Source organism: Tetranychus urticae, chromosome 1 (assembly GCF_039701765.1).
Source record: "Tetranychus urticae isolate SD_2017Ah chromosome 1, NJAU_TeUrti_SD_1.0, whole genome shotgun sequence".
Taxonomy (NCBI): domain Eukaryota; kingdom Metazoa; phylum Arthropoda; class Arachnida; order Trombidiformes; family Tetranychidae; genus Tetranychus; species Tetranychus urticae.
Genome location: NC_142958.1, coordinates 9,576,621 through 9,809,185, shown reverse-complemented (window position 1 = coordinate 9,809,185; position 232,565 = coordinate 9,576,621). Strand labels below are relative to the sequence as shown.

At 32.2% G+C, this 232,565-nt stretch overlaps 28 protein-coding genes, 3 long non-coding RNA genes, 1 other non-coding gene and 1 pseudogene across 66 annotated transcripts; 13 read left to right on the top strand and 20 right to left on the bottom strand.

Annotated features, from left to right (window-relative positions):
- Positions 1–677: 677 nt before the first annotated feature.
- On the bottom strand, positions 678–35,002 carry LOC107370105 (hemicentin-2). 7 transcript variants are annotated; one of them, XM_015938087.3, is made up of 15 exons: positions 34,004–34,996; positions 28,144–28,530; positions 27,737–27,857; positions 27,081–27,277; positions 26,261–26,602; positions 22,765–23,274; positions 22,039–22,407; positions 21,720–21,974; positions 21,252–21,557; positions 21,051–21,191; positions 20,725–20,755; positions 19,473–19,534; positions 19,126–19,182; positions 18,281–18,411; positions 678–2,555 (listed from the first exon to the last, which is right to left on the bottom strand). In XM_015938087.3, the coding sequence occupies exons 1-15, from the start codon at positions 34,635–34,637 to the stop codon at positions 1,902–1,904; spliced, it is 4,197 nt and encodes a 1,398-aa protein (XP_015793573.2). In that variant the 5' UTR covers positions 34,638–34,996; the 3' UTR covers positions 678–1,901. The 7 variants fall into 7 exon arrangements, with proteins under 7 accessions (XP_015793573.2, XP_015793572.2, XP_015793577.2 ...); XM_015938086.3 differs by having other exon boundaries at positions 18,281–18,432; positions 34,004–34,790; XM_015938091.3 differs by having other exon boundaries at positions 678–1,076; positions 18,281–18,432; positions 34,004–34,790.
- On the top strand, positions 9,671–9,773 carry LOC149094538 (5S ribosomal RNA; annotated as a pseudogene).
- Positions 35,003–35,108: 106 nt separating the features above from the next.
- On the top strand, positions 35,109–53,457 carry LOC107370106 (uncharacterized). The gene is made up of 6 exons (XM_015938092.3): positions 35,109–35,823; positions 35,984–36,122; positions 42,381–42,616; positions 42,784–43,098; positions 51,055–51,105; positions 52,852–53,457. Exons 1-6 carry the CDS (start codon positions 35,787–35,789, stop codon positions 52,911–52,913), a joined length of 840 nt encoding a protein of 279 aa, XP_015793578.2. The 5' UTR covers positions 35,109–35,786; the 3' UTR covers positions 52,914–53,457.
- A 3,816-nt stretch (positions 53,458–57,273) lies between these two features.
- Positions 57,274–64,351, bottom strand: LOC107370117 (uncharacterized). 19 transcript variants are annotated; one of them, XM_089270343.1, is made up of 12 exons: positions 63,570–64,351; positions 63,113–63,437; positions 62,909–62,988; positions 62,777–62,843; positions 62,489–62,684; positions 61,942–62,131; positions 61,609–61,848; positions 61,463–61,485; positions 59,866–60,034; positions 59,022–59,332; positions 57,794–58,927; positions 57,274–57,717 (listed from the first exon to the last, which is right to left on the bottom strand). In XM_089270343.1, exons 7-10 carry the CDS (start codon positions 61,759–61,761, stop codon positions 59,291–59,293), a joined length of 387 nt encoding a protein of 128 aa, XP_089126469.1. In that variant the 5' UTR covers positions 61,762–61,848; positions 61,942–62,131; positions 62,489–62,684; positions 62,777–62,843; positions 62,909–62,988; positions 63,113–63,437; positions 63,570–64,351; the 3' UTR covers positions 57,274–57,717; positions 57,794–58,927; positions 59,022–59,290. The 19 variants fall into 19 exon arrangements, 12 of the variants coding, with proteins under 12 accessions (XP_089126469.1, XP_089126470.1, XP_089126460.1 ...); XM_089270344.1 differs by having other exon boundaries at positions 59,022–59,312; XR_016201057.1 differs by having other exon boundaries at positions 59,022–60,034; positions 61,618–61,848.
- LOC107370047 (uncharacterized) lies at positions 59,107–71,884 on the top strand. The gene is made up of 3 exons (XM_015938020.3): positions 59,107–59,383; positions 68,873–69,105; positions 70,899–71,884. Exons 1-3 carry the CDS (start codon positions 59,107–59,109, stop codon positions 71,163–71,165), a joined length of 777 nt encoding a protein of 258 aa, XP_015793506.3. The 3' UTR covers positions 71,166–71,884.
- On the top strand, positions 69,345–69,463 carry LOC112539676 (5S ribosomal RNA). The gene has a single exon (XR_003083659.1). It is a non-coding gene; the product is annotated as a 5S ribosomal RNA (ribosomal RNA).
- LOC107370116 (septin-1) lies at positions 71,132–89,582 on the bottom strand. Its single transcript, XM_015938100.3, has 9 exons — positions 89,222–89,582; positions 89,051–89,138; positions 88,389–88,734; positions 73,991–74,108; positions 73,760–73,861; positions 73,298–73,443; positions 72,948–73,043; positions 72,572–72,653; positions 71,132–72,059 (listed from the first exon to the last, which is right to left on the bottom strand). The coding sequence occupies exons 1-9, from the start codon at positions 89,231–89,233 to the stop codon at positions 71,922–71,924; spliced, it is 1,128 nt and encodes a 375-aa protein (XP_015793586.1). The 5' UTR covers positions 89,234–89,582; the 3' UTR covers positions 71,132–71,921.
- Positions 89,583–89,762: 180 nt separating this feature from the next.
- Positions 89,763–91,043, bottom strand: LOC107370051 (uncharacterized protein C3orf38 homolog). Its single transcript, XM_015938023.3, has 3 exons — positions 90,860–91,043; positions 90,607–90,794; positions 89,763–90,555 (listed from the first exon to the last, which is right to left on the bottom strand). Exons 1-3 carry the CDS (start codon positions 90,981–90,983, stop codon positions 90,028–90,030), a joined length of 840 nt encoding a protein of 279 aa, XP_015793509.2. The 5' UTR covers positions 90,984–91,043; the 3' UTR covers positions 89,763–90,027.
- A 338-nt stretch (positions 91,044–91,381) lies between these two features.
- Positions 91,382–93,535, top strand: LOC107370071 (Golgi to ER traffic protein 4 homolog). 2 transcript variants are annotated; one of them, XM_015938051.3, is made up of 4 exons: positions 91,382–91,478; positions 91,568–91,844; positions 92,244–92,850; positions 92,920–93,535. In XM_015938051.3, the coding sequence occupies exons 2-4, from the start codon at positions 91,580–91,582 to the stop codon at positions 93,254–93,256; spliced, it is 1,209 nt and encodes a 402-aa protein (XP_015793537.1). In that variant the 5' UTR covers positions 91,382–91,478; positions 91,568–91,579; the 3' UTR covers positions 93,257–93,535. The 2 variants fall into 2 exon arrangements, with proteins under 2 accessions (XP_015793537.1, XP_089126457.1); XM_089270331.1 differs by having other exon boundaries at positions 91,382–91,844.
- Positions 93,536–93,773: 238 nt separating this feature from the next.
- amon (prohormone processing protease amontillado) lies at positions 93,774–112,454 on the bottom strand. The gene is made up of 10 exons (XM_015938049.3): positions 112,170–112,454; positions 109,216–109,320; positions 108,879–109,010; positions 107,853–107,961; positions 107,666–107,703; positions 106,735–106,811; positions 96,795–97,059; positions 96,292–96,504; positions 95,218–95,717; positions 93,774–94,796 (listed from the first exon to the last, which is right to left on the bottom strand). The coding sequence occupies exons 1-10, from the start codon at positions 112,341–112,343 to the stop codon at positions 94,517–94,519; spliced, it is 1,893 nt and encodes a 630-aa protein (XP_015793535.1). The 5' UTR covers positions 112,344–112,454; the 3' UTR covers positions 93,774–94,516.
- Positions 112,455–112,601: 147 nt separating this feature from the next.
- LOC107370073 (uncharacterized) lies at positions 112,602–114,199 on the bottom strand. The gene is made up of 2 exons (XM_015938055.3): positions 113,577–114,199; positions 112,602–113,476 (listed from the first exon to the last, which is right to left on the bottom strand). Exons 1-2 carry the CDS (start codon positions 113,695–113,697, stop codon positions 112,716–112,718), a joined length of 882 nt encoding a protein of 293 aa, XP_015793541.1. The 5' UTR covers positions 113,698–114,199; the 3' UTR covers positions 112,602–112,715.
- A 1,299-nt stretch (positions 114,200–115,498) lies between these two features.
- Positions 115,499–118,027, top strand: LOC107370070 (mitochondrial disaggregase). Its single transcript, XM_025162460.2, has 5 exons — positions 115,499–115,680; positions 115,816–116,114; positions 116,180–116,758; positions 116,848–117,221; positions 117,293–118,027. Exons 2-5 carry the CDS (start codon positions 115,892–115,894, stop codon positions 117,935–117,937), a joined length of 1,821 nt encoding a protein of 606 aa, XP_025018228.2. The 5' UTR covers positions 115,499–115,680; positions 115,816–115,891; the 3' UTR covers positions 117,938–118,027.
- A 147-nt stretch (positions 118,028–118,174) lies between these two features.
- On the top strand, positions 118,175–125,176 carry Chpf (Chondroitin polymerizing factor). 2 transcript variants are annotated; one of them, XM_015938047.3, is made up of 3 exons: positions 118,175–118,792; positions 121,224–122,911; positions 123,907–125,176. In XM_015938047.3, the coding sequence occupies exons 2-3, from the start codon at positions 121,308–121,310 to the stop codon at positions 124,775–124,777; spliced, it is 2,475 nt and encodes an 824-aa protein (XP_015793533.2). In that variant the 5' UTR covers positions 118,175–118,792; positions 121,224–121,307; the 3' UTR covers positions 124,778–125,176. The 2 variants fall into 2 exon arrangements, with proteins under 2 accessions (XP_015793533.2, XP_015793531.2); XM_015938045.3 differs by having other exon boundaries at positions 118,175–119,014.
- On the bottom strand, positions 119,431–121,052 carry Mthfs (methenyltetrahydrofolate synthetase). The gene is made up of 4 exons (XM_015938056.3): positions 120,891–121,052; positions 120,697–120,830; positions 120,481–120,602; positions 119,431–119,918 (listed from the first exon to the last, which is right to left on the bottom strand). The coding sequence occupies exons 1-4, from the start codon at positions 121,005–121,007 to the stop codon at positions 119,695–119,697; spliced, it is 597 nt and encodes a 198-aa protein (XP_015793542.2). The 5' UTR covers positions 121,008–121,052; the 3' UTR covers positions 119,431–119,694.
- Positions 125,177–136,103: 10,927 nt separating the features above from the next.
- Positions 136,104–140,183, top strand: LOC149094537 (uncharacterized). Of its 3 annotated transcripts, XM_089270329.1 has the most exons (4): positions 136,104–138,599; positions 138,694–138,768; positions 138,865–138,949; positions 139,481–140,183. In XM_089270329.1, the coding sequence occupies exon 1, from the start codon at positions 136,258–136,260 to the stop codon at positions 137,545–137,547; it is 1,290 nt and encodes a 429-aa protein (XP_089126455.1). In that variant the 5' UTR covers positions 136,104–136,257; the 3' UTR covers positions 137,548–138,599; positions 138,694–138,768; positions 138,865–138,949; positions 139,481–140,183. The 3 variants fall into 3 exon arrangements, with proteins under 3 accessions (XP_089126455.1, XP_089126456.1, XP_089126454.1); XM_089270330.1 differs by having other exon boundaries at positions 136,104–138,768; positions 139,484–140,183; XM_089270328.1 differs by having other exon boundaries at positions 136,104–138,768.
- A 1,204-nt stretch (positions 140,184–141,387) lies between these two features.
- Positions 141,388–144,793, bottom strand: LOC149094536 (uncharacterized). Of its 2 annotated transcripts, none has more exons than XR_016201050.1 (5): positions 144,651–144,793; positions 144,501–144,591; positions 144,047–144,145; positions 142,878–143,239; positions 141,388–142,799 (listed from the first exon to the last, which is right to left on the bottom strand). It is a non-coding gene; the product is annotated as an uncharacterized LOC149094536 (long non-coding RNA). The 2 variants fall into 2 exon arrangements; XR_016201049.1 differs by having other exon boundaries at positions 141,388–142,716.
- Positions 144,744–150,458, top strand: LOC107370072 (protein NDRG3). Of its 6 annotated transcripts, XM_089270325.1 has the most exons (5): positions 144,744–145,290; positions 146,548–146,606; positions 146,898–147,237; positions 148,473–149,314; positions 149,419–150,458. In XM_089270325.1, exons 3-5 carry the CDS (start codon positions 146,985–146,987, stop codon positions 149,431–149,433), a joined length of 1,110 nt encoding a protein of 369 aa, XP_089126451.1. In that variant the 5' UTR covers positions 144,744–145,290; positions 146,548–146,606; positions 146,898–146,984; the 3' UTR covers positions 149,434–150,458. The 6 variants fall into 6 exon arrangements, with proteins under 6 accessions (XP_089126451.1, XP_089126452.1, XP_089126449.1 ...); XM_089270326.1 differs by lacking the exon at positions 146,548–146,606; XM_089270323.1 differs by having other exon boundaries at positions 148,473–150,458.
- Positions 144,861–145,220, top strand: LOC107370046 (notch-regulated ankyrin repeat-containing protein B-like). Its single transcript, XM_025162454.2, has one exon. The coding sequence runs from the start codon at positions 144,861–144,863 to the stop codon at positions 145,218–145,220; it is 360 nt and encodes a 119-aa protein (XP_025018222.2).
- Positions 150,459–156,305: 5,847 nt separating the features above from the next.
- LOC107365420 (uncharacterized) lies at positions 156,306–159,806 on the top strand. Its single transcript, XM_015932907.3, has 5 exons — positions 156,306–156,815; positions 157,225–157,563; positions 157,652–158,108; positions 159,324–159,427; positions 159,493–159,806. The coding sequence occupies exons 1-5, from the start codon at positions 156,603–156,605 to the stop codon at positions 159,670–159,672; spliced, it is 1,293 nt and encodes a 430-aa protein (XP_015788393.2). The 5' UTR covers positions 156,306–156,602; the 3' UTR covers positions 159,673–159,806.
- Positions 159,807–160,592: 786 nt separating this feature from the next.
- LOC107365439 (uncharacterized) lies at positions 160,593–161,103 on the bottom strand. Its single transcript, XR_016200876.1, has 2 exons — positions 160,933–161,103; positions 160,593–160,874 (listed from the first exon to the last, which is right to left on the bottom strand). It is a non-coding gene; the product is annotated as an uncharacterized LOC107365439 (long non-coding RNA).
- A 953-nt stretch (positions 161,104–162,056) lies between these two features.
- Positions 162,057–163,637, bottom strand: LOC149094535 (uncharacterized). Its single transcript, XM_089266040.1, has 4 exons — positions 163,193–163,637; positions 163,022–163,125; positions 162,831–162,952; positions 162,057–162,752 (listed from the first exon to the last, which is right to left on the bottom strand). The coding sequence occupies exons 1-4, from the start codon at positions 163,221–163,223 to the stop codon at positions 162,311–162,313; spliced, it is 699 nt and encodes a 232-aa protein (XP_089122166.1). The 5' UTR covers positions 163,224–163,637; the 3' UTR covers positions 162,057–162,310.
- Positions 163,638–164,515: 878 nt separating this feature from the next.
- On the bottom strand, positions 164,516–165,600 carry LOC107365448 (uncharacterized). The gene is made up of 4 exons (XM_015932940.3): positions 165,426–165,600; positions 165,263–165,360; positions 165,067–165,191; positions 164,516–164,986 (listed from the first exon to the last, which is right to left on the bottom strand). Exons 1-4 carry the CDS (start codon positions 165,463–165,465, stop codon positions 164,578–164,580), a joined length of 672 nt encoding a protein of 223 aa, XP_015788426.1. The 5' UTR covers positions 165,466–165,600; the 3' UTR covers positions 164,516–164,577.
- A 3,157-nt stretch (positions 165,601–168,757) lies between these two features.
- On the bottom strand, positions 168,758–169,328 carry LOC107365438 (uncharacterized). Its single transcript, XR_016197838.1, has 3 exons — positions 169,123–169,328; positions 168,967–169,061; positions 168,758–168,905 (listed from the first exon to the last, which is right to left on the bottom strand). It is a non-coding gene; the product is annotated as an uncharacterized LOC107365438 (long non-coding RNA).
- A 621-nt stretch (positions 169,329–169,949) lies between these two features.
- Positions 169,950–171,025, bottom strand: LOC112538468 (uncharacterized). Its single transcript, XM_025161546.2, has 4 exons — positions 170,884–171,025; positions 170,726–170,823; positions 170,543–170,664; positions 169,950–170,465 (listed from the first exon to the last, which is right to left on the bottom strand). Exons 1-4 carry the CDS (start codon positions 170,912–170,914, stop codon positions 170,024–170,026), a joined length of 693 nt encoding a protein of 230 aa, XP_025017314.2. The 5' UTR covers positions 170,915–171,025; the 3' UTR covers positions 169,950–170,023.
- Positions 171,026–171,890: 865 nt separating this feature from the next.
- Positions 171,891–173,106, bottom strand: LOC107365447 (uncharacterized). Its single transcript, XM_015932939.3, has 4 exons — positions 172,815–173,106; positions 172,653–172,750; positions 172,451–172,581; positions 171,891–172,370 (listed from the first exon to the last, which is right to left on the bottom strand). Exons 1-4 carry the CDS (start codon positions 172,843–172,845, stop codon positions 171,968–171,970), a joined length of 663 nt encoding a protein of 220 aa, XP_015788425.2. The 5' UTR covers positions 172,846–173,106; the 3' UTR covers positions 171,891–171,967.
- Positions 173,107–178,215: 5,109 nt separating this feature from the next.
- On the bottom strand, positions 178,216–179,506 carry LOC107365652 (uncharacterized). The gene is made up of 4 exons (XM_015933197.3): positions 179,175–179,506; positions 179,010–179,113; positions 178,824–178,948; positions 178,216–178,745 (listed from the first exon to the last, which is right to left on the bottom strand). Exons 1-4 carry the CDS (start codon positions 179,203–179,205, stop codon positions 178,301–178,303), a joined length of 705 nt encoding a protein of 234 aa, XP_015788683.1. The 5' UTR covers positions 179,206–179,506; the 3' UTR covers positions 178,216–178,300.
- Positions 179,507–187,198: 7,692 nt separating this feature from the next.
- Positions 187,199–188,266, bottom strand: LOC107365659 (uncharacterized). Its single transcript, XM_015933205.3, has 4 exons — positions 188,124–188,266; positions 187,959–188,062; positions 187,776–187,897; positions 187,199–187,696 (listed from the first exon to the last, which is right to left on the bottom strand). Exons 1-4 carry the CDS (start codon positions 188,152–188,154, stop codon positions 187,258–187,260), a joined length of 696 nt encoding a protein of 231 aa, XP_015788691.1. The 5' UTR covers positions 188,155–188,266; the 3' UTR covers positions 187,199–187,257.
- Positions 188,267–202,557: 14,291 nt separating this feature from the next.
- Positions 202,558–203,788, bottom strand: LOC107365660 (uncharacterized). The gene is made up of 4 exons (XM_015933206.3): positions 203,459–203,788; positions 203,296–203,393; positions 203,108–203,226; positions 202,558–203,027 (listed from the first exon to the last, which is right to left on the bottom strand). The coding sequence occupies exons 1-4, from the start codon at positions 203,496–203,498 to the stop codon at positions 202,619–202,621; spliced, it is 666 nt and encodes a 221-aa protein (XP_015788692.2). The 5' UTR covers positions 203,499–203,788; the 3' UTR covers positions 202,558–202,618.
- Positions 203,789–204,755: 967 nt separating this feature from the next.
- LOC107365658 (uncharacterized) lies at positions 204,756–206,902 on the bottom strand. The gene is made up of 4 exons (XM_015933204.3): positions 206,257–206,902; positions 206,092–206,195; positions 205,909–206,030; positions 204,756–205,843 (listed from the first exon to the last, which is right to left on the bottom strand). Exons 1-4 carry the CDS (start codon positions 206,285–206,287, stop codon positions 205,402–205,404), a joined length of 699 nt encoding a protein of 232 aa, XP_015788690.1. The 5' UTR covers positions 206,288–206,902; the 3' UTR covers positions 204,756–205,401.
- Positions 206,903–213,044: 6,142 nt separating this feature from the next.
- Positions 213,045–214,084, top strand: LOC107365653 (uncharacterized). Its single transcript, XM_015933198.3, has 4 exons — positions 213,045–213,156; positions 213,217–213,320; positions 213,384–213,508; positions 213,584–214,084. The coding sequence occupies exons 1-4, from the start codon at positions 213,126–213,128 to the stop codon at positions 214,026–214,028; spliced, it is 705 nt and encodes a 234-aa protein (XP_015788684.1). The 5' UTR covers positions 213,045–213,125; the 3' UTR covers positions 214,029–214,084.
- Positions 214,085–215,650: 1,566 nt separating this feature from the next.
- Positions 215,651–216,897, top strand: LOC107365651 (uncharacterized). The gene is made up of 4 exons (XM_015933196.3): positions 215,651–215,748; positions 215,809–215,912; positions 215,991–216,112; positions 216,191–216,897. The coding sequence occupies exons 1-4, from the start codon at positions 215,718–215,720 to the stop codon at positions 216,639–216,641; spliced, it is 708 nt and encodes a 235-aa protein (XP_015788682.1). The 5' UTR covers positions 215,651–215,717; the 3' UTR covers positions 216,642–216,897.
- Positions 216,898–218,708: 1,811 nt separating this feature from the next.
- LOC107365655 (uncharacterized) lies at positions 218,709–219,917 on the bottom strand. Its single transcript, XM_015933199.3, has 4 exons — positions 219,780–219,917; positions 219,615–219,718; positions 219,429–219,553; positions 218,709–219,350 (listed from the first exon to the last, which is right to left on the bottom strand). The coding sequence occupies exons 1-4, from the start codon at positions 219,808–219,810 to the stop codon at positions 218,906–218,908; spliced, it is 705 nt and encodes a 234-aa protein (XP_015788685.1). The 5' UTR covers positions 219,811–219,917; the 3' UTR covers positions 218,709–218,905.
- A 1,536-nt stretch (positions 219,918–221,453) lies between these two features.
- Positions 221,454–222,692, bottom strand: LOC107365650 (uncharacterized). The gene is made up of 4 exons (XM_089266039.1): positions 222,581–222,692; positions 222,414–222,517; positions 222,236–222,357; positions 221,454–222,157 (listed from the first exon to the last, which is right to left on the bottom strand). Exons 1-4 carry the CDS (start codon positions 222,609–222,611, stop codon positions 221,698–221,700), a joined length of 717 nt encoding a protein of 238 aa, XP_089122165.1. The 5' UTR covers positions 222,612–222,692; the 3' UTR covers positions 221,454–221,697.
- Positions 222,693–232,565: the final 9,873 nt, after the last annotated feature.

Below are 232,565 nucleotides of genomic sequence, written 5' to 3'. Positions count from 1 at the left end.
TTTTTCGCCTGTCTTTTGTTCATGTCTTCATTTGTGTACAAAGTGATATCATCATCGTATTTTACACCATTTTAATTTCCCATCAACCTAATAACTTAAATGTGTTTTAATCACTTTAAAAGAGAATCCCCATTTGAACCGGAAGAATGATAAAAATCTGAAAGAAAAAGCAAAATTCTGTATTTAAAGTATCCAACAACATTTCCAAGTTTCAACTTTCTTCTTGCTGTTTATCAACTTCTCATGTTGAGATGCATCCAAACCGAAGACAGTTATAACCTGATGTAGATGGATGCTGTTAAATGATGATGCGTAGGTTGAAATAACAACATTGTGGTCTCATATTGTTCAATCTTACCCATGTAATAACCTCATTTAACCTCAACAATTTGTGATCATTTAAAAACCGGGTAAACAAGATTCCATGCCATCAATTTTAAAGTGTACACTTTTACCTCAACTCAGTGCCATTTCCAAGACAATCATGACAAGCTATTCTAATATCAATAATGATCATTTCCAGCACAGCTAAAGGGAAATTTGATAGCCAATAATTAACCTGAAATTATATTTTCCAGCTAAAAACATGTGACTTTAAAAAATAATGGAAACCAATGGAAACCCATTTCAATCCAGCTTATAATACGAAATAATTGGAAATGAACAACAGTCAAAGGTTTCATGAGTTATCAGCTTTATTAAGATAACTAACAAGCTAAAAGTTTGCTTTTTATTTTTGATTCATATTGTATTGATACAATTGTTACTGATAAAGATATTTTTTTTCATATTTACAGGTAGAATCTTTTTTCTGTTTTTCAAGATAGACTTTTTGTGGTCAAGGAAGGAGAAGCTTATTGATGGCGAAAAAAGGTCGCATTTTGTTACAGATGCAAGCAGCATTAATAGTTTTGTTGTTTGCTTTTTTTTCAATGGATTCTGTGGGCGGTTTAGCTGAATCCTGAATGATTCCTTTGAAAGGTGAAGGCCAGAGTAACCTAGGATCCTGGTAATGAACCTGGTTCTTCATAGAGATCAGCATAGATGAGATCAGCCGCTAAGTTATATCCAAAAGGCTTTTGTGTAATATCATTTAAAGAGTGAAGGAGAATCAAGAAGATGAGATAAACAAAATTAGAGAGAGGGAGAGATAGAGAAAGATGATAAAGTAAGATGATAGGGAAAAGTCAGGGTAAAGATGATGGAGTGAGAGAGAGAGAAAAATGATACTAATAATAATAGAAATCATAATAATAGTATAATAGAATGAATGAAAACAAAGGATGAAATGAATTATAATACAAAGACAATGATGGTCAGAAAACAAAGAGTTTTTGCAATATATTTTAGTGTTTGGCTGCTTTTATAAAGTCTCTTGGTTAATTGTTGTTGACGATGATGATGATGATTGTGATGGTCCAATGTTATTAGTTATTCTTGCTGTTGATTTGTTCCCAGAGACACAAGTTGAAAAAAAAGGTTCTTCTGTTTCTTCTTCATCTTCATCATCAACATCATCTTCTTCAAGGCCATGAGATGATTTTACAGTCACAACGGGATGTAATTATCATCAAGGGTGAGGAGGTATGAAGGGTGGAAGAGAGTTAAAGGTAAGAGTTGGATCACGTAAGTGCAATGATTAACCTGGTGCTAATGTTGACAATGTTAATGATGGTAATAATGAGTGAAACTAAATGAAACAAACAGTAATCTTTTTTTGGGTTGTTGGTGAGTAAAAGATAACAAAAGGCAAGCAAAAGGAGGACTTCATGTACATCCATGTAAATGTACCATTGGATTTGATCAATATTGCCATGTTCTGGTTTTTTAATGGGTAAGATGTTAATTGTGTGTTGGTCAACTTGATGGCGATGGGTTAACAACAGAAGATTTTGGGTTTGTCAACAGATTGAGGGTGGCGAAGGTGTCTTATCAAATCGTAGGACAGCATAATCACTTATACGGGAGGAAGCGTAATGAATTTGATGTGATGGAGATGACAATTCATTTGTTGGTTGATGATAGTGGTGAGGTGAGGTGAGATGTTGCTGGTGTTGATGTCGATGATTATTTAATATGGACGGAGTTAATGATGTATACTGATTTTGAGTGTAAGGATAAGATATAGCTTGGTTAATGTTAAATGGTGAACTAAGCTGGTGATGTGAATGGTTAGCTGCTGGTGGACTCGGTGTTGCTGTTGCTGCGGTCAAACTTTTGTTAAATGAATTTAGGTTAAGTTGACGTTGTTGTTGTTTAGTAATTAACTTTGAAACATAATCGGTATTAGATAAACTATCAACAATGTGATTGTTCAATTGAAGTTGCTGGTTATGGTAAGAGTTTAACGTTGAATTGTTGAACTGGTGACTCTTTGGGTGTTTAGATGCTGTTAAGAGGGTTGAGTTTTTCCTATGTAAGTCAGAACCAGTAATCAGGTTAGTATTCATTTGATATCCTTTATTGTTAACTAAATCATTCTCATCATAGGTTAATTGTAAATCAGCATAAACAATATTCTGCTCTAATGGTCCATATTTAATTGAACCCAATTCCTGTGAACAAACAAAACCAGAATAAGCACAATGCGAAAAAAAGCAGTAAAGATATCAATACAGATACAAAAATACGGATACTTTGTTAATCGATATTAAAAGATAGCCATTAAAAGCATAAAAGCTGGTCATGCTTTAAGCTGTAAAAATGTAATGCCGGGTTAACTTGAAAAGTGAAAACAATAGCTATTTAAATTAACCTTGAATATTGTGTTTACTTTACAATTAACAAATCAACAGTGATCAGTAAACTGTAACGATTGTAATTGTGCCCTATGAACTTAGTAAAGCGATTTAAATTGTCTTTACAATGCCAAAAATGGAAGCTATGGAAGTCTTTTTTTCATCTTTTTCTTGCGTGACAAACAATCATAATTACGTTAATTCAATTGATGCTTAGGATTCAATTTTTTGTTGCCTACATAACGTTGAATCTGTATTAAGGATTAATATTAATGTGAACATCAGGTATTATTTGGATAAATTAATCGTCGATTAAATGCTCGGTAAGTTCATCTTTTGACTTGCAATTTGAATTTAGTTTTTCTTCTGACATTTTTGCGATCGTCTGTATTGTACAGCTGATTCAATGATTTTGATAATCAACTGTATGATATTTTAATCAGTTAGATTCATGCTGGGTTTGATGATAGAAATTGAAACAGAATTTTAATTTCCTTTTTTCTCATTTTCTCTGACATATTTTTCCATCTCAATTTTTTATTACAGAAATTCCTACCCACAATTGAAATGCTGGTCAATATTATCTTGTAAATTATTATCTAATATAAGCTTATAAGGCGTGACGAGATTTGATTGACAACTCAGGTTATTTTGGATGCTTCTTATTTTCTTTATTCTTGTGATGCTGAGGATGAAAGTAGCCACAAGATGTAAAAAGCTGATGATAATAGTCACTTTTTGATGATGAACAAGATGAGTTAACATGTTAAGTATCTTGTTATTGTTGATGATAAGTATTCATGAAATTGTTGATACTATCAATGAAAAATGATGATGGTGATGATAACTGGACAACAAGCGAATCAATCATTCCTGGTTATACCAAAAATATGAAGCAAATTAAATTAGATTTCAACATTGAATGAGTCAAGGAAATGATAAGAATGTTTGATTAAAAAAATGCGATATTTATCAAAGCAAGGATAATAATGAATATGGTAATAACAAGAAGTATTGTTTGGTTAATTATATATTTAATAAGTTCAATTTTCCACTCAAAGATCAGAGGTTTAATTAGGTAACAATCCCTCAGCTCTTAGTCATCTTTTGCATTTTCAAAAAATTGAATAATTTAACGGTTCTTTGTTTAATAACTAATGTTATTTTTTTCTTGTTTTCCTGTGACATTTAGATTAATAATTATCATTCTAACTTCATTAAAAGTTGACTTGAATAAAACCTCATGGATTGCTGTGGATATATCTTATGTTCCTGTTGTTGGTGTTAATATTTGATGGAACCATTGAAAGTCTAACTCTTTTTTTTGGTGGACTTCACTTTTGGGTTAATCCTTTATCTATTTAAATTTGTGTTGGCATTGGATACTTAATTTATTGCTGAACTTGGACATCAATTAATCTTCTGTTTGACTTGAGCAAGCCAAAAGTTCTCGTTTGCTTTGAATTATCAAGCCAAGGATAGATTAAAGTTACGCATCCCTTTACATTAACACTTTGACAATCCAGTTTTATTCAATTTTCACCAGTTTTTTTTCTCTTGCTGTTAATTGGGATTAATATTTAAAATGGATGATTTTGGGTTCTATTCTTGTTCATACTTTATCACCATCATCATCATTTTCATCAATTGTATCTCTTGTTGTGAGATGAGAAAAGCAAGTTACGGTTTCGTTGTTTCCCAAAGGATGATGAACGTTTTTCTTCAATGATTGATAATGGAAAGATGGATTTCATTTACAAGGCAACCAAGGGAGGAAGACGAAGAAGATGATGAAAGCGATGGAGAAAGTAAAGTAAAAGAGGGAGTCATGAGGAAGGAAAGCAAAATCATTGCAATTGATGCCCATGAACCGTATCAAGAAAAAGTTGCTCTAAATATTAGTTGAATTTTTCTTCTGATTTTTTTCTTCTTGCAACGTTGTAACTAGCATGATGATAAAAAGCCCAAAGTTAGAGACAGAGTGAGAGACAAGATGAGATATGAGGCTATGAAGATGATGAGTACAAGTTGGAAGTGTAAAGTGAACGAAAGTGTGATTTATATTTGACACTGATTCAGTGATTGAGAGTAAACTTTTTTTTCATTCCAAGATTGAATGTTTTCTTCATTTTCTGGTTATATACTGGTCTGAATTTTTTCATTGGTTTGTAATAATAATATCATAATGAAATACTAAACTCTCTCTTTCTCTCTCTCTCTTCCTCCTTAGATCATCCAAGCATTGTTAAAGAGAATCAATTTTATCCCTTGGTCTGATCATCGTCATCATCATTATCATCAACCATCAATGATCTCCATTAATCTGTTAAGGTTAAAAAGTTTCCTTTAAAAATACTTAACTCACATTCATCTCATCCACTAACACTGATTTTTTTTATAAATTATTATCATTACTTTCTTCCTTGCATCATCATCCTCTTCATGTTAAATGATTACTATTACATACTGAATAATAACATTGAATTTACATTAGATGAACCTTGTTGTTATTCAGATTAATATACATTAGATGGTTAGACATTTGACAAATGCCAAACTCAATGTTTAAAGAACATTTTGTCTCAAAATATTCACCAATCATTATTCATTCTTAGTGTTAGTCATGATAACATCCCAATCATAATCATGGTAAACTTGGAGAGAGAAGAAAAAAGAAAGCAACAGAATCAGAGTAAAAATGATGAACAAAAAGTAAGGTCACAAGGTTAAGAAAAAAGATGAACTTGTGAAGAGAGAAACAAAAAAACCTTTTTAACCCTCAATTGAAAATAGATATCATAACTTACAAACAGCCAAAATTGCACTCATGTTAACAAGTGAATTAAAATTATATTTTTTCTCCTTTTCTTTCTCATCCAATTTAGGCAACAATTTTCACCCTTTAATTGACAACCAAGGAATCTTTACTACATCACTTCGCTACATCAGGAATGGAGAATCACAAGAGATGATAAAAGAAGAAGAAGATGAAGAAATAACTTTCGATTTACTAACATCATCTTTTATTCTCATCTAATATTCATGGTTTTCTTACCTTATTATCTTCTTCCATCATCATCTTCCTTTTTCTTGATAACTCATGAAAAGCCTTTCCAAGATGATGTTATATAACCCTCATGAGAGATTCAGTTTACTTCTTCTCTCTTTTGTTAACCAAGAAAAGGACAACAAACTGACCTGGTCACTTTACCTTTATCATTTTTCTTCACTCATCAACATCATCATTATCTTCTTCTTCTCCTTCTTCTTTTTTCTTCTTTTATTACGAGAAAAACCATCAACATTGACTACTTTTTCTTGAAGAAAATTTCCATTCAATTGTCACCTTAACTTTTTCTACTCTTTTTTCGCCATTCTTTTCATGTGGATTCTCAATATCATCTTGAACATCTTCAATCATCTTCATCCATTCCAGAGACAGGATAACAACAATGGCTCATTCAAACAAGAAAGGATAATTTCATTAGAAGCCAAAATATTAGCCAACTTATAATGAAAAGTCAAGTCTAATGCAATGCTCTTGACAAGAGTTGCTAACCAGATGATAATTATCAATTGAATCAAATCTAATAACCAATCAATTTGCTGGAACGATGAAATGTTGAAACAAATTAATGAGAATTGAAATTTGGTTGTGAAAATTTGAAACAAACCTTTTATTTCTCATTGTTTTAACAAACTCATCTTATCATCAACCGAAAACTGATTCATTGAAACTGCAAAATGGACTTATCATTGCCATTCAACATCATCTTCACTCAAGAAAAGATAAGAAAATGAGGATTGAAGAAGAAGAAGAAAAAAGATGATAGAAGTCACAGGATTCATGGGAGAGTGAGCTTAATGAACGTCAACAATGCATGACCAAAATCGCCTTTGATAGCCAAGGGAGAAATGCAAAGAAGATGATAATAAATATAATGATGATGTTGATGAATAAGAAGCTACTGAAAAAAGCTGAAACGGAAGATGATGACCTGCCAACAACCTTTACATGACAAAAGTAACCCTACAACTGAATACTTTTTTTTCATTCAAGACAACATTAAAAGATTACGGTTTCACTTGAATCAAAGTTAAAGATTAAAAAAAAGATGACAAAAGGTGAGTAAAGAGAATAGTATTTCAATGTGTTCAAAGAGTCATAGATTTGTGAATGATGTTCATGGTGAATATGATAATTGATGAAATTATTTACCAAAGGTAAATAACCTTAATTTTTAGTTGAAAATGTTTCTTGTTCCTTAAAATGAATTAACTTTAGAGTCTTTTTTTGACGCAAAATGCTGACTACTTTTGTTCATCAAAATTGTTTACTTTTAATAATAACTAAATAATGTTAATGATTCTTTATTTGATTATAATTATCATGATAAAGCTGATTTTTAACGCGTGTTCTGTCAAGATAATGACAGTAAACCGGCGCTGGTAATAACGGTGATTAAAGTTAATATAATCATCAGTTTTGTAAACTAATAGAAACAAGATCTAATTAGATCAAAAATAGAACCCAGTTGAGGTCAATTTTGCGTTAAAATCTTGTCTTGTCACAACTGTTTCAACGACTAAACATTGGTCTGAATGAATGTTGAGACCAACTCGATGGAATGAAAATTTTCAAATAAAATGGAAATATTGACTTCTCATGATTTTTTGTCATGAAAGGTGAATTTCTTGACTCGTTAGGGTCTCAACTTCCGTTGGTTCTTGAGCAGCTCTTGCAGTTACTCAACAAAATCTTGCTCTTAAAGATCAACCTCTTACCTTGGATAATAATTGTCTTTGTTTTTGTGTTGACCAGAAAAAAACAAGTTAAAGCTACTTGAAAATTTGGACTTTTCTGGTTTCTTTTTAACTTAAACTTGTTAAGATTTAATCTTTTTGTGCTCCTAACCAATTAGATTAACAACAGTTAATGGTCATCTTGTAAAGTGATGGAGTTAATTGTTAGATAATAAGGTTTATTAACCCTGATGATGAAAAACAAACAGACAAAATACACTGCTTTTTGCTTGAAAAGCTTAAAAAATTGTCTCAACGTTTACCTTTTGTCCACTAATGGTGTTTCAATGTTTACTTGAAAATGCTGACTTAATCTACTGACCGTTTGCTCTTTTTGAATGAAATTTAAATTGTCTATTAATTAAGATCATGATTCATGGTTAAAACAATGTTGAAGAAATTGTTTGGTGAAAACAAATTAAACCTTAACCTCAATCAAATGATATTAACCAGGAAAAAATGAGAGTAAATGAGTTTTTAACTGTGAGATGACAACATTATTGTCATTAGATTAACACAAGTTCATTAGGATTTATGATTAACGGACGTGATTTGAGAGTAAAAGATTGAAGTCAATTAACAAGCTTCAATTGAAACCAAAAATATGATTAAACAGAAGCTGACCTTATCTCAAGGTAGCATTGAATCAACATTAAGTATCAAAAGTTTATCTTTTTTACCCAAAAAATTCAATTGTTTTACAATTACAATGTTACATTGTCTATTGTCTTGTTTTAATCATTATTGCTCTCGAAATGTCCAACCAACGAAAGTCAATTTTCTGGTTTTCTGGTTAAACTCAGCAAAACTCGGTCATTCGGACATGTTTCAGTTCTAGTCAAAGACATTTAATGGTCAATGTTTGAATTTAAAATTTAAAAATTTCCAAATTCTGTTGTATTTTTTCATCAGATAAATGGTTAGCTTTAGACTGAATTGCATTTGGAAGGAAATTTTGGTGAAAATTAGATTTGATCATTTGATTATTGTTTCGTTTATTTAAACAAATGTTGAATCAATTGCGAATGATTCAAGTCTAAATAACAATCATGATTCCATGATATTAATGCTTGCAAATTCAAAATAGGATAAAAAGTAATCTTTACTTTTGCAAGTTTCTTTACAGTTTTGTTACTTTTTTTCAGTAAAAATATTATTTTACTAACCTTTAACAGTTTATGATAATAACCGCCATGGAATTTCAAAATTACCATGATAATATTTATTATTATTCACTTGAAAGAAAAGGTAAGTTATTATTGTATATTGTTACAATTGTTATCCTTATTACCATTATTATATCTTTTATTTTTATGAGTTTAACTTAACAGAAAACTATTCTTATTATTAAGTTAATATTTCATTTTGACTTGAAAAATTTGAATTTTTCAACCTACAGTTGGGAGTGAAAAAAGTTCATTCAGGTTGGATTAAATTGCTAATGCTGTACAAGCTATCAATTTTGTTTTGTTTTTTGACAAATCATTACAAGAAATTTTTGAGTCTATGAAAGGTGAACTGTTAAGTTTGCGTTAAGTTTCATGTTATCATTGAGTTAGGAAATTTTCATCATGAACTTGATGATTTAAAAGGATGAATATGATGATGAAAAGTGTATTGTGAGAAAAATGTTCAGGCAACAGTTATGATGAACTTAAACAGTTGATTATAAAGGTTACACCATTTTACGGTGTGTATATTGTGTGTGTGTGTGTGTGTGTGTTTTCATTGCCAAATGCTGAAATTCGTTATTTTCTGTGTGAGTGACAGTGACCATTTACTTGACCATCCGTCCGTGTTGTCTTCAATTTTGCCTGTGCCAGGTCAACCGATTGGCCCGGCAATGTGAGAAAAGAAAAAGACAAAAGCAAGCAACCGATGGGAAGAAGATGATAATCAAAGACCAATAATCATCGAAACGTTTACTTGGGAATGTCAACATTAATTAAAGGGGAATAAAAAACGTTGACATAAACAGTACAAAAGTGACAAGGAGCTTTAAAACAGTTTTCAAATCATTTAATGAAGACCAGATTGTCTTCAAAATAAAAAATTGTCAAGTTAATAAAAAGATTTATTAGCCAGTTAAACTAAATTCGTTTAAATAGCTAATTATTCACTTTTCTCATGTCTACGACCACACCAGACTGAAAACACCGGATCCCGTCCGATCTCCGAAGTTAAGCAGTTTCGGGCCGGGTTAGTACTTGTGAACCCCCGGTGTTGTAGACTTTTTGAGCTCCAAGCATCTTCAGTTTCGAGTTGATTCAACTCGAGTCTAGTTAAACCTTCATGAAATGTAATAGACTCAACCTAATCTAACCAGACCTGGCCTAATCTGATTCATATCGAATAATGCTTCAGAACTTCAACTTCAGACACGTGAATTAGTAAAAACAAAGCTTGATGCAATTTTAATGGCTCTTGAAACTGATCTTCGAGAATAAATTTTTTTCAAAGAGGGAAATTTAACTTTATACATTTTTATAACCATTTTTTGCTGCATTTATCGACTGCTGTGAGATTTGTCTTTAATTCAACTTTCACCGAACGGATTTTATGAGCTATTTTATTTACTATTTAAAATTGTAAAAGTCAAGATTGGAATGAAAAGGCAATAAACAGATTTTATTTTTTCTTCTTACTGACCAGTTGATGGTAAAAAAACAGATCGTTCAAGTAAAGATAATGACTGGGCTGGATTAGAAAAGGATGATAATGATGATTGAAGGTAAACACAAACTATGATTTTAGTAGGCCCATGGGTAGACGATAGGATGAAATAGGCGGTCTGCAAGATTTGATCATTTTGAAAAGATGATGGTAAAAGATATCAATTGGCTGGATAAAAATGATGCGATTCAAAGGCCATCAGTTAATGCAAATTTTATTCACAATGAAAATCTCTTCAATTTTTGCTTTTCCTCTCACCACAGTTTAACAATATTAAATAATAGATTTGCTTTCACCGTTTCAAGATAATCAGAGCATCTTTTTCAATCCTGAATCTCAAAAGAATGCTTGTCCTTTTGGGTAAAATTTACAATAAATTGTGAATTTCATTTTCAATCTATCATTATCATCTTCAGTGTTTTGTTGGCTTTACATTTTGCTTTCTTTCTTTACCATCAACATCCACTTTGCTCAATCATTTTTACCAATCCGTTTACACTTTGTCTTCACTCTGTATCATCATTATCATCATCTTCCTCTACTCCATTCATCTTGATGAATTTATTTTTGACATTTTCCCCTTTCTTTACCCGCCATTACAAAGTCCACTTATTTCATTTTATCCTTCAACACTTGACAACAACAACAACCCGGAAGCATCAATCCTTTGTAAAGTGTTATCCACATCATTAACAGTAGCCAAGTGCACTGTGTGTGATCAAAATGTCTAAAATTTACAGCAAGAAAAAGATGACTCCAGAGTTGCAACTTCAGTGTGAAAAACTAATCATCCAAGACTCAGTAATTAACAAGGTGAACACCAACTCTCTATCGTAAATGAGATATTTCATTGATTAATCAGCAAAAGTAATTCTGTAAACCCAGACTCAGAGCAAGCAATAGCAGAACAAATCTTCATTAGTCGAAAGAATCCAAAAACAAATTTCAAAAAATGAATTCTAAGGTTCACTATCAACTTCAGCAATCTTTACTCATAAAAACCTTTACTTGATCACGATGACCCAAAATGTCACGAAATTCATGAATTCTGATGTTCGTCTAACGAAACAACTATTCATATTCTTATTCGTAAGAAATATTCATAATGAAAAGATATCAAAATAAGATAAGCAAAATTTATCGAAGGAATCATTGAAAGGCAAAACGATGAATCTCAAGAGACTGAACTTGAATATTCCAACGATCCTTAATTCGTATTGATCGATGAAAAAACAATATAAATGGGTCTCAACATCTCATCGAATGTGTCTTTAGACGAAACCTTTTTGTCAAGTTGCAAGAAGTTGATCATTTCTCAAATATCACATGAAATTTGCCTGAAAAATGGTTGCATATGGAATTTGAAGTTTCCTGTAAAATCTCGTAATAAGATGAAGATGAATAATTGTTTGATTTGTCCTGTTTAATGACTGAATAAAGAGGCCCTGAAAGAGGCAAGATAAACAATTATTACAGTAAACTGAGCTGATGAATGAAATAGGTATGTTTCCTGAATAGTGAATGATTCTGAACGATCACCGCAAACAACAATAATATGTATTTATTCACATTTCCTTTGATAAACTTTTATAAACATTTCTCTTTACCATTATCATCATCATCTTCGTCAACAAGATCAACATGATGATCATCAAGTTTATTGTTATTTACTCTCGTTACCATTGTTTGTCACAGTTGTTGATAATGATCAACATAATGATAATGATTGAACAATATATCAATGTTGATATATTTACTCAACACAAACAGAAACGTAAAGTTAATTTATTAATACAATGAAGTTGTGATGGTTGAACAAAAACATGGACAAACATCATCAACCATCAAACCTTATGCTTCTCACCTTTGGACAATCATAATAATAAAAGCAACAATAAACTTTATATTTACACGGATTGTCCATTTGGATATTGTGATTAAAGCATCTTCAATCCAAGTCAATATCAAAGTCAAAATTGAAACAAAAACCTTTGAAGTCATTGTTACATGTCAAACCCAAAAAAGGTATTAATTGAGGTTGAGGTTGAAAAGTAATACAACGAGAAACCAAAAATGATTAACAAATAAATGAACAATGATGTTGCCCGAGGTTATGCCAACTATGTTACTGATGAAGTTAATAACAAATTATTGTTGTTTAGAGCAAAACAATTTGATAGGAAATTGTTGATTTACTGTGATTCAGATCAAAGTCATTTTCATCGTTTTACTTTTTGTACATTTGCTTGCCTATTGTTGAACCACAAAATTAGTCTATTACATGATCAAGCCATGGACTTGATATAAGGAGATATCAGCAGTAACTTCAGACTCATCATCTGCACCAGCAACATCATCAACTAATGGATCAGGATCAGCAGCAGCTTCAAGTTCAGTGAAAATTTGAATAACAAAAAGAACAAGTTTTCAATCTTTTCTCTGAAACGATTTCAATTCGTTTTTAACCCAATTTTCAGTCGATTGTCATTTTGGACAATTGCGATTAATCAAATGATTGGCTTTGGTTAATCAGCCATTTCAAATGTTTTACTTGCAAAATCATCATTTCTTTATCGAAAAGTAATTAATTGAATTGCGAGTTTTGATGGTTTCTTGGAAATGTTTCATGATGAATATGAATTGAATAAATGTGATTACTTGAAGATTTGAGCAAAATGAGCAAAATGATGAAAAAGAAACGGAAATGTGATAATTAATTGTGATTGAATGAACCGCATGGCTGAACAATATCAAACGTTTTTTGCCATTTCTTACATCTGAATCTTATTCTGATAACTTTTTTTGTTGTATTCAGACAATGTGAAAAAGGGAAAAAGAAAAAGAAAAGGAGGAAAAAAAGTTCTTGTCAAGAATATATTCTTTAACATTTGAGTTCAATTCCTATTCATAAATTTATTCAAGGTAAAGGTAACTCTTTTTGCTTCTCTGTTCATGTGGCTTACAAGTGAAGAGTGATAAAGTTAAAATGATGATGACAAGAAGATGTGAACAAGTAAAGAATGAAGATGATAAAGATGAATCCAAGTGAAGATAAATAGTTTTGCAAGGATCGTTTCAATCCTCTCAAGGGTAAAACGCAAAGTACAATTGACAAAATCTCAAAGTATTCAGTCGCAATAGAAAATGTTTCAAGACTTTGTGCTTTTAATACAAGCCTTGATAATCATTTGCTAATTGTAATCATTATTTTTACTTGCATCATCAAAAAATGATGAATATGATGAAGTATGCCTTAAAGGTTCATCATGAAATACTATTTCTTACAATTATCATCTCATTATAGCAAAGAGGACAAAAAATGAGCAAGAAAAAAGAGGAAAAGAAAACAATAAAATAATGATTTTTTCAAGAAAAAACTTGAACCGCAAAAGTTGAAGTTTTCAAACAGTTTAACAAGACTGAGGAGTTGACTCAAAGTATCATTGGGTTATTTTGCATCATCATTTTGATAACAAAATTGATAAAATTTTCGGTAACTTTGATAATTCAAATGCCATTCATAATGAACTTGCAACTTTTCAACTTTGACTTCAACTAGCTGACTTGAAACTCTGAACCATTTCATCATTAAGATGAAACTTTAAGATCTAAATAAATGAAATAAATCATGAAGAAAACAAGGATTTTCAACCGTGCGAAGTTTCACAAAATAAGCAATGAAAAAATTCGTTGGAAGTTGAAATCAAAAGATTTTTCGACAATCGCAAAAAGATAGCGTTAGAGAAGTGCTAAACATAAACACCTTGGCTCAGATGCGGGCGAATCTGTTCACCCATAACTCATCTATTCGCCAGGATTTGAACCCAAAACCTCCATAATAACACCTATTCCTTTACCTATTAGAGGGTCAGGTCACTTCAGCAAAAGGCATTTGAGCAAATGTCAGCTGAGCGAAAATAAAATGCCAATAAATCCGACTTGAAAGTCAAAGTTTTGGCACTTATAAATCATCCAATGATAAACCATAACGTCATTAAACCCAAAAATCTCCGCGAAAAATGGACACCAGTACGTTTGGATGGAAGCTTGGCCCTATCGATTGTGGAATGTCTCATCAAAATCAGTCAGTCATAGCTGTCAGACCGTCCTCGCTGATCCAGAAGCGTACTTCTACTACTGTGAGACATTGAATCAAATGTGAACTAAATGAGTTTGAATGACCCTGTATAATGTTCGAGTCAGTTCAACCAATTCAACGACTTCATCAGTTACTACGAAAAGTGTGATTTAAGTTAACCTTGAAATATTTGAACATTATCTTTTGATGAAAATATCGATTGGAATTTTCATGGTCGTTCAAGGAATAATAACATCTCTAAAAAATACATGATAACAATTTGATAAAATGTTATAATGATGATGGAGTGAAATAAAGCTAAATGGTTCATTGTAAAGTGAAGAGTCAAGAAAAAAATATTTACCCAAGGTGTTTCCGATGAAAAATTTATTGAGATTGAATCCGATTCATTGTCAATAAATTGTGACGTTTTGTGACGTCACAGTGACGTCACAATGGATTTTTCCGGTGAAATGTTGATTGGATTCACTTCCGGTGACTTTTTTGACCTGGGAATGTTTTTTTCAGCTTTTAGATCATTTTTAGAACAAATTAAGTCCAAAAATGTCGATGTAAATTGATCTGAATCGACTTTTTTGGATCCAGATAACTCGATCCATTTTTCATCGGAAACACCCCCAATTTGGTGAAATGTAAATGTTGGTAAAAATAATGATAATGATAGGTGCATAAGAGAGTTGATATAATTGACAATAATTTTTATCTAATATCTGGAGCTATTTACATCTTCACAAGTTGACCGATTAACTTGAAAACAATGGACAACATCATTTAAAAAGATTCATCCTTTTCTCAACTATTATCATCTATTGTGCTTTAAATGTTCACTTCTTGTAACACTTTTCCATTCCCCTGATATTTGCATTCATAAATCAGAATAAAATTAGTTCACCATTTCCCATGAGAATCGGGTTGATAGATGAAAATTGCGTCAAGAAAAGTTCTCAATGAAACTGGAAAACTTTAATTTCGATTCGAAGCAAAATTTTGTTAAAAGCCTTTCCAATCAAAACATTTGATGAACATGTTTATCAGCATCAAATCAATTTTAGTCAAATATCAATACATGTTCAGGTTGACATTGAGCAAAATTGTTTCCGAAATTGAGCTCATTCTTTGCACTTTGCTGAATGTTCAGGGTGAAATGAAACAAATCATGAATGATAAGTTGAATAAATCAAATGTGAATAAAGAGATGAAAGATTGCAACAGAAAATAAAAGGTTAGGTAAGTTGAAGTTTTTTGCACCTTTTTTCATTCCCTTTTCATTCTTACACTTTTCCAGCGGAACATTTTTCATCATGTTTCATCATCTTCTAGTTATCTTTCATCTCTGTATTCAGCTTGGTTCAAGTTGACTTTTTTCATCCATTTTTCTCCACAAGACATTTTTTACCTTTTAAGCTTTGGTTTCATGTTGACTGTCAGTTTCAACATATTAAACAAGTGAAAAAATAATCTCACTTTGTTGATGTTCAGTTGGATTCTGTTTGATCAGGGGAAAAGTGTGGTTACCTTTTCTGGTGTCTCATTGCAAACTAAAGTGAATGAAAAATGCTGAGCCAATGAGTTCATTAAATTGATGAGCTAACTGATGACATGAAAATTGTGGCCTTTTATTGATTCAGCCATTTGCACAGGAAAACTAAATTTCAATAAGTTTTAAAATGATCACATTTGAAGGTTAACGTTAACTTCAAGGCAAATCAACTTGACATTCAATGTTATTATTAATGGAAACTTTTCAAAAGGTTAAATGGTGAGAGTTTATTTGATCCTAATAAACATTTCACTCACAACAAGACTGATTTCATTTATCATATATCGTTAAATAATCGTATCATTTCGCACTACATGAAGTGATGAAAAAACCTTCAACAGTTTCAACTAACAATCGAAAATATAAAATTTTGAAGAAATCTGTAATTTTTCTGAATGGTTGCATGGGGAAGCTTGGTAGATTAAGGGAAGGAAAAGATATCGAGAGAAGGTCCAAAGTTTGTTAATGTCGTTCGTACTGTAGGAAGAGATGAGGCAGACCTACGAGGTAACTGATGCCATCAAACGATGCTATCCTCTTGAGAAAGAACTCGATCAGCTCAAATCAGATCAAACTCAATGTGCCGATTACCTTCTAAAGCATCGGCACTAGTTGAGACTCTTTTCCCGAAATTTGAATCTTTCGAGTTCTGACAGTTAAAAGTGTAATATTTTATTCCAGTCCAGTTATCTAAACGTAAATCTTTCCATAAATTGTAAATCATGTTTTATAAAAATGTAAAGACTTATTGTAACTCTGTTTTGGTTTATCCATTACTTAATCGCGATAAATTTTGCATTTGCTTCAATTTTGACTCGAGTTTTGATGGTCAACATTGGGTTATTTGCATTATTACTATGACAAAAAACTGATAACATCTTGAACTATCTACAGTTACTTTCATGATTCAGGTCTACCATGATGAGCTTTTTTCTGACAAAAGTTTTGACTCAAGTTTAAACGACTATCTTGGTAGATTCAAGTCGATAGACATTTTCGGCTCATTTTACTCTATTGACCATTGTTAACATTTGAAAAGCTATTATATTAATCTCGATATAATTATTTTTTCTGAGTTCATTTGATCCTGATAAATGTTTAATTTGACTTGAAATGAAATCTGAAATAAACTCTTATTGACTTTTGCAACTTGATAATCCTCGTTATCAGTTCTGTCCACTTTACCTTCTGTCAATTACAATGATGAACAGATGAAAATTGAAAACAGAGAAATCATGATAAATCATGTTTCCAAATCAAAGTATTATTTTTGTTCATCTAATTCTTACGATTACCAGTAAATAATTGAACAATAATTTCATTCCAAGTCGATGATATTTCATAAGATTCACTTAATCCCTTCGGATTGTTAAAGACTGTCTAATTGTTTAATAACTCAAAGGATAACAATAAACAAGTGCAATGCCACGATAACAGTAAATACTCAGAAATGGAAGAAAACCCAAAAAATGATGAAAATCGTAAAATTCATGTTCTTATGAAATTACCAGCAATATCAAAGACAAAGATTGAATGGTCGATCCAATTGAAGGTAAACATCAATTGGGTTGAAATGCAAACGAACAGTTGAGCCTCTTGGACTAAATAATAAATGGGATTCAATTTGTTAAACAATTGCAACTGATTAATTAAAGCTCAAGTCCAGCTTATTACAATAATGTTACAATACCCTTTGAGAGTTTCAAGATAAAAGGTAATATCAATCCTTGAAAGGTAATAACATTTGAAAAACTAACTTTATTTTGATTGGATTATGTGAAAAGAGGAAGAAATGGACGAAAAGAAGAAAAAAAAGTTGATAAGTTGGTTGATGGACACTTGGGTATTCAAAGGGAACTCGGTATTTATAATGATGATGATGATGATTATCATGATAATTGATGTTGAACATGATTAAAGCAACACCTTTTATCTGTTTACATTTCACGAGTAAAAGTTCGCCATTTTTTTCAAACGAAATTCTCATGAGGTTTACGGATGAACTGAAATTCATTGCTAAGTTCAACTTTACAAGTTTTTTTCATGGAAAAAAATATTCAAGGGAATGTTCAATTCTTGATCAATCAAGAAACGTTAATGTGATTTCATTTTGGCCACAAGTTGAGATTGAAATGTAAAGAGGTTAGATTTGAGGATAAGGCGAAGTGCGAATGAATAATTTCTCGATTTTATCGACATTTAATTTCTAATTGTTGTTGATGTTATTTAGGGTGTTGATTGTAGGCCAGGGACAGTTTACTTGATATTTATTTTGATTATTGTGGTTGATTAGAAGCAAAAGGTTAACTATTGATTTCACTTTTCAGGTTGGCATTTCATTTAAACGTTTAGTTTAAACTCCCTTTTGAATGGATGATAACAAAGTTAATGATAGGTTTGTTTAAGTTTAACGAAAGTGCGACTTACCCTTCGATGGAAAGGCATATTTTCATACATTTCTTTGGTATTTGGATTAATCGATGAATTATCAATCTCATTTTCTGGTTTAGGTGTTGACTCCAGTTGACTTTGTGAGCCACCATTACTTGGTATTATATCTACATTTAGAGGTAAAAAACCTGTCAACATGGGTCAACAATTAGGTTAAAGGTTGTGCAGACTAAACATTTTTCATTTCAAATATTGTTACTCGAGTGAAAACAATTATTATTATCATTATGTGCCAAACTGTTTAAGCATCGTTCATTAATTTGCGAAGTTTCCTGTCCAAGCGTTATTGCAGCCTAAGCAAAATGAAATTTTCACTTTCAAAGGTTTACTGGAAAAATCAGGACTCATTAGGTTACCTTCAAACTTAATGCACACTTATGTTCCCTTCAAAGACCAACTCATCAGTCGGCCTAAATCAATGACTCGACCGCTCAACAACTTGTTATACTTGGTATCGATTCTGAAGATGAAAGTCACTACTAACAGTTACTACAGTACTGACGTGACCACAGAACATGAAAGGTTTAATAAAGCAAATACTCGATTCGAAGCTTAAACCTGATGAGCTGATCTCAAAGTTTAATTGATATCATTGAATAGTTTGCTGCATTTGTAACAAGAAAATTAATGTTTTATCGTTATTCATAAGCGACTTCAAATTTAACTTCACTAACATTTTGAATAAATTTGGAACTAAAAGAATAATTTTGATTCTCAGTGAAGTTTGTATTAGTCTGAACTGAAAATTCTGTGAAAATTAACGTCTAAAGTGCTCATGAGTTTGACACAAGGCTTAATCCTTTCTTCATGCGTTTTCTTACCAAAAACTCGATCGTTTCTTTTAAGGCGTAAATTTGTTTCCTGAAGATATTTAATTGCTGGAAAGATGTGAATTGGCAAAAGTGAAGCGGGATTGATTGTGACAAGGAAAGAAGCGAAAAGAAGAAAGTTGTTAATTGTGATTGTGATTAGTCTAAATGCTGTAAAAGATGAACGAATCAAACGTAAAAATCTAAATGCAAAAAACAACGCAAAAATCAATGGCATTAAGAAAAGGAAGCATTCACAAAATGAAACGTTTTCGGTGAATAATGATAATAATAAACTGAGGAAAAATGAGGATGAAAATAAAGTGCATTATGATGAATATGGAATGGTTATTAATTACCTTTATTAGAAGGCACATGACTGATGTAAGACGATGGAGTTGGAGTTCGTTCACTTTCAGGTCTAAATTGTCGTTAAGGTTTTTCATTGTTTCAGGTTTTGGCAAAGGTTAACATCCATTAACATTAGTAGTTGGTATAAGCAAACAATAATGAAAAGACAAAAGGTAAATGTTAGTCTTTTAGGATAATGTAAAATGTTTGTTTACTTGAAACATGCAACTTCGATTAAAATGATCTCAATCATCTTCCATCAATGCAAAACCAAAAGGTAAATATTTAGTCAGCTTTTAAAAGGTTCAACTAATTGTAAACTAATGAAGAGGACACCAAGTTATGGAAACAGACAAAATAAGAAAAGATATTTCCAATTTATTATCCAACACTTATCCAAAGCTTACCTCAAGTCAAATAGTCAAAAAACAAAAAGTCTAAAAGTTTCTAATCCATTCCCAAAACTGTATTGAAAAGTATCTCGAAATTTTATTCAGAACTTTTAACGAAACTCAATCCAATCTTCTAAATATTTCAACTTATTATTCCATTTCCATGAATTTTTCAACTTTTTTGTTCGATTTTGCTTTGATTCTTCCTAACAACTTTAGCCTTTTGATGCTGAAATTTTGTCGATTTTTTTCGAAACTTTGTTTGTTCTTAGAACTTCTCAAAAATCGCTGAAAATTCATTTTAACTCTTGCAAAATATTCTCGACTTTTACATTCCATGGATTTAGAGCTTTTTTTCGATGTTTGCAAACTCTATTCGAGCTTATAATTTTAATATTTCTGTCAATTTTTTGGAAAAATCATTAAACTTTATATCACGTTCATGATGATGATAGAAGGTCAATTTATCGTTAAAGTTTAAACAACAGATTGTTACTGGAGACGATTTCATGTCAACTCGAGTTTAACATGCTATGGTTGACTAGATGGTGACCAAGGCTATTAATTGGTAAACATTTTGAATAATAATTCGATGACAATTAACAGCTTCATCAATGCATAACTTTGATGATCAATTATCAATTGGAAAAGGTTTACAACTGTTTAACTGTGTAATCGTTAAATTAACATAAAGAAAGGTTGAAATTGAATAATCAATTTAAAGTAATAAATATATTATTGTTTATCAAGTTGTACACTTTAATATTAACAATTGACTGAGTGTTTGTGTTTTGCGTTTTGTTCCGGAAAAGATTGCGATCATTGGATGAAAAGGTTTATCTTTTGCATTTGCTTTTCGCATTCTTACTTTTCTCTGTCCGATGCCAATGAATGAGATTCTGATGGTTCATGATGATGGTCAGCAATTGAAAGTGAAAATGTCAGATGGAAAATGAGGGAAAAGGAATAAAATTGGTTACAAACAAATTAGTTTTAAGGTTAATCATTCAGTCAACATCAACAAATGAATAACAATCAGTTTAATCGGTTTTCCATCTAAATTGATATTAAACACTCCTTCAATGATTAACAATGTAAATTAATCGAAATTCAACTTTCATCCAAATTGGTTCAAATGTTGATGTTTGCTTTGCAAAAGTAAATTAGTAATTTAGATTAATTCATTTGATTTACCTTGTTTGGCACGACGACGTTTCATCCGGCAAAACATGATGATCAAAATGATGATGAATATGATTATGATAATGGCCAGAATACCGGCGATAAGAATGATTGATTTCTCATCAAAGTGAGGCATCGTCCAGCGAGAATCGACTGTGGATAAAATTTAATTTTAATGTTTACTTGGTTTAGACTCTAAGATGGTTGACTTACTGAGTGGAGCCGATTTGGTGAAGAGACAAGATGAAGAACCAACTGAATTGGTTACTGAACAAGTCCATGTGCCAAACATGGATTCATCGTTTGGCGATATCACAATTTGACTTCGTAACCCTTGATTGGTTACAATATCACTTGAATTGGTTGACGTGAACGTTGAATTGCCCAGAGTCCATTGAAAAGATAAATTATCACTTGGATTGGCAATGGCTTCACAGATGAGCACAACGTAAATGGACGATGGACCATCGGCTTCACTGCCTCTCACCTCACTTTCAGATATCTCACAGACTGGCTTATCTGCGAATCGAAATGTTACAATTAGAAATGATTGTTTGATTGAATCTTAATAAATTGTTTTAATGCAAAGAAAAAGTATTTAACTTTTGGGTAAATTTGTTGTTTAGTTTTGAAAAAGTTTTGCATTTTGGTATTTTATTAGCGAAGCAAATGTGCACTTACGAAGAACGTTTATTACGGCATCGACACGGGTTGACCCGTGCCTGTTGTAGGCTACACATGAATAGTTGCCACCAGTTTCTTGGTTCATTGGGTTGTGAATCTCAAGAATTGGTGAAACCACAATGGGCACACCCCAACGTTCCCATCGGTATGAAGCTTCTGGCAGAGCATCACTATGGCACTTGATGGCTTCAGGTATGTTACCTTCAACGACTGTAACAGTTTGCGGTGAAACAAAGATATTTTCAGGAGGATCTGGAAGAGAAGCGAAATGATATTAAAATTCGATTTACTATGAAAAGCCTTTTAAACTGTTTACATTCAACTCTAAATTGCATGTTTGATTCAACTCCAGGTCCAGCAAGGTTGTTGGTTGATGAACAGGTAATCTCAGAATTTCCCGTTTCTCTGTTCAAGGGTTGTGCCATGTTCCAAGTGAGTGTTGATACAATGCTAAGGAAAATGTTGGATTCTTTTTCCTCTGGATGTTGAGTCTCTTTTATCGTATAAGAGGTTGAACTGTTGGGCTCGATTAGGGAACCATTCGAGTACCATTTGATTGAGCACGGAGGATCACATTCAACTCTACATGAGACTGAATGTTGACTTGCATTGAACAAGGCTCCATCCACTTCAGGTAAAGATTCAATCATTTTTGGTGGAACCATTGGTTGAATGTAAAGATAACCTGAAAAAGTCGAACGCAAATTTACATTTAAAATGAGAAAAGATTATCATTTCCATCATAATTATGTTCAACTGTAATTTAGCTGATAAACAATGACAATTAATCCACTTTTATATTGGTCAATAAGTTGAACTAATTGTTGGACAAACCCTGATATTCTGATATAATATTAAATATAAAACTGGGATTGGAAAGGTTGTGAGTGAAATTAATGATAACAATTGGTTTTCATTATTTAAGTTTAGCCTGAGGTTGTTCAATTGAACAGTAAGATTGAAAAATTAAATGCAACTTGAGATGCTTTTGCTCAAAGTTTAGTCTGTCTTTGAGGGAAAAGTTGGAAAAGGTGAAAATTACCTTTAGAACCCAATCCTGCCATGGATATTGCTGCACACGAATAGTTGCCTCGAGTTGAAAGGGTAACATTGGTTATGTTTAAAATGGATTCAGTCGAGTCTATTAATCGAATCCCGTCTTGTTCCCAAAGATATTCTTCGGCAATTGGCCAGCCTAGTTGATGGACAATGCATTCAAGGATAAGAGGTTCACCTTTGACTGGATAATTGCCGTTTATCTGTTGAATTTGAGCTTGTGAGGGAAGATACTTCACGTCCAGTTCAACCATGTTTGACTCTTTTGACCAACCAGCCTCGTTGAGAGCCTGGCATGAATAGTTGCCACTCAAAGAGCGATCAACTGACAACCAGACTATCTCATTTTGCGAGGTTTCATTAATGATTGTATCGCTTCCTTCACTTGTGGTTCGGATCCAGCGCACTTTGGACACATTAGATGGATTGCCGTCTTCAACATCACACAACAACTGAATGTCATCGCCTTCCTTAATCATAATACCACTTCGGACATCTGCGAATGAATAAGTACATAAAACATTAACTTCTTTGCACAACTCAACCAATTTGATAGAATAAGCGTCTTTTAAACCTTTCAGGTCATTATACAAAATCAATCTTAAGTGGGAACTCGCTTGCGATATAAAGTAAACTGAGAAGATTTGAACTTCAAACACATCGTAAAATTACAACCGAATAGTCAAGATCAATCCAAAAATTGTTTCTGAACTTTTATTCTCGCTCAAAAGTTATTCACAAAAAGGCTTGCAATGCACACAAATGCAAGTTACTTTTACCCAGTAAAGCTCAGTGCAAAAGTATTGAAAAAACTCATATTAATTATGAATTAAAACTATTCGAATGTGTTTATTAGAGTTTTGAACACAACTACAAATTGCTAACTCACTTTGACGCTAATTTGCATAGAAAATATTAAGTCCAGAGTCTTTATCAAGCAATTAGATGTCATATTAGACCATGAACATTGAAGAAAATGGAATGATGGATAAAGCTTTAGTTTGAATGCTACTAATGAATGTCTCATAAGACAAAACACTGATCTTCAGAGGAAATGAGCTTAAGTACGATCGTTGAATGATCGCTTATTAGAAGCTAAAATTTCTTAATATAAATTCCCATTACTTTTGCGTTTTATAATAACTTAGAAAGTCTTTAACTGATTCAAAACTCATCATTGTCGGTGGATTTTGCATTATTATTGTAACAAGAAACCGATGAATCTAAACCTGTGAAATCGTTGGCGGTTGCTTTAATGAACAAGGTTACGATTTGATTCAAATAAACGTTTCACTTTGGAGTTTTCACAAACACTTTCCATTACTGAATGAAACATTTTGAGGCCGCTTTTTGTTCCCATTTAGTGAACAATTTATTGATAAAAAATGTACAAAAAAGACAATCAATGTTGATGTTGATGAAATTATATGTTGAAAAGTTGAATCATCACCAGCAATTTAATGCATTTCAAAACTCAATCTCTTTTTGCACAGTCAAACAAAAAGAAAAGCAATTGAAAATTTCTGTCTATTTTCATTTGAATTACTCGATTCATTCAATGAATAATAACATGGTGAAAAGAGTAAAAGTGAATTCTTTCAATTCAAAGGTTATCATCATTGTGTGTTTACGAATAAGCAAATAAACAATTTCCCTTTTGCCCAACTCTGATTTCATTCACCAAAAAAAAGAGACCAAAACTATCAACAACAGAAAATTCAAAAAATAAAATTTCTATTCTTACATTTTACTCAAAATACTTAAATTGATGGTTAACCAGTTTTGCAGTTTTACAAATGCAAGGTTAACCAAAACAAAAAGGTAAACCCAAAAGGTGAATCAAAATCTGAATCATCGGCTAGTCTGACCTGGAAAAGAACATTAATAACAATGGAAAAAAGATTGAAGAAAAATTGAAATTCGTTGTTCGATGTTGGAAGAAAAAAAGTTTATTTAAACGCAATTCACAGGTTTACAGTTAAATAACTTTAATCAATTGATTTTCCAGTTTCTACTGTTCAATGTTTTCCCTCAAATCATGAATCTTTTCTCATCTCGTTTCCACTCAGTTAATCTTTTCCCTGTTATTCCGTTTTCATCTCTTTATCCCTGAACATGGATTATGATTTACTCCAAGATTTTGTCATCATTTTTATCCTTCCCTCGACTCCAATAAACTTGAACCTTTTTATTTGTTTAGATTTTTGTTTTTCAACTTTTTTTCTGTTCTTTTCTCTCCTCAGGTTCGCCTTCAATTTCAATGTGAAGACAAACAAAATTGTGAACAAATTTTCAAATCTTCAACATTTCTCTCTTTCTCCTTTCTCCATGAATATTGTGGGTAAATATTTTTCTCCCAATGTTATCATGAAACTGTATCGATCCAAAATTATCATCAATTGTTTTCCTTCAATAGTTTCCTTTCATTTTCGCAACATTTTCCTTGCATCTGTTTTCATTGAAATTGAAGATGAAAGTGTTTTTATTTTCATGAAAACAAAACTAAATAACTTTTAGAAGAGATGAAAAAAGAAGCAAAAAATATCATATTTAACCTTTTACATGATAAATAAACATTGGAAAGGAAAAGCATGAAATAATTGAATTTTTCAAGTTTTCAGTTAATCGTTTTTGAGCCATTTTTAGCAATCGATATGGTCAAATTTGTTGTCAAAAGTGTCTTTTGATTCTTTTCAGGTTTTTAGTGTTCATCAAAGATGAGTGCGAATGGGTTTTGATCTTATCAAACTGAAGCTGTCTTTTGGGTTTCAATTTTGTCCGTGCAAATAAACGACATTTTGTCCTTTTTGTTGAGAGCTGATAAAAGGTGAGGAAGGTCAACTTGTTATTCAAGGCTAATTGATGAGTAAAAACTGGAAAATCACCTTTAAAGACACGGATGAGTGACTCGAGTCCAGCACCTTGTCATGCTAGGTAATGATAGCTGTTCATCTGTGTAATCACATGTGTCAAGCTGATAAAATGTACAATGGATTTTGAAGATTTAAACGATGAAAAGGACAAAACAAAAGAGCATTTAAAGCTATAACAAAAAGCGGTTCTTGACAAGTCCAGATAATTCAATTTTTAGGTAAAACAAAACAAAATAATCTTAAACTAAAATCAATTTTAATTGTTAAAAATCAACAACTACTTCCTCTCAAATAAACAGAAGTCAACTTTCGCCCGAAATCCGACTCTCATAACATAAAAGTCGCAACAAACCTAATATACTTCAAACTGAAATCTAATAATGCATAAATCTATTTATGCGATCAACAGCATTTGTGAAAACAAGCTCAGAACCTTTTATTTATCGAAGCTGCGAATTTCCAGAAGTCGATCAGAACTGAAATCAACTGCAAGTTGATTGCAACAAAATGTAATTCTTAAGGAACCGAATTTTCAGTGAAAATGGTTTAATCTTTACATCAACATTGCTCTTCAACATAGACAGTTAAGACAAAGAATTGAACACTTACCAGGAAATATTCTGAAAGTTACTGTTGGACGGTAAATGATATTTAAATGGACACCCTGTTTAGCTTTACTGGAACCAATTTCATTGGCGATTGAACAGTAATAGGTCGCACTGTGATCACGGGTAACATTGATTATCGAGAGGATTGGATAACCAGAAAAGATGCTTAAATAACGTCCCTCTGAACCCTCAATATCGATCTCTTGAGAGTCTTTGAACCAACGAGTTTCATTGCGCTTCAGTTCAACCGGATTAGCATTATAAGTACAATAAATGTTGATCGATTCTTGGTTTTCCTGTAGTTTAAGGCCATTCTCAGGTTCCATAACAATTGTCGGTGAATCTGAAGACAAAGTAAAAAGCCAAAAAGTTCATTTAAATGTCATCAATTAAAAGGTCGAAAAAAAAGAAGTCAAATTAATCAACAAATTTTCCAAACATAATTATCTTTTACCTCTCTTGATAGTCTAAACTTTTCACCTCCCAGTCAACACAATCTTTACCTCATGAAAAGTTCAATATCAATTTGAGATAAAATGATTGGAATGTTGGTTAATTATGGGAAAAAGCTATTCTTTTCTGTTGAACAATTCTTGTGATTGATGGACTTTCCTTTTCATCATTTCATTATTAAATTCCTATTCTTGTTGTAAAACAAACAATTAATGAATATTGTTTTCATGATAATATCAAGCGATAAACAGATAATGATGAAAATGAAAAATGAGAAGAGAAATTAATTTAAGAGGAAAACTTTCAAGATGAATCATGATATTCATGATATTCGTTGAGGAATGAAGGTACAAAAGAGTTAAACTTACATAAAACTTTGAATTGAATTGTTGCCTTTAAGGGTTCATTCATGGCTGAATTGATTGCTCGACATTCAATTGTCGTTAAATGATCAAACCGAGTAATGTAAAGTTCCATGATTGATTCAGTTCGCTTTGTTCCATCACCAGATTCTTTGTCTTCGTAAATTTCTTCACTCAATTTAACATTTTGCATGGGTTGAGTGCTGTCGAGTTGGCAAAAGAAACAAATGCAAAAATGATTAAAATTGAATTAAATTTAATCGAAAAATCGGAAAACTCGAAACTTTTGTTTTCTCTGTTCTTTGCATTCTTACAAGTTATCAATTGTTTCAGCAAAACAATTTGCGATTCAATGTTTCACTTTTAACTTTTGCTTTGCGTTTTTCATCTTCACTTTGCATGATAAAAGCAATTCAATTTCCGTTCAAATAGCAACATTTACTTTTGACAATTACATTCAATGAATACAAATTAACCAATTCACAGGTTGATTCAGTTGAACATGAAAATAATTTTAATGAATTTCACAATGAAAGCCAGTGAAACACTTGAACATGTAAACATCGAAAACAAAAGCATCTTTCAACCTCATTTGTTTCATCTGATATTAACTAATATTTCAAGCAGCTTGAGATATTAATTTGTTCAGAGATTCAACTTACCCATTGAACCATTCAATGTTGACATGAGGTCGACTCCCGATTGCGATACATTTAATTGTAATTAAATCGTTTTCTTTCACTTCTTCAATTGGCCCAACAATATAAACACTTAAAGCACCAACTGAGAAAAAAGACAAAATTTTAATTCCATTTCAAATAAGTAAATGATACTTTTTCAAGTTTAGCTTTTCATATGAAATCAAATTAAAAATTGTAACCAAAGACAATCATCTTTAGCTCTACAAATCGAATGGTCTTTGGCGCTATTTTCAGGTAAAGTGAAACTCGAAAAAGTATTGCTTAGTTGAGCAAAAATGTCCGTTCAACTTTCATCATTTGGTTACAATAACTTTTGAGACTTTGCTTTGGACTGAAAATGAGTTTTGACTCAACTTGGAAATACTTACCATTAATATCAAGATCAACTGTGGAATCGTATTGATAATTATCTGGTTCAATTGATTCATGTTTAACATGACATTGTAATTTACTATTAAGGTCACTGCGTTCAATTTTTTTAATCAAGGCAAGGCTGGTTGAATTGTCGCTACTTGGTGATGTTGATGAGGATGAGGATGAAGATGATGAACTAGATAAGACGAGTTTGTTATCACCTTTGACTGACCACCATTCAAGTGAAGGCTCAGGTTTACCACCGGTTACTTTGCATGTAAGATGAACTTCATCACCTTCTCGAAATGGTCCAATGCTATTTGAACCGTCGACAATTTTACCCGAATTTGGGATCGAATTGGGTGAACCAGTGATTTCAATGGATGCTTTGGATGGAGCAGCTGACAAACCAATTCAATTGAGCATTGAAAGTGAAACCATAATTGTGATTGAGTAGAATGTTCAGCGATTCAAATCATTTCCAGATAAAATATTCATTGGTTCCATTAAAGATGATCATCATGAGAAGACATGTGAAAGGAAAAAGATGACAATTAGTTAAACTGTTTTTTGCTTTTTGTTTCTTCTTTTTCTTCTTATCATGCAAGGAAACTTTTCAAGATGAAAGGCTCAAGTCTCATGAGTAAACGTGAATATAATCTCTGGAATAAATGAATATCCAAAAATAAATAAATAAGATTTATGTATGTTAGTTAATATTGATTAAGTGGCTAATCTCGTTTGACCCCTTTCTTCCTTCATCAACCAGTAAATTGTTGTTCATCTTCATCTTCAGTTTTTTTTTCTTCTTCTTCTGCAAAACTCATTCTCAATGTCCATCTAAATTAATGGCTACAGATTTAGATTGTGCTTTATTTTGATTCCTTAAATCAACTTGAGCTCAAATCATTTCATCCTTTGAACCATCTTTCTCATCATTGTCGTCTTAATCGATGATCCAACTTTAATCATAATAATCATTTCAATTGTATTTTTCATCATCACAAGGGATAAAGGCATGTGATTTATTCGGATAATAATGATGGACATTATTGTTTTCAAATTAATGGTCAATAGAGACTCAACAATGGTTACGAATGATTTAACTTTTCCCGCTATTATTAATTTCCACAGTCAATCTCAATATTGAGCAATGGAAAGCAAAAGTTGCACATTCATTTTCATTCAACTGGACAATGCGGAAACCCAAAAGCAAAGCAACCTTAAACATAACAATCGTCAACTCTTCTGATCTTCAGAACAAATGCAAACTTGGACAATTTTCCCGACTGCAACTAAAACTACAAATGTACAAAAACGTGGAAAGTAACGTGGAAACTTAACCTAACCTAAACTTGAAAAACTGCATAACGAACAAAACTTAAAAACCGAAAAAGATGAATCAAGTTTCAATTTCTGAAGATACACTCTTCTTTTGGCTCACTTGAGCAGTTTTTGTTTATTAAAATACAATTGTGGATATAGCTCAAGTGCTCGGCATGTAGTTGTACACAACTTAGAAACTTATATATGAAATCGAAGAGGGAGATAAAACCTTTAACGCCCATTCAAGTTGATTTAACACTAACACGAGCCAAATGATATCCTAGCATTTTAGTCTCAAAAGCACACTCTCAGAGGCAGGCTGTCTCTTTAGCTTAGCAGAAAAAGTCGCCCATGCATTATAACTATAACGGGTTGAAGCAGTGAGGTGGTGGCTAATGGTTGCAGCTTAAGTGCTCTATATTTTCGGCAATTCACACCTATTATCATAGCTAGCTAAGTTCTCGTGCTCATCGATTGATAACTCGATTGATCCATTTGAAGATGTATCTTTGCCATCGTGTGACTTTAAACAAGTATCCGCAATCAGCATTGAGAGGGTTAAAGCAATTACAGTTACCCAGTTAAAAAAACCATAGTTGTCTTTACTCTTGGCTTGAGATTTTAATCTTCCTCTGAATCATCTTCCTGTTTGCAACACCATCGAGTTATTTTGCATTATTATCGTGAAACAAGTTGAACTCATTACTAACTCGAGTCGACTAATCCTTAAAATATTTAGAGTGAAAACTGAACTCATTCATTCATTTTTATCATTGCTCGGTTTAAACCTTTTGTTTTTGTAAACTTGACTATCCAATTTCATTTGATCCTAAACATTTTGAATCGCGTTTGAAAATGTTGATCAACAAGATTTAAGTTGGGAAATGAACAAATATACCCTGACTTTGTTTATGCAATTACATGATAAATTTTTCAAACAAAACACAAAATTGTTTATTCTCTGTACTAGTTTACCTTTGCTTCTGTTTTTTATTCCTTTATTCAACATAAACACTTGCTTTTCTGTATCATTCAAGATTTCAAAGTAAAATGTAAGAAGATTATGCTTGTTCAGTTTTTGTTGAGTAATATTTTGTCATGCATTTCAATTTTCATCTTCAATTGAGATGTTGTTATGTTGTCAACAAAATGTTACTGATGAAGATAATAACATGATCATATTCAACTTTTACTTTCATCATTCTCTCTGCATGATAACCTTACCAATAACACACACAAACAGACAAACAAAATTGAATGCATAATTAAGGTAATAATGTAACATATTGACAAGTAACACACATACTGTGTTTGTGTGTTCAACCTAACCAAGGTTATAATACTTATTACTTGTTGCTATTATTTCAATTGAAAACCTTTCCATTGACAGTCAAAAATTGATCCTATTAATAGACTGACAGGCTGAAACGGCCAGGAACCAGAATCCAATCAAATAGTCAACATCTTTATCTTCATTTACAAAACAAGTTAATTATTGACAAAAGTACAAGGTATGTACAAATATGTACAAATGTATCAACAGCATGTCCATCAACAGATGAATATTAGTTTAAATGAAGTCCAACAATGTAATGACTTTGAGGGAAAAAAGTATCACACAGTTGATCCAAAGTTTTATACATTTGCTCAGAAAATGGATTCGATTATTCAATTCGAAATTTCCAAAAAATCGACTTTTTTTACAAAATTATTCTCTGTTTATTCAGAAATACTGAATTTTTAGGAACTTTCGATTCTCACGCTCAAAACTTTTCGAATTCAAAGTTGAAACTAGTGCAAAAATCGCTTGTGATTCTTCAATTCGGAAGTTTCTATGATCTTGACTTTTTAAAAATGAATGATTAGCTTTTCAAAAGTCGCAACTGATTGAGACATTTGCACTCTTGAGTTAAACCTGAGACTTGATGTCATCCTTTGACTAAACCCATTGAAAGAACGTCAAGAAACTTGGCAAAGGCAACTGAAGTTAACCAAAATTAGGTTAGTGAATGCAAAGGAAAGCTGCATGATAAACATGATGAAAATGAGTGAAGCCGATAAATGGCCAAAAAAGCGAGCAAAGTAAATAATGTAACAGAATATTTAGTAAAAATGATTTCTTTTTCTCGCTTTCTTTTTGTTCTACCCTGTCAAACAAAAATAGCTAAACATGATTGCATGCCAATATGGTTGATGAGGAAAGGGGCGAGAGTGAAATGAACACGATTCAATTGAATGATTTCTGATTCGCAACAGAAACCTCGACATAATCTTTTAATACAAAACTTGGATTGAGAACAATTTTTAAGACAAAAACTTTCACTTCATTATCATCCAAATCTCAACCTTTTTTTGTGTCATCATTCATCATGACTCCATGTTGAAAAGGATAAATCAGAGAAGAATCGACAAAATTTTCTTCTCTTCATGAAACACTTTTTTTTCCTTTTTCCAAACTTCAAGTTTGATTAGTAAAATTGAAAAACACTTTATTTCTCGGAGAAAAGGGTTCAATCTTTATTTCATTGTAATGATCATGAAACTTGTTCATGGTTCATTAAATGATGGAATTTGATGGAACAAAAATACCAACTTTTTCCATGTTGATTAAAGTTATCAAATATTGAAAAGTTCATCTTGAACAAGTTGAATCTTTCAATTTTCATGAAGGATTTGAAACTTTACTTTTCCCTAGTTTTTCCTTTTCTTTCAAAACTATTTATTATTCAGTAAACTTGGGACTGAAAGTTTATTCAAGGTAAATTTTTGCTGGCAAAATAAAAGGTTAATAGAAACGGAAGAGAAAGGATGAAGATAAGGATGAAAACATCATTGAGATAATTGTAAAGTTTAACCTTTTTCCTTGCCAAAGTCAACTATTGATTTAATTAGATGAATGCATTGGAATGCAAAAAGCCAAGACTCAATCCCAGTTGAAAAGTTATCACTGAAAAGATGCTGAGCTAAGAATAATATTTACAATGAAATTGCAGTTAATTTTATTCTCATGAAGTATCAAGAAAAAAAATGGTTCAACTTTTTATTATCAGATTGAGTTGGGAAATGTGAAAATGAAAAATTAAATTATTATCACTTTTCTGGTTTGCTTTATCGCCGTCTTTCAAGACGTTTATCGTTGAATCATGATATCATGGAATCATAAGGAATAAAAGTAGATTATCAAAATGAATAATAATCAAAATGAAACAAAAAGATAATGATAATGATGAAAGTAATAAATGTTAAAAGGCTTGGCTATTTAATTTAGTCTTTTTGTTTTCATTTGTAAACATTATCATTCATTTGCAATTTCAATTCTCAGACGAAAACAGTAACTAAAATTACTTATTGAATTAAACAATTAACCATGATTGGAAAGAGATCATAATCAGGTTGATTGAGTTTTGGCTTTTCGGTCAAATGCCAACAGTTGAAAGAGTAAATGTTCAGCAAAACTAAATCAACTTTAGCATTCATATTGGAGCGATCTATTGATCTATTGCGATCTGTACCACGGAGCTACATAAAAGCTGCTTTGATTTAGATTTTCAGTACGAATACGGACCACGAAAGCAGGACCTATCGATGATTATTGAGAGTTTCAACCAAGAGATGTCAAATAAGTTGAGACGTATGAAAACTTTCAAGTTACTCTCTGGATCTTGTCATGAGTTTAAATCAAGTACATCTTGCATAAAAATTAAAAGGTGACATTTATGCGTCAGTCGATTAGGTTAGGTTAGGTTAGATTAGGATTACAAAGCAAACTGGCTTATCCTGTGTATGTCTTATCTTGTGTATTTTCATCACTCCTTTCAACTTGCAACTAAACTCTGATTAATTTGTGAGTTTTTCATTTAACTTGAACTTTGTTTTTCATCTAATTTGAACTCTGTTACAGTGAAACCGGAAAGGATTTCACTGAGCTGGAAAAAAGCTCAGTTAGCATTATACAAAAATCTGGTTGAAGTGTTTTCGATGGACGGTGTTAGGTTAAGATTGGGAAGTGTTATAACTTATGATGAATGAAATATTCATTAGGATCAAATCAATTTGTAACTGCTTTTGCGACTCTTGTTTCAAACCCTTTTATTGCAAAATAATTATATGATTTTCTGATGCTTTTGACTTCCATGACATTTTGTATTGATTAATAAAGTAAAATGTTATAAGAATCAATTTTAGTCGAGAAAAGATAATTTTTTAATTTAAATCATTAACATTGCAGTTCATCATATGAGACTGAAATTGCACTTGAAGTCAATCTAACTGTTGATGAGTGTTTATATGAGTTGCTATGAAATTTAATGAAACCTCAGATTGCCTAACTATTAAGATGAAGATGAAGATGAAGGAGAAGGATGTTATTATACTATGATTATCTCTTGATTGTTGTGGTAACCAGAGTAAATGAAGGGAAGGAACACTTTATTCATTTATTTTTTTCTCCAAGTTTCAATTTTATTCTCTTTCCTATTAATTTTTTTCCACTTTTTACTTTTTCCTTTTCTCTCTCTCTCTCTCTCTCAGACTGACCATTTGACTTACCCAAAATTTCAAGGTGAATGTATGTTAAGGAAGGGCACTTTCCAACCGAAATGTAGGTAACATCACATTTATAATAAGCTTCATCACTGTATTTAAGCTTATCTATTACCAAGTTTCCACCCTTGGAGGGTTCAACTTGAAAGGCTGCTCTCGATGATAATTCACGTAAAGGTTTATTGATATTTTCACTGTACATGTAAACCCGACTCCAGGTTTCACTGTTTTCATCTAGAACCGTATTCTTGGTCCAAGCAACAAAATACACTTCACCACAATCATCCGTATTAATGGTACAAGGAATAGACACTTTATCACCAAGAAGGCCAGTAATGGTTATGATTGAATCACCCTTGGTTGGGGTAGTTGAATTGGTTAAACCGTAAACTGGACTTAAACAAAATGTCAACACTAACAATAAGGGAAAAGTTGTCCGGCAAAAGGTATCAAAACATTTAATCCACTTGGAGTTGAACTTGTCGGAACAACGGGACCAACTTTTGGTTGATCCAGTTTGCCGGCCAATCCACTGGGTTGACCTTTTCCTATCACAACACAGACACGGTAAACACTTGTAAAATGAGGGCAACAGTTGAATCCATTTTTCCATGTAAGGATAAGGTTGCGTGTTTATCATGACTTCCCTGAGTTTCAAGTGTACAAAGGGTGAGAAGAGCCAACATAGATAATATTAAAGTTGCATTCTTCATGTACAGAAAGAGAAAGAGAAGAAAAAACTCTGAATAAAAACAATTTCAATCAAAAAAAGATGACAGTTGAGTGTCGGTCAAGACGCTTGTCGAAAGGGTTGCAAAAGGCAAGAAAAAAGTTGAGAAAAAGTTTTGTTCCAAATGTGTCAAGGTTTACAAAAAAAGCACATGAAGCAACTTCAAATGTTGAAACTCAAGTAACTTTTGATGAAGACTTTTCCGTCTTCAAGTTTCTCTTTTCTCTCTCTCACCTTTCGGCTCTAGGTAGGTGTTGTTCATCTTATAGTGACTTGATATCAACTGGAAGATGAAATTATTTTTCATCTTATTCTTGTTCTGGTGCGCATGAACCCGCATCTTTTGGGCATCGCATGCGTAAGAGTGGCCCATTGAGTGTTGTTGGTTGATGCAGGCAAGGCAACAGCAACCGCATCAACTCAACAACCAACCCAAGGGTAAAGCCAAGGCAGGAACAAGGTAGACTGAGAGTTGAACAAAAAGTTGCTCTAACTACATCAAGCAAAAAATGCTCACTTCGGAGGCCGTCGCAAGTGCTCACAATGTGAATTGATGTTCCGAAGAGAAGATCAGCAGAAAAGTTTTCTTTTTTTTCTTCATCTTTTTTCTCCATACTTTTTACTTTCTAAACCAATCTTTTTTTACTCTTTCCTTTCTTTTCTTTCTCAATCATTCATAACATCACCACCAATTTACCTAACCATCAATACCACCATCAACCACAACCATCACCTTCATCACGTCTCTTGATTGTGTGTTAATCAACCGTCCATCTGTCAATCTTTTTTTCCGTTACTTTTTGATGAACAAATTTTTTCGACAAAACTTTTTCTCTCTCAACATACAAACTTTCATATTTTTGTGTCAACTTTTTTCACCCTTTTCATTGTGATTCATGTAATGACTACCTGTAACACTGCCTTGGATAATCTGTATCAATCTTTATTCTCGTGCCTAAACATTTATCTTCATCTTTCATCTTCACCTTTCTGAACATCCATCAACTCTTCAAGAATCAAGTCTATGAACATCAATTGTGCCTTAACTGTGCCTTTAAAATGAAACAAATCATCACAATCAATCTATTTTTACTGGGTAAGTTGAACATTGATCACGACTAGCAAAAAGTATTACAATAGGCAAAACATTTTTCCCTTTTTTCTTGTTCTTCTTTTCCTTCCCAATCAATATTGACACCTTGGCTTGGCCCACACCATCAACCTACGACAACGACAAATGCCCTTGAATACTGAAGGACTGTTGACTGTCCAAGTTGAAGCTGCTCAAATAATATCATTCAATGTAACTTCACCCGTTGAAAATGGTACTTCATCAGTAATCTTAGACTGCAACTTTATCTTTGATCCATTAGAAGAAAATCTCGTCATGAAATGGTTAGTCCAACGATTTCTTAATTTTCATTCCTCAACAAGAAAAAAAATTAAAAAATCTAAATGTTCCATTATACGAACAGATTAAGTTTCAAAATTAGCACACAAACACTGTACAAACACACACACACATTAAGCCATACTCATCATTATCATCTCAAGAAGAAGAAGAAAAAAAAACTTAAATCCAATTTACTAACTTAACTAGCAACCATTATAGTCGGCTATTAACACAGCATCAACTCTGTCAACAGAATTTAAACTTTTTTTTTCGCCATTTGATAAACTCTAGACGTTTCAGGTAGCTCATTGCACGTCTTTACCGTCCATTATGTGATATCTTTTTGTCCACATTCGGGTGGAGATGGAAATATCCTCTTAACGCCTCACCATTTATTACCTTATCACAGCCTCACCTTCATCATTATGACCAAACTTTGACAATAACAATCAAGTTAAACAGTTTTGCGCTTCTGATGAGAACATCTTCCGGTCCAAGTTGTCTCTTTTGTTTCCCAAGTCATCATCATTTTTCGCCATCTTTTTAATAATTTCCATCTCTTCTTAAACGATGCAACTTTTCATCTTCTCTGATTAACGTCCATTTAAAGCATCAATCTTGATGCCCACCCAAATCCAGATGCTTCTAGTCATCATCATAATACCTTTTTTTATCATCCAGCTCATCTCGATACATTTCAATAGCTCAAAGGTAAAGGTTTAATTTGAATGACAGAGAGCTTAAGCTTGACCTTAAGTGTTAACATCATCTTTCAATCAACATGATAAATGCTCAGCTCATTCCCTTAGCCAAGTTTCAAATCTTTCCTCTTAAACTTATTTTTAAATGGTTTAGGTCAAACTAATCAATCTCTGAATTTTTATCCTTTCATTTTCATGATTATCTTTCCAAAATTTTTCGCCTCTTTTCTCCTTCTTCACCGCTCATTATCTGATCATTTGCCTCTAATCTTCCTTCTAATAATAACAATCATCGCATTTTACGATTATTAATCACAATTCAGGTCAACAAAATTGACAGACGCCAATCAATGAGAATCAGTCAATGTTTAACCAATGAATAAGTTTTCAGTTTTGCGCTTTTAATAACCTTTTTAGCTGAGTTGAGCGATGAGAGGAAAGGTAAAGAGACTCAAAGTTTACCTTTTATCATGAGCATAATGAAATGATGAACAAAAATAAGGAAATTTGATTTGATTTGGCGAATGGAAGAGAAAGACTGAAAAAACTAATGTTCCCTTAGGGAAGTTAAATTGTTATTATCATGTTGAACCGGTAAGGGTAACAAAAAGATGTGAATAATAAGGATTCTGTTTTGATACTGAACATGATATTTCCTCTCATGTACCTTCATTTTCAGAGCATAATTTGGATGTGAAAATTCACAAGCTTTTGTATAATAATGCATTGTAATAATCATTTTATGTGAATCTTTTTTTGTTCAAATTCACAAAAACTTTGCTCGAGATTTTTGCTCTTTTCAACTTGAAAAGCTTTCCAATTGTTAATAGCTTGTTAGACTGCAACCCATTATGATCAGTGAAAGTTGACGCTAATTTTGCGACAACAAATGACACAACTCTTGAACAACTTGAGCTTCTTTTGTCAACATTGTAAAGCCATGTTGACAGATAAATTAGGGTTCATTATGAGTTTTCAGGTTCAAACTTAATTCAAAGCCTTTCAATTTAGACTTTTATTTTGAAAAAAAGTTCGAAACGTTTTTATCGATTTCCCACTTTTCACTCAATTCTGTTCACAAAAGCACTCAAAATTTCCTCGCATCTTCAAATTACTTCGTAACTTCCATTCATATCGTCAAAATATTAGATATTAGAAAAGATTTTCTTTCGATTTTCCAAAGTTTCTTTTGTTGCAAACTCATTCGAAAAGTTGATTCTTCATAATTTTCGCTCTAAAGTTATGGAAAGCGAATCGAAAAAGTTTCTCTTATTCAACGAATTTTTATCTCGGAAGAAAAGTTGATTTGTTGAACTTTGATGTTTTGCCGGTAAAAGTTTGTTTGGAACATGAAATCGGAAAATGATTGAACAAGCTTTTACTCATTTCTGGCATTATTCTTGTTCTGGATAAAAGTGGATAAACTTTGTCAAAGGTTGACAATTTTAAGCTCATTTTCCATTTTTTGACACTTTATTCTTGGAATTGTTTCGACTAATTGTTTGAACCTTTCTTCTGGTTTCGATTAGAGAGCGAGTTTTGAAAAGGCTTGAAGCATGATTGACTTGTATTTATCTGTGTTGCTTTTGTGGTTCAAATGAAAACCAAGTGAATCAGGTAATTGAAGAGGATAAAAGTAAAGGTAAAAGTTGCGATCAGGGAGAATGAAAATTCTTGTAAGAATTGAACTTTGTTCGTCCATAAACAACGAGTAAAGCATTTCGAGTAAGATGTTGTTGTGCCTTGAGCTAAATTGATTAAAGATAATTGCTTCTCGCTTTGCCTTAACTATGAATATTTGACTGAGCAAAACTCATTAATGAAGTTGGCCAAAAAGGCAAGCAAAGCAAGTTGTCAGTAAAAATGTTAATTTTCAAAGTTACCTTAAGCATTGAAATTCAATTTTGCAGTTTCAATTAGACGATTTGTTGATCAATTATAAGCATGTAAAGTTTAATAAAAAGACAATTTTTGTTCAATTTCTTCCTCACCTTCATCTGACTTCATCTAACGATGCCAACTCGAACAAGGTTTACCACTGAAACTCAGCTAATCTGGCGAACCTCGAATTAAGATGAAAAGTGTAAGCAAAAGGTTAACAAAAATTGGCAACAATTTGAATATTTAAATTTCGAGATATTTGATGAGCTTATTTACTGATTATTGACCTGATTTATTATCATTGGCGTTAAGCAATGTTAAGCCAATTGTGAGCAATTTACTAACAAGATTAACCCAATTGACAGGGTCAAGTGATGCGATCCCAGTGCTTCATGTTTAATGATCAAAGATGACTTACTCCCACTCGATATTAAACGATTAAACTCAACATTAATAGCTAATCGACTAACTTGTAATAACCATCTTTTGACCACAATCATCATTAATTATCAGCTCATTTCGCCAATTCATTTCAAATCGTTAATCACTCATCTCACATCAACTCATCACCTCATGCTAAGTTGTTAATTTTAACACTTAAAGTAAAGGAAATCATTAAATCAGAAGAGTTGTAAATCAGTTCAAAACTCAATTCTTTTCAGAAGTGAGGAACATCGAATTTAAAGTTTCTTTTTTTGTAAAACTTTGAAATTCTGTGACAATTGACGATACCTTGACCTGGGAAGGAACAGTAATTGAGCATGAAAATAATGGCCAAATGAAGAGTAAAATACAATGATATTGAACATAATTTGCTAATGATTTGCTTTTTTGGTGAAAACACCTAAAAATGTAATATTAATCTTTTCCTTGTTTTTCCCTTTCTCACTGTTCGTTGATGGGTCAGTTTTCAAGTGAAATTTTGACCTTTCCTGGGAAAAGTTGACTTCTAATTGAGCCAATTTGTGTTCACAATTATATTATCATGTTACTTGTTCATTTTGTTTGGCCACTTTTCCACCTTTTCTCACTTGTTTCAGATGAAAATCAAAGGAACCCTTTTGTCTGCTTACATAATGATCATGTTTTCGTGTTTCCCTCTTCATTTGTATTTCCATCATTACCAATATCTTGTTACTCTCAATGCTCAAGGCGCAATCTAATTCAACTTTTGCTTCTCACAACTCATCAATAATTTTCCAAATTTCGAGTTTTCTTTTTTATTCACAAAAAATATTCTTTTTCGCTAATTTTGCATTATTCAGAAAACATTGCTTCTCAGTAAACAAGCCAATTTTGACTACAGAATCTCAACTTTGGTGGAAATACTCAGAAGCTTTTCAAAAGTTTCATCAAACTGATTACCAAACTAATTATTGATGAAATATTGAGTAAAACTCAGTCGCGTCAAAGTAAATGTTGATCAATAACTTGCTCTTGTTTTAATAACTAGAAAGTAAAAAAGTATATTTTTAAAACAAATATTTCGGAATTTTCTCAGTTCTTGATGACTAACTCAGTCTCATGGCCAAAAGGGTTAAAAATAGTTCAGTTACTCATTGGTTACTGTTTAATGACATTAATTTTTTATGCAAAGACTCAGCATCTACTGTACGACTAATAAGATTGAGTCAACTTCAGGACGATTAATTCTGTGTGATTCAATAGTCTAAATGCCAAGAATCTTTTATTCCAGTTTTCGTTAGAACAACATTTCGACTTTGGTCGCATTTCATTTCAGCATCACTTAGACGACACGCTTTCCTCATTTAGAAAATTCTTGCAGAAGATTGAGAAAATTTGACTTGAACAGGTTTAGATGCTCAGAGTTTTGGACAACTTTCAATCTCAAATACGAGATCTGATTGATCTCCTGCAAAGACATCGAAATTGATTGCATTCGAAGCCATTTGACTTGTAAAATGGGAAAACATGAAAAGTGCGTTAACACTTTTCGAAGAGTTCAAAACTCTTGAAATGTAAAGTGCTATTTTCAAGTTAAATGTAATCACAGTTTTGAATAAACTTTATGGAGTTGAGTGATTTGAAAATTGAACTCGATCTGAGCAAATAAACGGACTTGTTCACATAATGAGTATTTGACTTGACATTAACTTCAAACATGAAATTAGTAAACACTTTTCCAATGACTACTGACTTGTTGAACTTTTATCCATAAATATTGTTTTATATTTTATCCATAAATGTTTGGCCAATTTCAATATTTATTTATCCATTTATAACTTTTCCCGTTTATTTGTTTTAAAACATGATATCAATAGCTGACACTTTGGAGGAATGCAAAGAAAATGATTAATAATTTTATCCGAAAGTTGAACCTGTTTGGCTAATTACAAGTTTATATGCATCATCTTTTTCATGAGTAAACATTGACAGTTAATGTTTATCTGAATGTTTCTGAAAGAAAAGTTGTGAATAATGAAAGATGAAATAAACAAAAGAAGAAACATTCAAATTATTAATAAACGTTCTGAATGTAATTTAATTTTCTTAATTCAATCAAAGATTTTTCACCCAAATTACTAACCATTTACCTGATGAAAAGAAAACACAAAACCTGATTAAATATTGAAATGTTGCACTAAATATAAAAGTTAATAAAGGTTTGTTATTGTTAACTTGTTAAATATTAAAAAATAATAAACGAACTGGAACTTGTTTTAGGCTTGGTTTTTGCGTTAATCGTTTTTACCGTAATAAATGGTAGTCCGTTAATAGTAATGGTAATAATAGTTAGTTAATGAACAAGAGAAGAAATGATCGAAATTCTGTGTGGGTTTAGATATTTATCATATTTAATGTGCCAATAAAATGCGTTACATGTTTCAGGGTTGGGTGTTGCTATATGTGCCAACATGCATAACATTGAATATGGAGAAAATTTTAAAAGCGAAAAATTTTGCATTCCAAGATTTTGTCTAATTTAAAGCAAGAAACTTTCGACGAAAACACATCTGAATCATACGACAGCAGATTTAAATAGAGTTAAGTTTAAAAAATTAATCAAAGGGGCGATTCGAACAGAAGAGTTTTCGATCAAATTCAGAGAATCATTTCTAAAAGCTATATTGTAATCCAAAAGTTCCCTCAGTAACTTGAGTTGGGTTTGACTGAGTTCGTTTACATGTTCTTTGATATGTTGTTATGCTTGTTTTGGGTCTTTACGGACTCGATGTGCTAGTGTTGAGATCTTATTGACTTCGTTTTTCTCTGATTTCGACTTTTGTCTGATACTTGGGCTGCATTCAATTTGGATACTGGTGCTTATGCTGTGGTAGTTTGTAACGATGAAGGATTGTAATTGTTGTCTTTAGTTTTGAGATTTTTATCGTTCGAAGTGTTTGGGAACGAATTTGCGAAATCTTTTGTTTTGACTGATTTGTTTGGCATAAGGTCGTTATTTTTGTTCCTGTTTTATGTGAATGTGGAGATTCAAACCTTTTTGTTTCATTAATCCAATGATAATGATGAGTTTGATTCAATGTGCAATTAAGTTAATGATATGCATTATTTGCCAAAAATATTAATAAAACTATTCAGGTTAATGTTTACCTATTTTGGATAAACTCGTTAATTCATCTTATTGTTCATCTCTGCTTCACCTTTCATCACTTATTAATTTTTGTTTTTCGTCTTTTGTCTTTTTTAATATAACAGGTACTTTAATGATAATCCCAGGCCAGTTTATCAATGGATAATTGCTTTGAGAAAACGTTCTTATTCAGAAGAGATTCGTCGCCACATTGATCCAGATTTCACAGTTGACAATCAACTAACTGAACATCGAGCCATTCGTTTGATTAAACCAACAACACAACTTTCAGGAAACTATAAATGTACAATTTCGTCTGTTCAAAGCTCAGATTCAGCAAGCGCTAAGCTAATAGTTTATGGTAAGCAAAACAACTTGCAAGCGAATCAAGTTCAACCGATAAAAGCCTAATATTCAACTTTGATTCGTTTCAAGAAAATGATCAAAGTTTCGATTCGATGATCAAAGTTGATTCCTTTCATCTCTTTTCAACTCAACTAACGATTTATCTTTATTCGGTCCATTCAGCTCCAGCTAAATCTTTTAGTTTCCGAGCTTATAATGAATCAACTGTTTTATGCAGAGCAACCGGGCTCTATCCAAGTCCAGTGGTTGACCTTTACCGTTTAAACAAACCCTTTAAATCGAGTGGACCAAGTAGAGTGAAGATAAGCAAAGAGGGTTACACGGTAATAACTGGTGAACAGGGTAAATACAGCATTGAATCAAGTGGTTCAATTGATGAAGATGATTACAATGATGGACAATCGGTTCATTATCAATGTCATCTTTCCATTCCGGATACAAATTACAGTGTGACAAGGAACTTGACCCTGACCAATGGTAAGAATCAAATGTTAATTTCACCAAATTATCCAAAAACAAACTCATCATAAATTCAAATTTGTTCATTGAAACGTGAAACACACAAAGAAAGAAAAAAAAAGACCAAAATTAGGTGTCTATTCAAATTGAGATGATTGTTGAAATGGAAAAGTGAAAATTACTTTTTACCTGAAAAAATCTGCAAAATTATTCTTCCTTTCAAAATCATTATTCACCTCAAGCTAACTCCCACTCTTATTCCTTAAAAGGTAAATTCACTTAACTTTGCTCATCTTTCTGAATCTTCATCAGTAGCATCAAGAGTAAGTTTAATAGCAATAATTATCATCACCTGAGAAGATTATTCAATGTAAAAAAAGTGTTTCAATTTTCAGGGCAACTTCAAGTTAACTTTGAAACTTCACTCTTTGGGTTGACGTCAATCCATCATGAGGATAAACTGAATAATCTATTGAGATAATATTGAGAGACATTTTTGTCCAACGAATGTGAGATGAGAAGTGACAAAAGTAAACCTTGATTGATGCTGTTTAATCATCATAATCTGTTGAGTTGTCAATAGGAAAACTCATGAGCAAGGTGAAAATGTATCTGTAAACAGCTTCAACTATTTTTACTCCCTTGTTGGTTAAACAAGCATCTTTACAGTAACTAATGTTTGTGTTAAACTTTGAAGGAAAGCAAAAAATAAGTAACTCCAACTTTGTATTTACCCATTTTGCTTTCCTTGAGTAAATAACCATTCAATTTGAGTTCTCAATGTTTTTTAGGTGATAATAAGTTTCATCGTTTGGCAAGACTCAGTGAAACTGGCAAAAATTCATTCATCAGCATGATGAGAGATGAAGAGATTTTCTCGACAATTTAAAGGCACCGTGAAATTACGAAAAGTAGAGCAATGACACTCTTTCAATTTCAATCATTGGGCAAATAGCCGCAAGCTTTGCAACAGAATTAACTATGATTTTATTGAAAAAAAAGATGAAATGGGAAAAGTTTTCTGTTCACTTTAAAACATTATGTGTACTTTAACGATATTTTGAACTGCTACTTTCAATTACATTCAGATATTTGCCGATCAAGAAATTAATTTGAAGCAACATGGATAACATGGAATTGAATTTGCTATTAAACACACAATACCAATCGGTCAAGTTGCATGCGATCAAATTATCACACAACGATAATGCAGTCGAACAAACATTGATAAGATTCCATATTGAAAAAACGCCTAAAATATTTGAATTCATTGCTTTTCTTTTTTCAGCATTTATAATTTCGTTGATGTTGAGTTGCGTTCATTGACGAAATTCTGGTCAAAAACCTTGCATTTGAGAGAGTGCGCTTCGACTTTTGAATCGAACGGTTCGATAAGCATTAGAAGACTTCCACTATAAGCTTTGAGATAGCGTCGAGGTTCATCAACTTACAAGGAAACTTCCCAACTGTACCTGAGGCATTTTGATGAGACATAGTGCAATCGATAGGACAACCTTCCATAACAAAAGACCGAGTATTTTTTTTCTGTAAATTCAGTGGTTCCTTAGATTTTTGGGTTCAAAGAAAGGCATTTTTGACTTGAATGAAATTGAAACTTTTTAATAGCAACTAGCTACGGTGGCGCAGGGGTTAAGTGACTTGCAAAGATTTATGGTATTTTGGTTCGAATCACGTTAGGGGCAATTCAGGTTTCGATGAGTGGTCCAATTTGAGTTTGTAATGCATAAAACCTAATCATAGTCAACAAGTCCACCAGCCTAAAAGTGAGTGAGATTTGAGATTAGCGCAATTAAGTTGTAAGTGATAACACCTATGATGATTCAATTGATCAAGGTTACAGTTTTAGTCACGAAGTTGCAAAGGTTATTATCTTACAAGATGACCTAATGATTAACTTATAAGACACACCAATTTGCTCTTCCAATCAAATGATTTGTTTCCAAGTTGTTGCAAATGTAATTCATTTCTTGTCACAAAATAATGCAAAATAAGCTGATCAATCTACAACCTGAGCAAGGTCGACACTTTAATCAAATTTTTGTCATTTATCAAATCTTCCATCACAAGTGATTATCAGATGATGAACCAAAAGCCAATCCTTAAGAAGAGATGAAACAAGGTGAATGATAACCTTGCAAGTTAACATAACGTCTCTGGAACCGGATGATAATGAGAGTTACCTGGGTTGGGTAAATAAGGTTAGGCCAATCGGTGTTTCCATTTGAGTACAGGAAATCTATTGTTAATCAGTTTCTCTATGAATTGCTTTTCACCAATTTTACTTTTACATTATTTCCAAATGAAAGTAAAAACACTTTAATCAATATCATCTTATTCATTTCATCTCTCAATTCATTATCATGTTTATCAATCGCCTATTGATTGTGAAAACCGCTTTTAACCACAAAACCGGATCAGTTGATAATTGATGGTAAAGTGTTACTTTCACAAGTTTCATCTTGTAGTTGCCCATCAAAACACTTGAAATTAGTTTTTAATAAAGTTCAACTGCAAGCAATAGAAGCTCATTTATCAGTGATATCACCAATAATCTTGATTGAAAATGTTTCTTGGAAAACATGAATTTCCGTTTTCCTTTTCAACCTCATCTTTTTCCCTCCAACTGTGAATTCAACAAGAAAAGTATGAAAATTTTTCACCTTTCAATTGATAAACAGCAACAAAATTCAATATCATTTCCGCTGTAAACAATTTTGAGGCGAAAAAAAGTTTATTTTTTAAAATTAAATTCAAAGTCAATTATTTCAAGTAATACAACTAAACGTTTTAAATGCTATTCAAAAATTGTTGACTTGATAACCTGGCTCACCTTGTGAGATTTAAAGATTCAGACAGTTTTCATGTTGAAATGCAAATTTTAAAATTAAGATAAATGACTATTTGTAATAAACTGTTGATAATTGTTATTGATTATTCATGATATAAGGTTGAGATCAGTTGAAAGTTGATCAAGGAGTGACAAGGCTTTTCACTGTAAACAGACAATTTGATTGAGTCTTCAATCAAAACTAAAACAGTTTGAGTTCAACAATGAGCAACAAATTTATTGTCAACAGCAAAAGCCAATTTGATAAACTTGTTAAATTAATTACTTTTACATTCAATTCATCTTTCAACTGCAATTTCAACTTTCCAATGAATGTATAATCATGAAATTGAATGATTAGACTTTTAATGTTTATTTCAAATCAACTTTTATTACAATTGATAGCAACCGTTCAATCACTTTCCAAATGCCATTTCAAGCGAAATCAAAAGTCGATAATGAAAGCACTTTTGCCATCAAAAGTTTCGAATTGATTTTTGTCATTTTTCCATTTTCGTTCTCATTACCTGTAGTTGATGGTTCGATGTAAGATGAAATAAATTGCTGGAAATGCAGAAAATTTCGAGTTTCTGTTGGAACGAAAAATTTCTTCATTGAATCCAAAAATGGATCGAAGCTCTTATTGACATTTACAAATCAGTTGCTGAATCATCATGACAGATTTGCTGGTTTCTTCTCACTTTCATCTTCTTCCTGATCGTCTAATTGCTGAAATCGTTTTACATTTTTAAACGTCAATTTCTTGAAACTCAAAACCAAAACGATAATCTTTGTTTAACAGATTCATCAATTAATGTCAAACTTGTATCAATAAGATAACAATATGACAATATTTATGTTCATTGCTGATTCTTCATCATTCTTCATGATTCTCCTGATTTATTTTTGCATTCACATGGATTAAGAGAGAAAAAAGTTTCATTCCTTTTTCTTGGTTTACTCTTGAATTGATTCTCATTTTACTGGTTTCACTTTCATCCCAAGCTGAGGATGAAATGGTGAAAAAAAGGATCAAACCTCATCTTCATTATTATCATGTTGTGCTCATGAAACTGTGAATGTGGTTATCCTTTTCCTTGTTGCTGATCTTTTTTTTCTCTTCCCAATCCTTTGTATCATTTGAATCCAATTTTTTGGTCACTTTCTATTCAGCCAATATAATCAACTCTTAGAATGTGTTTCAATGAATGTCAACCTTGTCAAAATGATTTGCTTTTTTTGCCTTTACTGTCACTTAAACGTCATCAACACTAGATGACAATGGTGACGATTATCATCAGCAGTCAATTTTCATGGCAACAATCTTGTCTAATGTTGGTCATTGTTGCAAGAAAAGTGAAGATAAAGATGATCAAAAGGCAATGTCCATTCATCTGGTTCTTTTTTGCATCAATGGAATAGCAAGTGAAACTGAAAAAACTATTCAAAACGAAAACCTGATTGATTCTTCAAAGGCAAACGTCAGGTCAAAGAGTGAACCTAAAGTTAACTCAAGTTACCTTCAACATCTAATTCACTTTACAAACACACTTGGTGATGAGCTTTGTTGAATCAAAGTTATTTTGCATTGTCATGAAAATCGAACCATACAGAATCAGAAAAAAAGATCAAAGACTTGTTCGAAATTTCAAGAACTCGAAAGATTATATTAGAAAAATTCTGTCTCTTCAGCCCCTTTCAGTTACTTTCCATTTTCAATCTTTTCGTTGTTACTCAAACTATGAATCAAAGTGAAAAGCCATCGATCTTGCCGGCTTCATTTGGACTAATAACTTTTCTGACTGAAATTGATTTGATTCTGATAAGCATTCCAACGCAACATCTGAAGTTGATATTTAAGCAATGATTTAACATTGGATTGGCAAAATTGATTTGCAGATGAAAAGCATTTGATTAAGTGTAGGTTTCACCAATCAAATCAACTAATTAGCAGATCAAATTGAATGATATTTGTGTGTTTTCTTTCACCTTAATTCTGTCAGAAAAAAGCAAATGTTCATTTTGTTTCGCTCTTCAAACCTAATCGAATGAAGCTTAAAATTGAGAAAAACAATATTTAGGTTGAGCCATTAAAGACCATATAATGTATCTAAAGCGTCAGTAAACGCAAGAAAAGAAAAGAAAAATTTGAGTTGAAGAAATATCTCAACATTATATTGTCTACTTGGATAATAATAGCCTTTATCAAATGTTTAAACGTTAAATCCGCCTGCTACTTGGTATTGACCTAGTTACACTGAGGCCACCCAAAAAGAAGTAAAAATGACCCAAGATTTGGTCGATGAAAGCACTGGTAATGATAACTTGCAGTCCATCAATTGCTTTTCACCTTGCAACACCCAACGGTCATCTAAACTAATAATCATTTTTGGGGCAAAAAAAGTGATAAACTATTCAACTGATTCAAGTGCAATAACCATTAGCTTACATTATGAATTGTGCTCAATGAACGAAACATTTCAAGTTCATTGTTAATAGGCGTTGGTTATTGATCTGATGTTGATTGTTTGATTTGTGCACTTTGATTAAATGATGTATAATTGATAAATACGGGCTTTGATTGTTTCCCATTTGAATGAGTAAACTGCATGGGAATCAATCAAAGAACACACCTTTGAGAGAAAAGATGAAAAATTCAAAAATGAAGGAGAAACAAAAATCTATGAAAATTTTGATTGAAGTCGAGATTCAGATGCTACAGATGAAGGTAAAGGTTAAGCTAATGTTTTGGCAAATGTGAGAAATAGATCCATGAAAAGGGTTAATTTTTTGCTTCTTTTTCTTGGTTTGCTCGCCAATGTTAACCTTAATTGGATTGTGAGTTAAATTGAGATTTCACCTCAAGTGAACCAGAATGGAAGATTGAATCGTGAAAGATTGTAGTTGGGTCAGGGAAACATGGAATCATATGATATAAATCATACAATTGACTGAATCCAGATTAATCATTTTATTGACATTTTTTCGTTAAATACTTTTATTCGACTTCCAAATGTTTTCATTTTGCGATTCCTAACTTGTTTAGCCTGGAGATGATAATGATTATCAAGAAAAATGATGAAAATTCGTATTCGTTTCATTTCTCATTTCATCGCTTTTCCTCTTCATCTTCTTCCTCTTTTTTGCGCCTTTTATTGTTGTCAACTTGGAAAAGTTAAGCCCTTGTTTGGTTTAACCTTTTCTTATAATCTGACAGTTTAGTCGTTTCCATCATCATTCAAAGGGTATATAAATGCAGTTGAAACTGAGGATGAAGAGAGTAAAAGAAATGAAACTTTGATAAATTACATCTTCTCTCGATAATCGTCCTCATTATCATCATAATCACCATCTTTAAGATTCTATTGTCTATTGAATGTCATAAATCAGAATCTCATTCAATCTTTAGTCTTGAAATTTTCTCTTCACTCAATTTTCCCTTTTCAACATGTTTACACCAAATTAAAGTTCAATTTGTTGTTCAATTTCAAGACGTGTTAGACTCATCAAGCAATGAATAACAGTGTTCAACTTGTAATTGACAGAAAAGAAAAAATTAATATCAATTTAGTCAAGGATCAAAGTTGACTCATGACTTTACATCATCAGGTTATTTTGCATTATCAAAACAAATTGATAAGTCACACTTGTGATTAATAGTTGATATTTGATAAAGTTTAACCCATTAATCGCACCTAACCTAACCGAACCTAACCTAGTCTTACACATTTGTATTTCAAAGCTTACCAAATGGTTGACTCAAAGTTGAACACAAACATCAGCAAGCGTCAAATGCAATGAGATTGACAATCGATCTTGACTGATAAGTTTTACGATTAGATTAGATCATAAAATATCTAAAAGCTTGGAATGGATTTGATGCAAAATCTGGTCCCATAGCTGTACAAAAACCAGTAGAAGTGAAATGTCCTGCTCTGAAACAACGTGTCAATACTGGGACAAATTTTCTGTCACAAAATAATACCATCTTTCGATGAGCTTAAATAACATGTTTGAAATAGCGTTTTCACCGAAAATTTGAAAATTAATTTGAACTATGAATTAGCAAATGGGAATTGATCATTTAAAGATTTCTATCATTTTTATTTGGCTCATTGTACGCTGTTTGAGCTAATTTAGGTACACCGACATTTGATGCAATGTGTTAAATTTTGAACTTGGAACTCGATTTTCTCGAGAACTATCATAGAAATTTTTCAACTGCACAAACGAACTTGATTTTCAAGCTCTGAAAGCCTATCTCAACTCTCAACTCGAAAGTCAAAGTTTTTACATTTACTCTTTAGACAAAATAATTAGCTAAAAATAACCTTTTTAAAGGTTTAAGTATCTGTGTCCAAACAAGTAAAAACAAGTTAAAGTACAAACCAAAACCTTGAAATTGACCCAAAGGTGAAGCCACTTTGATTGAAACAAAAAACTTGTCGCTAATAAAGCAAAAAAAGTGTCAACTTGTACAGGTAAAATTGTGACTTTTTTTGTCTTCCCACTGTAACCTGATAACATGTAAAAAAGTTAACCTAATCTTTTATGCGAAAAACTGGAAAAAGGTAATCTTCAAGTTACCATTTTGTTGCTTCATCAGGTAATATTTTGCCTCACTTTGCACAGGTAAAAAAATAATGATGATAATAATATGTGTAATGGAAGATAATATTGCAAAGGGAAACTTTCTCTTTTACCTTCAACCACCTACATCCTCTTAACAGGATTTAAACAAGATGAAAAGGTAAAGGTAACAAGCCTTAAAAGAAAAGCTCTTCTTCATCTTAAAGAGCAATTTTAATGTTCTTTTCCTCAAATCTTTTCATCTTCTCTTAGATGAGGATGATGCTCATCATTTTGTATCATGATCATGGCACAAATGTTTAATCATTTATCGAGCAAGAGTTACTCAGTATACAAATGAAATCAAAAGTTTCACCATTTCCAATCTTTTTCAGTCTCGATTCATTATTGATTTGTTTTTGTCATTGACTGATAAAAGGTAAAAATGGCATCAAATTTATCGCTCCTCTGAGAGTTTCAAAGTCGAAGTTTGAATGAACAAATGGATGTATGAGAAAATTGTTCAGACTATTAATCAAGTTTTTTATTCATTGCAGGATGGAATCAGCAGAAAATTGTTAGCAAATCAAATGGATCGAGCAACAAATGTAAGTTTAAAATGTCACAAAATAAGGTTAATTAAGATGCTGATGTGAATCAAACTTTTTTTTGTCTTACTTGATGTGCGAAGATGAAAAGATGCAAATGATGAATAGAGTTAATTACTGGGTGGATTCATCATCTTTATTATTTTTGGTTAAAGAGGAAGAGTGGATGAAGAGAGGAGAAAAAAGTTATCATTTGAATTGGGAATGACGAGAGGACTTTTTTAATTAATTTAATTAAGATGACCTTTTCCTTTGATGGTCACCTTTTACAGATGAAAGAAGATAATTTTTATTGTTTTCCCTCGACAGGGTAAGAGGAAGGAGGAAAGAGAGGGAAAGATGATAATGATGATGAAAAGGTGTTATCTTTATAAGATGATCAGTAGCCAGACTGTTATCCTGTGTTGGCTTCGTCTCTCACAGTAAAGGGAAAAATGATGAGAAACTTATTTGATGAATGAATAAGCATCAACAGAAGCATCCTCATCACCTTCACCATCACTCTTATCATCTTACTTTTTGTTCATTGAAAAGTCACGTTCATCTATTTAACGGTCACGATAAACAGTTTATTTCATTATCATAATAGCCTCCAATTAAAAGATCATTTTTTTCATCATCAAATATCACTGATAACATGGAATCGGAAGTTGTTTTCTTTCATCTTTAAAACAAATGTCATTCTGTCATGCATTTAGTATTTTTGATTGGACAACAATAAATGACCATTTTTCACTTTATAACAAGTTGAATGCCTATTAGGATCAAACCAACTTTTCAAGTTATTGGTTACAGTTGATGAAGCTGTTGCAGCTCTTGATTGCAGTCAGAATAGTAACCAAAATTGGCAAATATTAATCATTGAAAGAAAACTTAAAATGTAGAAATTCTATGTTCATTAGGATTCATCAAAGTGATCTTGGTACCGCAGTCTGTAGCTTAAGATATCGAGAGACAATTTAGTCAGTTGATGCAATTTATAATAAGCCAAGTTTGTAATTGGTATTAGAGGAGACAGAATCTTAGATTTTTGATTATCTTGGTCAATTTGTTGGGATATTTTTCATAATTTTACAAGGGGAAGGGACTAACAAGGGAACTAATTATCATACTTAAAACCGATTTGAATGAATGAGATGCCATGACGATGAGTTATGAAAAACTGTCGACATTTTATCTGCTATGAAGTGGTTCCTGAGATATTTGGGTGCAAAATTTGTGCATTTTTATTGAAATCATTTTTAAAAATCTTTTATTAGTTATTGTCTAATAAGGTAGCTTAGTAGGTAAAGGATTAGGTGAAAGTATTACCACTTTGAGTAACTAACTTGCACAGAATCTTATCACTTAGGCACCTTTCCTTGTTAGATGACTGGTTTTCAACTTTTACTTTCCAATGAGTAAAGATTCAAAAAATCTATTTTTCAGGCGAATTCTGTCCTCCTCCTTTGTGCGATTTCAAAGGTGAAACTTGTATTGCTTTAATCATTCTTATCGCTCAAGCAATGCCATTTACAGTCAATATTTATCAAGCAATAAGTTTAAACTTGCAACTTTATTAGAACCCAATCTTTCGAATAATCAAACTTCGAGTCTTAACAGTTTTTCGTTCCAATAATAATGCAAAATAACCCGATTAATCACATTAAACTCATCTTTAAGCAAATCATCAGCACTTAATTTAATCTGTAAACTTTCATTTCCATACTTTGAATGATTAATAACACATTTTTTACTCTATTACAGGTAATAGTATATTGATGACGATATTAATGGCAAAAATTTTTTTAAACAAATTTAACATGTAAACTACCAAGTTAGCAAATTGAAGCAACACAACCGTCCAACTGCGAATCGCCGACGAAATGTGATTAGTTAAATTGTGAACAGATGGACAATAAAATGAACTAATCAATTTTGTTGACAAAATGCGATTCAAAAGTGACTTTTGTCACGCAAAGTAGACAAACAAAAGGCCTGAAAATGCAAGTTAACAATGCCAATCCATTGAAGGTAATGGCACAACTAATTCATCTAGTCCCATGGAAGCCTGATGAGTCTGTAAAAACAAACCATGGTGATGATGATTAACACATAAACACTTATCAACACTTTAATCATCACAATTAACACACAAACACACAAAGATATTGTTATTACTTTTGACATAGTTGATACTTATTTTACATCATAAACAGTTTCATCCAAATTCATCATCATTTTAATAAAATGTTTCATAAAAAAAATATTAATATTTTCTCGATCTCATTGTAAATGTGAAAATAAAGTTGAACAAATTTTAACAATAAAGTTTCATTAAATATTGAACAACATTTCACTTTTCAATTGAACATGAAAATTGTGCTTTTTATTTGCATCAAGAGCTGAATGAAAAGTTATTCAACTGGAAATCAATTACAAGATTGGAATATACAAAAAACATGAAAAATGTTGCCATTTATTTCCTCTTCATTTGACTTATCATTAAACTTTTCACTTGAAGATGAATCAATGTTTTCACCATTTTTAGTTTTTCCCTGAATTCCGGTGAACAATTTAATTAAGGTAAAGTGAAACTTATTCATCAATTATTCAGGTTCATTTTGTTCAACATGATAACGAATCATATTTCATGGAACATTTTGATCACGCCAATGCTAATTACAGTAATGAACAGAGTATCTCAACAGGTGAGTTTTCAGTTTTCATCGAGTTTCCATCAAAAGTCAAAGAAAAAGCTCAACTAGGAAACGGATAAAAGTGTTTATTCAAATTGATAATCTTTTGTTTTTTGTGTCAAATTTCATCAGTTTGCTTCGGTTTCAGCTTGGCATCGTTTTGGTTTCAAATATTATGATAAATTCTGTTCATTCATCCAGATGAAGTGTTTCACGTTTACCTGGTTAAGTATCCATTTCATTCTCAAAGGTATTTAACATTGTAACAACGCTTCTTCAATTGCATTCAGTTTTATTTTTCACTTTTCCTCTTTTGTCCAACTTTGCTTATTTCAGTGTTGAAAGGCGATTCAAGCATTTCTTGCTACTTTTAGTTTTCACTGTTTTTGTCAAATGTAAATTCACTTGAAATGGTTTCAAATTGCTAACTTGTTAAATCTTAAGAAGCATTAAGATTAAGTTTGCTCAGTTTTAGCTTTTGCTGTTTTTACCAAGAAAATTGGTCATTTTTTGTTTGTCAAAAAACAGTTAAGTTTTTGCAGACTTTTTTAATCGCTAGTTAAGTTGAGGAAATGAACAATATCTTGTTGAGTTTGGACATGAGGATAACACATGGTGAAAGCCATTTGTTTGGATTTACAGTGCTTACTTGTTCTGCCGTTTACAGATCTCTCTGCCAATTGAAAAGACATTGACATTAAGAAGTAGATAAAGTTAAAGACTGGAAATGCATGAGCAACAGTGAAATTTGAGATGAAACAGAAAATGAGTGAAAAAGAAGACAAAAAATAAGTATAAATCAGAAAAGATGGCGAGCAAATAATGATAAAGAAAAGTCTTTCATTGATCATCTTTACATCCCTTTTCATCTCAACCAGTGACTTTCATCAGTCAACTCGGTTTCTTCTGGTAACAAACTCATTATTACCATCCTCATCTTTATCCTCATCAGTGGTTATTTTACTTTGAGTTTAACCTTTCCTGACCTTTCTGTCTTCCATTCGCCTTCAATTGTGACCAGTAAAAATGGCAACTCAAAAGGGTATCTGTTTATTTATAAACCTTGCGAATGATGAGAATCTAGAGAATCATCATTTTCTTGGCAAAAGGCAAATAGCGAGAAATGATGGACTCGATGATAATTGTCCTTTGCTTTTCCCTCGTAAATAACACAATGAGACTAATTGTCTTTTCGTGGAAACGTTTCATTCGTTGAGTAGCTTTTCACTTCCGTTTCAGTCGAAACTCAACTTGTCAATATTTTTGTCTATTCAATGGTCCAACTTGTACAATAATTTGTACTTATTTTTGCATCCTCAGTCTCCATGTCTTCATGGAAATGATGATAAAAGAATATTTATTTTGATTCTCTTCTTTTTTCTGCTTCCATTTCCGTTTCTTTTTTTTCGCTCTTCTTCACTACAAATTAGTTTCTTTTATTCATTTCGTTTCGCTTTTATTCATAATGTTCATCAAGAGAAACAAGCGCTCATTTCATGTTCTATTAACTTTACATGATTGAACTGAAATGCATGAAAATGAAGCCACAATGGATAACAATGAATGACATTGGATGAAACAGATGCTAAATTAGACTTTTGGTAACATTAAATTTCAATTTCATCAACTTGCAATTCCATGAAATGAACCTGAAAATCAGAGTTTCTACATTCAATCAAACAGAAACTAATTCAACTCTTCAGATTACAAAGTTTGCCAAAATATCTTCAACTATCAAACAGAAATTGAATTCACAAATCAATCGGAAACTTGACAAGAAATCCAATGAAAAGCGAAACTTGAATTCAGCAAAAGAAAAGCTCAAAATTTCGAATTCTATTCTGAATAAATGATGTTGATGACGATCAAGAATACTCATCAATGATCAAGCTCAAGATCATCGGAATGTAACTCAAGAGGTTCTTTATATTAAACTATTTCAAAGTCGATGATGATCGCAGCGATTTTTAATCGAAGTAAAAATTTCTTGCTTTTTGAATTCGATTTTTTGGTGAAATGAAAGCTGGACAGGATTTTGATCTGAAGTCTCGAAATTAGAAGTGAATTCATGGTAAAATTGCAATAATTTGTTTCTGTGTTGACAGATTTGGTGAAAAGATGAAAATGAAAGTTTGAATTGTTGATAGAATGAATTATCATTTGAATTTTTATCGACTCTTTCAAGGCTCAAATAATGAACATTTGTGACTCAAGTGAAACATTTTAATGTAAACTTTACCATTTGACATTTTGTTAAACTTGACTTTTGTTATTGACTGGAATTGTGAATAGTCAATGTGTTTAATATTTAGCACATGGTAAGGTGAATAGGAAAATGTCTTTTTTTCAGAATCTCGAGTGAATTGAATGACATGAAAATTGGTCACATGGAAAGTAACCTGAATTACAATAGCATTTTCCATTCATTTATTTATTTGAACTTTTTCTTTCCCTTCAGTCCATATTATTCAACTTTATCATGTTATTATTATTGTACAGACTTTTGTCACGTTACTATCAATTCAACCTTTGTTCATGTTTACGTGTTTAGAAATTTTAATCAACAAATAAATAATGAATTGGAATGGAGAGTGAAAATTGTCATGAAAATGAACAAATCATCAACCAATTATCTCTGAGTAAATACAAATGATGAACAAAAAGAAGAAAATTTTTCATAAAAAATCGAAATTTATTGTAAACAAATGAAAGAAATTCAAGATTCATGAAACTCATGAAGTTAAATGATGATTTTGTAAACAAGCTTCTGATGCAAAATTGCTGGCAAGTTTTGATTAAACATTTTCCATGATGAACTGTCAATGAACATCTAGATTACTTGTTATTTACTGATGTTTATCACCATTTATCATCTTTACATGGTCAAAGTTATTGCTTTCATCCAACCTGATAATCATGTTTATCCTCCTTGTTTTACTTGTCACCATAAAATAATCAGCTTCAATTGAACATGACATTAACACTTTGCAAGTGTAAAAATGAAATTTTTACCCAATAATTACTGGCTAATGCATATTGATAGCATTTAATTGACTTTACATTTTAAATTTACTTTCACCTTTTCAGGCCTTAACCACTAAATTAACCCTCGAGTGTAACATTTATCATTTCAAATTAATACACAACTTGAGCCATTAATATGGTCAAAGTGAAAGCCAATATTACCATTAAACAAACAGATGGTCACAATTTAGCGCAAAATTGTATTCGCTTTAATTAGATGGTTAGATTGCTCAAAACTGGATGTTGATTAAGATATTTAACCATCTAACTTGTGATTGTAAAGTCAATTGAATTGGGTTAAAGATGAAGCAGCCTTTAGACTTTGTTATGAAAATATTTTCATCTAAATTGTGATGTTGATGAAAAAGATGAAACTGACAAGATAACCAATCATCATGTGGGACTGTTAATAATGATTATCAAAAGGTAATCATTTGACCATCAGTTGAACAGTTGAAAAGGCAAGTTGAGAAGCGAGTATTTTTATAAGCAAAATAATAGTTTTTCCAGGCGTAACATTGATTCACTTTAACCTTGACCATGCAACATGATTAATTGTTATCGATTAATCATTTCCATCATCGGATCATCATTATTACAATGATAAGATGTTGTCTTTCAAGTAAAGGATGCGATTGCAAAGTGAACATCATTTCAGGTTTACTCGTGTTCACCTTTAATTGAGTCTCTGTTTACTTGAAACATTTGAAAATATATTCAACCAAGTTTTAACTAACAAGATTAACACGGTAAACAGTTTCATCTTCATCAAATCTGTTGCTAGATACGTTTTTGTTCAACTTGTCTTTAGCCGCATCATCCAAAGAGGGAAACATGTTTCATTTTGCACTTAATTTTCTTCACCTTTACGATAAAGTGTAAAATCAGGTAATTAGTCTTTGTCAGATTTCTGTTGAAAGAGAGAGAGAAGAAAAAGGTGAATAGAATTTTTGATCCAAATGGATTTTAAAGTTGCATCAACCCACCTCAAATTGAAGGCAAAGATGGACCAGAAAAGTCACTCTTCACAAGTCCATCATTATCATCATCAACCCATCATCTAGTCGCAATGGATGTAAATTGTTGAACCATTCAAATTTCATCTTTCAACTTTCTTTTTGCCTCTTCATTCAACAATCATGAAAAAAAAACAGAAGGAAAAGTGAAAGCAAAGTTGATGATTATGATGATACTGATGATGATGGTTACATTTCCATTGGAAAACTAGCTTTTTGCTTTATCTTATTCTTGCTCATAACCTTTGGATGAAAAAGGAATGTTCAACAATGTAACAAATTCGCATCATTTTGCCATTCTTTCATTTCTTTTAACTTTACTCATCAACTCTTCCTACTCATCATCATCATCTTAACCTCTTAGACCCGTTCTTCATCTTAACATCACCAAATCACAGGATCATGTTACTCATTGAACAAGACACACACAAAGAGGCAATGGATGGCAAAAAACAAAACAAAATAAGCAAAAATGAAAAAGCAAAATCTTCTTCTTTTCTGCCTTTTCCATCCTTCCTTTTGCTTGCCTTTTATACACTTGCATTTTGTTTCTCATCTTCATCTCTTTATTCCTCATCCTTTATCCCTTATCTTAGCCAAGCATCACCATCACCATCATCATCAACATCAACATAATCATCATTCACAGACCAAGCGTAAACTTTTGTCTGACCAAAAAGATTGAGTAAAATCTTTTCTAGAAAGCAAAATGCGATTCGCAACAAGCAGAAACATTACAATCAACATTCCCGTTGCATTCAATGTTTCTGCTTCTGAAATCGTTTTTGCAGTTGTACTAAAACAAAAAGATGGCGAGAGACAAAATGCAAGATGAAGATGAAGATAGGGGAAGAGAGATGGAAATAACGACTAAAGATGCAGATGAAGATTAGCATCTTTTAAAAGCCTATAGAGACAACACCCGATCTATAACAGCACAGCGTGAGATTGTTGCTCTTCCAGTTACATCTTATTCATCGTTGATCGTTTTCCTCTTGTTCCGTTGGTTTAAGTTGAGAAATGGTTAACATCATATTGGGCCAGTTTCCGGTCATTATTCAATAATTTTTTCCAACTTTACTTTTCCATTGTAATTTACATTTTCTGATGAGAAGAGGAAAGGAACCAAAAAAAAGAAAAATATTTTTTCATTAAAATTAACCTTTTCTTTTCTTCTTTTTGCTCATATTAATCTTACCTTTGTAGCAGTCAATCAGGGTGAATCTTTGCGCTCAGTCAGGGTAACTGTTCCTTTTACTGCATTGATTGGCTCAGATGTTTCCATGGACTGTTCTTTTGACCATGAAGATGATACACTTTATTCACTTAAATGGTACCACAATGGAACTCAATTCATCAGCTATCGACCTTCAGATGGACACAATGTGCTCAGAGTCTGGGAATTGGATGGTGTTGCTGTTGACATGGACAATCTAACCAATGGCTCGACAATTGATCTCATTGATCTTAATCAATATTCACAGGGAATCTATAAATGTGAGGTTGTTGCTGAAGGTTCATTTCAAACCGATTCAGATGAATCTTATTTACAAGTTGTTGGTAAGTGTCTTCATTGTAATCATTGTTTTAGTTATTTCAATATTTTCTCAAGAAATCTGATCAATGGAAAAATAAATGAAATTTTAAACAATTTAAAGATTCAATTGTTCAAAGTTGCCTTGCATTTTGATTTGTCACTTGGATTTACCCTTCACTGTGTTTACTTTGCTTGGTTGGTTAAGGATGACATGAGAAACTCTTGATTCAATTGATAACATAAACATTAATTACGATTGAAGTTAGTCTGAGTAAATTGTTTACACAGATAAATGTAAATTTAAAATGGTCAACATTGTTTCCAATGTTGGATCCAGGCCAAAATGTAATTACAGTAAAATACCGGGAAAAAACAACAGTTAAATTAAGCTGTTAAATTAACTTATTCAGAGAGGTTAATTCATTCTCTCATCAAATCAATCTTGCAATTAACAATTGTTTAACTGTTGTTTTTTGGCTGCTTTTACGCCAGTAACGTTATTTACATTTGAGTTTCCAGTTGAACCAAAAGAGTGGATTGTGTCAGAATAAAATTGATTGACAAAAAGGTTGAAAAGTGGATCCAAATTTGGCTTCAAAATTGTGGGTAAAAAGATGAACAAAGATGAATATTTGATTGTAACAATTAACTTGCCAATTTGACTCTTGATTGACCTGAAAAAAAGAGAAAAAATCAATTAGAATGAAAACCATTTCAATAATCAAAATCTACTCTTTTACCACTTTTCATCTTGGCACAATTAAATCGTCACTTTTTAGGTTTAAAATGTAATACACTTCAAGTATTACAATGGATAATCACTGATTACAATTGATTACAATTAACTAGGTGAGGGTAAAAAAGAAACGATTTAACTGTAATAGGAAGGAAAAGGTTCAAAAATTAAATTGATATGAAAAATGATTGGAATGAGAAGAAATTAAATCAATGTTTTGACCATCATTTTGGCCTTTTGTTACACTTTATATCAATCAATTCATCAATTGATATCAAAATGATGAGGTCAATTCATTATCCTCTCTCTCCCTGACTTCATTGATTCATCATCATTGACCATGAAAGAGGAAAATACAAAAATATTGAAAATGATGAGGAGCGTTGGAGGATAGAGAATGAGTTAACATGGCGAAATATGATGAAAAAGAAGGAAGAAGATGATGATAATTGAATGGGATCAACAATATCATCTTATTTTTTTTGATAAGTCAAAGTTATTTTCAGTTAACCTTAGCTAATTGAAGTTAACCAAAGAACAAGAATTGAATGAGAATTGATTCAATTGAGATTTTTCTCATTATTTTTCATCCAACATTGAAAATGGTAACAGTTGAGTTGCTATCGTTTATATTGAATTATTATTAAATTAATTGTCTACATTAAATTCATTTCATTCAATATTTCTCTACATTTCCAGCTTGTTTCCATCATTTTCATCTTCTCAATGAAATCTCATTTCTTCATATTACACTTTTTGCCAAAAAAAAGCTAATCGTTTCCTTAAATCATGCTCTTCTGAGTGTATTACATTGTTGTTGTATTGATTCATTTGTTACACCATTAAATGTAACAATATGTAATCAAATATAACCTACACAAAAACACCTCAAAATGTACATAAAAGCCAACACATAAAGATCCAACGATATCAAAGATATCGGTTGAGTTGCACAGTGAATTAATCAATTTTTATAAAAACTATTTAACTGTCATCTAAATGGGACTTTGAGGAAATAGTAATCAATGGTTTATCTGGAGCCATCACTTGATTGTTGTATCTTTAACAAGAGTTAATTAATTTCTCTTTTTAATCCTAGTGCATTAATTCATAAATTGTATTATATCATAATGAGAATAAAGCCATTCCCTATTCACCACTTTGACCTGGTTAACTTGTTATTTTCAAGTAACTTCAATGTTATTAGTAGCTGGCTATTATATACATTTTGAGGTTGGGTTACCATTTTAAAGTAATTTGAATCAATTTCCAAAGCGGAACCAGAAACCGGACCAAACCCACCCACACAGAGAGCAAGGGAAATAAATAACAATGTTAAGGCCAAAATGGTTCCTTCGGTATTCACCTAATGTTTGCTTGTAATTGTATCTAAAAGAGGAAAAGAAACATTGTTAATATCTTGACCATTAAAGGGCATCCCGAGAATGATGAACAATATTAATAAACAATGAGACTCATTTTTCATAACTCGTATATAAGCTCATTTTATACTTGGATGACCTGACTTGATTGCTTAATTTCTTTCTGCCTTTGGTTCATGTGATTTATGCCATAAATTTTGATTGTGAATGGTACAAGTTGAAAGGCCACAAAATTTCTGTACATGTTGTTCAGATAGAAATACAGGGAAATCTTTAAATGCATGACAATCCGTGAGTTTAATCATTGCCAGAGCCAACTCTTTAAACAAAGCCAAATATTGGGAAAGGAACGCTTGTAAATGTAATTAATCTGTGTGTTAAATTAGAAATCAGACAATCATTAATTTAGGGAAACTAAAAAAAAGTTCAACTTGAACTGATTCTGCTTGAGTGTTCAACTTACCATTTGGGATTTAGATTGCATTATAAACGATTGTTAGGCATTTCGAGAGCTAAGTTTTCACCTCATGTTTTCATCATCATTATTGTCGTCAGCGAGAAAGTTTATATTTGTTAAGGTGACAGGGAATGGGATAGAATATATATAAACCATGATAAAGTTCATCATCAACTTTTTTTGTTCACGGTTTTCCCTACAAGAAAAAGGAAGAGAAAGAGAGAAGAAAAAAAGATTAAAAGAAAAATTTTATACAAGAAACAGTAAGTTTCTTTGTCCTTTGAATTGCAAGAGACGGAGAGTTGGAAAGAGAATGAAAGAATGAGGGAGAAAAAAAATCAGTAGAGAAGCAGAAAAAAAGTAAAAGTAAAATGTGAAGATGAAATGTTTATCATTGTGAATGATATTATTCAGTTTACACAAGAATGCTTTTCTTCATCCTCATCTATTCTCATTAGAGTAACCCTCGGCAAGAGTAGGAGACAAAAAAATCCACAGCATCTTGTAAAAATATGTGATCTTTCTGGAGTTGAACAGTTTCCTTGAAAAGCACCTTAAAATGAAAATGAAGAAGCCTAGTAGAGGCAATAAAAAAACACGAGCAATAGGAGCCTCACCCAAGTAACCGCCTGCTTTTCACCAAAGGAGGGAAAAAATTATTGGAAACAATGTTCATCGAAGAAAAAAAAATGTTGAAAAATATCACCATTGAGTATAAATGTTTTAACCAGAGTGGAAGTTTGAAATACCTGTAATATGGAAGAGATAAAAAAACTTTAGATTCTTCTACTTTCTCTCTGTTGATCCTTTTTTTGGATAATTTTTGCTTTATGTAACTTGCCTTTCTTATATGGTTGGTTGATATCAAACTATCAATATAAAAGCACTTCTCTGATTCTCCCTCTACTCTAAATCAAATTGAAGTAAACGACAATCATTAACTTTTTTTTATAATGATAGGTTCAACACTCACTTTTTTTGGCCTCCTTTCCCTCATCATTATCAGCATCAACATCATCAGCTTTTCCCTCCTCCTTGTTGGTTTCTGTTTATCTATGAAAGAAGTTTCAATGATTATTATTATTATTATTATTGTAGTGGATTGGATTTGAAATTGAGCGTCAAATTTGGCGAAACTAGGTGAAGATTATCAAAGTCATTTTTTGTTCATACTAACTTTCACTTTCCACTTGTGCCTTTTCTCCTTTTGCGTTCATCATCATTACCAGTTTATTTCTTGCAACTTTACCTGGCTTTTGTCTCGAAATGCATCATTAGGTTACCTTGCTTCTCTCCTTTTCTTTACCGTTACGCTTGATGATCATTGCAAATATTTAACTTCATCACCATTATTTTCATAGTTTACTGTGTTAATAATATTAGTCTAATTTAATTTACCATCCAAGTCATTTGAAAAATTTGTTGACGACAAGTTTGCTCAGCCTTTGATCTAGAAAAAAACGTCCACAACATAAAACAGACCAAGAAAATAGCAGGTTCACCTAAGATTAGACACATTGGTGATTTGGAGAAAAATAAATAACAACATTAGACCACATAGTCAAAATTAACTTACCTGAAGATACAAAACGAGTGGACACAAAAATGAGTTACTACAGCGAATGGAAACTTACCATTGAATTTTTAGTGAGGTCTATAAAATCGTTATACAAAGTCCTGAATGATTGGTAAAGATTTTGTAAATTCAAAAAAATAATTCAATTAACCCAAAACTAAAATGTTAAACATGAAATAAGTTAACGGACAAATTGTCGTCTTTAAACAAAAACCGTTGTAAAACCGTTAAATAGCAAGTTGTGAGGGGCAATCTGCTAATTATGCTAAGTAAAACAAGGAAGCAAATCACGGTGAATTAAGGATTTAATTAGCTTTTCAGCTTCCAATAATCATCACATCTAATTGAATTACTTACTTTGACATCTTTTACCACAGCATATTATTAAATTAATTTAGTTTAACGAGAAAATTGACCAAAAATTTGAAATTGTAATTTATTGCCGATTAAGTAGTCAGCGCCATCTCTTAGTTATTATTGAATGAATTTTAAAATTTTAATTTTCTTGTTTACATTTATTATCAGGAATCATAATGGTAACTGTTTCAATCTGAGTTTATTAATGTTAAGTTTTTATTAAATGTGATCATTATTTAACATCCAAGTCTTACCTTTGCCCTAATTAAATGAAAAATGATCAAATAGATTGATTATAATGACCAAATTTTCATTGAAGAGCAACAATTTGGAAGTGCAACCAAAGATTATTGAAGGCAAAAGAGACAAATCAGACTCTTTTAAACATGGATTATCAATCATTTTGTTTGTTTATTTTACAATTTCCAGTTAATTGTAGTGACTTAATTAAATGAATGACTTTTAAATAATCACTTAAATTTACTCCAATGAGAGTCATAATTGTTTTTTTCATCTCTAATTGAGATAAATGCTTACATTTGAAAAGCTTGGATTGAAGGAAAAAAGCTCAACAATAAGTCAACCTTTTCCAAGTGTACAATGATTGTTGATTGGCTCCATTTTATGGATAATACAATTAGCTGTTGTAACTAAATGAGGCTCATTATTCAAATGAATGTCTATTGATTTACTCATGAATCACGCTGTTAAACTGAATCTAATTATGAAATTGAAATGAATTTGAAGGGAAGCAACGTTCGTCTATCATTTGCGTTTCCAGAGTCTTTCACTTTACAAGATCATAAACAACTCAACACATCATCTTTAGATGACAATGACGAGGAAGAAGATTAAACAAATTATAATTAGTAAGGAAGAAGAAAAAAAACTAGAAAAAAACTGAATATAAATAGATTAGTAGAAATGATTGAAGCTGATTTATGTTTTATTGCAATGATCATGGTAAGGTAATTAAGAGACTATGTTTAGTTTAATGATGAATTACCTGAGAGACATTTTTTAACCATTTTTTTGGTTACGTGAATACCGTTTGATTAGTCAGGAAAAATTGATCATCCAAAGGATAATTACAACAGTTACCAAAATAGCAACACAATTAACGCTCATTATCCATGCTCATCATAAATGGTCCATCATTTTACCAACTAATTGTTTCAAATTTGCACCTTTTAATGTTAAAACAACGCTCATCAAGCTGACTCAGTGTAACCAGTAACACTAAATCTAATAAAAAAGCTATGCGTACTTCCTGAGAATGGAAATGATTATTCACCAGAATCGGGCAAAAATTAAGTTACTTTTTTACTTTCACGGAAACAATCGGCAAAAAGAATCTTGGAATCTATAAATTTGGAACAATCAGAGTTGATTCCTTAATGCTGATCATGATCCAAATGGATACTGAAACAAGATAATGCAATATGCCATGAAAGATGAAAAACCCATCAATTTCCTCATTTAATCGATGTTTTCTTGCCTGTCAATTTGCCTGACCTCAACTTGGTGTTGAGGTTTGGTTAAGGTGAAAATATCCTGAGCTCAAGAACTAAATTTACCTCAAATTGTATCAAGTAATTGTATTCATTCAGCAAGTTAAACCTTTTTGGTGCTCGATGCTGGACAGACACCAAGAAATATTGCTTTATGATAGTGTAATACCAATGTATAATGATACCAATACAAATCATAGACATAACTGAACATCTAAACGTTTTTTCAACTTTGATTTTGTCTTTTGTTTGAAGAAACTTAAAAGCATAATTTGTTTCGTTTCGTCGCCAAAATCAAATTGTGAACCAGAAATGATATTTGATTGACTTGATCGACATCAGACTTCACAATTTATAAACTGTGTAATGCTATAAACAATGAAATTGGTTCAAAATTTTTGGGTGACATTTCTTTGACTTTTCAATTTTCTCATTGAAAAATGTTGTTTATAGTGAATGTGACTTTCCTTTTTACCAAAAGCTACATGAAACAATCTGTTGATTATCTGGAGGATTAAAAGAGTAATGACATTTGTAACAATGAATTAGATGACATGGAGTGAGAAATAAAATGAAATGAAAATCTGGTTCATCTGATTTTCTTGCAGTTTTCTGTCTACTTTTGCCTTCTGTAATTGTCATTAACTGTTGAGGAAAAGGAAAGCAGAATGGAAAGTTTATAAATTAGACTTTGGGAAATCAATTGGATCAAGTTGAGCTCAACTGAGATAATAGATTGTCAATGAATTCAATATGAAATGAACTTGTAACTTTACCATGTTTCAACAATAATAGAGAAAAAAGTGGACAACTTTTCAACTTAAGGGAATAATCGGTTAAAGAAGATAAAGTCCAAGATGAAGAAGATAGTTGAAGACAAAAGGAGAGATGGAATGATGTGAAAGAGGAAAACAATTGTAACTTGAATTAAGCTTCAAATTATCCAACTAATTGAGTTGGTGGTTAGAGATTAAAATGAAAATCTGATCAACACAAAACAAAACGGAAAACTAATGCTGTTTAACTTGATTGTTGGCATTTGTCAGATGAAATCAAATTTGCTTTCTGAAGAGCAACTCTGTCCATGAAAGTAAAACAATTAATCTGGTTTCTTGTTCAGTTCAACTTGATTATCATTCCAGTGAACAATTATTATCAAAGGAATCAACGGTTTAATCTCAATGTAAATAATTTTATGAAAACGAACCAATCAGGCACAAATTGCTGATAAAATCCTTTTACCTTAATCTGAGTCCAGATTAATTCGTAGCTTCTTGTTTCTTCCCTGTAAACATTTAACCAATTAATCTTTTAATCGTTCCAATAGTAATCAAACTAAATCAATGGCAGCATTCAATCAATTAACGTTTACCGTTTGATTGGACAACCTTTTAATCATAACCTTGTTTTTGTTTGCTTTGTAAGCAAAGTAAATCCATGAAGGAATCCAATGTTTATTTCGATGAATCGTACATTAGAATAGATTTGATCAGCTCTTTGATCAAATTTAATTTCACGAATCAACATTCAGAGTTTATCTAGAATATTGATTGTGATTTACTTGCCATTTGTTAATCAATCCGTGAACATTAAATTAAAAGTTTCTTCGGTTTCATAAAATTGAAATGAAACCAAAGAAACTATTGAAAAGATTAACCTTTTGGTGAAAATGCTTTTCAATGATTCCTCATAACAAAGTTGAAGAAGATTTGTTGATTGAAGAACAGCGAAAACTACAAATCGAAAACTCTTGAATCGAAATTTGATTTTTTGATAAAACTTTCAACTGAATCGACACTTTCTCAAGTTTCCATATTTTCATGAGAAAACTCAAAATCGAAACGTAAATCGATCCTATGAAAAAGTAATAAATTTTAGACCAAATCGAGTAAATCTGTTTTCCAATTACTGAAAAATTCAGATGAAGACAGAATCTTCAGAGTAACGATTTCTGATCAATAACATAAAACAGGAGATTCACTAAATATTACAAGAAACAAGAAAAAAAGAAAATCTTTTTCATTTTCAAATCTCAAATGGCCCTTGCTTTGCGTAAATTGGTGTGTTTAAGTCGAGCTCATTTGAACTGTAAGCCAGCAGTGAAAAGGCAACACAAATGGCATGAACTCAACTAGTCGAACATACATGTATAACGAATATTTCTGAAAAACTCAACTTTCTTAAAGACCAAATCAACTATCGCACCGATATTTGATGAAAACTGAGAAAAGCAGAGACTCGTTTCGTTCGTAACAAGTATGAAGTTATGTAAAAACTATAATCTTTTCATGATGAATGTTTTGTGGATGAAATCAAGAGTATATTGAGATTGTTATGATAGCAAATTGATGAGATAAATAAATTAATTGAAAATAATGAATTTCATTTGGTTCAACTTGAATAGCCTTTTCCATATTTTGCTACATTTTATATTTTGCTTGAGTAAATCCATTGAATGCCAAACCTGATAAATGATTTCGATTTTTTTGTAATATCTTCTTTCAACCAAACAGCCAACAATAATTGTGATCATTGATACAAAAATTGGGTTCAACATGTAACCATGATGAAATGTGGTTGAAGGTAGAAAACAGTAAAAGATAAAAAGTCATCTATTATTAGCATTATTATAATGTATTACAATGTTTCTGGACAAGATAATCTCAAGTTGACCAGAAGTTGACAAGGAAAAAGTCATGTTAAAGTTACTGTCAACACAACATGCATGGTTAATTTAACCCAATTTCAAGTTATAATCAATTCTTGAGTCAACTTCTTTTTTCAAACAATTATCTATATATTTTATCATCATTATCATCATCATCTTAAAGGGATGATTTAAGAAGAAGAAAAGAAGATAAAAGGTTGATTGGAAAGGAGTTTTTTTCCAATTATCAAGTTCATTGAAGGGTAAATAGTGACTCTCAAAGGAGATGGAAACGGATGATGATGAGATGGGAGGACGAACATGCAGTTCGGTTGAAAAATGGTCAACAATGAGGATCGACTTGAACCATGGTTTAGTCTCTATTAACTTATTGTATCCACTTATTATTATTGATTGACTTCAACTTTTCCCTTCGTCCTTTTGATTATCTCATTTCAACTTGCTCTATGGATTTGATGAGAAACAGTCAATGTGATATGGTTAAATTGGATTCCAAATGATTAAGCAAATTGCAATTTGTTTGTGAGTCAAATTTATTATCGATGTTTCCATTTTACGATTGAAAATTTTCTCCTCTAGACTATTTTTCATGATAATGATCGCTTCTTTTATGATTAAGATCAACTTGAGTTTCGCGTTTCATTACATTTTCATTATTTATTAAATGTTGCCAGGTTAAACTTGGACAATTTACTCTAAATCAACTTTTATTTCAATCAAAAACAATTCAATTGTTTTCAATTTATATTGCAATTTATTTTCTCCTCTTCTGATTCACCTTTTAATTGAATTTCGTTTATTGTTTTCTTGTTTTTATTATTACAGAGAAAAGATTCAATGTTACTCTGGACGAGTCGAGGCAAGAAAATGAAACTCAAGATACAATTCAACTGGGAATTGTTGGGAGTGAATATTTAAAGCCGATAATAAAAGTTGATAAAAGTGAATATCATCTTGGTGATAAAGTTGACCTTAATTGTACACTTCCACTTCCAGTCGAGCAATCAAAAGGAAAGATTGATTTAGAATGGAATCTTCCAAGTTCATGGAATATAAGGGTAACTTTTGACTTTTAACACATCGGAATGAAATAAGCATATTTATATACAGTATTGACTCATTAAGCATTAGTTTTACAAACTTCTGTTCCTATCCCGTCATGGTCTTTGGCCTCTACAGTTAGCTAACTAGTTCAGATATTTACATTTCTTTCCAGCTTCTTTCAATCTGAGCTTCGAGAATTATGACCAGAAGTATGTTTAAATTATTTTATATATTACTTTTTCACTTCTCTTGTGTCTACGACCATACCAGACTGAAAACACCGGATCCCGTCCGATCTCCGAAGTTAAGCAGTTTCGGGCCGGGTTAGTACTTGGGAGGGAGACCACTTGGGAACCCCCGGTGTTGTAGACTTTTTTGCTTTTGATTCTAATTTTATTCATTCATTTTTCAGAATAGCTGCCATGCAATTGTGCATGCCAAAGTGTTTCAAAGATTTAATCTTATTTTTTCAAAAATTTTGATTAGTGATTCATTCATTATTAGGAACATTCGTTCATTTAAATGTACCATTGCCATTGTGTAAAAAATGTTTTCTCAAGCCCATTAAGAGTCAAACATGTCTAGTGGACTATGATCCAAAAACTTGAATCTAACAGCACCGAAATAATACAAGAGAATCCATTGTGGATACTCTTGGCCCAGTCACACTTGCTAAAGAATCAAAATAGTTTTGTTTCTTTCATGACTAGAGGCAACTCTAATTCAAGAATACAAAGATACATGTTTGAATAGTAGTTAACATCAAAATATCAGAATATCTGCAAATTGTTCAGCACGCACCGTTAAGACATGGGTTTAATTTTCGAAAACAGAGAAAAGAGAAATTTTTACTGTTAATTTTCGAATCTTGATCGTGAATATCCTCAGTGTAGTGACTCAACATTTACTAATAACTCGAGTTTATAACTTCATGTCAACTATTTCAATCCAACTCCACATTGAAAACAAGATACATGTGATTACTCAATATTGAAACAATTTATACCTGAAGGCGAATCGCGGCAATGAAAATTGATTTGATTTTAATAAATATTTATATTCAGTTGCTGCAACCACTTACAATGAGAAATGTTGATCTACTCTGCTTTTGACTTTTCAAATTGTATTTAACATCTTCTGTTATTCATTTCATCTTTCTCTTGCCTTTGATGTTTTCCCATCTTCCTTTCAATCTTGTTTTCATTATTTTTTGACCTTTTACTTCTTTCTTTGCCTCATTATCTGTTGGCCTGGTTCCGGTTTCAAGAGGAAGAAACAGAAAGAATAAAAGTCCAAGAAAGAAAGAGAAAAAAACTAGAAACAAATCATTTTTTCATTTTCTATCTTTCACTATTAGATGATTCCTTTGAAATAGTTCATACCATGTTCATGATAACTTGAGGGTTTTCATATTCAATTGAAGCTCAATAGCTGCAAGCCTCGATTGATATAACAAGAGAGTGAAAAGGCTTAGCTTTAAAAGGAGACAACAGAGGAAAAAAGGTGATCAACTTGATCATCATTCGCATCATCATAGTAAACAAGAGAAGATGAAAAGCTCATTCAATAGTTTCGATACTTTGTTCACATCATTATCTCAAGTTCCGTTTCCTGTTTTCCTGTTTTTTTCCAACTTTCTCAACCTTTTCTCAGACACTCTTTTCATACATAATAATGATCCAATAATGTTTAAACTGCCATTACTTTGCTTCATTACTTCAACCAAGAAAAGTGTATCAAAAATCATGAGCCAACCGATTACAAAAATGAACTTTTCATTTTTCTTTTTCTTTTTTTTCTCTTACAGTTTTGTCCATACAAAGTAATCAATCATCATGCAAATGATGGACTCTCAATTGGATTGACTTTGATCATCGACAAATGTCATCACACAAATGGTTCAATCACAATCACCTGTAAGGGTGTGTTCAAGTCGACAGATTCAATGGTAAAGAAGCGATTGACCAAAACTTGGCTTGGATGGACTTACTCGCGATCGAACACTTTGACCTTAAATAAAATTCAATTGGCCGTCATTACTTTTGGTATAAAGTTAACTTTAATCATTGTCTAAGCACAGGTTTGCATGACTAGAAATTAAGTACAATTATTGAGTTACAATTGTGTATACAAATGGATACAATGGAAACGGAAGAAAAGATGAAAATGAAATTGAAGTAAACAAAAGTGTAAAAAAAGGTATTGAAACAATAAATGATGAAATTGATAGGAAATAACGAAAATAATATCAACCATTGAAAAGTGTATTATACTTGATAGTAAATGCCGTTAAATGTTGGATTAAATGCAATTGAGTTTTTGTCTTTGAATACAATTTTGAAAAAATGATTATTTTTCAATGAAACCAAAAAGCTGCCCAAAGTTGCTAGTTAACCAATTATCTAGTTGATTATAATTTTTTATATTGTTTTCAATATGTCTTTGGTTGTATAATTAATTTTTGTGTAACTATAAGTGAACTTATCCAGTAACTGGATGAGTTGTATGAAGTTGTGTATAATTGATAACTCATGATATGATATTTGGTTATATTAGTCTGGATTATATTATATATTATCTGAATGAGGTAACTGTCAACTTGATTATTAAATGGTTTGTTTGTGCAACTTAAGAGGAGCACAGCTTTTAATCTCATCCTTTTAGCCTGATTCATTATTCGCGTCTTTCAGCTACAATTTTGTTGACACTCAATACCTCGCACACTTTTGATTGATAATCAAGTGATGAGTTAATTATATCATTTAGCAGTGAGCATAAAGAGTACTTTTAAGAGCTGTTCTCGAAAAGTTGTGTGTCACTAGTTGAGCTACTAGTGAGAATCATCTCTATGAGCTGGACTTGAAGGTGATGGGGAATCGGCCGATTGGTTACCACTGGCAGGTACGCTGTGAGACTGTTGACGAAGTGCTTCTTGCATGTGAATCAGTTGCTCTTGCATTCGACGAATCTGTGAATAGAGAGAAAAATTTTATCATTAATTCAGATGTAATTGAGTGAAAGTTGATGAAAAATACAAATGCTCTTTTCGAGGTTCTGAGCTCAATTAATTTGATTCGAGTTTTTTTCACATTTATGTTTATAATGAATACAAGCCAATATTGATCGATGCTAATGATAATCGACTAAATATTGAGACTAACCAAACTGGAGTTACACTTTATCTCAGTTTAGCTCAGGGAATCATTTTTTTACTTTTGACAAGTTCAATGACGAACTCAAAGTTCAATTGATATCAACTTTACTATCGTGACAGATTGACGTTTTTTTTCGTTGATCAAAGCTTATTTTAGTTTGAAGATCATGGAAATTAGCTCGAATTTTCACCTAAAATAGCAATTTGTATTAAGATTATAATTTGTTAATCTTAATGAAAGTTCCATTGTACTGAACATTGAAATGGACATTTATCATTACTCTGATTGTCATCCTTGTAATCTGTGATTTTGCAATTAAACTTACCTCTTCTTCCTTTAATTGTAATAACTTATCAGCAGGAATTGAGGTGTTTGTTGCCTCGGTTGCAGCTCGAACAGGTATTGGACTGTGAAATTAAAAACAAATGAAGAAAAGTCAAGAATAATGATCATGTTGGCATTAACAGGGAAGAAAGTATTTAAAGGTAAGGAAAGAGTTGGATGTCAGGGAAGGTAAAAACATGTAAATAGAAGAAGAAAAAGTTATTAAAGTTGACAAGGAGGAGGAGAAGGCGAAGGGAAGATTGCAAGATGAAAATCAATTAGATGTAAGTGAAGGTGAATTGAATGAAAGGAGAAGGCAAGAAAAATGTCATGAAATAATATGATATTCTTGATGAATTAATGTATTTATACATTACCTTATAGAACCACTTCCCAGTTTGGTTAAATAAAGAGCTCGATAATTTTCATACAAAACTTCATTGGTTACGTCTTTCAAGTCTTGCATGTGAAGGCTTTAGATGATCAATAACGATGGCAAGATAATCATCAATCGCATCATCGGAATGAATGAAATGAATAAAATGAATGAAAATAAAGAAAACATTTCTCATCATTCAAATCAAATTTAAAGAGGTTAAAGCCATTATCAAGCAAACCTTAACATTGAAATCAAATATCAATAAATTGATTCAAATGTTCGTTTGAACGAAATTCAAATTTCAAAAAGATTTGCTTAACAAACGAATTTACTGATGGTCAAAATTACCTGAGAAAGGTTTTTAATTTAACGTAATCAGAGAACTGTTCATCTTGAATGTCTATCGAACCCCATGGATAAACTCGACCACGAGTTTTACGACCATTTATTTCGATCTGAGTTGTGCTTCCAACAACAGCAAACGGAATGCTATCCTGAAGGTTGATGGTAAACAAATCAAGAGAAAAAATAGTTTTGAATTTCCCATGGAAATGATGGAAAGAACATGGTGAATGAATGAACATTGAGTTTTGAAAGGAATAATGATTATCAATTGTCTGATGTTTGCATAACTTTTGCACTTTTTATGACTTTTGACTGAACAGTTGGAAAAGGTTTTTGTTTTCATGTTATTTTGATATTTTAATTTGCAGCTTTTATTGTTGTTTAATCTAATTAAATGTTGATCAACAAAAGATGAAGATACTTTGTAACCCTTTTCTTTGTTTGCTTCTCATAATGTCAACTTACTTTAATCTCTTTGTCTTTCCGTCTGAAATCTTCATCCTCATCACTGTCACATTCAGGAATACGGAAAATGCTTATCCCATGATCATCCAATTCTTTGAGAACCTGTTGATAGAAAGAAAGAGAACACGAAAAAAAGGGTTAATCATTTACTCGATCAATCAGTTTTATTCTCAAGAGTTTATCAATCTTCAGGAAATTACCAAAAATTGATGAAAAGATGAATGTAATTACCTTTTTTTTAAACATATGAAGTTCTGCAGGTTTAAATGCGTCAGCTTTTGCAATGATGGGAACAAGATTAACCTTTTGGTGGATTCGTTTCATGAACTGAATATCTAATTGGCTCAATCTGTGAAATTAAATTAAATGTTAACCATTAGAAGTCAAATCAACATTAGCAAGTTTCAAGAAAGTGAAAAGAAATTTTCTTTGATTTTCAATAAACTCTATTGATCGTTATGATAATTATGGATTGTGATTGCTGACAAATTGCTATGAAAACAGTTTTTCAGTTCATCACCTAAAGAACTTTTAAAGGGATAATTTTTCATCTCAAGAGAGTTGAAAGTTGAAAAAATGAATTTACATGAAAAAGTCATCTTTTTTGTCTTATCATTGTTGGCAAATACAGAAATTCAATAAAACGATGAAACAATTTGCATGAGAAGAATAAGTTGTTTCAAGTTATGAATAACTTTGCCTTTTGTTTCAACAATCAATGAGATTCAATACAATCGTGGACAATGATTCAATTAAACAATGTAATCAACAGAGTTTAATTGTTGTCGCCTTACAATAATACTATGTATATCTTGTGTTGACAATTATAATTCAACTTCTTGTCAACAGACATTGACTTGGTTTTTTCACATTTGTTGTTTTTTTGCCTATTGTGGGTTTGAATAATGTGCCTGTTAACTGTTGATGAAGATGAGCAAATCATTTAAGATTGCGACTCTAATTAAGTTAATCAAGTTTGGGTTGGAATAAAGGAAAATCTCTTAAAGCAATCTCTCAATTGTAATTCTAATTAGCTAATGAATCTAAGCTTGAAAATTAAAGAGCTGCCAGGTTGACATAAAGTAGGGAAGAGACAAAAGAGGTAAATGATGATCATGATAATATTGATGAAACTTAAGATGTTAATAATAAAAGTAAAGGATGATGAGCGAGAAGATAAAGGTGATGGGAAAGATGAAAAGTTGAACAAAAATGGAAAAAGTGGATAAAAAAGATTAGCCTAAGGGAATCCAATGGGTAAAAGGTTTGAGATGAAACTCGAAGAATCATGTAAAGATGAAGATTCAGAATTTCTTATTTTTCTTCTTCATCTTCTCTCCATTGTCAAGCATCACTTGAGGTTAAAATTCGTCATCAATTTCCATTTGTTCAACATCATTTTTCATCTTCATTATGAGACTTCATAAGTGAATGATAATGAAAGTCGAGAAACAAAAGGTTAACATTTTGCTTGAATCATGAAATTTACAGAGATTTAGAGAAACATTTTCAAGTCAATAATCATGATCATCATGGATCATGTAAAAGTTGATGCTAATAAGATGTTGAATTATTGGTGAAACCTTTTCCTTTTTTGCAGACATTCTGTTGCTGGTTTCTCGACTGGCTTGTTTCTGATTCATTCAAGGATCCACCATGTTTACCTGATAACAATTGTGTCTACAAATCAATGAAACCAAAGCAATCAAGCAAGACAATAGGAACAAGAGATAGAGAAAAAACAAGAATCTAAATTATTTCACCATCTCATGTAACTCAAGAGGAATCTGGTTAACATTTACAACTCTTTTGCCTTCTTCTTCAGTCTACAAACATTTCTTCTTATTGCTTCTAAATTGACCATTCTTCATTGATCACCATCATCTTCATCATCATCTACCTTGTTACCCATTTCAGTTTCCTGTAATCACATCGCTAACATTGATTACATTGACTGATTCCTTGTAACCAGATTGTGTTATTCCCATTAACGTATCAATAGAATCATCTTTTGCTTTGTCAAACATGTTGATACCAAAAATGGTCAACAATAACTCAACGGAAAACAATGCATCAAAGTAACAGCAACATTTTTACCAATCAAAAGCATCGGTAACACTTATTAATCATTTAGACACTGGACAGTGTCCATTAATGGAGAAGTCTAATTTTCTTGACTTCAAATCAAACTCATTGTCAACTTTTGAATCTTTGATCAACTTTTAGATTATTTTTTTCAATTGAAATTGCAAATTGAAATGATAAAAGTTACTTGAAATGTAAAATGAAATTTTTCAACTTTTCCCTTTTAATAGCTTAAAGTGTATTTTGAGGAAACATTAGCAACAAAGTATCAACTAAATTAAACTTCATGTGAGATCTCACCATGTTTATATCATCATTATCATGAGGTTGATGATTGATTTCAAGTGAGGTTTAGAGTAACAAAAAAAGAAGAGGAATATTTGAAAGAGATGAAGGGAAAAAATGCTGACAATAGCAAAAAGCCAAAGAAATGAAAGACTCATGTATCATGATGATGTTTTTTAATATAAAATAGATTGATAGAGGAGATTATTCATTTACTTTTCATTGAAAGGAACCACAAAATTGCGTCTTGTTTGCATTGGAAACTTGGTATAATTGATAACAACAATTTCTATCTTCATCATCTTCTCCATCTTCATTCCCTTCCTCCACAAAAGCTTAATATCAATAGATAAAAAACCAATTCTGTATTTGGATAAACCTTTTAACATTCACATCATCTTCACCACTTCATTGTATTAACCTAAAATACACACAAAAAGACAGCACTTCATATTGAACCTTTAATGTCACATTTTGTGACTTACGATAATAATGATAATCCAACCAGAATCATTCTGATCTTTGAATTAATTCAAGAGGCAAAACTTTTCAGGTTAAAATTGAAAATAGGTAAAAGGCTTCAGATAATCAATCAACTTCGAATAATGAACTTTTTCTCAAAATTCTTAATGTAAATCAGCAAAAAGATTAGCATTTTTAATGTTGAAACAAAAGCTCTTGAAACATGATCAACATTTGAAATGAAATTTCATTTACTCACACTTTTGCTCATGATGTTGAAGGTAATGAGAATAATGAATTATACTTGAAAAGAAATGGTATTTACCAGGTTAATCAGAGTTTACATGGAAGTCGGTATTAATGGAACTGTTATTATTAAGAATGAAGATAAAACTATTGACACGTTCATCCATGTCACCATAAATCATGATAATATAAAGACATTCAACTAAATCAAACAAAATATATCATGAAATATGAGGATGAAAAGGGAAGCAAAAAGATTAACATTTATTTGGCTGACAGAATTGAAGTAAAAATATTCAACTTATTCAATTCCCAGTTATTGGATATTTTTATCTGTTGGTCATTCCATATAATTCCCATGAAACATTGAGAAGAAAATGTTGAGATTGAAAATTATGATAACAGTTATGATGGAAAAAAAGCTTTTGGAAAACATTTCAGTAAAATGCTATAATAATGAGAAGGTAAAGGCAAAAAGTGAAACTTATTTAATGATGATTAGCTAATTTCATGTTTCATGTTTTTTCATTATCATTATCATTGTCATTATCGTTAGTTTCAAGGAAATTGAACTTTTTGTTTCCTCAAATATCAATTTACATGGAATAAAAAAGGCACTTTGGAAAAGCATATTTAAATAAATTACTGCGATTGTGAGGAAAGGGTTGAAAGGTAATCTGATTCTGATTCAGTTTTTGTTGCAATAAAAATGATAGCAAATGAGATGAAGCTGAAAATTACAAAGTGAATGACAATATTTTATATTGTTGGTTACACTGGCAGCAAAAACAACAAAAGGATGTGACAGTTATATCAATAGAGTATCATCATATGTTTATCATTGTATTAAGGAAAATGATTCATTGAGTAAAAGTTCCGTAAATAACAGATAAACACTGAAAAGATATCAATCTTTTGACAAAATGAAGAGAACAACGAAAAACAAAAGTAAAAATATATCAATATCAATGGTTGTAGTTAATGTTATTTTTGTTCATTTTTTTTTCGTCGAGAAAAAAATGTAATAAAAAGACGAATTATTAAAATGAACTGAAAGAAACTTTTCATGAAACAGATTGTATGTTCAAATTTAATGATGATAACTGACTTAAATTGAAATGAAAAGACAAGATAATCAATGTAAGTAGCATTATGGCAACTGTGCTTTTCACTTGTAAATCATGGTAATCAAGTCAATTGCACTGGCATTGATTTGTTGAAACTAAATCAATTTGGATCATTAAACTGAGTAATTGGAAATTTGTTTTAACATTAAATTTTGAATAATGAGAGACTTGCAACTTTGGTAAATAGTTTGAAGGGAAACTTCATTAGGATGAAATTAACTCAAGATATTGAAAGTATTCAGTTGTTTCCTTCAATGTCAACAATGATGTAAAAAATGGTTTAGGAGTGAAATTTTTTCAAACTTTGAGTTGATCTATAAAGATGAATAGATTGAAAGAATTATAGTTTCATTACTTCATGAAAATTTCATTTCAATAATCATAACTGTGAATATCAATGTTAATCTGGTGTTGATCATTTCTAGTTATGTGTTTAATGGGTCAAGTAATACAGAACTATCTTGATCAGTTGATCTTCAAATGGTTCATTAATCACTTGGAACCAATTAAACATCATGCATAATGAATAGTCATTTCACAATCGAAGATGAATTTCAAGGTTTGTTACTAGTCGAGATCAGAGCAAAAAGATCACTTTTTCATTTTTTACAAAAAAATATTTTTAAAATTAAAAGTCTAAAGTAAAAATAAAGTTTCAATGTTGCTGAAAATGCACAATATTAGGAATAAATGAGCAAATCAGAACTCAGATTTGATGAATCATGACTTAATTAAGTATTGATCCAAACTAGAAGTCTTGAATGAATCGAAGACTAATTTTCGAAATTGTCAAAAAATGCAATAATCTGCTGCTTTAAATGTTGTCCAGAACTTTTGAAAATTTGAATTTCGATTTCAGATCAAGTTCTGAATCTTTGTGTTAAAAGTGAAATCATGAGAAATGTCTAATCTATTTTTTCGATTGAATATTTGGAGCCTTTTTCTTGAATAGTTTCTTCGAGTTTAAGGTTATTTGCTTCCAAGTTATCGTTTGAAATCTCTTGAGGTGAATCGTCATTGAATCGAGATTAGTCATGATCGATTTATATTGAAATGAAGTTTCTTGAAAAGCAATTAATCAAAATTTCAATAAAGTAGAGTGAAAATGAAAAGCGTAACTTGTAAATTCAGAAAAGTTTTTATAACTTTGAAGACAACTTTCATCTAAATTTGATTTTGCATCGATCGATGGCATGATAGATCAACTCACGTATCGCTGAATAATTATCTCTAAGACAACACTAGTGACACACTGCCTAAGCAATAAGTTGTCAAATTATATCACCATTGACATGGCGAAAGGAGAAAAAATTAATATAAAAATTCTGCCAATGTTTCTATGGAAATAAAATCTTGCTAATTAGTGCTAATATTTCATGTATTTCAATTTTTTGTCATGATGATGGTGAGGGAAAAAATGTAACTTGAAAGGATTTATTTGACTGATTAAAAAGAAATGTGTCAACAATTGGAAAAAAGTAATCCATCAATTTTGCCTGAGAAAACAATCAAAGTTGAACTCATCTTTTCCTCATTTTTCATCTTCAATCTAATCTGCAAGCTTTAGCCTTTCAGGATAAATCCTTCACCAGAAAAGTGTGAAAACTTACAACAAATAAACATAACAAACCAATGGATAAATATGTAATAATGCAAAGTGATTCAAATTGAAAACTAAAATGTTGCATAAGGCATGAGAAAATTGTTATACTTGGAAAAATCAACAATTTTTATGTCCTTTTTGCAGCAATAAAATACTGGTCAAGTCGTTCACACATCAAACAGATAATAATAGAGATAAAATTCATTGATCAATGATGAGTGTTCATTTTAACTAGCAAATATATTTTATGCTCATTTCTGTGGGTAGCAATAATTTGCTGGTGAATAAAGGGAATCATTGAAACCACGAAACGCTTGTAAAATGTTTACTGCCATTTGGTTGATGGTTCAACATTACAACTTGTATTGTCTAAGAGTTTATTTTCATCAACTGATTCTTGGTCATTCTCATGAAATAACATGAGCAAAATGGAAGGGAAAAAAATGAAAGAAATAGGTTAAGTAAGTCAACTTCTCAATGTTGTGTTGAACAAGAAAAAAAAGCAAATGTTTATGATGGCGTAGCTCATAAAACAAGGCAATCTACTAACTATACAAGTAGATATTTTTAGTTGACAAACAATTGACTTACAGAGAAGAAGAAAGAATCAGAATGAAGATGATATGAGAGGATGATGAGGATGATGAAGCGAAAACAATGTAACAAGAAACAACTTTGAGAGTGAAAAAGATATAAAAATATAAAATCAAATATCATGATGGGTTAATGTTGAACTTTTTTTTACTAGTTCAACAGTGAAAAGTTATGGACAATAACAAGAAACCAGTTCAAGTTTACAATTAAGTTAAACATTATGGTCTCTCTGTGAGCATTAACAATGAGAAAATATTATTATTTCAACTTTTATGTTTTTCACCACTTTTTTTTGTGCCCAAAACAGTTTCCTAGAAATAGTAATTTCAAAGTTTACCAAATTTTCATTGAGACTTGCAGCCAATAATTTACTGAAACGTCTTCAGAAGAGCTTCGAAGTTGAAGCTTTGAATTCAACTTTTGCCTTTTCAAACTTGAATTTGGTCACAAAATGAATTCGATGAATGATGAACTGATAGCATTTTTTATCCCATTAATGCTCATTCACATTTTACTGTTATACTCATTAGTTTTCACATTTAATTGTCATTTAGATGTGAAAAAATGAAACCCTTTTTTACACTTTCAAGTTTTCTTTTCAAGTTTTCTTTTCAAGTTTTTCTTTTCTGATGTTGTTTGATAAAAGTAAATACAGTTGATGATCATGATGATAGAAGAGGGTAAATGATATTCTTGTATTAATAGGAGTTAACAGTAGTTAACATGATGTAAGTGAGTTTTCATGGTGCAATGAGAAAGCCTTTTAAGATGAATTAAGACAATTATTTGATAAATGGTTAACATGGAAACAGAAAAAGAAATTAAATTCAATTGAATTTTGATAATGGCACTGAATATCAGAGTTTCTCTTTGTTTGTCTTTTTCCTCATCATCATCATGTCTCTTTTTTTGGGTGTAAAAAAAGTGGTGAAACAAAGCAAAAAGAGTTATGATAAAACAGGGAAAAATGAATTTATTATTATCATAATAATAATAATCACAAAGAAATGTTTTTATCAAGAAGAAAAAAAAGTTTCTCCTTTTTTGTGATTACAGTTTTGATGTGAGTAAAAAAGAGTTGGAAAGCGAGTGAAAAAATATATATTTGTTGCATTAAAAAGCGAACAAAAAATGATGATGAAAATAAAAGTTAAAGGATTGTGATAAATTGTTGTGAATTATGAACAGTTTTCATGGAGAAATCGATAATCGATTCCATTTTTCCTTTGTATTGTTTGAATAATTTGCAAGTTTAACTTGGAAAAACTCGAGATTCTGTTTATTCAAGTTTCGTGTAAATCGCAAAATTGATTGTAATTTTGTTCGTTTTGGTACAAAAGGCTGAGATATAATATCTTAACAATGAATTTTCATGTTGATGGAAATTCTGATGGTTAAATGTTTTCTTTGAATGCAGAGGGAAAATCTGAAAGAATGAATTTTCCTGTCAACTTTTCCATTTGAAAACCAATTATTACTTTAAAATGATATTGTTTTATCATTATTGGAGTTTTCAATTTGTAATGCTTTCTGTTTAAATTCATGATCAACACACACTTAACCCTTTTCATTATTCAGTGAAAAGGTCCTTGAAATTATCCCTGTCAACTTGAATTTGAATTCAATTTGAAATGTTGAATGTTCACCCAATGGGACTGAAAGCAAGATATTCATCAATCTTGAATAATATTGATTGAGTAAAATGTGAAAAACTGTTTACTAAATGAGAGTTAAAAGGTTTTTTTACATTTAAGTGTTTGTTAAAAGCAATGAAAAGTGAACGATATAATTGAATAATTAAGTTTTTGTTATTAAATAAAAGCAAATTTAAAATAATTGAGTTTGAAAATTTCAATCTGCATTTGATTTCCACTCTTTACCTTTACATTCACTTTTACCGGCATTTCAATTTGAAGGCGGTTTTATGTTGAAAAATGTCAAATACAAAAACTATTGGTATTGAGTTGTAATTTGTTTTGCAGGAAAAAGAATTGAATCGATCATGAAAATCAGGAGAAGAGAAGAAAAGGTAAAATTTGGAGTTGCCATCAATTCTCAAGTTGATGTTTTACTTTTCAGTCTTTTACTTCTTCTATGAATTGCATGGTTCGAAGGTTAAGAATGTTGAGAATAGTTAGGATAATGATTGATAGATTGATAAAGTTCAGGTAATGACGGTCAAGAGAAGAGCGAGTTCCCTCTTTTCCCCAGAAATGGTCAGCTGAACGATATCGAGTATTGAACAAATATATAACCATAAATCATAAGTGAAACTTGAATGTGTGTTTCTGGTTCTTGATGTGTTCAGATTCTGAACATTTTGCCAATGATAATATTGTCAGAGAGATGCAATAAATCTTGTTGAATCAAGTTGAAATGTAATTGGGAATTTGAATCAACAAATATCAAGTTTGAATAATTTTGACTCAAAAAAATGATGGCAAATCAATTATTGAATCAGCTTTAGAGAAAACACAAATTTCCATGAAGATTTGAAAACACTGAAAACAATTGAACAATTTTCTCATTTCAGCAATTTTTCATTTCTATTTTTTCTCAACTCATTTTTGCTTGTCTCATTGGAAATGGAACAAAAATTAGACATGAAAAGATCTAAAAGTGTGAATATTGAGTAAACATGAATGAAATGGTGATAAACAGCTTATTGGAATTGCAAGTCAAAATGAAAATGATGAAAATATGAAAATGAAAATTTGACTAAAAATGATTTTGTTTATTTTTCTTGTTCTTCTTGAAATTTTTCTCATTGGAAAGGCAATTTAAATACCAAGTTATCAGATTGATTCTGTTTATTCATGGATATATATTCATAAATGTCTAGTCAATGCTACAGATGAATATGATAAAGCCATGGAAAAGGTAAACAAATTGTTTGGTAAAAGTAAATACAGAGATGAAGAAGACTCTGAATATTGAACTAAAAGTTTGAGTAAAACATTTATTTTTATATTTAAAGGTTTTAAAGCATTTGGCGAATCAATTTGAGTCAAAGATTAAGATTCAGTTTCAGGTAAAGTGCCAAAAATGATGCCACTTATAGCTGAGTCAATATAAGTTATTGAAGAAAATGTTGATTTCTATTTACATTGGTTAATCATTTTGATTAGCAATGGAAAGTTGGAAGTTCAATGAAATAGAAATGCATTTGAATGAAAGTTTCATCAGGAATTAAGAGAAGAGCTAAATTATGATTGGGAGTTGAATGTTGATAATGTTCAAGTTTATCAACAAATCGTTTGGTTTAGTGGATACAAAGTGATAAAGGTTTCAAATTGTGTTTGGTTGTTAAATTGGTAAAGATTTTTTAGGTTATCGAGTTGATGAAGAATCGATAAAAACAATAAAATGTTTCTAATGGGTTAGATGAAAGGCTGGGAGTGATTCTGATTGAAATTAAATTGGGAAACGAGAAGCTGTTAAAGTAATTGTCAAACCAATCAAACAGTTATAGCTGATAATAATCGTTGACTTGTATAACATCAATGATTATTTGTCTTGATTTTTGACAAAAAGGTTAAGAAGTTCAATTGAGTTTAAGTTTTACAGAAGATGAACAAAAAGTGATTTATGGCAAGGAATTAATCAACTTTTTCTTGAAAATTACAATCTATTTTGGTTGATTAAATTGAAAATGTTCATTAATGAAGCAAAATTTGAAAAGGAATGATCTAAATCGTCATTAAATGATCAACAGATTTTCAATCTTGAATGGAATGGTTAATTAACGAGAAATTGGAGAAAATTTTCAATAGAAAAGTCATGAGAAATGATAAACCTTCTTACAAATGTAAAGGTAAATTGCGATTTAAACCTTTCATGTAATTCTGAGTTTTATGTTCTGATTCTTTCAACAATTGGTATTGATGAATCTGGAAAAGTAACAAACTGATTTATAACATTAAATATTGGCAAGAAGATTAGTCGAGAATAAATTAAACCAGCAATTAACAGTTTAACTGAGTGAACATGATCAGGGAAAAATAAATAATCGGATTAACTGAGAGTTAAATTCAATGAACAGAACAAGATATAAATGATATTGAAAGAGAGAAAAAACGAAGAGAAATAAATCTTATTACAACTGAACAGGAGTTGAAATGAAAGATTGAATTAATAATTTTGCTGTTGATAAATAATAATAATCCTCAATCTGACGGTTAACCATTGACTAACTTTGTTAGGTTTCAAATTGTCAAGCCAAATATTGGAAATGATTAAAAATGGTTAAATTGTGAGTGAAATATGGATGAAAATAAGCCAATTAATATTGACTTCATGGAAGCAAATATTGTAAATCAATTGGCGAAAAGATTTGAATTTTCTGCTCAAAATGAGCGAATCAAAATTAACATAATTACAATGATAATTCCCAGTGATTTCATTTTCGGGTTTCAAAAAAGATTAACCAGAAAATTGAATGTTTTTACTTTTTACCAACAGTGGTTTTGCTTGATAATAAACATTAATGAAATGTAACCCTGTTAAGGTTGATAATAATAGGAAAAATAGGGAAAAAGCAAGTCAGATTAATATTAGAATCAGGAGAATCGATTGTAATTGAATTGAATGTTCAAATGAATAACAAGTAATACTCCTTTTTTCACTCTAATATCAGCCAGTTTCTTCTGGTGAATATAATTGGATCCAATATTGAGCTTGAATTAGGTTTATTCTTGAAACCTTTTTATCTTGTCTTTAACTAACAAGATGATAATACTGTTAACAATGTCATATTGTTAATGGTAAAGTTCAATTTGTAGCTGATTCTCGTTATTATAGAGAAATAATTTCATCTCAATTATTATTCTAAGGTTACCTGATAAAGTCATGATAAATTCATTTGTTTGTATAAATCATTGATCTGAATCAATGAGCTCATTGAATTTGCGATTAAATTCATTTGCTTGTCTAATTTGTTTAATTTGATAAAAGTCAAGTTATGCAAATTCAAAGTGAATAATTAGCTGATTATCTTTTGATAATATTCAACGAATTATGATTCAATGAGAATGAATTTCTTGATTTTCCAAGTAAATAGTTTAAACCATTTTTTATAGTCTATTTGTTTTATCGAGTTAGAGTGAATAAAATGATTGTTTAAAGGTGTCAAATGAATGGAAACATGGAAAATATTTGGAATGATAAAAACTGGAATCACAGGGAGTTAAACTTGAACAAGAGTTTTTTGGGAATGTAAAAAATAACAGTTAAAGAGTTAACGAGGACAGAGGTATATTTTAATGTTATCAACATGTCGTTTGTGATATGTGCTGAGAATTGACAAAATGTTCAATTTATATTCTGATGAGGAAGATAAAAGTGGATACAGGAAAATGTTGAGAAGAAGAAAGATGAGAATCGAAAATGTTGGACATTTCGATTTCGTTTCTTTGGCTATTCACAGTTTCACTCAGTGTGCTGATAAATCAAATATCCTTTTCCAATAAACTAGCAGCAGGGTAAAAGAAGGGAAGAAACAACAATATTTAGGTAAAGAGATGATGATGATAAGGTTACAGCTCATCATCACAATGAAGGGTGAGAAGGAAGACAATTTTTACTCTTGCTTTTGCTTCTTGTTCAGGTTAAATACAAGCAGCAGGGAAAAAAATTATGATCTCGATTAAATTGAATGGTTTACTTTGGTATAAAAGTTTACTCTTTTTTTATTCTTCCCTTTCGTTGACTCTATCAGTTTTCCTGGAATCGTTTTTATCATCAGCTGAGCAAAGCATTTCAATAGATGCTCTATCTGTGTGTTCAGTCTTGAAACTGGAAACTTTTCATTCAACAAATAATATTATTCGAATCATGATTGCTTTTTTTATTGAAAATATTGCACATCAACATTCCCTGTATCATTGATATTACTATCATAACTATTATCATTATTTTTATTATCATTATCATTGTTATGGTCAGTTTACTTGCATTTGATTTTATCAGCTTCAATTGATTTCACTGAATGTTGAGAAACTCAATTTTGTCAATTAAAATTTGATTAATTTAAAGTGGAGTTAATCAATCAAATTCATTTTTTTTTGTTCTTTCAGTTTTTATTCTTATTATGCCTTTACTTTTCAATAAACGGAACACAATTAATGATCAGATTGATTGTTGAAATGAATTGTATTCCGTTGGCATGAGAGGAAGGAAGGAACTTGAATAATCCATTTAAATAGAGTTGAGTCAATGTCTTAGAGTGTAAAATATTAATAAAAGTTTGAATATTAACTATGAATTGTGAATAGGGAATAATGCTGATAAATAATGATGATGCTTATAATTATTAATATTATCATAATTGTTCTAACAAATTAAGAAAGTGAGAAAAGAGACGGAAATCAATCAAAAACAGGGTATCCGTTTCAATTAATATTCAGAATTAAAGAGTGAAAACATGAAACTCTGTGAAACCATTTTGACGTAAAGTTATTCAAGAATGGCAAAAAGATAACAATTAATAATGAAAATTAACAAAGTTTGATGAATGATTATCACAAGTTTATCCTCATTAATTATTTTCAATTAATTTGTTAATGTTTAAGATAATTTCAGTTCAAGTTGAAGCTGGTGAAAGGCCAATTCATTAGAGTGTTAAAGACGGAAATTATCATGTGAAGTCAATAGGAATATAATTTTTAGTATTGTAGGAGAGTAACAATTAAAAGACTAATTACAATCAGATGAATGATTGAAAATAATTACAAATGATAATCGTTTAGATTTGAAGTCAGTATTGGATGTTGTAGTGACATCTATTGTAAATTATTGCCATCATTGAGTACAATTTTGTTAAACATTAAATTTATTTGGTTAATTGAATGATAAAAACTAAATTACCGTATCGGCGCACATAATGTCACGGGGCTTCAAAATGGGCTCGCTCAAATAACAGCACTTTTGCTGCCCATTTAGACGCTCATGGGCTATTATTAATGATCACTTTGAGCTTTTTCTCGACCGATTAGCAGGGAAAAAACTTGATCTTGTGAATGCATTTCTATTAGTGAATTGAAAAATTTAAAATAATAATCAAAATTTCTCTATTAACCGATCAATTTCGATTTTTACAAATTTTTCCTTTTCTGAGTTAACGCATGCTCAGTGACGCAAATTCTCACTTATTACGAGCGAGCTCGATCCGAGGCACCGTGACATTATGTGCGCCGATACGGTATGTCTGTAGTTGATTCAAAGGGACAAGGTGAATCTTAATAGTTCAGTTAATTATCTCATAACTCAGTGAGTTATTAACCTTAATTAAAATGAAGAGTAATATCTGAAGGTTGAAAATTATTCTTTTGCTTCACTATTAAAGTCACATTAATAGTAAATAAAAATACCTTTAGTTAAATTAATAAAGTTGAATCGATAAATTACTTTTCAATATGCAACTCAGAAATGAAGAGTTATGCAAAGTTTTCTTGAATTTTCATGATTGATACGGCTTTTGGTTTTTGATTAAATAAATCAATCAAATTTTAGCTGAACGTTATTAGTTATAATAATACATGAAATGGTTTGAAATTAGTTTCTTGGTATTAGATGATTAGCATAATGACTGGCGCTCTTTTCAGGATAACATTTCAAGATTAATCGGAAAATTTAGTAAAATTGACTAACAAATGTAAATAAAATATTAAAATAGCAAGTAAAGTAAATTTATAGTCACATTAATAACCATGTTGATCATTTTTGATTCAATCATCTTGAATAACTTATAATAATGGTAACGGGCTCATAGTCTTGTCCTGATTGGGATATTTCCTTTTGTGGATCAGGGCAACTTTTAGAGGAGGCTAGTAATGTTGCTACCTGAATGTCAAGTTTTTGTTAAAAGCAATTTGGAAACAAGCAACATAATTGGATTGATCATTACAGTTAAAAATGAGATCACACAGTTGATAGAAAAAGTATTTTAACCTGAATGAAATTAATTTAGCTGGACAATTAATTTCCGAAACTTTGTTGTCCAATATGAGAGACTAACTAGAGACAAGTTTAATGACTTGAAGATGTATGTCAACGGGTTTGGGAAACTGTTTTCAATGTGGGCCGTAAAATGTTCTGAGTTGATATTAATCAAACCAGATTATATATCAGATACCAAAATATCGTGATTTATGGCAACTTGATTTGGGTAACATTTTTAGGTTAACTTGCTTGGAACCAATTGTTTCAATTTTAAAGTTAAGCAACTCACCCTCGGCCAATAGGGGAAATGAAATATAAGCAGCAATGAACACGATTGTCGATAATGTTTTTTCGATTCAGTCCTGATTCATCTTTGAAGTATTGATCATACTGTTCATCAATGAACCCTTCAATCGCATCAAAGCTGTTTTCAGTATTCAAAGCATCAGCGAATCCAGGTGTGTCAACAATGGTTACTTTGAGTTTAATCCCTTTTTCAATGATATCTAATTGTTTCTTTTCAACAACCATTGTCCGATTTAAAAGTTGTTCAACCGGGGGATTAACTCGATCTTTGTAGAGATCAGCCAAGAATAAGCAATTGATTAGTGTAGATTTTCCAAGTCCAGATTCACCTGAAATATAAAAATTAAATTAAATAAGTATAAATAATGTCTAATATTATAAATGTACAATAGTGATGTTTACACTGCATCTAAATTATATGTAATAAAATTATGACTGATAAATATCATTTACAATCTATCATTTTCAATACTGCTTGATGAAACTAAATCTCATATCTTGATTGTTTACCTCGGCGATGATTGTATAAAGCATAAGTGGCAGAAAAGGATCAATATAGATTAAAGGGTGTAATCACATCCAAATAAGAGCAACTTGAAGGTAATTGATAGAACTCAGTAAAAATTACAAATGAATATTACGTACCAACAACCATGATCGTGAAATCAAAGCCTTTTTTGGCATATTTTCGGTGTAAATGATGTGGTAAGGTAGCAAATCCAATTTCAGATCCCTGAAGAACACAAAGATAAAAAACATTAATTATGTGATAATGAATTTTCTTGAGTAACGCAAACAAAGAGTTTAGATACTTACAACTCCAGGCATCTTGATCAATTCAATTCAATAAGCAAACTTTCTAGACAATTGACAAATTGTTGGAAAAAAGTGACAAACCCAAAGCAAAACAAGAAAAGATCACTTGTAAAAGAAAAGTAGATCACATTTGACAAAAGATTAAAGATTTCCGTTAAGCGAATGATTAGAACACTGGTTTAAGTTGAAAAAATGAAGAGATCAATACCAAATTCAAACTGAGCGGAATGGTACGCGTTTCAATTTAATGACACAGTTTGCTCAGCGAGCAGATGGGTTCACCAGGTAACAGGGATGATGATTAAAATGAATGTTTATCGATTGTATAAACTGATGTTGAAAGTATTTATCATTTAAAATAAGACAACTTGAAAAGAGGCTGTTTATTGAAACCAAGACAACACTAACATTCAGCTAAAATGAAGCGCACTTTTCAAATATTGATGACAGATTGAATTGACAGACATAAAAGCTTTGCCTTATTCAATTCGGGAAATAAAACACCAATAGCAGTCTAATTAAGGAAAAAAAATAATCGAAATACGGAAAAATATTTATTAAGTGGATTATTAAAATCTTTGAAATTGGCTCAAATAGGAGAAGCATAGTTAATTTATGATAATTAGTTTTACATATAACTTAATATTTACAAAGTAAATGCTCAAAATTAGGAAGATCATATGAAGATGAATTTTATCAGCAAATGACGATTCATTCGAATTTACATTTTAATTCAAAGAGGCTAGCCTAACAGTTAGTAATCGCCTCACATATAGAGTGAATATCCAGAAATAAATTCACAAAATCTAAGCAATCTGATATGTGTAAACAGAATTAACTTTCCAACGCATTTCTAAATATTTTATTTTCCAATTGCTATCACAGGCAGCTGGGTCTTTTATTAGACCAAATGAGCTCTCGAAAACTCCGTCAGGTTGATTGTGTTTGTATATTACGCCATTGACACAAATTTTAACCAATCCATGACCGTCCATGTCACATTTAACATCTTTGTACAAATTGGGCTCAAAACGATATTGGAAATGATTAACCACACGTCTGATTGCTTCAACAGTTTCAATAGCTCCAGTCACGGATAGGCACATATCTTGTCCATTACCATTGGAGATCGTAGTATTGCATATAGAATCAGACCAAAAGTGCTGCGGTCCAAAAACTGAGTCCGTGTTAACATCGTTGAGTAGGTTGTAAAACCATTGAGCAAAGTTGAGTCCCATTGACATCAATGCTTCAGTAGTTAAACTAAAGGGCTGCACAATGAACTCACGAGATTCGATTGATGTGTCCATTTCGGCCATTTCCCAGTCGATTGCCTATTAGTAAAGTCAAAATGAGAATCAATTGTTTTGAAATTATCCAGTTACCTCAGTTGTAATCGAGGAGACTTTCCAATGGCTCATACATTTATGAATTAACTCTGCTTTATCACATCTTGGCGAAACATCAACATTTGATTCCTTCAAGTATTTGAATAGTACGTCTTTAGTTATTTTTTTACGCTTGAGGATATCAAGAGAGTCTTTACAATACTTTAATAAAGATTGAATGGCATCTGAAATGAAACATAACAAAAAGTTTATTCATAATTATAATTGAATCTCAAAAGTAATCACTTACCTTCGACATTATTAACTTTAACGAGTCCATTCGTTAAAGTTGATACAAGAGGTATTAGATCATATTGAGGAATCATTCCAAGAATTGAACGGACTCCATGTTCCTCAGCTGAAGATAAACTCATGCTGATTGTAATGAACAATATTCATTGAACATTTCAAAGTACATTTATTTACCATTCAAAATAAAAACTTGTCTGTTTATTGAAACCAAGACAACATCAACAGCCAGCCAAAATGAAGCGCACTTTTCAAACATAAAAGATAATTAAATTAAATTAATCGACAGATCTTGAAGGTATGATCAGAATTCATAAGTTAATTGAATCAATAGCTTTTCAATAAACAAAATAAATCATTTTACACAGTTTAAAATGTTCATAAAGTATTGTATTTTCACTGGAATTGACTCAAATTGAAAAGGCATAATTTGAACAAAAAGCATTAAAGGCATTTACTGGTGACGTAATAGATATTGATCCCGCCCTGTGCTATGGTTAAACAAGATTTGGTTGTGAAAATAAATTGGATTTGTTGATTCTTCTATTATCTTGTTTTTTCTCATTATTAACTAGTAGTTTTGGTTTCATCTTGATTTGGTTTGAGTAAAATTTTTTCTGGTAAGCGGAAGATTTGTACTGTGAATCGTTTTTCCACTTGTGTATTGTTTTGCTGATCGTGAATCCTTTTTCAATCCGTGTTTTTACAGATCGGCTACAAAATGTCTTCTTTACGAGCAACGCATGGTTCAGAAAGGATACGCTCAAAATTAACCAAGTTGATAGAGTCTAGTGAATATTATGAAGCCCACCAGATGTATCGAACCTTACACTTTCGCTATGTCAATTCTCGAAGGTTTAAAGATTTGGAAAATCTTCTCTATGATGGTGCTATTCTTCTGCTTGATCGACAGCAACACAATTCTGGTGCCGATCTTGCCAACCTTTTCATTGACACATTGAGTAAAGATACGGATATGAAAGAAGGTAATGAATTGCAATCGCTTCTCTTTTATGTTTCATCTCAGAGCCGGTTGTCCTTAAAAATTAACCATACTGTGGCATAATTTGGTTGCTCCCTGATGAATGTTGGGTGGTGATGATTCACTATTATAGTATCATCCATTTTTGTTAATTATTTCAAGCCACATGAATGAATACACCTCTAGTCTGGACAGGGAAAAAAATGATGTTCCAGTCAATCATTTATTTCAAAATTTCCTTGTATTATTTAATGTCACGGTGATCTTTGTAATGTTGCTTTTAGTTCTGCCAATTATTGGTGTTGAATTTAGGTTGAATCATTGCACCTACATCTATTTCTCGAGTATTCCGGGCCTGAATATTATAAATATTTGTAGCTAATGTTTTTATTTGTTTTTACAGCTATGAAGGATGAGCAAGAAGCAAACAATCTGTCCATACGTATAGGAGAACTTTTGTCACGTATTCCAGCTGATACACCTGAGCGAATGAAATACACTGGAGAAGTATTAAAATTGAATTCAAAAATTTTCCCAATGCAACGTATTCGTCGGCAATTTGCGCTAATTTTATGGAAAGAAAAAAACTATGTCGACTCTCGTAAACATTTTCTTCATGCTAGCTATACTTGTGGAGAAGACTGTGCTCTTATGTTAATCGAATACCATGTCGACTCTGGCTACAAATCCGAGGCTGACTTGTTCATAGCTCAATTTATTTTACAATTATTGTGTATAAAAACTAGTAGCTCTGCCAACATAGAAGAGATTAAGCAACCATTAACTTCATCCTTAAGCTCTTCTGATGTTGCCTCTTCTTCCTCGACTTCCAGTGATATAAGCCATAACTGCAACCTCAACAACATTTCTCCCAAATCAAATCAGCACGCCTATGCCATCGTAATTTTACAACACTACCTAGCCAAGCATCCGCTAATCAGCAAAAGTGACCCTCCCTCAACTCTTCCATTGATCAATTTCTTATGGTTTCTGCTTATAGCTATTGAAGGGTAAGATTAATAATTCATTGTCAATTTCAAAACCTCGATTCTAAAATTTCATTCTCATTCTGATTGCAGAGGTAAAACATCAACTTTCAATGTACTTCTTGACAAATATGGACCAGTTTTGAATCGAGATCCAGCTTATAAAGAGTACCTTCAACGAATTGGTGAATTATACTTTGGTATCAGGCCAGTGCATAGTAATCGTGGAGGATTTGGAGGTTTCCTGAGTAATTTTTTACAATCATTTGTTGAAGACAATGATGATGATAGTAATGATGATGAAGATGGTGGTGATTCATCAAGCACCGGTGTCAACACTGCTAGCGGATCAGCTGAGCAATCAGCTAACAATAGTAGAACATCATTATCTGCAAGACAAAATCTTCAGCAAAGTGAAGATTTAGATTAGAAGTGAATTATTCTGAATATTGATAAAGAAAAATAATTGATGAAAACACCAAAAAAGAATATAAAATTTATAATAGAAAATTATTTGCTCCGAATTGTTTTCTATCTCTTCATTTACCTCTTGCAAACAAAACGAGAAGTTTACTTTTGAACATGTCAACGTTTCATTTATTTTAATCATCTGTAATTGGAAAAGAGGCAAACATTGAGGGAAAAATACTTTGTAATTAAAACAAATGCATGATTAAATAATCAGACAAATTAACTTTGAAAATACAAATAGATGCTTATTTTAAAATTAGTTCTGTGATGAATTGTTGAATGAGAGTATTCAGCATTTACAAGGGAACACCACCACTTACCTTAAAAAGGGATTTAGATGAACCAGGTGTCAATCGATAGGGGAGGGTGGGTGGTGAAAAACTGTCGAGGGTTTCATCAATGGGTGTCAAGAATTAACAAATTAAACATTTATTTGATCAGTGGAAATCCAAATTATAAATCAATCAATCAAGATCTCGTTTTGAAATAATTTTTAATCAAAAGACTAGATCGGAGAAAGAAAAATATCAACATGAACGCCATTTATATATTTTTTTCTTTGTTTCTGTGGAACATAATTAACGGTAAATAACAAATTAATAATAATAATCATCATCATAATAATAATATTAAGATAATTAATATAATTGAGAGTCAGAATGTTAGAATAGGCTTTGACTTGAAATTAGGAGACTTGTTGATTGCAATGAATTTTCCATTCTTTTCGCCATTTCTCTCAGTTATCACTTTGAGTCTCCTTTCCGTCTCCTTCTTGATTATCAAATATGTAATTGTTTCGTCTTTTGTTTCTTAAGAATAAAAGTGAAAAGTGAATGATGATGAACATCAGAAGGTTGAAAAATAACGGAATGTTTCGGAAATCAGGAGGAGTAGGAGCTGAATTTCATGTTTTGCTGTTTACACTTTAAACGTCATAAATGGGTTAAGATTTTCCCTTGAATAAAACAAAAGCAAAAACAAAAGGGGAAGATCAAATTATCTCACTCTTGATTGTTACTGGACTTGATTTTGACAGTTTTCACATTTGTTTTCATCGATACTCAAAATTTATATTATTCTCTGTGATTGATTAACTTTTTCCTTGGTTTTTTGCCTTTCAGGGTTTCTTGATATCTTTTCACATAGAAATATACATTCTTATATATTTATCATTTTGTTCAGCGATTCTTGATGAGAAAGAAAAAAGGAATTTTGTTGTTTAATGGGTAAAAGCCAGTTCATGAGCCTTTTTAACGATGGCCAGCTTTGAATTTTTGTCCAAAACGGGTAAATCTTTGTAAGGTGGTTCTTTGGCTCCATGGACCATTAAAGTCCATTCCTTGAAGAAACCCTTTTGTGGTTTGTCTCCATCAAACTTAATCTCCAATGTCCAACGACCTCGAGGATTTTCACTCCAAGTGTGTGTTGTCATGAATGGCCATTTGGTAAAACCATCACGAGAATCATCATCCTTTGGACGTCGACTCAAAATCATTGATCTAAAATATTTGGAAAACAAGCGACAACAAACATATTGATGTTAGCTTAATGATTAGTACATTCACTCAGGTTATCCAATATTTACACAGCAAAAATAGAGTAAATGAGGCTTGAAAGAAGGTAAACTAACAAGGAAAAGTCTTTCTCAGAATAAAATCTAACAGATTGAAGCCAGGTTTACTACAAGTTAAGTTGTCTCGTTACTTCAATCTTTTAAAATGTCAGACAATATTTAAAACAAGGAAGTCACTCCAACTAAATATTGTAGTATAATAGAATTCTGACTTACTACCTGACAAAAAATCTTTTCAGTCTCAGTTACATCCCCACGAATCAACATTTAATACAAAAAAACTAATCAATTTATCTGAAAGAATTTTCTAATGCATCTAATTTTGGTTTGATTGATAAAATTACTACCTTGTGCCCATAGGAGATATAAGAAACAGGGTAACATCTCCACGGCGAGTTGAATTTAATGTTATAACAGCTTGAATATGTTCGATGTAATTAACTTCTGAATCTTTTCCAGCACAAGAACTGGTATCAATATGGAGGAAAAGACTTTCATTGCTGGGAATCGGAATAGTTTTCTGTATAGAACCAGCTTCACAGTGGTAACGAGGTGGAACAGTTTTCCAGATACTAGCCAAGGCAACCATAGCACCAGCATCCAAAACACCAAAACCAAAAAGATGATTGAATTCAAGTCCCACTCCATTCATATTCCAATGAAAACGATTTTTACTATCATACAATGAGTTTCGTTTAGATGTTAAAACTGTTAAATGTTGAATATCTCTCCATGTAAGATTAGGATTAGCCTCTAGAGCCAAGGCGAATACTCCTGCTGCCTCAGGAGCTGCTGCTGAAGTCCCTGAGTGTGTTTTTGTGCATTTACCATATAAATCAGTTGTTGCCTTAATGAAAGAAATCAGAGAAAATATATTAAAATCAAAAATTAAAAAGTATAGAAGGAAATCGGAATGAAAAAATATTGACCAGTAATGAAATAAAAAACGTTTATGAGAATGAGAAAAAATGAATAATTTCCATATGTTGTAATGCTTCACAATACAGTATACCAACTCTATTGAGTTGATCAGTGATTCCGAGTTTCTTTATCCTTTCTCCTCTGGTTAACAACTCACCAAAATTGTTGCACACACACTAAGTAATTAACTTTAGTGTGGGAAGAGACTAGGATGAAGAAAATCAATTCATCAAATTGAAGATAACAATGAATCAATACGAAATAAGAATGAAAAAGTGGGAAAAGACAATAGACATGTTTTCCCACAATAAGATCTAAACAGTTATCCTTAAAAAAATAACACTAATTATTACATTGTATTTAATAAGAATTTTATCGAGCTTTTCGCTTGGAAAATGAGCTCAGACTTATTTAAACTGAACTTTCTGTCAAATACATAAAACCAATAGAAGAGAGTCAATTGGGCTAAATTAAAATGGCTTGCATTGATTTTCACTTACAACTCCAGTATGAGGATCTTTAGCTCCATTACTAAATGTTGATGCTAGTGTTGATGAACAAGATTCGTCATAGTGAGCATTCTCTCCATTGTTGATCGCAGAGTTAATTGATATAGTCCACATCGAAGCCGCATAACCATCACAATTACAATCATCATCTTGACCACCATCACCTGATGCCCAAACGTAAATATTACCTAAACCTTTTCTCCCCTAAGCGAAGAAAGAAAGAAATAACAAAAATAGATCAATAAATGAATGAAAAAGTCAGCATAGAAGTCTCTTGAACATGAAGAAAGAAATAGAAAGAGAGTGAAGAGAAAAAATCAATAACTCGAGTTGTTTGAGTAACTTGTAATTGATTAATAGTGTCTCTTTTAAAAGGAGACTTTTCATTAACGTCAGTGTGAAGTGTACATGTACAATGAATAGTTCACTATACATATGTACATGAATAAACATAACAGTGTACGTGTAAAATGATTGATTGTAAGGTAAAGTACCTCATTAACGCCTCTGACAATTGCTCTCATGGTTGCATTTCTAGGTCCATCCACAGTTTTACCATCATCAGTAGGACCCCAACTAGCACTATAAATATCAATGAGATCAGGTTCATGGCCCATCGAATTGGCCTCAATTAAATCAGTCATATAAGGTTGATCCAACATTCGTATGCCAGCCACCTTTGAATCATAGGCAACACCAACACCACAGATTCCATTATCACGCTTAGCAGAAACTTCACCAGCACAACGAGTACCATGGCTGTAGACATAAAAGACAAAAAAATAAATGGATTATCAATCAACTATTAATAACAATCAGTGAAAAAATAAGCCACTTTTAATATAAAGAAGTCACATATTAATCATAAATGCGGGAAAAACTGTTAATGAGTTAATTACGTTAGATGGCTCTGGTTTCTAGATTATAAGTGATCCTGATTGGCCTTTAAGTCAAAGGCTTTGGCCATTTTGTGCTTAATAGACGTTCAACTCTTGCACTTTCATTAAATTAAATGTAACCCATAATCACCCAACTTTATTCATTAAAACGAAACCCAACAGTCAGTTATCAATCTCTTATTCAGTGCAAACATTAAGGATAACCAGCAAAGGTTACTTCTCAATTTGGTTAATTTGGTCAACATTTGGTCAACAAACATACGATTACAAGGATAACAAGTTACCAAAATTGCCGTTGTATAAAAGTTGTGTCAATTTCTGAACCTCATAACAACCATCAGTGACCATTTTATCTTAAGTAAAAGCTTCATCATCGAGATGCTGTATCAGTTTCTAGATTTAGATAGAAAAAAAAATCAAGAACGAAATTGAAGCTTGATCATCATTCCACAAGGTTAGTTATAATGACTATCATGCATTGTATTAATGTGTGAATCTAAAAATGAAAACTTGTAAATACAATTGTTCGCCATCTTTTTTGAACATGTTTAACAAGATCTAAAGGAGTAATAATTCAATAAATTTACTTCACAACAATCATGGTTACTCTTATACCTTACATGGCATTTAAAAGAAGCTGAAAGCAAGAAAAATTGAGAAAGAAATGTTGAAGAGAATCATCATGAACATCTTGAAAGCTTTCCTTGAACCAGAATGGAACTTTCATCATAATTCAACTTGTGTGCTGAAGAAAGACAAAGGTAAAAGTAAAAAAATCGACTGTAAAAAACTGAATAATAGACTGACAAAACAAAGGTAAAAAGGGTAAGTTGAATGAGGTGAGTAAAGGTATAAAAGATGCAAAAAGAAAGGTGGAAAAGGAAAAGGTTGTCTTGTATGTGTCACTCAATCCTGTTTATATCATCTGAGCATCTTGATAGAGACAAGGAACAAGACTGGTTCAAGGAAAAAGTACCGTTGAATATCAAATTGAAACCCAAACTGATGATACACTTTACATGTTAAACTTCAAGTGAAAACCTAAATATCATAATTGAGTTTTTGTTTTTACCTTGTACAGTTGATTTTGTTTTACATCAACAAGTTAACATGGAGCAAAAATGATCTCACAAAATCACAAAATTAGGTTAATGTTGATTGTAAGTTACCAACAATGATCAACTTGTATTAATAACATTGAACCCAAAAATCATGTAAAGTCTGTTGATGAAAAGGTTGATCAGTAAAATTGATCAACTCACCAATTCTGGTTAACAAGTCAACATAAAAATAATCAATAACTGTAATCCGTAAAAAAGAGGATAAAATGAAAATTCAAGTTAACATCATTAATAAAAATTGAAAAAAATAGTTATCTTTTGATGGAATGAGAAAATTTCATAATAAATTGATACTTTGAACCATTGAACCATCTTCAGTTTCCATACTCATCCACATTTAATACAAATATGTTTTGTGTGTGGGTTTACATTTTAATGCTGTATTCAACTGAACACTTGAGATTCAGCTATTCTTGACTGGTTCATCTTAAAATCTGGATTGACAATAATTTATAATTTTATGTACACAAACATCAAGCCTTATATTCACTGGTGATAATAAAAGGTAAAACCAAGACAACAATGGTCATCATGAATGGACATGAAAATGGTTCATCTTTTGACAATCATTCTGGTAACGTGATACTATTTCATGATCATGGAAAAGGCTAAAGTTCAGGGTTATGATAATAAAAGATTTCAATATGAGCCAATTGAATAATCAAATATTTAACTTTGACCATTTACAATGTAAATAAAATAGCCATTAGTTGAATCTACTTTTTGGGTTAAACTTGAGTTTTTTAAAAATGAAATTAATATCAAAATGTTTCCATTTTTTTGTTTCTCTTCAGTAATTTTGTTGAAACAAATCAATTAAATTGTGAAAATTAATTTTCAATTAGAGTTTAATTTTCTTCCCTTTGTATATTTAGATTGATTGTCAACTTGGAGATGAAAATTTTGACAGTAAAATTTTATATTAAAAGGTTTGAAGGTAAACATGTTCAAAATTTGATTTAATAGTAATTTTATACAATTTACTATTATTATGATTGTTAACACAATCATAATTTCTGTGCATTGTTATGAATAAATTGGGAAACAAAAGTCTCCTCGGTTTGAGTAATGAGATTTTGTACTGAACAGAATGAAATTGAACAAAAAAATATATAAATTGAATTAAAGTTGAAAATGTAAAAGTGAGTTGAACAGTTGAACAATGACAAAGACAAGAAAAGATTGACACAAAAAGTCTCCATTTTAAAGGGTAAATGTTGAGCATAAAATTATACTTTTCAGGATAATTTTCAAAGAATGCTTGAATTTTCATCAAATCCGATTGAATTATCATTAAACTTGTTAAAAATGAAATTTCTTTCAATTAAAAACAAAATGTGAAATTAAGTAAACTTGATAAGTTGCTCTGAGTCTGAAAGGTTTACAGCAATACTAATGTATAATGGTAATTAAATTTTAGGCTTTTGATTAATTTCATTAATACATTTGTTTTGTTGTTAAATATTGCTGAACTTTGATCATTTATAATTAATCAAACTGTTCACTTCTTGAAATGACTATTTAATTGGTTGAATGTTAATAATTAATAAATTTCAAAGTTAATTAAAAAAATACAATTTTCCCATTTGAATGAGACTTTAACCCAAATCTGGTTTTTAGGTTTGCTTTGGTTGGGAAAAATATTTACAGTTCAACAATCAATACTTATTGATTGAACAGTTAACATTGAATATTTGTTTTCAGATGTTGGTTGTAAATTAAATGAATGACAATGAATGATTGATTGAAAGAATAAAGTTGATTCTTTTTCATGGATTGGCCAATTTAACCTGAGAGTTTTCGAATGAAATTTCACTTTTACTTTCAAACTCAGAAATTATCTGCAATCGATTGAAATACTCGGAGTTTTTCAAAGCTTTGAACTTGATTCTCTGATTCGTTGAAGCGACAAAATGGAATCCATTTTTTCTGAAGATTTAATTTGTGATCTTTTAGTGCTTTAGTTTAGTCAGAAATCCTATTGACTGGTAAAAAGATTGATTGTTGCAAGTTGATTCAGTTTATTCTAATGCTATTTACCTGGGATTTCAGTTTTCATTTCAGTGGCAATTCAGAAGATTTCAAGGAATGTGTGATTCAACTGTTTGAGATTAAATTGGCGATCACATTTCAAGTTCCTTCACTCATGAAATCAATTTATTTATTCATTATCTTTCAAGTTGAAAGTAAACAGTTTCAATGGACAAAATGATTGGTGAAAAAAATTCTGACGAAAAGCTGAAAATGAGAAAAAGAACAGATAATATGATGATAATTATGGTGAAAAGTAAATTTTGTAATATTAAGATTGATGATGATCAAGTATCATTATGAACCGTTATTAATATCAATTGTTATTATCAGATGAAAATCAAGATATAAAAGTATAAATGGTTTTGTATCAAATAATTGGATGTCATTTCATAACCAACAGTATCGCCTTCAGTCCAATGAATAATTGTTATCAAGTGTAAATCATTAATATCATTAATTCAGGTATCTATTTATAGCTGAATGTGTATCATGAAAGGTAAAGAATGTTATTTACATTTTCAGAGTTTACCTGTTTTCAGTGGGGACAACAAAATATTATTCAATTTTCCAGTGTAAACGACTTCAAGTGATATAATGATTGAAATGACAATCACAGTTTCATGATAAAGGTTACATTATTTTTAATCATGAAACTGTTTCAACCAGATGGTTAGACTTGTGTAGAGTACAAGTTGAGTACACAATTTGAATCAATCTCATTAATTCTCGGTAATCAATTTCCCAATCAACTGGCAAAGACAATTATTGTTAATCCATATTGATTAATGCCTGATATGGTCAAGGCTTTGGACAATCATGATCAGATTCTTACAGGTTTTGAGGAAATTTAGGAAACCGTTTGCACTGAAAATTGAGACAACCTTTTCTGGACTTAAAATTGGATCCATTTTATTGAAATTAAAGGTTTGGTGAAATTTGATCAATTTGAATAAAAATCTCACCAAAATTTTGCCAAGTCAATTTGAAACTGAAACCCATTTCTTCACATTATTCATTGATATCAAAATGTCTGCACAGAGATTCATAAGAAGACGTTCAAAGACATTAATGTTTTAATGATGATGCCAAGCATGAAGAAAACATTAATTTAAAGATTTTTCCAAAACATGAAGTTGAATGGTAAATGGTCAGTAAATCAATTAAATAAGGCATGAAATTGATTAATAAATTTTTCCAGCATTTACCACTTATTCAATGAGAATTCAGTTGAGCCTTTACTTGTCTCGATATCTTTTTAATAAGCTATCAAACCTCCAAGAATAAGGAAAAAATCAAATTTATCTAAAAATTTTCAAATATTCCAAAGATGAAAAGTTCATTTTTTGATTAACAAAATCTTGAGGAAGTTGCAAGTGAAACAGAACCAAAGATGGCAATAAGAGCCATTAAAAAGACAGAAGATACAATTTTGATCAATTTCGTTGTTATTTGTGATTTGGTTCGACACAAATTTTCTTCGAATATTCAGAAGATGAAAAGTTCATTTGTTGATTAAAAAATCTCAAGGAAGTTGCTAGTGAATATACAAATCTGGTTAATTTTACTGAACAAAAGACTTCAGAAGCAACAAGAAAGTAATCAATCAGAATTTGAAAAAGTCTTAAAGTGAAAAATTTTCAACAAAAAATGGAGAACCCAAAAAATCTGTAAACATTTCATGCTTCGCATTGATCAACCTTAAGGTGATATTTTCATGGCGAGATATCATTTAAAGACTGGTGATTGAAAGATTTTTAATATCCATTCAAGTCTTTCTAATATATATCATTAAATGATAAAAAATACAATTAAGGTGTTGATTCAGGTGTAAGTTAATTGCAGTTGAAGTGACCTAATAAGTATGATAATATCTTAATGATGAGGTTACATTACATTTGATTATAGTTTTGACCAAGATTCAGCAATCTTTCAATTACCTTTATGACTAGCTTTTGTTGAACTTGCAGTTGCTCCTGGTGAGTTTAATGAATAGATCAATAATTAGCTTTATTGTTTAATGATAACATTGCTTTTGATACAATATGGATGAACCTCATAAAGCATAAAGTATTGCACTGAAAAACATTACTTTCAGTTGAATAGTCTCTATAAGTTAATAGCTTTTATCGGTTAATCAAATTGTTGAATATCAGAGTAGTTAAAGGTTAAAGAATCCACTTGAATACCATCAACAAGCAAATAATCATGTTTATTATCTGAAACTGAACAACGAAATAAAACCTTGAAATAAAACATTATCTGTCAACAGGCAGAATAATAATTGTTGATAACAATTGTAACTAAATGTTGGTCTCAACCGTATTTATACTTGAATCATGATAATCTCGTCTTTAACCCTCATTGTGAGTTTTTTTCAAGCATTGATCTTTTCAATAGTTACGATTGAACGATAAACAAAAGGTGGTAAAATTGAATAGTTAACATGAATTATACCTTGAACAATGAGTAGTCTGGGACGTTAATGTTATCCCAATGTTTGGTTAATATCATGAGAATAGGCAATTAACAATGCAAATTAGCACATTTAATTGTTAATTTAGTTTCGAGTATTTTCATTTGCTTTTTTTCAATTCATACTCTTAATCTTTCAGTTTGTTCAAGCTTTTCGCCAACAAAAACATTAATTTCACTGAAATTAAAGGTTCATTTGTTCAACAGCTCAACATGTGAACATGTTTATCAGACAAATCAATCGATATTTCAATGAGAATGTCAAATTGAATCTTAAAACTAGAAACGTCAACAATTATCATAAAAGATTCAATTGTTGAGTGAAAAGTAGGAAAATGCAAAAATTATTTTTAAGGTTTGTATTGATGGATGGGAGTTAAAAATCCCTGTAAAACTCGTTGATATTTCCTTGTGAATCTGTAGTGTTTCAATGCTGGTGAAGATGATTTTAATGATTTACACTTATCAATCGATGAAATGATTTATTTCACGCAATAAAGAAAACATCATTTCTTTGGTAAAGTGATGTAAAGGTAAGAACATATTGCAATTTTGATACACTATTAGAATGCATCTAAAGATTAAGCTGATGAACTTTTCCTTTTTTTCCTCTCATGTAAAGAGCAAAGGTTATTCCCATCAGGTAATCTGAGGATAAATGTTGAATGATACTCTCTCATGATGTCTCTCAATGTGGTGGATCCAATTTACTCAATTGATCAAATACAAGCATAAATTTTGAACCAAATGGAAACATTTTTTTCAACCTCATTTCATTCCCTATTCTTGGTAAGTTCAGATTCAATTGAGGTTTAAATCAGTGAATAAACAAATTAAACTCGAGTATTTTTTTCTCAGAGTTTCATGGATTTACCAAATTTACACTCACAACCTTAAAATTGTACCTATCAAGGTAATTTACTAGATTAATCTCAAGAGTCTTGATGGCTGGTTGACAATGGCAACAAATCAAAAAAGCAGCAAATCTGAAAGTCACTTGTAATCAAATAACATGACCTTTAACCAAAATTAGTTTCTGGTGAAACCTTCAACATGAATAATTTCGTTTGGACATTTGCATGGAATGGCCAGTAGAACAGGAGAAATTCGAGATCTTTGACAGAACTTGGAGTTAGGAATTTGAAAGAAGACTTCAAAATTTTCAGAGTAGTTTCTGATGTAAATGAATAGGCTAGTCATGAATGTCAATTTTCCAAGAGATGAACTGTGTTGAAATTCAAAGTAGGAATGAGAATTGTTGAGAATATTTGATTCTGAATAAGAATTTTTCGTTTCACAATTTTCAGCTCATCTTATTTTTGATCTGAGCTATTGAGGGATGTAGAGATAATTCAGTTTCATGCTGAATATCAGCAACTTTACAAACGAAATGGATCAAATTTTTTGATTAAATGTTTCAAAGATTTATTTTTGAACATTTAAGTATTTTTGCATGTTAAGGATGAGGCAAAATCTCAATATTATTGAATATTATTCATCTAAATGAATCTCTTTACATTCATAAGAAAAACATTTTTGTTTAAACTGCAGAGTAAAAGTGAATTCATGGACAATAAGGAATGAAATCAATGTTCATTATTTACATTAAAATAATCACAAAAGTAATTCAAATAAGAATAATAATCAAGAGCAATTTAATGAGCAAAAACAATCAAATCCAAAGTAATTACAATTGTATTGTCAATCTTAGGATATTGTAACTCTTTTTAAATCCTTACAATTTAGATTCTTTAAACTAACATTTAACATTAGACTAAAGGTAACAGTTATTTTCATGTAGATTTTGCGATTCAACTCAAAATCAATTGATATCATCGTGAGTAATCAGCCGAATGAACGAAACGATTCATTCTTTGGAAAGTTGGAATTTCGATAAAAAATCAATTCCGAGAAATTATTGTTTTACATTTTCGTTGTAAAATTGATGAAAATTTCAACACAAAGAATTGACAGTTATCACTTCAATTGTCGTTATCAATCAGCTAATTGTACTTTAAATTGAATAACTTGGATCGTAAATCACATTGCACTTGAGTCTATTTGATAATTAATCTTCCCAATTAGTCGACAATCAATCATGATCGCCATTATATTTCCAGAAAATTGTTGATTCAGTTTGATGGAAATGTTTAGTGTCTAGTTTAAAAAATAATCAATCTTGAATTGTGAGTTTCCTACTTTTATAAGCTTTTTATATCAAATATTATTAACAGATTAAAGGAAGGAATTAAAAAGATTGATTAAATTGTTTGCTATGTTTTAATATTAAATAGTATCGATTTATTGAATCAACAGAATTCAATATTTACTTGAAATGTTGATATTAAGCATTTCAGGTAAAAGGCTATTTATGTGATCAAAATTGTTGAAATGTTTATTTATTTAAAGTATAATAAATCGATCACAGATTTGATTATAATAATGATATTGATATGAATCTGTTATAACTCAATCAAAAATGCGTCTGACATTGAACTGATTGGATAAGATTTTTCAGGTTTTATTAATAAGTCTTGATTTTGTGATTTGGTAATTTTTAGAGGAAATCATGAAAACAAACAACTTTCATGTTTATATTGAATAAAACATTAGAAATGTTTCATTGGAAAGGTTAACTCGTTCAATGATCATGATAGGAATGATAATTTTTCAACTTTCAATGAAAACTCTCAAAGGGTTTCGTCAATAAAATGATATTAAAAATTGACTCAATATCATTTTTGGTTCATCACTTGGAGTCAAAATTAAGAGCAAAATAACAATTAAGGTTACAGTTTAATCATCGTTTCAGTTAAGTGAAAATTATTACCATCAGGGTTCATGGAAAACTGATTGGCTTCTTATCTGGGTTTCAGCTATTGAACAACGTGCTATTAATGAGTGAACCCAAAACTGGTTAAACTGATTGGTTTCATCTGTTCAATTTTATTGATTAACATGATCAAGACTGCATTTTGATAATTAATTTGATTTAATCTGTAATAAAATAGCTTTTGTATCGAGTTATTCAGGAAAGGTGATCTAAATTCAGCCTGAAATTGGAGATAGTCTCAATTTTGTTACTGTTTTCGGGTTAAGTATAACAAAAGCTACTAGTATTTCAAATTTAAATATTACCAAATTGGTTATTATTAAATTTTTGGGTTTATCACCTTTTTTTGCTCTATTTTTGTCCAGACAAATAGATTTTTCAGCTTCCATTAAAATAAATCAACTACATTTGCATTTGAAGATCAATAACTAGAAATGCAAATAATACTTGAATGAAAGTCATGTATCCAATGTAAAGTAATAACTGTTTGTTGTTAAGGTAAAGAATAAAATTTCAATTTCAATTGAATGTAAATAAATTGATATAATAATTAGTCTCCTGGCATTTGAATGTATCAAACATGGTAATAATATATGCTAATAAACTATTGATTTTGTTGGGTTCCAGGTACAGTTTTTGTATCTTTTGTTCACTCCATTTATCAACTGAAATTTCAAACTTGCAACACCAAATTTGGTAAATTTTAGTCTCTCTGTCTTACAATGTCTATTATTCAGTTAGATATTGAGAACTCAGTGATCAATCAAAATCCATGAGACTTTGGAAACACCATTAAAATTTGATGTAACCAAAAAGAAGTAAAAAATGTCTCGTTCTACCCATGCATCACAATACAATGTAATATTTAATGGAGAAAAACAAGTGAAATCGGATTAGTCTACATTTGAATCAACTGATGGTTGTACAATTTGAATGACTGATTATCTACTTAATGATGACGATAATGTGCACGTCAACAGGAAATCATGATGAACTAGAAGGGTTGATAGATAGACTTTAAACTCAGAAGTCAATCACAAAAAAGTGGATTAAAAATGGATATCAATGGTCTTACCTGTTGAACCAATCATCAGTGTAACGTGGGTAAGGGTATGGATCATTGCTGCTGAAATCATAACTGGCTTTGGCATTCTGTTGACAACAGATCAATATAAACCCGCATTTGATTGAAAAAGAAGATAATTTAAAAGAGAATTATTAATCAAAGAAAAAAAACAATTGACTGTTGCTAAGATCAAAAGAGTAACGGAAAAAATTTGAAGTCAAAGTGCGCAATCATAATGACTGTAACCGTTGGTTACAGCTTTTCAATCCTATTTACACAATTAAAATGTTTAATAATAAATAGCAGAACGACGATACAATTAATATTTAGACTAGTTGAGTCATTAAATTAATTGATTTAACATCTAAAAATAAATGTGTCTAAAGCTGAATTGAAACTGTTGCTGGCTATAATAAGATCAGTAAGTTTAGCTTGTAAGGCTATTTATCAGTCAAATAATGACGCACTTTGTCATTGTTACAAAAAAAACGGTTAAATTTTTCGCTTTCATCATAAATTCATGTGAAATGTCTTTTCATCTCAGACTAATTGTGTTCTTTTGTTTTAATCCCAAGTGTTAATCTTTATTATGATGACATTTTCTGAACTTGCTTTCAAGTCTTGTAAAGAATTGAGTCTGAATTCTTGTTTCAGAGAATGCATTTCTCAGCCTCTCTCATGTTTTTGTCATCATCTCTCCATCAACGTGATTTATTTTTTCTACTTTTCTCAATAAAAGGAATTTTATTCAGTAAGTTTTTGATTTAATTTTATATTGAATTTGCTTTTCAATCATGTCGTCTTCTATACATTCTAAATTATCTTTTTCTATCTTTCCCAGTCACAGTTTTCACCATGACTTTTCCAATCTTGTTACGCAACCTGTTTTTATCATGAACGATTGAATTGATTGTCTTGGTAAATCAGGTAAATCACTTACATAGTTTTCACGGAGATCTGGATGCATGTAATCGACTCCTATTGGAATAAAGAGAAAAGAAAATGACTTTATTTTAGTAAACTGGATTTCTTCTGAGCTTTTTTCGCATGAAAAAAAAGTAAAGGATGGTTATCAGAAAGATCTGAAGTGAGCTTAATTTGAAAGATAAACACAATTATTTGCTTACCATCATCCATAATGGCGGTTGTTACATTTTTCCCTGTATACCCTTGGGCCCAGGCTGCTTCCACATTTAAGTCCAATTTCGGTTTGCCCCCATTCTGGCCGACATTTTTCTATTTTCATGGTGATATCAAATGAGAAGAGACAGACTTGGTTAAAGTTGCAAGGAAATTTTTCACCTTCTATTATTTCACCTAATATTATTACAAGTGGAGTTTGTAACTTGCAAGTACAAAGAAAGACAATTTGCTGACTATTTGTCTCTATGTTGGTCCCTGTCTATCCAAAATATAACAACGTAGTTTATTAAACAATGTAAGTGAACAAGTACTACAGCTAAAGTATGGTTGACAATCTCCCCTAAAATTGTTAATACGTAATTTAGTTTGTTTCCATCGCCTACGGTTATTGTTGCTACACCACAAAAGTGAAAAAAAATTGCGCTCTACATCAATATTAAACCTTTAATCACAATAGTAAACAATATTTTCTATTTTCTTAAGACTTTTAGATGAACAGTAAAGGAGTGGATTAAAAAACTGGAAAAGCCTTCAGGTTGTCGGAGAAAAAAAATTTTGTTCAGACATCAATAATAAATCTCTGTAAGTAGTGTTGTATTCAATAATTGAACAACTTCTAAAAACAAATTTATTTAATATTATGTGAGCCATTTCATGTCATATACATTTATTGGTCATTATGATGATCATCTTGGTAATAACCCAAAAATGATGCTACCTGGTTTAACGATAAAAATATTGTGTATAAATTCAATGTTAATTTATCCAGTAATGTATCAATTCTAAGCATCTAACTTATCTAAATGGTTGAAACTCTCAGATAATAGATTCAGAACTAAAATGGCTCAAAAGATTTACTTTTCTTCATTTTTGTAATGATTTATGATGAAATGATTATTTATATTGTATTTTTTTCATATCGTCTAGTTATTCAGAAGCATTCTGGATTCTCAAGAATTGTCAAGAAATTCCACTTTTGAAAAGAGAAAAAGAATCAAAGGATAACTCACCAGATACCATTGGTAAGGAAAGTAAGGATCAGATGGCTCCTGATTAAGTGAAAGATGTTCTGGACCCAGAATAAGTTGGCGATAACCACGTTTAACTCGTTTAAATCCAGATTGCTGGACCGCAAAATCTACCTGTAAACGATTCATTAATAATGTCAGTTTAATGATTATTTCAACCTTTTTAATCTCATTTAGTGTAGGATATTGAACAGATTTGTTGATCAATTTGGCCATTCTAATGAAATATTCCGGACAAGATTGAACAATCTACATGGTGTCAAGTTTAAACTTGCTTTCTCAGTTTGTGAAGTTAATCTAGATTTAGGTTAACCCTTACCTGCGGATCATTTTTAAGCTTCCTGGTATGAGATATACTTCTTTTTGTTCTGGAATGTGGTAATGCCCGATGAAGAAAATGAAACTCATCAGGAGAATTGAGAAGCTATAGTTTGGAAAAGAAAGGATTTAAGGAATAAATAGAAGAAAATTGTACAATGTTCATTAATCTTTCAGTAGTTTTGGGAAAAGTAAGTATATCAAGAGTTATGGATATTTCTTTTGAAAATCAAGTTTAATTTAATCATTTATTCCTCTAGGTGATTGTTATCAATATTTTCTCTTGAAGCATTTCAGACAGTAAATATAATGTTGGTTTCTAAACGTAAGTAAACTCTTACAATTAAAAAACTAGATTATGATTTGTTGCAATCATGATGAGAATCAGGAATTAAGCCTAATGATTGATGAAATGGAAAAAACAACAAAATTTTATTGTTGATATCAACAAATTATTACAGAGATTCATCATGATTGTGACAAAGAATAAAAAATATCTGAAGTATCATTTGCGATACTCATTTTATCCGGATAACCTTTGAAACTCCCTGTATAAAAGAATCAACAATTGATGGATTAATTCTTGCTTTATCAGACTCAGGTTGTATTACATTCTATTTATCAGTAGAATCTAAGAATTAATAGTAAGTCTTTATTTTTTCTGGTCAGACTTGTAGACGTATCATGTTCATGTTACTTGCAAAACCCTTGGTTTTCGATTGGGAAACAAACCTATGATTTTATAAGGATTGTGAGAAATGGATTCAATCTAAAGCTCGATTGGTTCAACAATTTCATTGGAGAATAACTTTTAACCTTCAGTTTTAGGTTGGAGGAAATTTGATAAATATAACTGCAAAATTATACTCTTTTAACAGCCAAACATCATCAATCTTCAGTTCTAAATGATAAATGATGAATTAATTTTTCAAGCTTATTAATATACTTTTTTGAATCTTTGAATCATGTTTATTTCAATTTGTTAGAAAGCTGGTCCAAACGAACGACATCAAATTAAACTTTAATGAAATCGAGAAGTTTAACTGCCGGTTATAATGATTATGGAGCAGGAAGTATTAAACATGGAGTCGAACATCAAGTAGTCAATCAACATGCTGAAGCATATGAATCTGAAATATTAATAATTAGTAATGGATTTGGAGTTCATTTGAGTGTTGTTGAAGATAAACCGAAAGATGATTCAGAAATATCAAAACTACATCTCAAAATGAATACAAAACCTGTACCATTCAAAACTAGTTCAGACGATTAAATTATCGTGATTCCTTCATATTCTTGAAGAGCATTGTGAGGCGAAAGGTCAAATCTCCTGCATCTTTCTCCAACATCCTTCAAAACTCCATCCACCAAGGGCTCTTAATTAACATCCTGACTCAACTTCCACTGATCATGTTTCTCCTCTTCTATTATTTCACTCTTTTTCCATTCTCTTCATTTTCTGTTTTAATTTTGAACTGATCGCCATTGAAACAAACTGTAATAATGTATACTCTAAAACTTAAAACCCGAAGATCTAAGATGATTTACTTTCTTCCATTCTCTGAAACAGAACTCAATGAATTAGTCACAAAAGAATCGGAAAGCTAATCCAACGAGCCTAAAAACCACATCAAATTTTCTTGGGATTGAGAAGTAATCCAAGTATCAACTGTAATATTCATCATGGAGCCAGAAGTATTAAACATGAAATTGGTCGTCAAGTAGTCAACCAATTAGATGAAGCATATGAATTAGCATATGTAATGGATTTTCAGTTCATAAGATACGAGATAATTCAGACTGAATCATATCTCAAAATGAACATGAAGAAAGCCGGATCATTGAAAACTTGCTCAATCGATATACTCAAATTAATCTTACTTTAATTGAAGAAAATGTCAAGTTTCCTGTGACTTGTATTTAATGACTAGATTGACAAAAATATAATGATCATGCAAGGAAAAAATGAGATGCAAATCATATCCATTATCATGTGATATCAACCTAACCTTGGAATTATTCATTCTTGTTCGTCTAATTTTCTATCTCAACTCCTATGAAATGTATTGTACTATAATAATCAGTATGAAACAATTTATTTAAAACGTGACTTCACCGTCACCAATAGTTAACCTGACTCTGGTAAATAACCAAGTAAAGAAAGGATTGAAATATAATCAACTGTAAATTCAAAGGCTCAAAATTATCTGGATTTTGATACATTAAACTGAAAGACTGTTGAAAAATAATCGGTTGAATGTATAATGTAATCGACTAATAATTGAATGATATTTGTCTATCCAACAATTGATAAGTAATAGTTAATCAAGGATAACATATCAAATCTTTCAATCCTCCATGAAGTGAAGTTTTCAGTATTTATTTGGATGTAACAGTCCAAGAGTAAAGTATACAACAGAATGTCTGGAAACTATCAGCTTTGGAGTGATTCAGTTTTAATAATTATTTTAACAATATTTTAACCAAAATAATAAATCAGATTGAAACGTTTCTAGGTTCATTCAATGAATGAAAGCTCAATACAATAATCATTGATACAATGAATAGTTTCAATATAATTGAAAATGTCTCTCCTTTATTTTTCAAGCTTCAGTACAATTGTTCATTATTGATCCAATTTTTTTCCCTGTACACTTGAAAACCATGTCCACTAAACTAACAGTATTTTTAGCTTTTATTCAAGTAATTGAATAAAATAATTCTTTGATAAATTTATCACAGGAAAGGTTGTAAATAATGAATATAACAATATGAAAAACAAACGAAAAAAGAAAACGATTTTCCAATATAACAATTGAAATGTCAGTTGAATTGGTTGCTTTATTTAACTGTCTTTGAGCTGGTTAACAATATGATTGAGGGGTAAAAAGCTGTTTCAAAGGATTCAATGGGTTCGGATGAAGGATTAAGGATGAAAGGTTGATGGTTACTTACAGGTCCTAAATTGATGAACCCATGTTTCTGAGCTATACGATGGGCAACATCTGATCCATATGGTCCATTGAGGTGCACATAAAAGGAGTTGGTGAAAACTTGGTTACAAATAACACAATTAATTATACAGATAATAGAAATTAAGGTAACTATGAGGTTAATGGATGATAACATGACACACGATAATTGACCAAGTTGCTTTATAATATAATTTGCTATGATATAAATAAAAATTTAATCTTGCTCATTTCAACGCTTGGTCAAAGGTTCTATGTTCATGTTCATCTTTGAAAGGTATATGAGCATGACATGGAGATAGAACCTTTTTAAAATTTCGAGACAAAATTGAAAGTCTACTTGTCTACTACTAACATCATCTATTGAGTAAATTAGACAATTTGCAATGCAACATTTTCTTGTAACACTTGTAAGTTAATCAAAATTTTTTTTAATTTGTGATGAAAAAAACAGGAATCTAACAATTTATTAAGGTGGGTGAGTTTACTGAATTTTGAGTTATGATTTTTTATCTTTCTATTTATCCTTCTACATTCTAGATCCTTTTGATTTTGTTGAAGATTTGGCTACTGCGGACATAGCTGAACCGGTACCACTCGCTGTAGATGCTGGAGCACGAGATTGTAGCTGTGACATTGCTGAACCAGCTTTTGAATCGATTCCGGACATATTTGATTTAGCTGTGGATTCAATGTTGGATACGTTGGAGACTCGAGAATTTTGAGAAATACCGGACACATTGGAGACACCTGAATTAATACCAGAAACATTTGAAGACATTCCAGAGACATTGGAAGAGACACCAGAAGCACGAGAGTCAACAGCTGAACCAATATTTGAGCCCATAGTTGATCCAGCCTTTGAACCGGCAACTGAACCCATTGTTGAGCCTATAGCAGAACCAGTTGTTGATGCTGATATGGCTGAACCAGTAACAGATGAAACTGCACTAGAAACCCCTGAAGTGCGGGAAAGAGTTGAATCCACCTTAGATCCAACAGTGGAGCCAACAGTTGACCCAACATTTGACCCAACATTTGATCCAACGGTTGAACCAACAACTGAATCAACATTTGATCCAATATTCGAGCCCATAGTTGATCCCACCTTGGAATCGGTTGCTGATTTTATACCAGATCCAGTTCCTGACTGAGCCGCACTTGCGATTGGACCAGATTCTAAATTTGATGGAGGGGGAGCTCCTGGCATTGCCGCAGCATCAGCAGGTGTTACAGCAGGTTTTCCTGATTCAGCATCAGTTTGAGGCGATTGAGGAGTTCCTGAGGGTTCTACAAGAAAATTAAATTTAAAGAAACAATTTACAAATGAAAAGGTTGCGACAAAGATCAAGCTATGGTTAGCAAAATTGTTAGTAAATTGTGCTCATACCATTTTTTGGACCTCCACAAGCACACATCATTATGAGAAAAGTTAAGCCCAACATAGTGATTAAACCTATTAGATACAGTTGATTATAAGCCATTAAACTAGTTTCCAGATCGAGGGTCATTTTAATATAATTTTAACCAATCCGTAATAGCCAGAAATTTTGGGTCTTTTGAGAAACAAGTGAATAATTAGAATGAATGTAATTACAATGAACAAAGGACAAATTTAAGGAACCAAATTGAATGTTTTAATTTAAATATAATAGAATTGAAAAAACAAAAGTAATCCCAGTAATTAGCAAGTACAACACTGAAATAATTTGTTAATCCTACAATACAATTTTCACACACTGTTTAACAATGAAGATAATCAATTGAATTTAGATCAGGATTCTAACCGTAATTATTCTTTAAGTTAATATAGCCGGCAATTAAAAATTGATTATAAAGGTTTACAGAATGTTAGTTTTTGTGCTTCTCTTTGGATATCTTATTGCATTGAGTCCGTCAATATGACAAACAATGATTATGCTTTACTGGTTGAATGGTGTGCATCAATCAATATGAAGTTCAATGAGCTTGAGAGAAATTTAATCAAATGGAAATCCAAATTAGCAACATTAACTTTGCAAAGTGACAACAATAAAACTTGGATTCATTTGAGTTTAAAAGATATTAAAGAGGAAACTAATGATGTTATTCGTTTGATGGGCTTAATTCAAACATCTTTGGCTGACAAAGATCCTCGATCTGATTATTACAAGTATGGCATCGATGAGCTTAAATATTTCACATATAATTGGGAATTTATTTTACGACCAGAGGTTGAAAAGATTTATAATCAACATGAGAAATTTATTATTCAGGATAAAAGTCAAAGTAGCGCTGAGGCTTTTACAGATAATACCAACGCTTTGAGGTAAATGAGTTTCAATGTAAGGGTTGTTGAGGAAACTCGGTAAATACCGAATTAAATTGCACTTTTTCAGCTTCTGATTATTTATGGATATCAGGGTAGAACAATTTTTATCCAATTTATCAATCAAAGTACAGAATTCCATTGATATTTTTCCCTTTTTACAGGCAACTGGGTGAGACTTTACAGGAAAATGAGAAGCTTATGCGCTTCATAAATGCACATATCTATGAGACTCGAGACTCGGTGATTAACATTAAGGAATTGAGTGATCAAAGTCTACATCATATTCAACAAGGAAGAATCAACATAGCTGGAGCTAAATTGGCACAAAGAGCCTCTAATGGTGCGACAGCAACTTCCATTGTATGCACGTCAATAGTTTTTATATCAATCTTGGTGATCCTCTTGAAGCTTTTTGGTGTAATCTAATTGAATATCAATTAGAGGCTTTTGGAAAGAGATGACTCATTATTAAAATTATACATAGGTTTATTATGAGGTTGTGGTTGATCCATCGCCATAGATCAACTTTTCATAATAATTTTTCCTCTGGTTGCTCAATTTGATTCGTCTGTCTTTTCCACATTGTTTACACTTGATATGGAGAAACTTTTTCACTATCTTGAATTTAACTGGATCATAACCATCTTTGTTGATGACTAAAGGTGAAAAACAACGTTTACAAGTCAATCGCTTGATTGGATCCCATCCAAAGGTTGGAATTTGATTTTTAAGACAAATCTCTCGCTTAGTGTAACCCAAAAAGGAGGCTAATTTAAGTTTATCCAAATTATCCTCTTTACTCAACTCTTGAGCCACCGTTTGTAAATAATTGACCCGGTTGTAAATATCCATTGTATTATCACAAATTATAAGACACTAATTTAAGTAAATCAAACATAATATAATAAATGGCAACAAAAAAGCATGCAGTTTGTAAACATTTAAAAAACCAGCTTTTTCAAATCATCAGTAGCTCCGTCTAACGGTCGAAAGTCCAAGTTTCACTAAATTCATTTTAATGCTTTATGAATTGTGAATTGTTATCCTTGATTTAAGGTGCTTATTATTTTGATTGTTTTCAATTTATCTATTGATTCAGTTAGTATTGTATTGTATTGTTGTTGGTTTGATTCAATTTCGAAGAGTCCTGGAGTTATCGTGTTTCTACGACTATTTCTTTACAGTAAGTAAATGCTTCTCTCAATGTGTATTTCATCACGATCATATGTTTATGATGTAATATGCTCTCTCCACTCACTCCAATCATTGTTACTTATTTTTAATTTATTTTTACTTGATTTTATCTCACTGTTAATAGCAAATCATCGATTTTTCGATTGTAATCGAAGACTAACTCATGCTGTCGTGTTTTCCGGCAAATTTTGAAGACCAATATGATCATCAAAACTGTTTTTAACAAGCTATTGACGCAAAATTTATTGCGGTCAAATTCTGGTCATATCAGATACTTGACTAGGCAATTTTCCAGACAGTCAAATTATCGATTTAAAAGTCAAAGAAACCTTATTGGAGAATTAGCACCTCGTTATTGGTATCTTTCTGTGCTTCTTCCAGCAAGCTATCTTTTTAAAGATAATTTTTCTAATCTATTCACAGGTATGTATTAAAGGATTGAAGTTTATTCATTGTTATTCTAATTTATTATTATTTTTTACTCATAGTACATGCATTAAGGTTTGATAAAGGATCAATTCAAGTCGACAGATTTTTCGATGCCTGCCAAACAGGAGATTTGGCAACGATAAAATCAATTGTTAACGAAACTTATAATTTTGATATAAATGTTCGCCATCCTCTTGGTTGGACTGCTCTGCATGTAGCTGCTGCCAATGGCAATTCCAAAGTTGTTAAATATTTAATTGAATTAGGAGCCAATGTTAATATTGAAGATTATTATACAATTCGAAGTGCAAATGATATCGGTAAAGTTCAAATACGAAGAAATGAATTTAATATGCTGTTGAAACCAGGTAAAAACTATGAGGGTTGTACGCCTCTTCATTACGCCGTTCTTATTGATGATCTGGAAACTGTTATGGTACTAACTGAAAACGGAGCTGATCCCTTCTATGTCAACAAATTGGGACACAAGCCTATCGACTATGTCGACCCTGATAACCACCTGATGGTTGAACATTTGACTAAATATGCTTCCAAGTACGAGGAATTAGTTAAGAAAAGGCAGATGGAGGAAAGGAGAAAGTTTCCTCTCGAAAAAAGACTAAAACAATTCATTGTTGGTAAGTTGACAATACATGCATACACAATTTATACGTTATAATATAATTCAATTCATTGCATTTCTTTTTTCTCTTCTTTTATTTTTCAGGTCAAGAAGCTGCTATAGCAATTGTTGCTTCAACCATCAGAAGAAAAGAGAATGGGTGGTTTGATGAAGATCATCCTTTAGTATTTTTATTCCTTGGATCATCCGGAATAGGAAAAACTGAATTAGCCAAACAAGTAGCCAAATATATTCATCAAAATAATCCTAAAGGATTCATTCGATTAGATATGTCCGAGTTTCAATCCAAAGCTGAAGTGTCTCGATTCATTGGCTCGCCTCCTGGTTATGTTGGTTATCAAGAGGGTGGACAACTAACTAAAGCATTGCAAGAATGTCCCAATGCTGTTGTATTGTTTGATGAAGTTGAAAAAGCACATCCCGATGTATTGACAATTATGCTTCAGCTTTTTGATGAGGTGATTAGAAAATTTCTAGCTCTGAAAATTTATCTTTTTATTAACTATTTCATCAATTTTTCTTGGCACAGGGTCGTCTGACTGATGGACAAGGCACAACTATTGAATGCAAGGATGCTATTTTTATCATGACTAGTAATCTGGCCAGTGATGAGATTGCTGAATATGGTCTTCAATTGAGGAAGGAAGCAAGAGCTTTAACAATGAAGCGATTAAATGTCGACTTAAAAGATGAACTATCGAATTCATCTAGTGATATAACAGTTTCAGAACATTTTAAAGAGAAAGTTGTCCGACCCATTCTTAAATGGCATTTTAAGCGAGACGAATTTCTGGGTCGAATAAATGAAATGGTTTACTTTCTTCCATTCTCTGAAACAGAACTTAATGAATTAGTCACAAAAGAATTAGAAGGCTGGTCCAAACGAGCACAAGAACGACATCAAATTAAGCTTTCATGGGATCGAGAAGTAATCCAAATATTAACTGCCGGTTATAACATTCACTATGGAGCCAGAAGTATTAAACATGAAATTGAACGTCAAGTAGTCAATCAATTAGCTGAAGCATATGAATCTGGAATAATTAGTAATGGATTCGGAGTTCATTTGAGTGTCGTTGAAGATAAACCCAAAGATGATTCAGAAAAACCAAAAGCACATCTCAAAATGAATATCATAAAACCAGGATCATTTAAAACTAGTTCAAACAATTAAATTATCTTAATTTCTGTAATATTCTTAATTTAACTAAAGAAAATAATAATTTTCTGTAAATTCGCTGTAAATTAAAATGTTTCATGTAAATTCTTAAGATAACTAATTTTTGTAACGTTAAGATTAACCAAATCTAAACAACAGTACGAATTATTAATCTTACTCTTAACTTCATCTCTATCTCTCGTTCTACTTTTACTTCATTTTAACTCTAACTCACAACTTCATTTTAATTCAACCATATTAGACAATCAAACAATTTGAATTGATAAAATTAATTCGTAAGCAAAATACAAGCTATTATGCTGTCTGAAATATCTCCATCAATGTCTTTTTCGTTAATTATTCCAAAGCCATGTGATAGACTTGTCTTTTCCAAATTTCTTTGCTGCCAAAACTGTTTTTCAAGAGCAAACCAATGCATATGTTAATATTTTAACCATTGTGAGGTGAAAGGTCAAATCTCCTGCATCTTTCTCCAACATCCTTCAAAACTCCATCCACCAAGGGCTCTTAATTAACATCCTGACTCAACTTCCACTGATCATGTTTCTCCTCTTCTATTATTTCACTCTTTTTCCATTCTCTTCATTTTCTGTTTTAATTTTGAACTGATCGCCATTGAAACAAACTGTAATAATGTATACTCTAAAACTTAGAACCCGAAGATCTTTTTCTTTTCGTTTATTTCGTTAATAAAGGTTTGTGTGGTCATGTGGGCCTCAAGAAAGTATTTTTAATTTCTATTTTAATTGTTTTTTGATTGTTTTATTCTGATTTTCTTCTCGCATCTCCTACATTTGTCTTCAATTATTGATATCTTATCAGACACTCAACTTACCGCAAAGACAGCATGTAAGTTTTCAATATCTCCTTCTGCCAGTTATTTTTAAACATTTTTGCGTTCTCCTCTTGTCTTATCATCTATATTTTCTGTGCCTTACAAATACAATTGTTTATCCATTTTGTGTGTTTGGTCAACAATTCCACATGGCCAATATAATGAATTATTCAATTTCGTCTGGATTAAAATAATAACCTTCCTTTTGGCTCGAAAAATTAATGTTAACTCAATAGGTAAGTCTAATTTAATGGTACTGTTTATGTTCAAATATTTTTGACTAACAATTAGATGAATTTACCATAACGCCTATCAAATGAGTAACATGTTATTTTTTAATGACACATCAAGATTGTTCCATAAATTAGAGTCGAAGTAAAGGGTGTTGCATGTTATTCTTGCCAATTATCTTATCCAAATGGATCTTAAACAACTGCTAAAGATGAAAATGTCCAATGGAATCTTAAACTTTACCATGTATTGGACATTTTCATCTTCAAGCAACTGATAATCTCCATTCGGATAGCACGCAACACTCTTTATATAATTGTTAAATCTGAATAATTCTGAAAATACTCGTTCATTAACTCAATTCTCTATGATAGCGAGCAATGAGTTTACTTTATTTTATAAGATTGATCATGTCAATAGATTTAAAGATGATTTTCTTTATTGATCTCTCATAAATGCAAGTCAATTTTTTACATTACAGTCTATTAAATTTTTATATTTCCATATGAAAGTCGAAAACAATTGAGATTATTCCAGAACAGTGAAATTATACAACAAAGATGAGCAAAGTAGCTACACTGTTAGTTACTTACTTGACACAGTAGTAAGTTGAGTGTTGATTCCAATGCAAAAAAACATATGAAGTCCGTAAAGATGAGCTTAAAACCATGAGTTTTGCTTCATTTCAGTTTGTAGATGTGATCACTTCGTGTACACGTACATCGAATTCAGTCATTGGAATTGTGTCTTTTATTTGTTCTCTAAAACAAAGGCCAGCGAGATGAGGAAGATTACCGAATTTAGCTTTGTATCTAGCAAAATAATAATCATAATATCCTGAACCATGTCCTAATCTAGAGCAATCAGGTCCAAAAGCTACTCCTGGAACAACCATAAAGTCAAGTCCGCCTGTATTTGGATAACATTATTTAATTAGAAACATTTATAAATTTATATTTTATAATTGAATATAAATAAGTCAACTGTTGGCGACTTCTGTGAGAACTTGTTTCTATTATTTAATTAGTGATAGATTTAACAATGGTAATGACATTGGTGGACCATTGTTGCACAAATGTAATCAACCCATGAAAATAAGTTGAAAAGCAATTCAGAGAAATCTCATGAGAAAACATATTCACTGTTCTTATGGGACAATTTTAGTCTTAACTTTGTACAAGCATCTAAAATCTTGTTGATTGTATAATTGTATTGCTATAAAGTTATACTTTTTACACTCTCGATTCTCATGAGCAAAATTAGTGGATCCAAAGTGTAATAACTTGCCACTCTTGGTTGATCCTTTGCCACTTGTTGGTTACAATTTAGCATAACTTTAATTGAGTTAAACACTAAAAAATGTAGTGACTGCCGCCAAAATAAAATGAATGTTTCGTTGAGACTTTGACAGTCATCTACTAATGCACTACACAAACGATCGCCATTGGTTGAAATGACTTTAGTTACGTACCAACATCCATTGCTTCTTTGTCAACAACCTCAGGTTGTCTCATTCCCCATTTGATTGTTGGTAGGTTATGTATTTCTTCCAATGAACTCATCTCAACCATATCCATGTGTTTGCTTTTCAATCTATCGGATAGAGAAAATAAAAGATCATTAATTGAATTGACACTAATAAATCAAGAAATGAGATAAAAGAAGTGGGTCAGAAATGATTACTAACATGATTCTTGGAATGAAGCATCTTTTTCCTTGCTTGAATATTTCTTCAATTATCTTGGCTGTTTTGATTTCATCCGCCATGTTAATAAACACAGAAACTCGTTGACTTTGTTTAAATTTTTCATTGTTCATTAGCTGAAATGATAGACAGATCAAGTGAGATTATTAAGAATCATTTAAAGTATATTTTCTCACCTTTCCAAAAATTTCATTCGATTGCTGTTCACGATTAGCTTCACTCATCGTAGACAAAATATTGGTCACTTCAGTCCTCATCAACTTTTTAGCGGCTTTGATGGTTTTATCTGCCATTTTATATTCAAATTTTACGTGTTGGTGGGAATTTGAAAATAACTAAAAAGACACAAGCAAAAAGATCCAATTAAGGGACATATTTAAGTATTTCACAAATTATAAGAGAACCATTTCAACGCAGAAGCATCTAATTAATCAGTACAGCAATTATCAATAATGAAGATTTTAGATTATGATAATCTTATACTAATTAATGAATTGTTTTCATTTCAGGTTTAAAACAACACTTTGATTAACCACTTCAGTTGAAAAGTGTTGTCAGTTGCATAAAGGAAATCTAATCTTTTTGGTCAGCCAATGAGATTGCTGCATTTAAAATGGTCTTCTTTATCCAGACGAGCAGTCATATTATTTGGACTATTAGCTGGCTTCTTTGTTTCTCTTTTTACTCCATATTTTAATAACTGTTTAACTGTTGAAACTACCACTGGATTTCAATTATCACGACTTCTGGTTAAATCAAGTAACTGGTTTGAGGAAATTATCAATTCTGATTTCAATCCAATTGTAAAATTGCCGTTAACCAATGGATCAGTTAAACCCAGTGAGCGACTGAAAGCCTACAACTCAAAAAGACCACGTTTTGTTTTAGATGAATTGGATGTTAACGATCAATTGTTGATTGTAGTGCTAACCAGTGACCAAACTTATTTTAATTTGGGCCAACTGCTGAATGAAACCCTCAGTTCATACGCTGATCGAATCTTATTTTTCAAAGAATCTATCTATTCTGACTCATCTGTGTCGTCATCATCTTCACAATCACCTTCTGCCTCTGTATCAACTCCATCTTCTTCATCCTCCTCGCCTGCCCCAGCACAATTACCACTATCATCGCCTGAATCATCATTTCCATTAGTCTCTCCATCACCCTCCTTAATTAATCTTTATCCTTCTCAAACTCCGGAGCCTGTGCTATCTCGCATCTTGAATTATCTTGATAAATCTTATGACTCTGGGAAAGTCAAGAGTTACTTGCGAGGCCATAACTTCATCTTTTTCATTAGTGATAATAGTTATGTGAAAGGAGACGCACTTCGCTCGATTGTTGATAATCTCTCAATAAGTGATCACATCTTCGCTCTGGGAGGCGATATTGGTGTTGATTTATTAGATGCTAATCAGTTCTCCAGTTGTTCATCTGCATTTACGGAAAAATCAAATTTATTCCATCACTTTTTATCTGGGTTATTAGTGAGTACTTCACTGATTGTCTCGTGTCGAGGTCAACTAGATTGTCTTAGATTAGCTTGCAATGATTCGTTAATAAAATCATATAGATTGTCACCTGATCACAGTGACAAACTTTTGCTCGACCCAAACCTATTCAGCTCCAGTTTAATAACATATCCTTTATTTACCACCAAAGTTTACGCCAATGTTCATCATTTTTATCTTCAATCATCACTCAACAATTACTTGAGACAGTTAAGTAAACTGGAGAGTAAAATCACTACCTATGTTGACAACCATAAGCATAAGACACATCACCAATGGACATCAACTTGGCCTTTAGGAATAATAAGTTCACATCGTCCAGTCGATCGATTTGATGTTGTCCGATGGACCTACATTGAAAATGGATTAGTTTACATGCCTGATGACTTTGAAGTCCTGAGAGAAGAAAATGAAGCTGAGAAAATTGATCGTGAAACAATTGAATATCTCACTGGACGCTGGTTAATTACTCAATATCCAGATATTAAATCTGTTGGTTCAATACAATTTACCAGTGTTTATAGAAGATTTGATGCGAATCGAGGGATGGATTATATTATGAATTTAAATATACTCTCAAATCAAGGACGCTTGACCAATTTCCCAATCAGGATCGAAGCAGTAAAACCTTTGGTACCCATGACAATAATTGACCAAATACCGTTTGCAACAGAGCAGAACAGGTACTTACCAACAATTTATTTTAATTTAAGCGAATCAAAGAAGGTTTAATTTCTCAACTGTAATTGTACTTAATGTGATTGTTAACCCTGATTAATCTCTCATCGATCCTTCTATTAATACTTTAATATTGTTTGGGTTACGCTTGGATAAATAGATGAGTGTGAGAGCCAATCTTGTCACAACCACAAACAATTTTGTTAAATATTCAAAGTCTAGTAATGATCATGTAGATTCTCATGATTGTTTTAATTGCTAATATACTTAGAAGACTTGAATTTTACTCGAAGAATCAATCTATCAACCGATTTATCAAGGGTAAGATTAGATGATATTTAGTATTATTATTGTATATCATAATTTTCAATTGTTTTAACTTATTTGCTATACTAATACATAATAGTTAAGGAGATTATAAAAGGATTTAAGGTTAAGAAGAAACCTGAACAAAAATGAAGACAAGTGAAAATTATCATGTTTTGTGTATTGGTTGATTAACATTTTTACCTGTTTTTTATGAGTATATTTATTGATATTTTTATTATAGTATGTAAAGACTTGTTAGTAATACAATAACAGTAATAATAGTGAACACGGATATAACTTCACGGACCGATGGGTGAGAGGAGAGGAGAGAGAAGGAGAGATGAAGACGATGATGATGTGGATGATGATGAGGATGATGATGAGGATGAAAAGGAAGAAAGGGAAAGAGATTAACGGATTCTCGTGAGAATAATACGAAAGATCAATAAATATTTTGACTGCCGTTAGCTGGTTCAAGTTTGTTAGGCAGAGATAGTTCTTTATTTGTTCAATCAATATTTGCCATTATGAATTTAGATGACTTATCCTCACTTAATTGAAAATTATTCAAGGAATATCATCCAATTTTCCTTCAATATATTTCGGACAAACAATTATGATAAATTATTTTGCAATGAAATTATGATTAAGTCCTTATTAATAATTGCTTTCTTCTATTATTGCCTTTCAGAATTACTTTGGTTGTTCCTGTTCGTTCAGATGGAGAAGTTTCTGATATAATCTCTCTAATGAATCAATATGTTAACCTGTGTAACGAAAAACAATGGCAGTCCCGAAATTTGGCCTTAATCATAGCTCTAATCACCCAAAATTCATCACCTCCTTCTGGATATGGACGAGTAATCTCTTTACAAAGCAAACTCTCTAGTCTTGAATGTAAATTGCTTTTATCAACCATTCCAAGAGAACCCAATGAGAGTTATTCAACCTCAACTGATTTAGGTTTATTGATGCTTCTCAAAGAAAGATTCACACAGATACTCATGGATTCAATTATTGTCCTGAGTACGAGTAATACTCTGATCAATTCTGATTATTTGGCGCGAATTCAATTGAACACCATTAAAGGTCATCAAATTTTCTTTCCAATTCCATTTCAAGAATATAATCTTCGCCCTAGTTCCTCTGGTTCATCATCAGAATACTCATGGAAGATCACTAAAGACAGTGGGTTCTTCAATTGGTTTGATTATCGACATGCTGCCTTTTACATGGAGGATCTTGAAAAAGCTTTAGAAACAGTTTTGGCTCCATCAGTTTTACCAAATTTAAGAACCAGAACCAATGAGATACTTTGTGACTACGATTTACTTGAAATGTTTCTTCAATTTAATTGCCAATCTTCAGTGCGAACAGGTCTCCATATATTACGGTCAATTGAACCTAAGCTTAAATTAAGCTACCGAAACGAGGATTGTGATCAAAAGGCTGACAAATTTACCCAACAATGGTGTAATATGACTCCTGTTTATTCATTTGGTAACAAAGCTCAAATGGCTAGTCTAATATTGAACTATAAAAAGATAAAGTTTACGAATTAAAACATAAAAGATCAAGAAGGACAATATCAGTTCGATTGACGCGATTCGCTATGATGCACAGGAATTCGTTCAATATCCAAATAATTATTTTCATGGAAATGCATATTTCCCAATTTTATTTGCATTCAGTTCAAATGTTAATCGCGAGTGAATAATAATGTAATAGCAAAATTGTAATACGACTCTTGTTTATTCAAGGCTCAAATGGCTAATCTAATATTGAACTATAAAAAGATCAAATTCACGAATTAACAAAATGAACAATATCAGTTTGTTTGATACAAAATAACCATTGACAAATCCTTATTAAAATGCTCAAACAAGTGACTTTTATTGCAACTTTAATAAGACAAATCCATACAATTAAATTTACCATCGTTAAAGATCTTATGGAATGAACTTCTCATTAAAGTGTGAATTGATTATTATGATTATGATTATTAATAAGAGTGAAAAAATGATTATTTTGATTGGTGTGAAAGAAAAAATTATGCTTCATGTGAACATTATCAAAGTCTGGGAAGCGTAAATAGCCACGGGAATGAGATGAAGAGCAAGAAGAGAAGAGAAGAGAATAACAAAAGGACGGTCTAACCGAATCATAACCGTTGAAGGCTGAGTGGCTTTATGTTAACCACCCCCTAGCTTGCCGTGGTTGTGTCGGCAAGTGTTGGTTGTATGTTGAAAAAGGCCGTATGTGTGCTGTCCTTAAAATACATCTCTCTAAGGTGGGCTATACGTTTTATTAGAGCATTAAATTCATTCTTTGTCATGTCGTTCACATCCCATGTTTGTCTTTTACTCAATTCATCTTGTGGCCATTCTTTCTTGTCGCATTCCATGAGTATATGCTTTAAAGTTGTACGCTTCATGTGGTCGCAAAAAGCTTTTTGTAGTCTATAATTTGGTATTGCATTTTTAAGCGTTATAAATCTACTCTCATTTCTAACAGAACCTTTCGGATACAATGTTACCCAGATGCTTTCTTGTTGAGACCAGGCTTTCATCTTCAGTAAATCTATTTGTTGTTGAACTTTTTTGTTTAACCAAAGCAAATTTCGTACATTTTGATCAGTTGGTGTGTAGCTTTGCATTACCCATTCTTGATCTTTATCGTCAAATGGATGCCATAACCATTCCTGAGCGTACAAAGTTACCATTACGACTGATTTCATAAAATCACCTTTTCCTCCAATACATTTATCCATTTCAGGAGTGAACATCCAATTTTTAGTTGGTTTTTCCATGATTTTCACTAGAGCATTAACTTGAAGAGCATATTTGGATAATGCTTCCTTAACAATAAACGTTTCCCTTAGGATTACGGCATCATCATCAAATAGTGTTATCTGGAAGAGATTGTTACTCCTTGTTTGAATTTTCCAATATCTTTTCTCGATAGTATAGGATTTTCTCTGAGTAAATTCCGAGTAAATTTGATATGTTATTTTCGGAAAAAGAAAACCAAAGGCATTACTATTTCTGTATGCTTCACAGAAAATAAGTTTCTTCAGAGTTTGTGTGGCTGTGTCAGCATATCCTTCTAGGGCTAGTGTCATTGGAGATATTATTATGTCAAAAGCAGCTTTTTTCATAACTTGAAAATTTCGAAGGTAACAATATGCGTAGCGTTTGATCAAATCCTCCATGTTTTTAGCAAAAAATAGTATTGATGTGAAACTAAGTGGAAGGCTCGGCATTATTATAGTAGATATCAGTAATTGTTTAACAAAGCGAGGCAAGTATTTCAGGTCATAACTAAAAGTTATCTTCTCCATTATTTGTTCCGTTGAAAGTATTTTGTGCAAAATTTGAGGTTTTTTGTATGGACCATTGAGCACAATTTCTCCAAGAAAAGTCAGTTTACCCTGTCGTACCATTGCTTTACTATATTGTTCCGTCTTTGATTCATTCATGATTAGGTTCAATTTTGCCAGTTCCTGTTTGATTGTTATCATATCAGAAGTAATTCGTGATTTCGTTGTGACGACTAACATATCATCTGCGTATGCTTTGATGTTGATACCTTCATTGTTTAAATTTCTAAGAGCTTCGTCTAATGCAATAATAAACAGCAAAGGGCCAACTGCAGTTCCTTGAGGTACACCAAGGGTTTCTTTCATGTACAAGTTTGTCTTCTCATTATTGTAAATGAGCCATCTTTCCCGTAGCATTGAGGACAGTAAATGAAATGTTGAGCAATCTAAATTGAGAGAAAGTTTAATCATAGCATTTGTTATATCCACAGTGTCAAATGCTTTCGTGATATCTAATTTCATGATAATGAAGCGTTTATCCCATTGAACTGATTTGAAGAAGTCATATAAAAAATCTGTTCTGTCTGTTCCTGGAAGATAAGCGAATTGATATCTTGAATCTACTAATGAATCAATTTTTTCCAGTAATCTGTTTTTAAGTGTGTAGTCGATGAGTTTCATCAAATAACAGGGCGTTTTTACCATTCTAAGAGTTTCACCATCTGCCTTTAAAACGAAACCACATCCAAGAGTTGTAAGTATTTGGGGAATGTGAGAAAAATGAAATACAGTATCAATGGCTTGTATTACTGTTTCTTTGTTTTTCTCAAAAAACTTTGTCCATGTTAATTTAGTGAAAGCATCTGCATCTAAACTCGAACCCCATTTCGTAAAACTTCTTATTTCTTGTTTTTCTAAACGCGATAATGATCCTGGTACATTACTCGGTCTGTCATTGTATGTTGGTTTATTTGATGAGAAGTTTTCCAACCATTTTTGTTTTGAGGCCAAAGTTACCGGGTTATTCCATTGGATAGAAGATTTTGTGAGCCTTAGATATTTATTTATAAGATACCAAAGCTTTTTTGAGTCTCTTGTTACTTTTAGTAAGTCATACAAACTCTCATTTCGATTTCTGTGTCTTCGTTGCTTTTTCCTTTTGCGTGTGTGGCCATTCATCCATTGTCCATGCTCTTCTGGAAAGTGTTTGATACGATGTACCAATTCAATTATTGGATCATGTTTTGACCATGTTTCTTTGATTGGTTGAAGTGACCAATTTACTTTTAGACACCAATTATTGATTTTCAGAATTCTTTTAAGGCTTTTATTGTGTATGATTTCCTCTTTAATGCATGTAAACACCGCATGATGATCCGAGCCTGCAAATTTGATTATCCTTGTCCATTTACATTTAGTTCGTTGTGAGGTTATGATAAGATCCAGGGTAATTCCTGTTTTTTCCAGGGTAGGAATTTTCTTATCGTTTAAGACCTTGAGCTTGTATTTTTTGATTATGTTGTATAACAGTATGCCACTTTTATCAGTTAGTTCAAGCTTCCTTAAGGAAAGTCTCGGATTTGACCAGCTTGAATGAGTAGCATTCATATCACCCATCATAACGATTTGTAATGAATTATACGAGGTGAGTAGGCGATTCATCTCCATAAATTGTCTCGCTCTTACTTGTCTATCCGTAGGGCAAAAATGTTTCATATAAATACAAATAATAAGCATATTGTAAACTTTAGCTGCAATCATGTTACCGGCTTTCACAGTAATCCTTTGAAAAATAATATCATCACTAAAAGTTAACGCTACCAGGTCCTTTTTAATTGAGGAGGAAAAGTTTTTGTTCCGGATGGACATGTGTTCATTGGTTTCACAAATCGCGATGCACATACCAACTCTGTTTTGCACAAGGTTAAAAGCTCTTTCTGTTAATTCTTGTTTTTTAGCCACATTAATTGTATAAAATAACATTTTGAAGTTAACAGTTTAACAGTTTAACAGTTTGAAGGTTCGAACCACATGGTGAAATCACTTTTAGACGTAATCATGTGGTTTTAGGATCATGCGTCTAGCTGTTCAGTTAGTCGTGTTTCATGTTTTATAAAGTTCATATACTTATATATATTTTAACCGTTTATTTCAATTGTTTATAATAAGTCGATAACTTTTAATTTGTTTGGAGATATGGCCACCATTAAACCACCAAGTGTAAGTCTGTTGTTTTTAATTGTGGCTTTAACTTATGTTGAATTTTCTTGTTTTTACAGGTTGAAAAAGTTCCTGGTTTTCCAGCACTTGTTTTGAATAATACTTTGGTTTCTAAGAAGATCAAGTATCCGGAATATGAGGTAATTGAGGATACTGGTGGTTATACTTTTGCTTTCAGTTTGATGTACTTGTCATACGATTCTAACTGGCTGGACAGTCTAAAAAGGGAATATCAACAATTTCATGTCGATTATAAACCATATTTCATTATTCGTACCAGTATGACTATTGATGGTGTTAATGACGGCTGCTATGGTGCAGGATCCAGCCTTGAAATTGCTAGCGACACTAGTTGTTATCGATTAATACAAAAGATCAAGAAATTTAAGGGTATCTTTATCATGGTGAGTAAAATATATTCCATCATGTATTATGTAAAAATGTATTAAGCTTTCCTTTACTTTTGCAGCCAAAGAATCTGATCGGATATCCAAATTTACGTGGTCAATGTTATCTAATTTCAGCTCTGGTACCGCTAATGTTTTGTCCACCTTTCATCAGTTGTTTATTCAATTCGATGTTTGATTTTAAGAGATTTTGTCATCTTGGGTTGCATCAAGAAAATATCAAATTGCGACGAGATCCTGAGGATCCATATTACTGGACTTCCACTCTTTTCAAGTTATACAAGGATTTCCATAAAGTATCTGAAAAAGGTTTCTTACAGTTACTGAATGTTGATTACTTTTTGAAATTTAGACTCAAAGATAAAGAGTATGAGGAAATATCAGATGTCCCTTCTCATTACCAGCTACCCACAGATGATTTAAAACTTGATCGATCCCTTATCAAGGGTTTGTGTTCAGTTCTTTCAACATATTGCAGTCGTAGATATGCCATTCCTGGAGGAGATGAGAGGTCAGCTTATTGTCATATCGTGCGTAAAATTTCCAGTGAGAATGGAACTTTTGTTCCGAAGTTTTTCATGGAGATGAAATATCGATTCACTTGTAGTGAATGCACCGGTGGACCTTATTCTGGTGAATCTCAGTTTCCTTTGATTGAGTGTCCCCCAACAATAGATTTCGAGTCTTTGCTTCGTAATCCTCAAACTTTAGCTCAGGAGCAATCCTTAAGATATGCTCATAGTAAGAATGGATTGAAATGTCTAGGACTTACACGACAGATTTTTAGCGCTAGTATTCAAAACTTGCCAGAGGTTCTATGTTTTGGTATCAAAAACGAGGAGAGTGAAAGATATAAAAGTATTCCTGAATTTATAACTTGTATTCATGAGGGAAAAGAGTCTAAGTTTTTCCATTTGGCAAGTTCAGTTGTTATCACTTGTTACAAGAGTAAAGCTGGAAAAGATTATGGGGTCTTTTATCACCCTTATGTTGAAGGTGACATTGATATGGGTGCTCATACCTTTCTCCATTTCAGAACTACATATGATTATGTAGAACTTAATAATGGTATTGTCTATCGAGTAGATGATCGTATTTTCAGAAAACCTACTCCTTGTTCTTTGCATATGTATCTTCCAATGAAGTATATGAAATATGTGCCTAAAATCAATCCTGATGTAATACGAAAAAATCCTATGTATTAACATGTTTAAAAGATTTCAAAAATAAAGAAGTAAAACTTTGTTTTCAAACCTTTGATCTGATAAGTTAAAGTTATTTTCATGTTTATGTTAAACAATAGTTGTTAAGAAAAGTAATTTGATAGAGGATCATATTACATTTCAATAAGCTTATCCGTGAAGCTAACAATTATAGTTAATGGATAAGCTTCTGCGGAATGTCTCTTTTAACAGTAACAAGTTATTCAGGCGTCATTTATTATGAACTTATTGCTAACAAAGCGGTTAGCTAAAAACCGTTGAAATTAAGAAAAGATTCATGCGTGGATCAAAAAAACAAAGGCTTTCTTAGAGTTTACTTGTGGTTAAAGCTTATTTTTCTCTTGAAAGTTTTTATTAAATTAGTTGAAAATTTGTCCTATTTTAATTATGTCTTTTAATAGTATTCAACGTGAGCTTCAAGCTGCACGTAACGAGTGGATTTGCCTTCGAGGTTTTGGTAAACGTATTGAATTCAAGATTTATAATCGTTCCGATGGAACGCATGATTCCCTTCTCGATATGACAGGTTTACTTCGGCCAGTTTATTTGTCAATAAGTAATGTTCGGCAGACTATTCAGTATGTCAGACATGATAGAGATTGTACCGTTATCGGTTTGTATAAGCAGGATCAAAAGGAATTTGTTATGGGTAAAGTCCGAAAAATCTATCCAGATTGGACCATTTTTGAACCTGTTTATCGTGGTGCTCGGATTTATACTTTTTTGGAATTGGATGGTGATGCTTACGAGGATTTGGATGATCTTCGCAATCTGCTAATCTATTCTAATGAGCTTGTGGATGAACCGTCCACTCAAGTTATAAGTGTGGATCCATCTCACAACCATACCAAGAGAGTAACTTTGACCATTAGCAATGTCAATCGAGAGCGTTTGCTTAATCAAGAGGGAATCGTCCGTTATTTCGACAAGGCTTCTGTTTTTTATGATCAACTTGGATTGGTAAATTGTGAGATTTGTCATTCCTTGAAGCATAAATCCGATAAATGCGACTCTGTTTTCAAGTGTTTGGAATGTATGGGTTTTCATGATGATGAGGAATGTCCATTCGCTAACCTTCCTGGATTAAGAAAATGTGCAACATGTCCACAGAGCATCAATATGGATCATATAACATATTCACGAAAATGTCCATCATTACAAATGCGAGTTGCTGAATTGGCCATGAACATTGATTTCAATTATGAATGGGTAATTGTCCCACAAACTCCAGAATTGTACTGAGCAAGGAGCTTTAAAAGATAACTTTGTTAACATTTTGTTTGGTGAAGCCGCTATTTAGGTGTAATCAGAATTAAATATGTTTAAATAAAGTTATCCGTTGAATATTAAGTTAATGTGTGTTTATTTGTTGAGGTACTTGTCACAGTCAGCCTTTGTATGATATGTGGTATACGCGTACATACAAGTTGAGCATAACTTACATTTTGCTTGAGAAGTAAATACAATATTTTGATTATTCAGTTTATATAAAAACTTTTCATTTTTCCATTTCTTGTAGTTTGATTCGTCTTTAATGAATATAAAAAATTTTCCTTCTAGTTTGGTAATTTCTTTGAAACGCCAAACTTCAGGGCCATCTTCAGTATTCCTCAAAGATTGAAATTTCAAGATTTTAGACGATTCATATGTCTCTTTTTGAATAAGGTTGTACCATCCGACAATATGAGTGGTAATGAAGTTTTCTTTGATCGAGAAAATGTTGTTAATGGTTGTGTCTACAAGACCACATTTGAGAATGAATTGTTGACGTTTTTTGTTTGGTATATTCGTACTGTGGATTATGTATCTTTTAATTTGTGGTGGTGGAGTCCAATCATTCGAGTAAACATCCAAGACAATTTGTATTTCTGGCAGGTCCTTATCCGTTTCATTTTTTAATTCCAAAGCGGTTTTTGTGGCAGCATTCAGATACTTAGACGCTTCAATAAGATTACTTAAGGTAGTTAGAAATTGTTCATCTTGTTGTAGATAAATGCTGGTGATTAGCAATAGTTTACGAAGTTCAGTTGAGGTGATACCTCTAGTTGAGATAATTTCGATGGCTGTTTTATTTTTAATAGTATTCAATAAGGTAAGGGTTGCTTCAAGTTGGTGTTTGGGTACTTCTTTAAAGTTATTAAGTTGTTGATAGAGATCATCCATCTTGATCAACTTAAATTTAACAAATGAAAGAATGAGTGGAATCTGGTGAGAGGGTGTTCTTATAAATGCCCGTGGGAAAAAATAAGATGGTGAAGCCCACTTTTAGGGTTAATCATAGTATTACCAATGAAAGTTTTACAAAATTTAGAATGCTCTGCCTGCCAATATATCATTATACGTATAGTCAATTGAGTCCATTTCTCTTGCTATTGCCTCACGTACCGGCTCACACTGAATTGAGAAAGCTACATGATTTAATTTGCAAGTCGGACACTTCAACAAATTCGTTTTGCACCTTGATAAATTGTGGGGACCAGAGCATTTCATACAGGTCGGTTGTTTGTTTGAACATTGAGAACGTCTATGTCTTACAGATCCGCAAATATAGCATCTTCGAAAATTGAAATGATCACTGACTTCATTTTGTCTGTTATTATACCATACATATCCATTCATTTCTTCCGAAAGGTAGGAACGTATAACAGGTGCGACTTGAATGTAGACCAGTGTAAAAGCTGAGTTAAAAGGGGTATATTCTTTCCAAAGTGTAAATGTTGCATTTAAAAATTTCTTGAAATTCAAGCGCTTCATTTCAGCAACTGCATTTTGAAAATCACCTCCAACATTTTTGTTATAAAGCCAAAGTTTTATAATTGGGAATCTGTAAGTTGCACATGTGGCTATCAAATTCAATGAGGTACATTCTTCGATAAGATGTGCTTGTTTGTCTTCTGAGTTAAGTACAACTAAAGCATGTTTCTCTTGTTCACTGATGTGTTTGAATGGGGCATAATCAAATTTTGATCGTTGAACTATGGCGTTTATTATACCACTCGAGTAGGCTTCACCTGTTATATGAACAGCAAAACCAACATTAGTTCTAGGTGTCCATAAATGTATATGATTGCTTCGCCTTGCTTCAGCAAATTTCTTAATATTGACTGATTTTTCAATATTGTAAAGAGAGCGATTTGAGGAGTATTGTTTATTTGTTGCAGAGGATGAGGTTTGAGTTCGTGAAACCAACGCCATCTCATTATTAGAAAATTTTGCGTGACTAGGTTTAGGACCAGTATATTGGGGTTTTCTGTTTGGTGAGTACAACAGAATAAATTGACGATCAGGTCTTTCAGGCTCTGCATTGTCCACCGTATTATTATCAGAAGGTTCAACTGGGATTTCAGAAAAACCAGACGAGGTTTCAGTTTCTTGAGAGGTATGATTTTCATTATCGTCCTGAATTACTGAAAAAAGATGTTGTAGGGCTGTATCTGTTTCATCTTTATCAGATGGTAATACTTCATTTGAATAAAGCGAACCATGAGGTGTTTGAATCAATTGAAAAGAGATATTCTGATTTGTTGTTTGTAGGAAGCTACCCTGAGTATCGATCTGAAACAGTTGGTTGGGGTTTGTTGGTAAAGTTTGTGGTAGTTCATAGTAGGTGGGTTGGTCTGTTTGATTTTTTTCCGGTTGAGAAGTTGATGAAGAATGGTCCGAGAATAATTGTTGACTATTCGATGATTCATTTTCTTGTACAAGCGATGATGGTAGGGAAGTTAAAGAACAAACTTGGGGTTCATTCGAACCTTTGTTTGAATTCTTATTGTTTCTTCTAGGTCTTTTAACCACTGGTTGCGTTTGAGGTTCAGCTTGGTTCACATTTCCAACTGAGGGTATAAATGTTTGTGAAGTTGTAACTTTACGTTTATTACTATTTTGAGCTTGTAATTGACTTTCGTCTGTGATCACTGATTCCAATCTTAGTTTTTTGGCCATTGACAGGATATGGTTTCTGGTTGAATCACTTATTTTAATGGTGGAAGTGGGTTTTTGAAGTTCTTGTACGAATTTTTGGTATTGAACCATTTCTTCCTTCTTGCACAAAGTAAGCAGATTAATACGTAGTTTACCATCTTGAGTTATATTTGTTGTAGACTCAAGAAAATTTAAACATTTTTCAATAAAAGAATGATCAAACGAATCCATTTTTATAAAGAAAATTAATATAGATGGTTTAGGGTTACTAATTGAAGTAAGATTGAGATGAATGAAGATAAGTTTCTTATTGTGAAGGCGCATGTGGTGTGAATTGTATTTACGTCATAGGATGTAGAAAGAAAGGAAGTCAGACGAGATCTTATGATTTAATAAGAATGCAAAGTTTTTGATCAATTTATCTATTTGAGGAAATAAATAAGCTGAATAAGAGCTTTATTAAATTAGCTAGGTGAAGCCCGTGAAGCCAGCTTTTATGGTTAATGGGCAAAACCGAGAGAAATTAAATGAGTTAAATTTTAGTGTACAAGGTTGATGTCTAATTTTTTTTTAAAAAAAGGAGTAGTGACTCCAAGAAAACAAATATTGTCGACAAGTACATTGAAACTGCCAGCATAGACGAACAAAAATCATCGAAATTCATACAAGTCCTTTTAATCAAGTCCTGAATATGATTACAGGTGTCCAAGACATCCTGTTAGATCAAGGCCTTTATTTAGGAATTCAATTAAATATGTTTTTTTAACAAAAAAACCACTTAAATCCAGGTAACAGGTCCAACCAGAAAGAAGCAAGAAGACGATGATGATTATAATGAATTTGGTGGGAAGGGAGTTTCAATTGAATCTCAGTTAAAATGACAACACACTAATAATGTCTTTAATTTATCCTTGACCACAGAAAGTCTTAAGTGAATCAAACAGAGATGAGTTCGCATGGAAATACTTGGAATCTATCACACAGGAAAATGAAATGAAATGAAATTCTGTGAGACTCTTCTCTGGGTTATTCAAGATGAACATTAACGTTAAAATGGGAATAATTATGACTATTTTGTTTACCAATTAGTTGAATGGGAAAAATTATCAGGGAAAATATTTTTCCAGCTTATTTATGACTCTCTGAAAATGGTTAAATAATGAATATTTTCACATAAGATGTATGCAATTAAAATTAACGTTGTATCATTTTTTCACCTGTAAAAGCGCTCAAAATTTAATGTCCATTGTAAAATAACACAAACATCAAGCAAACAAATTATGTATTGATCCTAAACAACTGTCTATTGTAAACATTCAACCCTTGAAATAATTCTTGATCAATAAAATTCATTATAAACTTAAACTGTAAACAAACCAATTTCTTGAAATATCATTCACACAATTCCCAAATCTTAGAAAATTCAAAGAGTTCCATTGAAAATTTCACCAATCAGAAGCCTAAATATAATTAGTAAAATTATGATCAGAATTTGAATTTTTCATTTCTGAGTAAAACTACAATTTACTGCAATCGCTGAATAAGTGGAACATCTTGGATAAAATATTAAAAGATGTTTTGTTTCTTTAAATCAGTGTATCGATTGAATGCTATTCACTTGCAGGTTCATCACAATGAATTGAAAAATCAATCAAAAGGTTCGCAGTTGGGTTCGCAATAATGAATAACAAATGTAATAAAAATGAGAAAAATAATATTTAAAAATATCAAAGTGTTTGCAATGAAAGCGAATCTTCCTTTTGCTTTTACATGTTTTTCCCATAAAAAATCAATCTCTACAATTGAATGTATTTCTGGTGCAACAATTAGTCTAAACACTTCGTTGACCAACCTAAGTGTTGAATCGTTGTTTAAATGTAACCCGAAATGAAACAAAATTGTTGATTAAATTGTTGATCTTTTGAACAGAAGCAATGTTGTGTTATTGAATAATGGGAGCAAATAAAAGACCTGAAAATATTAATATAACTCCTGGTTCACCTGGTTTAATTGTGCCCAGTTGGTTGCGTCCATTAACCATCCTTCGAGTGTCGAGTTGGATCTTGTGCAGCTCAGGTGTAATCTGGCAAATTGTGTCCGTTTCTAAGATTTATTTTGAATACACAACTCGAGTCGATATCAACATTACTGTTCCATCAAGACTTTCAATGCCAGCAATAAGTGTCTGTCTTCATATACTTTACGATAAAAAAGTGTTGTCAAAATTTTACTCCCCACCAGAGTCGATCCCTTCCAGTTTAGCTTCAATACCATTTCACATTTTGTATCAACTGCCAACATCCAAAGTGAAGATAAACTGTACGGTTCCAAACAACACTTACGAATTGCCCAAACTTGATCCTGAAAAGGGTTTCGAGTGTGAAAATTATTCTCCCGTTTTGGTAACAATTCACTTTACCGAAGGAATCAACTTACGCAAATGTTTCACCTATTTTTTTCGCAATGCAACAACCGAACCATTTGTTGTTCACTACGCCAATGCTAAAGACTTTTTCACCGTTGATTTAATTTCGGATCAAAACAATTCCGTCTCGATTTTTGTCCACAATCCCATTGAGGTACTCTTGGTGAGCGATGCTGATACCTTCACCTTTCATACAAACTCAACTGCAGCGTTGGTCCTTTCTTCGTCTAAGCTCATAACCAAGCTTTTACCGCCTCCATACCGAACTGGCTGTGAAACTTATGACAATGAGCTTTACGGGAGAACGGGTTGTATCTTCAAGTGTCTCAAAGACAATGCAAGGGAACGATGTGGGGTTTGGCCTGCATCAGTTCCAGCCGATACTTGGGGAAACTTTTACTTTATTTCCCCTGATGATCAGTGTGATTATGGCAGGGAAAAGAAGGACGAATGTGCCCAGAAAGACATTTGTCCAAATCAATGTTTAAACCTTTGGTATACAACAACTTTGGTTTCGGTGCAAAAACAGACTGATCTCTCCAATTTAACTCGAATTGTGGTTCGGCGACCATCCGAGGTTGAATTTACTTATATTTATGTACCAAAAATGGATAAGATTGAGTACTTTTGTTTTGTCGCTTCTTGCTTTGGTATTTGGTTGGGAATATCGTTCATTGACTTTTTAGAGTACATTATTATGCTATTAAAAGGCAAACTGGATCCACCAAAACCTCAGATCAAAGTTCTAACACCAACTTACATCTATTTTCTTCGTGATAGACCAAACTCATTGCGATCGATCATGTCAATAATGTGAAAGATATTTGCATTGATGGTTGTTTAATGTTAATTAAGCATTTAATCAACTAATCATTATAATTAATTTTAATTAATCACTTTAACCAACAACACAATTTAATTAGTTACAATTAATAGACTTCAAATGTTATAAATCACGATAAAACAAAATTGAATGATTGTTACATAATAATAAAAAAATTTTGGTTAAGTAAACGAAAATATTGAACCAAAAAACACTAAGCAATGCAATACAATGTTGTAAATTGCAGTAAATAAATCGCAGAATCAACTAATTAGAATAGTCTGGGAAGGGCTGGAAAATTACTTGAGCATAGAATTGCTTGACCATAAGGGTCAGTTGAAGTCAGAAGGAACATGTGAAGTAGTTAGGAGGCAACAGGTCACTGGGACAGGCATAATAAATAGCCTTGTTGAATGAACCAAGGATCAAGAAAGTTCTTGTTTCAGCAACTAAACAGGCTAGCCAAAAAGTCTCGATTATAAAAATTGCTATTTAAGCAAACCAGCTCATTGATGATTTAAACTGCTTCATACTTTTGGATCAGTGGTCACTCAATATTGACCCATTTTTGCGCCTTAAAGGGTTCGATAAAGGAGTTTAAACAAAGATAATTTATTATCCGTTTATTTAGTTAGTGCTTTGTTTATAATTTTTAATTGTTGAATTTCTCATTGCAATATTAAGTTAAACATATATCACATTGATGACACTAATTTTACCAAAGATGGCAACATTATTTGTCTTTCAAGCTAAACAATAGGCTTTGCATCAGCAGTTAAACAGACTTGTCTGTTGGTGCAATGGTTTTCATTTATGCATCTTAGCCCTAAATTTGTTTAAATTGTTGATGACAATGATAATTATTATGTGAATTAAATGAACAAAAGTGGTCCAAGTTGAAGTGAAATTTATCCAAATATTGGAAAACAAACAAACAGTGAGTGAAACAAGGAAAAGGCAGAAAAATAATGCTCAGGCCTGATACTATAAACGTGTAAATTGAAGTGTTGAGTGAATTTAAATTGTGTGTGATTCTAATAACAAGGGTAAGTGAAAATGTACATGAGAATCGGATGCAAATTACTCCCAAGTAAAGTTACTTTTGATTGTGAGATGGTAATCGAGTTCCATGTCTCACAGGAAATTTGGCCAACAGCAGCAGCAACACCAAACAAAATACTATTACTCTTTCTCCTACTCTTCTGAAAGGCCGAGGTAAGTCAAAGGCAATCTTTATATTTAGCATTATTGTCAGTGAAAATGTTTCCCTTCAACCTGACTTTCTTTTCTTTCTTTTCCATCTTCTCATAGATATCAACGGAACGCAACGTGCAGCAATAGTATACCGCTGAACCAACCGCCTTGGCCGTTCGCCTATCCCATTCAATAAAACTATGTGAGTGTGCCGCGCCTCCCTCTCAACCTTCTTATGCCTTCTCACCCTCGTCTATTCTCATCACCATCTTCTTCTTCTTCTTCTTCTTCTTCTTCTTCTTCTTCTTCTTCTTCTTCTTCTTCTTCTCCTTCTCTTTTCTTCGCCCTCTGCTTTCTTTTCTCTATTTTTCCTCTTCATATTCGTCTTCTTATTTCTCATCATCATCTTATTCTTTCTTTTTTGCCTTCATCTCTTACTACACCTCCTTTGCTTGCCATCAAATTCACAAGGTTTTTTTGCTGCATCTTGAAGTGAATTTTTTTCCCATAGAACTTGTAGCTTTTCTGAGAATCAGATTAATTAAATAACTTGTAACCAGTATTTGTAAAAACTTATTGCCACAATATCGAAACTTTGCTGCATCTCTTTTGGCAGGAAACTGAAACCTCTTCTCACAACTTTCATTTCACTGTTTCACTTCAAAATGCAAAACCTCATCAAATGTCTAACTGTTATGCATTAACTTTTAAATTAATTTTGTATCTTTATCAGCAGAATCAAGATTGAAGGTGGATTACTTAAGCGATTCAAATCTGAATGAAGTCTGAGGGTCAAATTAGACTTGGCATTGGTGAAATCAAGAGCCATTGGACAGAGCAAGAAATGAAATCAATGAGAAACTGAATTCAAAGGACAACTTGCTGCTGGGAAAAAATGGTCGATTCATCTGATTACCCATTGGAATTGCATCTTTTATTTGTTATTTTTGCATCAAACGCCTGCCCATACACACATACCAAAGATATGGAGGCTTAGCTTATATCGAGCAAAGTAATGATCATAATATCCTGAACCATGTCCTAATCTAGAGCAATCAGGTCCAAAAGCTGCTCCTGGAACAACCATAAAGTCAAGTCCGCCTGTATTTGGATAACATTATTTAATTAGAAACATTTATAAATTTATATTTTATAATTGAATATAAATAAGTCAACTGTTGGCGACTTCTGTGAGAACTTGTTTCTATTATTTAATTAGTGATAGATTTAACAATGGTAATGACATTGGTGGACCATTGTTGCACAAATGTAATCAACCCATGAAAATAAGTTGAAAAGCAATTCAGAGAAATCTCATGAGAAAACATATTCACTGTTCTTATGGGACAATTTTAGTTTTGACTTTGTACAAGCAACTAAAATCTTGTTGATTGTATAATTGTATTGCTATAAAGTTATACTTTTTACACTCTTGATTCTCAGAAGTACAATTAGTTGGTTCACTATCGTTCATGAAAATTATATAATTGCAAATTATCAAACAGAAACGTGGAAAATAATTCACAAATTAATCTCCAAGAATTGGCTAGACGTTTATGAGAATCAAAGAAGGTTTAATTTCTCAACTGTAATTGTACTTAATGTGATTGTTAACCCTGATTAGTCTCTCATCGATCCTTCTATTAATACTTTAATATTGTTTGGGTTACGCTTGGATAAATAGATGAGTGTGAGAGCCAATCTTGTCACAACCACAAACAATTTTGTTAAATATTCAAAGTCTAGTAATGATCATGTAGATTCTCATGATTGTTTTAATTGCTAATATACTGAGAAGACTACTCGCAGAATCAATCCATCAACCGATTTAATAGGGGTAAGATTAGATGATATTTAGTATTATATCATAATTTTCAATTGTTTTAGCTTATTTGCTATACTAATACATAATAGTTAAGGAGATTATAAAAGGATTTAAGGTTAAGAAGAAACCTGAACAAAAATGAAGACAAGTGAAAATTATCATGTTTTGTGTATTGGTTGATTAACATTTTTACCTGTTTTTTATGAGTATATTTATTGATATTTTTATTAGAGTATGTAAAGACTTGTTAGTAATACAATAACAGTAATAATAGTGAACACGGATATAACTTCACGGACCGATGGGTGAGAGGAGAGGAGAGAGAAGGAGAGATGAAGACGATGATGATGTGGATGATGATGAGGATGAAAAGGAAGAAAGGGAAAGAGATTAACGGATTCTCGTGAGAATAATAAATGAATAGAAAAAATTCATATAAAACATGAATCTGAGTGGATAATCTGGTGAAAATTAATGCATAATTAAAACAAATGAAAAGTATTTTCTCCTTATTCAATTAGCATTTGCACTGTCAACGCAATTTGACATGAACACACATTTGACAGATAGGAATTTGTTGAATATCAAAATAATTATTTTCATGAAAATGCATATTTCCCAATTTTATTTGCATTCAGTTGAAATGTTAATCTTGAGTGAATAATAATGTAGATGCAAAATTGTAATACGACTCTTGTTTATTCAAAGCTCAAATGGCTTATCTAATATGTAACTATAAAAAGATCAAATTCACGAATTAACAAAATGAACAATATCAGTTTGGTTGATACAAAATAATCATTGACAAATCCTTATTAAAATGCTCAAACAAGTGACTTTTATTGCAACTTTAATAAGACAAATCCATACAATTAAATTTACCAACGTTAAAGATCTTATGGAATGAACTTCTCATTAAAGTGTGAATTGATTATTATGATTATGATTATTAATAAGAGTGAAAAAATGATTATTTTGATTGGTGTGAAAGAAAAAATTATGCTTCATGTGAACATTATCAAAGTCTGGGAAGCGTAAATAGCCACGGGAATGAGATGAAGAGCAAGAAGAGAAGAGAAGACGATGATGATGATGATGATGATGATGATGATTATAATGAATTTGGTGGGAAGGGAGTTTCAATTGAATCTCAGTTAAAATGACAACACACTAATAATGTCTTTAATTTATCCTTGACCACAGAAAGTCTTAAGTGAATCAAACAGAGATGAGTTCGCATGGAAATACTTGGAATCTATCACACAGGAAAATGAAATGAAATGAAATTCTGTGAGACTCTTCTCTGGGTTATTCAAGATGAACATTGACCTCTGTCCATATATGATGTCCTCAGGGTTGTAAAGATGCACGGCAATTGTGTCTGTTGATCCTTTCAACTTCGAGTTTAATGGTTTGCTATCCTTCTCATGGTCCTTTGGGTCGTCGAGTTTAGCCAAAATTGTATGTTAATGTGAGTTGACAGTGAACAAGTGAAACCTACTTAGGTGAGGTTCATAGGTGAATCTTTATGATGTGATACACCCAACAGCACACATAACTTGACCAATATTTGATAAAAGCGCTACTCTCGTTTTTAAATTGCTGGTTATGCGCTTTTCTCACGCTCTCATTCCTTTGCTTTCTCTATCGTCATCTTCATCTTTATCCTCATCTTCCGTCGCTCTCTTGGCTCTTTCTTTTTCTCTTTCTCTTACACTTACTCTCATCCTCCACCTATTCCTCCTTCCCTATCATCTTCATCTCTTCTCACATGATTTTAAGTGATCTAACAAATATAATCGTGGGATTCATGACTATTCATCCCATAGAGTCAAATATGATTGATTTAAAAAGATGAAAAAATTTCAACAGTCACTTGTTTCGACTTGCAAACACTTGTTCAATGCGATCATCAGCACAATTTAATGATCCCTTGATGACCAACTGATCCAATGCACTTGTAAATATCAAATCCTCTAATCAGCTCCACTCTTTCACTACATGTTTCCATCGCTCTTTGACTCTACCATTTTCAACGCTTCTCCAGATTTGACCATTTTTTGTCCACAGTTGACCAACCTTTTTTTGTTCCAATGACCAAAAATGCTCAAAATAAATCGGTAAACGGAAGAAGACAGAGTGACCTGTTGAGGTTAGATGATGGTAAAGAATAGCTTAAAAGGATGATGAGAAAGGAAAAAAAGTCTCTCTCTTTCTCTTTTTTTTCCTGTGAGAAAAGATATAACTTTTTTTTATTATAAGAAAAGATTGAGAAGGTAAAGGTCATGGGTAACCTTTTCTTTACCTTTTCCCGGCGAGTTAAGGTTAAGTTCATTTTTTACTCCATCGTTTAGGCCATCATATTGATTGTTGGTTAATAAGCCAACAGGAACGATAAACAGCAATTTAATTAGTCCAAAGTAAACATTGGCAAGTATTATTCATTTGCTTCAACTGTGAGATTAAACAATTAAAGATCAAGTATCTAATTGGAATCAGCTGTGCCTCCATTAACCATTAAACTTGAAACTTGAATCCTTCAACAGTGTAAACAGCCAGGTTAGAGTCTTTCCCTTTCAATGTTGGTCTGATTGGATTGATTGGGTGGATGTTGATTGGAAAATACGGTTAATTGAAAATGAAAGTCCAATAAATCTCCAAATTAACCTGAATTTGATACCAATAAAGCAATATTAGTTTCACGTTAATAAAGTAAACATTAATCAAAGGTATCACTAAAGGCCGGGATTGTTGAAATAAAACAAACGATTTTTAATCATTATTAATGAAGCTTGGTGTAAAGTTATTGGAAATAAGCAAAATAAATCAATTGAGGTGAAAAGTACTCAATGATCCAAGCTTCATTTCTGGCGGATAAATTCATCTAAATCTCAATATTTAACTTGTTTTCAGTCTAAACAATTTATAATTCAGTCTACAGAAGCGTAGACGTTATTTACGACTCTTTTTATGCTGAAAATGGTACAAACATTGTGATTAACTGATTGCTGAACAAATATAAATCTAGAAATTCCCATTGGAATGAAGTATGAAAAGTGTTTTTGCTTATTCAACTTGAAAATGGTAAACAAATTGCAATTATACTGATTTTCCCAATATTTTTGCAAATGGATTGGCATCATTGGCAAAATTAGTACCAAACCATGGGAATCTAGTTGATCAATTAACCAGCAATTTAACAAAATTTGAAGAGTTGATGGGAAAAAATTGCAGCAAATTGATGCTATTCTAGACTTTTTTTGATAATAATTTCCAATCAAACCTAAACCCAATTTTGATTTTGTCTTGTAAAATCCTTTGTTTCGTTCAACAATTTTTCAAGATATTAATCAAGATGTTAGAGCAAAAACAAAGCAATTATTTGAATTTAAAAAATCTTGGCCATTTCAGTTATTTTTAGTGATAGACTTGCGTCTGAAAAAATTCAAGTTAAGACTAAAATATTGATCTCACCTATTGTTAAAATGAACTGTTTGATGTAGTTGAGTTTGAAGCAAGGTTGAAATTATTATCGATGACAAAAGGGTCTTCCATTGCCAACCTTTCGGTGAACTATGATCAATCAAGCAAGAAACAAAAGATTGAATATTTAGAAATGGTTAGCAACATTTTTAGGTAAGACAAAGACCCAAAAGATTTTAACCGCCAAGGCTAAGAGTTCAAAATCTGCATTCAAATTTTAAGGATAGTTAAGTATACTTTGAGAAATGCATTAGCATAGCTGATTAGATAGATTTTCAAGATTATTTGTGATGATTTAAAACGGTAAACATATTTTCGTTATAACAGCATTTAGTCATCTTGAATCTTTTTGTTAAGATTCTAGTCGACATAAGATTAGCTTTTTCAACTCAAACCTTAAGGTTGGAGGTAAAAGAGTAGATTAAGAAGTTAGATTGAGACTTACAGAATTGGAAAATGATGAAAAAGGAAGATATCTGAATTCCAATGATCGATGGTTGAAATATCCTGATTGATAATTTAATGGAAATACCAAACTATAGTTAAAAATACCAAAATGGTCAAGAGATTTTTATTAATTTTGGGCAAAGGTTACCAATTGGTCCGTTTGATGGCGCTGCAGCTCACTTTCTCACTCAAAGTCAGTCGATGTTACTTTTTGAAAAACAGTTTTTTCAAACGAGAAGTCGGACTTGAAGTTAAAACTTTGTGCTGTAAACTTGACTTGTTTTTGTTAAGACCTGGTGTTAAAGCCGGTTCGGTCCCAACAACATCGTTTAACTTTATGTACTTACAATACGTCAATATGAAAGTGAAAAGTGAAAAAGTTAACTGTGATCAAAATAATGCTAGAAAATTGTTATCCGTCATCAAAAAGGGTGACTATGATGAACTACTGTTATTATTAAGTACCAAACCTGATCTTAATGTTTTCATTAATGGTCAAACAGCTCTTCACCATTGTTTATTACTTGGACGAGATGTAAGATGGTGCCAGCAATTAGTTAATAATGGAGCTAATCCAGATTTATCCAATAAAGATGGTTGGCATCCAATTCATCTAGCAGCTTTTTATGGACTTCATGAATCTTTAACGTATCTTATAACTTGTAAACAACATTTGTGGAAAGCCAATAATGTGGAACAGTGCAACAGTAACAATTAAGCAATTTTAATCTCATTGAGATATAGAGAGGGAGATAGAGGAAAAGCGATAATCCAAATGATCAAACAAGGTAAGTCAAGTCAACGACCATTGAGAGAAAAAGTGAAACTTTTACTTGAAAATCAACTGAACAATACTTGAGATGATTTATTCAAACTAATTACAATCTATGTCAGTTTCTTTTCTACTTTTTAAATTAACACCACCTAATCGATTACCCAATTTTGATCACTGATTAAACAGTTGCCATGGTATTTAATTGAAAATCAGATAGATGATAGTAACAAGGAAACTGTTGAAGCAAAATCATACCCAAGATCTTAAGATTTTACGTTTTCCTGAGATTAAGTCTCAACTCTCATTCATATTTTTTTATCCTCATATTGACAATCTACTTGTAAGTTTTAATCAGCTAATTATGGATGAATAATCTTATCGATGAACCAGTAACATAGTTTATAAACTACTGATCTGGTCAGATATTGCATTCAACTGTTGTTCTGGTTTTCAATCAATATTCAATCACAGTACATTCTACCGAAATTCCTAGGCTACTTTCTACTTCTTTTGTCCGCCTTTATCCTCATTTTTGTGCCTTATTTTAGGCTTGACCATTAAATGTTCATCGCCTTGGGCAAATTATTGTCCACTTTCTTTCACAGTTGAAAAAGGCTTCAAAATGGGCCGAGAAAAAAAACGGAAGAAAACAGTGAGACCTGTTAAGACTAGGAGAAAAGAAGAGGAATTTAGGAAGACAAGAAATAGAAAAGGATGAGAAAGGAACAAAATAAGTCTCTCTCTCTCTCTTTTTCTTGTGAGAATATAAGTTTTTATAAGAAAAGGATCGACAAGTAAAAGGTCATGGGTTAGGCTTCTAATTGTACTAAATAACAGAAAGTATAACATTGAAAGAAATGCATAATAACCGGTTTTCCCATAAATATTTATTCTTTATTAGAAAAATATTCCTCTTAGCAAAAAATTCATCGATGTAACAACAGGATCTCTTTCTTTTTCTCTTTCTTCTTTTGCATCTTTTTCTCTTGCTTTTTCTCCTCCTAGTCTCCTGTCTCTATCTCTGTCTCTTTCTCTTTCTTCTCTTCTTTATTTGAATTAGAGAGTGCTTCTTTGAGAGTGTCTCTGTCTGTTAACTGAGTGATCTTGGTTTTCTTGTCAGTTTATTTTTCGCAGTTGTTTAATTTTATTAATTGCTATATTTTGCTGTACTTTTTTTTATAAATACTTATTTGTTGTCTATTTTTTTCATGTCACTCCAATTATCATAATTATATCCATTCATCATCAATTTCATCAAAATCATCACCAGATTTTACCACATTTTTATTCCTGGTGTCACTGATCAGCTTTTCCTTGCTACTTTTTTTGGTAAGTCTCATTGTCTTTGCTGTTTAGATCTTCACCTTGCTTCTCCTTGTTTTATTGTTTATTTCCTTTGCTTATTGTTGATTTTTTATTTTTAATTACTCCGCATATTCTTGTCTTTCTTGATTTGATATTGATTTAGTCTCATAGTCTGGTTGAAATCCAAGTTTTTTTCTCATCTTCTGACTACTCATGAGATACAAATCATACTGTGGGAAACAAACCCAACATAAACTTAACCCTTGCCATGTCAACTGTAGCCTAATAGCTTTCTATTTTCTCTTCTTTTTACAGTTTTTTCACCTTTATTAGTTGGTCTGGTGAGAAATAAATTTAAAATTTGTTGGTTCATCGAATATTAAACTCTGTTGACACTTTAAGATGGACATTGAATTGTTAAATGTTCAAGCTACATCACCTTTGATTCGAAGTTTGGCTTCTGATGATGATAGTTACACCTTGGATCAAATTGAGACTCATTATGGAACCATTTTGGTTGCCAAGCAAGGAGCCGATCAAAAACAGAATAAACCAGTTATCTTGACTTACCACGATATTGGATTAAACCATGTCTCCAATTTCCAAGCTTTCTTTAATTACATGGATATGAGGCTGCTCTTGCAAAGTTTTACCTGTAAGTTTCTTGCCAACCAAACCAACATTACCTTTTAATAGTTATTGCCTCAAAATCTACCTTGACTTAATTTTTATCTGAGCCACCCGAGTTAGCCTTTTTTAATAGTTGCAGTGTGTGATTTTAATTTTGTATGCAGTATTATCCGATAGGAAATCTGAAAGTCTTTGCGGAAAGTGTTTATCATTTTCATCACAAAAATATTCCATCTTTTAGGTTGTGAATTCTGAATTTTGTTATTTTGTTCTCTAGAGCTAAAATTTGTAACTTTCAGTTGGCTTACTCATTACATTGAAATACATTACCGCTTGTCATCAGTAAATCAAATTAGTGTCAATATTACTATCAAAGACCACCTTCTCCTGTTAGTGTTTTCAGTTATAATTGATTTTACTCAGTTTGACATAATATGATAGGGAAGGATCATGATGAAGCATTAAATTTTACGTAAAAAATTATTGTTGTTTTCAATTATAGTAAAACAACCTGTCTTTAGTTTTTAAAACAAATTTATTGCTTTCAGGTAGAAAGTAGGTAATTACTGGTGAATAGCGGTTTCTCAAGAATTTTATTGCTTAAGTACAATCAAACTGTAGACAGATTTTTATTCATATTTCTCATAATTGATAATATATCGAGTAATCATACCAATAAACATTATTGCGTCTTTGTTGAGTTTCACATTAACTTGCTGAGTATTGTTTGTATCTTTAGCTAATAAGGCCTGTCTGGTTAGCTAATTGTCAATTTTACGTTTCTTTGTTAATTATTATTGTCACATACAAAGCTAAACTGATCGATCAATTAAATTTCCTAGACTAGGTAATTGAGAAAAATCTGGTGACAAAAAACAATCATTATTTTCCTCATGTGTTCAATCGATTGCCAATATCATCTATTTAACCTAGTTAAAAAGATAATTTAATCATCTCCTAGTCTCCAACATTTTGTCGGCCTGTCATGATGATCAATGTAATCTTATTAGCTGAAATTCAGTAATGTCATATTAGGTTAAAAAAGCGTTTTGAAACAACAGGAAATATTAAAAAAAGTAAATCCAACAATGAGAATAGAAGACAAAAATTAAATTATTTATGCTGTTGAACGTTAGCTTCAATGTAATTGAATTATGAAATTCAGTCTGGGGATAAATTTTTAGATTAATATTGAATGAAACTTGATGTTTCCTTTTTTTCTCTTCCACTTTCCTCTTCCTAACTGTTTCCCATTCTTAGTGATTCATATCAATGCTCCTGGACAGGAAGAAAATGCTGCTCCTCTGCCTGAATCGTTTATTTACCCAACTATGGATCAATTGGCTGAACAGATAGAAGCTGTTTGCAAATTTTATGGAATCAAAAATTTCATTGGTTTCGGTGTCGGTGCTGGAGCTAACATTTTATCCCGATTCGCCTTGAGAAATCCTAGTTATGTTGACGGTCTTTTCCTTGTAAATAGTTCAGCTTCTCAATCATCCTGGTCTGAATACATTTACCAGAAGATGAATATTTATTATCTGAATAGTGCAACTTTGGTTGCTGGAACTACATTTCCACAATCTGTTCAAGACTATCTTCTTTGGTACCATTTTGGACGAATCACTGAAGATCGCAATAGAGATCTGATTGAAGTTTACCGTAAATATTTCTCTGGTCAATCCATTAACCCTAGGAATCTTTCTCTCTTTCTTGATTCTTACATTCGCCGCACCGATTTGGGTATTGTTCGAGGAGATAAAGAGAAAAACTTTAGATGCTCAGTTCTCTTATTATGTGCTAATTTGTCGCCCCATGTTGATGATACAGTTGCCATGAACTCTCGATTGAATCCAGAAAATTCAACCTGGATGAAGCTATCTGATAGTGGTATGGCACTGGAAGAGCAACCTGGAAAGGTGGCTGAAGCACTGAGACTGTTCATTCAGGGGTTAGGATATGCTTTAACATTATTTGAAAGACGTCGTTCATCTCTACGTAAAATGAGTCTCAATTCAGATGGAAGGGACAGCAATTCGTCGTCCAGAAAAAACTCCTTCAATCAACTGGATCAACCGATTAACGGTCGTCATTCTGGAGAGGTGCATATTGTTGAGAATCCTATTGCTCAGTGCTGAATAAATTTGTTATTAACATTAAAGTAAACAATTTTTGGTAACCCTATTTTTTGCTTTCCCCGTCACAGTCATCATCACCTTGAATCGTATTTGGTGCCCCTTTTTATCCTGTCGATGTCCGTATGCAACGTGAATTTGAACCAAAATGGCAACAAAGTATGCTTCGATCTCTAACTTCATTTTTATCATCTTTACATAATCGTCATCCTTGTGATTCTTCATCATATTCATCAAATGTCACCCTAAATACCTGTCACCCCATTTGTTCATCAAACCAACACATCAAAGTGGAGCTCACTTGTATTCAACTTTGGAACCAAAATCAACTTCATTCATTCGGTGAATAGGAACAAAATTAAAGTACCAATCAGCCAATTTTTTATGCATTTAAACAATTCTGTACCTTCCTATCAACTCATCAAAAAAAACTTGCACCAATGGCATTTCTATTGCACTTTATCCTCTATCTCTCTCGCTAATTAATTTTATCATCTTTCTCATCATTCCTTACAAAATGTGCTTCCCTAATCCTTTCCCAAATACCAATCCTGACATCTTTCCCTCTCATCTCACCAATCTTACGGTCAACTATAAACCTTTTGTTTTAAAAAGCTTTGCGGCTTGGTTAAAAAGAAACTTCATCATGACACCAAAAACACATGATCATATCTTCAAGAAACCATCTCTATTGACTAAGAAATATTAGTCAAGATATCTTCCTGGAAATTTTTTGTACCTGATGAACAAAAATATATTTAAGTCTGAAAACATTTGTACCTGTGGAATAAAACCCAAGCCGAGTGAAACAAACAACTAATGGGAAAATAAAAGCTAAATATAATGAACAAAAGCAATTACGCCTCAAACTTATGCATAAAATTTTGTACAACTGTGTCGATTTATTCTGGTCTCAACCCATCCCGATGAAAATACAAAAGATTCGCATAGTGAATGGGAAACACTGAAAGCAAAGCAAACAAGTGGATTATCAAAAAGTGATACTTTTTGCAGAATGTTTTATCATGGTTAAAGATTAATATCACCATCATGAATTTGGATTTGCTTTTCAAGATAATTCATGAGGTAATAAAACAAGTTTTCAAGAAAATCGTTGTAAATTTTTTTCTTTCTCTTGCATCGCCATTGTTTTTCTCAGTGAAAAAGGGAAATCCATTGAACAAAGTGAGAGACGTAGATGAATCTTCCAATATATTCATAACTATATTTTCAAACAAACATTCATAAAGCGCCACTCTCGCTTTTAAATTGGCGGTTATGCGCTTTTCTCACGCTCTCATTCCTTGACTTTTTTCTTTCTATCGCCATCTTCATTCCTCATCCTCATCTTTCCGCCTTTCTCACTCTCTTTTTCTCACTTCTTCCACTTATTCTTTCCTTTCTATCTTTTCACATGACTTAAGTGATCCAAGTAACGTCAACCACATCGTGAGATCATTGCCTAGCACCCCATAGCGCGAACAAGTATTTAAGATGATTGATTTTGGAAACGTTACAAAATGAACAAAAATATTAACTCAAAACACTGATTTGAATGAATAAACCTGCTTCAAGTGAACCTGAAGTACCCAAAATTGCCAATTATATCATACAAAAGCAAATTACATATCATCTGATGAACCTTAATGGTGGTTTAATAAACAAATCAGTGTTTCAAAATTGCAAAAACATTAACAATAATGATGATAACATGATAACATTAACCATAACAGTAGTTGAGAGTGATTATTGAAAAATATCAAATAGCATTTATTTATGTAACATTGTTTGACTAAACAAATGATTAGTGTTTGTGAAAATTTTCATCATTAAACAACTAATGGAGTTTTCAAGTTGAGTAAATTTAATTTTCTCATGACAAGGTTTGATCTCACAATTTAAATTTGATCATTCCATTGGAATTAACATCTCTCATGCAACAATGCATTCATTTTCAACTGGACATCAAACCTTGACCATCTTTGCCTGATGATGTAGCCAACATTTTACCTGACTTCAAAAATTCGCTGTCATTTTGGTTAATGAATTCACTTGCAACTTTTCAGCATATTTTTCTATCTCATGGAGCAGAAGAATTGGCGAGATTAATTCAGCAACTGGTTCATTCATTGTATATCCTATTCAATATAAACAATGGACAAGTTGGCCAAATCAAAGATAACCCAAGACTTGAAAGACACTTTGGTTAAACGTTGAACTCATTGGTTTCTGTGGTTAATTACTCTCAGTCTCACTTGGACCTGGCAAAGTTAACATGAAAGGCGAGTTTTCCTCCTGGACTTTCCAACTTGTTAAGCATATTAACTATGAAATGGGTTGAAAACGGTGCAATAATAATTTTATGGATAATATGCAAATGATCAATAGTGAGATTACCAAAAAACAAGCAAAGCTTTGCATTTTAAATCAACTTTGTTACTATGCTGGGTTCAATGAGTTTTTTGTTTATAATTTTTATTTACTTTCACTCTTTATTGTATCACAACTTAATCAACTCAACTGGAAATCATTAAAATATCCATTGAACTTTAAATTGTAACACTTTAACCGGACAGCCAAGTATTAATACATAAATCTTTATTCCTATAGCAAATTGGAAATGACAATATTATTATAAATTACCAAATTGTCGTCTTTATTAATCTATCATTCAAAACCAGTTGGATTATATAACCTGTATGCATTTATTTATACAACTTTGCATGGGAAATTATTTAAGATAATATGAATTACTTTCCTTATATTAGTTAATGTAATAGTTTCAAGTCAAGTTACACAGTGAGTTGAGCTAATTATAAATGTACCATCTAAACCATATTAACTGAATTCTGGATTGATTTCAAAGGAAAAGCATTTTGTGATTTATTTGAAAACAAAATTGATGAGACTAGACTAACACATGAATTTTTGTGCCTTTTACTGTTTTGATTCCTGAAAGGTTCCATTAAAGTTCACTTTACATTTCCAAACTCTTTTCAGGAAAATGTTTCTCAATGAGTTTTGAAAATTCTTTTCACTTTTTCACTTTTCTTGAACATCTCTTCACATATTTGAAATATCTTTTTGTATTATGAGGTGAGCTCAGCTTTTAGATTACGTTTGATCTTTCCAAGTGTTGAAAACCAATTATCAGTCCGACATCTTGAGATCAATTTCATTTTTCAATTTTCACCGTTTTCAATGCTTCAAGCTCTGAACCATTTCTTTGCTTCTCGCAAAGATAATTTTAAATAAGATAATCAATTCAATGACATTACAAAGAAAAGTCAAAGGACAGTTAATCTTGAACTTTGACTTTAAGCTGATTTTGACTGATATTCAATCCACCATTTCAGTTTAGTTTTACTTTCGTCAGAATGGTTTAGAGACTGTAATGACGAGAAATGAGTTTCATTTTCTGGTAAATTTGGTTTCAATAATTTATGTAAATTAATGCAAATTGTCGTCTTCGTTTGCATAAAGTTAATAGTTGAAAACCTTTAGTGAATTCAGGCTTTCCTATGACATCAAACTAAATCAACATTAATTGTCATGCGATATAAACCTTATGCATACAATGATTAATAAACAATCTTATCTTACCTCTAACTGGGAAAGTCTGAATTGATATTTTCCCAATTTAATCCAGAAACAGAGTAAACAAATCAGCTTTGTCAGTTGATTTCTTGGGATTTTCAATTGTAAACTATTATTATTATAAAGCTTGTCTTGATTGCCATTAATTTGATTAGAATTGTCAGGTTCAATTACTTTATACCAAAACAAAAGTAAGTAATAGGATGTAATTTTGGATTAAAGGCTGTGATTTCAAAGACGAAGAAACAATCAGTTAACATTAACACACATTTATTAATATTAATCTTTATTTTTTAATGCTTATTATTCATGGAAAGATCAACATAAAGATGATTATCAAGGTTTTCACCAATCTTGTAATCTTTTTATTACTTTTAAATCTTGTTAGCTCAAAGCAACAAAAACCGACAGTTTAAAAATGACACAGAAATCAATTAATTCAATAAAATTGTAAAGGAAATTACTCTGGTAATTGTGATTGTAAGGGTTGATAATTATTCGGTTGGAAACTCATTCCAGACTGCATGTTTGGTTGATTTAGCACTGGTTGGGGATATTGCTGTAGACGCTCTGTGGCTGTTGAATTGATGGCGGATTTGGTAACTGGACAATTTGAGAAGGTACCTGATATGACGGGTACTGAGTTGGGTGTTGAAATGTTAAACTCATTTGGAAATTTCCATTCGAAAGATCGGCTTTTCTTCGCCTGCAATCACGTTCAATATGGCCAATCTTTTTCAATAAAGACAAGTGATGTTAGTCTAATCTCTTCGAGATGGTTTGACAGCTATTGCCTCCACTATTGTCTTCATTTGGTCTTGTAATTCTTTTATTTGCTTTGCCAGGAGATCAACTACTGAATTTTGAGGTTCATTATTTTGTACCGCTGGTATTGCATTCACAGGATAAGTTGGTGGTAGATAATCATGATATCGGGCTGATGATGCTTCAAGTCGAAGCTTGACGATTCTAGCGGCTTCACGAAGATGTTGCATCAGTTCAGACAGGTCTTTGATAGTGTCAACTAACTCTTCTGTAAGTTCTGCTCTTAACCTTGGTTGTAGCCCAGAGATAACAAAAGCAACATAATCTTTAAACGCAATTTTGCCTTTCTGAGCAATGGCATACATTTTTGTAGCATAATTGCACGCATCTTCATCAACACGCTGTAAAGTTTTAGCAAGTCGATGTATATAATTTTGCTTATCTCCATTTGGATAAGTTGCGATGAAGGTTGCTTTAAAACTTGACCAGACTTCACGTTTTGATTTGAACCATATCCGTATGTCAGGAGAAAGATAGCTTGAAACTTTGCAAAAACGATCTTCATCATCCCAGTTTGCTAAGTTTGTTATTACCTCGAACTCATCACACCACTCTTCGGGGTCGTTTGGGTAGCCAATGAACGGTGAAATTGTTACTGGCATTTGTCTACGATTCATCAAACGAAGTAAAGTTTCTAAAGGCATTGTAGTTTGCGTTGGTTGTGTATTGATTTCCATTGTACACTTGAAGAGTTGAAAATTTCACTGATTTTATCAAGCCGCTGCCACAATTTTAACGAAAGATTTGAACACAATTTAAATGATGTAAAAGGCTAAAGCCAAATAAAACAACTTCGATTCGTTTAAATGAAAGGTTACACTTTAAAGGGGCTAATGAATTAGGTAGCGAAACTGAGTTGGCCAATTATTGACTCGAAACTGAACTCTGTTATGAATGAATCTGATCTCTTTTGAATTCAGATAATCACAGAGATCAAGTTGAGAGATAAATCCTTATTAGGATTTAGGGAAACCATCCTTATAAAGGCAATTCTAGGTCAATTCAAGAATCAGAGGAAACAACCGATAAGGAGAAAGGAAATATTTCTCATTACAAAAGTTTATTCCATTCTCATAATAGTTTTGCTCAAAAGCTTAAAAGACTGGTGAAACCGGTAAATAGCGATCATCAAGATTCATGATGCAGTACGACTACTCAACCATTTAAAACCAAACATACTAGACCCAGAGACTAAAGACTCAACTTTGATTTGATCACCTAACTCGATGCAACTTTCAGATTTGCCATGATTTCTTATCGTTCAATCTGAATATGAATGAGAAGCAATGAAATTAAAGTCATCAACAGTTAACGCCATCTCTATTGGCTATTTTTAACTTTATTTATACCTTGACTAGTTTAATTTTTCCGTTAATAATGTTTTTGATTCTAATTTAATTTCAAAGTCTAATTATCATTAGTAAATCTTATTTACAACAAACTTTTCTTAGCTTATTTTTAGATCTAACAAGCTTCAGTCAACTCAGACAATTTATTGAACAGTCATTCACTTTTTATTGAAAGTCGTTGATCAATGTTCATCATGAATATGATGAGATCATTGATTTTTTAAGGATAGTAAATGATTAAACATCTCAACAAGATGTGGAAGTTCATTGAGACAAAACATCAATTTGAGGTGTATAAATACCCATTGAGAGAAACAGCTAAATTGTCTCATGTTTCTTATCTCTATACTTGAGATGCTTTTTATTCAAACAGTTACAGTTTTGTTTGTTTCTATTTTACAGTCGATTACAATTAATAGTTACTTAGTTGGATTCATTGATTAAAACCTAACCTGACAGCTACAATGATAAGAAAATGATTGAAAAAAAACATTCATATATCAGCTTCAGATTTGCAACTTTAATCAATGTCTTTACTTTTCTCATATTAATCTCAACAACTCTCATTCATAGATTTTTTTACCTTCATCTTCACAATCTAATCATTCAAGTCTTTACCAATAACAAATGATTAACAATATAAGAATTAATTCATCAAGACTTCCTTATTTTGTTTGAAACAACGCAAAAGATTCAGTGGCAATTCAAAAATAAAGTTTTTTGCTTCTGAACTTTATTTTCTTGGAACAATACTTTTAGTTAATCCAATCAAATTATTGGTAATTTACTGTAATAAATATATATGAATCAAAATCAGATGAGACAAAAACAGGAAGAAAACAAAAGCCTGAAAAGTCATATTGAACTTAATTTTAATATTTACGAAGAGCTGAGCCATTCGTCTTGGCTTTGAAGTCAGAAGTCGATGAATTGTTGATTCATCTATCTACAAAATCATAAACAGTTGGAAAAGGTTTAGTGTAAGAATCGCATCAATATTTAAAGTGGTCATTACAGTGGTTAATTTGGTTGTTGAACTGACCTAGAATCAAAAAGCATGAGGTATTTCAGATGAGGTTTAATGTTTATACCATAAGTAACCATGGTTATGAAAAGGTATTGTTGCAAACTTATTAAATATGTTGCAAGTTTCAAGCAATTGGTTTAAAGATACCTTGGCCTCCGTTTTTGAAGTGAACCCCATCTAAGCCAATAACTCAGTTGACTGTTTTACTGTGACTTCCATTGTTGAGTTGTTTTGTTAATTAATCTCCGTTAACGAGTATTTACCAATTGGATAATCATCTGTTTGTGAGTGTTTAAATCGTCACTTGGTTATAGACAATGTTAACAATTATTTGGACCAACAACAACGATCATCTGTTTTTAAAGCATGTTTCACCGAAAAGAGCCAAATGTTGTTTTAAACTTTTTCCTGGTGACTTCATGTTGACTTTTTAGGCAAACTGGTTGACAGAGACGATATGCTGGGTAAAATGGGCTGTGGTTCAATCAAAAGCACAAGTAAATCAGATGTTTTAATTGAAGATATTGATACAAACATTGGTTCGGTTAGTTTAATGGAGATAAGTGAAGATCGCTCAATGCTTGTGATCGCAGGTGAACTAGGAACCGCACTGGTTATAAGCACCTTTTCATCACCAACTGAGATAATTGGTAAACTTGTTGGACACTCGGTAAGTTTAATTAGCAAAATAAATTAGTCCAAATTTTGATTTAATGGCCAATTTATGTGCAGATAGTAAAGATAGACGGAAAGGCAAATGGGTTACTGCTGTGCTTTTGTTGCTGAGTTAGACTGCAAGTCTGTTGAAGCTGTGGTCATCTATCATTAGTTTTAATCACAGATCACTTGATTCAAGGTTAAATCATGAAAATTATATTAGCAATTTATCCATATGATAACACTGATATGCTAATATATGAGTTCATTCATGTCATATTTGCTAATTGATCAATCAATAGATAAAAATTGTATACATAAACCCAAAGACCTAAACCTTGTCAGTGAAAAGAAGCAAAACAAATAACCTTGCCAACATTGAAACCAATTTACTAATTAATTATTGATATCTATTTCATTAGGCTGGTATAACGTGTTCAACAATCGACAATTTGTACATTTATACGGGATCAGTGGATCAAACTATTCGCAAATGGTCAATTGAAACAATGGACTGCCTGTTTATATTTTTTGGTCATTCTTCCAAGATTAATCGTATAATGATTAAATCTAGTTTCTTGTTTAGCACATCATATGACAAAACAGCCAAAGTTTGGCTTGCCAATGTTGCTATTTCATCTTTTAACCAATTTGAAGACGATCAAGATTTTGATGAAGACAATGAGCAACAATTGGTTACAATTGATAATTTAACAAAAGATGAACTAACCAGATTAAGTCCGTGCATCCAAACCTACAAGGTATGCTGGTTAAGCTAATGCCATTCAAGATATTGTAAGGTTAATTTACATCTGTATTAATTTTTGCTTCTTGTCTCGTTCAATGTAGGGTCACACCAAAAGTGTCTATCCAATTATATTTCTTCCAACCGACACCGACTTTGAACTAACTGGACGCATATTGGAAACAGATCTTGTGGTTACCGGATCAGTTGACTGTACAATAAGAATCTGGTCTTTCAAATATGGAGACTGTCTAAAGCTATTAACTGACCATTGTGCTCCTATTTACAGTTTACTTGCTGATCCATTGAATAGTAAACAGTTCATCTCGGCATCAGGCGACGGTAAAATAATCAGCTGGGATGCCGTGACTGGTGAATTGGTGAAGCAAATGAGTGATCATAATGGACCAGTCATCTCATGTGTAGCCTACAATCGCATGTTATTTTCAGGATCGACAGACAGAACAGCAAGAGCTTGGGTCATTGAATTTGGTGAATGTGTTAGAGTATTTCATGGCAACTCTAGTGCCGTCTCTTTGGTTCAATATTATAATGGATTAGGTGAGACATTGAATAAGTCATCGGATACTCAAATTTACTGGTTAAATGTTAATATTAATAACAGCCAGTAATTGGGATAAACTTGTAAAGCTTTTGGGTTGCCATACCTTGAGCAAAGTTAATTAAGTTAAACACTTGTAGCACTTTTAATTTTGTTACCTCTCCTTCTGGCCATAAACTTTTATACCCTCAATTGTAATACCTTTTCATCAACACCACCAGCTTCTGGGAAATTGAATGAAACACTATCTCAGGAAACTTATCATGACCATAGTTTTTTTATGTGGATCCAATTTTTTCTCAATACTTGGAAACAGGTTATTTACAAGATTGTGAGGCCAATTCAATAATTATGAACCTCTCCTTTGATCAATCTAGGGAATCAATTATATTTTGGGAACCTTCAAGTCATTCAATTTAAACAAACCTCTTTGGGTAAAATTTATTGGACATTTTCATTCAATTGTTTGCTAATGAGAATCAATTGAATTTTCAACTTTGAAATCTCTTTGCTATCACCTCAATCCTTTTCATAATTGCTAGATTTGTTGTTTTCATCATTATCATCTTTCTCTCTCCTCTCTAATTATTTGTTTGAAAGCTATATTTTGTATTTCTTCAAGCAGTTTCCCACAAAAAAATAAATCTGGTTTGTTTTTTGGTCAGTTTGAGCTTTGTTTTTATGCTGAGTTTGTATCAGGAACTGACATTTATGGTTTATTATTCAGTTAAATTGTGTTACAATTGTAAGTTCAATGGACAGTTTAGATGTTTCCAGTTGAGTTAATTAGGTTATTGCAATGGGTGAAAGTAAATAAAATTTATAAACAAAAAACTCATTGAACCCAGCATAGTAACAAAGTTGATTTAAAATGCAAAGCTTTGCTTGTTTTTTTGGTAATATTTCTATTATCCTTCATTTGCATATTATCCATAAAATTATTATTGCACCCTTTCAACTGATTGGATAGTTAATGTTTATTTATTTACTAGTTTAGAAATTATTTTGACATTATTAATTACTTCATGTTGCATGAATATTCAGAAATCGTCAATAATTAGCGCAACTGTATGCTTTATGAATTGAAATTTTTTCATTGTATACTTCAATGAGGTTACAAGTTAGTGAAGCTTCCTGACTAAACAAGAAATGTGTTAATTCAATGAAATATATCTAATGAGCAATCTTTAATCTTTGATTCTTTAATGCTTCAGTTTGCGTTGGTCTTGGCGATGGCGTTGCAAATATTTTTGATTCAAAATCAGGTTCACTGAAGAAAAGCTTCCATGGGCATCAGGAGGCCATCACCGGACTTCAGGTAGAATAATTGATGGATTGGAACAATTTGGTTGTACTAATGTTGAACAATTTTTTTCTTAATAGGTGGCTGCTAACCGTATATTCACTTGTGATTTACTTGGCAAGTTATGCGTCTGGGATATAAGTGACATCAAAGAGGAAACCATATTTGGAGAACGCATCGAAGAAGATGAAAACAGTGATGATGACTGCGAGGCTGTTCAAAGGGCCATTCAAGTAGTGAATAAATATGTGCGACATTGATCTACTTGTATCGGCATTCACCGCAATAAACTTATATGTATATTATATGTTCATAATTGTTAAACTTCTTGCCCTTTGTCTTGTAACTTAAAGAATCAAATAATAGGAAAAAACAAAATTTGCTAATATTTAAATATTCGTGGCTTGATTCGATCCAAGATTGAAAGTTACAACGCTTTTTTATTTATATCGTCAAATGAATCACATTATAGATTACTGAATTACAGATTATACATTTTCATACAATTAATGAAAGGTGACAGAAATGAAAATTTCATCGGGATTCGTTCGAAATTGAAAAGAGTTTGGACTTGAAAAGAAGCAGATTATTGGGCGCAAACAGTTAAAAATTAAATTCATTTCATTCGTTAAATACAGATATTTAACCTCGAGTTCTTAGATAAAGATCAACTTGGCCTGTGTAACCAGCCTGTCTGAGCTCTAATTCATCCACATCACATTTAACATGAAAATATTGTTTAATATTAAACTCTCTGAAATTCTTGTCTGCATCTGCATCTGCCCACATTCCTGATTCCCTTAGTGGCTGGATAATCTCCGTGATTTTTGCATTCAATTCATCATTACAAACGAGATCCTTCAACCTTTTAAAGAAATTCTCAGTGCATTGATATTGGCATACACCTCGACCGCACCCATCTTCAGGAACGTCGCTTTCCATTCTTAGCACATAACGCATACTTAAACGTTTGGTAACACGATAATCATAAGAGACTTGATATGATACATGAAAACGCTGACCATCCTCAATATTTAGACTGAAGATATCGTGAAGCGCATTGTATCGAGAACGCGAACCAGGGACGTAGCTATGAAAAAAATTACAAGCAATTATTTAATATGCATTGGATGATTAATAATGAAAATGAGTGAAATGTAACATTACGCTTTTTGGTTGTTAAAAACCCAGGCTACCACCCAGACAGGATTGTCAACATCGGGAGGGAGGTTGATGAGATTCTGTTTAAATATAATAACACCAGTTGTATATATACTTGGTACTCCAGTTATTGATTCCAGCTATAAATGTATAGTGATGAGTTATTATTCAACGATGGGATGCTGTACTTTACTTACCTGTTCAAATATTTGTTGATGTTGGTGTTTGGATTCATATCTGGCATCATTTGGATCAATGACTATGTCATGATATTCATTCAAATGCTTCACTTTGAATTTAACTAAAATTAATGATAGGTAGAATGAATATTTTAAATTCATAAATGAAATGAAACTTACTTTTATCAGAATTGTTGCGCTGTTCTCCCATTTTAACAAGTATCGATATCAATATGTGTCTGAACTAGGAAATACTGAACACTTAAGCGTCTAGTTGGAACTGAGAGGTTAAGCAAAACGGAAAAAAAGCTTAAAGTTTGGACTTGAAAGAGAAGCAGATTATTGGACGAAAACCAGTGTCGACCTGAGTTGAAGCGCTCTTTTCAAACAAATATGCAAATACTAAATTCTGTACAATTGCTATTTTAAAAATAGTATTTTTCAATAATAGTTGAACATTGACTTCGATATTAAAGGCTTATTGTGATAACAATTGACGATTATCTGAGTTTTGTTAACAATTAAAAATCTAGCTTCGTTCATCATACTTTATTATTATTTTCCATATTTACTCTGTCATGTAATTAATAAAAGGAGACAGTACATGAAATTAAGATTTCATCCAGATTCATTATGGAAATTAAATAGCAAGAGTTTATAGAGATAAATTAAATCAGAGAAGTATAAAAATCATGAATATGGTATCTCATAATCGAATCGAGAGTAAAGCTATGAAAAAAGTTGAGAAACAATTAATCAATATAAATCTTATGATAAATGACTTGTTATCGTGAACAGTGAAATGTAACATTACGCTTTTGGGTTGAAAAGATGAGCATTCGCCGAGATGTATTGTTAACGTTGGAAGCTTTGGTGTTTCTGAAGCACAGTCACTCCACTTGAACATCTCTTGGTACTCCAGTTATTAATTCCAGCTATAAATGTATAGATAATGATGAGTTATTGTTAGTGATGACCAAAGTTTATTAAACGCAATAACTTGACATAATATTAATGTTTCAATTAAACTGATAATTTTCAGTCAAAATACAAGAATAAATATATTTATGCAATACAGCGATGCAATAATTAAATCTTTATTATAATTGGACTGTAAGTTGATTCAAAACTAAATTTCATTCCCTTTCTATTTTCAACAAGACTTTTTCTAATTTCTTTATTCAACATTTCTCTTGAATTGGGTACAATTCCAGTGCCATGTCTTTTCTGTTGGAACTTGTATCAATCAAGAGACTAATGCAAACAACACTTTTAGTAACCTAATATTTTATTCCAGAAAAAAAGATTGAACAAAATATTTATTTTCTTATTTTAGCTTTTGTTTTATTTTGTTGAAATATTAAAAAGAACCGAATCCCAGCAAGTATTACTCGGTTCCTCAACGAGTGAATATTCGGATATGCCCAACTCTTATGCATATCTTTGAGGAATTGTCAAGTTGTTAAGCTCTTGGCTCACAACATTTGAATCAAGAAAGATGAGTTTATTGAGTAAAATTGAAACAAGGCTCATCCACCAAGGGCAGATGCCCTGAAGGTTAACCTCGAGTTCTTAAATAACGATCCCTTTGGTATGCATGACCAGTCTCTGACCGTCTCTGCTCATGCACAAAACAAACAGGATGAAAAAATTGTTCAACATTGAACTCTCTGTAAATCTTGTCCGCTTCCGAATACATTTGCGATTCCTCTAGTGGCTGGACAAGCTGCGTAATCTTTGCATTCATTTCATCGTTATTTACAAGATCTTTCAACCTTTTAAAGTAACTTTCCGTGCATTTAGATTGACAGAAATGTGGACCACAGCCTACTTCAAGGACGTCTCTTTCTTCTATCAGGTAATAACTTATACTTAAACGTTTGGAAATATAATGCGCATAAGAAAGTTTATATTGGAGATGAAACCGCTCATCATCACGAATATTTAGACTTGTGATATCGTTTCGTGCAGAGTATTTCATAAGTGAATCAGGAACGAAGCTATGAAAAAAGTTGAGGAGAGATTAATTAATATGCATCTTATAATAAATGATATCAATTAGTGAAATGGTCTATTACGCTTTTTGGTTGTGAAAGTAAGTAAAATCCCGAAAAGCATTATTAACGTCGGAAGGGTTCATGTTTCTTAGTATAATAACACCAGTTGTATATCTGCTTGGAACTCCTGTTATTGATTCCAGCTATAAATGTATAGATAATGGTGAGTTACTGATCAAAACGAAATACATGAAATTCAAAACTTTACTCACCTGTTCAAATATTTGTTGATGTCGGTGTTTGGATTCGTATCTGGCATCATTCAGATCAATGACTATGCCATGATATGCATTCAAATGCTTCACTTTAAAAGTAACTATTATGAATAAAATGGTCAGTTAAAGAGTGAATTATCTTGAAATCATGAATAAAATGAAACTTACTGTTATCAGAATTGCTATTCTGTCCTGCCATTATAAGACGTATCAATAAAGGAAACACTGAAAACGCGGAGAAGAGTTTAGTTAGAACTCAAATCTTAAGTAAACATGACGAAAAACATCAATACAGTTTGGACTTGAAAGAGAAGCAGGTTATTGGGCGAAAACGAGTGTCGACCTGAGACGAAGCGCTCTTTTCAAACAAAACTGAAAATACTTTTGTAACAGTTGAACCTTCACTTCAATATCAACAGATATCGTGCTAACAATGCATAAATGTGACCTGAGCTTTTTCAACAACCAAAAATGAGTTAGAATTCATTTTCGAACACATTTTCATCAGTAATATTGATGAAATGTCTGTGAATTTTTTTTAATTCCGGAGTAGATTCATTGCCATTTGACTATTAAGAGTAAAATTATGATCGAAAATCAATGTTTAATCAAAGCTTAAATGATTAATGAACCAATTGTCTATTGATATCTTGTGACTTTTGATCCAACTGTGGAGTCTCATAAAGGAGGCGGACGAAATTCGCCTAAAAATAGATTTATTTCAAACTGAATTTTTTAAATGTAAAATGGCATGAAAAATATCATAGTGTTAACCATTTTTTTATATTCGAAGCCGTTTTCGAGATAATGGCCTTAGAATTTTTTTTCCATGAAACAAATAATTTCTGATAGAACTTGACATGCTGATTATGAATATGAAATCGGTTTTTTGATGCGAAGTGTTGTTGCTGAATTAACGGGAAAAAAGTGACAAAAAGTAGAGAGAAAAGCTATTTTATTTCAAAGTAAACTCGATATTGGAGAACCTAAGTAATAAGTAATTTAAACAATTAAATTTAAATTGCAGTAATTGCCGCTGCCGGTTATTCTTCCTCCTCATCTGCATGTTACTTCAATGAAAATATGTAATGATTAACATTTAATTTCGATTCTTCAATGCTTCAGTTGCGTCGGTCTTGGCGATGAGGTTGCAAATATCTTCGATTGCCGGACTTCAGGTAGAATAATTGATAGAATATTTGAATATTCAGAGCTTGATTTGATCGACAACGAATGAAAGCATTTTGAGACTTTTTATCCTATTCTAATATTATTCTAGTGCTAGTCCTGGCGACTATTCAACAAACTTCGTAACTTTTGAATCCAAACATTCCTGTAAAAGATTTTCTTAAGAAACAGACTTCTGTCCTAACAAAAGTTTGTAAAAATTGTGTTAATCTTTATTAGGCAGGAATCCCAAGTGGCAAATCAGCAAGTTTCAATATGCCTGCTTAGTTTGTCTAAAAAAAGAGTTATGACATAAATCAAGTGTTATTTCCAAGAATAATAGTCGACTGACAATTTATTCAAATAAACAAATCATCAATTAGATTTTAACCACGATTTCTCAGATAAAGAGCAAATCTTTGTCTAAATCGCATTGGCCAGCGTCTAAGGGTTTCTGTACAAATAAATCTGAAATATTGTTGTACATTGAATTCCATGAGAAATCTTTCTACAGGAGAACTATTTGATGAGCCAATACGATCAATAATTTTTGATTGAAATTCATCCGAGAAGACGTATTTTACTTTGTTGAAAACAGTTTTAGACTGAAGATGTGGACAGTAGCGACCATACATGGAACAAACTCCTTCACGAATCATGTTTTCATTTGTTAATTCATAATAACAAAAAAGATAATTATCGACTCTTCTGGAATCGTAAACTGGGTGATAACGCAAAACCAAGATCTCGTCATCATGAATGTATTGGTTGTAGATCCTGTCTTTCGTAAAGTCACTGAATATAACCGATTTGTATAAAAGAGATGCAAAGGATTAATTGAAATGCAACTTGAAGCATTAAAAACAAGAAATTACTTTGGTAAGACGATTGAATAAAAATATTCAGAGTCTGGATTTTCTGTAAGGAATGGATCCTGATTATCTGCCTCTAAATCAACCTGACATATATATTTGTTAGCGATTCCAGTTATTGATTCCAGCTATTAATAAAAAACAAGACAAAAATTAAAATAGAAAAAACTGAAAAGATTGATTTATTTATTATAATTACCTGTTTAAATAATTGTACTTGTTTATATTCATGACTTTCATCTGACCAATCGATAACAACATCATGATATTCACCAAGAAATTTCACTTTGAATATTGCTAAGGTTGTCAAATGTAAAGAATTGATTAATTTAGTTGAAGATTGAATTAAACATGAAACTTACTTTTATCAGAATTATCACTATTCTTATCCATTCCACCCATTTAAGACGATAATTAGTTGAATTGTGGCACAAAATGAAATGAAAGGGATTGAAATGACTCCAAGAAAATGTGAAACCGACAAAATTCAAAAAAGTTTTGGTCTCAAAAAAGGAACAGATTATTGGATGAAAACAAGTTTCTACGTCGGTAAAAGCGCTATTTTTAAACCAAAACTGAAAAGCCAAATTCTGCGAAATTACGCTTCCCTAACTTTTCCTTTAGGAAAGATTGTTTTACTAATAGATAAACTTAAATCTTAGAATATAATTGTGTTTACAATTCAAAAAAATAAGGTGATCTAAATTTCATGCCCTGTACATTCTGTTAATACTAAACCTATTCCTTTACTATCAATTAATGACAGCAACTTGAAATAGCTTATCCGTATATTCGCTGGGCAGCGTAGTGAAAAAATACAGATTTTCTTAGCCCGTCCTTGATTAGGGGCCATTGACAAATTTACTGTCATTATCTGGTATTTCACTGTACACCAATATCGTTTTTTCAGTCAATATCATCGATAATTTATGGGAATCCCAAATTTTTCTTATTTAATCTTTTGTTCTATTTTGTTGAAATATTAAAAGGAAACGAACCGAACCAAGATTTGAATTGAGTACAATCTTTTTTCCAGTGCCACATCATTATGTATACGAAATTTTGCCTTTTTGGTTGGAAGCAGCATCCATTAGGAACCTAATCATATGGAACACGAGGAGAAACTCTAGTTTAGAAGCTTTAGTTTTAACTGAAAGCCATAGTGAAGCCGAGAAAATTGAAAAAAGTTTGGACTTGAAAGAGAAGCAGATTATTGGGCTAAAACAAGTGTCGACCTGAGCCAAAGCGCTATTTTCAAACATAACTGAAAGAACTTTAATCCCATTTTTGTTCATCCGTGTAACATTGTTGAAATGTTGTCTGCTGATTGGGATATGCAGTTTGATAGAAACAAAAAGATTTATTTCTGAAGTAGATTCATTGACGTATGGTTATTAAGAGTAAAGTCATACTAAATCATTGTATCAAGTTATTTCTACTAGTAGATTACTCAACAAATAAGTTTATAATTTAATGTTACAAGAAGAGATGTCCAATGTGATGATTAACAATTAATTTTAATCAAGGGCGACATAATGTAATGTTTTTTTTGTTTGAATATACAAATATTTGATCTTACAAATTGGTCTGATTTGTTAATGAAAATGAAAGTTTATTAAAAAGCAATAACAATAGCAATTGATTATCATATTTATTACTAATCTGTTCAAACATATCTTATTTTGCATCAGTTTTTTTTATATTCAAGCGAGAAAATGATCTATTTGTGACTCTGAGGGATTTCAGTTCATTCCGTGCTTGAAGAAGATCCTTTCCTCGCCAGCTTGGTGCAGAAATACCAACCCGACAATCGGATTAGATTTATTTCCAATGTGGGTCAAGGAGAGACTACTGTTTGGCTCTACTCTAATAATTTTTTAATGAGCTATAAATGAACCAAATGTCTATGGATATCATGTAACTTTTGATTCGATTGTGGAGTCTTCGAAAATCAGGAAAGATCTTTTTTATTCACTACAAATCAGGTGTTCGATAGTATTTTCGATCATGCAACTGGAATAAAAGTTCTAATGAGAATTTTACATTCATTGAATCTCTTCACCACTTCTCAACAAACTAACCAGAGCATTGAGTCTATTTCACTAAAAGGACTTTCTAGACTACCAGATTAATGCTTTTATTTCAATACCAATCCAGTAATCTATTGCTTTGATGAACAAGGTACCTTAGTCTCATTGAAGGATTATTATAAAGATCAATAAACTTGAAATAAAGGATTTTAATCAACTTCTCCTTTTGGTTGAGCCAACTGAGAAACATCATCTATCACTAACACTCAGTATCTTGGAGGAATTGAACGAGATATTGTCCTCATACCCGAACTGTTTATACTAATTGCTATTACAGAAGACCATGAAGAATGATATGGAATACAAAAAATTGGGGTTACTTAACAATTTTCATGACTAGAAAATGATCGAAAATTTACTTATTCCGGAAATGACAAGTACGGCTAGAATGGTTCATATAGTTGTACCTGAAAACAATAAAGAGCGATACAATGCTATTATTTTTACTGTGTTCAGTTCCGTTTATCTCGAGTTTCAACTCTTAAAGTTTTAAATAAACGACAGCTGTCAACTGCTACTAAACTTGTGCTTCAAATGTCCATCAAAATGGGTTCTCAAGCATGGACCGTCAGTATTACAATAAGTAAATATTTTCGCTTTTTATATCAAATTTAAACCTAGTTATTAAGGGTTTATTGGTCAGTTTAATGTGCTTCATTTTTAAAGGGCTCATTGGTTGTTTGGTTTTAATACTTATTAAGACGCATCTAAAAGAGATGGTACATGAGATGTACTAACGGTTATTAAAGCTATTGTTTGTAGCACAAACGCAAAATCAAATTTCATTGTTTTCTCAATCCATTGTTTTAAAATGACCGTTTACCCGAGCGTATTGTTATAGCGTACCTAATTTTACAGAGAAAAGATCTAAACTTATGTTCATTTTTTGATTATTTTGTCTTTTTTTCTATTTTGTTGAAATAATAAAAGGAACCGAATCCAGCCAAGTATTATTCGATTCCCTAAACAAGTAAATACTAGGCGGCGAATCCGATTGAATGTCCTGATTTGTCCAACTCTAATGAATGTCTATCAGAAATTGTCGAATTTTAATTCTAAACTTAGTTCATTGAGTGAAATTGAAACAAGGCTCATTTACCAATGGGCATGCGAGTTTAACCTCGAGTTCTTAGATAATAATCAAATTGGTATGTATAACCAGTCTCTGCAAGCGTCCGTGTCCTCCAAACACAAGGTGGATAAAAATTTTGCCTAACATTAAACTCCATGAAAATCTTGAACGCTTCCATATCTGATTCCAATAGTGGTTGGACAAGTTGAGTAATTTTTGCATTCATTGCATCATTATTAACGAGATCTTTCAACCTTTTAAAGAAACTCGCAGTGCATCTAGAGTGACAGTAAGTTTGAATGCAGCCTACTTCAGGTACGTCTCTTTCTTCCACTAGCTCATAACGCATACTTATACGTTTGGTAATCCAATGCTCATAATGAACATAATATTGGAGATGAAACCGCTCACCATCACGAATATTTAGACTGAAGATATTGTTTCGTGCAGAGTACCTTGAAAGTGAATCAGGAACGTAGCTATGAAGAAAAGTTGATAAGCAATCAATTAATTCAGATATTATGATAAATGATAGCAATTAGTGAAATGTTGTATTACGCTTTTTGGTTGTAAAAAGACATCACACGTCGATTAGCATTATTAACATCGGAAGGGTTCATGTTTCTAAGTATGGAAAAATCCGTTGTATATCTACTAGGCACTCCTGTTATTGATTCCAACTACAAATATAAAAATATTGTTTAGTTAATGTTCAAAGATTAAATACAGAACTTTACTTACCTGTTCAAATATTTGTTGGTGTTGGTCTTTGGATTCATATCTGGCATCAATAACTATATCATGGTATTTATCCAAATGCTTCACTTTGAAAGTAACTGAGGCAAATGAAAGGTAAAGAGTGAATTATCTTGAAATCATAAATAAAATGAAACTTACTTTTATCAGAACTGTCTTTCTGTTCTTCCATTTTAACAAGTATTTATACTGGCAAACACCCAACACGCGGAGAAGCGTTTAGTTCTAACTGAAAGCTTAAGTAAAACTGAAAAAATTCAAAAAAGTTTGGACTTGGAAGATTGGGCGAAAATAAGTGTCGACCTCAGCCAAAGCGCTCTTTTCAAACAAATATGAATATACTACGTTCTGTGGGATGATTTTTCAACCTAACAACAACAAGTAATTGTGCTTACAATTAAAACTTATTTCATGGGTTTCTGTTCTTCCTCAACTACATATCGTTCAAATGTGAGGGATATTACAGATTGTATAATAGATTAAGAATAGGTGGTAATAGATTCAGTGCCGTTTGGTTATCTCCACATCTACATCTACACGATATATAAAGTCAATATATGAAATTTTTGTGTCAAGATTGTGGCCAAACTAAGCTGGTTCTAAGAAAAAAAATTACACAGCGTGAAAGCTCTGATTCTACTACATCCACGAATAATAGGAAATCTATCCTCAGAATTTAAATCTCTGATAAATTCATAGAAATAGAGGATGGGTAAAGAATTTAGAATCCGTATTCAATAACATTGAGTGAGGGAAAAAACTATTTTGTTATTCAGGTTGATGGCTCATTGTTGAACCAAGATTTTATGTGAAACTATGTTTTTGAGTAAAAAGTAAAGATTTGGGTGAAAAATTTGTAACCTGATCAACTTATAGGGTTATAAGAACGCAGTGAATACCGAGTTGCGAATCACACTAAAAATTCGGATTTATCCAACTTTAATGAATATTTTTGAGCCATGGTAAAGTTTAAACTCTCAACTCAGTTTATTGAGTAAAATTGAAACAAGGTTCATTCACCACAGGTAGATACCAGACGGGTTTAACCTCGAGTTCTTGAATAAAGATCAATTTGGTGTGCATGACCATTCACTGCAAGTTGGCGCCTATAACCCTCATCACAAGATGGATATAAATATTGTTTAATATTGAAATCTCTGAAAATCTTGTAAACTTCCGCTGAATTTCCCGATTCAAATAGTGGCTGGACAAGCTGAGTAATTTTTGCATTCATTGCATCATTATTAACAAGATCTTTCAACCTTTTAAAGTAAGGTTCAGTGCATCTAGAATGACAATAACTTTGAATGCAGCCTACTTCAGGAACGTCTCTTTCTTCCACTAGCTCATAACGCATACTTATACGTTTAGAAGTCCATTGCCCATAAGAAATAAAATATTGGAGATGAAAGCGCTCACCATCACGAATATTTAGACTGAAGATATCTCGATATGTAGAGAATCTCCGTATATCAGGAGCGAAGCTATGGAAAAAGTTGAGAGGCGATTAATAAATATACATCTATGATAAATGATGGCAATTAGTGAAATGTTTTATTACGCTTTTTGGTTGTAAAAAGACCACAGATACCGTTCAGTATTGTTAACGTCGGAAGGGTTCATGTTTCTAAGTAAAATGAATTCAGTTGTATATCTACTTGGAACTCCTGTTATTGATTCCAACTACAAATATAAAAATATTGTTGAGTTAATGTTCAAAGATGAAATGCAGAACTTTACTTACCTGTTCAAATAATTGTTGGTGTTTGTCTTCATATCTTTCATCATTTGGATCAATAACTATCTCATGATATTCATCCAAATGCTTCACTTTGAAAGTAACTAAGTTAAATGACAGTAAATAATTAATTATCTTGGAATAATAAATAAATTGAAACTTACGTTTATCAGAATTGTTATTTTGTTCTGCCATTTCAACAAGTATGATACTAGGAAACACGGATAACACGGAGAAGTTTCTAGGTCAAACCGAAAGCTTAAGTAAAAATAACAAAAATTACAAAAAGTTTGGTCTTAAAGGCGAAACATATTATTGGATGAAAACAAGTGTCGACCTGAGCCAAAGCGCTCTTTTCAAACAAAACTGTAAATTATTTTGAAAAAGTTGAACCTTATTTTCAATATCAACAGATAATTGTGCTAAAAATTCATAAAGATCACATGAACTTTTGTGACAATCAAAATGAGTTAAAGTTAATTTTTGAACACATTCTCATTAGTAACATTGTTGAAATGTTGTCTGTGAATGTGTTTTATTTCCGGAGTAGATTCATTTTACTTAAACTTTCAGTTAAAACTAAACACTTCTCCGCGTGTTACGCGTGTAAGTGTTTGCCATAAGGATATGACTCCACCATTATACAATATATAATGTATATAATATAATTGAAATCAGGCTTTAATCGAAAATTAATATGATGGAAATCTTTATTCTTCCTTCTCTTATGTATCTTGCTTCAATACAAATATCTGATGAGTAATCTTTAATTTTGATTCTTTGCTGCTTTAGTTGCGTTGGTCTTAGCAAATATCTTCGATCGCCGAACTTCTGGTAGAATAATTGATAGAATATTTGAATATTCAGAGCTTAATTTGATCCAAGATGGACAACAATTAAAAACATTTTACGACTTTAAATGTAATTTTAGATCTTCTTACGATTTATTCTAATCAAATCACCGCTAGTTCTACCGATTTCGAGGCGACTATTCAACTATTGAATCTAACCATTACTGAAAAAAAGTTTTATAAGATACAGGTTCTGTCATACCATAAGTTTGTAAAAAATTTTGTTAGACAGGAATCTTAGGTAGCAAATCAGCAAAATTCAATATGTATGCTTAGTTTGTCTAAATTTAAAAGAGTTATGATAGGAACCAAGCGTTATTTTCAAGAATAATGAAATGAAAAATGAAATTAAAATTTATTCAAATAAACAAAGCAAATGTAGTATTGATGGGAATTGTTAACCACGAGTTCTTAGATAAAGCCTAACTCTAACTGGCCCTAGCCAGCGTCTAAGATATTCTGTACAACCCAATCTGAAATATTGTTGTACATTGAATTCCATGAGAAATCTTTCTACAGGAAAAATATTTGATGAGCCAATACGATCAATAATTTTTGCTTGAAATTCATCCGAGAAGACGTATTTCACTTTGTTGAAAACAGTTCTAGACTCAATATGTGGACAGTAGCGACCATTCATGGAACAAACTCCTTCACGAATCATGTTTTCTTTCGTTAATTCATAATACCCATAAAGATAATTATTGACTACATGGGATTCGTAAACTGGGAAATAGCTCAAAACCAAGATCTCGTCATCATGAATGTATTGGTTGTAGATCCTGTCTTTCGTAAAGTCCCTGAATATAACCAATTTGTATAAAAGAGATGCAAAGGATTAATTGAAATACAACTGTAAGCATTAAAAACAAGAAATTACTTTGGTAAGACATATTCGGTAATTGCACCAAAAAATTCAGAGTCTGGATTTGCTGTAATGAATATATCCTGATCTGTGAAAAAATTAACCTGCCATACATATTTGTTAGTGATTCCAGCTATTGATTCCAGCTATTAATAAAAAACAAGACAAAATTTGAAATAGAAAAAAACTGAAAAAATGATTTATTAATTGTAATTACCTGTTTAAATAATTGTACTTGTTTATATTCATGACTTTCATCTGACCAATCGATGACAACATCATGATATTCACCAAGAAATTTCACTTTGAATATTGCTAAAGTTGTCAAATGTAAAGAACTGATTAGTTTAGTTAAAAATTAATACAAGATGAAACTTACTTTTATCACTATTCTTATCAATTCCATCCATTTTAGACGATAATTAGTTGCATTGTGGCACAAAATGAAATGCAAGGGATTGAAATGACTCCAAGAAAACGTGAAACCGACAAAATTCAAAAAAGTTTTGGTCTCAAGAAAGGAACAGATTATTGGACGAAAACAAGTTTCTACGAGTGACCAGTGACAAATCAGTTAAAAGCGCTCTTTTCAAACAAAACTGAAAAGCTTTTGTAAAATTGCTCTTCCCTAACCGCACTTTTAGAAGAGTTTTAGTTGAACTTATTTGATCTTAGCAGATAATTGTGTTAACAATTCAAACAAAGAAGGTGCGCCAAAACTTTGAAACGGAGAATTTCCGAAACGAAAGACTTTACAAAGGGTCATATCTGATCCATTAGAATATTTTAAGCCCAAAAAAATTCAAACTTGTCGTAGGACCAACCATGCATCCCTTGTAAGCAACATTGCTGAAATGTGAGCCTTTTCTTTAAATTGGAATATGAAGTTTAATATTAATTGAAACAAAAAGATTTATTTCCTAAGTAGATTCATTGCCATTTGACTATTAAAAGTAAAGTCATAGTCATAGGTAAATTTTTGGATCCAGTGATTTCTGAATTGGCCTGGTTTATTGACTTTCATCATGATGATTATGATGGAGGTATAATGGCAGTTGTCATGAATCAATACAAAAGATTAAGCCTATAACTTATTAGACTTATTACTTATCAGTTATTATTGCTATTAAACTTTTGCTTCAAATGTTCATCAAAATGGGTACTCAAGCATGGACAGTCAATATCCAATTTCAAACCTTATTATTGTGGGTTTATTGACCAATTTAATGTTTTTTTCATTTTCAACAAGCTCAATGGTTGTTTGGTTTTAATACTTATAAAGACACCTCTAAAAGGGACCGCACTGTTGAGCTTTTGTTTGTAGCATAAAACACAAAATATGCATTTTTGGTTTACTCAAGTTTTTTATCACATCAGCGAGTTGATCTACGATTTACCTTGAGACCAGGTGCTGCTGAGCTTGTAAAAAATCCTTTCTAAAAAAATACAATCTTTATTCCAGTGCCATGTCATTTTGGTTGGAACTTGTAGGAACACTTTTAGTAACCTAATATTCTAGAAAAAAGATCTGAACAAAATGTTTATTTTCATATTTCATCTTTTTGTCCTATTTTGTTGAAAGATTAAAAGAACCGCATCCAACCAAGAATTACTCGGTTCCTCAACGAGTGAATATTCGGATATTCCCAGCTCTAATGAATATCTTTGAGGAATTGGCAAGTTTTTAAGCTCATTACTCACAACATTTGAATCAAGAAAGATGAGTTTATTGAGTAAAATTGAAAAAGGCTCATAACCACGGGCAGATACCTTGAAGGTTAACCTCGAGTTCTTAAATAACGATCCCTTTGGTTATGCATGACCAGTCTCTGCAAGTCCCTGCTCATGCACATAACGATTAGATTACGACAAGAATTGGCTAGTTTAGCGACCTTCTTTAATGTGATAAAAATGCAACCTTCGAATTATAATATAAACTTTCCTCCCGAACGCGTTTTTCTATCAAAAAACAATACCAATACTCGGAATCAGCACAAAAAATTCTATTCAAAAAAGTTCCATTCAAAGAGGAGATTTTCCCTATTCATTCGCAGATCCCGTTTGCTTAACTGTTCAAATAATTGTTGGTGTTTGTATTCATATCTGTCATCAATCCGATCAATAATTATTTCATGATATTCATTCAAATGCTTTACTTTGAAAGTAACTGAATAAAATGAAAGACGCAGAATAAATTACCTTGAAATCATAAATAAAATGAAACTTTTAATCAGAATGGTGATTCTGTTCTCCCATTTTAACAAGTATCGATATCGATATGTGTCTGAACTACAAAAATACTGAACACTGAACGCATGTTTCAACTTAAAGGTTAAGTAAGACCAAAGAGATAATTCACAAGTTTATGACAAAAAGACATCATAAGAGACTAAATCCCAGATTATCATACATATGGCCAACAAAACATTTTATCAAACACAACAAAATAGATTGGAAAACAAAGTTCCTAGTAGGAACTTACGATTTTCAATATAACCCGAAAATAATCTGTTCCTGTGGAACTGGTTAAGCCATTCCACAACACATAATACAGGCCTGTCCGATCTTCATAGATTGGAAATGCGGGCTCTCATGTGTCTTTGGAACACCAGGACAATTTAAATGGTTAATAACCAATCTGGAAACCAACCAAGTAACCAACTTGATAAAACAAATGTTTGAACATCTCCAGAGCATCAACCATGAACAAAACTAAATCACTGAAACAAATTGAATCCGAACACCCCATTACAAACCCTTTAGTGACATCAAAAGGAAGTCAACACATTATGATATCAAGAATCCCCTCTAAATAGCCTTCCATCTCATAACCCTGACTTTTGTAACCCAATATACGGGAACCCATCTCTTAATATGATACATTTCTGTAGTTCGTGAACCGAAGCGAACAACTCAACCACACTAAATAACTAATAAATAAGTAAAACTGAAAAAAATTGAAAAAAGTTGGAACCTGAAAGAGAAGCAGATTATTGGGCGAAAACGAGTGTAGACCTGCAACAAACCGCTCTTTTTAAACAAATATGAAAATATTACATTCTGTAAAATTGCTATTTTGTCAATAATAAGTTGAACTTAAATTACAATTTTCCTTATCTAATAGCGACAAAAGAAGACATTATCACTGCCCAATGGTGCTCATTCAATGTTTGAAGCTCTTACACGTTTGCGTGTGTCACCCTTTAGTTTTAGCAACAATTAAATATTAAATATTGTTTAATATTGAAGTCACTGAAGATCTTCTCCGCTTCCGCATCAAAATACAATGCTTTTAGTGACTTGTTGAACTGTTTCAGCATGCTTCAGCATTCAATTCAACATTACTAACGAGATCTTTCAACACTTTGAAGTAACTCTCATTGCATTAATCTCGACAGAGATGTTGATTGCAGCCTTCTTCAGGAATATCTCTTTCTTCTTCTCACTAGCATATACCGAAAACTTATACGTTTACAAATAAAAAGGTTATAAGAAGCATAATATTGGATAAGCGCTCACCATCACGAAAGTGTGCCCTGGAGATATCTTGATGTGCATAGTATTTAATAATCGAATAAGGAACGAAGCTAAGAAAAGGAATTGAGAAGCAATTAATTCATATAGATACCATGATAAATAATAGTGAAATGTTGTATTACGCTTTTTGGCTGTGAAATTGCATCGGAATCCAAAAAGTATTATTAGCGTCGTTGTTCCTGTTTCTGTGTATAATAAAATCACATCGTCTATTTACTTGGTACTACTGTTATTGATTCCAGCTGTAAATGTATAGATAATGATGCGTACTTCGATTATCAGTTGAATCTGCTACTCCGAGTGATAATTAAAGAGTTTGGACTCAATGAAAAAGTCATCGATCGACTAACAAATCCAAAATTTGAAATCTTTAGCTATTGTCACTTTGGTTCACTTTGAGACGAAAAGAAACATTTCTTTAAGCAAAGGTGAAAATTTCTCCTTTGAGTTGAGTGTCGTGCTTTTGTTGTAAAATTGATTCTATTACTGGTTTTACATGTACTTTTAATCCAACAATAAACCATCAACTTGAATGCGAAAAAGTTTTTCTCTCGTAAGTCAAAAGATTAAATTACAGATTCTAAATTTTCCTAACCCTGTTTAAACGGGTATTTCTCTTTAACCTGAATTCTGATTAAACTCTGGCTATTTTTCGTGATTGTAGTTTAATTACAGCTTTCATTCTACAATATTCTATATTTGAAAATTTAGCTCAGAATCTGTTCAGTTTGGTCACAATTTCCTGGTTTGTCTTTATTACAATATGTGAAGATGTAAATTATTCAAGTTCAACTTAGCTGATTCAAGCAAATAATGGTGTTACAGATGTGAGAGGGAAAATTCAAATTGAAAATAAAATTTACTTTCATAAGCATTGTTATTCTGTTCTCCCATTATAACAAATATCAATATTAAAATGATCTGAACTCGGAAACAGTAAACAACAACATTCAAATATTTACAATTTATGAATTCATTAATGAATGATCAGTGATTACATTTCGCGATCGATATCCATTGCGATGGTGTTTCAGAAGGACAGCAATTGTGTTTATTTGTAAAGCAAACTTAAGAAAACAGCTTTTTTTCGTAAACATGATATTCTCAAAGATACTGGAGTTTAGTGGTACAAGGTTCAAATGACCTAGTAAAGAATCTTATCGTCGTGATATCATAGATTAAATTTGTAACGCAAGCAATGCAATAATTCAATCTTTAATCTTTACTTTACTTCATTCAATCAATTTTTTGCGATTGTAGTTTAATCATGGCTTTCATCCTATGTGAAAATTTTCTTTAGAACCCGTTTAGTTTGGCCACAATCTTCCCGCAAAAATTTCATAGTTTGACTTTATATATTGTATACACAAGCGAGCAGAGAAACTGTCACTTCACAATTTTTACTTTGAATTGTAATATCTTTTCTCAATGATTTGATATTTTTGATCTAATTTTTTTATCTTGATATTGGATCATTAAGGATTATATTAATGTACTTGAGGCGGGCTAATATGATTAATTTTCATAAAAAAATGTGTTAAAAATGTACCCTTCGAGTGAAAATGAGAGGAAAAGAAGTGAAGTTTGTTTTGTGGTGAAAAATATTTCAAATAATTCAAAAATTGTGCTGAATTGACGCATGTTAGTCCAAGAACCATTTTACGAGTTAAAAGCGATTAAAAACTGGTCAGTCAATCAATAGAAAGCCTGAATCTGGACAATCTCCTACTTTACATGCTGCCGATAGGCGGCGTCTCGGTCGAATTGTGCAAAATCGTCCATAGGAATATCTAACTTCATTAGTGGATTTAATGCCAAGGAGAATTAATTCTTGTTTACTGGCCAATGGTGATCATATTTCATATTAAATTTTTAATATAATTATTTTTTCATTATTCGTTCAACTAATTAATTAAATATCAAAGTTCAATTCCTTATAATTACGAGTTTATGATCAAAAAATGAAGTGACAGTTTCTCTGCTCGCTTGTGTATATTGTATTGATATAGATATAGATTTCTCTTGAATTGGATACAATCTCAAGCAAATCTATAGCAAACAACACTTTTTAACACCTAATATTCCTGAAAAAGATCTGAACAAAATGTTTATTTTCTTATTTTATCTATTGTTCTATTTTGTTAAAATATTAAAAGCAATCTAATCCAACCAAGTATGCTTTGGTTCCTCAACGAGTGAATACCGAGTTGCGAATCAGAGTAAACATTCTAATTTATGCAGCTTTAATGAATAATTTTGAGAAATGGTCAAATTTAGACTCTCAACTCAGTTTATTGAGTAAAATTTAAACAGGGCTAAAATACGGGTTTAGCCTCGAGTTCTTAGATATTGATTATCTTGCCGTACATGACCAGTCTCTGCAAGTCTCCACCTATGATCAAAATCACAAACTGGATATAAATATTGTTTAACATTGAACTCTCTGAAAATCTTGTAAACTTCCGCTGCATTTCTCGATTCAAATAGTGGCTGGACAAGCTGAGTAATTTTAGCATTAAATTCATCATTATTAACGAGATCTTTCAACCTTTTAAAGTAACTTTCAGTGCATTTAGATTGACATACACCTATATAGCAGTCTTCTTCAGGGACGTCGATTTCTTCTACCAAGTAATAACACATACTTAAACGCTTGGAAATACGATGCGCGTAAGAAGCACCATATTGGAGATAAAAACGCGCACCATCACGAATATTTACACTGAAGATATCATGACGTGGATAGTATTCCATTTGTGAATCAGGAACGAAGCTATGAAAAAAGTTGAGAAACAATTAATTAATATTCATCGCATGATAATTGATATCAATTAGTGAAATGTTGTATTACGCTTTTTGGTTGTTAAAAATCCCGCACAGATACCGATCAGTATTATCAACGGGGGAAGGATTGTCGTTTATAAGTATATACACCTTAGTTGTATATCTACTGGGTACTCCAGTTATTGATTCCAACTACAAATATAAAAATATTGATAAGTTATTATTCAAAGATGAAATACAGGACTTTGCTTACCTGTTCAAATAATTGTTGATGATGGTGTTTGGATTCATATCTGTCATCATTTGGATCAATGACTATATCATGATATTCATTCAAATGCTTCACTTTGAAAGCAACTAAATAAAATGAAAGGTAAAGAGTGAATTATCTTGAAATTATAAATAAAATGAAACTTACATTTATCATAATGGTGATTCTGTTCTGCCATTTTAGAATTTTAGTATCGATATCAATATGTGTCTGAGCTAGGAAACACTGAACAAGTGGTGAAGCGTCTAGTTAGAACTAAAAGCTTGAGTAAAACTGGAAAAAACTCAAAGTTCAAAGAGAAGATTATTAGGCGAAAACAAGTGTCGACCTGAGCCAAAGCGCTCTTTTCAAACAAATATAAAAATACCAAACTCTTTAATATTGCTATTTTTCAATTATAGACTCGAAATTTGAATCTAACTATTAAGTTTAAACGAGTGAATGACGAGTCGCAAATCCGAGTAAATATTTCGATTGTATTAGGGGTATCAAAAAGTTCTGTCGTTTTTTTTACCAGTGACTTTTGCTTCGCTTTTGAATAAGATATACTTATGCAATTGACTCAATAATTTTAGGTATACAAGAACATTAATATAAGTGCATTTAGGCCAAATTCTACTCGATCGGAGTTAATTAACTATAATAAATTAGCTGCCCAATACACTACTAGATAAAGAAGCAATTTTAAGGTCCCAGAATTTATTGATTTTTTTTATGAAAAAATTGAAATTAAAATCAAAAATCAAAATCAATCGAAAGCTCGAGGTCCACATAATCACTCAGCAAAATTTGAAACATCTAATCATTATCATTATTAAATTATTTAAATTGGTAGCTCAAAAAACTCATTTTTTTGACCATTTTCTATGGGATTTTTCAATGGGATTTCACTAAAATTTCAAAAAAAGTCCAAAAAAAACTTGCTATGGAAATTCAATGTTAAACGAATTTTTACTTATAATTAGATAATTTAATAATGATGATGATTGGAAGTTGCAAATTTTGTCGAGTGATTATGTGGACCTCGAACTTTCGATTGATGTTGATTTTTGATTTTAATTTCAATTTTTCATAAAAAAAATCAATAAATTCTGGGACCTTAAAATTGCATCTTCAACTAGCCCATCTTGATTAGCTAATTAATTATAGTTAATTAACTCCGATCGCCTCAAAAAATGTCATGAATTCACTTATATTAATGTTCTTGTATATCTAAAATTATTGAGTCAATTGAACAATCAAAACTAATTCAAAATTGAAGCTAAATAATAAGAGAAAAAAACGACAGAACTTTTTGATACCCCTAATATATACATGTGTGTATATTAAAAATGCATTTAAATTAAATAAGCCAAGTGTATTGAGTAAAATTGAAACAAGGTCATTCTCTACAGGTTTAACCTCGAGTTCTTAGATAAAGATCCTCTTGTCGTACATGACCAGTCTCTGCAAGTCTCCAACTATGACGCACATCACAAACTGGAAAAAAATTGTCTAAGATTGAACTCTGAAAATCGAGTCCGCTTCCGAATCCAACTCCGATTCCCTTAGTGGCTGGACAATCTGCGTGATTTATGCATTCATTTCATCATAATATTCATATTAATAAGCGAGTTTAACCTCGAGTTCTTAGATAATAATGAATTTGACATCCCGAATTTATTTCCAAAAAGCAATGTAATTTAAAATCGAATTGATACTTACGAACTCTATAGCTAGATCTTGCAAAAATCTAACATATCAAGAAAGATTAGTCGAAATGTCAAAGAAAAATTATCAATTTCACAATATTCTGAAACCTCAAGAAAGTTATCTAAGGCTCTTTAATTGCTTTAAGAAAGAACAGGTGAGATACAAAATAACAAATACAACGATAAGTATGTAGTTTTCGATTATCAATTGGAGCCAAGAAAAATGAAAGGTCATCAAAATCTTTACGGAAACAATGTTTCATGAAATTAAAACCTCGACTAATCTTTTCTGCTTTAGTGGATAACTGAGGCCAATCTAATCCTATGTCATCCGCTATAACATCGAAGTAAAACTTGATTGATCTTTCATATCTTCCACAAATTCTTTGAACATAAAAAGAAAAACATTCACGAGCATCAAGTAAGACTAAATTGGGTAAAATGTGAACCAATTTCTTGATATGTTCATCTGTTATGTGCAGTTGTTTCCACAATGCAAGATGTTTGAGATTCTGATATTTCATAAGCAATCTGCTTAAATCATTCCACTCGAAGTCATCATTATTACACTGTAAATAAAAAATCAATTAGTTTATATGGAGTAATTTTGAACAGATGACCCTTCCATGATAACGTAACCTAATCGTGTTGATTTTAATCTGGAATAGATCGAATAAAATTGGCTATGTCATTAAAATTAATACTCACAAAATCTATGACTACATCTTGTAAAGATCCGTGTTTTAATGTTTTATCAGTAATCCATTGACCATTTATCGAAATATGTGCACTTTGTAAATTTGGACATGAATCCATAAATTGGAAACCATAACTAATTTCTGCAGCATAACGTGATGAACAACTCAGCTCAACAATTTTAAGCTTTTCCAATACTGGACCATAGTAGTAACTGTATGGGACTGGGCAATAGATTTTCATGAGAAAACATTTCTATATAACCAAAATATTTATATAATCACCTTCATTACTAGTAATATGTCTTTCAAGGTTTGGGAAGTAAGATAAATCGACTTCGGGAGTATACGTCCCAAAGTACAACTGTTTTATACTGGGACCATTTCGCATATCGTACGCCATAATATGATTGCCGGCTATCGATTCGAGTACACCACAATATCCTTTAATTTGTTCATCGGAGAAATTGATTACTCCTCTCAAAAATCTTTGGTTTCTGACAAATGCAACAATAACTTCGCGTTCTACTTTTATTAGAAATGCATGAGATATTTCAGCAATCTGAGTGGAAAAAACAAATAAGAAAATTAATATTCAATGAAAAATTAAAAAAGAGATTTGATTAACAATATCAACTAACAATAAATTTCGAAATAATCTTCTAAGACAGGTTCCCTCAATCGGGTCTTCTCTTTCATAATAAACACAATCGGATGAATAATCATAAGAAAATTCATTCACCTCATTATTTAGCCACGATGATTATAAACATGATGGAATCAATGACAGTTGTCAGTTGCCATAAATCAATTGTTATGTCTATTTCACTAAAAGACTTTCTAGACTCTTAGAGATCTATTGCTTTGCTAAACAAGGTACCTCAGTCTCATTGAAGGATTATTATTGATAAAGATCAATATAAAGTTAAAATAAAGAATTTGAATCAACTCTCCTTTTGGTTGAGCCAACTGAGAAACAATAGCTTGGAGGAATTGAACGAGATATTGTCCTCATACCTGAGCTGTTTACATATGAGACTCTGAATAACGATATGGAATACAAAACCGTGTGTTACTGGATTTTCGTGGCTAGAAAATGATCGAAAATCAACTTATTTCGAAATTTTAAAGTATGGATAGAATGTTTCATAGTAACATAGTGTTACATTGATTCGAATTGTCAACCACAAGTTCTTAGATAAACTCTTGGTCTAAATGGCCAGTATCTAAGAGTTTCTGTGAAATGCATGCTAAAATATTGTTGCACTTTGAATTCAATGAGAAATCTTGATACAGGAAAACTATTAGGTTATTCCAGGTTAAACTATTGGATTCGTTTGATAATGACTTTCGAATCTTTAAAATTGCATGGATCATGCTATTGCTATGAGCCTTTTCGTTTCACTCATTTTGTTTTGTATGCTCATTACCATTCTTTACTTTAACCAAAGAGTAAGAAGAGTGTTCACTTCAATGGGAGCATATTTATCGCAAAATAGTTAAAAAAGTCACCACACGATGCCTCTGGTACAAAAATTAAGGTATACTTTAATGTAAAATTTTAGTTGAGGCACATCACCGCTGCATGGCGTCGTCCGCTCGGTCCGCTGACTTTTACATTGAAAAACAAATGATTTTTTCTTTCACCGCCATCTTGTGGTGACTTTTTCAACAATTTACTGATAAAAATGGTTAACATTAAGTGTTCTCTCTTGTTATACTCTTTGACTTTAACTGTAAAGATTGAATTTTGATTCTGTTTTTCTCGTTACAATACGCTGTAATCTTTCATTTTCTACCCGAAGGATTTCGAGACAGGCAAACAGTCATAAAACCGCATTGGTTTATGATAAAAATATTTACTTGCATTCGAATGACCTCAGGTACTTCCCTCGTAAGAAGTTTCTGTGCATTGATTTTGACAGAAATGTCGACTAGAGACTCCTTCAGGAATGTCTCTTTCATCTACTAACTTATAACGCATATTGATATGATTGGAAATACCATCTTCATAAGCAAACCAATATTGATGATGAGGGACGCCATGGGGACTGCGGATATCGTCTCCCTTCATTGGATATCGCATAAGCAATCAGGAGTGATGCTATGAAAAAAGTTTACATACACTTTTTGCTAAATGATTTCTACAAGTGAAATGTAAGATTACGCTATTGGGTACAAAAAGTGTCATGTAATATTTCGATGGGACCAGTTAACTTCATAGGGTCTTTTTATAATAACCAGACTTTAATCGAAAATTGGTCTGATGGAAATCTTTATTCTTCCTTCTTTTATGTAGGTTGCAATGTATGTAGGTTGGTCTTCAATACAAATACCTGATGATTAATCTTTAATTTTGAGTCATTAATGCTTCAGTTGCGTTGGTCTTAGAAAATATCATCGATCGCCAAACTTCAGGTAGAATATTTGAATATACAGAACTTGAGTTGGTCCAAGATAGACAACAAGTAAAAGTATTTTGATACTTTTTAAATGTAATTTTAGATCTTCTTACGATTTATTCTAATCAAATCACCGCTAGTTCTACCGATTTCGAGGCGACTATTCAACTATTGAATCTAACCATTCCTGTAAAAGAGTTTTCTTAAGATACAGATTCTGTCATACCATAAGTTTGTAAAAATTTTTTTAATCATTATCAGAAAGTTTAAATATGTCTGCTTAGTTAAAGAAGTATGAATCAAGCGTTATTATCAAGAACAGTTGACTGAAAAATGAAATGAAAATTTATTCAAACAAGTGGAACCCCGATCATGACTGATCGTAATTTTTTCACTGAAATACAATAAATTTAATCCATATTTAAAGACTCAAATTCTTTATGAAAAACCATCGTCAATGAGAAAAACTAAAAAATAAAATAAAATCTGGTTATACAGCTGAACAGAATGAAATCTTTCTGTACAGTTAAGGTACTATATTTTTCACTTAACTCTTTACTCGAAAGATAGTTTTACTTATCCTTCTAATGCAACAATAAACCATCAACCTGAATAACCAAAAAGTTTTTCCCCCAAAGTCAATAGTAAAAGATACGGATTCTGCATTTTTTCCCCCAGCCTGTTTGGACGCTAATTTCTCAGTAACCTGAATTCCGAGAAAGTTCGAACTATTTTTTGCGATTGTAGTTTAATCATGGCTTTCATCCTATGTGAAAATTTTCTTTAGAACCCGTTCAGTTTGACCACAATCTTCCCGCAAAAATTTCATAGTTTGACTTTATATATTGTATTGTATAGATAAACAAATACAATGTTAGATTGATGGAAATTGTTAACCACGAGTTCTTAGGTAAAGCCTAACTCTTGGTCTGGATGGCTCTGACCGATATTCAGGGGTTTCTGTACAAGTCAATCTTGAATATTGTTGCACATTGAATTCCATGAGAAATCTTTCTACAGGAGAACTAATTGATGAGACAATGCAATCAATAATTTTTGATTGAAATTCATCTAAGAAGACGTATTTTCTTTTGTTGAAAACAGTTCTAGACTGAATATGTGGACAGTAACGAGCAGATGGGGTGTTAATTCTATGTTGGTTGTAAAATTGATTTCATTTGTTTAATGTTTCATGTAAGAGTTTCGCTGATCTTTAGGAAATCTTTGACAAAATTGAGTTTCAAGTTTGAACTAATCTCTTTGTACAGTTGGCTATTTTCCGCATTGTAGTTCAATTATGTCTTCTCATGTTATGCAAAAATTTTCTTTTGAATCCATAGATGATTGGTATTTCTCAATCACTATCAAAAATGTTCACTTTATGTGTTCTCGAAGAATCAAGTTATGTTCATTAGATATCGCTCATCATCATGTACTTTATTATTTGATATACCTTTGCTTTACCAAACATGTATAATGAAAAAAGGAGAATTGAAAGAAGAATGAAAATTTCATCGAGATTCGTTATGGAAATTGAAAGAAAAGTTTACTGAGGACAAATATTCATTTCATTCCTTAAATTTATTTAACCTCGGGTTCTTAGATAAACTTTAAATTGGCGTCTATAATAAGCATCTCGTATATCCCGATAACCTCCACAAACTGGATATAAATATTTTTTAATATTGAACTCACGGAAGAGCTTCTCAACTTCCGCATCCAAATTAAATTTTCTTAGTGGCTCGACAATCTGGGTAATTTTGCATTCAATTCATCATTATTAACGAGATCTTTCAACCTTTTAAAGTAAATCTCAGTGCATCTATATTGACAGAAACGTGAATCGCTGCCTTCTTCAGAAAAGCCTCTTTTCATCTACTAGGCAATAACGCATACTTATACGTTTCAAACAAATGAAATCATAAGAAACATAATATTGGAGATGAAAACATTCACCATAAGAATATTTAAACTACGATTATCCTCCGGATGGTGTCTCTTACGCAGATCAGGGAACACACTATGAAAAAAAGTTGAGAAACAATAGATCAATATACGTCATTATGATGAAAGATTTAACTTAGTTAAATGTAACATTACGCTTTTCGGTTGACAAAGAAATGCAAGTGCCGAGAAATATCGTTAACGTCGGAAGGGTCGAGGTTTCTAACCATACTACGATTTGTATATCTACTTGGTACTCCTGTTATTGATGCCATCTATAAATGTACAGATAATGATGAGTTATTGTTTGTTACAAAACCTACTTTCATAAGACAAAAACTCTCGAGTTAAAGCCGCATCTTTATTCAGAGTATAGACTGTTTCGTTAGTTGTTAATTGCTTCTTTTCTGAAGCATCTTGGAATATAAGTTAACATTTTGATAAATTTTGACTTATTAATTGTGGTTTACCATCTTCAATGGAAGTTCATTGGAAAAATCAGTGATAGTCCTCTTTGCATACTCTGAATAAAGTAACTCTTTAACTCGAGAGTTTTTGTCTTATGAAAGTAGGTTTTGGTCATTTGAAAGCTGGTTTTGTTGTTTTGAAAGCTCTGTGTCTTTACAGTCAGCCGGTTTTACTCTTTCGAATGTTGGTTGTGTTCATATGAAAGTTGGTTCTAAACAAACGAGAATGATTGTAAGACCAAAGTTTATTAAACGCAATAACTTGTCATAATAGATATGTTTCAATTGTGCTGCTAATTTTCAGTCAAAACACAAGAATATAATAAATATATTATATGTAGAAGAAAGTTTCAGGGTTAAATGATTATTTTTCTAAACATTTAGATCATTTTAAAAGATAAAGAAAACCTCAGCATTGATATCACGCAACTGTGACCGTCTTATTTTTTGTTAATTTAATGATTTTTAAACAAGTCGAAAATAATCCGTTGAGACTCCGAGGGATTCCAGTCCATTCCGTGCTTGAAGTAGATCCTCTTCTCCCCAGTTTAATGCAGCTATACCAATCCAAACAATTTGATTAGATTTAATTCCCAAATTGGGTCAAGGAGGAACTTTTGTTCGTCTTTACTCAAATCTTTTTTTATGAACTCCTAATGAACCAAATGTCTATGGATGATATCGTTTGACTTCATGTGATTCAATTTTGGAGTCTCCTAAAATTAGAACAAATCTTAATTCCTTCACGTCCGGGGTATGATAGTAATTATAGCATGCAATCATGATATAAAATATCATGAATATTATGAAGAATTACCAAAGTTGCCAAAAATCAACTCTATTATTTGTTACCTCTGATTATATCATATATGATATATTATTATTCATCTTCCCTCTGAGTTTAAACGAGGAAATACCGAGTCGCGAATCCGAGTAAATATTTGGATAATGCATATAAACATACATTTATAATAAATTAAGAAAGCAAAGTTTATTGAGTAAAACTGAAACAAAGCTCATTCACTAAGGGTTTAACCTCGAGTTCTTAGATAAAGATCATGTCGCCGTGCATGACCATTCATTGCAATGGACCACCTATCAACCACATCACATTTTATACTAAAATGTTGTTTAACATTGAACTCTCTGAAAATCGTGTCCAATTCCCAATCCGATTCCATTTGTGTTTGGACAAGCTGAGTAATTTTTGCATTCATTTCATTATTACAAATGAGATCTTTCAACCTTTTGAAGTAACTTTCAGAGCATTGATATTGACAGGCACGTAAACTGCAACCTTCATCAGGGACGGCACCTTCATCTACTAGCGTATAATGCATACTTAAATGTTTCGATACATCATGCGAATAGGAAATGTCATAAATGAGATAAAAGCGCTCACCATCAAAAATATTCAGATCGTAGAAATCAGGAAGCGCAGAGTATCTCGCAAGCGAATCAGGAACGTAGCTATGAAGAAAAGTTGAGAACCAATAAATTAATATGCATCTTATGATAAATTATATGAATTAGTGAAATGTTGTATTACGCTTTTTGGTTGGAAAAAGACCACGGATACCGAACAGTATCAACGGAAAGGTTCCTGTTTCTAAGTACATGTATTAAAACATCAACTGTATATCTACTGGGTACTCCAGTAATTGACTCCAGCTATAAATGTATAGATAATGATGAGTTATTGTTCAAAAATGGAATGAAGAACTTTATTTACCTGTTCAAATATTTGTTGACGTTGGTGTTTGGATTCATATCTGTCATCATTTGGATCAATAACTATCTCATGGTATTCATCCAAATGCTTCACTTTGAAAGTAACTGAGGCAAATGAAAGGTAAAGAGGGAATTATCTTACAATCATAAATATTTTGAAACTTACTTTTATCAGAATTTTTATTCTGTTTTGCCATCTCAACAAGTATCGGTACTGAGAAATACGGAACACGCGGAGAAGTTTCTAGTTTTAACTGAAAGGTTAAGTAGAACTGACAAAAATTCAAAAAAGTTTTGACTTGCAAGATTATTGGGCGAAACAAATGTCAACCTGAGCCAAAGCGCTCTTTTCAAATAGATATGAATATGCTCCATTCTGTGAAATGGCTTTTCAACCTTGACTTAAATACTAACAAATAATTCAAACGGATACAATGTGATCTTATCATTTCAACAGTATAATGGGTTTCATTTCATCAGCTAATATTTTTCAAATGTGAGTCTTGTCTTCAAATCGGAATATGTAGTTTGATAGAAACGAAAAGTTTTCATTTTAAGAGTAAAGTCATAAGAAATTATTGGATTAAGTGATTACTGAATGATTAACAAATAAATTTATAATTTCACATAACGAGAAGAGATTCCTAAAATGATGATCAACAATCGGTAATTAATCAAAGGCATCGACATAAATTAAAATTGAATCGAAATCATTAGTTAAATGTAAAGCAGAAGGTGTTTATTCGTGAATGTATCAATAGATTGGTGCTTATAAAACAGTTTACTTCGATTTACAGTTGAATCCTCTATTTCGAGTGATAAATAAAGATTTGTGACACAATGAACAAGGGAGGTAAGTAGTAAGTATGATATACAGTCTGAAAGAGGAGGAGTCTCTTTCAGACTGTATACCATAGACGGCTTTTTTAGGGGGATTGAGAGGGGAAAGAAGAGAAGGCAAAAGAGGCCAACTTATTTTTGGTCTCAACTAAAAGGTAAAGTCATAAAACTTTTTGTCAAAAGCTTTACAATCTTAAAAACAAAAGCTTTTGACAAAAAGTTTTGACTTTACCACTTAATTTTTGCTAATTATGATGAAGATGAAGAAGACAAAGGTGAAGAAGATGGCTCCTCCTCTTTCAGACTGTATATCATACTTACTACTGAGGTAACCGAAGTCATCCGAACAGATTTTAATAATTAGTGGACCATTGAATTCGCCTTCAAAACAAACAAGGTTCTAGTCTTTAGATTAGCAAATGGATAGAAGACCCGAAAAGCACCATTTATTGTCGATCGCTATGCATAAATTAATTTGAAATCAATAATATGAACCCATTGCGATGAGCCTTTTTGTTGCAAGCATCTTGTTTTGTATGCTAATTACAATACTTTACATGCATAAAGTTGAATTTTCATTCTATTTTTCTAATTTATTTTTAATTTGCTACCCGAAAGATTGCGAGAAAATCAAACACAGATAAAACTTAATTGGTTTATGATAAAAATATTTACTTGCATTCGAATGACCTCGGCTACTTCCCTCGTAAGAAGTTTCTGTGCATTGATTTTGACAGAAATGTCGACTAGAGACTCCTTCAGGAATGTCTCTTTCATCTACTAACTTATAACGCATATTGATACGATTGGAAATACCATCTTCATAAGCAAACCAATATTGATGATGAGGGACGCCATGGGGACTGCGGATATCGTCTCCCTTCATTGGATATCGCATAAGCAATCAGGAGTGATGCTATGAAAATAGTTTATATACACTTTATGCTAAATGATTTCAATAAGTGAAATGTAAGATTACGCTATTGGGTACAAAAAGTGTCATGTGTTTCGAGGGGACCAGTTAACTTCATAGGCCCTTTTTATAATAGCTAGACTTTAATCGAAAATTAAACGAAATTTAATCTGATGGAAATCTTTACTCTTCCTTCTCTTAAGTATCTTGCTTCAATACAAATATCTGGTGAATAATCTTTAAGATTCATTAATGCCTCAGTTGCGTTGGTCTTAGCAAATATCTTCGATCGCCGAACTTCAGGTAGAATATTTGAATATTCAGAGTGTTGGTTGAAAATATCAACTTTACTTGATTTATCACAACTTAAACTAACCTTTCTCTTTATTTAAATGCTCAATATGACATATTAGTCATGATTTACCTTCAATCTAAATTCATTTCAATTTTTGACTTTTTTCCCTTTTTCTCGTTTCATCTTCCATCTTCACCAATAATGACTCTGACTAACATTCAACACTTAATTCACTCATAGTTCATCATCATGAACTTAATGATTAATAATTAGTTTTGACCTGATAAGTCATTTCAGTGATAACTATGAAAAACCCTTATTTTGACCTTTTCCCATACATTTCACCACATGAAGCTACTGAATCAGGAACCTCTGATATTCCTCGATATTTCTACATATCGTTAGCTTCCTCTCGTTGAGACAAATCTGGTGGTAACATTTGTTTACCTGTACAACTCATAGTTCATGAGAAAACCTCAATTTCTCCATGAACTATGAACCCTCAAAAGTCCCAGGGAAAGTGTCCACTGTACCTCAACCATTCAACCTAATAACTTGATCCTTTCTTTAATCATTTACTATTCACCTACTCTAACTAACTACAACACCTAATTTCACCCCTTAAACCTAGAAGCTATTTTGACCCTTCAACTTGACCATTTTTACTTGCTTAAGCTATTTTCAACCTCTTGCTATCAACAAACACAAATCCCTAGAGGAACTCACATTCCTTGGTTTTCTTCCACTCATTCATCTTAACCGTCAAACAAACTCTTACTCACCGAGGACTCAAAAGGGCTGTCTTACCTGCCCTACTATAAATACCTAAAATGTCACCTTAACACTCATGGTGTATATTGTATGTCGATGGTGTACTTTTGTTGTCTGTTTAAACTTAACTAGTTTTGTATCTTTTTTGTATTGTCTTCTTGGTGTTAATTCACTTAAGTTGAATCTGTCAATTGCTTCTTCATCATCTTTAACAATTTTGAATAAACTTGTTTAAATTGAATATTTTGACTTCATGTCTGTTTGGTCTGAATATTGACCGTGTGTTTTGTTTTATTTGATTCATCTTAACCTTATTGAATTCACCATCATAACCAACAGGTTATGGGCCCAGTCACGCTTTGCTGACTTGTGTTTGTTTTGTCATCAGTTTTTGATACTAAATCTTTGAGCCTGAATATTGGCTATTGTGTCCTCTAGTTAAACATCATCTTTTTGAATAACCATCACTGACAACACCATCATGATCACCAACGATATTCAAGTGATTAAATTAACCAAGACAAATTATTATGTTTGGAAAAGATCCATTGAAACCATCTGTAGATCCAAAGGAATACTAAATGTTCTCGACGGTTCATCATCACGTCCATCTGAATATACTGCTGATGAGATTCTTGCTCTCAATCAACGTGACATCACCAGAAGAAACACCGAAATCAATGAATGGGATGTCAAGGATTCCACTGCTCAACAACTTATAATGCTTAGTATCGATTCCGAAGATGTAAGTTTAACAAGTTTATTTATTAATGCTACCACTGCTCATGAAATGTTTACCAATATTATTAATTTTAGAGAAGAGCGAACTAAACAAAGTTCATTCAGTGTCAAGAGAAAAATAATTGGCTATACTTCCGAAAAGCTGACATTCGCAAAGGGGGGTGGCGACCACTTTTTCTAAAAGAACTTTTTATGGCATTTTCAAATATCGAAACCATATTCTGCGGAAACTTTGCGTTCGAAAGATACAGGGTGTCAAAGTTGGAAAATTGCATTTAGCTCTATGGCGATCTAAAAAGTTTTTAATGCTAGGTTAGGTTAGGTTAGGTTAGGTTAGGTTAGGTTAGGTTAGGTTAGGTTAGGTTAGGTTAGGTTAGGTTAGGTTAGGTTAGGTTAGGTTAGGTTAGGTTAGGTTAGGTTAGGTTAGGTTAGGTTAGGTTAGGTTAGGTTAGGTTAGGTTAGGTTAGGTTAGGTTAGGTTAGGTTAGGTTAGGTTAGGTTAGGTTAGGTTAGGTTAGGTTAGGTTAGGTTAGGTTAGGTTTGGGCACGTAAAGTTGGTTGGTCGGTCAGGTTAGGTTAGGTTAGGTTAGGTTAGGTTAGGTTAGGTTAGGTTAGGTTAGGTTAGGTTAGGTTAGGTTAGGTTAGGTTAGGTTAGGTTAGGTTAGGTTAGGTTAGGTTAGGTTAGGTTAGGTTAGGTTAGGTTAGGTTAGGTTAGGTTAGGTTAGGTTAGGTTAGGTTAGGTTAGGTTAGGTTAGGTTAGGTTAGGTTAGGTTAGGTTAGGTTAGGTTAGGTTAGGTTAGGTTAGGTTAGGTTAGGTTAGGTTAGGTTAGGTTAGGTTAGGTTAGGTTAGGTTAGGTTAGGTTAGGTTAGGTTAGGTTAGGTTAGGTTAGGTTAGGTTAGGTTAGGTTAGGTTAGGTTAGGTTAGGTTAGGTTAGGTTAGGTTAGGTTAGGTTTTGGTTAGGTTAGGTTAGGTTAGGTTAGGTTAGGTTAGGTTAGGTTAGGTTAGGTTAGGTTAGGTTAGGTTAGGTTAGGTTAGGTTAGGTTAGGTTAGGTTAGGTTAGGTTAGGTTAGGTTAGGTTAGGTTAGGTTAGGTTAGGTTAGGTTAGGTTAGGTTTTTTTTTTTTTTTTTTTTTTCAGGACGCGGCGGGGGGAATCCCCCTTACCTCCCTGGCAGCTTACAGCGATACACCTGGAAGGACCCCTTCTAGCAGCTTACAGCGATACACCTTCCAGGGCTTAGGGTGGCAAACCCCCCTCCTTCCGGCTGAGCCAAAGTCCCAGCCGAGGGACCTACTCCAGTTTCTCAGAGGGACTGGAATGCTTCTCCCTACTTAGAGCAGCTTACAGCGATACACCATAAATAGGGCACGCTATCTAGCCGAGACTAGATAGTATCGTGGAGAGCTATAGGGCCCCGGGTTCTAGTCTTTCCCATCGACCCCTACTTCGAAGTACCTACCCTAACGAAAGGGGGTACAACTTTTTCGAGGTTGTTCCGGATTCGAACCCTGGCCAACTTTTCCGCTTAACAAACGTGTTACCGTTTACGCCACAGTTGGTTGGTTGGTTAGGTTAGGTTAGGTTAGGTTAGGTTAGGTTAGGTTAGGTTAGGTTAGGTTAGGTTAGGTTAGGTTAGGTTAGGTTTTGTCTACCTAGCATTGACACTTTTGACGGCAAGATTGGCAGATATGTCGATGCAGTATTGGAATAGCCATCCGAGTGAGGACAGTTGCATAGGATTGACCATACGGTCTGCAACTTTGTTCATCTTCAGTTCGATTACTTAGGATTCATCCGTCTCTCGGTTTCTTCAATTAGTCTGCTTAGAGAGGTGTTCAAACGTTTTTGTAATGTTTGATATAATTAAATAATAATTTTACAATTGATTCAGGTTAACAAAGTTTTATTTCGGCGTAATAGTTTTTTCTCTTTTTGATTTTGATTACAATGTTTATTAAATGATTTTTTCGGGTTAGTTCTGTGGGGCTTGAGGTGCTCCTGGCAAGAGTTTTGAAATGGCAAAAAATAGTTCTTTAACGATGTCGCCGCTATGATTCTCTGCGTATTTTCGCCATAAAAATTCGCAAAGATGGTAGTCCAAATCTTTCTTCGGTACTCCGCCTCTACATATTCGACTTTTTAAAGCTCTCCAGCTTGACTCTATATTTTGAGTATACGCCCCTGTTTCAGGGTCAACGAAATTCTGGCTGTGATTCACAGTTTTGTGAATGTAACCTTCGATAGGTAGTGTGCTGTAGGCTCGCCACATGTCTGTATGAATTTCTGAACCAACAGCAACATGTTTTTTTATCAGAGGAATGAGAGTTTCTGCGTTACGGCAATTATTAGGTATAATTTCAATTCGATGGCCTTTTCCTCCTCTTTCGATCATACCGATTATCCAGCTTCCTTCAACGATCCTTCCTCTGTTATACTTTCTTTTCCCGATCTTAGCTTCATCGATTTCAATTACTATTCCTGGGCCGCCTATTTCTCCTTCTTCATTATAGATTGAGTCCAGTGCACTCATACAGATATCTCTGCAGCTGGCATAAACATCTGCAACTGTTTCACTGGATACTGTTGAGCCGGTGAGAATTGAGGCTTCATGAATGGCCTGTCTGTAATTGAATGCCTGTGCAAAACAATAAGTCAATATAATTTTTGGCTATACTTCCGAAAAGCTGACATTCGCAAAGGGGGGTGGCGACCACTTTTTCTAAAAGAACTTTTTATGGCATTTTCAAATATCGAAACCATATTCTGCGGAAACTTTGCGTTCGAAAGATACAGGGTGTCAAAGTTGGAAAATTGCATTTAGCTCTATGGCGATCTAAAAAGTTTTTAATGCTAGGTTAGGTTAGGTTAGGTTAGGTTAGGTTAGGTTAGGTTAGGTTAGGTTAGGTTAGGTTAGGTTAGGTTAGGTTAGGTTAGGTTAGGTTAGGTTAGGTTAGGTTAGGTTAGGTTAGGTTAGGTTAGGTTAGGTTAGGTTAGGTTAGGTTAGGTTAGGTTAGGTTAGGTTAGGTTAGGTTAGGTTAGGTTAGGTTAGGTTAGGTTAGGTTAGGTTAGGTTAGGTTTGGGCACGTAAAGTTGGTTGGTCGGTCAGGTTAGGTTAGGTTAGGTTAGGTTAGGTTAGGTTAGGTTAGGTTAGGTTAGGTTAGGTTAGGTTAGGTTAGGTTAGGTTAGGTTAGGTTAGGTTAGGTTAGGTTAGGTTAGGTTAGGTTAGGTTAGGTTAGGTTAGGTTAGGTTAGGTTAGGTTAGGTTAGGTTAGGTTAGGTTAGGTTAGGTTAGGTTAGGTTAGGTTAGGTTAGGTTAGGTTAGGTTAGGTTAGGTTAGGTTAGGTTAGGTTAGGTTAGGTTAGGTTAGGTTTTGGTTAGGTTAGGTTAGGTTAGGTTAGGTTAGGTTAGGTTAGGTTAGGTTAGGTTAGGTTAGGTTAGGTTAGGTTAGGTTAGGTTAGGTTAGGTTAGGTTAGGTTAGGTTAGGTTAGGTTAGGTTAGGTTAGGTTAGGTTAGGTTTTTTTTTTTTTTTTTTTTTTCAGGACGCGGCGGGGGGAATCCCCCTTACCTCCCTGGCAGCTTACAGCGATACACCTGGAAGGACCCCTTCTAGCAGCTTACAGCGATACACCTTCCAGGGCTTAGGGTGGCAAACCCCCCTCCTTCCGGCTGAGCCAAAGTCCCAGCCGAGGGACCTACTCCAGTTTCTCAGAGGGACTGGAATGCTTCTCCCTACTTAGAGCAGCTTACAGCGATACACCATAAATAGGGCACGCTATCTAGCCGAGACTAGATAGTATCGTGGAGAGCTATAGGGCCCCGGGTTCTAGTCTTTCCCATCGACCCCTACTTCGAAGTACCTACCCTAACGAAAGGGGGTACAACTTTTTCGAGGTTGTTCCGGATTCGAACCCTGGCCAACTTTTCCGCTTAACAAACGTGTTACCGTTTACGCCACAGTTGGTTGGTTGGTTAGGTTAGGTTAGGTTAGGTTAGGTTAGGTTAGGTTAGGTTAGGTTAGGTTAGGTTAGGTTAGGTTTGGTTAGGTTAGGTTAGGTTAGGTTTTGTCTACCTAGCATTGACACTTTTGACGGCAAGATTGGCAGATATGTCGATGCAGTATTGGAATAGCCATCCGAGTGAGGACAGTTGCATAGGATTGACCATACGGTCTGCAACTTTGTTCATCTTCAGTTCGATTACTTAGGATTCATCCGTCTCTCGGTTTCTTCAATTAGTCTGCTTAGAGAGGTGTTCAAACGTTTTTGTAATGTTTGATATAATTAAATAATAATTTTACAATTGATTCAGGTTAACAAAGTTTTATTTCGGCGTAATAGTTTTTTCTCTTTTTGATTTTGATTACAATGTTTATTAAATGATTTTTTCGGGTTAGTTCTGTGGGGCTTGAGGTGCTCCTGGCAAGAGTTTTGAAATGGCAAAAAATAGTTCTTTAACGATGTCGCCGCTATGATTCTCTGCGTATTTTCGCCATAAAAATTCGCAAAGATGGTAGTCCAAATCTTTCTTCGGTACTCCGCCTCTACATATTCGACTTTTTAAAGCTCTCCAGCTTGACTCTATATTTTGAGTATACGCCCCTGTTTCAGGGTCAACGAAATTCTGGCTGTGATTCACAGTTTTGTGAATGTAACCTTCGATAGGTAGTGTGCTGTAGGCTCGCCACATGTCTGTATGAATTTCTGAACCAACAGCAACATGTTTTTTTATCAGAGGAATGAGAGTTTCTGCGTTACGGCAATTATTAGGTATAATTTCAATTCGATGGCCTTTTCCTCCTCTTTCGATCATACCGATTATCCAGCTTCCTTCAACGATCCTTCCTCTGTTATACTTTCTTTTCCCGATCTTAGCTTCATCGATTTCAATTACTATTCCTGGGCCGCCTATTTCTCCTTCTTCATTATAGATTGAGTCCAGTGCACTCATACAGATATCTCTGCAGCTGGCATAAACATCTGCAACTGTTTCACTGGATACTGTTGAGCCGGTGAGAATTGAGGCTTCATGAATGGCCTGTCTGTAATTGAATGCCTGTGCAAAACAATAAGTCAATATAATTTTTTGCCTAATTTGGCAATGGCAATTTTCAAACCATGTATCCTTTGCAACAGCTACACTATGATCATAGGGTTTTCCCCTATCTTTTCCTCGGCAGCGAAACGTTCCAAAAAGATGACCAGGATAAAATTTGGCGTATTTTTCGTGCTTCTCGCAGTAAAATGTCATTTTGACCAATCCGAGAGATACAAGCCATTCTGTAGCACTTTCCTCGGTTCTTATTTTTTCACACAATCGAAAAAGATTCATTTTTAGATAAAAAATTGGATAAAACAGTAAGTAAGAAAAATGATGTTGCTCGAGTGAAAGACAAAGCAAGACTGACTACAGCAGCTTAATTGGTATGCTTAAGTCGCATAGCAACAAGATTTAGCAACGCTTCCTAGCGTATAAAATTGAAAATTATTAAATTGCAACTTCACCTTCACGTGGTAGTGACTAGTAACTCGTACGAAGCATTCTGTGAATTTTTTTCAGTTTGAATGTTTTTGAATGCAATTTCTATCAACCTGGAACACCCTGAAGATCAGAAATTTTGTGCGATAAAGATATTAAAATTTTCAACATATTTCAGCAGTATATGATTTCATTACTAGATTTCACAGCTTGAAAAACTTTTTAATTCGCCATAAAGCTCAATTCAATTTTCCAACTTTGACACCCTGTATCTTTCGAACGCAAAGTTTCCGCACAATATGGTTTCGATTTTCGAAAATGCCATAAAAAGTTCTTCTAGAAAAAGTGGTCGCCACCCCCCTTTGCGAATGTCAGCTTTTCGGAAGTTTCCCCAAATAATTGAAGTTAAGTTCACTTCGGCTCACACAGTTGCTAGTTACTTCTCCGAACTCGAGACTGCAATTAAGTTAAATAAAGATCGTAAAATTGATGTTGATGAAGAAAATCTTGTAATGAAAGTTTTAGATGATTTGCCAATTATTTATGAGAATTTCCGACAAAATATTGAAATGAGAATTGATACAGGTGATTCAATTACCTTAGCTCAGTTGAAAGCAAATCTTTTAAGAACTGAGAAACGCTTGAATGAAGGTAATCCTGGTAAGAAAGGTGAAGCTTTGTTAGTCAAACCTGCGAATAAATTTCATTATAATGTGAAAGATAAGTTTTGTTTCAATTGTGGATTGAAAGGACACCTGAAAAATGATTGTAGACGAAGACCAAACAACAACAACAATAATAGTTTCAATAGAAATAACAATAACTACAATCAAAGAAACAATTTGCATTCTCAGTCAAATAACTTCAGGAGTAATTCAAACAGATTTACCAATCAAAACAGAAGTAACAATTATTTCAATAATAACAATAACTCTAACAGACAAAATTACTCAAGTAATAACAACAATAATTTCAGAGGAAATAGGAACTTTCAGCGTCCTAACAACGTTAACTTACCCTCCAATAGAAATAATTATTCAAACAGAAATAACGACCAACAAGCTAATTTAGCTTTGAATAACAATGAAAATGAAATGAGTAATGAACATGATATCGCTTATACAGCTCATGAAAATAGATCAAATGAGTTAGTCTGGTATTGGGATTCAGGTTGTTCCTATCACTGTACAAGTGACATCAATAGTTTTACTGAATTTGTTGAATTAGAAGAACCAATACCTTTGACTATTGGAGATGGGAATGAAATTACTGGTATAGCTAAAGGTACAGTATTAGCTGAATGTTTTGATGGCAAAAAATGGAACAAATGTAAACTTGAAAATGTATTGTTTACACCTCGTCTTGGTAAGTTTAACCTGTTCTCGTGGATGCAAGCAATGAAAAAAGGTTACAAGTTATTCTCTTCATTAGAAGGAACTGAAATTTCTGATAGTAAGACTGGTAAAGTATTGATGACTTGTAGACCAGTTGGTAATTCCTTTGTTTTAAATTTGAAGACAAGAAAAGATGAAAATAATTTTGCTTTAGTTGCTAGAGATGCTTCATTGAGTGAATGGCATAAAAGACTTGCACATGTAAACGTCCATAAAATCATCGAAATGTCCAAAGAAGGTTTGTTACCTAAAATTAAGATTGATTGTGACCCTAATAAATTTGTTTGTGATGGTTGTATGAAGGGTAAAATGTGTTCGAAGTCATTCAAGACTGCTGTACCTAGAGAGGTGAAGGTTGGTGAAGCTTTTCATTGCGATCTAGTTGGTCCAATGGAAGTTTCATCAATTAGAGGTTCAAACTATGCACTAGTTATAAAAGATGAATTTAGCTCTTTTCGCTCAATTTACTTCATTACTCACAAATCTGATACTTTTAGTAAAATTGATGAACACATTAAGGAAACAGAAAAGGTTACTGGTGCGAAAGTAAAAATAATGAGGTCTGACAATGGATTAGAATTTGTTAATAGTAGAGTTGAAACGATTTTGAAAAACAATGTAATTACTCATGAGTTGAGTTGTCCATACGCTCCTCAACAGAATGGATTGATTGAGAGAGAAAATCGATCAATAGCTGAATTAGCACGATCAATGTTGTTCGGAAGTAAATTACCTAAAAGACTGTGGGCCGAAGCAATGAACACTGCTGTCTATGTAATGAATTTAGTAATTAACAAAAAACATAAAGGTATAACACCATATGAGCTTTGGTACAATAAAAAACCTTGTTACGACCATCTTCGCGTTTTTGGTTGCGTTGTCTACGTTAAAATACCTGATCAACAAAGAAAGAAGTGGGACGCAAAGTCCAAGAAGTGTATATTTATCGGTTATACCGAATCAACAAAAAACTATCGTGTTTACGATCCATTTACCAACAAAATTAGTGTAACTTGCAATGTAAAGTTTTCCGAGAATGATGACAATGGTGAAGCTACAATTGAAAGTGTTAACAATGATGAAGTTGTTAACTTGAGAAAATTATGTGGTGTCAATGATGAAGATGAAAATGAAAATGATAATGACTCTGATAGTGATGAGACTATCATTTATGATCCACTTGATGAAGATGAATTGACCAACCTAAATTTGAAAGAAAATTCATTTGTTAACTTATGTTTTACTGCGATTTCAAATAATGTATTAGAACCATTAAGTTACGATGAAGCAATGAATTCAGCAGATTCAGTTAATTGGTTGAACGCAATGAAAGATGAAATGAAATCTTTAAATGATAACAATGTTTATGATTTAGTTGAGCTTCCAAAAGGTAAACGTGTAATTTCATGTCGATGGGTTTACCGAATCAAACGAAAAAGTGATGGAACCATTGAGAGGTTCAAAGCTAGATTGGTAGCTAAAGGTTACTCTCAAAAATATGGAGTGGACTACTTCGAGACTTACAGTCCAGTTGCTCGTTACGACTCAATAAGAGCAATACTTTCAATTGCTGCTGCTAACAAAATGTATCTATTACAGTTTGATGTCAAAACTGCATTCCTTTATGGTGATCTTTATGAGGAAATTTATATGCAGCAACCAGTTGGGTTTGATGATAAAAGTGGTAAAGTTTTGAAATTGAAGAAAGGCTTGTATGGCCTGAAACAAGCTCCACGTCAGTGGAATGCAAAGATTGTTGAGTTTTTTACCAACCATAAATTTACTCAGTGTAAAGCTGATCAATGTATTTTTGTTAACAATCAAAAGGCACTAACTATTTGTGTCATTTATGTTGACGACGGACTTGTTGTTAGTACTAACAAAAGTGAACTTGAAAAATTAACTAATTCCTTGTCAAAAGCTTTCGATATGAAGTTCCAATCTCCTCAAGTTTTTGTAGGTATGGAGATTATCCAGAGTCCAGATCGTTCATCAATTAAAATCAAGCAATCAGCTTACATTAAATCATTGCTGAAACGTTTCCACATGGAAAATTGCAAACCAATTGGTTCTCCTGGCGATCCTAACATTAAACTGATTGCAACTAATGATCCACCTGATGCATCGATTCCATATCAAGAGGCTGTTGGTGCTCTTCTGTACCTCTCTATCATCTCTCGACCTGATATTACCTTTCAGGTCAACAAAGCAAGTCAATTTAATTCATGTTATAATGACATTCATTGGGGAGCAATCAAGAAAATCTTCCGCTACCTTAAAGGTACAATTGATCATGGCATCATCTACAATTATCCGAATCCTGACCTCCAATTACATAGTTATTGTGATGCTGACTTTGGTGGTGATCTCGTTAAAAGAAAGTCAACAAATGGTTTTACTGTGACACTTGGAGATTCACCAGTTTCTTGGGCTTCGAGACTCCAGAAAAGTGTTGCCCTATCAACTACCGAAGCTGAATACGTTTCAATTAGTGAATGCACTAAAGATGTTTTGTGGTACATTCAGTTACTAACTGAATTACATGTTAATTTAACAACTCCAATCACCATTTACAGCGACAATCAAGGAGCAATCCTTTTATCCAAAAATAGCTGTTTACCGAAACTGACCAAGCATATTGATATGCGATTTCATTTTATTAGAGACCATCAAGAAAATGGTAAAATAAGAATTGAATACATTCCAACAACTAAACAACCAGCCGATATGTTAACCAAATCGTTAACACCAGCAAATTTAAGCAAATGTATCAATTTGCTCAACATCAGTTAATTGTGTTTGTTCATAGCAAGGGAGGCTGTTGGTTGAAAATATCAACTTTACTTGATTTATCACAACTTAAACTAACCTTTCTCTTTATTTAAATGCTCAATATGACATATTAGTCATGATTTACCTTCAATCTAAATTCATTTCAATTTTTGACTTTTTTCCCTTTTTCTCGTTTCATCTTCCATCTTCACCAATAATGACTCTGACTAACATTCAACACTTAATTCACTCATAGTTCATCATCATGAACTTAATGATTAATAATTAGTTTTGACCTGATAAGTCATTTCAGTGATAACTATGAAAAACCCTTATTTTGACCTTTTCCCATACATTTCACCACATGAAGCTACTGAATCAGGAACCTCTGATATTCCTCGATATTTCTACATATCGTTAGCTTCCTCTCGTTGAGACAAATCTGGTGGTAACATTTGTTTACCTGTACAACTCATAGTTCATGAGAAAACCTCAATTTCTCCATGAACTATGAACCCTCAAAAGTCCCAGGGAAAGTGTCCACTGTACCTCAACCATTCAACCTAATAACTTGATCCTTTCTTTAATCATTTACTATTCACCTACTCTAACTAACTACAACACCTAATTTCACCCCTTAAACCTAGAAGCTATTTTGACCCTTCAACTTGACCATTTTTACTTGCTTAAGCTATTTTCAACCTCTTGCTATCAACAAACACAAATCCCTAGAGGAACTCACATTCCTTGGTTTTCTTCCACTCATTCATCTTAACCGTCAAACAAACTCTTACTCACCGAGGACTCAAAAGGGCTGTCTTACCTGCCCTACTATAAATACCTAAAATGTCACCTTAACACTCATGGTGTATATTGTATGTCGATGGTGTACTTTTGTTGTCTGTTTAAACTTAACTAGTTTTGTATCTTTTTTGTATTGTCTTCTTGGTGTTAATTCACTTAAGTTGAATCTGTCAATTGCTTCTTCATCATCTTTAACAATTTTGAATAAACTTGTTTAAATTGAATATTTTGACTTCATGTCTGTTTGGTCTGAATATTGACCGTGTGTTTTGTTTTATTTGATTCATCTTAACCTTATTGAATTCACCATCATAACCAACACAGAGCTCGATTTAATCCAAGATAGACAACAAGTAAAAACATTTTGAGACTTTTTAAATATAATTTTAGATCTTTTTACGATTTATTCTAATCAAATAACCGTCAGTTCTACCGATTTGCGAGTCTACTATTCAACTATTGAATCTAACCATTCCTGTAAAAGAGTTTTCATAAGTTTGTAAAAAATATATTTGTTTTAATCTTTATCAGAAAGTTTAAATATGTCTGCTTAGTTAAAGAAGTATGAATCAAGCGTTATTTTCAAGAACAGTTGACTGAAAAATGAAATGAAAATTTATTCAAATAAACAAATACAATGTTAGATTGATGGAAATTTTTAACCACGAGTTCTTAGGTAAAGCCTAACTCTTGGCCTGGATGGATCTAACCGATATTCAGGGGTTTCTGTACAAGTCAATCTTGAATATTGTTGCACATTGAATTCCATGAGAAATCTTTCTACAGAAGAACTAATTGATGAGACAATGCAATCAATAATTTTTGATTGAAATTCATCTGAGAAGACGTATTTTCTTTTGTTGAAAACAGTTCTAGACTGAATATGTGGACAGTAACGAGCAGATGGGGTACAAACTCCTTCAAGAATCATGTTTTCATTTCTTAATACATAAAAAGCATAAAGATAATTATTGACTCTACTGGAAGCGTAAACTGGGTGATAGCTCAAAACCAAGATCTCGTCATCATGAATGTATTGGTTGTAGATCCTGTCTTTCGTAAAGTCACTGAATACAATCAATTTGTATAAAAGAGATGCAAAGGATTAATTGAAATACGATGGTAAGTATTGAAAACAAGAAATTACTTTTGTAAGACGCTTGAATAATAATATTCTGGATTTTCTGTAAGGAAGCCATCCTGATTATCTGCCTCTAAATCTACTTGACATATATGTTTGTTAGCGATTCCAGTTATTGATTCCAGCTATTAATAAAAAACAAGACCAAATTTGAAATAAAAAACTGAAAGAATTGATTTATCAATTGTAATTACCTGTTTAAATAATTGTACTTGTTTATATTCATGACTTTCATCTGACCAATCGATAACAAAATCATGGTATTCACCAAGAAATTTCACTTTGAATATTGCTAAGGTTGTCAAATGTAAAGAATTGATTAATTTAGTTAAAAATTAAATACAAGATGAAACTTACTTTTATCAGAATTATCACTATTCTTATCCATTCCATTCATTTTAGACGATAATTAGTTGAATTGTGGCACAAAATGAAATGCAAGGAATTGAAATGACTCCAAGAAAATGTGAAACCGACAAAATTCAAAAAAGTTTTGGTCTCAAGAAAGGAACAGATTATTGGACGAAAACAAGTTTCTACGAGTGAACAGTGACAAGTCAGTTAAAAGCGCTCTTTTCAAACAAAACTGAAATATAATAAGTGATTCCTTGAAATTTCTAGTTTAATCACTGTTGAACCTTAACTTCAATATCAACAGATAATAGTGTTGACAATGCAAACAGATAAAATTTGATCTGATAATTTCACCAATTGTAAATGATTTGACTCAAGCATTGACAGTCAATATCCAATTTTAAACCTTATTATTGTAAGTTTATTGACCAATTTAATGTTTTTTTTCAATTGTAACAAGCTCAATGACAATGGTTGTTTGGTTTTAATACTTATAAATACACATCTAAAAGGGATCGCACTGTTGAGCTTTTGTTTGTAGCACAAAACACAAAATATGCATTTTTGGTTTTCCCAAGTTTTTTTGTCACATCAGCGAGTTAATGTGCGATTTTCCTTGAGACCAGGTCCTACTGAGCTTGTAAAAAATCCTATCGTCTGTACTATCATCGACTCAGTTTTAACGCAGAAGAAAAGATACAATAGCCTTTATTATTGGATTGTAAGTTGATTCAAAACTAAATTTCACTCCCTTTCCATTTTCAATCAAACTTTTTCTTTATTCAATATTTCTCTTGAATTGGGGACAATCTCTATTCCAGGGCCATGTCATTTTGGTTGGAACTTGTATCAATCAAGAGCCTAATGCAAACAACACTTTTAGTAACCTAATATTCCAGAAAAAAAGATCTGAACAAAATATTTATTTTCTTATTTTAGCTTTTGTTTTATTTTGTTGAAAGATTGAAAGAACCACATCAAACCAAGAATTACTCGGTTCCTCAACGAGTGAATATTCGGATATTCCCAACTCTAATGAATATCTTTGAGGAATTGTACAGTATTTTTGGCGTGCAAGGTTTGAGAGTCAAGTGTATTGCTTTGATGAACAAGGTACCTCAGCCTCATTGAAGGATTATAACAAAGATTAATAAAAATTGAAATAAAGGATTTTAATCAACCTTTCCTTTTGGTTGAGCCAACTGAGAAGCAATGGCGTGAAGGAGTTACTAAACAATTTTCGTGACTATAAAATGATCGAAAATTAATTTATTTCAAAAATGACAAGTATGGCTAGAATGGTTCATATCTTTGTGCCTAAACAACATAAAGAGCGATACAATGCTATTATTTTTACTGTGATCAGTTTCGTTTATCTCGAGTTGCAACTCTTAAAGTTTTGAACAAACGAAAGCTGTCAATTGCTACTAAACTTGTGCTTCAAATGTCCATCAAAATGGATGTTTGGTTTTAATACTTATTAGACACATCTAAAAGAGATGGTACTATTAAAGCTTTTGTTTGTAGCACAAACGCAAAATCAAATTCGTGGTTTTCTCAATCTTCTTGTCTATGACATTCGGATGAATGTCTTCAAATTTTACAAACTTTTTGAAGTTAAGTTTAATTATTGTTAATACCATTCGCCGTAGCAAACATTACTTTTTATAACGTGATTTTCAGAAAAAAAGATCGAAACTTATGTTCATTTTTAAATTATCTTGTCTTTTTTTCTATTTTGTTGAAATATTAAAAGAAAGTGAATCCAGCCAAGTATTATTCGATTCCTAAACAAATGTATACCAGGCTGCGAATCCGAGTAAATATCCGTGTCTGTTCAACTCTAATGAATGTCTTTCAGGGATTGTCAAATTTTAACATTCAACTTAGTTTATTGAGTAAAATTGAAACAAGGCTCATTTACCACGGGCAGATACCATACGATTTCAACCTCGAGTTCTTAGATAACGATCATTTTGGTGTGTATAACCAGTCTCTGCAAGCATCCGTGTCCTCCAAACACAAGGTGGATAAAAATATTGTTCAACATTGAACTCTATGAAAATCTTGGAGGCTTCCGCATTCAACTCCGATTCAATTAGTGGCTGGACAAGTTGAGTAATTTTTGCATTCATTTCATCATTATTAACGAGATCTTTCAACCTTTTAAAGTAAGGTTCAGTGCATCTATATTGACAGAAACGTCGACCGCAGCCTTCTTCAGGAACGTCTCTTTCTTCCACTAGCTCATAACGCATACTTATACGTTTAGAAATCCATTGCCCATAATAAACATAATATTGGAGATGAAAGCGCTCACCATCACGAATATTTAGACTGAAGATATCTCGATGTGCATAGTATCTCATAAGCGAATCAGGGACGAAGCTATTAAGAAAAGTTAAAAAAAATTAATATACATCATGATATAAATGAGTGAAATGTTGCATTACGCTTTTCGGTTGTAAAAACACCACAGATACCGAAGAGTATTATTAACGTTGGAAGGGTTCATGTTTTTAAGTATGTTCACATCAGTTGTATATCTACTTGGCACTCCAGTTATTGATTCCAGCTATAAATGTATAGATAATGATGAGTTATTGTTCAAAGATTAAATACAGAACTTCACTTACCTGTTCAAATAACTGGTGGTGTTGGTCTTTGTATTCATATCTGTCATCATTCCGATCAATGATTATTGTATGATATTCATTCAGATGCTTCACTTTGAAAGTAACTGAATAAAATGAAAGGTAAAGAGTGAATTATCTTGAAATTATAAATAAAATGAAACTTACTTCTATCAGAATTTCTATTCTGTTCTGCCATTTTAATATTTTAGTATCGATATCAATGTGTCTGAGCTAGAGAACACTAAACACGTGGTGAAGCGTCTAATTAGAACTAAAAGCTTGAGTAAAACTGAAAAAAACTCAAAAAAGTTTGAAGTTCAAAGAGAAGAAGATTATTGGGCGAAAAAATTGTCGACCTGAGGCAAAGCGCTCTTTTCAAACAAATATCAAAATAATAATTCTGTAAAATTGCTATTTCTCAATGATATTATATTAATAAAAGTTGAACATTGACTTCAATACAAACAGCTGGTTGTGATAAGAATCCAAAATTAAAGGTTATCTGAGTTTTGTAAACAATTAAAAATGATTTTAAGTTCTTTATCAACATTGTTGAAATGTTAACCTTGTCTGGGAATCGGAATATGCAGTTTGATAGAAACAAATACCTTGTGGCCTTCTCTGTGCGGAAATATGGTAAATCATAAGAAACATTTGATTCATGAATCAATCACTTGATCAAATAGGTATTTGTTGGGTGTAAAATTGATTCTATTCGTTTAATTGAAATGTTTCTTGCAAATTGAACTAATTTCTTTGTACAGTTGACCAAAATCTTTAATCGAAAGACGAAAAGTCATCCGAATCCAACAACCCATTAACTTAGGACGGAAAAAAGTTTTTCTCAAAAATTCAATAGATTGAATTACAGATTCTATAATACATGTTTCCCCAACCCTGTTTACGGGTATTTCTCAATAGATTCTGATTAGACTTTGTCTTTTTTTCGTGATTCGTTTAATTATGTCTTTCATGTTATTTAGTAATTATCGGAGCGTAGTGAAACGAAGTGGAGATTATAACTCAGGTTACCGACAAAAAATTTCACTTCAAATTTTTACGTTCACCGCATTATCTATGAAGATATGCGCGCGATCTGATCGTTACTTGGTATAAAAACTCCAAATGAATCAATAAATGTCTGAAAAAAATTTCAAGGTCATTCAAGGTCATTTGTCGGAAATTTGAATTTCGACCTTTAGAGATCATTTGAAGGTCTCAAAAAGAATTTTGTGTCCTTTGCATCAACTATGAAAAATATCATCGTGATTCAACATGCAGTTATCGGGGTGTAGCTTAAAACGTAATAAAAGTTGTTAAAACTCAAAAAAAGCTTAAAGCCAGAACTACACCGAGCAGAAATAAGCTATTTCACTAGTGTTGTAGTATCTGGCTGGTGACTTTAGGCAAACTTAACGTTCGTTTTAGTGAAAATTATAAATTCAAGCATATGCTCTTTAGCTTACAGTAATGGTTGATATGACACTATTTCATTGGTTTATCCAAAACGTTCATTGAAAAGTTTTGTTGGTTGATTGAAAGAACTTTAAAATTTTTCCACATTGAATAGTTGTCATGTCGCTGAATCGTATGCTTCAATCCTTCATTATTTAATTAGGAAGTCTATAATTTCTTGCAATTTCATAATTATATTTGTCTATTCATAAAAAGTAATTAGTCATTGTAGCATAGTTGAGTTTTATGACTGTTTAGGAAATTTCGCTTTCAATCGTGAATTGCAGTTATATGCGTGACTTCAATCTGCTCAAGATATTCGTTGATAAACTAGCTTGAATACCTGTTTTGATTTCGATTGTAGAAGACGTTTCTTCGGTAAAAGAAAAACTGCTTCGTTTTGCATCGATTTTGTGCCAAAGTTTACGGGATGTTAAGAAAGTTCGTGTAAGGGACAAAAATCATTTCCCTTGCGTATATTACGTTTTTTGATGTTATGGTTAGGAAGCTGATATTCCACCCCTCACACGAACTTTCTTAACACCCTGTATTGAGCTAAAAATTCCACTTGTGAATTCATGATCCTTGAAGCGAGATAACATTTTTCAAAGGTGTAGATACCGTTTTTTGTAAAACACGCTCCGATTATGCCGATCGATCGTCTGACCTAGTTTGCTTTAGAATCCATTCAGTTTGGTCACAATTTTCGGGCAAAAAGCTCACTGTTTTGACTTTAATGTAGATTGTGTGAAGCAAGTTATTTAAGTTTAACTCATCTGATTCAAGTAAAAGCAATTGCAATTGCAAGTATCAAGTGAAAAACTTTAAATAATAAACTTTACTTGCCTGTTCAAATAATTGTTGTCTTCTGTATTCATATCTTCCATCATATGCATCAATAACTATCTCATGGTATTCATTCAAATGCTTCACTTTGAATTTAACTAAATAAAATGGTCGGGTAAAGAGTGAATTATCTTGAAATCATAAATAAGATGAAACTTACTTTTATCAGAATAGTTATTGTGTCCTGCCATTATTAGAAGTATCGATGCAAGAAGCACTGAACACACTGAGAAGCGTTTAGTTTGAAAGCTGACTGAAAACTCGAAGCTTGAGTAAAACTGAAAGAAATTCAAAAAAGTTTGGACCTGAAAGAAAAGCAAATTATTGGGCGATACCAAACTGTTGACATATGCCTAAGCGTGCTTTTCAAGCAGATATGAATACACTGAATTCTGTAAAATAGACGCATAAATGTAAAACAGCTTACATTGATTTACAGTTGAATCTGACATTTGTGACAATTTAAGAGCGTGACAATGAAAAAGGCATCGTCAGACTAAAAAACCCAAAAGTTTAAATCTTTTGTCACTTTTATAAAATTCATTTTAGGACGAAAAAAGTCTTTCTGCAAGCAAGGGTAAAATTTCTCCTCTGAATTGAGAGTTAATCTTTTGATGATTGTAAACTTGATTTTATTCGTTTTATTCTTTTGTTCTACTTTGTAGGAACATTGGAAGGAACCGAATCCAACCAAGTATTATTCGGGGTAAGGGTAAACGAGAACCCGTCAGCTCACTTTTTCATCTTCAAAGTCTCAGCTGACTGGAGTAAAAGTGTCAGCGCTAAGAGCTGACTAACTTTTCTTTAATTAAATCTAGTCTGGATTTATTTAGATTATTTGATACCGTCTAAGATAGATCATTTTAGGTTAAATCAGATTTGATTTAATTAAAGAAAAGTTAGTCAGCTCTTAGCGCTGACACTTTTACTCCAGTCAGCTGAGACTTTGAAGATGAAAAAGTGAGCTGACGGGTTCTCGTTTACCCTTACCTTCACTGCGTTGAGAAACCGAATACTACCTAATTATCGGAGCGTAGTGAAACGAAGTGGAGATTATAACTCAGGTTACCGACAAAAAATTTCACTTCAAATTTTTACGTTCACCGCATTATCTATGAAGATATGCGCGCGATCTGATCGTTACTTGGTATAAAAACTCCAAATGAATCAATAAATGTCTGAAAAAAATTTCAAGGTCATTCAAGGTCATTTGTCGGAAATTTGAATTTCGACCTTTAGAGATCATTTGAAGGTCTCAAAAAGAATTTTGTGTCCTTTGCATCAACTATGAAAAATATCATCGTGATTCAACATGCAGTTATCGGGGTGTAGCTTAAAACGTAATAAAAGTTGTTAAAACTCAAAAAAAGCTTAAAGCCAGAACTACACCGAGCAGAAATAAGCTATTTCACTAGTGTTGTAGTATCTGGCTGGTGACTTTAGGCAAACTTAACGTTCGTTTTAGTGAAAATTATAAATTCAAGCATATGCTCTTTAGCTTACAGTAATGGTTGATATGACACTATTTCATTGGTTTATCCAAAACGTTCATTGAAAAGTTTTGTTGGTTGATTGAAAGAACTTTAAAATTTTTCCACATTGAATAGTTGTCATGTCGCTGAATCGTATGCTTCAATCCTTCATTATTTAATTAGGAAGTCTATAATTTCTTGCAATTTCATAATTATATTTGTCTATTCATAAAAAGTAATTAGTCATTGTAGCATAGTTGAGTTTTATGACTGTTTAGGAAATTTCGCTTTCAATCGTGAATTGCAGTTATATGCGTGACTTCAATCTGCTCAAGATATTCGTTGATAAACTAGCTTGAATACCTGTTTTGATTTCGATTGTAGAAGACGTTTCTTCGGTAAAAGAAAAACTGCTTCGTTTTGCATCGATTTTGTGCCAAAGTTTACGGGATGTTAAGAAAGTTCGTGTAAGGGACAAAAATCATTTCCCTTGCGTATATTACGTTTTTTGATGTTATGGTTAGGAAGCTGATATTCCACCCCTCACACGAACTTTCTTAACACCCTGTATTGAGCTAAAAATTCCACTTGTGAATTCATGATCCTTGAAGCGAGATAACATTTTTCAAAGGTGTAGATACCGTTTTTTGTAAAACACGCTCCGATTATGCCGATCGATCGTCTGACCTAGTACCGGTTGGATTCGATTCCTTTAATGCTCCAACAAAATAAAACAAAAGATAAAAAAGGAAAATAAACTATCGCTTGTATGGCTCGCGTTACAACTTAATCGTTGATAGTAACCATGATAGAATTCTTTACAAGCTCATTTGAACCTGGTTTCACTGGGTAAACTTCAGTATCTTTGAGATCATCATGTAGAGACAATTATTGTACTTCTGAAACACCATCGCAATAGATATCAATCGCAAAATGTGATCACTAATTATTCATTCATGAATTTATAAATTTTACTTATTTGAAAGTTAATCTTTACTGTTTCCGAGTTCAGATCATCAACTGTGCAAAGAGATCAGGTTAAACTTGGAACTCAATTTTGTCAAAGATATTCCATAATAGAAAATTTTCTCTAGAAACATTAAACAAATGAAATCAATTTTACAACCAACAAATAATTAACAATCAACTCGAAGACAAAAATTTACCTTTACTTAATGAAAGGCTTTTTTCGTCCATAAATGAATTTTATTAAAGTGATAAAAGTTCAAAATTAGACCTTTTAATTTCTACAAGGGTGGGCACTTTTATTTAGCCATTTTTCAACAATTGCGTACAGTTAATGGTTTTCTATGTATTGCTTTTAAATGCTCAATATGATAGCCCTGATTTTCCTCTATCAAAAGAAGTCTCTTTCGCCAAGATTCAAACACTTTTTGGATAGTTTCAACGGTGATTTCAGACCATATCTTTTTAGCAGTTGCGCGAAGTGAGATCATTGTCTTGATGTTGTGGTGTTTGAGTTGTTGTTTTAGGTAACCAAACCCGAAAAAATCAAGCGGTGAAGCGTCTGGAGACTTAATTGGAATGTCCGCTTTCTTGATAAATTGTATGCCATGACTTTCATGCATTTTTTCCATGAATTCGGAAGTTTTTTTGCTAACATGTGCTGGTGCAGCATCATGATGCACATAAACTTTGTTGAGTCCTTCAGGGTAAATTCTGGGTAACCATTTTTCAACCAAAGGCTTGAGTACATGTTGGATATAGTAATCACTATTAATTTTTACCTTCTCTGGGATGAATTTTAGAGGTAGTACGCCTCTTCCGGTGATAATTCCTAGTACCATGACTTTTTTTCCAAAATTTTTATTGGTTGAAACTTGTTTTATTTTGGGAACATTTTCACCTTGTTTGACATAATAATAGTCATTAAATTGGCCACAATCACTTAAATACAACCAAGCTTCGTCTAAAGTGACTAGAAATTCAAAATTTTCCTTCCTTATTGGTCCACGAGTGAGTTTCCGTGAATTTGTTTTACGGATAGCAATTTGCCCTTCATTCAGCTCGTGAACTCGCTTTTTCGATCTTTTTTTTCTTTTGAGATCATCATATAAAATACGTCGAACTGTCCTTGGACTACAACCGATTTTCTCGGCTATCACCACTTGCGAAGGCTCATTCTGACGTGAGATCATTGACTCTACTTTTTTCACATTTTCTTTGGTTCGAATGGCACGTTTGTTGACTCTTTTTTGTTTGACTAATTGTTGTTGCACTTGTTGATTTTTACTTTTATTAATCACATTAGAAATTGTTTGATGAGAAAGACTGAAATTTTCACCATTTAACACTTTTAAAATTTGACTACGGGAATAATTTAGGTCGCGGAGCGCTAAAATGCGGCCTTTTACTTCATCACTTATAACTTTTGGCATATTGATTTGTGATATATTGAAATAATTGCATCATATTATTTAACCCTTGATCTTCAATTATTGATGCCATCTATTGTTTTATGTCACCTACAACTCAAAAGAGGTCAATTTGAAAATGGCTAAATAAAAGTGCCTACCCTTGTACATTTGTTAGTCTGTCGATGGCTTTTTCATTTGATTTACCGCTCTTTAATTATCGCTCGAAGTGGCAGAACAAACTGTAAATCCAAGTAAACTCTTTTACATATACCATAGTACATGTATGAGTCTATTGATAACTCCAATGAATGAGCACCTTTAGTTTTCTTCAGTAAATTCTGCTTTTCATTTTAGATTCAATTTTACTTTATGCCGATGCCTTTTATTAATTATTGATTGTTGATCATCACTTTGAAATATCTTCTGGTCACATTAAATTATTAACCTTTTTTTTCATAATCGAGAAATAACTTGATCCAAGGATTTCTTATGATTTTACTCTTAATAATCAAACAGCAATGAATCTACTTCGGGAATAAAAACTTTTTGTTTCTAATATTGAACTATTACATATTCCAATTTGAAGACAAGGCTCACATTTCAACAATATTAGTTGATGAAGAACTGAAACCCATTAAACTGTTGAAATGGTCAGATCACATTTTATCAGTTTTAATTGTTAGCACAAGTTAAGTTTGAAAAGCCATTGCACAAAATGGAATATTTTCATTTGAAAAGAGCGCTTTGACTCAGGTCGACCCTTGTTTTCGCCCAATCTTTCAAGTCCAAACTTTTTTGAATTTTTGTCAGTTTTTTAAGCTTTAAGTTGAAACTAAACGCTTCTCTGAGTGTTGAGGTTTTGCCAGTATAAATACTTGTTAAAATGGAAGAACAGAATCACCATTCTGATAAAAGTAAGTTTCATTTTATTTATGATTTCAAGATAATTCACTCTTTTCTGTCATTTTATTTAGTTACTTTCAAATTGAAGCATTTGAATGCATACCATGAGATAGTTATTGATGCGAATAATGCCAGATATGAATACAAAGACCAACACCAACAAATATTTGAACATGTACCTATACAATTCGACGTTTAATCTTTGAACAATAACTCATCATTATCTTTACATTTATAGCTGGAATCAATTACTGGAGTACCAAGTAGATATACAACTACGGTGTATATACTTAGGATCTACGGTCTTTCCCCCGTGGATAATACTGTTCGGTATATCTGGGGGATTTTTAACAACCAAAAAGCGTAATACATCTCACTAATTGATATCATTTAGCATAAGATGTATATTTATTAATCGCTTCTCAACTTTTTCCATAGCTTCGCTCCTAATTCACAAATGGAATACTATACAAATCAAGATATCTTCAGTTCAAATATTCGTGATGGTCAGCGTTTTTATCTCCAGTATGGTGTTTCTTACGCGCATCGTATTTCCAAGCGTTTAAGTATATGTTATTACTTGGTAGAAGAAATCGACGTCCCTGAAGAAAGCTGTGGTGTAGGTGTATGTCAATCTAAATGCACTGAAAGTTACTTTAAAAGGTTGAAAGATCTCGTTAATAATGATAAATTGAATGCTAAAATTACTCAGCTTGTCCAGCCACTATTTGAATCGGAAAATTTAGCGGAAGCTTACAAGATTTTCAGAGAGTTCAATGTTAAACAATATTTATATCCAGTTTGTGATTTTGATCATAGGTGGAGACTTGCAGAGACTGGTCATGTACGGCAAGATAATCAATATCTAAGAACTCGAGGCTAAACCCGTATTTTAGCCCTGTTTAAATTTTACTCAATAAACTGAGTTGAGAGTTTAAATTTGACCATTTCTCAAAATTATTCATTAAAGCTGCATAAATTAGAATGTTTACTCTGATTCGCAACTCGGTATTCACTCGTTGAGGAACCAAAGCATACTTGGTTGGATTAGATTGCTTTTAATATTTTAACAAAATAGAACAATAGATAAAATAAGAAAATAAACATTTTGTTCAGATCTTTTTCAGGAATATTAGGTGTTAAAAAGTGTTGTTTGCTATAGATTTGCTTGAGATTGTATCCAATTCAAGAGAAATCTATATCTATATCAATACAATATATACAATATATAAAGTCAAACTAGTTTCAATTTTACCTGAGTTGAGAGTTCACAAAGAAAGGCTAATTAAGCTTTTATAAATAAAGACAATTTGTTTTTCTGAAACAACATTTCAATAGATATCGATCGCGAAATGTAAGCACTGGTCATTTAGCCGAATTCATAAATTGTAAATATTTGAAAGTTATTGTTTACTGTTTCCGAGTTCAGATTATTCAGATATTGATATTACGTATATATATTATATATATTGATATACTGACAAAAGTGGACTCTGGAAAAGGGAGTTTTTCACTCGATACCTGCAATAACACAATTATCTGCTTGAAATAGATAAGTTGAACTCGAATAACTTACATTACACAATCTACTGGAAAAACGCGAAACGCGAAAATTGTGACCAAACTGAACGGATTCTAAAGAAAATTTCTAAATAACATGAAAGACATAATTGAACGAATCACTAAAAATATACAATAATCGGAACTCGGGCTATACACGAGAAATACGCGTAAACAGCGTTGGGAAAAACGTAGAATCTTTAATTCAATCTATTGACTTTGGGATAAAAACTTTTTTCGTATTGAGTTGATGGTTTGTTGGATTAGGAAAACATATGAAACCGATTAATGTCGATTAAAGAGTCTGGTCAAGAAATATGGTCCATCAACTGTGCAGAGAGATCAGGTTAAACTTGAAACTCATTTTTTTCAAAGATTTTCCATCAGAGAAACTTTTTTATAAAACTAATGAAATCAATTTCACAAACCACCAAAGAATTCAACTCAACTCAAAGGCGAAAATTTACCTTTGCTTGAAGAAAGGCTTTTTCCGTCCCGAAATGAAATTCATCAAAGTGATAAAAGCTCAGGATTAGACCTTTTCAGTTTCTTACACTTGTTACTCTGCCGATGGCCTTTTCATTGAGTTGCAACTCTTTAATTATCAATCGAAGTGGCAGATCAAACTGTAAATCCAAGTAAACTGTTTTACATATATGAATATGAATCATTTGATAAGAGGTGTTCAAACAAGCAGGTTAAATTTCGTGGTTGCATAACTCGAAAAATAGGCGCCAGATTGCGTGAAAGATGATCAGATCACATTTTATCTGTTTTGATTGTTAAATCAAAGACTTGTTGCTATTGAAGTTAAGGTTGAAAAGCCATTTTGAAGAATGGAATATTTTCATTTTTATTTGAAAAGAGCGCTTTGACTCAGGTCGACACTTGTTTTCGCCCAATCTTTCAAGCCCAAACTTTTTTGAATTTTTGTCAGTTTTACTTAAGCTTTAAGTTGAAACTAAACGCTTCTCTGAGTGTTGAGGTTTTGCCAGTATAAATACTTGTTAAAATGGAAGAACAGAAACACCTTTCTGATAAAAGTAAGTTTCATTTTATTTATGATTTCAAGATAATTCACTCTTTTCTGTCATTTTATTTAGTTACTTTCAAAGTGAAGCATCTGAATGAATATCATGAGATAGTCATTGATCCAAATGATGACAGATATGAATACAAAGACCAACACCAACAAATATTTGAACAGGCAAGTAAAGTTCTGTATCCCAGTAAGTAAAGTTTGAAATCTTTTGACTATAATTTCTCATTTTTTATACATTCATAGCTGGAATCAATAACTGGAGTGCCAAGTAGATATACAACTTGTGCGAATATACCTAGAAACATGAACCCTTCCGACGTTAATAATATTGAACGGTATCTGTGGTGTTTTGAGAACCAAAAAGCGTAATTCAACATTTTATCATTTGATTTCAATTATCATGCGATGTATATTAATTAATTGCTTCTCAATTTTTTATATAGCTTCGCTCCTGATTCACTCTTACAATACGATCCCGAGGACGATATATTCAGTCTTAATATTCGTGATGGTGAGCGCTTTCATCTCATATCTTATGCTAGTTATGAGTATAGTATTTCCAAGCGTATAAGTATGTGTTATAGGCTAATAGAAGAAAGAGACGTTCCTGAAGAAGGCTGTGGTGGTGTATGTCAATTAATACGCACTGAGAGTTTCTTCAAGAGGTTGAAAGATCTCGTTAATAATGATGATTTGAATGCAAAAATTACTCAGCTTGTCCAACCACTATTTGAAATTTCATCACCTGAAACACATTTGGAAGCTTGGAAGATTTTAAAAGAGTTCAATGTTTTGCAAGTTTTTTATCCATCCTGTGATTGGATTCATAGTGCGAGGCTTGCAGAGACTGGTGATGCACGGCAAAATGATCTTTATCTAAGAACTCGAGGTTAAACCCGTAGAGTATATGCCCGTGGTGAATGAACTTGGTTTAAATTTTACTCAATAAACTGAGTTATGTTTAAACTTGACCATTCCTCAAAAATATTAATTAAAGTTGGATAAATTCGAATGTTCACAACTTTCGCAATTCGCAACTCGATATTCCCTCATTGAGGAACCGAATAATACTTGGTTGGATTCGATTCCTTTTAATGTTGCAGCAAAATAAAACAAAAGATTAAATAAGAAAATAAACATTTTGTGCAGATCTTTTTCCGAAATATTAGGCTATAAAAAGTAATGTTTGCATTGATAGATACAAGTTTCAACCAAAATGACACGGCTTTGGAATAGAGATTGTACCCAATTCAAGAGAAATGTTGAATGAAGAAATTAGAAAAAGTTTAATTGAGAATGGAAAGGAAGTGAAATTCAGTTTTGAAGCCACTCACAGAATATATATATAATAGGTTATAATACATGTGGAATTATTGCGGGGTATTACATATTCCAATTTGAAGACAAAGCTCACATTTCAACAATATTAGTTGATGAAGAACTGAAACCCATTAAACTGTTGAAAGATGATTAGATCACATTTTATCTGTTTTGATTGTTAGCACATGTTACTTGTTAATATTGTGAGAAACTTAGATAAATTTTGTCCACTTAAGTGGTCTTAATCTTAAGAGTTAATCGGCATTTTACAATATTGGAGTTAGGGTTGAAAAGCCATTTCCAAAGCCAATGTAAGGTATGACGAGTAATTTTTTGGACTAATTTTTAAAAATTGAATAGCGACAGTTAGACTTACAGGCACCATTGATTCGGTTCCTTTTATTATATTATATTATATAATATTATTTCAACAAAATAGAAAAAAGACAAAATAATCAAAAAATGAACATAAGTTTAGAACTTTTCTCTGAAAAATTAGGTTATAAAAGTAATGTTTGTAACTCGCTTAACAATTGTGAATGAAACTACAGCATCTTTGAGACCATCATGTTCACGAAGAAAAGACAATATTTTGATGAGTTCGGTTTCATAAATAAAGATAGTTTGTCCTTCTGAAACACCATCGCAATAGATAACAATACGCTCGGGTAAAACAATGAATTGAGAAAACGGTAAATAAATATTAATAACAATCCGAATGTCATAGACAAGAAGATTGAGAAAACCATGAATTTGATTTTGCGTTTGTGCTACAAACAAAAGCTTTAATAGTACCATATCTTTTAGATGTGTCTTAATAAGTATTAAAACCGAACAACGTATGAGCCTGTTACAAATGAAGCACATTAAACTGACCAATAAACCCGTAATAATAAGGCTTAAAATTTGATATATTATAAAAAGCGAAAATATTTACTTATTGTAATATTGAGGGTCATGTTTGAGCACCCATTTTGATGGACATTGGAAGCACCAGCTTAGTAGCAATTGACAGCTGTCGTTTATTTAAAACTTTAAGAGTTGAAACTCGAGATAAACGGAACTGAACACAGTAAAAATAATAGCACTGTATCGCTCTTTATTGTTATCAGGTACAACGATATGAACCATTCTAGCCATGCTTGGAATTTTTGAAATAAGTTGATCCTCGATAATTTTCTAGACACAAAAATTTATAAGTAGCACCGATTTTTTGTATTCCATATCATTCTTCATAGTCTTCTGTAATAGAAATTCATATAAATAGCTCGGGTATGCGGACAATATCTCTTTCAAGTCTCCAAGATATCGTTTCTCAGTTGGCTCAACCGAAAGAAGAAGTTGATTAAAATCCTTTATTTCAATTTTATATTGATCTTTGTAATAATCCTTCAATAAAACTGGATTGGTATTGAAAATATTAATAAAAGCATTAGGCTGGTAGTCTAGAAAGTCCTTTTAGTAAGATAGACTTAACAATTGATTTTGACAGTTTTGTCTGTCTTGTTGCTAAAGCTGCTTTAATAAGTCGAGGGTGAATCTTTTCTATTGATTTATGAAAAAAACTGACAACTGCCATTGATTCCATTATGGGTATTGATGATAGTCAATAAACCAGAACAAACTTTCAAAATTCAAATCTTGGTTGGGTTCGTTTCCTTTTATTGTTTCAATAAAATGAACAAAAGATAAAATAAGAAAAATTTGGGATTCCCATAAATGATCGATGATATTGATTGAAAAAACGGTAAGGGTAAACGAGAACCCGTCAGCTCACTTTTTCATCTTCAAAGTCTCAGCTGACTGGAGTAAAATTGAAACAAGGCTACCATGCGGATTTAACCTCGAGTTCTTAGATATTGTATATCTTGCCGTGCATGACCATTCTCTGCAAGTCTCCACCTATGATCCAAATCACAAACTGGATATAAATATTGTTTAACATTGAACTCTCTGAAAATCTTGTGAGCTTCGGCGAAAGTTCCCGATTCAAATAGTGGCTGGACAAGCTGAGTAATTTTAGCATTCAATTCATCATTATTAACGAGATCTTTCAACCTTTTAAAGTAACTTTCAGTGCAATTAGATTGACATACACCTACACCGCAGCCTTCTTCAGGGACGTCGATTTCTTCTACCAAGTAATAACATATACTTAAACGCTTGGAAATACGATGCGCGTAAGAAACACCATACTGGAGATAAAAACGCTGACCATCACGAATATTTAAACTGAAGATATCTTGATGTGGATAGTATTCCATTTGTGAATTAGGAGCGAAGCTATGAAAAAGTTGAAGAAGCGTTTAATTAATATACATCGCATGATAATTGATATCAATTAGTGAAATGTTGTATTACGCTTTTTGGTTGTTAAAAATCCCCCACAGATACCAAACAGCATTATTAACGGGGGTAAGATTGTAGATCCTAAGTATATACACCGCAGTTGTATATCTACTTGGTACTCCAGTTATTGATTCCAGCTATAAATGTAAAGATAGTGATGAGTTATTGTTCAAAGATGAAATGTCAAACTTTATTTACCTGTTCAAATAGTTCTAGATGTTGATCTTTGTATTCATATCTGGCATCATTTGGATCAATAACTATATCATGATATTCATTCAAATGCTTCACTTTGAAAGTAACTGAATGCAATGACAGGTAAAGAGTGAATTATCTTGAAATCATAAATAAAATCACACTTACTTTTATCATAATGGTGTTTCTGTTCTTCCATTTTAAAAAGTATTTATACTGGCAAACTCCCAACACTCGGAGAAGCGTTTAGTTTGAACTGAAAGCTTGAGTAAAACTGAAAAAATGCAAAAAAGTTTGACTTGAAAGATTATTGGGCGAAAAAAGTGTCAACCTTAGCCAAAGCGCTCTTTTCAAACAAATATGAATACTAGAGTATGACGAGTAATGTTTTGGACTAATTTTTCAAAATTAAATAGCGACAGTTAGACTAGACTTACAGGCTTTATTTAACCGTTAAGAAGTTGAAATGAAGGTACACTTCTCAAGAATGCGTTGTGTAGAAATAAACCAATTCCGATCAAATTTTATTGAGTTATGGTCTTAAATGGACAATAGCGTCAAAATCAGATTTTGGTTAAATGGTGCCTGTAAGTGTAACTGTCGCTATTCAATTTTTAAAAATTAGTCCAAAAAATTACTCGTCATACCTTACATTGGCTTTGGAAATGGCTTTTCAACCCTAACTTCAATATTGTGAAATGCCGATTAACTCTTAAGATTAAGACCACTTAAGTGGACAAAATTTATCTAGGTTTCTCACAATATTAACAACTAACATGTGCTCACAATTCAAACTGATAAAATGTGATCTAATCATCTTTCAACAGTTCAGTAAATTTGAATATGTGCTAGTTCAATATTAGAAACAAAAAGTTTTTATTCCCGAAGTAGATTCATTGCTGTTTGGTCATAACTCATAAGAAATCATTGGATCAAGTTATTTTAGGATTATTCAACCAATAAGTTTATAATTTAATGTGACGAGAAGATATTTCCAAAGCGATGATCAACAAACAATAATTAATCAAAGACACCGACATAAAGTAAATTGAATCGAAAATGAAAAGCAGAATTTACTGAAAAAAGCGAAAGGTGCTCATTCATTTAGATTTATCAATAGAATCATAAATGTAAAAGAGTTACTTGGATTTACAGTTTAATCTGCCACTTCGAGCGATAATTAAAGAGTTGGGACTCAATGAAAAGGCCATCGGCAGACTAAAAAATGTAAGAAATTGAAAATGTCTAATCTTGAGCTTTTATCACTTTGATAAAATTCATTTTGGGACGAAAAAAGCCTTTCTTCAAGCAAAGGTGATTTTTGTCTTGGAGTTGACTGCTAATTATTTGTTGCTGTAAAATTGATTTCATTAGTTTTATAAAAAGGTTTCTCTTATGGAAAATTTTTGACGAAATTGTGTTCCAAGTTTAACCTAATCTTTTCCAGTACAGTTGATGGACCATGTTTCTTAACCAAACTTTTATATCGAAAGACGGTTTTATATGTTCTCTTAATCAGACAATAAGCCACCAACCTACACGCGAAAAAAGTTTTTATCCCAAAGTCAATAGATTGAATTAAAGGTTCTACATTTTCCCCGAGCCCGCAATAATTCCACCTGTATTATAATAGGTCTGTGAGTGGCTTCAAAACTGAATTTCACTTCCTTTCCATTCTCAATTAAACTTTTTCTATTTTCTTTATTCAATATTTCTCTTGAATTGGATACAATCCCTATCCCAGTGTCATGCCATTTTGGTTGGAACTTGTATCCATCAGGAAGCTAATGCAAACATTACTTTTTAACACCTAATATTCCTGAAAAAGATCTGCACAAAATGTTTATTTTCTTATTTTAGCTTTTGTTCGATTTTGTTTGAACATTAAAAGGAATCGAATCCAACCAAGTAGTATTCAGTTCCTCAATGAGTGAATACCGAGTTGCGAATTGCGAAAGTTGTGAACGTTCGAATTTATCCAACTTTAATGAATATTTTTGAGGAATGGTAAATTTAAACTCTCAGCTCAGTTTATTGAGTAAAATTTAAACCAAGTTCATTCACCACGGGCAGATACTCTAAAGGTTTAACCTCGAGTTCTTAGATAAAGACCAATTTGCCGGGCATCACCAGTCTCTGCAAGTCTCCATCTGCAATCCAAATAACAAGCTGGATAGAAATTTTGTAAAACATTGAACTCTTTTAAAATCTTCCAAGCTTCCGTAAGTGTTTCATCTGATGCAATTTCAAATAGTGGTTGGACAAGCTGAGTAATTTTTGCATTCAATTCATCATTACTAACGAGATCTTTCAACCTTTTGAAGTAACTCTCAGTGCGTGTGAATTGACATACATCTAGACCACAGCCTTCTTCAGGAACGTCTCTTTCTTCTGCCAGGCAATAACACATACTTATACGCTTGGAAATACTATACACATAACCAACACGATATTTGAGATGAAAGCGCTCACCATCACGAATATTTACACTGAATATATCGTCATCCATGTATTCCGTGTATTCCATGCGTAAATCATGAGCGAAGCTATGGAAAAAGTTGAGAAACAATTAATTATTATACATCGCATGATAATTGATATCAAGTGATAAAATGTTGAATTACGCTTTTTGGTTGTAAAAACACATCAGATACCGTTCGATATTATTAACGTCGGAAGGGTTCATGTTTCTAGGTATATTAAAGCTAGTTGTATATCTACTTGGTACTCCAGTTATTGATTCCAGCTATGAATGTATAAAAAATGAGAAATTATATTCAAAAGATTGCAAACTTTACTTACCTGTTCAAATATTTGTTGGTGTTGGTCTTTGTATGCATATCTTTCATCATTTGGATCAATGAGTATATCATGATATTCATCCAAATGCTTCACTTTGAAAGTAACTGAATAAAATGAAAGGTAAAGAGTGAATATTGAAATCATAAATATAATAAAATGAAACTTACTTTTACCAGAATTGTGATTCTGTTCTTCCATTTTAATAAGTATTATATTTATACTGGCAAACACTCAACACTCGAAAAAGCGTTCAGTTTGAACTGAAAGCTTAAGTAAAACCGACAAAAATTCAAAAAAGTTTGGACTTGAAAGATTGGGCGAAAATAAGTGTCGACCTCAGCCAAAGCGCTCTTTTCAAATAAAAATGAAAATATTCCATTCTTTGATAAAATTCATTTTGGGACGAAAAAAGCCTCATCAAAATGTCCACTTTTGTCAGAATGAATTTTATTTCATTAGGCTTCGTTCATCATCATGTACTTTACTATTTCCATATTTACCTTGTATCAATTTATGATTTAATTAATCTACGAAAATGTAAAACAGTATTTGGTGAGAAAAGGATCCTCCTCGAGCACAGAATGGACTCAGATCCCTCGAATTAAATCAAATCTTATTTGCTAAATCTAGTCTGGATTTATTTAGATTATTTGATGCCAGTCTAAGATAGATTATTTTAGGTTAAATCAGATTTGATTCAATTAACGAGTATTGAGTCAGCTCTTAGCGCTGATACTTTCATTCCCGCTAGCTGAGGCGTTGAAGATGAAAAAGTGAGCTGACGGGTTCTCGTTCACACTTACCGATGGATAATCTTTGACTTGTTAAATATAAATAAAACTAACTGGATAATCCGAAACAGTAATAAAAAAACTTTTATCTAAAAAAACTAAAAATAATTTAGTTGCTTCAAATCTCTATGTATTCTTAGGGGATTCTTAGGGTATTGAGTTGGTTTAGGTAATTTAAACAGTAAATACAGTTGATTGCATTGAGTTTGACGGTACTTTTAATTTTCTTTGCGCATCTAATTCCCATTTGTGTGATAGATGAATATACAACTAATGCCTAATTGTAATCTTATCACATCGATGAGAATTGGATGCGCAAAGAAAATTAAAAGTACCGTCAAACTCTATGCAATCAACTGTATAATAATAAATAGGAAACTCCAAGAATTTTTCTTTAGATTCTGATCCCTAAATAAGTTTGTTATCAAATTTTTTGTTATCATGTATTAGACTTTTAGAGAATCTTTGGTAGCAAATCAGCAAGTTTATTTTTCCTGCTTAGTTCATCAAAATTTAGAAGAGTTATGACATGAACCAAGCGTTGTTTTTAAGAATAATAGTTGACTGAAAAATGAAATGAAAATTTATTTAAATAAACAAATCATTAATTAGATTTTAACCACGATTTCTCAGATAAAGATAAAATCTTTGGCTAAATTGCAGTGGCCAGCGTCTAAGGGTTTCTGTACAACCTGATGAGAAATATTTTTGTAAATTTAATTCCATGAGAAATCCCGATACATGAAAAATATTTGATGAGCCAATACGATCAATATTTTTGATTGAAATTCATCTGAAAAGACGTATTTTACTTTGTTGAAAGTTCAGTTCTAGACTGAATATGTGGACAGTAGCGACCATTCATGGAACAAACTCCTTCACGAGTCATGTTTTCATTTGTTAATTCATAAAAACAAAAAAGATAATTATCGACTCCATTGGAATCGTAAACTGGGTGATAGCTCAAAACCAAGATCTCGTCATCATGAATGTATCGGTTGCAGATGCTGTCCCTGAATATAGTCGATTGGTACAAAAGCGATGCAAAGGGTTAATTGCCATGCAACTATAAGCATTCAGATTGGATTTTCTGCAATAAATGGATCGTGATTATAATCGGTCGTCTGATAACAATTACAATTACATTACACTTTTGTATTTTTACCATTTTTGCATCCGTGAATGAAAAATCCGATTTGTCAATCTCTATCAAAAGACGTCCACTTTTTAATTTTCGATGAATGACGTTTCGTTCATTAGATTTCATTCATCATCATATACTTTACTATTTCCAATATTTGTTATAAAAAGACAGTAATGAAAATTTTCAGATTCATGATGCAAATTAAAAGTCAAATGTTTACTAAGAAAAATTACATTCAGTTGATTGGTTAAATACATATGTTACGAGGTAACTAACTCGAGAAGAGGTTTAATCAAAATAGGTGTTTATTAACTGACTATTAAACAATGATTTTCAACTGTATATATACATTGGTAATGTAAGGGGGAGAAGAGTATGGAAGAAGGGGTTTATGATGAGGTAATAAGGGAGAATTAAGTAATCTCGTAACATATGCCCTTTCGATTTTTGAACGTCTCGTTCAAATTACTAAATTACTGGTCCAGGACCCTCGATGTTGATGTTTAAGGTTTGACCCAGGGTCACTGTCATATCTTTAGGTAGGGCAACTAAATAAGTTGGTCGATGTTTGATATCAGCTTGTCGGACAAGCATATTGTTGGTAAGTTCACGATGCTTGATGTGTATTATTTGACCAACTTGACAACCAAAATCTCGTTCAATTCGTGATCTTAAGTCACGTCCTGAGTAATCCAAAGCAACCCTATGATAAGTCTTGGTACGTTCACCAAATCGAACGGTAATATCAGCACCACTGCCATATGTATGGAGGACTTGAACAGAATTTGAAATTGCTTTAACCTTAGCAGTTGCTGGAGTTGATGAAGCTTCGCTTGGCCCTGGGCCCTGTCGCGACAGCATAGCTTTTAGCTGAGCTATTTCATCTTTCAAATTTTGGACAAACTGTCTACACTCATGATCATTGTTTTTCCTGGTTCGACAATTTGAACACCAAATCCTTGGATTGTAATTGCAGCTTGACTGATGATTCCTCAAGCGTGAAAAAGCTAATGTTTCATCACAATCTTCATAACTACAATCAACCAAGAGATTGTCAAGGACATCTTGTCTTTCTCGATCAATCCTTCTAATATCAGGAAAACCATGTCGAGTAGTCATTGACCGACCACAATTCTGTGGACATGTTAGGAAATTAACCCAGTCAGCGTTGAATACGGCAACATACTTATTAAAACATCCATCACAGAAGACTGCTGAACAAGGTGGTTGGTTGGCCCTGGGCCCAAAAACACCATGAAACTCGCCATGAGTCACAGGTTCAAATGGTACATGGAGACACAATAGGCAAACAAAGTCACTAACTTGAGTGCGGTCAACAAAGTTCGAGTCATCATAGACGATATTAGGATCGACAAAAGGTTGAAAATCCATCTCCAGCACAAGTTCAAAGTAAGCTTTTTTTTGAATACAAGTAAAATTGATGTCACTGATTAGAAAGCTAATTAACAAATGACCATCAAAGTTAATTAATTTGATAAGGGTCGTTGACCAAGAAGTTAGCCTCTGAGGCGCCAAGCTCAAACTAATGATTACTGTGTTATACAATAATCTACGCAGTAATTGTCAAATGTTACGACTATTATAAGGTTTTAAACGTTCAACATGTACAACTTGAGTTCTTGCTGGTCCTTTCAAGTTAATCAACTCAACATTTACTGGTCCTTTGCGTTTGATAATCCGATATGGTCCCTTAAATGGTTTATTCCACTTCTTCGAACTACCTTTCTTCAATCGTGGTTGGGCTAAACTTACTAAATCGCCAACTTTGAAGTTATCGTCTACTCTAGATCGATCGAAACGTTGTTTAGCTTTGCTTTGAGTTCTAATAATTTGCTCACGAGCCCAATTACGAGCGACTCTGAGTCGATTGAATGGACTGGACTCAATAGTCTCTCTCAATATAGGTGCAGCACCAACTCGACGTTCTAACGGGAGACTTGGTTCGAAACCATGGACAAGATAAAATGGTGGGAATCCAGTTGTCGCATGCGTAGAAGTATTGTATGCAAACAAAAGTTCATCAACATATTTTTCCCAACTTTCCGGATTATTTTCAGCAAATATAGATAGACCAACACCTAATACGGAATTGAAGCGTTCTGTTTGGCCATCGGCTCTTGGATGATAGGCAGAGGTAGGAGTATGAGTAATGTTCATACTTTTGAGGTATTCCTGGAATTCCTCTGACATCAAATTTTTACCACGATCAGTGATTAGCTTCTTAGGTGTTCCAAACCGTAATACCATGCCATGATGAAAAGCTTCTTTTACATTTGTACTTGTAGCATCAGTTATTGGTATTGCCATTGCAAATTTAGTCAATTGGTCATTAACCACTACCAAATAATTATAACCAGATTCAGATTTAGGTAAACTCAAGAGATCCATTGAAACAGTTTCGAAGGGATTACTGGCAATCTCCTGGAGTTGCATTTTACCACGAGCCTGGCTCAAATATGGTTTACGCATTTGACATGAATGACACGATACACAATATTTCTTGACTTCCTCGTCCATTTTAGGCCACCAAACTCTTGCTTTAAGACGGGATAGAGTTTTCGCATAACCCAAATGTCCACCAGAAGGAAGATCATGAGATTCTTCAAGTATTTTAGCTACCATGGATTTTGGTAAAACAGGCAATAATTTACTTTGACAATTACGATACAAAATATTGTCAACCAGAGTAAATTTCTTTGACGTTCTTTTCATTGCTCTTCTTGATAATTGTTCTGAATTAAGAAGTGAAACGATTCTTTTACAGAATTCATCTTCTTGTTGATTGATTGAAAGTAATGAATCATCAGATTCATCAATGGAACATATTTGGATCAGATCCAAGTCATCAGAGTCAGACTGATTAGTTTCCAATGGATTTCTCGATAAGCAATCTGCATCCTTATGTAATTGACCACTCTTATACTTGACATCGAAATCAAATGATTGAAGTTTCAATGCCCACCTAGCTAAACGAGCAGTAGGATCCTTTATACTTTTAAACCAACAAAGTCCACAATGATCCGTAACAACAACGAACTTTCGACCATACAGGTAATGACGTAACTTAGTAATAGCCCAAACTATTGCTAAACATTCCTGTTCTGTGACACCATAATTCTTCTCAGCTGGGTTCAGTGTCCTGCTTATGAAGATTAATGGTTTCAAAACACCATCTTGCTTCTGAAGCAAACAAGCACCAAGACCTTTTTGAGAGGCGTCAGTCCTCAATTCCAATTCACCTTCATCCATGATAGAGGATAAAACTGGAGGTGAAGTCAAAGCATTTTTGAGGTCATCGAATGACTCTTGCTGTTCTTGACTCCAAACAAATGGAACATCCTTTTTCAAAAGATGATTGAGAGGATAAGCTCTCTTTGAAAAACCATTGATAAATCTACGGTAAGTTGTGGCCAGGCCCAAAAATTGTCTAATCTCATGAACATTTGAAGGAGGTTTCATCAATGAGATAGAAGCGGTTTTATTAGGGTCTGGTCTGATACCAGTATCATCAATCTGATGTCCTAAATAAGCAATACGATTGGTAGAGAAAGTACATTTGTGTCGACGAAGTTTAACATTATGTTCTTTCAAGCGGTCCAGGACCAAACGAAGTCTCGTATCGTGTTCAGCTTGTGATTTCCCAAACACAATGATATCATCAAAATAAACATAGCAATCAACATAGTTCAAACCACCAAGAATAGCATTGATAGCACGAACAGCAGTTGCAGGTGCATTCTTCAATCCAAAAGGCATTCTTACAAATTCGTACAACCCCTGGGGTACGATGAAAGCGGTTTTACATTGGTCACTAGGATCCATCCTAATGTGCCAATACATAGCAGCAATATCAAGTGTTGAGAACACTTTACTTCCTTCTAATAGGTCGAGGCCATCTTCAATCCGAGGAATCGGATACTTGTCGGAGACAGTAATGTCATTTAACTTCCGGTAGTCCACACAAAATCTTTTACCACCGTCCTTCTTATCAACTAAAGTAATAGGACAAGCCCAAGGACTTTCCGAGGGAACAACAATGCCAGCATTAAGCATCGAATCAAGATGCTCTTGAACAATATTTCTGTTCTTAACAGATACTTGATAGGGTTTCTGGTAGATTGGAGGATGATCTCCAGTATTCACCTTGTGATAAACATTTTCAATTAACCCAACATCACTTTGATCATTAGCAAAAGCTTCTGGATAATCTTTCAGTATTTCAACTGAAGATACTTCAATTCTGCTCCTGGAGCTCGGTTTGGATGCGATGCGATAAACAGCAGTTTTATTAACATAATCCAATAATAAACCATGATCCTGATTGAAATCATTACCAAGTAAAGCTTGCTGGTTACCAGGTAATACGCAAATATCAATAGTATCATCAAGGTCATCACCTTTAATGTGAACTGTGGCCTTGCCAACTGGTTTAACTGTCCTACTATCAGCGACAGATACTGACGAACCAAGCCATGGTTCAATTTTAATTTGATTATCTTTACAAATCTTTTCACTAAGAACACTAACATCAGCAGCTGAATCAACTTTAAAGGTTATTGGTTTGTCATTGACCAATAACGTCACCTTTGGTTTAAAACTGTTAATATTACAGTTACTAACAGCGGAAGCGGAAATATTGCCACTCCTCTGTCTTTTAACCTGTTCAGCATTTTGCTTGATACGGTTAGTATCTTTGGGATTTTTACAGGATCTAACACCATGACCTTTACCCATGCAATTGTAACATATAAGATCATGTGACGGCGTCCTGGGACTCTCTTGTCTTTGAGAAGTTGATGGACCAGGTCCATGGGAATAAGAATTAGAGACTCCTGGAGTCCTATTCTTAACGGTTCCCTTAAAATTAGAACGTGAAACAAATTTCTGACTACTCAGATCTTGTACAATTTCTTCCAATTTGTCCATGGTACGACCATGAGTACGCAGATAAGAGAGAACAGTTAACTTATAAATTTCTCTCATACCTTGAGTGATGTAACCAATCACCTTTGCTTCATCCATTGAAGAGTCATATTCTTTAAGCATAGACAGCATTGAGTACACATAGCTTTTCAAGCTCTCTTCCGGTTTCTGAAACCTTCCACTAATATTGTGTAACAATCGAGATCTTTCCTCTTCATTAATAAAAACAGCGCAGAATTTCTTCCTGAAATCAGGCCAGTTTAGTCCTTGACTAGTTCCAACAATGCGAGACCAAAACCATTCTGAGGCCATGCCTTCAAAACACCATCCAACACCATGAAGAAATTCATCACCAGATAAACCATTAAGTGTACAGGTTTGCTCATATCTACGAAGCCAACCTGAAGCTTCACTTTCTTTACCAGAGAATTTCGGTGGTGGACCATTTTTGAAGAAGGTCTTTCGACCGTTGCCTTGACCAAGGGTCTGATTATTCGGCATGAAACTAGTATTGAACATTGATGAATCTCCTGGAGGTTCACTTATTTGAACTGGTGAAGGTTCACTTGTTGAAGCTCCTGGAGCACTAGATATCTTCTCATTAATCAAATTAGTCATTTGACTAGTAGCTTGAGTAATACTGGTCTGGAAGATATTAGTCATCTGAGCGTTATTTGTCTGGATGAGATCAGCCATTATTTTCATCATATCAGTTTTAGCTGCTTCACTTAATTCCATTATAACACCTTTTTGTTTCCGCTTCTCGGTTACCAACTGAACAAAATTGAATCCTTTTGATGTAGACCTTGTCTCAACACTAGAACTGGTACCTTTGGTTAAAGATTTCTTTTCTCCTTTACCCGCTATTTTGGCGAATGTTAAAGATGTAACAATTCGTTGAGCCCAGGGCTAAAGACTATTGACCAAGTCAATTTGAGAAACACTTAAGAAATTAACACAAAAGTAAAACACAGTAGACACTACAATCAATCCAGGATTGCGAGAGGTACCGAGATTTGTTACGAGGTAACTAACTCGAGAAGAGGTTTAATCAAAATAGGTGTTTATTAACTGACTATTAAACAATGATTTTCAACTGTATATATACATTGGTAATGTAAGGGGGAGAAGAGTATGGAAGAAGGGGTTTATGATGAGGTAATAAGGGAGAATTAAGTAATCTCGTAACACATATATTTAGCCTCGAGTTCTAGATCACATTTAATATGCAAATATTGTTATTGTTAAAATAATATTGTTATAAATATTGTTAATATAATCCGCAACCTTCTTCAGGGACATCATTTTCTTCTTAATAGCGTATAAACCATACTTAAATGTTTAGATCTATAATGTTCATAAGAAAGTCCATAATCGAGATCAAAGCGCTCACCATCACGAAAATGCAGACTTAAGATATCATGTTGTCTAGGGTATCGCCTAAGTTTATCAGGAGCAAAGCTATGAAAAAGGTTGAGAAGCGAGTAATTAATATACATTTATGATGAATGATTAAATAGTGAAATGTAACATTACGCATTTTGGTTGATAAACCAGAATCGGTACCGAACAGGATCGATAGGAGAAGGCCAATAGATGTAACTTTGATCAATGTAAGCACGCGTTGTGTATCTCATGGTACTTGGTACTCCTGTTATTGATTCCAACTATGAATGCATAGATAATGATGAGTTATTGTTCAAAGATGAAATACGAGACTTTACTTACCTGTTCAAATAATTGTTGATGTTGGTGTTTGGGTTCATATCTTTCATCATTCCGATCAATAACTATCTCATGGTATTCATTTAAATGCTTCACTTTGAATTTAACTGAGTAAAATGGATGGAAAAGAATGAATTATCTTGAAATCATAAATAGATGAAACTTACTTTTATCAGAATTGTTATTTTGTTCTCCCATTTCAACAAGTATCGATATTGGCAAACACTGAAAACGCGGAAAAGAGTTTAATTTGGACTCTAAGCTTAAGTAAAGCAGACAAAAAATCAAAAAAGTCGTAAAATGCCAATTAATGACAGTAACTTGGTTTAGCTTATCCCGAATAAGTTATTCGTACTATTCGCTGGGCAGCTTATTGAAAAAATTTTTCTTAGCCCGTCCTTGATTGGGACCATTGACAAGTTTACTGTCATTATCTTGTATTTCACTGTACACCAATGTCGTTTTTTCAATCAATATCATCGATGATTTATGGGAATCCCAAATTTTCTTATTTTATCTTTTGTTCATTTTATTGAAATAATAAAAGGAAACGAACCCAACCAAGATTTGAATTTTGAAAGTTTGTTCTGGTTTAATGACTATCATCAATGCCCATGATGGAATCAATGACAGTTTTCAGTTTTTTTCATAAATCAATAGAAAAGATTCACCCCTCGACTTATTAAAGCAGCTTTAGCAACAAGACAGACAAAACGGTCAAAATCAATTGTTATGTTTATTTTACTAAAAGGACTTTCTAAGATACGAGTCTAATGCTTTTATTAATATTTTCAATACCAATCCAGTAATCTATTGCTTTGATAAACAAGGTACCTCAGTTTCATTGAAGGATTATTACAAAGATCAATATAAGATTGAAATAAAGGATTTTAATCAACTTCTCTTTTTGGTTGAGCCAACTGAGAAACAATATCTTGGAGACTTGAAAGAGATATTGTCCGCGTACCCGAGCTGTTTATATGAATTTCTATTACAGAAGACTATGAAGAATGATATGGATTACAAAAAATCGGTGCTACTAATAAATTTTTGTGGGTAGAAAATGATCGAAAATTAATTTATTTCAAAAATGATAAGTATGGCTAGAATGGTTCATATCGTTGTGCCTAAACAACATAAAGAGCGATACATTGCTATTATTTTTACTGTGATCAGTTTCGTTTATCTCGAGTTGCAACTCTTAAAGTTTTGAATAAACGACAGCTGTCAATTGCTACTAAACTTGTGCTTCAAATGTCCATCAAAATGGATGTTTGGTTTTAATACTTATTAGACACATCTAAAAGAGATGGTACTATTAAAGCTTTTGTTTGTAGCACAAACGCAAAATCAAAATCGTAGTTTTCTCAATCTTCTTGTCTATGACATTCGGATTGTTATTAATATTTATTTACCGTTTTCTCAATTCATTGTTTTACCCGAGCGTATTGTTATCTATTGCGATGGTGTTTCAGAAGGACAAACTATCTTTATTTATGAAACCGAACTCATCAAAATATTGTCTTTTCTTCGTGAACATGATGGTCT

Bases quoted from the DNA above. Each gene is read 5' to 3' on its own strand.
- LOC107365651 (XM_015933196.3), top strand. From the start codon at position 215,718: ATGGAAGAACAGAAACACCTTTCTGATAAAA. The intron at 215,749-215,808 runs GTAAGTTTCATT...CATTTTATTTAG, and splicing joins GAAACACCTTTCTGATAAAA to TTACTTTCAAAGTGAAGCAT. The intron at 216,113-216,190 runs GTAATTCAACAT...TTTTTTATATAG, and splicing joins TGTTTTGAGAACCAAAAAGC to CTTCGCTCCTGATTCACTCT.
- LOC107365653 (XM_015933198.3), top strand. From the start codon at position 213,126: ATGGAAGAACAGAATCACCATTCTGATAAAA. The intron at 213,157-213,216 runs GTAAGTTTCATT...CATTTTATTTAG, and splicing joins GAATCACCATTCTGATAAAA to TTACTTTCAAATTGAAGCAT. The intron at 213,321-213,383 runs GTACCTATACAA...TTACATTTATAG, and splicing joins ACCAACAAATATTTGAACAT to CTGGAATCAATTACTGGAGT.
- LOC107370105 (XM_015938086.3), bottom strand. From the start codon at position 34,637: ATGATAAACACGCAACCTTATCCTTACATGGAAAAATGGATTCAACTG. The intron at 19,535-20,724 runs GTAAGAATGCGA...ACGACAATTTAG, and splicing joins TTGGCATCGGACAGAGAAAA to ACCTGAAAGTGAACGAACTC. The intron at 2,556-18,280 runs GTAAGTCGCACT...GTTTGTTCACAG, and splicing joins ATATGCCTTTCCATCGAAGG to GAATTGGGTTCAATTAAATA.
- LOC107365447 (XM_015932939.3), bottom strand. From the start codon at position 172,845: ATGGATGGAATTGATAAGAATAGTGATAAAA. The intron at 172,582-172,652 runs GTAATTACAATT...TTTTATTAATAG, and splicing joins AAGTACAATTATTTAAACAG to CTGGAATCAATAGCTGGAAT. The intron at 172,371-172,450 runs GTAATTTCTTGT...GGTTATATTCAG, and splicing joins ACCGAATATGTCTTACCAAA to GGACTTTACGAAAGACAGGA.
- LOC107370106 (XM_015938092.3), top strand. From the start codon at position 35,787: ATGAAACAAATCATCACAATCAATCTATTTTTACTGG. The intron at 36,123-42,380 runs GTTAGTCCAACG...TTAATATAACAG, and splicing joins GAAAATCTCGTCATGAAATG to GTACTTTAATGATAATCCCA. The intron at 51,106-52,851 runs GTAAGTTTAAAA...ACTCTATTACAG, and splicing joins AAATGGATCGAGCAACAAAT to GTAATAGTATATTGATGACG.
- LOC107365660 (XM_015933206.3), bottom strand. From the start codon at position 203,498: ATGAATGGAATGGATAAGAATAGTGATAATTCTGATAAAA. The intron at 203,227-203,295 runs GTAATTACAATT...TTTTATTAATAG, and splicing joins AAGTACAATTATTTAAACAG to CTGGAATCAATAACTGGAAT. The intron at 203,028-203,107 runs GTAATTTCTTGT...GATTGTATTCAG, and splicing joins TATTCAAGCGTCTTACAAAA to TGACTTTACGAAAGACAGGA.
- LOC107370116 (XM_015938100.3), bottom strand. The intron at 73,444-73,759 runs GTAAGTTGACAT...ATCAACCTTCAG, and splicing joins GGAAAGACAAAGAGATTAAA to GATAGCATTCCGTTTGCTGT. The intron at 72,060-72,571 runs GTAAGTTTAATT...CTCTATTCACAG, and splicing joins TACAATTAAAGGAAGAAGAG to ATTCGTCGAATGCAAGAGCA.
- amon (XM_015938049.3), bottom strand. From the start codon at position 112,343: ATGTTATCATCCATTAACCTCATAGTTACCTTAATTTCTATTATCTGT. The intron at 96,505-96,794 runs GTACTTTACCTT...TTCTTCGCTTAG, and splicing joins TTGTCAGAGGCGTTAATGAG to GGGAGAAAAGGTTTAGGTAA. The intron at 94,797-95,217 runs GTAGTAATTTTA...CAAATATTTTAG, and splicing joins ATATCTCCTATGGGCACAAG to ATCAATGATTTTGAGTCGAC.
- LOC107370073 (XM_015938055.3), bottom strand. From the start codon at position 113,697: ATGACCCTCGATCTGGAAACTAGTTTAATGGCTTATAATCAACTGTAT. The intron at 113,477-113,576 runs GTATGAGCACAA...ATTTTCTTGTAG, and splicing joins TTGTGGAGGTCCAAAAAATG to AACCCTCAGGAACTCCTCAA.
- LOC107365658 (XM_015933204.3), bottom strand. From the start codon at position 206,287: ATGGCAGAACAGAATAGAAATTCTGATAGAA. The intron at 206,031-206,091 runs GTAAGTGAAGTT...ATACATTTATAG, and splicing joins ACCACCAGTTATTTGAACAG to CTGGAATCAATAACTGGAGT. The intron at 205,844-205,908 runs GTAATGCAACAT...TTTTCTTAATAG, and splicing joins TGTTTTTACAACCGAAAAGC to CTTCGTCCCTGATTCGCTTA.
- LOC149094535 (XM_089266040.1), bottom strand. From the start codon at position 163,223: ATGGCAGGACAGAATAGCAATTCTGATAACA. The intron at 163,126-163,192 runs GTAAGTTTCATT...TATTCATAATAG, and splicing joins GAATAGCAATTCTGATAACA to TTACTTTTAAAGTGAAGCAT. The intron at 162,953-163,021 runs GTGAGTAAAGTT...ATACATTTATAG, and splicing joins ATCAACAAATATTTGAACAG to CTGGAATCAATAACAGGAGT.
- LOC149094537 (XM_089270329.1), top strand. From the start codon at position 136,258: ATGGGAGCAAATAAAAGACCTGAAAATATTAATATAACTCCTGGTTCA.
- LOC107370117 (XM_089270332.1), bottom strand. From the start codon at position 61,761: ATGCATTTAAAGATTTCCCTGTATTTCTATCTGAACAACATGTACAGA. The intron at 61,486-61,608 runs GTATAAAATGAG...TTCCTCTTTTAG, and splicing joins AATCAAGTCAGGTCATCCAA to ATACAATTACAAGCAAACAT. The intron at 60,035-61,462 runs GTGAATACCGAA...TCTTTTTTTCAG, and splicing joins CAATTACAAGCAAACATTAG to GTCAATCAAGAGTCAAATTG.
- LOC107370070 (XM_025162460.2), top strand. From the start codon at position 115,892: ATGATCATCAAAACTGTTTTTAACAAGCTATTGACGCAAAATTTATTG. The intron at 116,115-116,179 runs GTATGTATTAAA...TTTTACTCATAG, and splicing joins TTTTTCTAATCTATTCACAG to TACATGCATTAAGGTTTGAT. The intron at 117,222-117,292 runs GTGATTAGAAAA...TTCTTGGCACAG, and splicing joins TGCTTCAGCTTTTTGATGAG to GGTCGTCTGACTGATGGACA.
- LOC107365420 (XM_015932907.3), top strand. From the start codon at position 156,603: ATGCTGGGTAAAATGGGCTGTGGTTCAATCAAAAGCACAAGTAAATCA. The intron at 156,816-157,224 runs GTAAGTTTAATT...CTATTTCATTAG, and splicing joins GTAAACTTGTTGGACACTCG to GCTGGTATAACGTGTTCAAC. The intron at 159,428-159,492 runs GTAGAATAATTG...TTTTCTTAATAG, and splicing joins AGGCCATCACCGGACTTCAG to GTGGCTGCTAACCGTATATT.
- Mthfs (XM_015938056.3), bottom strand. From the start codon at position 121,007: ATGGCAGATAAAACCATCAAAGCCGCTAAAAAGTTGATGAGGACTGAA. The intron at 120,831-120,890 runs GTGAGAAAATAT...CTATCATTTCAG, and splicing joins CGAATGAAATTTTTGGAAAG to CTAATGAACAATGAAAAATT. The intron at 120,603-120,696 runs GTTAGTAATCAT...TCTATCCGATAG, and splicing joins TGCTTCATTCCAAGAATCAT to ATTGAAAAGCAAACACATGG.
- LOC107365655 (XM_015933199.3), bottom strand. From the start codon at position 219,810: ATGGAAGAACAGAAACACCATTATGATAAAA. The intron at 219,719-219,779 runs GTAAGTGTGATT...CATTGCATTCAG, and splicing joins GAAACACCATTATGATAAAA to TTACTTTCAAAGTGAAGCAT. The intron at 219,351-219,428 runs GTAATACAACAT...ACTTTTTCATAG, and splicing joins ATTTTTAACAACCAAAAAGC to CTTCGCTCCTAATTCACAAA.
- LOC107365652 (XM_015933197.3), bottom strand. From the start codon at position 179,205: ATGGCAGAACAGAATCACCATTATGATAAAT. The intron at 178,949-179,009 runs GTAAGCAAAGTC...TTATATTTGTAG, and splicing joins ATCAACAATTATTTGAACAG to TTGGAATCAATAACTGGAGT. The intron at 178,746-178,823 runs GTAATACAACAT...CTTTTTTCATAG, and splicing joins ATTTTTAACAACCAAAAAGC to CTTCGTTCCTGATTCACAAA.
- LOC107365659 (XM_015933205.3), bottom strand. From the start codon at position 188,154: ATGGCAAAACAGAATAAAAATTCTGATAAAA. The intron at 188,063-188,123 runs GTAAGTTTCAAA...CATTTGCCTCAG, and splicing joins GAATAAAAATTCTGATAAAA to TTACTTTCAAAGTGAAGCAT. The intron at 187,697-187,775 runs GTAATACAACAT...TTTTCTTCATAG, and splicing joins TCTTTTTCCAACCAAAAAGC to CTACGTTCCTGATTCGCTTG.
- LOC112538468 (XM_025161546.2), bottom strand. From the start codon at position 170,914: ATGGCAGAACAAAATAACAATTCTGATAAAC. The intron at 170,665-170,725 runs GTAAGTAAAGTT...TTATATTTGTAG, and splicing joins ACCAACAATTATTTGAACAG to TTGGAATCAATAACAGGAGT. The intron at 170,466-170,542 runs GTAATAAAACAT...CTTTTTCCATAG, and splicing joins TCTTTTTACAACCAAAAAGC to CTTCGCTCCTGATATACGGA.
- LOC107370051 (XM_015938023.3), bottom strand. From the start codon at position 90,983: ATGAGTTTATCTTCAGCTGAGGAACATGGAGTCCGTTCAATTCTTGGA. The intron at 90,795-90,859 runs GTAAGTGATTAC...GTTTCATTTCAG, and splicing joins TAAAGTTAATAATGTCGAAG to ATGCCATTCAATCTTTATTA. The intron at 90,556-90,606 runs GTAACTGGATAA...CTTTACTAATAG, and splicing joins TCTCCTCGATTACAACTGAG to GCAATCGACTGGGAAATGGC.
- LOC107365650 (XM_089266039.1), bottom strand. From the start codon at position 222,611: ATGGAAGAACAGAATCACAATTCTGGTAAAA. The intron at 222,518-222,580 runs GTAAGTTTCATT...CATTTTATTCAG, and splicing joins GAATCACAATTCTGGTAAAA to TTACTTTCAAAGTGAAGCAT. The intron at 222,358-222,413 runs GTAAGTAAAGTT...ATACATTCATAG, and splicing joins ACCAACAAATATTTGAACAG to CTGGAATCAATAACTGGAGT.
- LOC107370072 (XM_089270324.1), top strand. From the start codon at position 146,985: ATGGACATTGAATTGTTAAATGTTCAAGCTACATCACCTTTGATTCGA. The intron at 147,238-148,472 runs GTAAGTTTCTTG...TCCCATTCTTAG, and splicing joins GCTCTTGCAAAGTTTTACCT to TGATTCATATCAATGCTCCT.
- LOC107370047 (XM_015938020.3), top strand. From the start codon at position 59,107: ATGGACTGTTCTTTTGACCATGAAGATGATACACTTTATTCACTTAAA. The intron at 59,384-68,872 runs GTAAGTGTCTTC...TTATTATTACAG, and splicing joins ATCTTATTTACAAGTTGTTG to AGAAAAGATTCAATGTTACT. The intron at 69,106-70,898 runs GTAACTTTTGAC...TTTCTCTTACAG, and splicing joins CAAGTTCATGGAATATAAGG to TTTTGTCCATACAAAGTAAT.
- LOC107365448 (XM_015932940.3), bottom strand. From the start codon at position 165,465: ATGGGTGGAATGGATAAGAATAGTGATAATTCTGATAAAA. The intron at 165,361-165,425 runs GTAAGTTTCATG...TGACAACCTTAG, and splicing joins TAGTGATAATTCTGATAAAA to CAATATTCAAAGTGAAATTT. The intron at 165,192-165,262 runs GTAATTATAATA...TTTTATTAATAG, and splicing joins AAGTACAATTATTTAAACAG to CTGGAATCAATAACTGGAAT.
- Chpf (XM_015938047.3), top strand. From the start codon at position 121,308: ATGAGATTGCTGCATTTAAAATGGTCTTCTTTATCCAGACGAGCAGTC. The intron at 122,912-123,906 runs GTACTTACCAAC...ATTGCCTTTCAG, and splicing joins TTTGCAACAGAGCAGAACAG to AATTACTTTGGTTGTTCCTG.
- LOC107370046 (XM_025162454.2), top strand. From the start codon at position 144,861: ATGAAAGTGAAAAGTGAAAAAGTTAACTGTGATCAAAATAATGCTAGA.
- LOC107370071 (XM_015938051.3), top strand. From the start codon at position 91,580: ATGTCTTCTTTACGAGCAACGCATGGTTCAGAAAGGATACGCTCAAAA. The intron at 91,845-92,243 runs GTAATGAATTGC...TTGTTTTTACAG, and splicing joins AGATACGGATATGAAAGAAG to CTATGAAGGATGAGCAAGAA. The intron at 92,851-92,919 runs GTAAGATTAATA...TTCTGATTGCAG, and splicing joins CTGCTTATAGCTATTGAAGG to AGGTAAAACATCAACTTTCA.